At 38.7% G+C, this 288358-nt stretch overlaps 1 protein-coding gene across 1 annotated transcript; it reads left to right on the top strand.

Moving 5' to 3' along the window:
• The first annotated feature begins 113643 nt into the window (after positions 1–113643).
• On the top strand, positions 113644–247978 carry adgrb1a (adhesion G protein-coupled receptor B1a). Its single transcript, XM_062991273.1, has 30 exons — positions 113644–114376; positions 140750–140908; positions 148024–148098; positions 152421–152525; positions 157490–157654; positions 157869–158198; positions 158284–158385; positions 160345–160451; positions 162447–162641; positions 162751–162819; positions 165270–165378; positions 166763–166906; positions 175062–175137; positions 177125–177227; positions 178708–178751; positions 186169–186295; positions 198496–198605; positions 202068–202170; positions 202342–202492; positions 203965–204034; positions 205544–205610; positions 205996–206081; positions 218619–218717; positions 223881–224052; positions 224170–224265; positions 226262–226301; positions 228317–228930; positions 237834–237869; positions 241834–241992; positions 246264–247978. The coding sequence occupies exons 1-30, from the start codon at positions 113644–113646 to the stop codon at positions 246456–246458; spliced, it is 4641 nt and encodes a 1546-aa protein (XP_062847343.1). The 3' UTR covers positions 246459–247978.
• Positions 247979–288358: the final 40380 nt, after the last annotated feature.

The following is a 288358-nucleotide window of genomic DNA, read 5'->3' as shown; positions in this document are numbered from 1 at the left end:
AGTTCACCTCACTTGCATGTCTTTGGACTGCGGGAGGAAACCGAAGCTTCCAGAGAAAACCGACACAGACATGGGGAGAACATGCAAACTCCACACAGAAAAAACCGGGACCACCACACCTGGGGATCGAACCCAGGACCTTCTTGTTGTGAGGCGACAGTGCTACCCACTGAGCCACCGTGCCCCCCTTCAGCCAGCATCTTAAAAGGTTACAGTATGGAGTTGTCGTCACTGTTTTCACTTCAAAATTCTCCACATATTCTCTATTGGGGACAGGTCGGGACAGCAGGCAGACCAGTCTAGAACCTGTACCCTCTTCTTCCATAACAATGTCTTTGTAATGTGTGTAGCATGTGGTTTTGCCTTGTCGTGTTGAAAAATGCATGAATGTCCCTGGAAACAGTGTCGTCCTGAAGGTATTGCGTATATTTTTCTGCAACAGTTTATACAATTTTTAATAATTAATTTGAATATTTTTTTCTTCATGCATTTGTTGACAACCTGGAGATCCTCTGCACATCTTTGCTCCGCAAACACTCAGCATTAGGTGAATACTGCTTTTGTACCAAATCACATTTCTATTTAATTTTTTATCTGAATTGCCCCTTTTCCCATTTTTTTGGAATATGTTGCAGCCCTGAAATGTAGGAATGGATGTTTATTAACAAATGAAACGAATTCAACCAGACAAAACATGAAATCATTTTGGTTCAATAATGAAATTAAAGTCAAAGTAAAGGTATTTTATAGTTCTTTTATTTGCATTTCCTACACTTTCCTAACTTTTTATGGAATGTATGATTATTCTTAAAAAATTTATACTTGCACATTAAGTATTGCTTGCAACCATAAAATCCAAAACCATTTTAGGCAAAGATGTTGTCTCATTAAAAACACAAGTTGATTTTAATTAGGAATGAAATGGGTCCAGGGGGAAAATAGAATAAGTAATAGTGCTGAGTTGCTTCCAAGAAAACGTCTTAAATTCCAGGATTCAAATATGGGAGTCGACCTCAGAGCTTTAGAGTTAATTACATACACTGAAATGGATTTGGCTCATGTTTGTGCAAAGACTTTAAACTACTACATTAAAGCCATGCAGTGCACTTGTGAAAATGTATTAAAAAGCCAGAAATTGTACATGGCCCGTTTACATGGTGCAGTAGAGATGTTTTAGCTGACATCATGTTAAAAATAAAAGTCAGCTAGTGTCATTTTATTATTATAGATATATTTAGTATGAAAAGCTCTGCCCTGATATACAATTGTGGGTTTTCCATGGTGATTTATAAAAGCTCTACATCATTTTACTTTCTTAATTCAGTGCTAGTATTTAGTTCTTGATCTTCAGTAATCGCTTTATTCTGATCAGGTTGGTGCCACTCAAAACACTAGGTGCAATAAGGAAATACACCCTTCACTCAGAGCAATACACACTTGCCCATTTACTTACTCATTAATGGGGAAAGTTTTGAAAAGCCAATGACCCTTTTGAATGTTTTTGGTGGTGAAGGAAAACACTGCCAAAATACCCACAGACCAAACCCTTTATAAACAAAAACCAGAGGTGAACTACAAGATCTTGAGTAAAACCAAGATTATAGTTGCTTTTAGAAGGGTTTTAAGATTACACTAGAGAACCTTAGTAAAGTCCTTCTGTGTTTGTTACAGATCCTGAAATATTAGACTCGGTTAATGTATTTTACCTGATGGCATCCTTCAAACTATATTAGAATTCTGATAATCTGACATTCTGATCCAATTCTTTATCATCACAGCTTTAGTAATCTCAGTAAATCTCACTATAGCTGTAAAGGTGTTGATTTTAAATATTTTAAGCATTTAAAAAAAAGAATGGGTATTTTCAGCTTCAAATATATTCTGTGGGTGTTTGTGTGTGTGTTGTCACAATCTGTTTGTTGTTTTCAAAGCTAGAAATCTGAACAAAACATTTAGTTAACATGTAGTTTCACCAAAATAATCTGTTTTGGGGGAATAAACGATTTAATTGGTTAGTATTTTAGGTAATCCAGTATCAAAATGTAATTGGAACAGATGTCTTTCTTTTAGAGTTATACTGATGCTTGAAAAAATTCTAACAAACTGCACATTCCCAATTAAGCTGAATGGTATTGAATGGGTTTAAAAGGAAGATCTACCAACGTCTGTACAAGCAAAGATGGGATTGGCTCACCACTTTGTGCCAGTTCAAAAAGTACCTTTTTTAATGCAATACTTTAGGTCTTTTACCCTCTACCAACCATAATATTGTGAAAAAGTTTAGAAAATCTGGAGAAATCTCAGTACACGCTAAAAACCACACTAAAACGTAGGTGACTTTTAATCCATTTTGTGGCATTGCATAACAAACCGCCATACTACTTTGATAAATCTAGCCACTTTGGAAAACCATTTTCACTTAACACAGCCCACCGCTGCATCAAGATATGCAAGCTGAAACTCTAGAATGAAAAAAGAAAGCCCAACATTAATTCTATATGGACACACAGATTTCTTTTTTTATAGCTAAAAATGGATTCTGGATGTGAAACCTGTGCCAACAGTTCAAAAGAACTGAAGTAAAAGCAACAATTATTAGTTTTCACTCAAACTAGTCTGAATAAAAAACAACAAATGAATGATCTAAATTATTATATGTATATTAAAAAAACCAAGTGTGTTTGTTTGTTTATTAGGATTTTAACGTCATGTTTTTACACTTTGGTTACATTCATGACAGGAACGGTAGTTACTCATTACACAAGATTCATCAGTTCACACAAGGTTATATCGAACACAGTCATGGACAATTTAGTGTCTCCAATTCACCTCACTTGCATGTCTTTGGACTGTGGGAGGAAACCGGAGCACCCGGAGGAAACCCACGCGGAGACGGGGAGAACATGCAAACTCCACACAGAAAGGACCTGGACCGCCCCACCTGAGGATCGAACCCAGGACCTTCTTGCTGTGAGGCGACAGCGCTACCCACTAAGCCACCGTGCCGCCTAAAAACCAAGTAAAACCAAGATTAAGGTACAAGGGCCCTCAGAAGGGTTCTGAGATTAGTCTAGAGGACCATCACAATTGGTTACAGTAACCACTGTGTTTGTTACAGGTCCTGAAATATTAGACTCGGGTAATGCATTTTACCTGAGCGCATCCTTTCAGTCTATATTAGAATGCTGATAATCTGACATTCTGATCCCACTCTTTATCATCACAGCTTTAGTCATCCCAGTAAATCTCACCATAGCTGTAAAGCTGTTGATTTTGAATATTTTAAGCATTTAAAAAATAGAATGGGTATTTCCAGCTTCCAATATATTCTGTGGGTGTTTTTGTGTGTTGTCACAATCTGTTTATTTATGTTTGTTTTCATAGCTGGAAATTTGACAAAATCTAGCCAAAAAGAAGAAACATTTCATTAACATGTAGGGAGAACAAATGATTTAATTGATTTAGTATTTTAGGTAACCCAGCATTAAAATGTAATTGGACAGATGTCTTTCTTTTTGAGTTATATCAAAAAAATTCTCTAGTGGCATTGCATGACAAACTGCCATGCTACTTTGATAAATCTAGCCAATTTGGAAAACCATTTTCACCTAACACAACCCACCACAGCATCAAGAAATACATGCTAAAACTCTAGAATGCAAAGATAAAGTCCTACATTAATCCTATATGGTAACATAGAGTCCTTAAAATTGCTAAAAAAAAAAAATTCGATTCTGGATGTGAAAGACTCAACCTGCTCCCACAGTTCAAAACAACTCCAGTAAAGGGATAAACAAGTACCAGACAACCATTATTAGTTTTCATTCAATGCAGTCTTAATTAATTTTGATAACATGTAGTTTTGCTAAAATAATCTGTTTAGGGAGAATAAACTATTTAATTGGTTTAGTATTTAGGTAACCCAGCATTAAAATGTAATTGGAACAGATGTCTTTCTTTTAGAGTTATACTGATGCTTGGAAAAATTCTCTGGTGACAAACTGCCATGCAACTTTGATAAATCTAGCCACTTTGGAAAACCATTTTCACCTAACACAGCTCACCGCTGCATCAATAAATCCAAGCTGAATCTTTAGAATGTAAATAGAAAGCCCTACATTAATTCTATATGGAAACACAGAGTTCTTAAAATTGTTAAAAACTTGTCGGTATGAAACTCAACTCCACCATCCGGCTGGGCTGGGCAGCTATATGAACAACGATTGGCTTGTTGTTCATAGAGGGTGGGAAAAGCCAGTTAGGGACCTCATAACTGATGCAATTACGACCTCTGCTGGCTGGTTGATGGCGTCTGCACAGAGTTGAGGAATAATGCTCATCAGGGTGTGGTTCTCTGTGCACAAAGCTGATCCGCATATGAACTCGCCTCGTGCAGGTGAAAAGATGCAGTCGGCTACTGCACACGTGTCAGTTTGCTCTCCTCAATCAGGACGGGGGTCAGCACCAGTAGAGGGGAAGCATAATGCAACTGGGTAAAAATTGGAGAAAAGGGGAGAAAATGCATTAAAAAGAAAAAAAAATTATTCTGGATGTGAAAGACTCAAGCTGCGCCCACAGTTTAAAAGATCTCAAGTAAAGGGGATAAACAAGTACCAGGCAACCATTATTAGTTTTCATTCAATGTAGTCTGAAAAAAAATTTGTTAACATGTAGTTTCACTAAAATAATTTGTTCAGGGAGAAGAAACTATTTAATTGGTTTAGTATTTTAGGTAACCCAGCATTAAAATGTAATTGGACAGATGTCTTTCTTTTAGAGTTATACTAAAAGAAATGATCTGGTGACATTGCATGACAAACTGCCACGCTACTTTGATAAATCTAGCCACTTTGGAAAACCATTTTCACCTAACACAACCCACCACAGCATCCAGAAATCTACATTAATTCTATATGGAAACACAGAGTTCTTAAAATTGCTAAAAAGAAAATAGATTCTGGATGTGAAAGATTCAACCTGCTCCCACAGTTCAAAAGAACTCAAGTAAAGGGGATAAACAAGTACAAGGCGACCATTATTAGTTTTCACTCAAAGTAGTCATTTACTTAACATGTAGTTTTACTAAAATAATCTGTTCAAGGAGAAGAAACTACTTAATTGGTTTAGTATTTAGGTAACCCAGCATTAAAATGTAATTGGAACAGATGTCTTTCTTTTAGAGTTATACTGATGCTTGGAGAAATTCTCACAAACTGCACAATCCCAATTAAGTTGAATGTTATTCTATGACAAGACAGCTTTTCCACCTAAAGAATGTCCAATTATAATTGTGAGAGTTGTACAGCATTATCAAAGTCTAAGAGTATAAGCAGCAGTTAGCACTTCTTCTCAAAAACTGTGAGCTGTGAGTCATGATTACAAGGCTGATGTTTAAACTGAACATCACAATGCCCAAGTTTTAGGTTTTTTTTCCCACTGTAAATGTGTCAAAACCAGTATCATCATAAAAGACATGGCTTATTTTATATAGGGTTCATTTGCATATGTTTGTATAGAGTAAGCTCCATAATTATTGACACCTTTGGTAAATATTGGTAATAATAGGTTAATTAATCTATTCTCACACTTCTAAAGAATCACTCACACACTTTCTTAACCGCTTTTCCAATTAGGGTTGCGAGGGGGTGCTGGAGCCTATCCCAGCTTTTCAATGGGCGCAAGGCACACAGTAACACCCTGGACGGGGCGCCAGTCCATCGCAGGGCAGACATACATATATATATATATATATACATATATATATATATATATATATATATATATATACAGTGTATCACAAAAGTGAGTACACCCCTCACATTTCTGCAAATATTTCATTATATCTTTTCATGGGACAACACTATAGACATGAAACTTGGATATAACTTAGAGTAGTCAGTGTACAACTTGTATAGCAGTGTAGATTTACTGTCTTCTGAAAATAACTCAACACACAGCCATTAATGTCTAAATACCTGGCAACATAAGTGAGTACACCCCACAGTGAACATGTCCAAATTGTGCCCAAATGTGTCGTTGCCCCTCCCTGGTGTCATGTGTCAAGGTCCCAGGTGTAAATGGGGGGCAGGGCTGTTAAATTTGGTGTTTTGGGTACAATTCTCTCATACTGGCCACTGGATATTCAACATGGCACCTCATGGCAAAGAACACTCTGAGGATGTGAGAAATAGAATTGTTGCTCTCCACAAAGATGGCCTGGGCTATAAGAAGATTGCTAACACCCTGAAACTGAGCTACAGCATGGTGGCCAAGGTCATACAGCGGTTTTCCAGGACAGGTTCCACTCGGAACAGGCTTTGCCAGGGTCGACCAAAGAAGTTGAGTCCACGTGTTCGGCGTCATATCCAGAGGTTGGCTTTAAAAAATAGACACATGAGTGCTGCCAGCATTGCTGCAGAGGTTGAAGACGTGGGAGGTCAGCCTGTCAGTGCTCAGACCATACGCCGCACACTGCATCAACTCGGTCTGCATGGTCGTCACCCCAGAAGGAAGCTGACGCACAAGAAAGCCCGCAAACAGTTTGCTGAAGACAAGCAGTCCAAGAACATGGATTACTGGAACGCCCTGTGGTCTGACGAGACCAAGATAAACTTGTTTGGCTCAGATGGTGTCCAGCATGTGTGGCGGCGCCCTGGTGAGAAGTACCAAGACAACTGTATCTTGCCTACAGTCAAGCATGGTGGTGGTAGCATCATGGTCTTGGGCTGCATGAGTGTTGCTGGCACTGGGGAGCTGCAGTTCATTGAGGGAAACATGAATTCCAACATGTACTGTGACATTCTGAAACAGAGCATGATCCCCTCCCTTCGAAAACTGGGCCTCATGGCAGTTTTCCAACAGGATTACGACCCCAAACACAACCTTCAAGATGACAACTGCCTTGCTGAGGAAGCTGAAGGTAAAGGTGATGGACTAAACCCAATTGAGCACCTGTGGCGCATCCTCAAGTGGAAGGTGGAGGAGTTCAAGGTGTCTAACATCCACCAGCTCCGTGATGTCATCATGGAGGAGTGGAAGAGGATTCCAGTAGCAACCTGTGCAGCTCTGGTGAATTCCATGCCCAGGAGGGTTAAGGCAGTGCTGGATAATAATGGTGGTCACACAAAATATTGACACTTTGGGCACAATTTGGACATGTTCACTGTGGGGTGTACTCACTTATGTTGCCAGCCATTTAGACATTAATGGCTGTGTGTTGAGTTATTTTCAGAAGACAGTAAATCTACACTGCTATACAAGTTGTACACTGACTACTCTAAGTTATATCCAAGTTTTATTTCTATAGTGTTGTCCCATGAAAAGATATAATAAAATATTTGCAGAAATGTGAGGGGTGTACTCACTTTTGTGATACACTGTATATACACACACATTCACCTATAGGGCAATTCAGTGTCTACAAATAACCTGACTGCATGTTTTTGGACTGTGGGAGGAAACCGGAGCTCCCGGAAGGAAACCCACGCAGACACGGGGAAAACATGCAAACACCGCACCGTCTTCTGTTTTGTTATTATTAAACACCATTAAACATCTCTGCATGTGTGTCCGTTCCCTCTTGTTTTGTCTAGCCCATTTGTTAAAAAAATAACAAAAATACATTTTCAATCACATTTTGTTAAAAATTTAATTGTAATGGGTTTGATGCCACTTAGAAACACTCACTCATTTCTGTTCACAATTTAGAGCAGCCAGTCCACATTCTGCATGTTTTTGAGTGGTGAAAGAAAACCAGAGTACATTACGAAAACCTATTTTGATGTGGAGAGAATATGCCAAACGTCTTACAGTCAGAGATCAGGTGCCAGGATTAGTCCTGGGTCCACAGGTCCGAGGCCCAGCGATGGCTCTGAGTCCTGTCTTTGGTATGTTACTCCAATGCGCCCAGTGAATCTGGGAAAACAGGACCCACTGAGACCCTGACCAGGATAAAGTAGTGGTAAAATCAAATTTTGATTTAATAATATAAGTGCTCACACCTATCGGGCGTCCGACTGTCTACACAGACATGATCAGTTATGTCTGAGAAAAGGAGGTTAATGACTGAAACCCTGCAATGGATTGGCGCCCTGTCCAGAGTGTTCCTGCCTTGTACCCTGTGTTTCCTGGCAGAACCAGACCTGCAGCGACCCTGACCAGGATTAAGCAGTTGAGGAAAATGAAATGAAATAATAAAAACTTCTCATTTCTGACTCAACATCACTTTAAACATAATACAAAGATAGAAAACAAAGACACAGCATGCTGATTGGATATTCTATGTCCGGTCCGACTGTTTGAAATTCCCATGAGAAGCGTACCAAGACCAGTAGTTCAGTAATTGTCCACTAGCCGGCAAATGTCTCTCTGTTTACATGAGTGATAGGCTTTATTTTGTTGGAAGACTCGCTTTGTTCTCGCCTTTTTCTTTGTTTTATGCAGAATTTTTGCCAGTTGTAGTGCTTAGTTATGAACCAGCACTGCTTTAGTAGCCACCATTATTATTTAGGTTTTACATTATATATTTACATATCTTTTACCGTTGTTCATTTTACTGTTTACTATATGTGCATGTTGGGCAGTTGTAGCCTAGAGGTTAAGGTACTCGACTAGTAAATGAAAGGTCACTGGTTCAAGCCCCACCACTGTCAGGTTGCCACTGTTGGGCCCTTGAGCATGGCCCTTAACCTTTAATTGCTGAGACAATACACTGTCATGGTACTGTAAGTCGCTTTGGATTAAAGCGTCTGCTAAATGCCAAAAATGTAAATGTAGCACGTTTGTGGACCCCTGGAAAAAACCCTCATTTTACAGACCAGTGCTCCCCCCTTTTAGTCTGTTAAATCAAGGTTCCATTGTATTTGCAATTCTTTATGTAATCCATAATTATTAAATGTTATAAATAGATACTTTTGTTTATTTGACAAAAGCACAAATGGAAAATCATTGTGTAGTTTATTCTAAATGCTTTTATCACAAATAACAGTAGTGTTAAACTAATCCCTTGAGACAATGTCTCTTTTTGGGGAGCTTTTAATCACTGGTGGGGTCAGTTTTTCCCACTGGCAGCTATTATACATCGTGATTTTCTTTAAAGAACGCTGACACAGTTAAGAAATGAAGAAGGGAATTAGATGACATTCATTAAAGTGAATGAAATAGGCTCAGCACAGCTCTGGTGGAAAGGTGCCAGCAGTGCCAGTGTGATTTACATGATGTGAGAAATTAAGCATTCGTGAGAAAAGCCAGTTGAAAGGTTAGAGTCTTGATCCTCTCCTCAGCCGAGAGCCTGGAGTGCGGCGCTGCAGTCGCGGGATTGTTTCTGTGGGAATTAGATAATGGATTAAATCCAGACACGGGCCAGGAGGAATTTCACTCAGAGATAAATGATGTGACATGCAGGAGTTTAGAGTGGGAGGAAAATCCTTCCACCAGATTCTGTGTGCAGTGTTGAAAGTGTGTGTGTGTAGGTGTGTGTGTGTTATGGTTAGTTATATGAAAACTATAACTAGTGTTTTTTTCAACAACCATTTTATCAGGGTCATGGTGAGTCTGGAATATAAAGTGTAGGTATACACACTGGACAGGAAGCTAGTCCATGACAATACAAAGTCACACCTCATTCATCTGCCAGTCCATCACATTTACATTTTCAGCATTTAGCAGACTTACAGTACTGTGACAGTATACTGTCTAAGCAATTGAGGGATAAGGGCCTTGCTCAAGGGCCCAACAGTGGCAACCTGGCAGTGGTGGGGCTTGAACCAGTGACCTTTCGATTACTAGTCCAGTACATTATTTATTTATTTATTAGGACTTTAACATTCACCTTTCTTGCATGTCTTTGGACTGTAGGAGGAAACCGGAGCTCCCGGAGGAGACCCATGCAGACACGGGGAGAACATGCAAACTCCACACAGAAAGGACCTGGACCGCTCCACCTGGAAATCGAACCCAGGACCTTTTTGCTGTGAGGTGACAGTGCTACCCACTAAGCCACAGTGCCACCCATCCAGTACTTTACCTGCAAGGCTACAACTAATTCACAACTAAATCACATAAAATCACAGAGCAACACACACACTCGCTCACTCACTCCTTCAGATCAGCTAATCCACTACATGTGTTTGGAGAGAGGCCCTGAAAACAAACCTCTTAAACTAAAGTAAAACAAAATACTACAGTGGATTTATTCTCAGTACCTACGTACCTAAACCTGGTCATGGCCACAGTGAGTCTGGTTCACCTGGTAACACTTAATACACCCTCGACAGGTGCCCCAGCTCAACAGGTGCAGAGCGACAAGCACTAACACATTTATTTACAACCCCAAAACAGAAAAAAACTTGTACTAGTATGAAAAAATAAAGTTTACAAAACAGTTTTTCTTACATTTACTTAGATTTTTAGTTAATTTTTGTATGTCTGGTTAATGATCATTTTATGTGTTAATATACATCAGTTCCTGCATTTCAGGCCTGCAGCAGATTTCAAAAAACGGATGGTAAAACATTTACCACTTTGATGTTTTGGCATAATAAAACCTAGTTATGAAGTGTTTCAGGTGTTATTTTGTCACATTCTTCCTGCAAACATGTCTAAAGGTGTGCAACAGTCCAGAGCTGACATTGCATGGACGTCCCTGAAAAAGATGTTGTCTTAGAGGCAGAGTAAAATCTTAATGTACTTTTTGATATTTATGTTGCCATCACAAAAGACACTGAGACAGCTTAGGTTTACACTCTAGTCCTTTACGCATTAAAATTCCTACAGATTTCTGAATTAGTTAAGGATACTATGCATGTTAGAGAAGTGATGGGTCAGTCGCGAACGATCCGGCTCTGAGAGCCGGCTCTTTAAAGGGAACGACGGGATCCGGCCGATTCAGGTTTTTTTTTTTTTTTTTTTTTTTTTTTTTTTTTCTTAAAGCCGCACGTGATTGGTCAAGATGCATGGTGGCGTTTGTGTGTCTACACTGAGCAGGAGGGGAGGGGTTACAGACACACACACACACACACACAGTGAGCACAGGAACAGGAGGGAGAGAGAGAGTGAGAGAACTTGAAGTTTTACATAGCGCTTTACATAGGCAGACATTACACACTGGAAAGGTGAGGAAAATGAGTGACAGGAAACATAGTAAAGTTTGGACACGAGGAGCTTTTACAGAGAAGTGCAGACCCACTGAGCTGGTGGGAAACAAAGTGTTCAGTCTACCCTATCTTATACATGTGATGGCACATAGACTGTGTATTGTAGCAACATCTGCCCCCTCAGAGAGAATCTTTCCCTAAACAGGACAGATCATAACAGAAAAGAGAAACAGGATCAACCCCTCAAAGATGAGGTCCTTGGTTTTTCTGAATGCCAATCTTCGCTAAAGACTTACAAATACTGTCACCTGAATGCTGCTTTTTCTTTTTGTTTTGCACATTTTCATTTATATTTTGTTGAGTGATGCTTTATTGATGTTGTCTTGTTTTACTCTAGATGCAAATTTACAAATAATATACACAATCAGACCTTTATTGTTGTAGCACTCTGTTCCACGTTGAGTATATAAATAAAGCCATTTAAATAATAAACATTTGATACAAAATTTTTACATTAGTAATTCACTTTACATGTAATTTGGTAATAAATTAATTTAAGCAACAAAAGAATCTAAGGAGCCAGTTAGGAGCCGAAAGAGCCGGCTCTTTTTAGTGAGCCGAGCCAAAAGAACTGGCTCTCTTAAAAGAGCCGAAATTCCCATCACTATTGTGGAGGGTGAAATATGCAAATCCCTTTTAATCTTTCTTTAGGGAACATTACAATAATTTTCTCACACATTTGTTAACAAACTGGAGATCTTCTGCCCATCTTTGACCTCTCAGACTTCTCCTGTGATGCACACGTAAATAATATTACTAGAATTGCGTTATTTCAACGGTGCAATATCTCTAAAATAAGAAATATAATTCTGTCGATGATGCTAAAAACTGATCCATGCTTTCATAACTTCTCGGTTAGATTATTACAGTGGTCTTCTCGCTAGATCCATAAACAAACTTGAACCTGCAGTGTTTGAACTGAAAAAGTCCAGAACTCACTATTGACTTTGACTTACAGACTGGACTGAATAATGAAAAACTATTTTGTATTTTTATTTTCACTAGTTTCACTAACTCTTATTCATTTCTCCAGGCCACCCAAGAGGGATAGATGGTTTGTTTTCTGGCTCATATGCCAGCATTTTTTTTTGTTCTTTTCTGAGGTGCCCAGCCAGTGTAGGGGCTCTTAGGTCATGACAAAGTAAAAGCAAGGACACCTGGGTTTTCCTCCTTTGCAGGGGACAGCATCACCTTACACTCTTTCTATTATTTGTAAGTAAGTTTGTATAGAGGTTAGTGTGTGTTGCACTGTGATTAATGGCCACCCTGCTCAGGGTGTGTTCCTGCCTCACTCCCATGTTTCGATAACCATACCCACGATGTACTGCTTACTTCAGATGACTTAATAAATACACAGACTATGCTAGTAGAAATGAACAATACAGGTGGCACGGGGGCACAGTAGCGCCGTCGCCTAACAGCAAGAAGAGCCTAAGTTTGATTCTTCCTGTGACCCTGTGAGTTTCCTCCAGATGCTCCAGTTTTCTTTCACTAGTTAAAAGACATGCAGTCAGGCCAACTGGAGCCATATGTGTGTGTATGTTTGCCTTATTCATGACTGGTGACAAGTCCAGGGTGTTTTGTACTTTTGCCACATGAATCAGACCCACTGAGACTCTGACCAGGAAAAAATGGTGGCAAAACAGACAACGAATCAATAAATAAACAAACAATACCAAAGTAAAACTGACATATAAAGTAACCAATCGGTTGGGCACCATCTAGCAGGCACAATTGGCAGTGCCTGCTGGGTGGGAAAAGGCCAGACTAAGTGGGTGGGGTCTTCAAACGCTTTGCAAAGACCCTGCTTAGCAGACCGAGGTGCTTATTAACTGAGCCATGGGTGAAAAAGAAAGGGTTGAGAACTGTGCACGTGTCGGAAGGGGCATGGAGCAGGCAAATATACCCTCCTTGAACACAATCGGAATCCTCAGCAGTGGAAGACTAAGTGGCTATGTTAAATTAGGAGAAAAAGGGAGAAAATGCATAAATAAATAGGGAAAAAAGAGGGTAAATATAGAAATTAAATAATAATAACATTAATATATTATCAAAAAAGATTTTGTCTAAAAAACATTCATTTACTTGGAACTATAAAAGCTTTTCTTAAAATTATACTGACATTTTATTTTATACCTCAACACTAATAATAGTCTGTATGTGTATGTATGGATATATGTGCATGTGGTCATGCATGGCTTATACTGTATATCACATTGCTTTAATTTAATAAGATTGTTCCTTGGCCTGGCTTCTGTAAGACCAATAAAAATGAAAACTTTATGAATGTTGCATGCACCATAAGATTACTAATAATAAATAAGTTAAATGCTCTGCTTTTATTCCCTCTTATTCCACTTCATGCGGCTCTGAAATTGCTAAATTTCTATGCCACCGATCACATTATCATTTCTCATCAAGACAGAAGAACGCCGAAAACATCTTAGCGAGCACATTTTGCAGGGCTCACCTCAGCTAATATGCAGGCCAGACTGGGAGATGCTCAGCACATTTATGGGATATTATTAAAATTTCTTTTTTTTTTGGAGAAGACCCACATTTCTCGCTGTACCAACAATCACAGTAAGCAGTGTGGTCTCACTAATTCAACAGATGTACAGATCTAAGAATTTTGTCTCACATTGCATATACATTTAAAGTCAAAGGTTTACACACACTTGTGAGTGACATTTATGTCATTTGTATGGTGGTACTTTAGAATTGGCTCGGGAGTATTCCAACATTTGCCACATTCACTTAACACAGTTCACTGCTGCATCAAAAAATACAACATAAATCCTATTATGTAAAGAGAAAGCTATACGTTCATTCTATACAGAAATGCTGGCAAGTTCTCTAGGCCCAAGCCCATCTCAGATGGCCCAAAAGACAGTGTATACTTGTGATAGTACTTTTGTTTTTTTGAGTAGAAAAAGCCTAAAGGACTATCCAGACATTTATCATTTAAAGGTGCAAAAGCCAGTATCTGTCATGTTATAAGGGGACATTAGTGCTCACAGCATGGCTGGCTTACACATGTGCGATGGTACAATCGACAAGGAGCCATATACTGAGATTTTAGAGATACTGTACATATGCCACTGGGAAGTCTGTTGTTATTTCAGCAAGAAGATACCAGGCCTCGTTCTGTATGTGCTACTACAACGTGGCTTTAAAGACACAGAGTGCATGTGCTTGACTAACCAGCCTGCAGTCCAGATCTATCTCCTATTAAAACTGTATAGTGCATCAAGAAGAGCAGAATCAGACAATAGCAACCACAGACTAGAAGAAGAACATGTATATATTCATCATATATACATACACACGTGAACAGTACAATTAAATTCTTTTTTCCGCATATACCAGCTTGATTGGAAGCTGGGGTCAGAGCACAGGGTCAGCCATTGGGGCCCAAGAGATCGAACCATTTCAGAATGTAATTCTACACAAAATCATTTTTGGCTCAGATAGCTAATCTGACTGGTCGATGCAGGTTTTTATTCTATAACATTGGGACAACACGTCCATTCTTTTGTATTTAAGCCTTTCAGGTGCTTGTTAGTTTTTCGTCTTCAAACATCATCTTTAAACTGCTGCAATTTTCCCATGACAGGTCCTTCCCTGCACACCAGTACACACCTGCAACTGATGCAAACAACTACATAAATTTTTCTAGATGTTTTAAATAATAAGTATTTAATATTTTAGTATAAAATACCATGGTGTTATTATATACAGTGCTATGAAACATATTCACCTGATTTCTTCTATACATTTCTACAGAATTTTGCTAATTTGTCATATTTAAATGTTTCAGAAAATGCAGCTTTTAAATGATCATTTCATTTTTTAAAGATAACGATTTATTAAAAACCTACATCACCCTTGTGAAAAAAGTGACTGCCCCCCTAAACCTAGACTGGTTGCGTCGCCCTTGGCAGTAATAACTGCAATCAGTGATTACTTGCAATGAGTATTTCATTGCTGTGGAGGAATTTTGGCCCAGTCTTTTATGCAGATTTGTTTTAATTTGGCTACATTTGAGGGTTTTAGAGCATGACCTGCCCTTTTAAGGTCCTGCCACAGCATCTAAATGGGATTCAAGCCAGGACTATGACTCGTCCACTGCAAAACCTTTATTTTGTTCCTTTTGAGCCAATCAGATGTAGACTTGCTAGATGTAGAACCTAGACTTCAGGTTATTGTCTTGTTGTATAACGGAATTGCACTTCAGCCTTAGGTCAAAACCTGACAGATGGACATTCTCCAGCAGGATTTTCTGATAGAGAGCAGAATTTATGCTTCTATCAAGTATGACAAGTCATACAGATTCTGAGAAAGCAAAGCAGCCCACACCATCACACTACCACCACCAGGTTCGACTGTTGGTATGATGAACTTTTGGTGAATTGTGGTGTTAGCTGTATACCAGATACAACAGGTCTTCCAAAAAGTCCCATCTTTGACGTATCATTCCAAAGAACATTATCCCAAAGGTTTTGGGGGGCAAATGCAAGACGAGCCTTTGTGTTCTCACTGGTCAGCAGTGATTTGCATTACAAAGGTAAATTATGAACAGAAATAGCTGCTTTAAAAGAACATATATACACACGTACACAGTGAAAGTTCAGAAAGCTGAAAAAAATACATTATATGACATAGCTCTACATTGCATATCATAAATATCATTAATATATTACAACAAAACGTTTAGTTTAACCTGTCATCAACATAAATATATTTTGATATGTGTGAGAAGTCTGTATTTTGTAATTCTTTTCTCTTCCACTATGAAAAAAAATCTTAATTTACTTTACCATCTCTCAAATAACACAGGCTTGCATTCTTGCCAACTGTTGCAGAACGCAGAATGATCTGCCAGAGGGATATAAACTTATTACTGTGTGACCTTTCTATTGAAATTGGATTCTATTCATTCTGCGATGTCTTTTGCCACCTCTGGTTATTCACTTTATTTTTATTTACAATCCTGTGCAATGTGTTTTTTTTTATAGATGAAACACTGTTTAAACCCAGTCTAAGAAGATTAATGTAAAGTTGCAAGTTTTGAATGTTGAATTGCCAGGGGCTGGTACATGAAAACGTTCTAACCCCATCAAAGTGAAAATGAAAGCTGATATGCAAACCCCATTTACGGCAAAGTAAATAAAAACAAAAATTTGATTTGTTCATTCTCTTGAATCTTTATTTTCATATGTACAAAGGAATGATTTGCAATGTTTAGACAGATCAGCTTTCAGATTGTATTTTGTGTATATATAAACACATTTGAAAATTTGAAGAAGCATTTAAGAGTGAAAAGTTGGACTCGTACCAATTCGTGTCTCAAGATTGATAAAAAAATTAGGATCCACCAAAGGTCACCTGTCTTTGTAAGCAATGATGGGTTGTAGCTTACCACTTTGTGTCAGACATTGTAAGAGCATTGTCAGTCAGTTAAAAAAAAAAATTCTCAATGTATTATTACTAATCATTTTGGTCTTTCACCATCTACTGTACATAATATTGTGACAAGATTCAGGGAATCCAGTGAAATCTCAGTATGTGTAGGGCAAGACCCAAATACAACTGTAGAATGTGTTTGACCTTTGAGCCTTTGAACCCTTAAACTGCGCTGCATGAGAAAACATCATACTACTGTAATAAATATAGCCACAATATAGTGCTTGGGAGTAGTTTGCAAAACTGTTATCACTTAACACAATCCAACAATGCATCAAGAAATACAACCTGAAATTCTATTATGAAAAGAGGAAGCCAGACATCAATTCTATGAAGAAATGCTTAGAGTCCTCTTCAGGGCCTGAGGTTATCACAGATAGATCAAAATACTGTGAAAATGTTTTCCCTGCCAAAGGCAAAAAGGACAATTCATACCGTCATTACTGAAAGGTGCAAAAAGCCAAGGTTGCTAATGGTATGTGGTGCATCAGTGTCATCAACATGGGTGATTTGGGCAGCCTCCATGCTGCAATAGAGAAAGTGGACAAAACAGGGATAGGGTAGATCTGAGAACTGGTTGTCTGCAGCAAACCATCACCACAAACTGGGAACTACAACACAAGCAGTAATTCCACTACTATCTAAGTTCCTTTCAGACAAAGCCAATCATATCTGTGTAGATGCCATAGCAGTAGCATTGCTAATATTCAAATACTATATATAAACTGTGACAGTTCTACTTCAACCGAATACTTAAAAACATTAATAACACTAGTAATAATACTTTTTTTTTTTACTGTTGCTACTGTTACTGTTGTTATAGCAACAACAGTGCAAAAATATATATTAAAAGGAACTTTTCCTACCCTTTCATTTTCAGTTACCACATCATCCTGATCAGGGTCACCATAACTTCTGTGCAAACACATTATTTAGGAAAACAGGAATACAGAAAGTTCATCTTTTATAGGGCAACAAATCCATTTAAAGCATTTCATTTTTATCCATTGACTCACTCATTTCACATTTACAGCATACGCTTTTATCCAAAGCGACTTACACAATGAGCAATTGAGGGTTAAGGGCCTTGCTCAGGGACCCAACAGTGGCAACTTGGTGGTGGCGGGGCTTGAACCGGCAACCTTCTGTTTACTAGTCCAGTACCTTAACCACTGAGCTATCACTGGCACTCAATAACAATTACGGGTAACTACACACATATTTTTGAATTGAGGAAGGAAACCCACACAGACATGGTAGAGCTATATTTAAAAAGGTTTCAACCCAGGATCCTAAAGCTGCCCTATACAATATCAAACACAATAAAAAATAAATTGTTCTACATATTATTTGTGATCACAGAATACGACTACACAAAATGAGGGTGCAGTTTTAGTGCTGTCATATCTCATTCCATTCTACCTGTGACCTCAGGTTCATTTTGCTCAGCTGAGCCCACAGGGAGACCGTACACCACTTTGCACCCAAACAGCAGCTAAATGACTGTAAATAATAGGAGCCAGAGGTGGTTGGATGTAAGTGCCCAATGTGTTTATTGAGGCATTGAGGTCAGAGCACAGGCAGACAGGGTCAACACAGGTACATCCATAATTGTGTTCCTGAATGCAGGAACACCCAGACCTTAACTGACCTGAAAACAAGAAAAATACTGTAAATATGGTTAAAATACAGCAGTAAATACACATACAGGTCTGAGCAAAACAATTACAGTGCAAGGGCTGTATATATAAACCTAGAATAACATTATGATCAGTGGGTAGCACTGTCGCCTCACAGCAAGAAGGTCCTGAGTTGTTGTGAAGTTTGCATGTTTTCCCCGCGTCTATGTGGGTTTTCTCCAGGAGCGTTGGTTTCCTCCCACAGTCCAAAGACATGCAAGTTCGGTGAATTGTAGATACAAAATTGTCCAGGACTCTGTTTGATATAACCTTGTGAACTGAAGAACCTTGTGTAATGAGTAAAGACCGTTCCTGTCATGAATGTAACCAAAGTGTAAAACATGACATTAAAATCCCAATAAATAAACAAACAAACAAACATTACGATCAAGCTGAAGTGGATCTAAAATGGTTTAGGATTGCAGAAATATAAATCCACTGTAACAGCAGCTTTTTTCTCAAAAGCAATCACATTCATTTCAACCACTGTCATATAGAAGCACAGCTGCTTTATTATGTCAGTACACACGAGAATTCATATTGTTAATCATATTGATTTGCATAATAGATATGGTCAGACTGGTAATGAAAGATCTGAATCAGAAGCAACCTGTCATTGTTTAACAGATAATCACAGTTAACATTTATGCCATGACTACGCATTTAAACAGTGGATGAGTTACAAATTTAAGAATAAATTATGTTTATGAATATAGCTCAGCTTTACAAAACTAATTTAGGGCAACACAACAACATGCTAATATGGCACTCCTAAACAGTAAAAAGCTCAAGCATTAAATACATTTACACCATCTTTTACACCAGTGTTTTTCTTTAACATTTTTTTGTGACCCACATTTTGTCCATGATTTTTACCGCGACCCAGGCAACACAAACAATGCAACAAAATGAAACACAAAACAAAATATACTTCACTAATAAAAATGGTGGCTATCTGGTCCCACTGTGGTTTACAAGATGTAACCTAAAGCCTCCACAAGGGGGCCTTTGTGTACAGGTTTTTTGTGATTTTTTGAATTTGTTTATTTAATTATTATTATTTTTCTCTATTTTTCCCATGTTTTGGCTGTGTTGCCATTTGCTCCATGTTAATCTGCTCCAGGTGGACGTTTTTTCTATATATGATGGTTTCTCACTCTTATTTGCCAGCTTTAATGGTACACTTGCTTTTCTTTGAAGTTGTGATGCTGTGCCGCTCAGTCCGGTCCAGCCTTCTGCTGGTGTGCAATGTAGCATGACATCTATTTCCAAAGCAGACCCATCCATAAATCCATGTAATGTCTAGGGAGCACCAGTCAGTGGGGCAGGGGTTCCGTTTGCGCATGGTTTACATTTACATTTTCTGCATTTAGCAGACGCTTTTATCCAAAGCGACTCATAATTATGACTGAACACAATTTTGGGGTTAAGGGCCTTGCTCAGGGGCCCAACAGTGGCAACTTGGCGTTGGTGGGGCTTGAACAAGCAACCTTCTGATTACTAGTCCAGCACCTTAACCACTGAGCTACCACTGCCCTAAGGGTTCACTATCTTTACTTCTAGGGCTGACTTGTGTATGTAAAGTGTTAGATTTGAATGGTCAGGATATTCAACATTTCTGTTTGATTTACTATAATCACACATGTCTATGGTGCCATTTTTGAGGAATTGCCCATTGTGACTAGGGGAAGAGGGGGATTAAATGCTTGAAAATGGAGCTGCAATATTGTTTTAATTAATGACTTTGGTAATAAAGGAAGTGAAAATGGCCTTGGTTTAAATGTTACTACTTGATGGTTATCCTCTAGCTCTCTACACCTTATATCATCACTCATTTTACTGCGCTAAAGAGCCGAGTCATGCATTTATTTAATTAAATTATAATTACAAGAAACTGTCTAACGTTATATAAACGCTTGCAGACATCGTACCCAAGACCATGGACACTTTCTGCTCTAAGTGTTCAAGCTTTGGACAGTACTATCAATTACATGTTGAAATAAAATTCATTTAATTATTTTCATCAGCCACTTTATCCTAATCAGAGTTATGGTGGATCTGAAGCCATTATGAAACACTGGATGCAAAGCGAGAGTACACTGCAGGGCATCACACCCTGACTCATTCACTTACACCAAGGGACAATTTAATGCAGCCAATCCACAATGAGCATGTATTAGAATTATGACAGGAAACCAGAATACCTGGAGAAAACCCACACAGACATGGAAAGAGGACGTAAAACTCCTCCCATACAGTGAGTGGAATAGCTGTCAGAACCCGGGTCCCAAGGATGCATGTTGCTGTGCAACCCTCATTCACAACTGCAGACCATTGGTATTTGTTCATAGAATGATTTACAGACAACACTACTAATTAACTGGCACCCTGGCATCCACCAAACTCATATTTATATCACTCACTACAACACTCCAGAGAATGAATGTCCACTGGTGCAGTGTCCAATAGGAGTGTGCTTTAAATCACTTAGACATTTGGCAATTCATATTGCATGGCAATTCTAGGAATGTCTGAGGTTTTTTGACCCTGCAAGACCAATCCTTGTAACTCCAGACAAAACATTGGAACTTGGTAGTAATTGTGGCAACTAAGGCCAGATGATTTTTATGTAAGTGGCATTAGCTAGTTTGGCCCACTACTGTATATTACAACTGAGATGTTATCACTCCATACTCAAAGTCAGTTTGCTTTCTACACAACTGATATAGGGTGGCACAGTGAATCTGGGGTAGCACTGTTGCCTCCGAGCAAAAAGGTCCTAGGTTTGATTCCCAGGTGGAGCAGTCCAGGTCCATTCTGTGTGAAGTTTGTAAGTGAGGTGAATAGGAGATACAAAATTGTCCATGACTGTGTTTGACATTAAACGATGAATCTTGTGTAACCAGTAATTACCTGTCCTGTCATGAATGTAACCAAAGTGTGTAAAACATGACTAAAACGCTAATGCTAATGAATAAATAAACAACTGATATAACTGGCTATGTTGGTCTGTAGTGATTAGCTGGCTGGATTTATGCCTAATTGTACTCATCAACAAGGATGACCAAAATATTTGAATCCCCTAGTGCCTACAAACGTTTAGTCAAGCATTGCATGTTAGCCATTAGTGACTTTTGTAGTGGTTTTGTAGTGGTGTAGTAATAAATGGTAATGTTGATGGTGTGATACCTAAAACAAGCAGTTTGTTTTAACAAACCTAAAGATATGCTCTTTAAAAAGAGTGGTTAGTTGCAGCCACTGTTGCTAAAGCTGATTTAACTGGTTATTAAGTCAAGTAGCATTTCCTTTTCTAACATGCCCACCTGCTGTAAAGGCCAGCAGGGGGCATGGCTCATGGTAACATGCCCACCTGCGATGCACTTGTGGGCCTGCAAAAAGCATAAGGGTAGAGATGAATGATAGTGTAGGTTCCTTTAATCAGTACTTAAAGGGCAGTCTCTGTGCCTCATTGATTTCAATGAATGGTGATGTTGATGGTGTGATACTTAAAACATGCAGTTTGTGCCCAAAAAACCTAGTGATATGTCTGATTTAACAGCAGCTCTTAAAAAAGAGTGGTTAGTTGCAGCCATTGTTGCTAAAGTTGATTTAACTGGTTATTAAGTAAAGCAGCATTTCCTTTTCTAACATGTCTGCTGTGTATAACAGCAGGGGCATGGCATATGGTAACATGCCCACCTGCGATGCCATTGTGAGCCGGGAAAAATGGCATAAGGGTAGAGATGACTGACAGTGTCGGTTCCTTTAATCGGTACTTCAAGGGCAATCTCTGCGCCTCATTAACTATTATTTGCTAAGGGCTCTTTATATTCCGGTCTCATGACCCAGACCTTTGCAGGATCCTCTCATTTCTGGCTTTTGTGCCTTTGTAAGAGTGATTCAAGGACCTGTCAAGCTTCTCCCACAGGCTCTTTTGCTTGAGTTCTTTTGTGTACCAGCAATCTTATAGAGAATGAACCCATTTTCAGGTTATTTAACCAACATGGAATGATACTGTGGCTGAATCTGTTCAGAAAAACAGTAGCAGCATTGTTGTATTTCTTTTTATAACCACTGCTGGTTTTACTGAGTTTCCTGACTTTGTTCTTTTGTTTGAGAGCTTGGGCTGTCACTTGCTGGTGAATCGAGCAGCTGGTACTAGTAGCAACCATGATTTAATTCAATTAAGTTGTTTTTTCTCTTTGTTTTGGTAGACCTTCAGCCACAGTGTTGTTCTATGTTGGTTAAGTAACCTGAAAAAGTGTTCATTCTCTATAAGGTTGCAGGGCCACACATTTGGACCATTTTTGTTATAAAAATAAGTGGAATATCCAATAAAATTATGTTTTACAAATTGTGTTGTGTCTTTATTTAAGTTTCCTTTGTGAAACTGCTTTGTTTAACTATGTAAAATGTGGAACCAATTTGTAATAACAGAGACATGACAGAAAATGGATAATTATTTCACAGCAATATAAAACAATTACACTCTGCATTGATTTTAGTATTTGCTGCATTTTAGGTTAAGTCTTATTTATTATGAAACAGTTTTCTTACTGATTTACTACAATTATGTGCACACTTGCATGCTGGGTAATTATCATCTTTATGTGACAGTTGACAAAACACAGTCTTGTGGCATTAAGCAGAGGTTTACAATTATTCTCTTAAATAGAGATGCATCAGGGCAGAAAGCATGTGTTGGGACCTGAGCTCTTTCTTGTGATGAATGAGATTATAATGGACATCCAGTAAACAGGAACAGCCTCTCTGTTAGCCTCCTCTGCTTTAAATGCCACTTGCAAATGCTTCTCAGGCCAACTTAAAAATCCATTTCCCACTTCACTTTTCCATTCCAGGGCCATTTGTCTTGCTGGTATTTCTGTGTTTCGGGTATTGATTTGCTGCTTGCCGTTCATGTGCTGTGGCTGGGCTGAAGGGGACCTTCAGAGGAGAGTGGGGAGGTAATGGAGTCATCGGTGCCTCTTTATCCCCTGCACTCTAGGGGATTAGTGGCTTCTGCCATTATAGAACATGAAGTGGCATTGGCACTGTTTCATTTTTATAGGGTCCGTCAAAAAAATTATATGGAAAAAATCACATACAACATAATGATCTTGAAAATTTTGACCAAATTTTTGGAAACTCAACCTTTTTCTTTTATAGTTGGCCATCACAGCCAGACTGCCCTGGACACGAGCTGGATAATGCCTTCCTGTCAGTTTTTACAAACTTGGGTTGTAACCTTCTGGTGGATCGAGTAGCTGGCATCTGTGCCAACTCGGGTCCTGTGTTCATCTCGGTTCATTCTTTCTGTAACTGTTTTTCTGAGTGGTCTTTTATTTCGCTAGGGGCTGTTTTTATTATGTCACCATGGGACAAATGCATTTCCATTTTCTCCTCCTGGTTGTGGTGGAGTGTGATGGAGCGTGGAATTCTCTACTCTGACAAACAGGCTGTGAACTTACATCCTTTCTTCCTTCATGCCTTTCAACAGAGGGGCAAGGTAAAGCCCTACATTTGCAAAAATGATAAGAATTAACCCAGGTGCAGAAGACTTAAAGTATGGTAGAGTAATACAATAGCTAAAGCCTTCCTTCCTTGCTTCCTTCCATCTTTCCTTCCTTCCTTCCATCCTTCCTTACTTCCTTCCCTCATTCATCCCTTTCTGCCTTGATTCCTTCCTTCATTTCTTCCTTCCTCCCCCCCTTCCTTGCTTCCTTCCATCCTTCCTTCTTTCCATCCTTTCTTGCTTACTTCCCTTTCATCTTTGCTCCCTTCCTTCCTTCCTTTCTTCCTTCCTTACCTCCTTCCATCTTTTCTTCTTTCCTTTCTTCTTCAGTGCCTTGCCACAGAGGGGCCAAAATGCTAAAAATTAAACCAGGTGCAAAAGAACTTAGAGTATGGTAAAGTAATACAATGACTAAAGCCTTCCTTCCTTTTTTATTTCTTCCCTCCCCCCTTCCTCCCTTCCTTCGGGCCAAAATTACAAGAATTAACTCAGATGCAGAAAACTTAGAGTATGGAAAAGTAATACAATGACTAAAGCCTTCATTCCCTCCTTCCTTCCTTCCTTCCTTCCTTCCTTCCTTCCTTCCTTCCTTCCTTCCTTCCTTCCTTCCTTCCTTCCTTCTTTGCTTGCTTACTTCCCTTCCTTCCTTCCTTTCTTCCATCCTTTCTTCTTTCCTTTCTTCCCTAGTGCCTCACCACAGAGGGGCCATAATGCTAAGAATTAAACCAGGTGCAAAAAAATGTAGGGTATGGTAAAGTAATACAATGGCTAAAGACTTCCTTTCTTCCTTCCTTTATTCCCTCCCTCTTTCCTTCCTTTCTTCCTTCCTTAGTGCCTCGGAACAGAGGGGCCAAAATGGTAAGAATTAACCCAGGTGCAGAAAACTTAGAGTATGGCAGAGTAATACAATGCATAAAGCCTTCCTTCCTTGCTTGCTTCCTTCCAATGTTCCCTCCTTTCCGTCTTCCTTTCTTTCTTCCCTTCCCCCTTCCTTCCTGCCTCCATCCATGTGTTTCTTTAGCCATTGTATTACTTTACCATACTCTAAGTTTTCTGTAATTGGGTTCATTCTTGAAATATCACAGATGTGGGGCTTCACCTGGCCCCTCTGTGGTGACACATGCCCTGCCTTATTATAGATATCTACTAGAAATATATTGTTATATAAGTTGCCATCCCTTAATTTACAGTAGTACCATGACTGCAGTATCTAAAAATAAATGTACATAAATGAGTGAGATGAGACATATTACCTCAGGGTACATGACATGCTGACCCTGATTTCTACAGTATGCTCTCACAACATGAAGGAGCATCTATTTATATACATTGTAACTTTAATATAACATAACACAAATAATAAAGTATTCAGATGTAAAACCTCTGACACATCAGTCCAAAAAGGAAGAGATTTATGAACCAGACAGACCAGATGTCTGAGTGATGGACCAGTCTGTGTGGGATAAAAGTGATCAGAGACCAGTTAGGACATCTGACAGGTGCCATGGGCCAACGAATCGATACCTTCTATGTGTAGCTAACAAGCTGTTATATTTAGCTCCTAGATGACTGTCAGAACAGGGCTGTGTGGGCTCCCACCTGCCGAGAGAAACAATACCTGCCTTACCGTCTTCAATTCCTTCCCCAGCAGGAGAGAGGAGAGCAGGAAGAGCAGAGAAGAGAGCAGGGATAGACCCATCAGGGGTGTGGCACTCTGTCACCATGAAACAATGCAGAGCGACATTTTAATTTCAGCACCACTGTCATGTGGCATTTTACTGATTTTATTTCATTTAATTAGAGATGCTTGGTCTCATTTCAAATAAAGGTGAGTCATAAAGCCTTTATACATGCAAATATGAAATCTGTGTGAATGTAAAGTAACTCGCTGTTACAGCCCGTCCCTGAGGAGTTTCTTGTTTAATAGATCAGAATCAACTCATGAAGGGCATGAAAATGAGCTAATATGTTAAATTAAACTAATTAGAGGGAGCAAACAGTAAACAGTGACTATGTAGTTAGATGTTTGCCATGCTAACAAAAATGTCTCTTATTATGCACTAGGGCGGCATGGTGGCTCAGTGGGTAGCACTGTCACCTCACAGCAAGAAGGTTCTGGGTTCGATCCACAGGTGGGGCCATCCAGGTCCTTTCTTTGTGTAGTTTGCATGTTCTCCCCATGTCTGCGTTTCCTCCCACAGTCCAAAGACATGCAAGTGAGGAGAATTGGGAATACAAAATTATCCATGACTGCATTTGTCATTATACTTGTGAACTGATGAATCTTGTGTAATGAGTAACTACAGTTTCTGTCACGAATGTAACCAAAGTGTGTAAAACGTGACTTTAAACTCCTAATAAATAAAGAAAATAAATCTTTATGCACTATGATGCTTCATCTGCTAACAGTCCACTATGGAAACAAGACTTTTCCAGGCTATGCAAGCACAGTAACCTTACAGTTTTGAAAACAATTTACAGACTTGTTGATGAGTCTATCTGATAAGTTGATGTTTTATCCTGGTCAGGGCTGCACTCAGGTCAGGATTCCCCATAATCAATAGATGCAATGCAGTTAATTTTAATTCAGATTAATTCACCTTTTTTGTCATTATACTAACACAGAGTTGCACACTATAATGACACACTGTCAGGCTACTTTGTAAGTGCAGATATAAAAGATAATAGTGCAAAGACAATAGACAAAAACATAACACAAAGGTGCATAAAGTCAATAAAGAATATTCACAGGGTCTGACACACCCCTGACAGGACGCCAGTCTATTGCAGAACCTCGGCCATCACCCCTCCAGTTGTTTTTTAGTTCATGTGGCTGCTCAGCCCAGCCGGCAGGCAGAGCTGAGACTCGATACAATGTATTCGAGATCCCAGCTCTGGTTCCAGCGTGTGTTTTTACTGGTAAAAATACATTTTTATCATTAAATTTTGAACCTTTTATTTTTTTTCTGTGCCAGTCTGTTTAGCAGACACTTTTAACCTAAGTGACTAAAGGCGCATTTACATGGGAAGCGGCAAAACCGTGTTTGCACTGGCTGTGCTGTTGTTTTTTATGAAGTGTGGCGGTGCTGCTTATCTTGTCGCTGTGCTTCCCTTCATCTGATTGAACTTTGACCCAGTTTGTTGCTGACCTTTTCAAAGCGCGCCTCCAATGAGACAAACTGTTTGATATGATGTGGTACAAACGACTCAGACAAACGGCAGAAAGAACAACGCTTAACGTGAACAATGCTTAACGTGATTTGTTGTATTAAAACAACGATCAAGAAATTCAATAAGTGGGGAGAACATACAGCATGACCAGTATCAATTAAGAGACGTTTAGTGTTCCTATGTCGTTCTTTTAGTACATTAAACCACGTTAAGCTTTTTAAGCGTTTTAAACTTTCTCAGAAAAGCTGATTCTCACAATTTTTCAGCACCCCGAGCTATAACACAAGTTTAAAAGTGAAACAGTGAGGAAAATACAGCTCAAACATAGATAGATGTGGATGTTTTCAGAGTGGATTTGACGGTTATTTCACACAAATGCGTATGTATCGTAGTGCACTTTGATTTACCGCACTGCTCAATCCAAACGCTCAGCTAAGCAGTGATTTGCGCCGAGGCTCCCGGTTTTGCCACTTCTCATGTGAATGCGCCTTTACAGTTGTAAATGAATAAAATGTGAGCAATTAAGGGTTAAGGGCCCTGCTTAGGGGCCCAGCAGTGGAAGATAGTGGTGGTGGGGTTTGAACCAACAAATCTTTTTTCTGCTAGTCCAGTACATTAAACATTATGCTACCACTGTTCTCAGTATGCTTCTAAAAGCATATATTAAAATATGATTAATTTTATACCCACTGGCCCTCACATGGAGGTCAAATGTTTATGAGATGCACCACTTTCACAGTTTAATGACTGTGTGTACGGAGGAAAAATTGGCTTGCTCAGAAAACATTTCTTTAGGATTGGCAGTGATGAAATATAGCAGGAGCTCTTTTCACTAAATAAGCAGAGCAGTAATTGCACACGATAGAAATTGATTTCCTGTCACTTATAGGATTTATGATGAAAACCTGGGGATCTTTACCAAGTTTTTCTTTTATTGCAGTGTGTTTAAGCGTTCTTGCTTATAAAATGTACATTCCTCATCATTACTACAATTAACACATGCAGTATGATCAGCTTTATGGGCAAAAGACACTTGCATGTGTAACTAACTAACAAACTGATTTGCATAACTTCTCACAGACAATGACTGGAGCTTAAACCTCAAACCTTGGTCCTTAGGACACATATCACTGTACACAGCTGGGTTTTGGATTATGCTGTCAATTTCTATATATTTGCACCCATAATGACCTATTAGGTTACATAAAGTAACTGGACTATTACATTTACATTTTCGGCATTTAGCAGACGCCTTTATCCAAAGTGACTTCTAGTAGTGTGACAGTATACAGTCTGAGCAATTGAGGGTTAAGGGCCTTGCTTAAGGGCCCAACAGCAGCAACCTGGCAGTGGTGCGGTTTGAACCAGCGACCTTCTGATTACTAGTCCAGTACCTTAACCGCTAGGCTACAACTGCCCACACTGTGCTTGTCAGGTGGTACGTTTATGCATCTGGCCCAGAGGTTCTTGCACATCAACATGGTTTCTGAGGTCCTGGGTTTTATGCTTATTTCCCTGTATGAGATTTTCTGTGGCTGCATATTAGCAAAATAGCTCTTAGCTTATTTGTGTCTTGTGGTGCCAGAGCCACGAAGATCCCACCCAAGATTAGGCAGTTTGTAAAAATTAATTACTGGGCTATGCTCGATTTGCTGCAATACTTCTAATAGATTTTTCCAATCCAGTAAAGACAAGATCAATAATTTAAATGTTTAGTCAATTTTTACGATTTAAAACCGAGAACACTCAAGCCAGGAGCATAGTTTTACCACAGTGCCTCCTTCCTTTACACTTTTGACAGTAAGCATTTAAATGTGCCTGAAAGGTGTTGATTGTGCTTGCAGCAGCACTTATAAAAGAAACAAAAACAGCACCGGGGTGCACCTGCATCATCTACTCTATCCTCTAGCGAGCTACGACCCAAACACTCACCAGGGAACCAAACAAAGGGAGCACAGATAACCGCCAGCGGCAAAAACACAAGAAAGCTGACATGCCATGAACATCACTGAACACATCTTAAGGCCAGAATGGGTTCCTGTCACAGCTGCTCACAGGAATGATGTTACTGGATTTGCTGGCTAGAAACCTAGAAACCAGAACTGAAGACTGTCACCAAAAATGCCAGCAGGAGAAACTTGGCGAATCCTTAAGCCCAGGAATATCAGCCAAACAAACAACATACAGAAGCAACAAACAAAGAGACACGAGTCAGAAAATTAGAGGACTCAGCCCAAAGCCGAGTCTGAAACTCTATGTGCTCCCAGTGTTTATGTGCCACACCTGTCTCTCTGGGAGCACGTGTTGGAAGTGGTTTGTTTATGTTGTCAAGCCTACGCCTCCTCATTCTGATTAAACTATAGCCAATGATCCACAGCTGCTCCTCGTTTCAGGCTTAGCATTTAGCTTAGTTCATGTGTTTGTGTCTGGTCTTGTCTTGTGTACCCCTGTCTTGTCTTTTGCTGTTATTAAACCTTTTGTGAAACATCTCTGTGTGTGTCTGCATATCATCTCCCGTTCAGCCCATTCGTTACAGAAGTACACTTGTGCTGAGCTTACTCCAGGTGTAGCGAGTAATGCTAGAAAAAAATGCTTTTGAGGTGCAGTTTATAAAGAACTGCAGTTTTCATCAATCTGAACCTCCACCCTTCCTGCTGGCCAGCATGGGCATGACAGGTGGGCACTTTACAGTAATGATGCTTAAAAAGTTTTTGTAGTTAATTTATTTAATCTGACACTGAAAAAATGAGAGAGTCAAACTTTTAAATAAAACACAGTTTTAAGAACTGAAGACGTTTTACATTATGTTCTGCTGGAGCATCCAACCATATCCAGTTTGAACTTCTTGGCCGAGGCAGCCAGATACTAAATTCAAAACCTCCTCAAAGTTCATAAAGTTCATGATGCCATGTATCCTATTACAGTTTTCAGGCCCTTTATAGGAAAAATAGCCCGGCATTTTAGGTCTTTCATCATCTATACAAGTAGGTATTTGTTTTCATTTAAAAAAAGTTTCTTTTTTAACCCCACCCACCCACACTAAGTAATTGTTCTATATTTGTCTCATCTTACCCTAAAGCCTGCTTTTAGTTGCTTTTTATTGGGATTTAGCAAATGCCATCATTTATGCCTACATTTACAGTCAAATAAAACATAATGCTTTTTCTGGCTTGCTTTCCCTATAGTTTGTTGGCATAAAATTGGCATTCAGTTGTTGGACTGAAGACTTGACTCCAAATTTTTATGGCTGTCCTCTGCAAACTGCCATGAATATGAATATAAACCTGGTTTATTTACAAACCATAGTTCAGGAAAAGTTGGGACATTTCCTAAAATGCAATCAAAACAAGAATCTGTGTGTTTTTTTTTTTTAGTTGAATCTTTACTTAACAAAGATGCTTGTCCCAACCAGGATAGCGGGGGGTGCTGGAGCCTATCCCAGCTCTCAATGGGCGCAAGGCATACAGAAACACCCTAAACAGGGCGCCAGTCCATCGCAGGGCAGACACACAAGCACATTCACACCTTTCAATTAAATTTTTTTTGTTTTAATCTTAAAATAAATGTGCTTTACTACAAGTTTTAAGTATTGTATTTCAAAACATTAAGCTAAATAACCTACCCAACCTAGATAACCTTACGTTTTGTGCTTATATTACGAGGGATCTTCAAAAAAACACACTTTTATATTTTGGTTGTAAACGGTGAGGGTGGGAGGAGCAGTAATTTGTCGTGTCTGAAAGACTAAGAGAGAGCTTATAGTTTGGAATTCGTGCCATCTGATTTCCACCTTTTGGACCTCTCAAAGAAGCTTTAAGGGGAAGAAGATTTTTATGTGATGATGATGTGAAAGCAGCGGTGCATCAGTGACTACATGCTCAACCAAAAGCGTTTTTTGCTGATGGCATTAAAAAGTTGGTTCGACAATGGGAAAAATGCATCGGAAGGTGACTATGTTGACAAGTGTTCTTAATAAATAGGGTTTAAAAAAGTGCAGAAATGTTTAAAGAATCCTTGTAATTAGGTTGGTACATGCTTAGTAGACTGTGTATGTTGTTTATAATATACCAGTGCTCTAAGTGCCTAGTATTCTAAAAGGCTAACACATGTGAAAGCATCCACCGTCCTTTTTTTTTTTTACTGCATTTTAACAGCAACTAAGCTGTAGAAGTGTGTCAAATATAACAAAACCCATGGTTTCCTTGTTTATGTTCCCTCTGCACTTGTACTCAGATTAAATCTTTTAGAACACTTTTTCTTTGGATGCATTTTTTGTTTGTTTGACTTCACAATAAATTCTCTTGTCATTAATCTTTAAGTACTTTAGACGGTTATGTGATAAATAATGCACAGTAAAGTCCAGTTCTCCCTGGGCAGCTTTACCTTGGCTGAATGGATGAACTCTCAAATTGGTCCCACTTGCACTCCAAAGCGCTCTGGTGTGTGTGTGTGTGTGTGTGTGTGTGTTGAGGGTTAGAAAAAGTCCTAGAAAGAAAGAAGATTTAGCTTCACTGTTGACTTTTTATGAAGATTGGCACAAGTGTTAGCAAAAATTCGCAGATTGAATAGGCAGATATGAAGGATTCATTTACTTAGATTTGTATTTGGTAAAATGTTGATTGGCAAATTATACCCAGAATATTTAAAGTAATATTTTAAGATTCATTTACAGCTTCTGTAACCCCATACAAACAAATGTAGACGCAATTCCCACTTAGTAGGGTTGCCAGATTGCATTGTTGGATTCTTTAATCCAGTAATCACGTAAAACCTGTCAAGCAGACCAGCCTAACATCTTGAAGAAACAACAGCTCACACAAGTCATTCACCCATTCACTTATTTATAATAGATCAACCAATCCACCTTCTGCAAAAAGTAAAAAAAAAATAAATAAATAAAATATAAACGTTGTAATAAAAACCTAACTAAGTTTTAGATAACGTGCCGATTCAGATACCCTTTTGTATGGTCTTTCGATTCTTCTGATCATTCGGTCTAGGGCTGGCTCGATACCATTTTTTTATGTCCGATACCGATACTGCAAATTGAGTATCTGCTGATACCAATACCAATCCGATACAAACAACTAAGCAGTAATAATACATGTCTCAATGCACCATGGTTAAACTAGCTATCTAAATAACAATGCTCAGACTGTGAAACAAATATTCTAAAGCAATAAATACAGAGCCTACAACATCACACTTATGCAAAACTGCTGTTTTTATTTTATCTTTTACACACAGAACATTTAGCAGCATTTTTGGTTTCACTTATGTTCGAGCTGTTGTCCACTTGACAAATCTCACTTTAATGGCATGTCGTCCAAAGTGTCTACAATTGGAAGATGTGAATGTCAATCAAACGTGATAGACCAATTAGAATTGACGCAGAGTTGAGATTTTGTGTTAGTTCTGTCATGTTTTTAGATTATTAAACCCTGCTGGATTTTGAAGTGGACATCTATGGCTAAACGGGAAACGGTGTAGTTTGTTTTATTTCATAAAAATAATGGATTAATCGTTGAGGATGTGAGAGATCTCCAAGCCGGGACAAGATAGGTTTTCTTTATTTCAGGTGAGCGATTTATAATTTATAAAGCGATTATTGTGTTTAAACAGTGTTTTTGCTTGTGGCAGTAGTAGATGATTTTTTAAAATGCTAAAAGTTTAAGTAGATTAGTGTGTTTTAATTTCTGAATGGCTGTGGAAGATAAGTTGTAGATCAGTGGCACATGTTAATAATGTCATCAAGATGCACCTTGTTACGGCAGTTGCCGAGTGAGATGGCAATAAACAGCACTCTGTAGGAACGTATCTTCATGTGTTATTTGCTTTACACACAAACAATGGCCTTATTTACATTAAGTGTTATTTACATTAAGTGTTAATTACATTACATTACATCTTACTTTTAATAACTAACTCACTTTTATTTATTTATTGGAATAAAAATGGTTTCAGATAGGCATGCTTAATGTTCAGCTTGAGAGGCAAATACAGCATGTGTGGAGATTTAATTTGTACTTTTTCATTTTGGTAACAAAAAGCAAATACATACTGTACTTAATGTCCCATATTATATTAAATTAATCAACAACTACGGCAACAACAACAACAGGGTACTGACTACTGGGTACTAGGTTTAATCCTCACCTCTGGTAACTGTTTTAGAGATTTTGGCATATTTTCTTTGGGTTCATGTTAGTTTTCTCTGTATAAAGTGGATTGGCTGCACTAACTTGTTACTTGGTGCTAATGTGAGTGAGGGAGGGGGTAGAACTCCGAAATATTTTTCTGCTCTGCACCCAATGTTATTGGACCCACAATTATGGAAATGAATGAATAAATGAACAAATAAATGAATTTGATGCTGCTGGCCCATGTTTTATTTCAAGGGTATGTGCTATTTAAATAATAATCTGCATAAATAACTGCTCTGTGTTTGTAGGCAATAAGAGTTTTAAAAGAGCAATGTAGTGTTTTGCTTTTTGCTGCCCTTCAGTTTATGATTAAACATAATAACATAAATGTCAGGTTAGGTCTACTGATGTTGAAAAAAATAGCAGAACTATTTGACATTACTATTTTTATTGAAGTATATTTGCCTGATGCTGTTCAATTTACCTCCGTAGGAATAGTTTTGAGGTTTGGAGTCAATACACTGAGTGCTTTAAAAGTGCTGCATTGAATATACAATACAGTGGACAAAGACAACACAGTATTAACACAAAATACAGTCTCAATAAAATAGTATCAATGATCAGAACACTATGCTACAATTAAAAATCATCTTGGAACAATAAGGTCTGAAAAGGGACTCATGTGAACCACAGTGAAAGATAGTAATTTTAACTACAGAAAATGAGAAACACTGAAGTGTCCACTAACTAGTTTTGTATCGAGTGCTTAATGAAGACCACTCATTAAATCACAAAAGAACCAAGACAAACTGCTTAATTTTGGGTCAGAATTTACATTTAACTATTATGAAGAAAGATTGATTTGTCTTACATTTCTAAAGAAAAAAAAAGACTGTGATTGCCCCCCTTACCCAAGATATAATGTAAAGTAGTCTGATGTGGCAGTTGTGAAATTTTGAAAGAACATATTACATCCGACATAAAGTTCGTCAAAAAAAAAAAAACAAAGTACACAAGCTTCTCCAACTCCAAATGGCATTTTAAGAGAAAAAATAAGGTTCTGGAGTCCTTGAACCAATTAAAACGCCAGGAAGAGTAGACCAAAATTCCTCCACAAAGATTTGAATTTAAAAGATCTACAGTTATCATAAGTGTTTTTTTGTTGTTGTTGTTGCTGCCAAGGGGGCACCACCAACTGTTACCATTATTTAGACAACTGCTTTGTCACATGGGTGCTATGGGTGATTTTTTGTCAATCCATGAGGTGGTTTGTTTTTTGGGTAAAGCTTATGCCCCATCTATCCTGATTCGTCAATGAAGCTAATGATCGACGGGAAGCATGAGCAGACTAACAAGGGCATGAACTAGACAAGGGCATGAACTAGACAAGAGAATTCCAAACCAAACCAACATGCGCAAAATAGTCTCTGCTGAAGGATCCACAGCTGCTCCCTTAAATGCTTTGAGCGTTACCTCTGAAACAAGGAGCAGCTGTGGATCCTTCAGCGGAGACTATTTTGCCCTTGCCCTTGTCTAGTTCATGCCCTTGTTAGTCCGCTCATGCTCTTGTTAGTTTGCTCATGCTTCTTCTTTGAGTCTTGCTTAGTTCATGTTTTGTGTAAGTCAGTTCATGTTCATGCTTAGCATTAGCTTAGTGGTTAGCATAGCATTTAGTTTAGATTTAACTTTGTTCATGTGTTTAGGATTAACATTTAGCTTAGTTCATGTGTGTTTAGTTTAGCGGTTAGCATAGTTTGTGTAGTAGTGTGTCATCTTGAATTTTGTCTTGTCTTTTGTTATTATTAAACACTTTGTTGAACAGCATCTCTGCATGTGTCCACCCCTCTTGTCATGTCTAGCCCAATCTGTTACATCTTTTAATACAAAATAATTTAAAAACTGCTTTTTATGATCCTCCTTTTTAGATTTTTAAATTAGGATCTGAGTTGTTACTGCTGATAAAATAACACAGTAAAGTTACTGCCTGGTGATGGGCTGGCAACCTGTCTTGTGTTTTCTGCCTTTCGCCCAGTGAATCACTATAAGGGACCATACTGGGGTTTGTTGTATTATGCTACTGGGACTTTAATTTCCTTCGGGATCAATAAAGTATCCATCCATCCATCCATCCATCCATCCATCTATCTATGACCAGGATAAAGCACTATTAAAACAGACAATTATTGAATGAATAAAGTTATTTCCACAGATGAGTCTATATTGTTTCTATATTGATCTCCGTAGCACATCCACCTCCAAATAAGAGAAGATTTGGGTAAGATTATCCTTTCTGCTTTCTGGCTGTATGGAGGTTATTGCAACAGTTTGAATAGCTTCAACAGCTTTCCATTTTTGATTAAGCCTTTTTTAATTAAATGACTTTACATGTTTACATGGCAGCTATTAGAATAGTATTGTTTAAATGTGGATTTAATACCTATTCTATGCATTACATATCAGTTATTTAAAAGAAATGTTGTAAAAAAATGTGAACAGTCTCAAACGTTATTTTGCTGAGCAACTTCCATACAAACTGCATTGCTAACCTTTTTTTTTTAGCCATAAGCTAAGCACATCATGTACTCTAATAATCAACACATAAGGACAACATCCTGTACATTTCTTTGCTGAAGATTGATAATTTTGTTTATTTCTCTCTCTCTCTCTCTCTTTCTCTCTCTCTCTCTCTCTCTCTCGTCATATTAGTCAGTGCACTTACAGAAGCAGGTGATTGGGGTTAGCTTAGAAAGCTTTTATTCTAAAGACTTTAAACCCGCTTATTGATCTTTCCATAGAAGGCCAAATGGCAGCAGCATGCAGCAATTAAATGTTTTGCCAATATTAAGATGCGAATATATGGTGATGGTGGATATATGATTGAACATTGTAACAGGTGGGGTGTGGTTTTATCATGAGCTGTAGTGGGGAATGAAGTTTGAGCAAATAAGTAAGAAGGTTAATTAGTGAGTACTACTGTAGTGCAAGTCAAATCAAATTTATTTGTATAGTGCTTTTTACAAAATACATTGTCTCAAAGCAACTATACAGCATCCAGGACCAACAGACCGAAAACCCCTGTTGAGCAAGCCAAGGGTGACAGCGGCAAGCAAAAACTCACTTAAAATTACAGGAAAAAACCTTGAAAGGAACCAGACTCAGCAGGGACCCCCATCCACCTTGGGTGGCCTAAAGAATAGTTTGAATGAATAGGATTTACACAAATTTACATACACACAATTAATTGAAACTAAAAGTTCTTCATGCAAATTCCCCCATATACAGTGTATCACAAAAGTAAGTACACCCCTCACATTTCTGCAAATATTTTATTATATCTTTTCATGGGACAACACTATAGAAATAAAACTTGGATATAACTTAGAGTAGTCAGTGTACAGCTTGTATAGCAGTGTAGATTTACTGTCTTCTGAAAATAACTCAACACACAGCCATTAATGTCTAAATGGCTGGCAACATAAGTGAGTACACCCCACAGTGAACATGTCCAAATTGTGCCCAAAGTGTCAATATTTTGTGTGACCACCATTATTATCCAGCACTGCCTTAACCCTCCTGGGCATGGAATTCACCAGAGCTGCACAGGTTGCTACTGGAATCCTCTTCCACTCCTCCATGATGACATCACGGAGCTGGTGGATGTTAGACACCTTGAACTCCTCCACCTTCCACTTGAGGATGCGCCACAGGTGCTCAATTGGGTTTAGTCCATCACCTTTACCTTCAGCTTCCTCAACAAGGCAGTTGTCATCTTGGAGGTTGTGTTTGGGGTCGTTATCCTGTTGGAAAACTGCCATGAGGCCCAGTTTTCGAAGGGAGGGGATCATGCTCTGTTTCAGAATGTCACAGTCCATGTTGGAATTCATGTTTCCCTCAGTGAACTGCAGCTCCCCAGTGCCAGCAACACTCATGCAGCCCAAGACCATGATGCTACCACCACCATGCTTGACTGTAGGCAAGATACAGTCGTCTTGGTACTTCTCACCAGGGCGCCGCCAAACATGCTGGACACCATCTGAGCCAAACAAGTTTATCTTGGTCTCGTCAGACCACAGGGCATTCCAGTAATCCATGTTCTTGGACTGCTTGTCTTCAGCAAACTGTTTGTGGGCTTTCTTGTACGTCAGCTTCCTTCTGGGATGACGACCATGTTGACCGAGTTGATGCAGTGTGCGGCGTATGGTCTGAGCACTGACAGGCTGACCTCCCACGTCTTCAACCTCTGCAGCAATGCTGGCAGCACTCATGTGTCTATTTTTTAAAGCCAACCTCTGGATATGACGCCGAACACGTGGACTCGACTTCTTTGGTCGACCCTGGCGAAGCCTGTTCCGAGTGGAACCTGTCCTGGAAAACCACTGTATGACCTTGGCCACCATGCTGTAGCTCAGTTTCAGGGTGTTAGCAATCTTCTAATAGCCCAGGCCATCTTTGTGGAGAGCAACAATTCTATTTCTCACATCCTCAGAGAGTTCTTTGCCATGAGGTGCCATGTTGAATATCCAGTGGCCAGTATGAGAGAATTGTACCCAAAACACCAAATTTAACAGCCCTGCTCCCCATTTACACCTGGGACCTTGACACATGACACCAGGGAGGGACAACGACACATTTGGGCACAATTTGGACATGTTCACTGTGGGGTGTACTCACTTATGTTGCCAGCCATTTAGACATTAATGGCTGTGTGTTGAGTTATTTTCAGAAGACAGTAAATCTACACTGCTATACAAGCTGTACACTGACTACTCTAAGTTATATCCAAGTTTCATGTCTATAGTGTTGTCCCATGAAAAGATATAATGAAATATTTGCAGAAATGTGAGGGGTGTACTCACTTTTGTGATACACTGTAGCTATTGCATTTTCCCTTTGTTTCTCTTTATCTTGGTGGAAGAACATATGAGAGTGAAAAGCAGAGTGAAAGCACACATTTTTGTCTGTAGATTTAAGATTGATTAATCTTAGGTTAATTGGTTTTTGTGAAAATGAGCAGCCACATGGAAGACCAAATGACATGAGTTTACTGAGTTCTCCTCTCTGCCCAAAGAACATGTTATACTGGTGCTAAAACCAGGGAGCAAGAGGAACATAACACAGCCATGGGGCCTCACCAACTCATCCAAGCCATCCAGAGGCTAGCTGGCATACAGCAAAGCAAGCAACAAGCTTATTCCAGCAGATCAAGCCATAGTAATTATGGACATTTTTCACAGAGCTGTCCAGCTAGCTGAGTACTATTTGACAGCGTTTGCCATCGCTGGAGGCAATCAGGTGAATCCAATCTCCCCAGCCATGGAGGAGGGACCAGGGACACTGCCCGTACCAGCACCCTGCTGGAAGTTAGTACTGCCTGCACCACTTGTGAAGGTTCCCAGCCTGAAACTGCGGCATGGCCTGAGACCACTGTGCTAAGAAAGATGGCAGTGACAAAGGCGACTAAAAGGAGAGGTACACCCCGAAGGTGAGAAGCAAAATCCTAAAGTGGATGGGAAGACTGGCAACTTTAATAACCCAACATTGGTTTTGTGTTATATCACCCCATCCAACCCTTTTCTTTTAATCTTCCTTCTGTTTCACAGGATGCCCTCATTGATCATACAGATGAGGAGTGCCCTCAAATGGAAGAAGATCAGATGCATCATGTCTCAGCTGCCTCAGAGCAGTCCCCTGATTTAGAGTCATCAGACATTGGTTGAATCTGTTTGCACTCAAATCATAGTGCCCTATTACACATTTCTTGTAATGCCAGAACACTGCCATCTTCAGGTCTCTCCGTAGTTGTTTTAAGGGGTTTGGGGCTTTATCTAGCCACTCAAGGACATTTGGAGACTTGCCCCAAATACACTCGAGTGTTGTTTTGGCTGTTGAAAGGGGAACTATTTACTCAGTCAGGATTTGGTGTGCAGGGAGTACATGTTCCTTGAGGATGTTCCTGTATTTAACTATATCATGTTTAACTCCAAGTGGGCCGTCATCTGCCTTTTACTTAATAGTGTATAAAGGCCTGATTTATGGAGTGCTGCAGTGATGGTTGTCCGTCTGACTAGGTCTCCAGTATGACTATTGGGTTCTTTCTTATCTCCAAGGCCAAGGCTACTTTTGCTCAAGCCCAATTTAGTCAGACGGCCTACTTTAGGAAGGTTAAAAGTTGTGCCAATGGTATTCCATTCAAATACTTTAAGAGCAGTGTGGTCCTGGGAACACTCAAAGCCTTGGATGTGTACTTGCCACAATTTGATTTTAGAGATTCAAGGGCAGTTCCTTGGACTTCATGGTTTGGTATTTGTCCTGACAAAGCAGCGTAAATTGTGAGCCTGTATATGAGTTCTAGATACATTTCAAGGATAATTAAAGCATATAGTATGCACTTGAGCATAGTTTGTAGTATCACACATTTTTCTTTACAACATATCATCATTATGGGATTATTATGTGTGGTCTGATAGTAAAAAAAGGAATTTTCTATCCATTCAAAATCAAATCCACAGTAGTCACAGAAGTCAAGGGGTCTAAATACATTGTGGATCTACTGTTGGTGCACTCTGTGTATACAATTACAGACGGAAGCCTATTTGTTGCTATACACAATTTCAAGTCGATTTCGTCAATCAGTGGACAGAGACCACCACAGAACCACCAATAAGGATGTTATTTGGGTGGTGTAACACTTTCACACTGGCATGATGGCATAGCTGGTAGAGTGGGTGCATTACAGCAACATTAGTCCAGGGTTGGTTTCCAAGCCTTGTTTTTGGTCATTGTCTGTGAGAAGATTGGAATTGTTTTCCTTGGCATAGTTTTATGCTGGATGCCTTTAATGTCTGAGTTTAAGGCTGGCACTGAGAGCTGATCTAGCCATCCCTCCTCTCAGACAAATATAAATCACTAACATTATTATCTGACTATTCATTATTATTAAAAGAATATTTATATCCTGATGGGATTAGGATAGTGCTCCCATCCACAGGGTCTGGGAGGTAACTAAATTGTTTGATGGGTAAGTTTCATTATTCTGGTACAGTTCCAAAGATTATTATACAACATTATACAACACCTCATGAAATTTGTCCTGGCTGCTTGTAATGAACCAACAAGTATTTTAGTTTTTATTTCTGTTTTTAAATCTACTAACAACAGTGGTGTAAAAAACCCACTGTTCCCTTTTTCCATTGCCTTTGTTACTGCATATCACTCATACTAAACAATTTCAGATCGTTTAGTAAAATATTTAAATATCTAAATTAAGTTATTAAACACCTATGTAATCTATAACTGCCCAGTTGGGTAACTCAGTTCATTATTCTGTTCCAGCATGACTGTGTCCCTGTGCAAGGTCCATTAGGAACACCACTGGGATAAATTGAAACATCAATTTTACACTAATCCTTTTTCACTGAATGGGATCAAAGATTTTCACAGCTGCCAGTTTAACAGACCGTAAGGGAAAATAGTACGGTTCAGATTCTGTTCCATGCTGGAAGAGCTCATATGTGTGCAATCAATGCAGTGTGGCGTCGACGAGATGTAAGGAAACTTTACACTTGTTTACTGTAGGTGAAAGCTCTTTTATTTAGGAAATGCTCTTACTTTAATCACAAGGGCATGGAAAGAGGTCAGATCTGACTTATAGCAGATCCCTTCCACTTAACTGAACAAGTAAAACTGAACACACAGGTAGTAAAACACGATACAGTAGCAAAACAAAAACGGTAACTTTGCAAACCTGCTACAAAATGAACACAAAATGTGCTATGTCATTTGGAATACAACTACTTTAATCAAGTGCTACTGAACCAGTTTAACCATTAACCGGTTTTACATAGTGGGATACCGTGCTCCCACGGCCGATGACGTAAGCAGGCAGGGCGTCGTGGGGGAACCCAAAATGGCTGCCCACTTACCTCTCTAAGACATCAAGCTGACCGCTCGCCACAGTAGTATACAACCCTCACTGGCACTGTTACTTCCACAGATTAAAAAAAAATCCCAAATGTTTAATTTAGAGGTCTGTAGGGGACTGATTTTTCAAAGTTATGTGCATTTCAGCTTATGCAAGACCTTACACCACATACTACAGTAACACTTCCACCCACATAACCAAGCAAATGCATTCCATACATTAACACGTGTCTGATCTACCTTTGAACTACTGTTAATGTTCTGTAACTATTTTCTGTATTTATTTTATAACACAATTTTATAGTGCTGAAATCTATAGAGTCTGAAACACGAAGCCACAATAGATAGGATTAACAGATATTAATTAAAGTGGATTTTATAAAGCTTTGCCCCCAGTTGTCTTTCCAATCTAGTCATATCCAATTACCTCTACTGCTGCTGACCTCCACTCCTGACCCAGGAGGGTCCTCTCCGACATGTCCTGCAGTTGGCCGTTTTTTTTACCACCTGCACAAGCCGTGCTCATATGGGGATCCTTATTGCATATAGAGAGTTACACACTGATCTCCATTATCCGTCGTCCCTGTGCAGGCACTATCAACCAGCCAGCAGTGGTCGTAAGAGCAGAACTTATGAATAATCCTCTTCAGCATTCCTACCCGATAAACAAGTCAATCATTGTCTGCGTAGGTGCCCAGTTTGCCGGTAGCAAAGCTGAGATTCAAACTTGCAAATTCATTCAACGTTACCATGCTTTACCGCTGTGCCACCCAAGTGCCTGGAACTTATTCTACACCTCATCTTTTTTCTTCTCTATTATGGCAAGTAGACTGACCAAGTATAACAACCTAAACCTTCATTTGATGCAGCTGTCTGCTTTAAAGCCTAATTAAACAGCATGCCCGTGTTTGCACACTGTATGGCTGCTAGCTTAAGGAGGTTTGCAGGAAGCCAACTACTATTTAAAATAATGAGTACAGGAGGTCCTCCACTTACGTCGGAGATCCGTTCCTACGGACATGACGTAATGCGATTTTCGCCGTAAGTCGGAACCCACCTACATAAGCATCTATGTCACTCACATGGAGCACATACACAGTACAGTAATGAAGTGAAACAGTAAAAATATTCGTATTCGTCCACTCCGCTCGCCAACTAGTTCCCGTGCGAACTTTGTTTTTACGTCTCAAACGGCGTACATCAGAATGACGGAACAAGACTTTCTTAATAATTTTATAGGAGATGGCGACGTAACCACGAAACGCCGTATGTCGAGTCCGCCGTAACCCGGGGACTTACTGTAATGAGTTTAAGCAGAAACTGAGTTTTTAACAATGACTTTTATTGTAAGACTGTTTCAGGAGACTTAAAACCTGCTTGATACTGCCTATAATACTCCGAATCGTTTGTGCCGCAAACAATGAACAAAGCAATTGCTGTTCTTTAGCTAGATTACTACCTTCTAGATGAAATTCTTGTGAGCTGCTTTTTGAATCAGAAAATAAACTGCACATTTGTGTTTGCTGCCAAGAAAGGGCAGAATGAGATAAAATGCTCAGTCAGTCTGTTTCCACTATCATGATTATTTGTACATCTCAATTGTTAATCCTTCATTCATTCATTGTCTGTTTTCCCACTGCTTTATACAGTTTAGAATTGTGGTGGGTGCAATTCCAGGAAACACCCTGGACAGGTCGCCAGTCCATCACAGGACAAACACACTTACACACACTCATACCTAGGGCAATTTTTGTGTCTCCAATTAACCTGACTGCATGTCTTTGGACTGTGGCAGGAAACAGACACAGGGAGAACATGCAAACTCCACACAGAAAGGACCACCTGGGAATCGAACCCATTACCTTCTTGCTGTGAAGCGACAGTGCTACCCACCAAGCCACCGTGCCATCCTACAGCTCGGTCAGACTGAATAAACTCTTAAAAGCTAAAGTTTCCATTGAAGCCTGGTTTCATGTTCCTACCACCCATTAGCCAAGGGCAACATAAAAATAGATTGTGATGTTTATGCTGGGGAGAGAAATTATGATCTCTGAGCAAACTGTTTTAATCGCCCTGACTCACTAGTACCCACTTTTCCACAGTATTTCTTTGGAAAACAGTGCCTGCCAATATATCTTGGCTCTCTGAGGATGTGTGTTTCACTTTTAGGTGGCTTAGAAGCCATTGGGAACGTCACTGATGTGAATCCAGCCAAACAAATAAATAGAACTAGGTGGATACCCAAGGGCCATGGAGGGATACAGAGGAGCACAATCATTATCACTCTGCACTTTGATCTGCTCAATAATAAAGGCATATTTTTGATAGTCATCCAATTCTCCACAAACCTCATAATGGAGTTGCATTTTACTGTTTCAGCTTAACCCTGTCATTTTGCAGAGCAGAAAGTGAATTAGAAAGCTTAAAGCACTCAGCTAGCTCTTTTTCTCCTGCTTGATGAGTATCCCTATAACAAAGGAATGAACTGAACAAGTTCATTTCATTCAGTGATTTCTTTTTCTGGCAAATATTTGCAGCAATAGCTGAGACTAAAGGGTTTTAGGACAGAAAAGAATGACCCCTGTCATTAATGTAAATTTTCAGTAGTAACTTTAGCAACATTCTGTTACATTCTCAGTTGGGAAAAGCTTTCTTCCAAGTAGAATACAGGAGCATAAAGAACAAAACCTTTATTGCCACTTTTACAAATATACTGTAGTGTTGTAAAAATTATTTGCTCCTTCCCAGTTTTATAGATTTTTGCATATTTGTTACACTTATAAGTTTCAGCTCATCAAACTACTTTTTATAGTAGATAACAGTAAACACAAGTAAACACAAAATGCTAATTCGCATTTTTAGGAAAATGCTGCCACTGTTTACCAGCCATACTCTGAAACCAGGACAACAAACTGCTAGCAAGAGAACTGGCAGAAAAAGACAGGCAGGTGTTCAGCCTGCCAAAGTGGCAGAAAAGCATACCAACAAACAAAAGACTCAGCCCAGAGCTTGGTCCCAAATGTGCTTATCTAGTATATATATAGTATATCACAAAAGTGAGTACACCCCTCACATTTCTGCAAATATTTTATTATATCTTTTCATGGGACAACACTATAGAAATAAAACTTGGATATAACTTAGAGTAGTCAGTGTACAACTTGTATAGCAGTGTAGATTTACTGTCTTCTGAAAATAACTCAACACACAGCCATTAATGTCTAAATGGCTGGCAACATAAGTGAGTACACCCCACAGTGAACATGTCCAAATTGTGCCCAAAGTGTCAATATTTTGTGTGACCACCATTATTATCCAGCACTGCCTTAACCCTCCTGGGCATGGAATTCACCAGAGCTGCACAGGTTGCTACTGGAATCCTCTTCCACTCCTCCATGATGACATCACGGAGCTGGTGGATGTTAGACACCTTGAACTCCTCCACCTTCCACTTGAGGATGCGCCACAAGTTGGTCCACCTTGTAGACGTAATGTCAGAGACGATCATTCATCTATTGCTGCTGTTTGAGTTGGTCATCTTCTAGACCTTCATCAGTGGTCACAGAACGCTGCCCATGGGGTACTGTTGGCTGGATTTTTTGGGTTGGTGGACTATTCTCAGTCCAGCAAAGACAGTGAGGTGTTTAAAAACTCCATCAGCACTGCTGTGTCTAATCCACTCATACCAGCACAACACACACTAACACACCACCACCATGTCAGTGCCACTGCAGTGCTGAGAATGACCCAACACCCAAATAATACCTGCTCTGTAGTGGTCCTGTGGGGGTCCTGACCATTGAAGAACAGCATGAAAGGGGGCTAACAAAGTATGTAGAGAAACAGATGGACTACAGTCAGTAATTGTAGAACTACAAAGTGCTTCTATATGGTAAGTGAAGCTGATAAAATGAACAGTGAGTGTGGAAACAAGGAGGTGGTTTTAATGTTATGGCTGATCAGTGTATATATACTGTATATACAGGTATATAGATTTTCACTCATGTGGATGTAGCGTGCAAGTAATTTTCTGTCTCTGTCCCAAACTGCTTGACTTACTTACTACGAGGGTTTTGCAGAAAGTTTTTTCCATTTTTTAACTCTATTTGTGAATAATTTCAAAAACAAATCACTTTTTTACATAGTCACCTGCAATGTCATGGTCCAATGCATCCGATGCATCTTTTTCCCCTTAAAGCTTCTTTGAGCATCCAAAAAGGTGGAAATCAGATGGTGCTAAATTCAGAATATAAGCGCTCTCTCAGTTCCTCAGACACGACCAAGTACTCCTCCTCCCACCCTCACCGTTTCCTACCAAAATATAAAAGTGAGGAAACTTTTTGAAGATCCCTCGTATTTAGTACAGTAGTGTGCCATTTGGAACACAACTGCTTGTGAATACAAAGTACACAAAGTCGTGGTCTCTTTGCCAAGGTCGAAAAAGAAACCCAGACAGCACTGGCTGCAAACCTGAGCTGGTTTTCTTACTAATATAAAGTTCCAGTCCATGGTGGTTCATCAACCCTTAATGATGATATGTATAATGGATATAACTAAATTAAAACTGTGTTAATTATTTATTTTTGCCATACTTAATATGAGGATTCTATTTAATGCATTTATGTTTTAAATAGTTTTAAATAGTGATAGTTAATTTAAACTTATTAATTTCAACATTAATTAAATTATTTTTCAGTATAAAGAATCAATTAGCAAAAACATATTTTAAGTTTAATTACTTCTTCAAGTTTAATGGCAATATTTTGTAAATACAGCAAACGTCAATGCTTACTGTACAAACCTCATTTTTAAAAAAAAGTCCATTTGTGTTGGAGGGGGCAAGTGCTAGTCAATGGCCTTCCTCAGCCAGAGGCTATTTAAAAAGGTATTGGAAATGACTAAGTTGGGGGAAAATGCTAAAAAAAGCGAAAACAAATAATAATAATAATAATAAATTTAAAATACAGTAAGTAAACAAAAGACGTTTTGTTTGCTAGACTGCTCAATATACTGTGCATGTCACTTAAAAGTGAATGAAAAGTTTATATAATTAGAAAAATACATATTGGATCAATGTGATTTTAAAGTTATTAAAGTAGTAAAATGTATTAGTATTTGGTCCCATATGCCTCACGTTTAATAGCTACTCATTTCCTTGAAGCAATACAGTATAAGAGCAGAGCACTAACCCACACACTGTAACAAACACTTCATAAAGTTTAAGATGTAGTCATTAATGTCAATATGTAAATAGCTAAAAATATGTAAATACACATTGTCATGGGTCACATTGATTGTTCTACTGGAGAAGTTCAAAGACTGGTTTGTTTTTTAAGTATGGTAATATAAGGTTTGGGTTACTGCTTATCTATTCAGCTTATTTTAACAACTGTATTTTCTGATGAGAAGTGTTTGAAACCAGTTCTATCTTGGGTAAAAAGAGCTTGTGGCTATTTTGTAGTCGTTTCTTTTTTCTCGGTTCCTACAGATTTTCAGACATCTGAAGGCGGCAGTCAGTGACTTTGACAATGCGATGTTGCTTGAGCTTGGAGTGGGTGGCTGCAGAGTTAAACTGGACAGATGGAGGATGTGATGACGCTTTCAGTGTTGACGCACTAGGATCTCTGTGGAAAACATTTTGCTGCATTTGGCAGAGAAAGTTTCCTTCTGTCCTTTTGTGAGTAAGGCATGCCCTAAGCTGTCATAAACGCTGACTTATCTTACATGGTTTTATAGGTGTTACTGTTTCTTAATTTTTATTTTACTGAACTTTTGTGGAAGGCTGGTTCTAAAAATTAAAAGTTGAAGAGAGGCTTTATTGTAATTTCAGCTATATACAAGTACATATTGTAACGAAACAACATTCCTCCAGGACCAGGGTGCAACATAGAACAGAAAGTGCAAGACAATACAATATACACAGTGCAGATAAAAGACAGTACAATAAATACAAAAACATTTCTAATCTAAAAAGTTATTAAAAGAGACAAGACTAGAGACAAGTGTAGTGATGGCCAGTACATGGTCAGTACTTATATACATTTTGCTTGCTTTGTTTTAGTGAAATATATCTTCATTATATTTTGTATTTGAACTTGCTTAGAATCCAAAATTACCACAACTACTGTATGTAACTACAAAGTCCTCATTACCCTGATCATTATTTAAGTCAATTAGTGAGGAACAAAAGCTTTTAGGAAGTGAAAAATGAAATGTTAAGTGTTAAGTGATAAAACCTGGCTGACAGTCAATGTTTCCATTCATCCTAAAAGTCTTGATTGGAGTCAAGGTCAGGAGTCTGTGCAGGTTAGTACAACTATTCCACACCAGTGTGTCAAATTATTTTTATGGTTCTCTGTACACAGAGGCATTGTTGTGCCTGAATCAGGATCATTTCCAAATTGTTGTCACAATCAGTAGTATATCGTTTGCTAGAATATCAATGTACAGTTACATTTATATAAGGGCAGCAAGGTGGCTCAGTGGGTAGCACTGTCGCCTCACAGCAAGAAGGTCTTGGGTTTGATCCCCAGGTGGGGTGGTCCGGGTCCTTTCTGTGTGGAGTTTGCATGTTTTCCGCGTGTCTACGTGGGTTTCCTCCCACTGTCCAAAAACATGCAGGTGAGGTTAATTGAAGATACAAAATTGGCATGACTGTGTTTGACTTTAAACTTGTAAACTGATGAATCTTGTGTACTGAGAGACTATTGTTTCTGTCATGAATGTAACCAAAGTGTAAAACATGACGTTAAAATCCTAATAAATAAATAAATAAAATACATTTATATAAATGTAAGTGACATGAGAGACTCGAATTCTTGTGTTCCTCTCTTTTTGCACATGTGGACTGTTATGTTAAATCAAGAAAGTTGTGTTGTCACAACTCTCATAGTACATTAAAATGTGTTGGTGCCATGTATGTTAGGGCAGGCTTTCAATTTCCTTCTTTTTACTTTTGTTAAATAATTAAAACAACTGCAAATTTCTTCTTAGTGCAAACAATGAAAAACAATGGTGTCCACATACTTTTGGCTGTGTTGTATAATTTTACAATTGGAGTGGCATTTGTGTCCTCTAAATATCTGATATCTGACATTTTACAGGAACACATTAAATCTACGCTGGCTTTAATTTAGCTTGCTAGAAGTAAAAAGAACATGCTGAAATGCAGATTTTATTGTAGGAGCAATTTACTAATATGGGTTTGTTTACTTTCTAACATTTGCTCTTCACATTGGCAGTGCAGCATGGATAAATCCTCATAGTCATAAAAGTCAAAAAGGCTCTTGGTGCATTAAATATTATATATTAAATGCCGGTCCATAGCCATTACTTTAATATCTGTAATAGTATTTCTAGTGGGATTCAGATAATGACGCTGCTATTCTGTAAAGCTTTAGATGCTTGGATAATACAGTAATGTCTAGTGTACGAGTGTGCACATTCTCACCCTGTCCATGTGGATTTCCTTTTAATGCACTGGTTTCATTACACCATCTAAAAACATACAAATGGCAGACTGGCTGCTCTAAATTGCCCTAAGAGGGATGGAATGCGTGAAGCAGGAATCCCCTGCAATGGATTCAAGGTGTATACAGTGTTTTCAGGTTGCCAGAGATGCCCCACTACAACCTTGATAGATATACACAAAGTACAATATTACTGGCCTTAATATTTGGTAAATCTACCATACACAAACTTAAAAACACGCTAGCACACCAGAGCTGACATTTCGAACTTCCCATCTGGCAGGCTGGGCGCCTACATGAACAACGATTGGCTGTTGTTCAAGGGGGGTATGGAAAGGGACCTCATAACTGATGCAATTAAGACCTTGGCTGGCTGATTGATGGCGCCTGCACAGAGACGAGGGATAATGTGTGATCAGGGTGTGTCTCTCCGTACACAAAGCTGATCCACATATGAACTTGCCTTGTGCAGGTGAAAAAATTTAGACAACCACTGCAAGTGTTTCGGAGATACAGATCAGATAATTGGATATGACTAGATTGGGAGGAAATTTGGTGTTTTGGGGCCACTACAAGCAACCAAAACTGCTTTGTACTTGTCATAGATTCTAGAAATATTTAGAATTGAATTGAGAGGAAGATGAGCATTGTTCAAAAGATATGCTGTCATGATGATGGTATAGAGAAAGAACTGTCTTAACATGCCATGCAGGTATTGTCATCTTCCATCCTGATGTATCATATTTCCATACTAATGTAATATCTTTTATTTGGATGTACAGTGACTCCTTCCTCTAAGGGCGCATTTACATAAGAAGCGGCAAAACCTTTTTTGCGCCGGCTGTGTCATTGTTTCCTATGGAGTGTGGCGTGGCTGCTTAGCTTGTCGCTGCGCTTCCCTGAGCGGCATGCACAGCGCACTTTGGCCGCGTTACACTCGCGATTTTTGCACTTGCTGCGCTGCTTAAAGTTCATCTGATTGGACTTTGACCAAGTTTTCCAATGACCTTTTCAAAGTGCCTCCAATGAGACGAACTGTTTGATATGAGGTGGTAAAAGCAACTGAGGCAGTATGAACAATGCCTAATGTGAACAAAGCTTAATGTGACTAAAACACAGAGGAAGGAATTTCATTAGTGGAGAGAACTTAAGACCAGTAATAATTAAGTTAGTGTTTCTATGTCTTTCTTTTAGTACCTTAACCCACATTAAGCTTTTTCACGATGTGTTTCAGACTCTCTTGAAAAAGCTCATTCTTAGCGATTCTCAGCACCCCAAGCTTCTAACACAAGTTTAAAAGGAAAACAGTGAGGAAAATACAGCGAAATAAACAAATACATGTGGATGCTTTTAAAGTGGATGTGACGGTCATTTCACACAAATTCATATTTATGTCGTGGAACACTCTGAAAACGGCTATTCGCGCCGAGACTCATTGTGAGTGAAGTCTCTTGCCCTAAGGGGACTTGTGGAAGCAACCATAGATTAAGCATTCAGGTCTGTACTGTTCTTTTGGTATAAAACACATGCCATGGCATAAATAAACATCCTGACATCAAACTAGCATCTACACTATCCTCCTTTTAAAATGACTTGATGCTGAAATGTATGTGCTGATAAATCAAATCTATAAAATGTTTTATAGATGTTTGACAGGCAAATTCACACCACAAAATAAAAAGTTATTACTGTTAATTATAACAGAATGCAGCATAAATGACATACATGTTTCATTAGTGGGCAGTGACCACTAAAAACCAGTTCAAATCCCTGTACTGCTAAGATTGGATTAAAGTCCTGATATTTAAATCACTTCAGATAAAACATCTGCTACCTAAATATAGAGTATGATGATCATTTTTCTATTACTTTACTATGTGTGTAATGTGTGTAGCATGGCAGCTGCTAAATGAGTTTAGCAGTGAGTCATGGTAATGTTGCTTCCTTCTGCGTTTTTGTCCAGCAGCTCTTGATTAAAATTCATTAATGCCTTGCCAGTGTTAATTTGTTACAGGTGAAAGTTTTCCTACATATCATGGCTTCTCCCTCTCACACTTGCCAGCTCCTCTGTTGGCAAACCTGTTATTTTTTTGAAACCGTAATACCAGGCTGCTTGGCTCGATCCAGTTTTCTGATGGGGTGCGGTGCTACAGCATTTTGGGCCTCACAGTGGAACCTTCTTAGGAAGTGGATTGAGTAATTGTGGCGTCCCTTACATGGTCCCGGTTCCCTATCTTTTATTTTTTCCAGAGTACTGAATTGTCAGATTTTGACCACTAGTTTTCTCTTCTGCACTATTGTAATCCACTTTCTCCACTGTGGGCTGTGGATGTTTTTGTGTTTTTAATGTACTATTTTGTTTCCATTATTTCGACCACCTTTTTTATTTACAATTGTCCTTATTTTTGTCCCAGCTTTTAAGCTGCAGCATTGTTCTACCTTGGTTTAAACATCTTGCACCTAGGTTCTTTGCATTCTTGCAGGGGCGATACCAGAGTTTGCTTTAGGATTCAATAGCAAGGCATAACCCACCCCTTTACAATGTGTTAGCATTTCTAATAGCGAGACACCATAGTAAATGTTGCCTGCAACATTGGTGGTTTGGCGGTCAGTTAGTGATCTGGGGAGGCATATCCTTGGAAGCTTGCACAAACATTCACATAATGGCCAGCGGTACCCTGATTGCTGTTATGTACTGGGATAAATCCTTAGAGCCAGTGTCAGTCCTTACACTGGTGCAGTGGGACCTGGGTTCCTCCTGGTACAGAACAATGCCTGGCCTCATGTGGCCAAAGGCAGTTCTTGGATGATGAAGGCGTTGATGCTATTGACTGACCCTCATGTTCCCCGGACCTGAATCCAAGTGTGAATCCAAGTGAAAGCATGTGGGGGAAACACACACTTCAGAGTCACATTATAAGCTGCTGTTTACTCCTTCAGTATTGTCGTCAGCTGGTGTGCATTCTTCCTTGCTTAGTAAACTTGAGAGATCTTTTTATACTTGCCATTCTGTGCAATATAAATGTAGTTAACCGCTTCCCCCTTCCTGGAAGGAAAGCGGCACACACTTGAGGTTTGACAAACTACACACACAGCACACATACACATAGCACAACATACAGCGTGCACAGCCCCGTCGTTTTGTTAAATAAATACATACGAATCTGTCCACTCTTGTTGAAATGAATAAATGTCTATGTTGCCATTTAGCTGCTTAATTACACTAAGTTTGAAGTTGAAACTCACTCCTTACACCTTGATTAGCCTACTTACTATTTACTGGCATAAATTATTCCACTCTAACTTAATTGCTCACTGTAAGGTAGAATCCAACCAGTAAGGCACAGCCATGGGTTTAAAATACCTGTATTTTTTAGTCTCACTAATCAGCCTGCCAGGCAAATATGCCTCATGTGCCAGCTATAGGACGAGTTCCATAGGTTGCTGACCCTTGCTCTATGGTGTTTAAATAATAATAACTAAATTATGTTTTGACAAGGTGTAATTGGCCTTTTTGATGTGGCCAGGTCAAAAAAAATTGGCACCTCTGAAATATAGACAATTTCAGGTTTACTGGGTAAAGGTCTGTGGTTACTGAGGCTAACAGAGCAGCATGCAGGAGACCATTAAAGAAATATTATATACAACAGAATTTGACACATTAAACATATTTTTATTACAAAGTGTGAGGTCTGTGATGCTGTAATAAGGTGGTTTGCTGAGCGACAGAGGTGAGTCACGCTGGTTCGGGTGCTGTCAGTTCAGCGCTGTACCTATTTCTGGTCTCTGCAATACTGTAAATCGGTTGTGCTGTTTTAATGGTTCGGCTGTTTGATGCTTCATCCAAGATATAAAGCTAACTTCTGGCAGAGCAGATTCACAGTTTTACAGACTTTTTTGCAGATAAAATGCAGCTCTAAAATACCCCATCATTCATGTATTTACTGTCTGTTTAACCACTGCTTTATTCTATTCAGGGTTGTGGTGGGTTCAATTCACTTGGCGAAAGGCAAGAACCACCCCAGACAGGTCGGCAGTCTATCACAGCACAAACAAACAAACAAATGCACTCAGGGCATTTTTTGTATCCCCAATTAACTTGATATTATTATTTATTAGGATTTTAATGTCATGTTTTACACACTTTGGTTACATTCATGACAGAACAGGTAGTTAGTCGTTTCACAAGATTCATCAGTTCACAAGTCTAACACAGTCATGGACAATTTTGTATCTCCAATTCACCCCACTTGCATCCTTGGACTGTTGAAGGAAACCCACACAGACACGGGGAGAACATGCAAACTCTACACACCACCTGGGGATCGAACCCTGGACCTTCTTGCTGTGAGGCGACAGTGCTACCCACTGAGCCACCGTACCGCCCCCAATTAACCTGGCTGCATGCCCTTATGCTGTGGCAGGTAACTGGAGCACCCGGAGCACCACGGAGAAATGATTTCCAGGACCTTGCTGAGCCACCGTGCCACCCAAATTCCTTATCATCCATCCATAAATCTAATTAATGAAAGCCTCCATTTTTCATGTTAAGACGCCATTTCTACTTAGTGGTTTTGCGTATATCAGCCATGCTTATTGGTTACAAGACCATGCAACAGTGAAACCTTTATGTCTTCCATGTAGGAACTGTCATAATGCCACCTTTATAGCAACCCAAATCTTTGTTAGAACGATGCTAGTCATTGTAAGCACAATTACGGTAACCTGGAAACATCTAAGAAAATCAATAGCTCATCATCAATGCAAACAACGTCAATACGAGAACTTTGTCAGATGCTTTATGATTTCTTTTGGATGACAGTGCCAGTGACATTCTAAAAAGGTTTGTGCTTCGAACCCTGTAGTAACATTTTAAAAAATTCTGAAATGAGCATGACAATGTACCCATGCATAAGTAAATAAATGGTTTTCTGAGTCTGATAAAGAAGACCTTCATTGGCCTCCATTGAACCCTAATATTAACTTGTAGTTTGACTTGGAGTACAGAATGCAACATGCCAGCCTGACCATACTATTACTCTTGTAAACGTTTGTGCAGTAAGGTTAAAAATCTACAGAAATATAGCAGTTGTTGTTTTTAATTTATATTGTCTTCATGCATTTTCTTCCCTTTTTCTCCCGTTTAGCGCGTCCAATTGCCCAATTGCGTCATGCTTCCTCTCCACCAATGCTGATCCCTGCTCTGACTGAGGAGAACGAAGCTAACCCATGCCCCCTCCGACACGTGGGCAGCATGCCATATGCATTTTATCACCTGCACTTTGACGAGTGCAGTGCAGCTCAGCGTTGTGTACGGAGAGGACACACTCTGAGAGCACTCTTTTCTCATCTCTGTGCAGGCTTTGTGTTTCTTTACTAAACAAATGCAAACAAAGTGGAAAGATCTACAATGGCTAGACTGATATAGAGTGCTCAAAATGCCACAATTTTTCAAAGGTTGAGGGGCCAGTGGCTCAGTGGGTAGCACTGTTGCCTCACAGCATGAAGGTTCTGGGTTCAGTTTCCAGGTGGAGCGGTCTGGGTCTTTTCTGTGTGGAGTTTGCATGTTCTCCCTGTGTCTGTGTGGGTTTCCTCTAGTTTCCTTCCACAGTCCAAAGACATTTAGTTAGGATAATTGAAGATACTAAAGTATCTAGGTATCCCCCTATGTATAAGTATGTGTGTGTGTACGCATGTGTGTGTGTGTGTGTGTGTGTGTACTGTAATGGACTGTTGAGCTGTTTGGGGTGTTTCCTGCCTTTTGCCCAGTGAATTGGAACCAGGGCAGACCTGAATGGAATGAAGTGATAAACAGACAATAAATGAATGAATTAATTTTTTAAAGGTTGCGCACGGCATCCTGGAGGCGTCAGGATAGCCCCACCCACTCAATAAAGAGCACCAAAGGAACATTTGTGCTGTGGAATCCTCTTGGATCTGCCTAATATGAACTCAGAAGATTTCTCCTCAGTGGTAGTGCTGTGCCAAGGACAAATATGTTAATAAATAAACCATGAGCTTGAGCATAATAAGAGGGACTTGCTGCCAATAGCTTGCACATGCAATAAACAAGGGTCATAGAACATGCGTGAAGTCCAAACAAAACTGGTTTGCAAACGTATCCTACTAAAAGTGAAACAAAAACCCCACAAGGTGCCATGTTAGATTTATACACATGGTTACATGTGAAAACTGTGTGTTGTCACCAGGTTAAAATTCTAAATGGCCAGTGCAGCTACGAAAAAACTGTGAAAGCAATGCTGCTCCTTTGCTAGCTTCACTCCAGATGGCAGGGCTTGCTCATCTGACTGTTATGAGCTCATAAAAACACATTCAGGTGTGACTGCACGGGCTACCTGAGAGGCTTCATGATGGCATGTCTTTGTTTATTACAGCTCACTGGAGTCTAGTGGAGCTCAGCCATTGCCATGTAAAACAGAAATAAAAGAAGAAGCCTCCCACAACTGCCCTGGAACTGGAGAAAACCTGTCAGCACACATTGAGGAGATGACCGCCCATGGCCAGGAGCTGTGAGGGGGTGGCACTGCAGGATATACGGGGAATTACATTCAGCTACAACCCACAAAGAGAACCCTGGGCTGAAGACAAAAGAGCAAACAAACATTAGGATGAAAGAATGAGTTAAACACTAGAAGTATCTCAACATCTTCGAAAAAACATTGACACACATACTGTTCAACAGGACATTCATGGATTGGCTTTTCAGACTCAACCCAAAGAATAGTGTGTGCAATTTCAAGCACGAATTGGAGTAGCTGTTATTTCCTTCAGTTTCACCAGAGACTTGAACTGGATAAAATGGTACCAATACGAATCTACTACAGACATTCTATGATGCAACCCTCTACCCTGCAACCCTTAAACTGTGATAAAATTGTTTAAATAACAAAGAACAATAATGGACCATATTTAATAAATAATATAAAATAAATTATTATTCTGGTTTCTCTGGAATCACTGGGCGCAATGCATGACTGGACCGGATGCCAATCCATCACAGGGCTTTGGCGATACAGCCAATAATGTATGTGTTAATGGCCGACCAGCCGGTAACACCACTGGGGATTCAGACACTGGATTCCAGCTGTGGTGGGCTAGCGTAATTTACTGCTGTGCCACCCAAGGGCTCAAATAAATTAATAATAATAATAATGGTGCAAACAAATGTTGGGTATTCTACTCCACACCCACTGCAACCCTTATCATGGTTAATTAGGTAAATAGACAAATAAACAAACAACTCCAGACACACTGCAATCATAGGTTAAAGAGGTTTCTTCAACAAAAATAATGAATGAATGAATGAATGAGTCTTCAAACAAATACTCCACTCCCTCAGTAACCAAGAAAAACTTTTTTTTTTTTTAATAAAAACAAAATTACTGAAACAAACACTAAACACTCTGGTTTAAATCCACCCTTTAAAAACATACTGATAGGTGGGGTGGGTAGTAAATCATTTAGTGTTACTGGTTGTAAATAAGTAAGTGTAATGCTCTGTAATGGACTGGCACCCAGGCTTAGGGTCTTTTTGTGTCCAGTGTCTCTGGGACTCTGGGAGAGGATCCAGGCTCATCGCTACCCTAAAAAGGATTTAGTGGTGAATAAGCAAATAAATAAATGAATAAATGAATGAATGAAAGAATGAATGAATGAATAAGTCTACAAACAAATACTCCACTCCCTCAGTAACCAAGAATATGAGGTTTTTTAAAGATAAAAACAACAACCAGATTACTGAAACAAATTAAATTAAAGCCTATTCTATCTTTGTAAAAAAATATACACTTGGTTTCCTTTGAACACTCTGGTTTAGTTCCACCTTTCAAAACATACTGTTCGGTGGACTGGAAAGTAAATCATTTAGTAATAGAGAGGGCAGCAGTAGCCTAGGGGTTAAGGTACTGGACCATTAATCAGAGGGTTGCCGGTTCAAGCCCCATTACTGCCAGGTTGCCACTGTTGGGCCCTTGAACAAGGCCCTTAACCCTCAATTGCTTAGATTGTATATTGTAAGTCACTTTGGATAAAAGCATCTGCTAAATGCCGAAAATGTAAATGTAGACTGGCATCCAAGTTTACGGTCTTTTGTGTCCAGTGTCTCTGGGACTCATTGCTACTCTAAAAAAGATTTAGTAGTGAATAAGCAAATGAATTAATGAATGAAAGAATGAGTCTACAAACAAATACTCCAACCACTACCTCAGTAATCAAGAATATAAGGTTTTTAAAGATAAATAACAACAACTAAATTACTGAAACAAATGAGATTAAAGCCTGTTCTAACAATCTTTGTAAAAAATCCACTTAGTTTCCTCTGAACACTCTGGTTCCACGTTTCAAAAACATACTGATAGGTGAATTGGGTAGTAAATCCTGTGGTGTAATTGATTGTAAATAAATGAGTGTGTAATGAATCATTGCTACCCTAAAAAGGATTTAGTAGTGAATAAGTGAATGAATGAATGAATGAATGAGTATACAAACAAATACTCCACTCCACTCCTTCAGTAACCAAGAATAAGAGGTTTTTAAAGAAAAAACAACAACAATCAAATTACTGAAACAAGAAAGATTAAAGTCTATTTTTGCTATCTTTAAAAAAAATCCACTTGGTTTCATCTGAACACTCCGGTTCCATGTGTCAAAAACATACTAATAGGTGGATTGGATAGTAAATCCTTTAGTGTATTTGATTGTAAATAAGTGAATGTGTAATGCTCTGTAATGGGCTGGCACCCGGGTTTAGGGTTTTTTTGTGTCTCTGGGGCTCTGGGATCCACACTCATTGCTACCCTAAAAAGGATTTAGTGGTGAATAAGTGAATGAATGAATGAATGAATGAATGAATACCAGTATTGGTAAAACGTCAAACATGTAGTATTTCATTGGTAATTGGTAAAACAATCTCTTGTAATCCCCCCCACACATCTCTCTCTCTCTCTCTCTCTCTCTCTCTCTCTCTCTCTCTCTCTCTCTCTCTCTCTCTCTCTCCGCTAGGAGGCGCTGGTGCTGAATAAACATTTTGGAGAGGAACCCTGAGGTTTCAGAGCTGAATCAGTGTAGTGCGGACAGACGGACTGGCAGAGGGACATCGGGACACAGCCGCGAGCAGGAATCCCTCAGTCCCCCAGCACAGAGGACCTGAGAGCGATCCGAACACAGTTCCACACACAGCCTGTCCGCACCCTGCCTAACCTCTGTCTGTTCAAACAGCTAAACAACTACACTAACAACACTTCGGATTTACTACTGACACGTTGTTCGGCGTCCTTTCATAAGGACACGTTATCAGGTGTAGCGCACGGTCGGAGTTGGATGCTTTGTCTCAAGATCCGCGGTGAGACCCGGGGTACCTCCAGCCTGTTGAAAGAATGAAGACGGGACTTATTTTGGACTAGTCTGAGGAATAGAAAGAGTTTGGAGGACTTTTTTGGAAAAGGACTTTTGGTGTTTGAGTGGACGCGCGTGGAAAGTGGACATGCCAACAACTTTAAGGAGGTAAATCCAGCTTTTATGTTGACATTCCCAGAAGCAGGATTCTGTGTGCTGGTTAACAGTCTGTGGTCTGTTGTTTGTTCCAGTTTAAAAGTATTTTGTGGGGAAATAAGAAGAATATGTACACACATTTAATCTGTATTATGGGCATCAGTGACGCAAGGTCACTGAACAGCGTTCCGAGCAACCAAACGCGTCACACGTTTAACCTGTATTACATTTTATATTACATAGAGGTGAAAAGTAAGTACATCTGAATAAATAATGGTTAAACAGCAGCAGGGTTGAATATTTACATAGAAGTACGATTATTCCTCCTGTACACATTCACATTAACGCCACCAGTGTTCCATCCAGCGCGTCAGACGGGGAATCTTTTATATGTTACTTTATTAAAGTTTTACTGACTAAACCTTGCAAATCAGGATTTGAATAAAGATAAGACTTGCTCTGATCTATATTGAGACGATTAGTCTATCGATAGCTGCTGCGTGTAGCTGCAAATCAGTAAAAACAAAATTTACAGAATACGCAGACCTTATCCTTTTACGCATTAGTTGTCCATCCTCTTTCATTTGGATCTAAATGTATGTATGATGTATACGAATGTGTTAGTTTTCTTCATCTATTCTTTTGTGTATATGTCTGTAACTAATTTAATAACATATACAGGGAAATCCTTACATGTACATGGGAAATCCATCCGTTACAATTATTGTTATTTTTATCAATAATAATAATGTATAGAAATTGAACAGTACGGCGCGCCACTGTTCGGATGCGATTTGCCTCTCCTGATCTGTGCCACTCCATTAAACATTACAAACTCTTTTATATTGTTTCATTTCTCTATTACACAGAGATCTTACAGATACAGAAATATAAGCACCACTGGGCGGATTTATCTACTATTTTTAGTCCTTGAACGGTTGCCCATAAGCGCGCACTTTGCCATGGCGCATGCTATTATTGTGCATGTTGATTGTTGCGCGCACTGCTGACTGCTGCTGTATATGCCGTGTTTCCCTTCTATACTTAATAAAGTACATTTACTGGGTATGTATATTAATGCTCAGTGTGTTTTTATGTGCATAATGGTCGGTTAGCTGTTGTTTTCCAAGCTGTTTACAATCTATTTCATCTTCTTATCCTTTATACCAGTTCTGCATTGTAAACACACACACACACACACACCTAAATAAAAGATAAATCGTGTTTGGATTCCTGATTGGCTTGTGTAAATGCGCTCTGCTCTGCAAGGATTAAATGAAGCATTCAGTGAACATCGGAGTCAGTCTCTGTGGACTGCATGGACTTATCCAAGTCACCTCCTGTTCACATTAACCTCTTTTTAGCTTAATTTAAATATCACTGGTTCTGGGTGACATACATACAGGAGATGGATCTTTTTTTTTCCAGCACGGAGCACACGCGTAAATGTGTGGCACAGAGAAGTAAGAGTGCGCGCTGGCACGGTTAGTGCGCGTCGTTGAGCCGGTTGTAATGACAGGTATGATCGATAGGGGACGACTCTTAAAGCGCACTTTACCATAATAACCTAAGCTAGATACTGTGCACTAAGAGCGTGGTGCGTCTTTATTACTCAGAGCGTGATGCCTGTCAGGAAGCCTGCTGTTAAAACACAAATAAAAAGGGGAGGAAAGACATGCAGTGCAGGTGTGTGCTCATGATTCTGGTATAAATGTGTTTATATGCACATTTTGTTTTTAATATGTGCGTAATATATCAGTGCACATAACCGTTTTTACTCGGGATGCCCGTCCGTCTTTATTTTTATCCAGGCTTGGAAGCAGCACTGAGAGCACACTGACAAGTGTCAAGTCAACTTTATTTATATAGCGCTTTTTACAATAGACATTGTCTCAAAGCAACTTTACAAAATCCAGGACCAACAGATACAAAAACCCCTGTTGAGCAAGCCGAGGGCGACTGTGGCAAGGAAAAACTCCCTGAAAATTACAGGAAGAAACCTTGAGAGGAACCAGACTCAGCAGGGCCCATCCTTCTTGGGTGGCCTGGAGGATACTTTAAATAAATACACGATTTACACAAAGCATACAAACACAGAATTAAATGATCTAAAAGTTATAACTGGTAATAAATAGATAAATAAATAAATAATAATAGAGTTGTTATTTGATCTAGTCTTCAATAAAGTCTGTAGTGATTTCTTGTCATTCTTGGTGCAATTACTCCAGACCCGTCACATCCGGCAGGAGCAGCATCGTTGTCTCGACTTTTAATCCTTAACCTCGGCGGGTAAACAGGTTTCCATCAGAATGCCTTTGGAGTAAAACAACAAAGAATGTAGTTAATAATGTACAATGCTAGTTGAGTAAAACAGTTTTACAGAGAGTTTTAGACTCCGGTAGCCCTAAATATTACAGCATAACTAAAAGGGAGAGCGAGCAGGTAACAAGGTCATGAAGGCTTTCACAGGACATCAGCGCCCACCTCTCCTACCCAAACTGGAGTGATCGGACAAGAGAGACAGAACGACAGCAACCCAACATCCCTGATCACCACAAGTTTCTATGACCAAGAACCCCCAAGCTCTGCGCCTTTGTCTATACTAATCAAAAGCCTGAGAAAATAAATATGTTTTCAGTCTAGACTTAAACATTGAGACTGTGTCCGAATCCCGAACAGAGGCAGGAAGATTATTCCAAAGTTGTGGAGCTTTGTAAGAAAATGCTCTTCCACCAGCTGTGTGCACCACTCAATGGCTAGCCTGTTCGGCCACCCCCTCTCCTTAGACATGGCCAATCATGGCTGTTTAGAGGACCAACCAGCCCATAGCACTGTTGAGCTTTGAACCCTAGATCTAAGTGGTAGTGGGCTAGAGCATTTTAACCCCCCCTCCCAAACTCACCACTTCATCTTGGTTAGGGTCATTGTGGCACAAGGCAGGAACATACCCTGGACAGGGCATTAGTCACATATTTTCTTTGACCTGAGGACAAGTTGGAATATCCATTCCAAATTCTGTATGTTTTTGTAAGGTCAGAGGAACCCAACATGCCTGAAGGAAACCCACATAAACATGCCAAACCTTACAAATGTAAGTAATGGACCAAGAACCCTATGGTTCAAGACCATTATTGTTGTGCAGCATGTACTTCACAAGCTGCTTCATCACGCACTTATGATAACAATATCAATAATACTTCTTTCCATGGGGGAGAACTCTGGGCACTACTGTGGACCGGCTTTTGGTAATCGACCTATGGCATTCAAGAGTAAATAGACCTGTATAGACTTTGTGCTCAGTGTTTCTGAAGTAGGCTTTCAGATCAACTGTGACCCAAGCAGGAATAAAGCTGACAAACAAAAACAAATGGATTATATGAATGGTTTGGCACAGATGGTATCACACAGCTTCAGGGTCCTGGGTTTTATTATTGCCTTTGGTTGTGGTATCATATGTGTGACGTTAGGTGTGGTCTTTCCAGGTGTTTGTGAGTTTTCTTCAATTACTCTGGTTTTGTTCCACTTCTTAAAACATGCAGTTAGGAGAGTGACTGAGTGGGTAAGTGAGTGAATAAGTGATGCCCTGTGTTGTACCGGTATTCTGCCCACTGTGTGTTTGTGCCCTGTGCAAAATGTTTCTGGCATAGGGTGATAATAGCAAAACAGGTATTAATAATAATAATAATAATAATAATAATAATAATAATGATAATTAGGTATTACCTGATCCTCCTTTTATTCTAGATGCATTATGCTTTCAGATTTGAGCATCCACACAAGATAATGTTGTGCTTTCTAATATTAAAGCTTTATGATTAATAAATAATCTTTGTTAAACCAGATGACATTACAGCATAAATGATGTAAAATAAAATGTATCAATAATGTGTCAGATTTGATCTAACACCAACTGTCTCATATGACGTGTAGTATAGCAATTATAGTAATAATAATCATAATTAATTCCACTTTAATAAGCATGTTTTATTTCTTGATTACTGTGTTATTATCTGCTTGATTAATAAACAGAATGAAGCTCTTTGGTGCACTTGACTTTTTTAATCTAAGAATAAGAGGACAGTGGTGAACATTCGGAGTAAAAATAGGCAGTTCAATCGCAGCTTGACAGCATGGTTTTAATCACAGAAAAGGATGAGATGGGCCACACCAGCACACCAGGCTTTTGGAGGGCAGCCATGCGTACCTTTCAGCTAAGATGTCGTGATTTGTTTTTATATGTGCCGCCTCCTCTGTCCCTGTTCCGTATCACTCTCTCTACTTTACTGATCTTCTATTATCTGTTCCACTCTGGTCATGCCTGGTTTCCAGTGCTTATGGGGAATCAGTCTAACATTGTCTCTGTAACAGACCACATATCTGCAGGAAGGACTGGTAAAAGAAAATGTGCAAATGTGCTTATGTATTCCCATAAAACATGCTTCCTGTAGACACACATTCTTTATTCTTCACTTTGTTTATCAGTCATTTCGCTGCAGGCTTTTGACACTAAGCTCCTGACACAAGGATGTTTCAGATGTTTTTTTTTTTTGTTTTTTTTCTTAGATTTTTTTAGCAGTCTCTAAAAATAAGAGCAGTGTTTTTACACCAGTGAGACTGAAAGGAAATACCTCACTACAGAATTATAACTGATTTTACATTTTTAGGTTTTTAAACATTCTGCCTTTTATTATATATATATATATTTTAGGAGAAATCTACTTAAATATTTATTCTGTGGCCAGAGTGCTTGTCAAGTTATTGAACTGATTTCTGCTAATGGTCATTTTAATCCAAAGCAGCTATTAAAGATGAAAGTATTATGTAGTTAATACTACTACTACTAATACTAATAATAATAATGCCACTGATGGTGATTAATAATGACATAAGTACTAATCAAATTCGATCTAAAGTTTAACCTAAAAGCTACTAGACTTGTCAGCTCTGATAATGGATCAGGATGTCCCTTAAATAAACAAATGAATACACAATAATAATAATGGGTAGTGCAATGCTTTGTCCTATTACACTAGTCCACCATTGCTGAAATCCAGGTTTGAATGTCAGTGCTGCTATCGGCTGGCCTGGTGTCTACACAGACATGATTGACAATGTCTCAGGTGGAGTGAAGGGCTGAAGCCATTTAATGGATTGGCACCCTCTCCAGGGTATTCACTGTACCCAGTATTTCCTGGTGAAACCAGACCCGTCGTGACCCTGACCAGGATAAAGCAGTTAATAAAAATGAAAAATAAAATAAAAAAAATAATAAAGGTAAAATATAGATATTTTTCCTGTGCCACCCAAGTGCCAATATATTATTATTATTATTATTATTATTATGTATCCATTCATTTATTTAAGGGGTGTCCTGATCCATCACTGTGTTTTAGTATCAGAGCTGATATAGTCCAGAGGTGAAATTTTAAGATTAAATTTGACATGTAATTAGTTCATTATTTATACCATTATATCATATATCATTATATCATCACCATTGTCATCATCATCAGTATCATTATTATTATTATTTTTAGTCACCAAAAGGCACTGTGTGCAAGATTTTTTTTAATGAAGTTCTGGAAGATTTTGGAAAATGTGAGTAATTTACCTGAATTTATTTAATTTATTTAACACAGTACAGAGATTACTTAAAATAATTACACTTGACTGAATTGAATATGCACTGCCTGTGAGCTTATACATCCACAATTAACTGCATTAAATCTCTTAATTCTAGTGCGGTCAACATTGTCCCTTACAATCAAAAGACACTGAGATTTTTTTTTCGCATTACACTGACCAACCACAGAGTTTTTTATTCTGTTTATTAGTATTCTGGCAGTTTTGTGTAACATTCGAGTTGCATTGTAATGGCAAGAATTTTTCTGATTATTTTGCTTTTATATCAGTATTAACAATTGCAATGCATTTCTTCAGTAAATTATTAGAAATAAATAAAAAGCTGTCTCTTTTTCTTTTGTTTCTTCTATCTTTAAAACACAAAAGCTTTCATTAATTTAAGAAAAGGGACTGAGAAAATAATCTACTGCAATAAAACTCCAAGAGCAAGATTCGATATCAGACTGCAGTACGTTAGAGACTCGCCATTAACTAAAGCGAGGAGAACTGAGTTGAGGAGACTACTCTGCCCATGCAATGACACTCTTGTGATCTTGTGAAACCTCGACCATGGTCAGCAAGCTGGGTACTTAGACCACCAACCGACTGACATGCAGTTGAAGTCCCAATGCTCTCCCAAAGCTAGGTTAAAGAAAAGAACAGAGAGCGAGATGAATGATCAGGAGGAGCCAGTTCCTTCAACCACCTTGCTCTGAGGATATAAAGTGTAAGCAGTGGCTTCCAAAAATGTGGAAGGTGTTTGCATTGTTTACAATAAAATCCCGGAATGGTGAAAATGAACAAATCTATTAAAAAAGCAAGTACGAACGCACACCTGCCTTCTACCTTATTGGCTAAGCTTAGTTAATGACTCAGCTCTGAGGTTTCCTTAAATAACCTGAAATTCCAGTGTGGTGCATTAGCACTAATTAGCGCTGCAGCGCTTGGGATTTTTAGTCTGTTTTGGAGTATAATGGGCTAATCTATGCTTACTGCCGTAAGATGAAGCAGGCGAAGATAGTCGACCCGTTACAGTACTGGAGGCGTTGGTGAGTTAAGGCAGAACAGTAACTACAGCCAGTTCAACCAGCTAAATTTACCAGTATCACAGTTAATGATGTTTAGTAAATTTGATTAAGATCAGTTTAGGATTAAAGGTTCAAACCCAGGTATGTCCCAATTGTACTCAGTGTTTTCTTATCAGAAGTAAGATGTCTGTTAGTAAATATGAGAAAATAAAGGAACAAATGCATGTTAATAGATGAATCCCTAACTAAATGGATGGATAAATGAATATACACTATATTGCCAAAAGTATTCATTCACCCATCGAAATCATTGAATTCAGGTGTTCCAATTACTTCCATGGCCACAAGTGTATAAAACCAAGCACCTAGGCATGCAGACTTCTTCTACAAACATTAGTGAAAGAATGGGTCGCTCTCAGGAGCTCAGTGAATTCCAGCATGGTACCGTGATAGGATGCCACCTGTGCAACAAGTTCAGTCGTGAAATTTCCTCGCTACTAAATATTCCACAGTCAACTGTAAGTGGTATTATAACAAAGTGGAAGCGATTGGGAATGACAGCAACTCAGCCACTAAATGTTAGGCCTCATTAAATGACAGAGCGGGGTCAGCGGATGCTGAGGAGCATAGTGCGCAGAGGTCGCCAACTTTCTGCAGTCAATCGCTACAGACCTTCAAACTTCATGTGGACTTCAGATTAACTCAAGAACAGTGCGTAGAGAGCTTCATGGAGTGGGTTTCCATGGCAGGGCAGCTTCATCCAAGCCTTACATCAAGTCAAGTCAAGTCAAGTCAACTTTATTTATATAGCGCTTTTTACAATATACATTGTCTCAAAGCAACTTTACAAAATCCAGGACCAACAGATACAAAAACATCACCAAGCGCAATGCAAAGCATTGGATGCAGTGGTGTAAAGCATGCTGCCACTGGACTCTAGAGCAGTGGAGACGTGTTCTCTGGAGTGACGAATCACGCTTCTCCATCTGGCAATCCGATGGATGAGTCTGGGTTTGGCGGTACTTGTCTGACTGCATTGTGCCAAGTGTAAAGTTTGGTGAAGGGGGGATTATGGTGTGGGGTTGTTTTTCAGGAGTTGGGCTCGGCCCCTTAGTTCCAGTGAAAGGAACTCTTAATGCTTCAGCATACCAAAAGATTTTGGACAATTTCATGCTCCAAACTTTGTGGGAACAGTTTGGGGATGGCCCCTTCCTGTTCCAACATGACTGCGCACCAGTGCACAAAGCAAGGATGGATGAGCGAGTTTGGTGTGGAAGAATTGACTGGCCTGCACCTCAACCCGATAGAACACCTTTGGGATGAATTGGAGCAGAGCCAGGCCTTCTCGTCCAACTGCAAAAATTCCCATAAACACACTCCTATACCTTGTGGAAAGCCTTCCCAGAAGAGTTGAAGCTGTTATAGCTGCAAAGGGCGGGCCGACATCATATTAAACCCTATGGATTAAGAATGGGACGTCACTCAAGTTCATATGCGTGTGACGGCAGACAAGCGAATACTTTTGGGAATATAGTGTATGTATGCATGGTTAATAGCTTACAGAATGATTAAAATGCATATCTTACCTCTGTTAAGTTTATTTAAGAAAGAGCAGCTTTGTGGAACAGCATGTGGTGTCAGTCCCAGGCCTATTAGCATTCAGTTTTCACAGGATAGGATAGTTCTGGACCCATCACACCCTTTTTTCAAGAAAAGCTGTTAAATAACAATAAATAAACACTTAAATAGATTAAAAAATGAATTAATGGATTGATGCAATGGAATGACTGGATTAGTGGATGAATGTGCCACCATATGTGCAACAACAAAATCAGGGAGTCCATATTTTAATGCTCAAGAGTGATTAAATTCCACATGTAACTTTAGTTAAGCTTTCAATATCACAATCAATCGTGTTTAATTATTTAAAAAGGAGCAGCTTGGTGGAGGAACCTGTAATGTTAGTGCTTCACAGCTTGAGTGACACAGGTTCAACCCCGGGCATTTTGCAAGTACACACTAAGATCAAGCTAAAATAAATAAACCCAACAAGTGCTTCAACCTAGTTAGTGTCATCCTTATGTTCTAGAAAGGAAATATCACACTTTTGAAAAGAAACACCCAGTCTACCAGCCGATTACCAACACCGTACCACACAAGCCAAACATTGTAATCCCATTAATAACACCTCTTTAATTTTAGTGTTCAGAACACAAAGCAAGGGTTTAAAAATAAGCAACAGGATTGGATTTTTCTGGCTTAACAGCCAGAGAGAGAGAGAACTTCACCACCTCTGGCCATCAGATTTAAGCCCAGCAATCAGGTTGACCACATTACATTTGGCAGCTCTCTCCTAAAATTGGGATCCTAATAAGGGTCTGTGCTTCTGTCTAATGAGGCTTAGCCAAATGTGCTGAGGGATACAGAAGAGCCCTTGGGCTTCAAATAAAGAAGGGGGAAAAGATAGAAATCATTAGCTGGCTCATATCCCCGTCTGTGTCCTACGCCTTGTCAGAAATGTTGATGACTTTTTTTACTGTCATATAGAGATTCTGGGGTGGATTTTAGAGACCTTTATCCATTATGTGTGTCAGCATGGATATGTGTGTGTGTCGTTTTTGTTGTCAGTAGGGAGCTTTCCTCATGAAACATTTACCTGCAATAGTCCTTAAAATCTATTTAAGCTGCTACTTAGCCAGAACTGGAGTGAGGTAAACAACTCCGACTTGCATGCGATTCTTAATTTACATGGTTGTTTACTTATACGGCTGCTTCAAACCACGATGCAGAGCATGGAAAATTGATAAAGCTTTTTGTGTTGATTTGAGCAAAAAGCACTTTCAGGCATCATTTAGACTTCTAGAGCAGAAAATCCTCTGACTCGTGTGAGGGTGAAAAATATATATGTTACCTTCCGAAGTACAAAAATGTTAAGTTATGTGACTGGCTGACTATACACTGATCAGCCATAGCATTAAAACCACCTCCTTGTTTCTACACTCACTGTCAATTTTATCAGCTCCACTTATCATATAGAAGCACTTTGTAGTTCTACAATTACTGACTGTAGTCCATCTGTTTTTCTGCGTGCTTTGTTAGCCCCCTTTCATGCTGTTCTTCAATGGTCAGGACTCTCCCAGGACCACCACAGAGCAGGTGTTATTTGGGTGTTGGATCATTCTCAGCACTGCAGTGACAATGACATGGTAATGGTGTGTTAGTGTGTGTTGTGCTAGTATGAGTGGATAAGACACAGCAGTGCTGATGGAGTTTTTAAACACCTCACTGTCACTGCTGGACTAAGAACAGTCCACCAACCAAAAGCAACAGTGCCTTGTGGGCAGTGTCCTGTGACCACTGATGACAGTCTAGAAGATGACCAACTCAAACAGCAGCAATAGATGAGCGATCGTCTCTGACTTTACATCTACAAGGTGGACCAACTAGGTAGGAGTGTCTAATAGAGTGGACAGTGAGTGGACATGGTATTTTAAAATTCCAGCAGCGCTGCTGTGTCTGATCCACTCATACCAGCACAACACACACTAACACACCACCACCATGTCAGTGTCACTACAGTGCTGAGAATGATCCACCACCTAAATAATACCTGCTCTGTGGTGGTCCTGTGGGGGTCCTGACCATTGAAGAACAGGGTGAAAGCAGGCTAAAAAGGTATGTAGAGAAATAGATGGACTACAGTCAGTAATTGTAGAACTTCAAAGTGCTTCTATATGGTAAGTGGAGCTGATTGATAAAATGGACAGTGTGTGTAGAAACAAGGAGGTGGTTTTAATGTTATGGCTGATTGGTGTATATACAGTTGTGTCTCAAATCGCAATATATGCACTATGTAGTGACTATGACCACAAGCTTTCTAGAACTCACTCTGTCCATAACACAAGCAAAACTGTGCACTCAAGTAGTATCCTAACTGTTTAAAATAAATGTTTTATAAATAGGCTTACCATTTGATTTAATTCTCTTAGAGGTGTTATAAAGCACAGGTGTACTTTTTGCATTTCTTATGGTACATCATTGGTGCATCACAGCTGCCAATTCATTTGACATACATACATTTACTTTGACCAAATGGTCTCAATAATGACCACACAACACCATTATTTATTTTCACCTATATAAAGAACATCAGCTTCTGAACAAAGAGATTTTTTTTTTAAATAATGCATTTAATGTGTTCTTAACACTTACAAGAGAAGACTTCACACATAGCTGACTTGTTATCTGGGGATTTATATTCATAGGAGATTAGCTGGCTCGTTATCTTGTAATTTTTGTCCATTGGAGCTAACATCCATGGCTTGACTGGTGGGCATTGTTTACACAGCACAGATGAATGATTGAATGAATGGCTGTGTCTCAAATAGTATTGTATGAGCTACATTGTATGTAGCTAGGCCTTTGGTGGTACACTAATAAGACATACTATGCAGCCTATTTCAATTGTTGATGTTTTTTTGAGTTTTGCCTTCAAGCAGAAACTGGCTCAGGTGCAAGATCAGTACAATATTATGTCTAGTCCCTTAAGACTAAGTGGGTTATGGTGACCCAGCACCTAATTAAGTTCAAAGTTTTCGAAGTTTAAAGTTTTATTTGTCACATATAGGTCATACATGGCATAACTAGCTGTGATACCATGTATAATGTACCGCAATGTGCAAAATAGAAATAACTTTACAAAAAAATATAGAATATAGAAAATAGAAAAATTAAGTTGAGATAAAAACTTTAAGTAGAGATTTATTAGTAATTACATTTACATTTTCAGCATTTAGCTGATGCTTTTATTGTTTGTTTGTTTGTTTATTAGGATTTTAACGTCATGTTTTACACTTTGGTTACTTTCATGACAGGAAACGGTAGTTACTCATTACACAAGTTCATCAGTTCACAAGGTTATATCGAACACAGTCATGGACAATTTAGTATCTCCAATTCATCTCACTTGCATGTCTTTGTACTGTGGGAAGAAACCGGAGCACCCGGAGGAAACCTACGCAGACATGGGGAGAACATGCAAACTCCACACAGAAAGGACCAGGACCGCCCCACCTGAGAATCGAACCCAGGACCTTCTTGCTTTGAGGTGACAGCAAAGACAGCTTTGAGTTATCCAAAGCGACTTACAGTACTGTGACAGTATACAGTCTAAGCAGTTGAGGGTCAAGGGCCTTGCTCAAGGGCCCAACAGTGAGAGCCTGGCAATGTTAGGGCTTGAACCAGTGATTTTTGGATTACTAGTCTAGTACCTTAACCGCTAAGCTACAACTGCCCTACTGCCCTAATTAGGAAATGTACACGTTTTTTGTCACCCATAATTGCAGCAATAAACTATGCAGTTCCAATCTATGATTCAAAGAATATAACAATAATGTGGTAAGACCAAAGCCTTGGTTTGAACATGACTAGGATTTATTTAGCTTGAAGAACAGTGAATGATGGAATTAACAGTTTGAGGATTTCACGGAAGAGAACACACCTCCAACACTTCTAATTAAAGGAGTGTGACCCCATGAGTGGTAATGAAATGGATTTCACATGCACAGGCAGAGATTTTCCCAGAGATGTTCGACACCTATCTAAGCTAATTTCAGATGCTAGAGTCAAAGTGATGAATGTCACTGGGGATGCCGCGTACATTCCTGTTTGCATGAGTGTATTGTATGGCCGCTCACTTCCTCGGGTGCTGGGCTCTGTTAGGCTTTTGTAGGCCGGAGAATGAGAAAACTGCTGATGGTAGAGATAGCACAGCGAGGCACTGAATGCGGCTTGTCTGGACTGTTTGTTCCTCTGCGAGGCTGCCTGTTCAGCACATGCAGTCGATAAGCGCTGATAACTCACTGCTAATAATGAGATGAAAATGAGCTCGGAAGGCATTTGTTCAAATCAGCTCATGGCCATTACTGGTGAAGCCAATACATAAGGAGTCAAATGGGTAATAATTTCTCAAGGCTGTAAAATGTAGCAATTACGTTCACAGTATTAGATAAAGTAATAGATGGAGCCTCTCTGAATCCTATATCTCCCCAGCTTTATCTATTCTGTATTATAGTTTTTTTGTTTGACTTATTGTTTTTGGGCATTTTGGATTGTTATACCTTATCACACAAGGACTTTTAAGGAAGACTATTTTAAAGCAGCTGAAATTTTATTAAGTGGTCTGTAATAAGCCCTTTCTGATATGGAGATCAGTGAGGGGGAATCATGTCCTTTTGTCTTGCCAAATATGGCCAGCAGACGAGGCATAGGGGTGCAGATGATTGATGTGTCAGTTTCTTACAACTTGTTGAGCGTTAATTTGCTCCAGGTGTTTTTTATTTACCGTGGTTTCTTTTTCACAGATTTGCCAGCTAAGCTTCCTTTGCATCGTAATAGCTCAGCACTGGTTAAGCATCCTGCAAACTGGGTTCATTTTCAATTCTTGCATGTGTGGGGCTCAAACATGGTGCCCCAGTGGCAAGACCCCATTACAGTGGTCAGTGCATAACTCTATATGAGTTATTTATTATTTAATTGTTAATACTAGAGATGACATGGTGGTGCAGTAGGTAACGCTGTAACCTCTAGGGCAGCTTGCTCATCTAGAAAAGTTCCCTAGTGATGCCCAAAAAGTGCTGCAATGCCGGGTCAGTTCCCAGAAAGAAATGTGTGCTGGCCCCATACGCCAACAGTAAACTGGACCAGGGCGAGTCTGTTGCCAGTTAAGGAGTTGGCAAATCTGTAAGGGAGAAACCATGGTAAATAGAAACACTTCCAATTGGAGCAAATTGACACTCAATGAGGTGCTGGTGATTTTCAGGAGAATCTGACACGTCAGTCATCTGCACCTTCATGCTTTATCTGTTGGCTAAATTTGGAAAGGCAGAATGGATGGGCTTGTCACACTTTTACTACATTTTTTAATGATTTATTTTTGTCATATGACCCAGCAATAAACATAAATAACATAAACACTTACTGTACGCACAAATAATGATGAGTGGATACTGAAAATGTTTTCTTTTCAACTATCTGTGACCCATCAGTTTAACCTTCATTATTATTTAAGTCTGAATAAAAGCAGCGGAAATACTTTTTTTAGTATATAATTCACTACATCCGTGAGTGAAGTGCTTATGCAATTTAACACAATGAATTAAAGCTTTCTAATTATTTCGTTCTTGTTTGCATCTGTAGTCTCAGTGTTTATCTTTACTTTATGTACAGAATTCAATCAAAGCAGCTGTAATAGGATATGAATGATACATAGATGTTCTTTTTACTCTCGCTCTCTGTTCTCTTGCAAGAACAAGGATAGCTTTGATCTGAAGTGTCTGCATAATCCTCGCTATCTGACTTTACCATCTCCGTCTCCTTATAAACCCTCGACAATCTCAGGAGGCCTACACCTTACGAGCTCTATTGTTAACTCCACCATTGTGTGGGCTCCGGCTCGGAGACTTCATCACAACATAATTGGGTTATGTAAAACTGTTCGGAACATTTGGAGTGAACCAACGTTGTCTATTTTGGTCTTACAATGATTGAATTGTTGCTCGGATCTCTGAAACAGTTATCTGGAAATTTCTGAGCTCATGTGGTGTTTTGCCAATCGCCGCACGCTCTCATGCCGTGCATTGTGTCTTGTGGAGAAACAGATGCACCCAAGCTCCAGTTTCTCATGGCAGAGAAGAATCAGCCTTTAAAACACAGTAAATCTGTCAGTAATCAGGCTGAATTAATCTGTGTTTACTATAAATATAACTTTCTTAACAAAGGAAGAAAAAAGAAAGTTAGACAGTAAGAGCAGCTGCTTTGCAGAAATGCAGTCTGTCCAATCTGTTGCTGTCAGCGTTTTGAGACCCGTTTGTCTGAGACAGCACGACCTCTGTCTTTCCATCCCATTAAGTCCTAAATTCTGCACAGATCTTTTTCCTTTAGGCAAATCTGCAGCTGCATGGAACTGTTTATTGTGCACATTTGCATGTGGGTGTTCAGTTTCACAAAAAGTTTTGAAGCCTCTTAAATTACCACAGTTTCTGCATTAGTCGCTTATGAAATGTGATCTAATTTTAATTCAGATCATAATAATAGACAAACACTGGTAAGGCTGAGCTGATACACGTATAATACACAATACAGTATAGTCAGTTATGAAGACATAATTAATTAAGAAGTTCAGGCGTTTCAGCCACACCCGTTACTAACAGGTATATAAAATCAATTATACAATGATTATTGATATGCTTCTAACTTTCTGGCAAAAGTTTAAAAAGCATATTTCTTGTTACAGCATAACTGCTTCTATGCAGCAAGTAAAATCTGTAAAGAAGTGTTTTGACCTAGTTGGTGTGAAGGAACTCCTGTCCTGAAGCCATAACCTCAACCCCAATGAACACGTTTGGGATGGATGTTTAGCCAGGCCCTCTCGGCCACAGTTTTGCAATAGTCGCTTATGAAATGTGAGCTAATTTTAATTTAGATCATAATAATAGACAAACACTGGTAAGGCTGAGCTGATACACATATGATATATAATACAGTCAGTTATGAAGACAAAATTAATTACGAAGTTCGGGCGTTTCAGCCACACCCATTACTAACAGGTATATAAAATCAATTATACAAAATTAATGATATGCTTCTAACTTTGGCAAAAGTTTGAAAAAACTCTTTTTTTTACAGCATGACTTCTCCTGTAAATCATTAAAATCAGTAAAAAAAAAGTGTTTTGATAAATTTGGTATGAAAGAGCTCCTGTTCCCCCTTTGGGGGTTTAAACACCTTTGGGAAGAATGTTGAGCCAGGCCCTCTCGGCCAACATCAGCGATTGACCTCACGAATGCTCTTTTACCTGAATAGACACAAATTTCCACAGACACTCATAATTATGTAAAAAGATATGGGTGTAAAAAAGTGTAAAAAGAGTTGGGTGAAATACCATTTCCCATGGTTTTGGATTAAGATGTCCTCATACTTTTGACCATGTAGTATAGTATTAATATTAAACATATTTAATAACAGCCAGAGCTTTCTTTAAGTTACATGTACAGTGTATCACATAAGTGAGTACACCCCTCACATTTCTGCAGATATTTAAGTATATCTTTTCATGGGACAACACTGACAAAATGACACTTTGACACAATGAAAAGTAGTCTGTGTGCAGCTTATATAACAGTGTAAATTTATTCTTTCCTCAAAATAACTCAATATACAGCCATTAATGTCTAAACCACCGGCAACAAAAGTGAGTACACCCCTTAGTAAAAAGTCCTGAAGTGTCAATATTTTGTGTGGCCACCATTATTTCCCAGAACTGCCTTAACTCTCCTGGGCATGGAGTTTACCAGAGCTTCACAGGTTGCCACTGGAATGCTTTTCCACTCCTCCATGACGACATCACGGAGCTGGCGGATATTCGAGACTTTGCGCTCCTCCACCTTCCGCTTGAGGATGCCCCAAAGATGTTCTATTGGGTTTAGGTCTGGAAACATGCTTGGCCAGTCCATCACCTTTACCCTCAGCCTCTTCAATAAAGCAGTGGTCGTCTTAGAGGTGTGTTTGGGGTCATTATCATGCTGGAACACTGCCCTGCGACCCAGTTTCCGGAGGGAGGGGATCATGCTCTGCTTCAGTATTTCACAGTACATATTGGAGTTCATGTGTCCCTCAATGAAATGTAACTCCCCAACACCTGCTGCACTCATGCAGCCCCAGACCATGGCATTCCCACCACCATGCTTGACTGTAGGCATGACACACTTATCTTTGTACTCCTCACCTGATTGCCGCCACTCATGCTTGAGACCATCTGAACCAAACAAATTAATCTTGGTCTCATCAGACCATAGGACATGGTTCCAGTAATCCATGTCCTTTGTTGACATGTCTTCAGCAAACTGTTTGCGGGCTTTCTTGTGTAGAGACTTCAGAAAAGGCTTCCTTCTGGGGTGACAGCAATGCAGACCAATTTGATGTAGTGTGCGGCGTATGGTCTGAGCACTGCCAGGCTGACCCCCCACCTTTTCAATCTCTGCAGCAATGCTGACAGCACTCCTGCGCCTATCTTTCAAAGACAGCAGTTGGATGTGACGCTGAGCACGTGCACTCAGCTTCTTTGGACGACCAACGCGAGGTCTGTTCTGAGTGGACCCTGCTCTTTAAAAACGCTGGATGATCTTGGCCACTGTGCTGCAGCTCAGTTTCAGGGTGTTGGCAATCTTCTTGTAGCCTTGGCCATCTTCATGTAGCGCAACAATTCGTCTTTTAAGATCCTCAGAGAGTTCTTTGCCATGAGGTGCCATGTTGGAACTTTCAGTGACCAGTATGAGAGAGTGTGAGAGCTGTACTACTAAATTGAACACACCTGCTCCCTATGCACACCTGAGACCTAGTAACACTAACAAATCACATGACATTTTTGAGGGAAAATGACAAGCAGTGCTCAATTTGGACATTTAGGGGTGTAGTCTCTTAGGGGTGTACTCACTTTTGTTGCCGGTGGTTTAGACATTAATGGCTGTATATTGAGTTATTTTGAGGGAAGAATAAATTTACACTGTTATATAAGCTGCACACAGACTACTTTTCATTGTGTCAAAGTGTCATTTTGTCAGTGTTGTCCCATGAAAAGATATACTTAAATATCTGCAGAAATGTGAGGGGTGTACTCACTTTTGTGATACACTGTATATGTAAAAGATGGTACATGTTCCTGTAAAAATTACTATTACAATGTTAAATGCTTTGTTTTATAAAAACCCCAAACAATAATAACCATTCTTTACAGTTGTGATAAGGTTTTGGTGTTGGTGTGCAGTGCTTTTATTTTAAAATATAGTGTCTGTCTAAAAACCTAGATAGACAGCAAAATAATAACCCTAAATAGACAGCTGTTCATATCATTCTATACACACCTCCGAGAAGACGTCTGTCCTAATTCCTAGATGCCTTGAAATGCTGCCTAATGAGATGCTTATTCTGAGTGATATTTTGACTAAATAACAAGGGAGCATCCAATACTTCCTCAGCGGTTGTGTCACCTCAGCCTTTTGGTTTGAATGGCTTGAGGCTTTCTACATAGGCAGCTGCTTAGGTAGGCAGTAGGCAGCGAGGGAGCTTACTAGGTTTTCAGACAGACCCATAGCATTGTGAATTTCTGCCAAAACATTTATCCTTCTTTCGTCTAATCCATCCCAAAAGTGATGTTGAACATTAAAAATTGGAGCCATACAGTCGCTTGTGGTGTTAATATATATTTTTTTAAATAACCAAGGGTCCAAGGATCTTCTTACAGTGAACACATACACTGATCAGCCATAACATTAAAACCACCTTCTTGTTTCTACACTCACTGTCAATTTTATCAGCTTCACTTACCATATAGAAGCACTTTGTGTTTCTACAATTACTGACTGTAGTTGTACTATTTCTCTACATACCTTTTTAGCTTGCTTTCACCCTGTTCTTCAATGGTCAGGACCCCCACAAGACCACTACAGAGCAGGTATTATTTAGGTGGTGGATCATTCTCAGCACTGCAGTGACAATGACACGGTGGTGGTGTGTTAGTGTGTGTTGTACTGGTGTGAGTGGATCAGACACAGCAGCGCTATTAGACACTCCTACCTAGTTGGTCCACCTTGTAGATATAAAGTCAGAGACGATCGCTCATCTATTGCTGCTGTTTGAGTTGGTCATCTTCTAGACCTCCATCAGTGGTCACAGGACGCTGCCTACTGGGCACTGTTGGCTGGATATTTTTGGTTGGTGGACTATTCTCAGTCCAGCAGTGACAGTGAGGTGTTTAAAAACTCCATCAGCGCTGCTGTGTCTTATGCACTCATACCAGCACAACACAAACTAACACACCACCACCATGTCAGTGTCACTGCAGTGCTGAGAATTACCCACCACCCAAATAATACCTACTCTGTGGTGGTCCTGGGAGAGTCCTGACTATTGAAGAACAGCATGAAAGGGGGCAAACAAAGCATGCAGAGTAACAGATAGACTACAGTCAGTAATTGTAGAACTACAAAGTGCTTCTATATGGTAAGTGGAGCTGATAAAATGGACAGTGAGTGTAGAAACAAGGAGGTGGTTTTAATGTTATGACTGATCGGTGTATTTTTCTGCTACCCTTAGGTTGTTTTACACCTCAAAAAATACATTCCACTATTATGTTTAATGTAATTTGCAGGGCAGCTATTCCATCTAAGAATAGCAATGGTCTATAGATAACTTACCTTACTATGGATTGTACACATTATTATCAAGAACACATGACTAATGCGATTAATACATGTATACATTAATACAAAAATGTATCAATCTGTAAATAATTAATTTAATGTGTGCAGTGTGAACGTAATGAATGTGACTGACATCTAAAGGTCCGTCTTCATACCAGGCTGTTCTGATACCAGTGTCCCCCCAGAGACCAGAAGGAGTCAAAGATACATTGTTACTATCAAGTTAGAATTGTTCCGTCTCTGTCTCTCAGTGGTGGACAGTTTGATGGATAGTTCGGGTCATCTTTCAGCAGCTGACAGTGAAAGTCTGACGGTCAGTCCTCGGATAACACCACTGCTCTTATCCCTTATCAGCCGTATACCAGTGCTGAGGTGATGCCACTGTCAATGGCACTAAAAGTCTGTAGACAGGACAATATAACAACTTCATAAGTGTTTATTTTACTCTTTTTTCCCTCTATGCCATGGTGAGTCGAGGATTAGGAAACTGTCGTATATGGGTAAACAGAGTATGGATAGCATGCTCTGAGCCTGTGGAGACCATGCTGTGAAGTGGATGTGTGAAGAACTAATTGTTGACATTGGGTAATTATGCCCTGAAGGCATGTCGTGTTTGATTCAGCTCAGTGATGAGCAATCGCATCAAAACCCCCTGCCCGAGCCAGAGTGCAGTCAGAATGAATAAAGTAAGAGTAACAGAGGTTTCCTTTTCTCTTGCTATTAAACTGATGGTACACCAAACACTGTTGTCATATTGTGTATTTGTATACAATCAAAAGTCAAAAGTTTACATACACCTACAGGAGTCAGGTGCAATATGACCAAATATATGTAGTGACCTAACCATAAGCTTGGACATTAACATGAAGCTACCTCCCATTTGTAAATACAGTATAACAGCACTTTACTCTTCTGGAAAGCCTTTTCACAATGTTTTGGAACAATTTAGTCAAGACAGCATTTCTAAGGTCAGTACTGTTGTTGGATGAGAAGGCCTTGCTTACAAACAACACTCCAGTTAATCCCAGTAGAATTGGGGTCAGGGCACTGGAGTTTCTCCACACCAAACTAACCATGTTTTAATGGATTTTTGCAGGGCACAGTCATACTGAAACAGGAAAAGGCCTTTTCTCACTCTCTCACTGTCTTAACCACTTTTGCAATTAGTGTTGCCTGGGGGGGGGGGGGGGGGGGGGGTACTGAAGCTTATCCAAGCTTTTCAATGGGCGCAAGGTACACAGTAACACACTGGACGAGGCGCCAGTCCATCACAGGGCAGACACACATACACACACACACACACACACACACACTCATATACACACACCTATTCACCTATAGGCTATTCAGTGTCTCCAATTAACCTGACTGCATGCTTTTGGACTGTGGGAAGAAACCGGAGCTTCCGGAAGGAAACCCACACAGAAACTCTGCACAGAAAGGACCTAGACCTGGCTGTATAGTGTATGTTATGGTAGTCTTAGGACTTTTTGGAAATTAAATGAGAATGTATTTTTTAAACAATAATCAAGAATTAGTTTTTTATTATAGTTAAAATTTCGTTTTTTTATTTTTGTATTTTTATTAAGCTTATTGTGATTTTTTTAATAGTCTGGAAGGTTCAGCAATCTTGTTTTATAATGTCATTTAATTTTGTTCTTTTATTTAAAGTTTTTTTTTTTTCAAAATGATCTGAAACACATTTCATTAGTATTATTAGAAGTATTTCATTAGCTAGTTTACTTAGGTAATAGCATTAATTAAAATTGCATGATGCATTATTGATGTAACTTAACAAGATTATCTTAAATTGACTTTTATTTAATGATATCAATTTTATATACTGGTTAGAATTTGCTGTTGCATAATTTTATACCATGAATGCATTTGTTGTTGTCTGACACATATATATTGAACTATATTGTTATATTATTATATTGGATTATATTGAAGCTTACTGCCATAACAGTGTGATCTTTTGGCTGACTTGGAAATAAAAGCAAGCAGAGTCAGCTCCGTTACAGTGAGAACATTGGGCATTTGCCCGTGCTCAGATATTGAAGTGTTTAATTTGCCTTTTTCAAAGGTTAAGACCACAGTATGACGCACTGCACTGTATTACTGATGAGAAGATGTATTTCTACAGAACCTCTTTCTCTGGTGCAGGAATGCTTTGTTTTGATTCTGACTATGGATTTAATTAAAATGAATGTTTATCCATATATTAATACTGATGATAGACATCTAATGTAATGCAACAAAGAGGGCCTAGGAAAAGATGACACATAACCTAGTGTAAGAGAATGTAAAGCTTAGTTTAGATACGTCTATGATTTTGCTACAAAATCTACAGTATTCAAAAATTTTCAACTTCATATTGCACTTATAAACCATTTTACACCGGACACGGTTCTAAAGCAGTTTCTGAAGCACTTGGTAATGAGCTTACCAATTCACACCAGATGTCTGATGTTGTCTCTATTTTATTTCACTCGTGCTAATAACTAAAGCATAAGCATCATTAAACTCTGAGTGATTCAGTTATTATAAAGATAGCACTTAGTTTTTAATTACTTAATAGATATCTGACTTTAAATTTAAATATTAAATGAACCCACACTGCCCCAGACCATGTCCAAGTATATTGTACTTATAACTTTCTCTTCTCACATTTGCTTTCTTAAGTATTTACTTACTGTAAAGTGTTGTTCTTGGTACTTGGCAAAAACCAACAGAACCCAGGCCAAAAACCCTTTAGCATTTCAAAATAATTGGGTCAACTTCCTTTTCAATGCACACTACATACAACAGAATACAGTTTTGCTCAATTGCACTATGTTAGACATGGATAAAAAGGAAATACAGCTAAAAACACTCACTCACTTACTTTCTTAACCACTTATCCAATCAGGGTCGTGGATGGGTGCTTGTGCCTATCCCAGATTTTCAATAGGCGCAAGACACACAGTAACACCCTGGACAGGGTGCCAGTCCATTGCAGGGCAGACACACATACACACACCCATTCACCTATAGGGCAATTCAGTGTCTCCAATTAACCAGACGGCATATTTTTGGACTGTGGGAGGAAACGGGAGCTCCCGGAGGAAACCCAACGTAGACATGGGGAGAACATGCAAACTCCACACAGAAAGGACCCGGACCGCCCCGCCTGGGGATCGAACCCATGCCCTTCCTGCTGTGAGGCAACAGTGCTACCCACCGAGCCGCCCCAGCTAAAAACATCAGTACTTTATTCCATACACTTTAAACTTTATAACAATTTAGATTTTTTATTCTTAATTTACATTTACCAGGAGAAACAAACACAAATATGCTTTCACACTGTTTGAAGTCACAGTAGGGCTGTGCAGTGTAGCAGAAACACAAGACACAAGTGCAGGTTAACTACTTATTTCTACAATATTTCTACACTTGACATAACATGGCTCAACACTTGAAGCATCTGGTGTTCATTTAGGTATAGGAGTACATGTCAACAATACAAATCATTTTAGGATTCAGACTTGGAAATCAATACAATAGCATCAACTGTTAACTAGTTAGCAAAACATACAAATTTGATTTTTTGTGTTTGATCTGAAGGTGATGAATGATTACGTTTACAGTTTTTTACTACATAATACCAGTGTTATTAAATGATAGTGAACCATCAGTTTGGCTTCCAGCTTTCTTCTCTACCAAACAGATAGGAGTCCGGCCTTGCATGAGTGTGAGTTTAACAGCCTGGGGCATTTAAAAGATGGATGCCCAGTGCCCTGTCTCTTCTTTAATTATCTTATATATTATTTATTAACATGAACCCAACCTTAATGAAAATAAGCTACATTCTTATACGACCTAACAGTTAAAAACCCATTATCCTGAAAGAACGCATGTTTTCCCATCCATTTACTTTTAAAAATAGCAGCTACTTCTTTTAAAGAGACATTTAGTCACTATGTGTTTGTTCTGTTGTAATTATTTTCCTCCCAGGTTGTCTTTTTCGATTTAATTTGGCAGTTAGCATCTAAAGTGCAGTTTATTGTATTTTACTGCCTCGTGGTGCCTTCAGCAAGTCAGCATTTGTAGAATAGTGAGTCATATGGCATTGTGACTCAATTCATTTGGTCAGATTATTCTCCAAGACAGTAAAAGCCCCATTAACCAAATACCGCAGTGCCCCGGGATCCCTAATTCCCTGTGCATAATAATCTATTTAACAACCTGAAAATAAATAGGAGCTAAATGTGTCCATGTATTTTTGTTTATATATTACCTTTATTGATTTTACCTGGGCACTCCATTATATAATTTAATCACTGAATAATTCCAACGTCAATTAATGAATCTTTCATGAATTAATGAATAAATAAATAAATACATTCAATAGTGATGCTAAATAGGTAATTATTAAAAATATTCATTTTGGTATAATAATAAAAATAAATAATATATAAAATAAGTGTACATGTTTAAATAAATAATTTTGATAATTTGATATTCTTTATTTATGTATTGTATTTTATTGTATTTATTTATTTATTTATTTTATTGGTTAATAAACCTATTTTGCAGGGGCATTTGAATTATTTTGATTGCATCTGTATATGTCTTTTATTTATTACTTTGTCTTCATTATTTTGGCTACCTCTTTTATTTTTTCTTTGCCTTTTTGTTTGTGGCCTTTTGTTTTATTCTTCCGCAGTATTGTCCTAGGTAGTTTAAGCATCCTGCTAATTGGGGTTATTTTCAGTTCCTGCAGGTGCTCAGTGGTGAGTTAAAACACTGGAAATCCTAACCACTTTTTATAATATGCTATTTAGAAGTGTTAATCGATTTAAAGTTGCACTGTCCTCCTCGGAAACCCCACAGTGTTTCCTTTTTATTATTTGCTGCAGCTCTACCATAAACCTCACCTGTTTATTTATGTGTGTGTTTGTTCAAACCTGTGTACAGAGACATTAAAGGCTGTTAGCTTGATGATCCTGCATGTAAATTCCCACACTGATTTTTAGTAGATATGGATTTTCTCACTGTGCAATGTGCCAGACTAAAAGAAGCTTTGATTGGCAGGCTGGACTTGTATAAATCTGCCTGTGACATTTTGATAGTCAACTGATGTGCAGAGGAGGTCAATATCAATAGAGGAGGGCAGGATTAAAAACTGTCGCTCAGTGCCACCATTATTGGCCAATTCAGTGTGCCACGCTCAGAGTGGGTATGAGTTATAAACAGAGACCAGTGTTACTCACGGAATTTTATTATACTTGTGTGCTTAAGTGGTGGGATCTTTCTTTGGTCCTGTTTTTGTGTTTTAAAACATTGAGCCCAAGACTGAAACCTAAAACATCATCCATCCATGGCAAATAGTCACACTCACTCTCATTCACTTGCTCACTTAGACTCAGGAATATGATCTGATCAATCCACTTTCACCGTATCACCTCAATCTGTATGGATTTATGTTTGGAGGAAGCAAAACGATGCTTTCAACTGAAAAAATATGGTGATCCTTAATGGTCTTGGCAGCAAACTGATGGAAATCATCAGGTTTCATGATTTCTCTGTATGGTTGTGTAATAGCCAATAAATATAAGACAATTATAGAGGACCGAGTGCACTCTATGGTGCTTTATTACAGTTTTTCTGAGTTGCTAAAACACATTTCCTGAAACCTCCTCTCCTTTTCTCAAAACAGTAAACACAAAACCCAAAATGTAAGCTACTTTCACAAAACCTCTGACTTGTCTTGCAAAATCAAACTATCGACTCAAAACTGTTTTATCTTCGCTCAAAACCAAACACTGCCGTCAAAATACACACAAATCCAGCCAATGCATGAACACTACACAGCAGTTATTACACACTACATAAAACAATACAAAACACTGTGCTTTTATCATAGCAAAACCAAAAAATCTTTATTCAAGAATTCTGAAATGTTTTTTGTTTACATAAAAACATATTTACTGAAGTGTTTACATATTTAAATACTAGGTAACAAACAAAGAAACACAGTATATGAACTGCAATATATTTATTTATTGTATATACAGTTTGCAAAGTCAATCATTTATTCTGCCTAAAGATCATGTCTCTGGGCTCGGTCAGGCCACAGAACTTTATCTACATCACAGGCAGTATTCTCCCTATCTAGACAATGCAAAAAAAAATCCATTCAGAATCCAGGCTTGAGAAGAATCCACTCTAATGTCATCACATACTGCATCCATTGACTGGAGCAGATTTTTCTGGGTATGCTGAGTAGAATTCCTCAAATGATTTTGGGAAGAGAGAGTATGGTTGAAGGCTTAGATTTATGAAACAGAGGTTATTGATAAACCACTAACATACGTTTTGACGAAGGTGAAAGCTCACATTGGTCAAACAACAACGTACACAGGGTGGTGCTCTCTCAGTTCAGGATCCCCTGCTGAAGTCCAATCAAAGCATCTGGTAGACCATCCAGAAATGTTAGTAGTACCCCACTGCTGTTGATGGCCGCACATACATTTTACATTTTCAGCAATATGCAGACACTTTTATCCAGACAACTTACAGTATACAGTCTAAGCAACTGAGGGTTACGGGTCATGCTCAAAGGTCCAACAGTGGCAACCTTGCAGTGGTTTTACTAGTCCAGTACCTTAACTGCTAGGCTACATGGTCACATTGCCACCACGATGATCAGGCATTTCTATAACTGCATGTTGATCAGCTATGTTGGGACCTCTTCTCCACCTCTTTGTGAGAATAAATCCAGCTTTGTTCAAATGTAAACATTCTCCGGGGTTTTAGTTTAAATGTGACACATCATGACAGACCTCATGTTGCTGTATAAATGTGCTGCTTTACACAGAATACAGTATTTGATATAACTGCTCTTGTTCTTGGTCATCCTCATCTCCCTCCTCATCCACCACCTCTGACACGCCCTTCTCTTCTTCTTCTAATCATTTGAACCCTTTTTACTGATATGACACATGTGTGAACAGTTTTTACCTGTAGTGTGTTAACAATGACAGTAGTGTGTTTGTTGTGTTTAACTTTTGTGGCATGTGTGTGCCATTTTGCATCAAAGTGCACTACAATGAGAAATGTGTGTTAGTCAGTGAGAATGTGTTTAGAGTTTTGCAAAAAGGTTGAATCAGACATGAAACTGTGTCAAACTAGGAGAAAATGGTTTAAGGTTTTGTGAAATGAGTGAATCATTCAATAGACAAGTTTTGGCAGTTGACAGTTGTGTTCCAAGAATGGGTTTTAGTGTTTTAGCGATTGAGAAAAACTGTAATATATATTTCTCAGATTTTATGATTTCCATTTAACTGCTTGATCCTGGTCAGGTGGGTTCCATGTGAAATTATCAAGTGCAAGGCATGAACACACCTTGGACAGAGTGCAAGTCCATCCAATCATATCTGTCTGTGTAGATGGATTCCCTGGCTGGCCAATAACACCACCAATATTCAACCCGGGTTTCACTGATAGTGGGCTCACCAGACAGACCGCTGTGCCACCCGAGTGACATTAAAAAAAAATTTTTTTTTTATTTGCACATATGAACACAAGAAGAAAGAAAACTTAATTATACCAAAAAAAAAAAAAGAATGTGCAGGGAAAGTAAAAAAAGCCGAATGGGCTTATATAAACAAACTTTCCCTCAAGACAAAAATATATACACATACATATACAGTATATACATACATACATACCCACACACATACACACATATATACATACACATATACATACACATATATATATATATATATATACATATACATATATATATATATATATATATATATACACACATACATATACACACATACACATACAGTGTATCACAAAAGTGAGTACACCCCTCACATTTCTGCAGATATTTAAGTATATCTTTTCATTTGACAACACTAACAAAATGACACTTTGACACAATGAAAAGTAGTCTGTGTGCAGCTTATATAACAGTGTAAATTTATTCTTCCCTCAAAATAACTCAATATACAGCCATTAATGTCTAAACCACCGGCAACAAAAGTGAGTACACCCCTTAGTGAAAGTTCCTGAAGTGTCAATATTTTGTGTGGCCACCATTATTTCCCAGAACTGCCTTAACTCTCCTGGGCATGGAGTTTACCAGAGCTTCACAGGTTGCCACTGGAATGCTTTTTCACTCCTCCATGACGACATCACGGAGCTGGCGGATATTCGAGACTTTGCGCTCCTCCACCTTCCGCTTGAGGATGCCCCAAAGATGTTCTATTGGGTTTAGGTCTGGAGACATGCTTGGCCAGTCCATCACCTTTACCCTCAGCCTCTTCAATAAAGCAGTGGTCGTCTTAGAGGTGTGTTTGGAGTCATTATCATGCTGGAACACTGCCCTGCGACCCAGTTTCTGGAGGGAGGGGATCATGCTCTGCTCAGTATTTCACAGTACATATTGGAGTTCATGTGTCCCTCAATGAAATGTAACTCCCCAACACTTGCTGCACTCATGCATCCCCAGACCATGGCATTCCCACCACCATGCTTGACTGTAGGCATGACACACTTATCTTTGTACTCCTCACCTGATTGCCGCCACACATGCTTGAGACCATCTGAACCAAACAAATTAATATTGGTCTCATCAGACCATAGTACATGGTTCCAGTAATCCATGTCCTTTGTTGACATGTCTTCAGCAAACTGTTTGCGGGCTTTCTTGTGTAGAGACTTCAGAAGAGGCTTCCTTCTGGGGTGACAGCCATGCAGACCAATTTGATGTAGTGTGCGGCGTATGGTCTGAGCACTGACAGGCTGACCCCCCACCTTTTCAATCTCTGCAGCAATGCTGACAGCACTCCTGCACCTATCTTTCAAAGACAGCAGTTGGATGTGACGCTGAGCACGTGCACTCAGCTTCTTTGGACGACCAACGCGAGGTCTGTTCTGAGTGGACCCTGCTCTTTTAAAATGCTGGATGATCTTGGCCACTGTGCTGCAGCTCAGTTTCAGGGTGTTGGCAATCTTCTTGTAGCCTTGGCCATCTTCATGTAGTGCAACAATTCGTCTTTTAAGATCCTCAGAGAGTTCTTTGCCATGAGGTGCCATGTTGGAACTTTCAGTGACCAGTATGAGAGAGTGTGAGAGCTGTACTACTAAATTGAACACACCTGCTCCCTATGCACACCTGAGACCTAGTAACACTAACAAATCACATGACATTTTGGAGGGAAAATGACAAGCAGTGCTCAATTTGGACATTTAGGGGTGTAGTCTCTTAGGGGTGTACTCACTTTTGTTGCCGGTGGTTTAGACATTAATGGCTGTATATTGAGTTATTTTGAGGGAAGAATAAATTTACACTGTTATATAAGCTGCACACAGACTACTTTTCATTGTCTCAAAGTGTCATTTTGTCAGTGTTGTCCCATGAAAAGATATACTTAAATATCTGCAGAAATGTGAGGGGTGTACTCACCTTTGTGATACACTGTACATACATAAAAAAAGGAACAAAATATATACAAATATGTATACACACACGCACACATACATGTATATAAAACACTCCAATCAATAGTGACAGTGCTTAAATTACATAACTACGAAACATAAAAACAAACAACAGAATAAGAAATAAAATAACTTGTATATAATATTCATGTCACACTTTAGAATGTCAGTGATAAAAAATGGGCTTTAAGCTGTTTTTTTAGGTTACTGATATTATTACATTCATTTAGATGAGGTGGTAGGTTATTCCAAATTATAGGTCCTCGGTAAGAGATGGCAAACTGACCTAGTGAAGTCCTAAAGTATGCTGTATGAAGGTTATTAGATGACCTTGTGGAGTAATGGTGAACTTGAGAATTGTAATGAAAGCTATTTTCAAAACAATCAGGCAGAAGATCATGTAAATAAGAGTAGATAAACAGACATATCTGAATTTGGTTAATTTCATAAACATTCAATATCTGTAGATTCTGAAAAAGAGGTCGAGAATTTGAATGATAATTTGATGTAGAGATCATCCTAACAAAACTTTTCTGAAGTACATGTAAACAGGTAATATTACTTTTGAATGTACTAGCCCAGATAATATTACAGTAGGAAAGATATGGATAGATCATTGTATAATACAAATTGGAGTGTTTTTTTTGGTAGGAGAAATTAGATTTTTCTGATGACACCAATATGTTTTGCTATTTTGTTGGCAATTAAAGAAATGTGCTCTTTCCAGCACAGTTTGTCATCTATAATAATTCCAAGAAATTTGGTACAATGGACCTGTGTTATGTTATGACCTGCCATATGCACTGCTGGAAGTACATCTATGCCCTTTTTATTTTTAGGACTAAATAGCATGTATGATGTTTTTTTTGTATTAAGTGATAATTTATTAGCTTTGAACCAATGCTCAATTTTAGATAATTCCGAATTGATGGATGATATTAATTTGTGACCATCTTTATCAGAGAGAAAAATACTAGAGTCATCAGCAAACAGGATACAAAAAATATTCTTAGATGCCAAATAAAGATCATTCACATATATTAAGAACAGTAGTGGTCCAAGTATTGATCCTTGAGGAATCCCACATTTTATATATTCCAATTTAGAGCAAGTGCCCTGCCATGATACACACTGTTTTCGTTGTGATAAATAGCTTCTAAACCATTCTAATTCCATGTTATGTATTCCATAGAGTTGTAATTTCTGCAATAAAATATTGTGATTTACTGTGTCAAATGCCTTAGATAGGTCAATAAAGACCCCAATAGATATTTCATTATTATCTAGTGCTTTTAAAATTTATCAGTTAATTGTACAAGTGCCATGGCAGTAGAATGCTTTTCTCGAAAGCCATATTGATGATGATATAACAGTTTGTATTTATTAAGATGACAAATGAGTTGGCTGTAAACAGCTTTTTCATACACTTTAGAAATACATGGTAAAATAGTTATAGGCCTATAGTTGGAAAATACTGATGCATCATCTGATTTGTATAATGGTATTACTTTTGCCAATTTGAGCTCATCAGGAAATACCCCGCTGACTAAAGATTGGTTTATAAGATGAAGTAAAGGTTTTGCTATTGATGGAAAACACTGTTTTAATAACGCTGGCTGGAAAACATCCAAACCAGCTGCATTATTCTTAAGCTTATTTATTATATCTTTTAATTCCATTGACGTAACTGGTCGAAATTTGAAATCATTAAGTGTGGAGTGAGGATGTGGAAGTGATAATGGAGTATCTGGTATTTTATCGGCTAATAAGGGACCAACATACAAAAAAAAATCATTGAATTCTTTAGCAATGTCATGATGGCTAGTAATAATTGTATTATATTTTGAGGATTTAAACTCCTTGGCATAAGTAGTATGGGTACATTTATTAATAAGTCCATTAATGATTTGCCATGTGTGTTTCATGTTATTTTGGGCTTTTTGAAATTTGTTATGATAAAATTGCTGTTTGGCTTTTCTAAGTGTGTTATGAAGTTTATTACGATAAATTGTATATTTTCTATGCATTAAAGGGGTGGGATTTGTTAGGTAATCTCTGTAAAGCTTGTGCTTTTTCTTAATTGCTTTCTTATGTGCATTGGTGATCCAGATCTTGGATTTTCTGCTTAGCTGCTTCTCTGTAAATGTAAATGACTGACTAATTCCTAAGTTAATTTTCTCACTAAATGCAGAGTAGGATTCTTGAGCATTATTCAGTATTACCATATCATCCCAGGTGCATCTTGAAATGTAATCAATGAATTTATTAGTGTTTCTTTTATTAAAATTTCTTACATTTATACGTAATCTAGTTACTTGTATTACTGTGTTTACAATGGAGAAGACTGGTAAATGATCAGAGATATCCATATATAAAACACCATTGTTACTGGTAGCTGTAGTTAAATTGGTAATAATGTTATCAATTAATGTTTTTGTGTTTAATGTTATTCTTGTAGGCTGTGTTATCAGGGGGAAAAAAGATGACACACTTAAGGAATTAATAAAACTGGAGGATTGATGTTGAAGGAGGTCCATATTAAAATCACCCATTATATACCCAATTTTGTTTTCTTCAGTAATTTTACTCAATATGTCACAAATTAGTTTTTTAAATATATGAATATTGGAGTTTGGAGGTCTATATATACAGCCAATTACAACATTTTTACCAAATAAAATATTTTTAAGTTCTATAATCACTGCCTCTGCTTCATTAGCCAACAATGCCATAAAATCATGTCGCTCATGAAAATTAAATTGATTTTTAACAAACAGGGAGACTCCTCCACCAGGTCTATCAGTTCTGAAATATGGAACATGTTTATATTCAGGTAAATTAACCAATGTGATTGTATGACTTTTTAACCAAGTTTCTGATATGCCTATGATAGTAAACTGGATGGGGAATAGGGACAAATAATTAAGCAGTGAATCGTGGTGCTTTACAAGACTACGAATATTTAGGTGAAACAACGAAAAAGAGTCATCTGTTATTTTATCTGCATAACACAGATTCCTAAAAGATTTTTCTGTATGATAATTGCAGTTTCCACTTACATTATTGCTAGGTTTGTATGCCAAGTTTACATCAGGGTCAATATCAGAAAATATATTAAAATTCATATCATTCTGGGCAGGAAAGTTATCTGTAATTGTATGTGGGTCCTTATTAGGGTTACACAGAAAGACAGACATAGGAAAAAAGCTATAGATATGGACGTCAATACATTCAATTTAATTTAATGGCAGCCTTATTCAGACTGTGACTGAACATTCTGCTTGGGTGGAAGAACAATTAGCTGATCGTATCTGAGATATGCTGTATTTCCCTGTCGACGTGCCTCATATAGCTGAGGTAAGAGTTCTTTTATTTTCAGACGAACAGTTTCAGAGAAATCTTCATTAACATAAATATTTGTGCCTTTAAATGCTTTTGAACGTTTTAAGATCTCATCTTTGTCTTTGTATCGCAAAAGCTTAACAACGATAGATCTCTGACGACCGAAGTCAAACTTACCAATGCGGTGAGCTCTTTCAAATTCAATCAGCTTTGCGTCCAACTTTAGGTGGTCAGTAAGCAGCTTTTTTACTTTGGTGGCCGACTCCTGCCATGTTTCTGATTTTGCGTCAGGTACTCCGTCTAATATAATGTTATTCCTACGAGACTGATTTTCCAAGTATTCCGATTTAGCAGAGAGTTTAGTCAGTGTGTTCCGAGCACTTTCCATGTCATTTGCCAATGATTTCAATGCAATCAGACTGGAAGCGGATTCGGACTTCAGATCCTCTATTTCATTTTGTGAGTAGATGAGGCTGCCTTTAAATTCCTGGACATCTTTAAAAAGGTTATCAATTCTAAGGTTAGTTGAGACCATTATCATCTGAATGAAGGATTTGTATGACTTTTCTTGTTGTTCTAAAAGTTCTTTGTAAAAGTTATTTTGTTGTTCTAGAAGCTCGTGTAATAAAGCCACTGTTACCACATCCTCATCTGCGTTTACTGCTGCTTTCTTTGGCCCCATAGCGATGTTCTGCTAGAATCCTCTGCTGTGAGAGGCTCTGCTTCGGTAGAGCAGGATAGCCGCGATGCTAACAGCGAGGTCTGATGGAACAGGATAGCCTGTCCGATGGAACAGGATAGCCATTTCATGATCATACCCCAATAAACACACTGCTGTTGATCAAATGTGGTTAGATTTAGTCATTTACCTCTATAATTAGTAGGAATAAACATTATTGTAGTTGTATAGAAATTTCTGGAGCCATGACTATGATATAGTTCTGTATATTTTTTATCCCGTTATGAGAAATGCCTCAACATTCCAGCACAAATACTTTTTAAGAACTTAAATGACAGTTTTCCAAAACAGGTTGAAGCTGTTCTAGAGATAATGGCTTGCCATACTCCTCAAAATAAATGTACTGTTACCAAAACCAGTATTTAAAATTCTTTCTGCTCTTTGTATAAGCAATGAAGCGACAGGCTTGTCAGTCAGAGTCTCTATTGGTAAACAGCGAGTCGTAAATATTTCAGCCGTCATGGCAGAGTGTGGACAGATGTTCCCATCTGCATGTTAATGAAGGCAGAGGCGAGCAGCCCACACTCAATGGTTCCCTTCAGTTAAGCTTTCCCAGAGCTTCTCTCTCTCGATCCCACATCCACATGCTCTCATCCTCCCTCACCTTCTCACATCTCTATCTTCTTCCTCCCTCCCTCGCTCTCACACATCTCGCTCTCTTCCTTTCTCTCCCACACTCTGATTTTCAGTCCTCTTTTCTGTGTCCCCCGGACTCCCACAGCATTCGCACTGAGCTGGCATTGTGCTCCCGGCTCCCCCACATGCAAAAACACACTCGAACACTTGTTTTCTGCCCAGCCGCGGTGAGGTCAGTGGGCTGTAGTGAGGCTCTGCTTGTTTAGGATAGACAGGTGCTCAAACAAGGGTAGCAAGACTAGTGGGATCGAGACTGAGGTCAAGTGAAGGTGAGTTTATGATCTGTTAGGGGTTTTATAGTTCCTTACTTTGGGGTTCATTTTCTTTTCCATTTTACAGACAGACATATGTGGTTATAACCCCAGAAAAAAAAAAGTCATGTTTTGTCTGGTCAAAAAGTTGGGATGGTAAAGCATTTACCACTTTGTAATGTTGCTGTTCTTTTTTACTACACTTAAAATACATTTTGGCACCAAGAGGAGACCAAGAGATCAGTGTTTTAGGTGTTATTTTGTTCTATACTTCCTGCAACTTAAGGTGTGCAACAGCATTGTCAATGTTGCATTTTTCATTTCAAAATTCTCAACATTTAAACACTCACCTTGTTACTTACTGTTTTTTTATTTTAAAATTGAGCTTAATTTAGAGAAGCCAGTTCCTCCTTCTGCTTGTCTTAGAAGGGGGGGGGGGGCACAGCATCCCTACAGCTAGTGAATGGAAGCAAGAATCAAACCCATGACCTTAGGAACCCCTCCACTGCGCTTCAGCAGCTGTACCAGCTGGATGTGGTGCATATGATGTGCTGTCAAAATGTCACAGTGAAGAATCACCAACATGTTGTTAATTAGCATCCTTACTAAATTAGATCCTCACTAAAAGTACAGTAAGATGATTTAATTGTATTTCATTACGTGTTTAGTAATTAAATTTTTCCTTGCTAATGAATGCTAATTTCTACGTTTGTTTATTTGCTTATACAGATGTTCATTGTCAGTCACTCACAGTTGGCTCAGCCAGCAGATTGTCATTGTTAGTACTGTAATAAAACTAATTAAACACTGCATTGTGTGTCCTTTGTTTTACAATAATTCCATCAACCAGTGATGTAAGCTGACAGAGGTCACCAGTTACCAGACTGGTAGGGTCAGGCTCTCAGTGACTATCACACGTCTGTTCTAAGGTACACTATACGTCCAACAGTATGCGCACATATGTTTAACTGTTCATTTGAGGATTTTCAGCCACACTAATTGCTAAAATTTTAAAACATAATGTAATAATAATGCAAAATAAAATGTGTTTCCAACTCTGTGCTAACAGAGTCATTCAATCTTCTACAACGTTAGTGTCTGACTTTACAAATGACTCAGTGAGTACAAAAATATTGTGGAAAGCCTTTGTAGGCAAGTGAATAGTCATGGGGGGGGGGGGGGTCAAATTTATGTTAATGCCTGTGATTTCAGGATGGGATGTACAACATGCTCATGGTGTCCACATACTTATGTCTTCATTGCAAAGTAAACAGACAAATATAAACAGTAAACAAATATGTTGTTTGTAAACATAAATATGGGAACACCGGTCATTCATTTACATATTTGATTTGGCATAGTGTTTACACCTGATCCAATTCTCCAGTTTATCCAGGCTTGGGATCGGCACTAAGAGTGCACTGTTATGTGTCCCCCTATAGTCTAGGTTTATGTAACGCCATGCGTCTTCTGTGTTTGTGAGCCCAGTCTTAGCCTCAAACCCACAGAACCAGCAGTGTGGCTCTTACCATTACACCACACGAGTTCACAGATGTAATAAAGTTCATTTTTTAATTCTTTAAAAATGGTAAAGTGACGTGTTTTCACCATGTTTGAGTGGATTTTTTAATTAACTTCAGTTTCTTCCTACCACCCAAAACATGAAAACGGTGAACTGGCTGCTCTGTATTGTGCCTAGATGTGAGTGAGTGAGTGAATTTGTGAGTGTGTGGTGAGGTTAATAGATACTGCTCCCCAGGGGCGGCTCGTTCCTTAGGGCGATCGGGCGATGCACCACCAAAGGGCATTCAACCAGTGTTAACTAGCTGTGACTGTTCTGGAGTCTGTCTTGTTTCGGAATGTCGTAGTCCAATCAGCATCAAGTTGTGTTCCGTACAATACCGCCCCTTTTGGGGCGACTCCACTCTAACTGAAAATTGCCCCAGATTGCTCTCATAGACTCTCATGTTAAAGCTCTTTTTTTCTTTCCTTATTTGGAAACTAAAGGTGATGTTCCGTATTTTTATCAGTGGGAGAGAAATGCTGCAGATTAGACTGAGACAGGGCGATATGTATGAAACAGAAGGAAACTGCTGCTACCGTGAGAATTACAAAGCTTTTGGTTATTATTTTAAGTAGTGTTCACTTTTAGTCTTAGTAACGCTGTGCCGGGCGAAAGTAAAGTAACACAAGCAGGGCCGGCACTTTTCTCACTGCCCCCTAAGCAACGCAGTCCAGAACCGGGACTGCATGTTAGTGTGAAGATGGATTATGTAAAAATATAGTTTGCACTATTGAGAAAAAATGTTACATGATGTTCTTTATGTTGTTTTGCCTAAAATATGGTTCTGATTTATTATTATAAAGAATGAAAATAATAAATGTTAAACAGCCTAAATAAAACATTTTGATATTGTTCCCATGACAGTGTAAGACCCGTTACATTTTTTATAGGTGCAACCCTAACGGCCTACCCCCCGCTCCCGCTCAGGTAAACACCTGCCATACCACCCCCCACCCTATGCCTTCCGCCAACCCGTCAGCCCAGGGTGTTCCTTATTTTCAGTTCTGAAAGTTGGCAACCCTAATTGGAGCAGCTAGCACCTAAAATAAAATGCTGATGATGACTGAATTAAATTGTTAGTGTGAAGGCTTTCCTGGTGATTATGATTAATGGTAAAGCTGGTCTCTCTCCATGTTCAAAGTTATTTGTGAGGGCAAACTGACAGATGAATTAAGATGTTAATTATTTAAGCTTTAATTTACCCATTGAAAGGGTCACCTTGGCCATCATCGCAACAATTGCCCCCTCTGAGAGATTTGGCAGGAGCCGCCACTGCTGCTCCCTGAGCAGAATAAAGTGGTTAGTGGTATATTAATGAATGGATGAATACATCTTACAGCCTTCCTCATTAACTTTAAATGTTGCTACTGTTAGTTGCCATGGTTTAACTGAAGCCAAGCAAAAAAAACCTTTTTGCGTTGCTGCCTCAGCCCACCTTGCGATTCCTCCTTTTGCCAAAAATCATTGGCTCTAATTGCAAATAAATAACAGGTGGTCGCTTTGTTGTGTTGCATCGCTGCCAGACTGAACGTTGGTTGAACTTGAAGGTTCAATGACCATACAGTGGAGGAGGATAGCTTAATGAATACATTTTTATGCCTTTAATTACTACATCATCTTAAAAACTCTAGCTGGCCTCTAACGGCAGTGCAAGTACTGTTTGTCAAAAGCTTCATGGATTGGGTTTCTTATACAGCACAGTGACACATAAGCCTAAGGCCATTGCCAAGGTCAAGCGTTAGGTGATGTAACAATGAGCTTCTGTGTGCCACGCCCCCCTCTCCATGAGCACATGATTGGTTCATTTGAACTGATTTAAGAGGTGCACTATTGGTCTTTGGTTTGACTTTGTTAAACTGCTGAACAGGACTTGTTTTGGCTCTGTAAGTCGTGTTAATAGCTCTTGTTTATGGTCATGTTCCTAGCTCTTGTGTAGAGTCATGTTAATAGCTCTTGTTTATAGTCATGTTCTAGCTCTTGTTTAGAGTCATGTTCCTAGCTCTTGTGTAGAGTCGTGTTAATAGCTCTTGTGTAGAGTCATGTTCTAGCTCTTGTTTAGAGTCATGTTCCTAGCTCTTGTGTAGAGTCACGTTCTAGCTCTTGTTTAGAGTCATGTTAATAGCTCTTGTGTAGAGTCATGTTCCTAGCTCTTGTGTAGTCATGTTGAGTTTCTGTTCATGTTTAGTTTAGCCTTAGTTAGCTGTGTTCAGTTTAGTTTTGCTTTATGTGTTCTGTTTTGCTTTTTGTTATAATAAATATGTGTTTAAGCCCATCTCTGCGTGTGTCCGCCCCTTTTGTCTTGCCTTAGCCCCATCGTGACAGGTGAGCTGCTGTAAAGCACACTACTATTGGACTAGAGAAGTGGTAACATGTGGTTTTCCAAACATATTTGTATATGTAAATATGACAAATAAAGGTATTGTGATTAAATTGGAACTTGTGGCACACTGGGATAAGTTTGCATTGTTTTCTTCGACTAACTTGCGATTTACTACGATCTTATAGTGATTTGCCTAAATGAGTCAATCTGATGTACTCTAGAGAAAGGAGTTTACAGCAGCAGCAGAAGACAATACTGAGTCATAATCCCTGTTTCCGCTGTTAAAATGAAACGAGCTGCCTGGCTTGTTTGATGTGAATGTGATACGGCTTGATTTGATTTGATATCCTGTGCAATTTTCTCTCGTGTGTGTATGATTGTGCTTGGAAACAAAGCTCTTGTTATCTGTGCCGTTGTTTGTGATGAAGTCAGTTTGACTGACTCTCCACCATCTGCAACGTCTCCTCTGCGAACTGTTTGAATTATAAGCAATTAGCCATTTCATCTTCACTGTAACTCTCCAACTGTCACCGCAAACAAACACACACACACACACACACACACACACACAAAGCCTCACAGACTGTAACATATTTTTTCAGGTTTTACTATTCATTTATTTATATATTTATTTAACACAAAACACCACAGGGAAATGTGGTTATTTAATGGTTTTATACTGTATAATTTGTTACATACCACTGGGGCCAAAAGTCCACTAATGAACTATTAGTAAAAATTGTATTATATTTTATTTATTTATTTACATAGCCAATTAGTTTTCCTTTGTTGGAGACCCCAATCACATTCAAGAATGGTATAGTTGCCTGACACACACTTCCTTTGATGCATGCACGGTCCATCAACTCCTTTTCATTGTGCGTGGAGCCAGTCTCAAGTGTGGAGAGTCACACACTGATCTCTGTGTCCCTCAACTTCTCACTCTAGCGACTAACCGAGGTCCTTATACAGGTTGAAAACCCCACTCACTTTTTAGTCCGATCTTTTCCCACCCAACAGACTAGTGGCCAATTTAGTCTGCTGCAGGCACTGCCAATTGTGCTTGTCAGGGGGCGCCTAGCCGACCAGTAGCTGAGCTGAGATTTAAACTCAAACTGTTTAGAATCCCAGCGCTGGTGTGCTGGCAGAATATCCCGCTGCACCACCTGGGCGCCACCTATTTTGCATTTTTCTTGATTTTAATATAATTTTTTGCATAACAAATTTCAAACCTCAAGCTTCACAACAACTACTTGAACATCATCTGAGCAGAACTTGAATAGCATCCAGTAACATCACAAAATGCTCTTTGGAATGTGTTTGCTGACATTTATAAAGAAATAGCCTTAGAGCAAGAAGGTCCTGGGTTCGATTCCCAGGTGGAGCAGTCTGGGTCCTTCCTGTGTAAAGTTTGCATGTTCACCCCATGTCTGCGTGGGTTTTCTCTGGGAGCTCTGGTTTCCTCCCACAGTCCAAAGACAGTCAGGTGAATTGGAGATAAAAAATTGTCCATGACTGTGTTTGACATTAAAGACTTGAACTGATGAATCTTGTGTAACGACCTGTTCTGTCATGAATGTAACCAAAGTGTGTAAAACATGACGTTAAAATCCTAATAAATAAATAGAAATGGTCTGATCTAACCCTAGAACCACTAATAATGGGTCCACCATGCATTTCTATTAGAACCTTAGGGACACTGTCCACAGTCAAACAAGCTGTGCATTGCTGTTGGCCTAAAGTCCGTCATGCAAAAAGAAACTCACGTCCATGCTTTTTCTGACCATGTAATCAGCAGCAAATTTCAGTCAAGATTTAGGTAGCAGATATCAAAGCATTGGTCTTTTTCTGGCACAGCTTCCTTGTAGCCTTGAAGTGATGTAAGGCTGGCTTGACTGTGAACAGTGTCACTAAATCTGTTTTTAATAGTTCTTTGAGTTTAACTGACCAGCCAGATATTTGTCCCCCAACTTTGGCAACATGCCCTTATTCCAGGTACTTTGTAATAGGTACAGACTGAGGAGAAAAGTAGAGACAAGCAAATCATTATCTCACACAAGCCTGAGACACACTCACACACACTTGTACCTTTAAAACTCAACCTTTTTGGCATCAGAAAACCCCTCTCTGTTCCAGATTCTCCTGCAATGATTTTGTTATTAACAGCCTATAAAATGTTGGCAGAGGAATGACAGGAATGTAATTTGCATTGTGTGCACCCACAATAATAAGAATTACAAACAAATTTGCTGGCATGAAATTTAAATTAAAGTTGTATTAAATGTTCCAGTCGCGTTACAAAGAAGATAATTGCATTCAGGGTGGCATACAGGAACACGGCTCTTGGGATCATTTGGTTTCCTTCTTGCTTTCAATCATTTACATTTACATTTTCAGCATTTAGCAGATGCTTTTATCCAAAGCGACTTACAGTACTGTGACAGTATACTGTCTAAGAAATTGAGGGTTAAGGGCCTTGCTCAAGGGCTCAACAGTGGCAACCTGGCAGTGGTGGGGTTTAAACCAGCAACCTTTTGATTATTAGTCCAGTACATTAACCGCTAGGCTACAGCTGCCAATCACTTTCTAAAAAGTTTGGAAGGTGTATTTTAACTCGGAAAGACCCACAGTGTGTAGTGACCTGTCTGGGGCGTGTAACCAGGTTTTCTGAATGGAGCCAGATTGATCCTAAACCAGGATAAAGCAGACAGTAAAAATAATAAATGTGTAAAAATAAAAAAATTATCATTGTTTTTATTACTGGGTAGAGAAAAACTGTGCTGATAAAAATTGTAGGAATCTTTGACAAAACTTGAGCACAGATGCTGGCCAAGAATCAGAGATTTTGTTTTTGTTTTTGAAAGATGCCTAGTGGGTAGAGCTTTGGTCTATTAACCGAAAGTTTGATACTTCAAATCCCAGCTTTACTATTCGGCCACTGTTGGGCCCTTAACCCTCTGTGCTCCAGGGGCGCTGTACAATGGCTGACCCTGCGCTCTGAACCCAACTTCCAAACGAGCTGGGATATGCAGATAAAGAATTTCATTGTACTGTACACCTGTATACACCGACCAGGCATAACATTATGATCACTGACAGGTGAAGTGAATAACACTGATTTTCTAATTATCTCGGCACCTGTTAGTAGGTGGGATATATTCGGCAGCAAGTGAACATTTTATCCTTAAAGTTAATGTGTTAGAAGCAGGAAAAATGGATTTGAGCGAGTTTGACAAGGGCCAAATTGTGATGGCTAGACGACTGGGCCAGAGCATCTCCAAAACTGCAGCTCTTTTGGGGTGTTCCCGGTCTTCAGTGGTCAGTATCTATCAAAAGTGGTCCAAAGAAGGAACAGTGGTCAACCGGCAACAGGGTCATGGATGGCCAAGGCTCATTAATGCACATGGGAAGCGAAGGCTGGCCCATGTGGGTCAGCTCTGTAGCTCAAATTGCTGAAGAAGTTAATGCTGGTTCTGATAGAAAGCTGTCAGAATACACAGTGCGTTGCAGGGCTGTTTTGGCAGCAAAAGGGGGACCAACACAATATTAGGAAGGTGGTCATAATGTTATACCTGATTGGTGTATATGTATATGACAAATAAAGGCATTTTATTGTATTCGATTATTCACAGAACCAACCAGACAAACAAACCTGGCAATAAAGAATTCAGCATTTTATCAAAATGTAAAATTTCTGAAAAAAGCTGACAGCAGACGTATTTAAAAAGCTGTTGTAGTTCTAAGAGAATTCATTTGGTTTGTCGCCAGAAATGGAAAGAAGACAGTCAGTATAATGCAATGGAAAGTAATGTTTCTATAAATATCACTTTGTCTTGGCAGTAAGCAACATGGCAAGAAGACAAAATAAGCAAGTTAATTAAAACAGAAAGGCCTAAATGAAAAGGCCTTTGAAATAATCATAGATGTAAGACATTTTTAAACCTTAGAGAACTCATAAAACCCTGTTCTGTACCACGCAACCATCAGGCCACTAGTCTTGCTCATCTTAATCCTCCACCCAGAACCTGAGAAAGACACGCATCAAGGCTGTTCTTTGTACTAGCACCCAAGTGGTGGAACCAGGCAGATCTTTCGAACGTACTATTACTAAGGCCCTATCTAATTTACGGTAATGAAAATCGCATCACGGACCGTGAAATGAGATGTGAAATATGCAATTTGCCGTAAGATTCAGAATTTAAAGTTTGTGTTTAGCGATTTAACATTTTTCATTTGCGTAGTGTATGAAATATGAGGCACAATATGCAATCATACGGCATCATGATTAAGTTAGTGTAACAGACTTTTCTGTGGTGTAGTGTGCTGACAATGTTTGACGTATGTGTTTACATATTGAGTTCATTTTGTCCCTTTGGGGATTCCATAATTAATAAAAAAAAAGTGTGCATCTCTATACATGTGATCATCTGTCTGTAGTCTGTGCTGCACCTCAAAAGAACAAGCCAGTAATGTATTATGCTCCCGAAAGTCAGTCAGTCAGGAATGTACAGTTTATTCCTTTCTTTATAAACTCAGCGAACTCTAAAGACGCTCAGTTACACTAGCAGATGTTAGACAAAATGTCCAAGATGTTGAAGTCTAAAGCAGCTAAAAACACGACACGGGTAACTAAGTTTGGAAAACTCCCAACCAATTATGTGGACGCAGAAGATGATGTGTCAAAACATGGACAAGAATTTTGGTCTTTGAGAGGGAGCTATTGCTATAGCTGTGCTGTGTATTGTAGCTTCCATTGATTCTAACATTCAATTTATAAGTGTAATTTAATTACTGTCATGAATTATGGCACTTTTCTGAAAATATCCGTGAAATCTGTGATTTTTGAAAAACGAGGTCTGTGAAATTAGGCAGATTTTCCCTGGAATTTGTAGGGCACTTACTATACCCAAGTCTACTATAACTGTTGAAAAAGTGTTGGACACCAGTCTACTACAGGGCATAATACATTTATAATCTCTTAGTCACACCTAGGGGAAATCCAGATGAGCTATTCCCCTTATGTCTTTTTTTGAAAGTTTGCAGTTTGGGTCTAAAACTTTGTGTATGGCCATTGACTATTTACACATGATCCCAAAAGCAATATTTTTCTAATTACATTCTTATTATTATTGTTGTTGCACTTACGCCTGTGAAGACGTGCTCAAACGTCAACTGTTGAAATAGTTCGATCATCTGAGATTGTAGACAGAGGCCTTCATGTCCCAGTTGTACCTTCTCAGCTTGATCTATTTCTGCAGACAGTTAGACACCTAATTGAAATTAGCGTTAGGCAAACAGCCGTCTGGGCTCTTGATGAGAGCGAAAACAAACAGATCTGGGCTGGGAGAGCTGAGGGAAAGGGTGCGTGCAGACACCGCCTGTTAGATCATTTTAGAAACAGATGTGAAGCTTTCTCTCCTCTTCCTCCATCCCTCTCAGCCTGCCTGCCCAAATTTACCATGTCAATCTCCACCATCTCTCTATACCCTCTCTCGTTTTTTAGCGTTTTTCTCATCTGTCCCTGTTCTCACTGTGTGTGTCTAATCATTGCCGCAGCTGCCAAGCTGAACTAAAGGTGTTCTTTTCACGCGCTCGGTCAGTCTACATCATTATCTATACCATCACAATGCAAACAGTGTGTTTCAAAAATAGACAGCAAGTCTGGCTGTTGGTTAAAGGGTCTCTGGTTGTACGGAGAATTATATAAACGATCACTCTTTATTGTGTAGGGATCAAGGGCCTCAATTATAAAGAGGTTTTATTTGATACGTGGACATACAAATGCTATCAGAAGTTCCTGAACACACACACACACACACACACACACATACACAGACAAACACACAATCGAATCACTAGTGTCAGCTGGGTACCATACCTGGAGACTTGGATATTAAATTACCCCTTTGCAGCTATAACAGCCTCAGCTATTTTACAAATCACAAGATTTTGAACTGTAACTGAATGAATGTCTCCATCCAGTAAATGGAGCATTTGTGAGGTCAGGCACTGTTGAATGAAAAGTCATGGCTTGCAGTTGGAGTTCCAATTCATTCTAAATATGCTTAGTTGGTGTCATGGTCAAGGTCAGGGCTCTGTACAGACCACTGGACTTCCACGACACATTTGTCAAACACAGTTATGGACCTTGGTATGTGCACATGGGCACAGTCATGCTTAAATAGGAAAGGGCCTTTCCTGAATTGTTTTACAAAGCTGAATGTGTATAATTTATTTATTTACTTATTATCATTTTTAAAATAATGGTATGTATACTAGTGTACATAACCTTTTGCCATATAGTCAAACACTGGCTTCCTAAAATTCCAGATTTCACACTGAGGTGGTGAGGACATTTTCCCCTGAGAAACAATGACAAATAACTCTAACGGCATTTTTAAATCCATAAATTATTAAACTCTGTAAGATCAACAGAATATCCTGTAAGGAAAGCTGATATGCCAGTATTCCGTTACTGAAACTTTGCACACATCTCCTGGCAGATTTCTCCTGGGAAATCTTACTGAGCAGAGACATTGTTCCAGCCAGTCTACAAATGTTACCGTAGGCTGTCTCTTTTCAGCTCACTGTGTTTTAACTCTTCTCTCAAGCTGCTAAAAGGCAATCAGAAATTCTTCTGAGGCTCCCTGGAGAAAATGCCACAGTGCACACAGTGCCAGCTTAACGCTGACTTGTGAGAAGGATTACAGGCAGAATCAGCAACACTCAGTTTTTTGGGTATAAGCTGTTACCTCCATCAGTATTTTTTTGGAGGAATTAATATCACTCATCTTAATACACAAGGTCCATATCAATTCTCACCAGTTTCTGCTTACCATAGCTGTAAGAGCAGACTTTTATCCAGTAAAAGCAAAATACTGTGGTTGAACCCTGAGAAAATGAATGACAGATGTTATTACAAGTACAAGACAAATATATATTATTTAATCTTTGGAAACACTCCAACACTGGGACAACAGTCCCACACTAAAAAAGACACCAGTCCAATACTTACAGTACCTAGACCATGGGGTTTCCACCTTTTTGGGCATGCGCCCCCTTCCGTGTATTCTGCTAGCACATTTTAGAAATTTGTGGTTCATTTTTGTCAGTCGTAAGTGGTTATTGCTCAATTTTGATGTAGATGAGATCAGAAAACGTAACTTCACAGAGCCAAGTACAGGCAAAAGTACATCAATTGCTAAGTTCGCTTGTTCAGGATACTTTGCTTTGACTGATGGCTCTGTGGTAATAACCAGTTTAATTCAGCCTATACTTTTAGAAGTAAAAAAATCTCGTAATGTCGCGCCTCCCTGGACAGGTACTCGCACCAAGGTTGAAAACCCCTGACCTAGACAACCGTCTAATGCAGGGCATCATACATTTACACTCTCTTAGTCACATCTACAGGCAATGCAGATTAGCCAATTCCCTCATGCATATTTTCTGTGTAGTTTGTATTGGAAATCATATTTGTTTGGTCTGAAATAAAACTGTGTTTTATTTTAAGTTATTTCAAGTATTAAATGTATGACCATTGACTACATATAATTTCAAAAGGAAGGATTAAAATAAATTGATTTTATAATAAAGATGTTCTTTGTTGTTGTTATTATTATTATTTTGTTGTTGATGTTGTTCTTGACTGATGACTGTTATTTGAGGCAACCATCCACAATTAGAAATGACATTACTATTACCAAGTCTATTATCCAAATTTATATACATTTGCTTCACTTTTACCTGTGCTGGATGTCTAACCACTCATTATCTCTCACAACCCCTCAGATGAGTCCCATGCTGCAGGCTGTTAGCACTGCTACAGTGACTTTCTAGTTAACAATGTACTGTAACTGATTAGTGCCTAGTCTAAAGACTGCATTGTGCTTCAATCACCTCAGAACTGGACACTGTTGAGTACTACAGTACTACTGTTCAAAGTACTGAGTTTTTTTCTTTCTTTTTTTCAGTTCTGTTCTTTGAGTTGGACTTGTGATAGTCAAAAGGTTTAACCTTAATGTTCTGCTTTAAAAGCATAGAATATTGAATAGAATAAGCTGCATTAAAATATAAAACTTTCTTCTAGAATCATTAATGTATGAGCTATCAGATTGAAAGGCTGCTGTAGCTGTTGTAAATTATAAAACTTACATTGCAACATATTGATGTGTAGTGTCATTTATGTGTTATTGTGTCACAATTTAAATGTTTGTATTATTGAATGCACTACTATATTATCTGGTAAATTGTTTTCATAGTCATTGCTATATTTTTAGGATTAAAATTATTATTAAATTACTATAGGATATATAATAGAATTGCCTGCATTCTCCAATGGTGCTTCTGTTCTTGAATTTCCCTCATGGGGATCAATAAAGGAATCTTATCTTTTAGCAATTGCATTAAAATATTATCTTGTTAATTGGAAAGTGGAGAGAAATGTTGGCAATTTTCACTTATCCATGTCATTATTACTTAGCCTTCCATATGAGACTATATATCCAGATAAAGGATACATCTCAGACCTTTGGGAAAAATTCTCTAAAGCCTTCGAGAAATTCACTTTCTTTGCCATAAATCAGTTTAACTTAGTGGGTCACTCTTAGATACAGCAGTGCACTTTCCACTTTTTCATTAGAATTGCTAAAATGTCACATAATGCTTGATTGTAAAGTGTAGTGACTAGTACTTTTTATCATTTGTGGGCAGCAAAAGCACTTTAATGTTTTTTTTTTTACAATGTCATTTTTAAATATATACAAAATGTTACAGCATTTTCTTGATGTGAACACATTCTCAATGCAAAAAAAGATCCATTTATTTTACCTATTTTTTTTCTCTTTTTCTCCGATTCCCCCCCCCCAGTTTTACCGCCACCTGAGCGGCCTTTTTATTAGAATTTCTAAAATGTCACATAATGCTTGGTTGTAAAGTATAGTAACTAGTGCTTTTAATCAGTTGTAAGCAGCAAAATCACTTTTGTTTTTTATTAAGTCATTTTTAAATACATACAAAAATACAATTTACAGCATTCTCCTGATGTGAAAACATTCTCAATGCAAAAAAAATCCATTTATTTTAGCAATTTGTGTGCAATGACTATAGACTATACATACAATTAAAGATAAAGTTCCCAAGTGACCTCTGTGATGCAGTGATGAAGACAGTAATGATTTCTAGTGTTAATAAACATCTTTTGATTACCATGTTATAATTTGATTACCACGTCAGATGGCATCACTTTATTATTAAGTGGTGCAGCGATAAAACCTCATAGCCCATCAATGCAGACATTTCAATTTGCAAGTTCGAATCTCAGTTCTGCTATTGTCAGACTCTGCGTCTATACAAACGTTAATTGGCTTGTCTGGGGGAAGAAGGAGGACTGAAGAAATTCCTCATAACTGCTGCAATTACGACCTCCGCTGGCTGCACAAAGACGGTGGATAATGAAGGTTGGTATGCGACTCTCCGTGTGCTAGATATGCGAATTTCCACATGAACCTGCTCCATGGCTTAGTGAAGGTGAAGATCGGCAGTTGGCTACTTTACTCAGCCCTTCTTGGCCAGGAGTGGAGGTCAACAGCCGTAGAGGTCAAATATGATTATTTGGGGAAAAAACTGCAGTATGTGAGTTTTTATCTTGTAAAATAATTCTATTATTCAGTCAGTATATGGCTCTGCCATTTTCTCCTGGCAATTACAGTAAGGAATTATTTTTATTTCTCATTTATTTGCCCCTATTATGTTACAATACATCAGATAATATCATGACAAAACCTTGCCACTCTTGAATATTCCTTAAAAGTTTATTACATTGTCATATGTAGCCATCAGATTAATCCACTGGGTTGGAAAGTTAGACTTTAAACAAAAAGTTTCTAGCAATAATAAAATATATAACATTTTTAAAAGTAACTGGTTAGTCTATAGTATGTTATGTCATTAGAAACCATTCAGGAAAACTTGTGCATTAGTTAATGAGCACATTTTGAGTCTCAACACTCACTGTGTATTAAATAATCTGCTTTTAGATGCTTTTTTGTATACTCTTTTGTATATCATTACTAATAGATGGACAGCATAAAGCTAAATGGAATAAGAGTCACAAAAGCTACAATGGCCTATCAGAACAAGACATGCAATATGCTGGATGACCTTTGTAATTAAATTAATCATGTCATAAAGGCTTATGACAGTTTTAGTTTATTCAGTTAATTATCTTTTATTTCACATTATAAGCTGCACAATCACGTCTGTTGAATCGATGCAGACTGAAAATGTTTTAAGCTAAACTGTGTATAAAATCCATACAAGCATAGATTTCTACAGAAAAGCTGTAATGATCTTACCCAAAGCTAATGTAATAATGTGCTGCACAGTGGTGTTTATGAAATTATTGTTATAATTAATTATTTTAATATTTAATATTTACTGTAATAAAGCTCTTTGTCTTACACAATAGCACCCATATCAACTCCTGATCCATCATTACTGTTTAGATAGATTTCCAGTCCGCTAATTATTGCTGTTCATAAGTATATAGGCTAGGCTATAATCAGCACAGTATGGGTTAGAATAATTCCAGACACAAAAATCTCTGCAGCATGCTGTGATTAAACAACATTGTAAATTATTAATTATAATAAAACAAAAATAAATATAAGTAGTAAAAAATAACATCTTTATATTGGTTCAATTTATGATAAACCTCTCCCAACCTGACTCAAATTAGCCCCTAATTTAAAAACATTTGCATTATTTAGCAGATGCTATTATCTAAAGTGACTTAATATTGTGAATGAATGCAATGTAAGCAATTGAGGGCTAAGGGCCTTGCTCAGGGGCCTGTCAGGAGTAACTTGGCAGCAGCAAGGCTTGAACTGGTGACCTTTTGGCTGCTAGTTTAATACCCTAACCACTGAGCTGCCTCTCTTAAACTAAAGTTTTTAGTTAGGTGTAACAAAGATGTCCACAATGACTAGAATGCTGTTTGGATAAGACAAGGCGTAGCGTTAAAGCCAAACAACACTGTACCTACTGTCAAGTATGGTAGAAATGGAATTATGCTTTAGGGCTGTTTTGTAGCTAATGAAACAGGTGCATTGTGGGAATGATACAAAATAATAAAGAAAATATGTTATCTCTCAAATCTTGAATCTCTGGTGGAGGGGATCATGTGTTCCAGCACAACTGACATGTTAAAACTGGTCAGAGGAGTCAGGAAAATGAAACTTTTTAAAAAAAGCATTTTTAAACAGAGTTGTTCAAAAAGATAATAGTTCAAAAAGGCTAATATTCTAATATTACCTACATAAAACTGCAGTTATTATGTCATATTGGTAATGCTAAGAATATTGTTAATACTAAAAATGTGGTTAGATGCCTAGAATATACTAAAGTTAGGAGGTCTATATCAAAATCTCACCTGTGTCGCAATATTCACATGTTTAGAAGTTTTGATTTATTTCATACAATTTAGTCACTCAGGACCAGTAGATATGCTATATGCCATCAAGATAAATATATAGTGGCGAGCGTCTGCCTTTGGTTCCCCCGGGATGCCTTGCCTGCCTACATCACCGACTGTGTGTATGCTGTATTCCCATGATGCAGCACACCCATGGCTGAAACAGTAATAAGGGTTAAACTGGGATTAATGGTTGAATTTATTTGGGAGCATTTGTGTAGAGTGAGATGTGTCAGAGTGATGTAGCGAATAGCGCATTTTGTGTTTGAGCTGTAATCAGTTTGGAAAATTACCATTTTCATTAAATGTGTTGTTCATAGTGACCTATGTGTTCATTTTGATTTGTTTGTTAAGTGGGAAGGATCTGCTGTATATCAGATCTGGCCTCTTTTTTCACACCCCTGTAATTCACACAAGAGCTTATTTTTACTAAATAAAAGGGCTATTCTCTGAAATTAAAGAGGGTCATGTTTCCTTACATCTCACTGACACCACAATATGTTAACACCTTTGGATTATATTAAAAAAATCAAGACTATAGACAAGATATGTGGACTTTCCATGCAGAGTAACATCAAAATAAACCATAAACACTTTTTATTGCTATCACACTATTGAAACCATACAGCAGCTGGAATGTTGTGGGAAGTGCATTTCAATTTTATATTAAGTTTTGTTTACTATTGTTCTAACTTGCTAAAAATCCAGTTGCTCATGCCAGTAATACATCAGGGTAAATGACATCACAGTAACTGATGCTTCGATTTTAAACCAAAATAAAATAGATGTTCTCCTTTACTCTTTTCCCTACATAACAGCTTCAAAACGGGGACCAAGGGCTGAGGGCTAAAAGTGCAGGTCACTTGATAGCTCAGTGGTTAAGGTAGTGGACTAGTAAACAGAAGGTTGCCGGTTCAAGCCCCGCTACCACCAAGTTGCCACTGTTGGGTCCCTGAGCAAGGCCCTTAACCCTCAATTGCTCATTGTGTAAGTCACTTTGGATAAAAGTGTCTGCTAAATGCTAAAAATGTAAATTCAAAATAAAATATATGTTCTCCTTTACTCTTTTCCCCACATAGCAACTTTAAAACACCAATTTGTTCTCATTTAAAAGTTTAATCACAATTCAGCACTTATTTATGATACCTGTTAATGTTTCTTTGATACTATTAAGAAATCATGCATTCATAATTGTATTATTAATACAGGTAAATATGTAGAGCTGGTTCCCTAGACCATTTTAGTATTGTTGGGGATTAGAAATATTATTTTTTATTAAAAATTTTAATACTAAGCAAAGGTCTTATTGATTTGACTCATTTATTTTAGTTTATTTTAATTGTCAGATTTTTCTTCATTTAAAATGACATTCTTGTTTACTTTAAAACCATATTTACACTCCTTGGGGTTCAGTTCATCACATTCCTAAGAGGGGAAAATAACCACTCAGAGTTCATGACCTAAATGTTAAGGATCATAAATATGAACTGCGTTATTTGGCAGTGTATCATAATCCATTTTGAAATCATTTTGCTGGAAGGGAAAGGAGTTTCTAAGTTGATGAAACGGCCCAGCATTTAGCACAGTAAACACATTCATCATCAGAGACAGATAATTATCTCTTTAATTCCACAGCCGTGTAAGGCCTCCCGTACTAGTCGTCAGAGAGAGCAGAATGTGAATCGCCTTGAACGAAACGTGTGGCCTGTTGCTTTCCGTTTGCTCAAATAACCTTGTTCACTGGAGTCGACAGTGGATCTTTTTAATTTAGAGAAGGAATTAAATGTTTGTTTTAAACCACAGAAGGAAAAAATGATGAATGAAAGAGAGAGAGCATTCAGCACAAGCAACAGTCATGTCAGTTACAGTAAGCGGAAACAAGTATTCAACTGTCATTGTTTTTATTTAACATAGTTTTAAATGTCCATGTCATATTTACATATATAATGTCTTTCGACTTTGTACCTGGAATTACTAACAAATCTGCAAAAACAGATTTATTTTGGAGGAGGAAAACCTTTTCATGCCACTGTATGTGCCTGTATTTTGGAGAATTGTTGGTCAACTAATACAAATACAAAGAAAATCACTACAGACTGTGATTGGAGACAAGGAGTAATGCTCAGGTGTTTATTAATTATGCAGTATTTAAACTGGTTGCTGTGCCAAATGTACTGCACAATCCACATTTTGTGGTAAGCATGTTTGAACAATGGGATTATCCTCCCCCAAATAATTCCATTTTAAATTGAACAGATAATAGGGATAATTAATACATAAAAAATTCTACATCAGTTGCACGTGTTAAGACATGTGAGAGCATCATCTGTGTTCAGGGCTATGTCATCAGCTTAAGAGCGAGCATGAGCGCTGTGCTGACTAACATTACAGGAATGAATATGACTCAACCTACCATTTTATCTTTGTACACTGTCCTTGTATTGATGACTTTTACTCAGTCATACTGAGTCACATGCTTCAAGACAAACGATATGAACATGAAAACCAACTGTCGGCTACTATGTGTACAGTACAGTAGCCTATACTGTATATTTTAGATAAGCACAGGCATCTCCTAAGCTTATGTTTTATAAATACGTAAATATTCCACTATATATTAAGATTTATTTTTCTTTTTAAATTCTCAAAGATGGCCGGTAGTTCTGTTCATGTCACTGATACTGTCATGAGCATTAGAGGAGCTTTAATAGAAGTAATAATAATGGCATGCTAAAACTTCAATAACAGTTTCAAAATATTTCATAAGTTAGATTGACTCCTGTGACCTCATTTGCATCTTAGATGAGCTCAAGTGGGGTCCTGACTACAAGGTTACTCTAGATACTGGTGTGCATGAATCCTAGAGGATCAGCAGTTTCAGACACCATGCCACATTTGCAGTCACACTTTTTCAAGTGTGAGTCTAAACCTTCTCTTTGAGTTTATGCATTACATTGCTGTGGTTTAACTGGCTGATTGAATAATTACATGAATTAGCAGGTTTATAAGGTTTCTAATAAAGTGGATGGGTTGTGGGTTTCTTACTGTTATTAAGTGCCGTCAAGTTGATCCTGACTTTCGGGGGACATATGGATAGTGTTTCTCCAGAACATCCTGTTTTCTTTTTTGAGTCTTTAGGCTTTTTAATAGCTTGTTTCCTCTAATTGTATCCATTAATGTTGTTGCTAGCCATCCTCTTTCTTTTTTACCTTTAACTTTTTAGAGCATAATTGTCTTTTCTAATGAACTGGTTCTTCTCAAAATGTCTATCCTCAAAATAATCCCATAGAGCCTATACATCAAGTAGCATTTCCTTTTTGCAGTTAATTATATAAAACACATTTATTATTATTATTATAATTTACATTATTTTTTTTTTTTTTTTTTTTTTACAATTTTTGCTTCTATTGGATGGTGCTTCTCCATGCTGCCTTCTCACTGACCTTGAAGTGTGTCCAAATAAGAGAGCTTTATTTTGGTTATCTGGTCTTTGTGGGGCAACACGCTGGCTAGCATTGTTGCCTCACAGCAAGAAGGTCCTGGGCTCGATTCCCAGGTGAAGCAGTCCGGGTCCTTTCTGTGTGGAGTTTGCATGTTTATCCCGTACCTGTGTGGGGTTTTTTTTGTGGCTTTGTTTTCCTCCCACAGTCCAAAGACCTGCACATGAGGTGAATTGGAACCTGGCATTTACCTTGGACTGATGAATCTTGTGTAAGCAGTAGCTACCTGTCCTGTCATGAATGTAACATGATGTTCAAATCCTGAGAAATATATAATACATATTAGTGTGAGAGGTTAGGTTTGGTTTGGAAGACCACAGTCTGGTCAGTTCTGATCTTTGTTTAGATGGACAGATCTTTATATCTGTACATGTTTATAGGGCAGCTGTAGCCTAGTGATTAAGGTACTGGACTAGTAATGAATGGGTCACTGGTTCAAGCCCCACCACTGCCAGGTTGCCACTATTGGACCCCTGAGCAAGGGGCCCCTTAACCCTCAATTGCTTAGACAATTAGTCCCAGTACTGTAAGTCGCTTTGGATAAAAGCATCTGCTAAATGCTAAAAATGTACATTTGAAGAATTTCTTTACTTCCATCATTCTTGTCCAGTGTCACATTAATAGCAATCTGTTCTTTAAAACATATTTAGGTCTGGTGCTGTGAATGCACCTTCAGTCTTCAAATTGACTAGCTACAGCTTACAGTCTCTCTTGCTGATACTGCACTGTTTGTTCATTCACTCTCTCATTTACCCAGAAGCGTCCACAGTGCATACACATGACACAGCTCAGGCTGGACTAGTATGGAATCAGTATGGGAGCTTCTGTATAAGGATCAGTCCAGCGCCAGTAATGCTTACCGGGAAACTAAAAAATGAACCAAATAGCTATGTTCAGCCACCAACCCTCCTCCTCATATCTTCGCCCTGGATATCTGGCTGTGTTTCTATGAGGTGTTTCAAACAATGCATGCTATGTGCTGTATAAGTGCTTATAGATGAGGGTTTAGTGCAGGTTAACAATGCTACCCTGGTTACCCAATGTATGTATTTCTAGTGTCTCATTAGCGTCATTAACTTGCTTTATTTCTACAATAAAAAGAAAATTGTGTGGTTTCACTTCTATTCAGATTGCTCATGTTCAGATTACAAAAGATTAGGGAACTTATTTGGTTAATTGGATCATACACTGTATGTACAAGTATATGTACAAAGCAAAAGCTAAAATGTGTTTAACACAGATTCATATGTGACAAATTATTCCATAAATTAATTATTGCTAGACCATTGTTGGCATTTACATCTTTTTGATATTTATAGAAAAAATTATTAGCCATTTGCAGAGGCTAAGTTGTGGTCTAATTATAATCCTCTCAGCCCTATTTGTAATCAATTTTACAAGGATACAAGGGTCCCTATGAGGGGCGCTCAGGCGGTGCAGAGATAAATTTTGCAAGCCCACTACTGCTGATATTCGGGGATGTGTTCAAATCTCATTTCCAATTCTGCATATCCTCTTATGTGAAGAACTTTATAAAACAAATTCTTCCCTTCTGTGGACTCATTCAGACATAATGGAACCGTGAGGAGGAAAATAAGCTTTAGGAAAAGGCTGATTAATCCAGAGTACAAGTCCACATGGTGGAATGGCAGTGATTGCTCGGTGTTTGTTGTTGGCAGTATATTCACTGCTAGAATAGTCTCCATTATGTCCGTCTATTATAGTTTGTTGTTAGCTATTGAACTCTGCTGCTGGAGTTATTGAATTGTCAGTAGGAGAGTTGACACACAGGCATGAAGAGCTGGTACATTTGCTTTTAGCTTAATGATTCACTAAGATTGAGCCTATTGATCATTTTGCCGAGCAGCAAATGCACCACAGTAGTGACTGACTGCAGGTGCTCTTATTTTTTTCAAATTAATTGCCGTGTAATTGGATGAATTATCAGGCTCAGGGATGAATTATAAGAAGGTGACATTCTTTATAAATTGGCTTTCGTGTAGGAAATGAGTTGTTTTGTCAAAGGTAACAAAGGTGTTATAAACAACATGAAATATATGTCTATCCTCATAATCCAGTAGTGCTTATGATTTTTTACCTTTTTCTGTATATTGGTAGATGTTTTTTTTCCACAAAAAGAACAATTAAAAAATAATTAATTTCTCCCAACCAGCACTGTATATCTAATCTCTCATTTTGTTCATTTTAATAAAGATTTAGTCCAGAAAATTAAAAAAATAATAATAAACAAATCTTCCCACATAAGCCCTTGTGCACTTATGGTAAATATATATATATAAAACATATTTAAGACACAGTAGCGCTGCTGGAGTTTTTAAATACCGTGTCCACTCACTGTCCACTCTATTAGACACTCCTACCTAGTTGGTCCACCTTGTAGATGTAAAGTCAGAGACGGTCGCTCATCTATTGCTGCTATTTGAGTTGAGGGTCATCTTATAGCCCTTCATCAGTGGTCATAGGACACTGCCCATGGGGTGCTGTTGGCTGGATATTTTTGGTTGGTGGACTATTCTCAGTCTAACAAGGACAGTGAGGTGTTCTCCATCAGCGCTGCTGTGTATTATCCACTCATGCCAGCACAACACACACTAACACACCACCATGAAGAACAGGGTGAAAACAGGCTAAAAAAGTATGCAGAGAAACAGATGGACTACAGTCAGTAATTGTAGAACTACAAAGTGCTTCTATATGGTAAGTGGAGCTGATAAAACTCCTCTACTGGCTGATTGATGGTGCCTGCACAGAGACGGGGAATAATGCATTGATCAGGGTGTGGCTGTCCGTGCACAAGGCTGAACTCACCTCATGCAGGTACTGCACACCTGTCGGAGGGGGTGTGTGTCAGTTGCAGCGCTTCTCAGTCAGCAGTGGAGGGTAGTATCAGTAGAGGGGAAGCGTATATATATATATATATATGTATATATATATATGACTAGATTAGGAAGAAAAATTGGGGAAGAATTGCAAAAAAAATCCACCTTTATAAAGTGTGACTACATGGCCAGAAGCTTCTCTTGCAAAAAGATCTTTGCCTGCTAAGCATAATTGTGAATCACTTTTTAGCTTGAGCTATATTTTCTATGTGCTTAGTTTATTGGTAAAGTGTTTTTTTCCTGCTTCTTACAGCTTTTTTTCTATGTTCTGATTCTACAGATTTGTGTGGACCTGAGGTGTTATCAGCATCAGCCTGGATCAGTGAATCAAAGCTCCCTCTCATCTTAAACATCCAAAACCCAGCAGGCACTGGCATGTCAGAAGATCCATTCTGATTAACAGGAAGGAGCAACTGCTTTTGAACCCAAAGAGAGCCTAAAGGAAACAGAATTTGCTCTTTAACAACTGTTGTTATTTGGAATTGCCTTAATGACAATGATATCCAAAGTTTCTTCTCCATTAAGCACCTGTCCATCTTCACTCCAGCTTCTTCCTCTGCTCTTACTCCTGCGGCTAAGTGGATATTCCGCTGCACCTTCCGGCCCAGAATCAGACACATGCTCCACGCTGGTCCAGAACCGTTTCTTTGGATTCTTCTTTTCCTCCTTTGTCTTTCCAAATGCACCTTGCTCCTGGACCCTGCAGAACCCTGACCCAAGGCGCTACACAATCTTCATCAAAGTCACCAAGCCTACCGAAGACTGTGTGCCTAGGCAGCATCGCACCTTCCAATACAACTCCTTCCTGGAGACCACACGTACCTACCTCGGCATGGAGAGCTTTGATGAGGTGGTCAAACTGTGTGACAGCTCCACACATATGGCTTTTTTGGAAGCAGGAAAGCAATTCCTGCAGATCCGGAAGGGACCATCTGGAACTGGTTCAGATCCAGATGAGGGGAATGGGGAGTTCAAGGTGGAGTACTTGGTAGTGGGCAAGCGAAACCCCAGCATGGCTGCCTGCCAGCTATTGTGCCAGTGGTTGGAGGACTGCTTGACCTACAGCACTTCTAACCGACCCTGTGGCATCATGCAGATTCCCTGCCAGTGCTCAGATTCTTCTTTACCTGACAAAGAGGCAAATGGATGTTACAGAGATGGAATCTATCTAGAGAACTGTTTTCCTGCTGTGAAGGAGGCAGCATCGGACAAAGACACCAACGGTGAGATGGCAAATTTTCTAATATTTATCATTTTGTTTCTAGAAAGATGCTAGTAAGGAAAGCGTTTACATGTTTTCTTATGATTTATGTTGGTTAATGTTTGGATGCTGAATCAAATTACAAAGCAGTATCTTTTCTCTAGTATTTTTATAACCAACATGTGATATGACCCCTTTCAAGACAGACACAATAAATGAAAGTATCATGTTTGAATACTAATGGAACATTGGTTGATTAGATTGGCTTAGATTTAACGTTATTGTCATTGTGCAGAGTACAAGTACAAGTACAGAGCCAATGAAATGCAGTAGCATCTAACCAGAAGTGCAAGATAAAGATTATTTATATATACAGTGGTACCTTTAATACTTAACATAAGTTGGTTCTGGGAGTGGCGTAGGGTTTTGAAGGCATTGAGTTTCAAGGTATTTTTCCCAATAAGGATGTATGGAAAACCTGTTAATGTGTGCCATGGTCCTGTGGAACTGCATATATTTTAGGCTAATGTAAAATAATTGGGTTGTTTTTGACACTTATACACTGAAAATAACACAAATATAATATAAACTCTAAAAAACTCTGAAACACAATTAAAAACAGTTCAATACAATAAAACCTGCACTTTACTTCTTTATTGTTTCCTTATGCTTCTTAATCATGAGATGCTTGATTTCGGAATACCGTATTCCATTCAGTAAGTGCTCATTCACATAAGAAGCGGTACAATAGCTTTGGCGCTGGCTGTGCCGTTATTTCCAATGAAGTGTGGCAGTGCACAAAACTTAACATGACTTGTATTGTATTAAAACAAGCGAGGAATTTAATCAATGGAAAGAACTTATGAGCAGTAATAATTAAAAGAGGTTTAGTGTTCCTGTGTCATTCTTTTATTACATCAAGCGTTTTAGACTCTGCAACCTGAGCTATAACACAAGTTTAAAAGTGAAACAGGAGAAAAATCCAGCTAAACACAGTTACATGTGGACGATTTTAGATTGATTATTCCACACAAATGCAGATACGTCTTATATTCGCACTTTGATGACATTTTACTGCACTGCTCAAGCCAAGTGCTAAACAAAGCGGCTGTTCATTGTTAATCTGAAATTAAATAAATGAAAAGAAAAGCTGAACACGCCGAGTTTAAGTGAAAAAGTCGAGTTTAAGTGCACAAATGTCTCTGGGACCACTGTATTACGATTAAAGTGCAGGAGTGACCAGTTAAGTAAAATTGAAGAGACATATGTACAGAAGTAGTAAACAGATATTGCTGATTGTGCAGTGTATATGAATAACATAAAATAAACATAACATAAAATGCACAGAAATATGTTGGTAATGAATGATTATAAATAAAATAGAGTATATAAGTATACCAAATATATACAATATATACATTACTGTTTGTGCTGGTGTAAATGGTGCATTAGTGCACTATTTTAGTGCAGTGTTTAAATATTGATGTGCAGATTTGCAAATATGGATGGTATATATACAGATGAAATTGCACACTTGTAAAAAGTAAAGTTTAGTATTCTATTTATCTGTTTAAGTTTTAGACATATACGTCTTCCTACTCAATATCTATTTATAACCAGTAATCATATTTTCCCCAACAGATTAATCACTTTAGCTAACACTTGGCAAATTGAGAATTTTAGCCTCATATGTGGCAGTTCGGCCATTAAATAACCCAGTCCATTAGGCTTTCAAAAAAACAGCTCCTGAGCAAAGGTTGCTTCTTGGTTGGTTTTAGGTTTTAGGGGCAAATCTGACTTGACAAAGTGACTTGCTATAAAGTCATCATTATACTGGAGTAAAGTGTTGAATGTGTTACTGAGCTCTTCAGACCATTTTTTGGCCACTGTTTGACTATAATCATGAACATAAATGTATATACACTTCTAAAGGAAATGTACACTATATGACTAAAAGTATGTGGACACCTCTTTTTTGAGTTTATGTGTTTTAGCCTCACCCATTCCTAAAAGGTATATAAAATCAATTATAGAAATCAATCAGTTAATCTAGGCTTGCGACATTGTTTTAGCCACACCCATTCCTAACAGGTATATAAAATCAATAATAGAAATCAATCAGTTAATCTAGGCTTGTGACATTGTGACTTTAACTACAGAAGGCTTTTTCCTGTTGTAGCATCATTAAGGTCAATAAAGACATTGTTTGGATGCATTTGGTATAAAGAGATCTAAGATTGCTTAATCAAAAATTTGTGTTCATTATGAGGGCACGAATTCCCAAAGACATACTCCAAAATCTTGTGGAAACCTTTCAAGAGAACCAAAGGAGGAGCAACTTAACATAAATGCACATCGTTTTTAAATATGATGTACAACAAGCCGCATGTCGCCTCAAAGCAAGAAGGGTCTGTACAGCCAGGGTCCTTCGGTTTCCTCCCACAAGTCCAAGACATGCAGTCAGGCCAATTGGAGCTACTTGAAATTGCCCTTAATGTAAATGTGTGTGTGTGTGGAAGTGTGTTTGTGTGTGTCAGCCCTGTGATGGACTGCCGGCCTGTCCAGGATGTTTCCTGCATTTCGCTTAGTGAATCAGACCCACCGCGATCCTGACTAGGAAAAAGTGGTGGTAAAACAGACAATGAATGAATGAATAAATTAATTTACAACAAGCTCTTGATTTGGTGTCCACATATTTTTTATTATATAGTGTGTCTACTTATAAGCTGTACACTATAGTATCAATTTTCTCCTTTAATAAAAGCATCCAGTTGTGTTCAGAAAGAATATATTATTTGTGGGAAGTGCTTAGAAAGGTTAAGTAATTGCTGTAAGGTTGAGAGAGTGAGAAAGTGAAATGAAACAAAATAGCGGATTTAGATTTCAGCTGATGCGTCCTGCATGGGTCACCTTGGTTGTTTGGCGCCACATGCTGCCTGTGGGGGCTCAGCTGAGGATATCAGGTGAACTTGTGGGAGCGTCTCAGTGGCATACAGCCTCCTAGACTGATATGGGATAGGGATGTTTTTACACTGAGGGATTTGAGGATGGGAAGAAAAGGCTGGTCACCGAATCCTACGCTATGCTCTGATTTCTCCTAAGAGAATGGATGCAGGCTGGATGCTGGAATGCTTGGCTGGAAAAACAGTTCAAGTGTGCATTTTTCTGTTTCAGATGTTGAGCGTGAACCCCTGCAAAGGCATCTTTGGGCGCGAGGAGACTCATTACATACCTAATAGCTCAGATCAGAAACTGATTACTGCCTGTGCTGGGAAGAAAGTAGAAGCAGAAGGTTTGTTGGGTTTTAAGAACATGGGAATGATAAAATTACATTTAATATGCTGGGCAGATGTTTGTGAGTGTTATGGTAAAATAACCACATTATGTTAATGGCTTTGCAGGGGGTCTTTGCAAGTGAACTTGGCTCAGCATGAGGCATCTGCGCTCTGGTTTGTTGAAGGCAAGGATTTCTAGTAGAGATGAACCAATAAAAGTTTGTGAGTCTGACACTGATTGTTGATTGTCATATAAGTTGTTTTTACTCTTGGTTTGAATTCTTAAATCCATATTCAAGATTGATTTGAAGCTTTTCTTTAATATCATGTCTAGAATGCAAGAAATCTGTGCAAAATAGGACGTATAAAGTAACCATATTTAATATTTATACACTGATCAGGCATAACATTTAAACCACCTCCTTGTTTCTACACTCAATGTCCATTTTATCAGCTCCACTTACCATATAGAAGCACTCTGTAGTCCATCTGTTTCTCTGCATGCTTTTTTTAGCCTGCTTTTACTCTGTTCTTCAATGGTCAGGACCCCACAGGACCACCACAGAGTAGGTATTATTTAGGTGGTGGATGATTCTCAGCCCTGCAGTTACAATGATGTGGTGTGTTAGTGTGTGTTGTGCTGGATGTTTTTGGTTGGTGGACTATTCTCAGTCCAGCAGTGGCAGTGAGGTATTTAAAAACTCCAGCAGCATTGCTGTGTCTGATCCACTCATACCAGCACAACACACACTAACACAACACCACCATATCAGTGTCACTGCAGTGCTGAAAATGATCCACCACCTAAATAATACCTGCTCTGTAGTGGTCCTGTGGGGGTCCTGACCATTGAAGAACAGCATGAAAGGGGGCTAACAAAGCATGCACAGAAACAGATGGACTACAGTCAGTAATTGTAGAACTACAAAGTGCTTCTATATGGTAAGTGGAGCTGATCAAATGCACAGTGAGTGTAGAAACAAGGAGGTGATTTTAATGTTATGGCTGATTGGTGTATTATATAGCTCAATTTAACAGATTTTTTATCTTGTAACTCTTTGCTCTACTTGCCACTGTGTGTAGTTACCTCAGTGGTAACTTTTCTGCAATGGCAGACCTCACCGATAAGTATCCAGTTGGTGGATTGGCTGTTCCTCTCCTTTTATAGGACTGAGTAGCTGGCCCATTCATTCTAACTCCTTCCGTTTTGTCCAAGTTGGGCTGTGGATGTTTGATTCTGGATTTCTTTTGATATTTTTATTCGTTTTTGTTATTTTAGCCACCCGTTGTCATTTTCCTTTTTGATTTGTAGCTATTTAGCCACAGTATTCTTCTGCCTTGGTAAGCATCTTGAATATTGGATTCACCTTTCAAAACCTTGCAAGTGCGGGGCTTTATTTGACACTTTTAAAACAAGGTACGCCCCACCTTGTCACAGAAGAAGCCAGCCAGTACGTGAAATCTAGTGAAGCTTATCCAGGGTGAGCGTACCATCGGGGGTTGATAACTCCAAGTGAGCAGCTCTCTTTTCTTTGAGCCTGTTTTTATTTTTGCTAGTGTCTATGCAGCTTGAAGCACGCAAATGCCTTCTCTGTGGGCGTTTGTTTTCCTCCCTCCTCCACCTGTTTGGGATGGCATCTGTTACTACGGCAGCACTATAGATGCTTATACCTTGCCTCCCACCCCTTCTCAATTGGTGTGATTCAGCTTCCGGAAATAAATTCCAGAGGATAAGGAACTTTGGTAGCTGTTCCTTTTGGAGGGGCCATGTAGCTTGGCAGGTGGGCGCCAATTACAGTATCATGTAAACCTGCTGTGCCATTTATCTCCAGCAGGTATGGCATAGAGCTGATGACTGACTTTGTTAGTTCCTTTATTCGGCAGTCTCTGCACCTTATCGGCTGTTAATTTGCTTCAGGCAGAGGTGGGTCTCTTTAATCACAGCTTTCTTGCCAAATGGCTTTTCTGTTTACATCTGTTTCTTTCTGAGACCATGATGCCAGCCCATTTTTTCCACTGTCGCTTATGTGGGCACTCTATATTTTTTCCAAGGAAACTTAGCCAGTGTTGTGGTGACACTCTTGACCAAGCAGCCTCCAGAGGTGGCCTGACAGCACCTTTATGAGTGAACCCAACATGTATCCACTATAAATGTGGGCTGTGTAGTGGCTGCTCTGCTCCTTTCATAGCCACTTTTGAACTCTTTCCCATTGTTGGGGAAAGCAAGCCTATGATTAATTGTGTGTAGTGATTTGTTTATTTATATATTTATTTAAGGGGGGATTATGTGAAATTATTTTTCCCATTTTTCTTGTCACTCGTATTTTATTGCTCTGTAATAATTTCTGTTACAGGCAGAAATTCTGGATGAAAGTTGGCTATTTTTACTGAAGATTATCTCATTCTTGCATTCCTACTAAACTGCCAAGAGCTATGAATCCTCAAGCTGTCGCACGCTCTTTCATGTAACACTCCCTCTTAAAAATTCAGACACATGCAGTGTAGGTGACTGAAAACTGTTGCGAGGGCACCAATCAGTGTGGAGGTGTGTTATATGTCTGTTTGGCCACCTGTGGCAATTCGTGGGCTTCTTTAGCATTCTTCAGCGGTTCTGACATCACGCTGAGGCTACCCGACCTTAAAAAAGCTATGAACATGGTACTTATCTGTGCCGCTCCTCTCTCTTTGTCTTTCATGATGGAAAATGTCTTTTGCTGGCTCACTATCTCTCTGGCCTTCCTCACAACCTCAGGGCTAATTAAAAATTCATGTTTTAATTAAGCTATTTTACTGCTGCTCCATGCATCAGATAATAAAAGACCGAGCCAGCTATGTGTCGCAGCATGTGTGTAAGTACTGAGTATGCAAGTGTCAGTGTTTTGAGTGTGTTATTAGGAAAGCTATTGATTTTTTAGCTATAATTAGGCATCAGAGGCGGAAAATTGAAAATTTTCACTTGTCTCTCTGGTGATTGGAGCTCATTGCTCAACTGTGAATAGAGAATAATGTGCTGTTAAAGCATTTTGTTCTCTGCCGAGAATTCGCTCACGTTAATGACAGGCAGGTCAGCTGTGTTCATGACTTAAGCCTAGTGCACGCTACTCAATCAGCTAAATGTGAGAGGTTTTTATATAGTACTCCTCATAATTAATGCATTTAGCTGTTTTAGCTACACCCATTGCTAAATTAATCCATCTATGTGTGACACCCATTTGGGGAAGGCTGTATCCTCTACATAGGTCTATTAAGATGTCCATCAAGACATGGACTGAGAGGGTGATTGGAAGCTAGGCCTTCATGTTTAAACCACGTTTAACGTTTTTTTTTTTTTTTATGGAATGACCTAAAATTCCTTCATGCTCACTCCAAAATATAGTTAAAAGCCTTTCTAGAAGAGTAAAGGCTGTTAAAGCCAAAAGGAGGACAGTGGCCAGTTGTATATTAATAGGCTTGGTCATCTAATGGAATGCTCAGCAAGCTTAAGGTCAGGTGTTCACATACTTTTGACTACATATTTTTTTATTTTCCAGACTGCCTTTAAACCAATAAATCTACTGCCAATTATAGACACATTGATGCCATTTGTCCATTTTGTGTAAAGAATTGTATTTTTTGTTTATTATTCTTTAATTTATTATTTAAAGCTGTGGACACAAGACACCAATCTATCATGGGGCCTCGGGCACATCCCCCAAACATAGCCAATCACGTCATTATGTAGACGCTTGAGCTGGCAATAGCACCTCTGGGGGTTTAAACCCTGGATCCCAGCAGTATTGGGCTAGCACAGTTTAGTGCTGTGCCACCTGAGCGCCTATACATTGCCAGGCTGTTAAATACAGCACATGAACTAGGCTGCACTGTAAAGCTGCAAGTTAACAACAGTCTACAAAATAATAATACATTAGAACCAAAAGTATAAGGATAGGCACAAAGGCACAACTGGATTTGTTAAATGTTTTTAAGTCAACTCACTGCTGCAACACAGTCTTCTCCTATAATACTTAATATGATTGGAAAATTTAAACAGAGGAATATGAAGGTTCCATTAATCAAATATCCACAGGTTTTTAATGGGTTCAGGTCAGGGCACTAGCAGGCTATAGCAAAGTACTGATTTATTATTAATGTATATATCAGTACATTAATACTGGTCAGGGTCATGGTGGGTCTGGTTTCACCAGAAACAATGCACAATGCAGCAATACAACCTGGACTGGATGCCAAGCATGGGGTTCACTTGTATAAGAACCCTGGATCCCAGAGATGGTGAGCTATTAAAATATACCTCTGCGCCACACGAGCACCCTCAGAAGTTGCATCAGAAAGTCTGTGATGCATTATCAGGGTCTTTGGAGATAAACACCTTCAGAATATTAAGTGTTTTCTGTTTTTTAACCTTTTTTGTCTTTGCATCAACTCCAGTTGCTTATGTTTGTAGTTAAATGAAATACTAGGCTTTGTTCTGTCACACCTTTCAAATAGTTTGTTGGTATGAAGGTAAAGGGTGTGTTAATTCCACTGTCTGGAGATTTAACTGTGATTACTGGATGATTTTGTACCTCTTCTAGTCAGGTTAGTTACAGCTATTGTTATTTTCAACTTTATTATTATTGTCCCTCCATTATAGATGGGTATATTTATGTATAAATATTTGTATAGTGATTTTGTTCATGTAAATTTATGGGGCTGCCAGTCATGACACTAATTTGTTTGGTCTAAAATACGTATTTTGATATTTATTTATAATTTCTTGGGCAGCACAGTGGCTCGTTGGGTAGCACTGTGGCCTCATAGCAAAAAGGTCCTGGGTTCGATTCCCAGGTGGAGTTGTCCGAATCCTTTCTGTGTGGAATTTGTATGTTTTCCCCGTGTCTGCGTGGGCTTTCTCCAGGAGCTCCTGTTTCCTCCCACAGTCCAAAGACTTGAAAATGATGTGAATTGGAGATACAAAATTGTCCATGACATTAAAGACTGGAACTGATGAATTTTGTATAAAGAGTGATGTCTTGTCATGAATGTAAACCAAAAAATCACGTTAAAATCCTAATAAATATTTGTATTTCTTAGGATACATTTATTTAAATGTCTGATTTCAAGATATTCTCAGCTTTGCTACCAGTCAGCTGCAAAAAACGACCAATAAGAATAAGCTGCCCTAGGCACCTGTACAGAAGTGGAGGAATGTGGAGACTAGTGCATGACTCTCCGTGCGTGAGACTGGTGAAATGCACAAATCCACAGCAGTATGGGCAAATAAGAGGGCGTAGATTGACTGTGCACGTGTTGGATGCATCAGGCAAATGCAATCAGGGTCCCCAGCAGCGGAAGGCGGAATCGCTAAATTGGGAGACAAAGGAAGAAAACGCAGGTAAAATATTACAAAAAGTATTTTTATTTCCTTTTTACCCATTATTACTAAAAATACCAATAAATCTGGAGCTAAATGATCATTTTAATGACCCACAGTATGAATGGTTGGTAATGTACAGTGCATTCAAGTGTTAAACTGAAAGGCAGATCTTGACACTATAATTGGATCTGATTAAAAGCTAGACTGAAGTTTTTCTGCGCTAGCATTTCTTCAGTCCCAACAAATGTCTTAATGAAGACAGACTGTCTTTGTACTTTTCCAAGTGTAAATCTAGTGAATGTAAACATGATGTCTCCTCATGAGGGCTGACACTCAGGTGTGGGTCTACCTGTCCCCCTTTCTCTCTATACACACACTTTTGAGCCTGGCTGAGCTCTACCGAGGAGGCCCTGGAGAGCGGTACCTTAATGAACATGTCCCCTCCCATCTGCTAGACAGACCAGCAGCAGAGTCCTGTAGCGTGTGTGTGTGTATATGTGTGTGTGGAGGTGGGTAAGACAGCAGAGCTCTCAGGGCTTTCAGCCATCCTCTCAGTCTGAGTCACAGCTCTAAAGAAAAACATGTTCAACACACATGAACACACACACACACGCCACAGGACCACTGAGAAAAAATGAGAATCAGGAGAATAAGTGGTACAAATTGTTTAATGGTGTGTTTAGGACTATTTGGGTGTCCACTTATCTAAAGGGCATGCAGATGAGGTTGTAGAAATATCTCAGGAACTCCAACATGCCACAGACAGAATCCAAGTAGTTTCCATAGGAACACTAGCCTACCGTTATACTGATGAGCTACGTCTTAAAGCCTGTACGTTGGAAGCAGTCTTCACACTAAAGAAATGCTTCCCATCATTGGTTCTATCTCTGAGTCACTATGTAGTTCTGTATGGCAGTTTCTCTACAAACAGCTTTAGAATGATAGGCACCTTTATGGATATCTCTTTTAATTATTGACACCTGAAGCAGAAGAGACACTCTGTGTTCCAGACACCACCCTCAATGGTGGGCTAAATTAGATTTCGACCTAATGTAAGTCTACTGCTTTGAACACACTATTTAAGACATTGTGTGTGGATAAGGCAGAGCCCTGCAGCCTGCATCCCCACTCTGTCTGCAGCCTGATACAGAGTTTTGAAAATGTAACCAAATATTTAATGTTGAGTTATATTATGCACTAGACCTCATATTATAAGGATTCAATTCTTTTGTTGACATTTTATTACTCGTACCTTCAGACTGCAGCGCTAATCAAGTGTCAAACAGATTTAAATTTTAATATTTGTTTTATTTAAGAAAGTTTTTTTTTTCTTTTCATTCATGCATTTCGGTATCCAGTTACCCAGTCGTATCTCCTCCATTGCTTCAGACCCCTATCCTGGCCGAGGAGGGCAGTACCTAATGAACCCTTGGCCCCAAGGCAAATGATTGAGGCATGTTTGAGCACTGCTAGCAATTAATGCTTTTAGGCAATAAAAACTATACAAATAAAGATACATAATGCATGTCACTTTGTCTCTTTGTTTTGTTCAATAAGAACTCACAGTTTAGTTTTGATTCCAATGTTTAAAATTAATTCCAGTGGAGTTTTATACTGCATAAAAAAATTGGAAACCACTGCTTTAAACATTTCCACATTAATAAATAAACAATGCCAATTTTTAATTATTAAAAAAAATGAATTAAAGTATTTTATCATTAATATCTTTAAACAGTTTCCACACTTTTTAAACTCTATTTATTAAGAATTTCAAAAACAAATTCCATCATAGTCACCGCTGATGCATTTTTCCAGTGTCGTACCAACTTCTTAATGCCATCAGCAAAAAACGCGTACCCACTGATGCACCGCTGCATGAAAATCTTCCCCTCAAAGCTTCTTTGAGCGGTACAAAAAGGTGGAAATCAGATGGTGCTAAATCCAGACTATAAGCTCTCTCAATCTCTCAGACACAACCAATTACACAACTCCTGCTCTCACCGTTTCCACAGAAAATATAAAAGTGCGGAAACTTTTTGAAGATCATTCGTATTTTGCACTTTGCTGACGTATCTTAAACCGTTGTGCCCTGAGGAGAAACTCACAATAATCAGTACAACGCTATACTGACTGATCACATGATCAATATATATTTTCTAGAGGACACTAGAGAATATTGAATCCTATTTATATGTATGGGCCTTTGCAGTCAACAGATTTACCACTTTTAGAGTGGCGTTAGACAACACTCCGCATCTCCATCATTTATATACCATCTCAAGACAAACCTTTTAAAAGAATGTTGGTCAATATTCCTTTTTTTACCTGTCTGTACATGTGGACACACATGCTCACACACACACACACATGCTCACAGACACATACAAACAGACATCCGTGCAGATGCTCGGCTCACTCAGTTTAACTGCTTTTGTAGTAATTTGGATTACAGCTGTCGGACTTTCACATTGATGCCTGAATTAGGAGCAGTTTCAGTGTGGAATTAAATGGAGCAAGTCTGATTGGCTGTGCACCATGTGGAACAAATGAGAAACAAGAAGGAAGGACTCACAGCAGTGAATCTTACCTCATCATGTCTTCCCATCACACACTGCTGCTTGTCCTGTTGATACTGTCTTAATGACAGGCAATTCTGTTTTTATTATATAGCCAGATTTAAAATGACTGAATATTATGTGTATATACACCAATCGGGCCTAACGTTATGCCCATCTTCCTAATATTGTGTTGGTCCCCCTTTTGCTGCTAAAACAGCCCTGACCCATCGAGGCACTCCACCTTGACTGGTCTGCGGCAGCCCCCTACGCAACAAACACTGATGCACTGTGTATTCTGACACCTTTTTATCAGAACCAGCATTAACTTCTTCCGTAATTTGAGCTACAGTAGCTCGTCTGTTGGATGTGTGTGTGTATATGATGTATATGGATGTGCATGTATGTACATGTATGTATATATTTTTTATTTTTTCAGGTAAAGGATCTTTTAAATATGACATCCTGTTTTACTAGGGAATGCATATATGACACATTTTCTTAGTCATTCAGCCACATAATTACGATACTAGAATGCAATTAGATAATAAAATAAATCCCCAGATCCACTATATAAATTGGTTTAATTAAGATATTTTAATTGCCTGAACTTTAATGAACCCACCTAAAATAGAACGCAGGTGTAGTTTTGCCCTCGCTTGGCAGGATTAGTGTTAGAGATTTTTAAAGATGGTAGCATTGTGGGTTACATAGCTTTGTGTTAACAATCTGCTTAAAGAAATGTAATTTTGGACTAAAACTGGGTTCTTGGTTAAATAAAAGAGAAATATAGCTTCTTGTCAACGAACTGTTGTGGTAGATTTGGTTATATACAATCTCCCCCACTGTGATCAGCTCATATGAAGCAAACACAACCCTTTGTCAAACACAATGTCACTGATCCTCAAGGATCTTTGAGGTTTTGGGGCTTTAAGGATTTGAATCTTCTTAGAATCCATTGCATCATCACTATAAGATTTTAAAATAAGATTTTAAATCTGCCTGCATCTGGGAAATGGTTGGATATTTCAGTGTGGCAATAATCCAATTATCATGTCTGAAGCACTACATTATGCTTTTATTAATAGCCATGGTAAAATGCTTGATTCTGTGGTAATTTAAACATATTTGCTTCCCACCAAAAATGCTGTAGAGGAGAGTCCACAGGAAATGACTTGAAGTCTGGATGATCTGAAGAGCTTTTGTGTTGATGAGTGCATTCAAACTCTTCTTTCCCTTCTTTCTTGGATTAAATTAACTTAAATTAAACAAGTTTATCAAAAGCTTAACTATGATATTAAGCTAATTAACTTCAAAGCAAGTTTTTGTGGTCACACTTTTCCTTTTTTAACCTAAGGTGCCAGTATGCTACATCTGGCTGTATATGTTTTATGTAGAGTGAAATAGAAGTGATGATGAGCACTATTTTCCTGATAAAGATCGATGTGTGTGGAGAAAATAAGAAAAGCCTGGTATTTTGCTCCTCACCTTTGGCCCATCTGATCTGATCCTTTTAGCGAAGGTGCTTTTGATTTTCAGCCGATTTTTTTCTCTTTTCGTTTTTGCTGAGGAGAGGCATCCATCTTCGAAATTGAAACGTCGACTTGCCTGACCCACTGCTGCAACTAAAGAATGCTCGACCAAATGCATGTTTTTATTGCCATCACACTTATCTGTTTGCTTTTATTTCCATTATTATTCAACCTTACTGCTTTTGATAATGGTTTCTTTTATATGCACTATAATCGACTCTCTCTAGGAGTTACTCAGAAACGGTTTTCAGATGATGAAGTGGAGCAACTGAATCTATGTTATTACATTTTTACCTCCAACATATGATCAACTAAATGCATTTTGATACCTATTTGCCTCCAGAATTGCTTTAATGCTTGATGGAATGCTGTCAACAAGTTTTATCTGGTTTTTGGTTTTTTTGCATGTCCAGTCATCCTTCTTAAATGAAGTCTTAAAGTTCTTTTAATAATCCAATTAATTCCAATCAAATTATCATCCAGACCACCCAATGAGAATAGGTCCCTGCTGAGTCTGCTTCCTTTCAAGGTTTCTTCCTATAATTTTAAGGAAGTTTTTCAAAATCATCTTTTGTCTTACTTTTAACTGAATTTACTTACCATATAGAAGCACTTTGTAGTTCTACAATTACTGACTGTAGTCCATCTATTTATCTACATACCTTTTTAGCCTGCTTTCACCCTGTTCTTCAATGTTCAGGACCACCACAGAGCAGGTATTATTTAGGTGGTGGATGATTCTTAGCACTGCAGTGACACTGACATGGTGGTGGTGTGTTTTTAAATACCGTGTCCACTCACTGTCCACTCTATTAGACACTCCTACCTAGTTGGTCCACCTTGTAGATGTAAAGTCAGAGACGATTGCTCATCTATTGCTACTGTTTGAGTTGGTCATCTTCTAGACCTTTATCAGTGGTCACAGGACGCCGCCCATGGGGCGCTGTTGGCTGGATGTTTTTGGTTGGTGGACAATTCTCAGTCCAGCAGTGACAGTGAGGTGTTTAAAAACTCCAGCAGTGCTGCTGTGTCATATCCACTCATTCATGTACAACACACACTAACACACCACCACCATGTCAGTGTCACTGCAGTACTGAGAATGATCCACCACCCAAATAATACCTGCTCTGTGGTGGTCCTGACCACTGAAGAACAGGGTAAAAGCAGGCTAAAAAAGTATGTAAAGAAACAGATGGACTACAGTCAGTAATTGTAGAACCAGAAAGTGCTACTATATGGTGAGTGGAGCTGATAAAATGGACAGTGAATGTAGAAACAAGGAGGTGGTCATAATGTTATGTCTAATTGGTGTAAATTGTATAAATTTATACAATAAATTGTAAAATTATTTTGTCGACCCACACCGCGTATACTCTTCACTTATGTTTCAGTATTCAGTTAGTGCTGTTGGCGGCACGGTGGCTTAGTGGGTAGCACTGTCGCCTCACAACAAGAAGGTCCTGGGTTCAATCCCCAGGTGGGGCGGTCCGGGTCCTTTCTGTGCGGAGTTTGCATGTTCTCCCCGAGTCCGCGTGGGTTTCCTCCGGGTACTCCGGTTTCCTCCCACAGTCCAAAAACATGCCACCAGGTTAATTGGAAACACTGAATTGTCCTATAGATACCTAGTCCCAAGCCCGGATAAATTAGGGAGGGTTGTGTCAGGAAGGGCATCCGGTGTAAAAAAAAAATTGTGCCAAATCAATGAGCGATGAGGATGACTCGCTGTGGCGACCCCTGAAAAAGGGAAAAAGCCGAAAGAAGAAGAAGATTCAGTTAGTGCTGTTGCCTCACAGCAAGAAAGGTCTGGGTTTGATCCCCCCAGCCGGGTGACCAGGGTCCATTCTGTGTAGATTTTTCATGTTCTCCCTGTGTCTGTGTGGGTTTCCTCTAGATGCTCCAGTTTCCTCACACAAGTCTAAAGACATGCAGTCAGGCCAATTGGAGCTTCTAAAATTGCCTTAAGTGTGAGTGTAGATGTGTGTGTGTGCTTTGTAATGGACTGGCAACCTGGGTCCAGGGTGTTTCCTGCATTACGTCCATTGAATCAGACCAATCATGACCCTGACCAAGATAAATTAAAGTAAAACATTTACATTTTTGGCATTTAGCAGATGCTTTTATCCAAAGCGACTTACAGTTGTGACAGTATACAATCTAAGCAATTGAAGGTTAAGCACCTTGCTCAAGGGCCCAACAGTGTCATCCTGGCAGAAGTGTGGCTTGAACCAGCAACCTTCTGATTACTAGTCCAGTACCTTAACCACTAGGCTCCAGCTGCCCTACAGACAATGAATGAATGAGCCTGACAGTCCTCCAGCTCTTACTGAAAAAAGCATCTCCATAACAATATACTACCACCACCATAGTTTACAGTCTGGAAAATGTTACATGCCTTGTTAGACATATTGTGAAAAATTCAAAAGCACAAAAAAAATGTTTTGTAGGATCTTCTGGTAAATGTAACAAGCCCACCTGTCGTGTGTCATGACTTGAAATCATGTCCTTCTACCATGCCAAATATGGGGTCATGAAGGCTCAGATGATTGACATGTCACACCTTGGTTTTCTTGGAGTAGCTTTCTATATTGTGACAACCAGGTTTTACTTCTGCTCTATTCCTTTTCTATCCACTTTGTTCGTTGTGGGCTCATGTTCTTGTGTCTGTTATCTGTTATAGCCATTATTTTGGATATTGCTTTTAGTTTTTTAAGGCAGTATTGTTCTACCTTGGTCAATGTTCCTGCAAATTGGGTTTATTTTAAATTTCTAGAGGGCTACACCTGGCACCTCATTGGCAAGATGTGATCCATCCTATTAGAGTAAAAGCTTCTTTTCTTGCATTTAATTCGTCAAGTTTATTAGGTGCAACATCTTCAACTCAGTCAGCATGATGTCAGTGTCACAATAGCCATTCTGACAATTATCCTTCTTGGTCTTTGTCTAATTTATGAAAGTGTGCCTGACCTAAGCATTGTGGCTGTAATTTAATCTTTATGATGGATTGAGCAAAGCTTTAATGTGTTCATTACACAATACGGTCTTGTATCCTTTTCTATGTTGTTTCTCCCTAATTAGATCTGTGCCTTGTTATGAAGGCTCTCAGAATATTCTTGTACATTTCTCTGACAAAATGTTAGACCTTCTCAGCATGAGATCTTATTGCATGGATATCTTGTTTTACCACCTGGTTTGCTTGTCCTCTGCAGCATCTTTGTCTTTGAGTTTATAAGAATTGTAAAGTAATGCATGGGTCAAAGAGGAGCAATGTAGCAACAGGAACAGACCTGAGTTGTGTTTCCTGCCCCTGGAGTGAGATTAATTGACAGCAAGGGATTGTGAGTGCAACTGTTCAAATATTTATTCTGAGCAGGATAGAGACCGCAGGCTCACACCCAGAGAAAACATTGGATTAAACTTGTGAGAGAGATGAGTAGAGAGAACTAAGAGTCCCTGGAAATTCCTAGTGAACAAGCATACACTGGATGTGTACAGGCTGGACTGAGGTGTCTGTGACAATTTGCTCAGTGGTAAATTGTTGGCCTCTCAAAAACACCCCGACACAGAATTAACTGACTTTGGACTGCCTGGTAACCTGCATGGTGCCCAAACATCATGTCAGCTGCCAATACTAGGCCCTCATGGGCTTTACTATATTTGCCTCTCCGTGCACTGCCCATCGGGAAATATTTTCATAGCCAAGGATGGGCCTGGAAAAGGCTAACACATGCAGGCCCCATGGGGGTTTTGTGTTAGTGTTCCCAAGCCCACACTACCCTCAGTCAGGCCAACAGGGACATGTTTTCTTGGCTATGGATATGCACATTAGAAATGTTCAACAGTCTTCCTTTAGTAACACGAACCCCCCAAAAGTGCTTAAAACAAAAAACAGCAGTCAATATTTGTGCTGTGCCCCAAGCCACACCAACAGAATCTGTACTATATAGTATTTTTCAAATTAATTACATTTTTAAATTAATGAACTGCCAATAGTGTTGTAGCCCCAGTGAATGTATTCAAGTTAGCATTTATCTCATTTAGCATGCAGGCTAGCTAATTTGTTTACAAATGTCAAGTCAAATTTATTTGTATAGCACTTTTTATAATAGGTATTACCTTAAAGCAGCTTTGCAAAATGAGTGTTAAGAAAAAACACCATTAAAATTACAAAGAAGAAACCTTAAGCAGAACCAGACTCAAGAAAAACCAATCTTCTCTGGGTGGCCTAGAGGATAATTTGAATGAATTAGAATTAGATTAAATAAACCAGCTATATCATATAATATTTTTTCTTATAAAGGTTATAACAAGTGAAAAGCATAAAGAATTTATTTGTGTTCATCATCCTTCAGTTCAGTCTGTGGTCTTCAAACTTGCAGGCTTCAGCCTCAGGTGGGTAAAAAGGTTCACGTCAGAACCACCTAAGGGTCATAAACAGATCTAAGTGGATCTAAGTGTTAGGTTGCCTGTTTGAGCTTTCCATCGAGCTGTCTGTCATTCCGTCATTGAGCTTTGTCATAGATTGTGGCTACTCGTCCTTCACTACCACTAAGACTCAGCTTATATACATAACTGTATTCGGTGGAGCTGCTTCATTTAAACTTAAATACTCATTTAGACTAGTCAGACTAGTCATCTGTGATAATTGTATGTGAATGAATTTATGAAATGTATGAAATAAATGAATTTATGCTGACAGGGTGGCTTACTAGCATAGGCTTGCTTTATTAGCAAGTAGAAAGCTCTGAAATCTCAGGGAAGATATTGTTATCTATCTATAATAAATATGTGGCTCAAAATTTTAGGGCATTATTTTAGTTTGATTTTATTTTAAAAAAATTTAAAAAAGATTGTTATACAAGTTATCTCTTTGTCATAGATTGTGGCTACTCATTCAACTGTATCCGGCAGAGCTACTTTATTTAAACTTAAATACTCATTCAGACTACTCCAGGTTTCAGTTAGACAGTGCACTAAGACAGATATAGTCCAGGTTTCAGATAGAAAGTGCACTAAGACAGTTATAGTCCAGGTTTCAGTTAAAAAGTGCACTGAGACAGTTATAGTCCAGGTTTCAGTTAGAAAGTGCACTGAGACAGTTATAGTCCAGGTTTCAGTTAGACAGTGCACTGAGACAGTTATAGTCCAGGTTTGAGTTAGACAGTGCACTGTGACAGTTATAGTCCAGGTTTCAGTTAGAAAGTGCACTAAGACAGTTATAGTCCAGGTTTCAGTTAGAAAGTGCACTAAGACAGTTATAGTCCAGGTTTGAGTTAGACAGTGCACTGAGACAGTTATAGTCCAGGTTTCAGTTAGACAGTGCACTAAGACAGTTATAGTCCAGGTTTCAGTTAGACAGTGCACTAAGACAGTTATAGTCCAGGTTTCAGTTAAAAAGTGCACTAAGACAGTTATAGTCCAGGTTTCAGTTAAAAAGTGCACTGAGACAGTTATAATCCAGGTTTCAGTTAGAAAGTGCACTGAGACAGTTATAGTCCAGGTTTCAGTTAAAAAGTGCACTGAGACAGTTATAGTCCAGGTTTCAGTTAAAAAGTGCACTGAGACAGTTATAGTCCAGGTTTCAGTTAGAAAGTGCACTGAGACAGTTATAGTCCAGGTTTCAGTTAGAAAGTGCACTGAGACAGTTATAGTCCAGGTTTCAGTTAGACAGTGCACTAAGACAGTTATAGTCCAGGTTTCAGTTAGACAGTGCACTAAGACAGTTATAGTCCAGGTTTGAGTTAGAAAGTGCACTGAGACAGTTATAGTCCAGGTTTCAGTTAGAAAGTGCACTAAGACAGTTATAGTCCAGGTTTCAGTTAGAAAGTGCACTAAGACAGATATAGTCCAGGTTTCAGTTAGACAGTGCACTGAGACAGTTATAGTCCAGGTTTCAGTTAGAAAGTGCACTGAGACAGTTATAGTCCAGGTTTCAGTTAGAAAGTGCACTGAGACAGTTATAGTCCAGGTTTCAGTTAGACAGTGCACTGAGACAGTTATAGTCCAGGTTTCAGTTAGACAGTGCACTAAGACAGTTATAGTCCAGGTTTGAGTTAGAAAGTGCACTGAGACAGTTATAGTCCAGGTTTCAGTTAGACAATGCACTAAGACAGTTATAGTCCAGGTTTCAGTTAGAAAGTGCACTAAGACAGATATAGTCCAGGTTTCAGTTAGACAGTGCACTGAGACAGTTATAGTCCAGGTTTCAGTTAGAAAGTGCACTGAGACAGTTATAGTCCAGGTTTCAGTTAGACAGTGCACTGAGACAGTTATAGTCCAGGTTTCAGTTAGACAGTGCACTGAGACAGTTATAGTCCAGGTTTCAGTTAGACAGTGCACTAAGACAGTTATAGTCCAGGTTTCAGTTAGAAAGTGCACTGAGACAGTTATAGTCCAGGTTTCAGGTAGAAAGTGCACTAAGACAGTTATAGTCCAGGTTTCAGATAGAAAGTGCACTAAGACAGTTATAGTCCAGGTTTCAGTTAGAAAGTGCACTGAGACAATTATAGTCCAGGTTTGAGTTAGAAAGTGCACTGAGACAGTTATAGTCCAGGTTTCAGTTAGACAGTGCACTGAGACAGTTATAGTCCAGGTTTCAGTTAGACAGTGCACTGAGACAGTTATAGTCCAGGTTTCAGTTAGACAGTGCACAGTTATCTGTGGTAATTTTATGTAGAATTTCAGCTTTAGACTTCAGTGTGTATAGTAGTTCTTATTTTAATCTACATTTATTGTTATTTTATTTGAATTATTTAGATTAATATTAATTAGATTATTAAAACATTGTTTTTGAGAATGTTTACATTTACAAATGGCACAGTGAACAGACACAGTTTCAATAGGTCAGGCCTTGAAGTTTGTAGGTGATTCACAAACTGTCGGTTTAGTCTGTTTTTCTGCTGCCTGGTCTCGGCTCTGGATAGTCAATTACCACTATCTGCCGCTACACTGACACCATAAAGTCTGTCATCTAAAGTGCAAGAAATAAAAGCAGCACCCTCCCATGAGGGGTGGACATCATCTCGCTTCAAAACACCAAGACTTCCTTCTAAGGTGGATCAGTTATGTACAAAAACAATGCTGTTTTCTGAGCCCTATTTAGACATCCAGCAGTTCAGTGATAACACCTGCACTGAATTGGTAACATTTGAGACGGATCCTTTAGGGTTTCTGCTGGTAATCTCAGAAATGGATGCGTGCATTCAAGAACAGCAATGCAAAGAAATCTAAACACTTTACCAAATGAAATAGATTTTAGTATGTTATTACCATTATTAAATTCTAAGCAATTTCTTTAATAGTTATAGAATATAATAATTATAATAGAATATAATTATTTTTAGATGTTGTTAGCATAAAGCAAACATTCAGACAGTTAGATTCTGAGTAGCCTAATGTATTAATTCCAGGTATAAAATAAATAAAATTTTTAATCTCAGCAATTCATTACATTTGAATTATGTATTTATTGTGTTTTATTTATTCAATGAAATGATATTTTATTTCTGCAATGCTGAAGATGCTTTACAAAAAACATTATGCTTGATGTCCTGGGTTCAATCCTTGCTTTCGGTCACTTGTCTGTGGAATTTTGAATGTTCTCCCTTTTTCTGCGTGTCCTTTAAGTACTCTGGTTTCCTCATACCTCATGCATAAGGTAAACATGATACACTTAAATGAGTAAAAGTGTGAGTGTGTGCATTTCTTCCTTACATTTATTGTTTCCAGGTTTTGAATTGTTTGAGTCAGACCTAATGCACCTGACCAGGGTTAAGCAGTTAGTGAAAATGAATGAATAAATGAATGAATTTATGCTGACAGGATGGCTTACTAGTATAGGCTTGCTTTATAAACAAGTAGAAAGCTCTGGAGTCTCAGGGGAGATATCATCTAAAAAAAACTATTTGAATAATGATTGTGAGAAGCTTAACATTGTAGATCTTATTAATGCACCATAAAGATCAATTAATATTAAACGTAACTTTTTTAGAGGTTTTGTTGGAAGTTGGTAGGTCTGTTTTATTTATTTATTTGTTAAATGTTGTAATTACTGGTTAGTTTTTTGTGTGTTTCAAAAGAAAGATGATGTAAAATTCATCTGTTATTTTAAAACTACTAATATGATACATTTTTATTATTCTGTGATTCTTTGGGTGATAAAAATCTATGATTTTTTGTATGATTTTATTCCAGCGTGGGCATCTATGATTCATTTTCTTTCTCTCATTTCTCGTCATTGCACTTCCTGCTCCCACTTCTCCACCTTCACGTTTCTCTTAACCGCCTGTGAGCTCTGATTCTGTCTGAATGCTGTGTGGATGGTGTGTGCAGTAGTCTTAGACTGTCCTCTGGGTGTCAGCAGTAGCCGTGTGTTGTAGATCTTGCTACATTTCACAGTGCAATCTGCACACACACTAGTGAATGTACACTTTACATTACATCTTATTGTGTGGCACATCTTATTGTGTAATCATAAGCAGAGGCTTCGTAATGGATGGTTTCATAGTTAAGTGGTAATTAGTATGGATGATACCGGAGTGCTCTGTAACTGGAGCTCGGCCTCTGCCAAGCCTTTAAACGGGAAGCAGAGGTGACTTTGTGGATCATTACAGCGGAACGGGCATATAATAGATTCAGAAATCCCTTTTTGCACATCAAATTGTGTTGTGAGTTTGATTTTTAATGTATTTAATTGCTATTTTACCCATCAATGCACAATTATTTACCAATAATTATGAAGTAAAAACGTGTTTTAGCCTTTTTCAAAAATGTTTCAAAAATAAAATCTGTAATCTATTATTTACAAAATTATTTGAACCAAAGTAATAATAATGGTAACCATTAAGGTAATAATGGTAATTATTTAGACAAAATAATTTAGAATGACTTATTTCATTATTTAGATTAATTGGATAGTCTGATTGGATAGATAGTGTCAGTGAACTGCCATGTTCAGGTCTCTCCACAGATGTGATGAGATTTAAGTCAGGACTCTGGCTGGACTTACCACAAAGCCAAGCTAGTGTTGTTTTGGGTTTATGCTTCAGGTTGTTGTCATGTTGAAAGGTGAACTGGATGAGGTATAGAGATGGTTGTCTGTCTAGATAGTTATCTTTTATTTTTGCATCTCTTTATGAACTTTTGGTGCTTTCAGAACACATTTATTTATTTATACATTTACATGATCTAATTACTTAATCCTGGTCAGTTTGTACAAAGCAGAAATACACTCTGAACATGACACTTATTCATCACAGGGCTTGATGTGAATGGAAATGAAGTACCCAGAGAGAGAATGCAAAACACCTAATAGACAGTTACAGGAAACAAGGATCAAACCCAGATCCCTAAGACCCATGTTGCTTTGCAACTTCTACCAGCTGTACCACCCACTTCCTATTTATATTTGATGTAGCTGCCAAATTCTTTAGCATTAACAAACAATAGAGGCACTGTGAGCTGTGATTTCCTTTTACTGCCTGTAGAGATGTTTTTTTTCTAATGCTTCACTGCTGTCCACGTTAAATGAATAGTTTGTCCTGAAAATGCTTTAGCTTCATTTATTGTGTACACCATTCCAAAACACTTTTAACTTAACAGACATCTTTGGATTTTTAGCCATGTTTACACAGCATATATAAATAACTTTTCTGGCTACAATTTAAACTGCATTGTAATTAGACTAATTAGAATAGAATACCTTTATTTGTCATATATACATATACATGTGTACAGTACAATGAAACATTTTTCCGCATATCCCAGCTGGGGAAGCTGGGGTCGCAGCAGAGGGTCAGCCATTGTGCAGTGTCACTGGAGCAGACAGAGATAAGTACCTTGCTCAAGGGCCCAACAGTGGCTGCCTGGCAGAGGATTCAAATCCACAATTTTCTGATTGATAACCTAAAGCTCTACTCTCTAGACTACCAACCTCCAGATTGGCAGATGGTGTGATTTGTCAATCCCTCTTGATTGACAATTACCTATGCCTTATGAGAGTTGATTCGCATCAGGTGGAAGATCCCCCTGTGTGTGTGTTTCTCCCTTTCATTTTTGTCAGCTCCTTTGTTTGCAAAATGTTTTTCTCTAAAGCTGTGATAGAGAAGAATGGATGGATGGATGGATGGATGGATGGATGGATGGATAGATGGATAGATAGATGGATGGATGGATAGATAGATAGATAGATAGATAGATAGATAGATAGATAGATAGATAGATAGATAGATAGATAGATAGATAGGTAGGTAGGTAGGTAGGTAGGTAGGTAGGTAGGTAGGTAGGTAGGTAGATAGATAGATAGATAGATAGATAGATAGATAGATAGATAGATAGATAGATAGATAGATAGATACTTTATTGATCCCGTTGGAATAAAAGTGATGCCAGATTGCTTGGTCCACTCTTGTTTGCTGTGGTTGCTGAGCTATGGTCTGGTATATTTTCCTGTGAGGACCCACTCGTAAATCTACTTAATGCGAGGGTGTCAGTTGGTAGTGTTGGGCTTCAGCTCACTTCTGCACTATCCCTGTTCTTTCCACTTACTCTGTTGCAGGTTGTGGATGTTTTTTGGCTTTCATTTAGTACTTTTGCCACCTCTTTTAGATGTGATTAGTTTTTTTTTTGGTGTAAGTTCTTTAGCCACCACTTTACAGGTCCTGCCTCAAGTTTATCTTGAGATAAACTCTGATTTTGCAAATATCATATTTTGTTTACTACCTAGGGTCAAGAAACTGATGACACCATGAGTAGTGGTTTAATATGACATAGTATTTTGTACAGTTGAATGTGGTTTTAGGTAAATAAATGTGATATAAATAAGTGGTTTATCTTTTATGCACTTAGGTCAATATGCTATTATGGGAGGATGGGTCGATTTGCCAATATTACTAATTATATCCATATTTTTTAGATTTTAAAAATATACTTAGTTATTTTTATTTTACATAGATTATTTTACCAGTTCAGACACAGAAGAAGAATGGACAATAGAGAGGAACACAAATGGGCATGAGTTTAAAGATGATAAACCCACTGTATGAATTTACTGGAGGTACCACTTGGCCAGAGAAGCAGTGAATTATTAAAGGCATAATAAAATGTCCTTGGGGTGTGGAAGAGAAAACATTACATTATTCTTTCTCCCTTTTCACACCAAGCCTGTGATTGCTGAGCCGAATAAAAAGTTCATATTCACGGCCCGTTTTTTACCGGAGGAGAGAATCTTATCTCCGAATGGAGTTTTTTTTTTTTTTTCACTCGCTTCTCCTAAAAGCTTTCATTTGACAGCCTTTCTCCTCTCGTTCTACCATATTTGCCAGCTCTCTCACTAATCATAAGTCCCATTTGTTTTAAATAAGTCTGGAATCATTCAGAAGGGAAGCTGAAGGTTATTTCACTCAGATTTTACTTCGTTAGTGTTCCCTCTGGGGATGTGACAGGCCCGAAATGCTTTCTACAATCCGCAAGTGATGGCCGATCTTGCTGTTTATTCTGTTTGTGATAAGTTGATGGAACAATCTGGCTGAGAGGGTGACTTGTACGTGAAGTTAATCAGGCTGCAGCTGGAAGTTGCCAGGGTTCATTTCTTCATTTATAATCATCGCTGGCTGTATGGATTGGATGTTTTGTTGTGCGTTTAGGGTCGGTCGTTTATGAATTGGGATCAATTATGGTCCGTGGCAGGTGAATTTGCCAGCAGCGAATCCAGTTTTAAAATAATAATCGCTCATTCTGTGTAAGCAAATTGATATTGATTCTGCTTGCTAATGTATTTTACCAGCCTTAAGTCACTTTTTTATGTATGACAATTTGTGGACAACCAGCATCTTAAAAGCATATCTAAAAGCAGATGCATATTAATGTTTTTGGTGGTTTTGAACTGGGAAAACCAACAAGCTAATGGTTAGGTGTCCATTTACATTCTTTTTTATGACTGCATGATTAAAACACATGTTTCTTCATCCACGAAGTTCATGTGTGCATTGTGGTTTTTTGGACAAAATCAGCCAGGTCAAGCATGTACCTTGAATAAATCATTTTAACGTTGTATCAGGGCCTTCAAATTCCTTGTTAGTGGCTATTGGTCTGCCTGAAAACCTAAAGAGCTGCCCCACTGCCTACCTATGCAGCTGCCTACATAGAAAGGATTCTAATAAGACATAGAACTTATAAGGCAGATTATTTAAATGCACTATACAGGCAGCTATTATGTCATCAAATTCCCTTGCAGTTTTAGCTTACTAAGCTAACACTTAGCTTCAGGCCATTCAAACCAATGGGCTGAGTTGTCACAACCTTGTAATGTGCAAGCTAACATATCTCTCTGTGTAGTGAAAATGGATAAACTGTCACTAACAAGCATTGGATGCTCCCTTGTTATTCAGTCTGAATATTGCTCAGAATTAAGGCATCTCAGTAGGCAGCATTTTAAGGCATCTAAGAATGTAGACAGCCTACTTTTCAGGAGAGTTCATAGGATGATGTAAAATGCTGTTTATGTAGATAGCTCACTAGGTTTTCAGATAGACCCAATGACTGACAACAGGTGGTCACATTTCTGTGTAAGCAAACTTAAACTGGTATCATCTAGCGTGCAAGCAAATTTAGGCTGGTGCAAAACTTCACCATTTAAAGTTTAAGTGCCCCAACCAAAGCCCAGACTTAAACTCAATCAAAACTCTATCTGTAGAGAGACTTTAGTGAATAAGAAATGTCATTTTTTTCAGTTTTTAGGTTTTAAAAACTAGTACTCGGGGGCACGGTGGCTAAGTGGGTAGCACTGTCGCCTCACAGCAAGAAGGTCCTGGGTTCAATCCCCAGGTGGAACGATCCGGGGTCCTTTCTGTGCGGAGTTTGCATGTTCTCCCTGTGTCTGCGCGGGTTTTCTCCGGGAGCTCCGGTTTCCTCCCACAGTCCAAAAACATGCAGTCAGGTTAACTGGAGACACTGAATTGCCCTGTAGGCGAATGGGTGTGTGTATGAGTGTGTATATGTGTCTGCCCTGTGATGGACTGGCGCCTGGGCAAGGTGTTACTGTGTGCCTTGCGCCCATTGAAAAGCTGGGATAGACTCCAGCACCCCAAACGCAACCCTGATTGGATAAGCGGTTAAGAAAGGGAGTAAGAAAAAAACTAGTTCTCAGTATATTATGGTTAATTATGTGTAGATGGGTAAAAGAAGGACAATTATTTCCATCCAAATTTAAATCACAAAGTGTAAAAACAATAAAGTGTGAAAAACGTCAAAGGGTCTAAATACATTTTTTTAATGCACCGTATGTCTATTTTATATCTGGTCATTGAGGTTCCATCATGATATCAGACCTTGTTCTCCCACACAGTTGATTTGTGAGTAATTAAAAATGTCTGTGCCCGAGCATGGGCTGGCTTCATGTTCTATTCATGCAGATTAATACATATTTGTCGGGCCTGTGGGAGCGACAGGCATCTTCAGCTATTAAACATTCATGAGGGTGCAGGACACAGAGAGGCACATTCTACTGGTATTTATGGGCTTATTCTCACATCCTTGTGCTATAGTAATGGATTGCAAAACGGGGCACATCATTGCTGAGCAGGGACGCCTTAATGACAGTGCAATTTAATTCAGCTAAATTAGGGGTTTGCTCCAGGAAGACTCCAGCTAATTATGTGTGTGTGTGTCTGTGTGTGTGTCCAGGAGGCTGGAGTAACTGGGGAAAATGGAGCGAATGCAGCAGCGAGTGTGGTGGAGGTGTTCAGACGCGCACACGGGTGTGTCAGTCACCCCCAGAGGAAGTGCACCTATGTGCTGGGGTGCTGGAGGAGGGTCAACCCTGCAACCCACAATCCTGCACTGGTGAGTGGTACTTTTGTTTGTGTCACTATCAGTCTACAAACTTTAAACTCTTTCTATGCATCAGGTACATTTCATAATCCTCAACAAATTAATGTTTGAAATGAACACATTATCTGGTTAAAGTAATTTGTTTATATGGACATTTTGGTTCTGCAAGTCAGTCAGGAGTCAAAACATGTCTAGTAATGTTCATACTGGTGGTGTAGACATGAAAATACATGCATTTCTCATAGTGTGGTGGTTCTATCACTACGATTCAACTAATTTATGGACTTAGTAGCAGAGGTACACTTATACAATTGTAGAAACATACTCCAAATAACGTTGTTATATTTAGTATAAATACTCTTATTGGCTATTGAATTGATGTATTATTGTGCCCTGTGGGACATGTTAAAGGCAAATCACAGTCCAAATCCAGTTATCAGAGGCAAATCTATAATACCAGGAGCAGTGACAGACACTGGAGGAATCACAAAACAACATGGCAACAGGGCAGAGAACAGGGCATGGACACACTAATCAAGAAAAGGACATGGATCAGGAACAGGACACGAGAAAACAAGATACTGAAATCAGTGAATGCTGGGTAGTGCATGTTTTGATGCTACAATACTTTGCACTGGATAAAAGAAAACAAAGTATATAAAACACATTAAACAGAAGGTATTAAGCAACAGATGTTAACAATGAACTAAAGAACCAATTACAGAAGTGGGCTGGTGACAGAACATGGGAAGTAGGCATGAAAACAAAACAAGGTGTATGGAGGAGGTGCCACTTTACTGAGGAGGGAAAGGGAGACCAGGAAGGATATTACAGGTATCTTGAATGGACATTTATTTGTTATTTTATAAGCCACACCATATGTACACACGTACACTGATCAGCCATAACATTAAAACCATCTTTTTGTTTCTACACTCACTGACCATTTTATCAGCTCCACTTACCATATAGAAGCACTTTGTAGTTCTACAATAACTGGCTATAGTCCATCTGTTTCTCTACATACTTTTATTAGCCTGCTTTCACCCTGTTCTTTAATGGTCAGGACCCCCACAGGACCACCACAGAGCAGGTATTATTTAGGTGTTGGATCATTCTCAGCACTGCAGTGGCACTAACATGGTGGTGGTGTGTTAGTGTGTGTTGTGCTGGTATAAGTGGATCAGACACAGTTTTTAAATACCTTGTCCACTCACTGTCCACTCTATTAGACACTCCTACCTAGTTGGTCCACTTTGTAGATGTAAAGTCAGAGACGATCACTCATCTAATGCTACTGTTTGAGTTGGTCATCTTCTAGACCTTCATCGGTGTTCACAGGACACTGCCCATGGGGTGCTGTTGGCTGGATATTTTTGGTTGGTGGACTATTCTCAATCCAGCAGTGACAGTGATGTGTTTAAAACTCAGCATACCAGCTCAACACACACTAACACACCACCACCATGTCAGTGTCACTGCAGTGCTGAGAATGATCCACCACCCAAATAATACCAGCTCTGTGGTGGTCCTGGGAGAGTCCTGACCATTGACGAACAGCATGAAAGGGGGCTAACAAAGCATGCAGAGAAACAGATGGACTACAGTCAGTAATTGTAGAACTACAAAGTGCTTCTATATGGTAAGCGGAGCTGATAAAATGGACAGTGAGTGTAGAAACAAGGAGGTGGTTTTAATGTTGTGGCTGAGCGGTGTATATACACACTTTTTGGATATACAGTTACTGACTGTGGCCCACCTGTTGCTCTGTATACTTTGTTACCTCCTCTTATTGCTTTAATTTATTATATAAGCTCCCATAAGACCTCCAATGACCAGATGCTATTTGGGTGGTGGATTATTCTGATATTAAGTATTACAGTGACAGTAATATGATATTAACATGTTATTGTATTTTGTACTGGTATAAGTGTATCAGGTACAGCACTGTTGTTGGGGCATGTGTCAATGCCGCAAGAAAATTATAAAGTCGATCGAAAATATAAAGCCAACAGCTTCCTGAAAACACAGTGTCTTAAAAACAAGACTACACATAAAAAAATAAAATGACTTTGAACTCTAACTGTACACCTACACCATGAGTAAGTGTAAGTGTGTCTTTTACAAGGCCAGTAAGTAAACAGATAGTAAACAGTATTTAAAACCATAGCTCTGTTGCTGAGCTTTATTATAACACTAAAACACACAACCATGCCACAACCTTGCAGATGTCATTGCAGTGCTAAAATAGTGAAATATATTATAAAGTATTATAAAGTATTTGCTCACCAGTCATTTTCTAAGGAACACTATACTAATACTTAGTTAAACCCTTCTTTGCTGTCAGAGGTTTGTGGCATGGATTTCTCAAGTGTAAGAAACTTTAAATTTAGATATAGATCCATGGGTTGACATGATCACATTGCATAATAGCTGTCATTGTGTATATAACTAGTCAGATGAACATTCATGCCATGAAACCTGTTCAACCATATCCCAAAAGAATTAATTGGGTTTAAATGTGATGATTGAACAGCTGTAAAAACAAACTTGAACTATTTTAAGATGACTTTTCCTTTGTGACATGGTGCATTATAATACTGAAAGTAGCCCTTACAATGGGCAAATTATCATTGTAAAGGAATGCACTTGGTCAGCAACAGTTTCCAAATAGGCTAGATTTGAATTAGGGGGGGCAGTGTTTCAGAGGAATGGATTTCCCACACCATTATAAGACAATTATCACCAACCTGAACTGTTGACACAAGGAAGGTTGGGTTAATGAATTGTGTTGTTTACGTCTAATTTTGACCTCATGTTGCAGAAAAAACGTGACTAATCATGTGTGCTCTCTTGCCTTCTCGGCTTTAAGCCCTTTTGTTGGCTGGTATGACTGTTAGCTCATGCTCTAGAGCAGGGGTGTCAAACTCATTTTCACCGAGGGCCACATCAGCATTATGGTGGCCCTCAAAGGGCCGATTGTAATGTATCCTGCTGTGATTGAAGTCTGTTGTTTTTCTTGGAGGCCGAATTCTGCATTTGTATTGTCCTACTTTACCACAGACACAGCCTCATAACACAAGAGATGCACCGTTTTCTCTTCCTGAAGCACAAACTTGTTTTCACTTTCATTATTATATTTCATTATATTATAATATAATATAATTATGCTTAATTTTCTTACTTATCTTCTTGTACATTTTAGGATCATGTGTAAATATGTGTAACATCATCTACTGGCGGGCTGTGTCACTTTGCAGGTCACAAAATCAGCATGCATTTTGAAAGATGCAGTTTGTTTAGGATTTTACAGTGTATTTTTAAGACAATCATTCTGCCCTCACTAATAGTTTATCCCTCTTTCCCAGCTAGACAGACAGACAGACAGCTCCCTTCAGAATACAGTCGGTTTATTTTCTTCCCAGCTGTGTGATACACTGTGTGCATCAAAATGAAGTAAAAATACAAACAATAAAAACAATAAAGAACTTAATACAGTACAAGCACACAGCTGTAGTCAAGTGTTACATCTGGTACAATATGAGATTCAACCAAACGTAAAATAACGCTAATGAGTTAAAATTTTGTGTAAAGATACTAATTGCTATAGCAACGGTAACAATTGTATTTAATTATGGTAAATTTGTAATTAAAACGCTGTGATATACTCACTAAACATTTACTAACAACTGAGAATATAAACGCCACTACTTACAGACGATGCTTTGGTATTATACTGAAAGATAATTATTTGTATTTATTTATAATTGTTTACATTACTGATTACGCTACTTCGCGTTCTCTTTGCCGTAATAGTCACATGGTTCTTAGCAAAGGTTAAAGTTAGTTGCCATGACTACGATGTCACCGTTGTCTCTTAAAGGCGCAGGAGTCCCGTTAAATTATAAGTGCGTCTCTGTAACGACTCGAACCATCACAACTATCATACAGTCGTTTTAGCTCTCGCGGGCCACATAAAATGACGTGGCGGGCCGGATCTGGCCGCGGGCCGTGAGTTTGACACCACTGTTCTAGAGCATTTGTCCTTGAGACTCTACAGCATCATATCAAATGCTTTCTTAGGCGGTTGGATTTCTATTTATTTTTGGCCACACGGTTAGTCTGAGTATCTCATCCCGCTTCAGGCAATTCACAAAAGTGTGACTGCTTTTGTCTTTCTGGCCTCCCTTTTCTTTTGCTTCTATTCAGCCACTGCACTCGGTTCCAGAATCAGCTTGGGGGTGAGTCATCTTAACTGTCTCTTCTTACCACCCCATTACAGAAAGACTCTATGAACCAAACAAAGCTGTACAGAGTCAATGAATCCATTAAGCAGCAATGCGGCATAAAAGGACAACATGAACAGGTGCTAAAATTAATCCCGGGCCAGGTGCAAACCCTGGTCAAGGCCCAGACTACTTCCTCAGTGCCCTACTCCTACTACCGGAGAACTCCCACTCCCCATCACTTTGATCCCCATCTACCTTCTCCTAATAGATATGATGAGAACCAGGGTGTCTTAAAGTGCTTTTTGGCATTTAACTTCCAGTCAAAGGTAGCTCATATTATCGTGCTCCTCTCCAGATAGGCACTTAGGTGGGCCACCACATTTTGAGAGAACTCTCCAGACTTATGTTTACCTGTTGACTGGTTCACAGCAAAGCTGTGTTAAATATTTGACCTCCCAGCTGGGAGAAAGAGTCTGCCTTAGTTCCTCCACATTTAACAGGACCACATTTCTTTCGCTAACTATGCTGAGTTGATTACCTCTGCAGCCCACACTGGTGGTAACTCTCATATTATAATGGCTGCTTTCCAGGGGAAAATTTTGGAGGAGTTTAAGGACAAGTTGGCTACCCATGACCCGCCACTGCCTTTGAAGCTCCTATATGACCTGGCCATCTGATTGGACAACTGCCACTGGGAGCATGGTTGATGCCACTGGGCAAAGTCCTTTTGGTGGGCAAGATGCTAAGTGTAGCCCTCTCAGACCAGCTACTATCACCTTCATGACCTGTGGACAGTCTTTCATAAATGCAAGGCCCAAATCCTTCTGCACATCATCTCCATGACAGCACAGTCGACCTTCTCCTGGGCACTACATCATCCTGTAGAAGGCTGTTCTTCCTGTCTGCCTCCAAGCAGAGGGCTATGAAAAAATACATTTGAGAGGTCCTGGTTTTGTTCATCCATTCCACTTACATGCCAGAGCAGGTATCCTCCTTGTGGGCAAGAATGACAGGGTCTTGCATAACTGCATTGACAAACACAGACTAAACAAAATTATAACCAAGGATTCTTACCCCCTGTCATTTATGAATTCTGTATTCAAGTCACCGCAGCAGGCCCCAGTATACACAAAATCAGACTTGTGGAGTGTCTATAACCTAATCAGAGAGGGGGTTAAATTAAAGGTAACCTTTACTACTCCACTCAGGACACTATGAATACAGGGTAATGCCCTTTGGGCTAATAAATGCCCCAGCTATCATCCAACCGTTAAATAAGGAGGAAGTCGCTGGGGTCACTGGCAGGGGCGTAACTGCAGGGGGGGCATGTGCACTGGGGCCCAAGACAGGGGGGCGGGGGCTCAACCACAAGTAAAATTAAAATAACTAAAACTGTGCATTAAAAATACCAGGAATTTGGACTTGAAGTCTATTGTACATTATTTTGCTTAGCACAAGGCACACCACATGAACTTCTGAATGAATATATATATGAAATTTGTTGAGGGGCCTACATTTTTTTTTGCACTGGGGCCCATGAGCTCCTTGTTACGCCACTGGTCACTGGGGTGCTACACGTTTGTCTACTGTGACTACATTCTGATCTGTAAGACCATAGACAATCATGTGACACACTGACACATTCTGCAGTTGCTCCTTGATAGCCACTTTTTTGTGAATCTGGAGAAATCTGTAGCATTGTAACCTCTTCTTGACTTCATGGTTTCCAGGGGTGGCTTGCAATGGATCCATCCAAGAACAAGGCCATTACCATCTAGTCTTGTCCCATATTTGTCTGGCTGTTCAAATGCTTCTTGTGTTTTGTGAATTTTTCTGACCATTTAATAGGAATTTCAGTATCACTGTAGCACCTTTAACCAATCTCACAAAAAAATCAAAACTTGAGTCGATTTTGGTGGATGCTAAAAGCTCAGAAAGCTTTTGACAAATGTAGGCACCTTGTATAAGCCACAGTGAATAGACTGCCAAACCCCAAAGTCCCTTTTGTCTTTAATGTGGGTGCCTCTGACATATGGGTTCTATCCCAAAGCATAGGGCCTGACAACAGACTGCACCATGCACATATTGCTCCTGTCCTACCAGCCATCCACCAAAGAGAGAAATTATGATGTTGGGAATAACTGCTGGCAGTTAAGATCACTCTCAAGGAGTAGGGTCACTGGCTCTGTTTTGTTTTTCTCCTGTCACACTGTAAGTGTGACTGCTTTTGTCTTTTTGTCTTTTCATTGGTTCTGATTTTGTTTAGCTACTGCACATGGGTCTTGAATTAACTCTCCTCACCATTCAATTACAATTTTCATTACATAACTGCCACTTACTGGATTTTCACCTTTCTCAGTAAAACAACCACAAGCTGTGGGCATGACATTTTAAATAAATAAGCAATTTACAGAAACTTACAATCATGTCATGGTCAAAGTTCAGTAACATTTCCCAGTTTAATTTTAAGATATGAGCATTGAGTCTTGGTATGATGCCATATAGAACATAATGCTGTTCTTATTCAGGGTATAAAAACTATACTGTCTTACATTCTAAATACTAAATTAATTAATATTACTATTTAGTACATTGGTCTGTGATTCAGTACATTGCTTGATGCAATCTATTATAAATACATCTTATTTGATTATTAAATTAGATCAGAATGGGCTGTTTATATGAGCACTTAAATAATGAGGTAAGTGACCACATTTCTTTTGAAAAAAAACAGCTGCTGCTTATTCTTTTCTTGTGCAGTTCTTCAGATACACATTATCTCTTGAGTGTGTGTGTGTGTGTTTTTATACTTCACATTAAACTGAGTTATTAGTGTTTCCTGCTGGGAAATCTAAACAGATTAATAATGAGCTTTTCTCTGTTTTGTTCTTAATATAGGCTACAGCCAGTACTTGTCTAAGACCAAGGTTTTAAGCACGCTGAAGTATACAGGAATGGAAGACACCAACACAGGTAAGCTAGAATGCTAATTGTGTGGGTGAATTTGTTAGTGTAGATAACATGTAACTCACAAAACATTATGTAGAAAAGGTCATGATTTAATGGATAGTTTCATGGTCAGGGCCATTTGCTGTAAATGTCTTCATTTATATATGTGTTCCATTCATGCATGTTCTGCATTTACATTCATTAAACATCCACTGCTTTTCCATCTCACTTTCCCTGTTTTCATACACACCAGTGTGCCATACACTTCTAACACAATTCTACCTGTCATTATATTCTGTACTGTTATTCAGACTCACATACACACACACTCTCACACACACATAGACAGACAACATACTTGTAATACTGCTATGACGTCTGTAGGCACACATCCGATGCGCTTTTTTTTTTTTAGAATGAACCCAGCCCCAGTAGAGCACACGGGTGGACAAATCAAATCAATTTAATAACTAGCCCACAAAGCAAGTGTATGTCACAGTGTATCTGCTCAGGCCTAGTATTTATTGGTTTGGTTGCCAAGAAACATGCTTTTCTACGGTAAAAATGGTAGGTGGCTGGTTAATTGCTCTAATACAGACCCACGTTAATTAGGGATGTGGTCAACTAGACGATGATCGATCATTTCAACACAATAGATGTGTGGATGCACTGACATCCTATACAGTCCACAATATGCATCTATGTCATACATATCTTGCAGATGTTATACAAAAGTAGGTTTCATAGCTTTACTTCTAGTATTTTTCTTTTTGAACTAATCTGTAGGATCCTAAAGATGATTATTATGAACCAAGGGACCCCTGAGAAGAAATTAAATATGCAGCATATAGCCAAAAGTATGTGGGCATTTTTTTTCTAATAATTAAGTTTAGGTGATTCAGTCATACACATTAAGATCAATTATAAATATATTTACTTTTAAGTTTGTGGCATACAATTTAGGGAAGGCCATATTCTTTTCCAGTACATCTGTATACCTACAACCTACATATTAATATCTTTTTTAACCTCCCAAACTTTATGACTGGTTGTGCCACCATTAGCAGCAACAAATGAAACAAGCTGCTTTCAGCCGAACACTGCTGTGAAAAACCCTCCAAACAAATATATTTTAAAACCTTTTTCAATTTCTTTCAGTAATCAAACATGGGTGTTTTGTCTGATTGAATATGTTTATTAGTTACATTTAGTTAAATAATTGGTTTTGTAATGGACTTTTCTGTATTTTTATGTTATGATGCAACTGCATGAAAGCAGCCTAGTATGAGCAAGGGAACCAAATGATCAGCTACATTGTGAGGGAGGTTCTTTAGTGTGATGTTCTTGCCATCAATGGTAAAAAAATGAAATCAATCCTAGAGGAGCAAGATGCGGAGAGTGTTTAATACACATGCAAAACAATATGTTTAAAATGATATTGTTTGTGCTAATGCATAGAAAAGTCAAGGCAAAACCATAGTAAATACCTCTTCTTCGGGAGCATGGCATTTCTGTCTTTTGTCTAGGCACAAAAATGACTAAAACATCTAATTGAGTCTGTCCACATAATCACCATTTTTCCTCATACCCAGCCTAAGGATAAGTCTGCATAAATAAGGGTCCTATTTTTAATAAGCAATTTAAATTGAAACCCATGTTTGCCCTAACCCTAGAGTCAGTAAATATTCACCAGTTTATTTTTCAAAGCAACATGTAAATTTTTTTAGCTACAGCCAGTCAATTGAATAAACATTTTTTTATTCTTATGATTGGCTGATGTTAACAGACTATGACTCTGTTTCTTAAGCATATATACAGGGGTTGGACAAAATAACTGAAACACCTGGTTTTAGACCACAATAATTTATTAGTATGGTGTAGGGCCTCCTTTTGCGGCCAATACAGCGTCAATTAGTCTTGGAAATGACATATACAAGTCCTGCACAGTGGTCAGAGGGATTTTAAGCCATTCTTCTTGCAGGATAGTGGCCAGGTCACTACGTGATGCTGGTGGAGGAAAACGTTTCCTGACTCGCTTCTCCAAAACACCCCAAAGTGGCTCAATAATATTTAGATCTGGTGACTGTGCAGGCCATGGGAGATGTTCAACTTCACTTTCATGTTCATCAAACCAATCTTTCACCAGTCTTGCTGTGTGTATTGGTGCATTGTCATCCTGATACACGGCACCGCCATTGGATGCACATGGTCCTCCAGAATGGTTCGGTAGTCCTTGGCAGTGACGCGCCCATCTAGCACAAGTATTGGGCCAAGGGAATGCCATGATATGGCAGCCCAAACCATCACTGATCCACCCCCATGCTTCACTCTGGGCATGCAACAGTCTGGGTGGTACGCTTCTTTGGGGCTTCTCCACACCGTAACTCTCCCGGATGTGGGGAAAACAGTAAAGGTGGACTCATCAGAGAACAATACATGTTTCACATTGTCCACAGCCCAAGATTTGCGCTCCTTGCACCATTGAAACCGACGTTTGGCATTGGCACGAGTGACCAAAGGTTTGGCTATAGCAGCCCGGCCGTGTATATCGACCCTGTGGAGCTCCCGACGGACAGTTCTGGTGGAAACAGGAGAGTTGAGGTGCACATTTAATTCTGCCGTGATTTGGGCAGCCGTGGTTTTATGTTTTTTGGATACAATCCGGGTTAGCACCCGAACATCCCTTTCAGACAGCTTCCTCTTGCGTCCACAGTTAATCCTGTTGGATGTGGTTTGTCCTTCTTGGTGGTATGCTGACATTACCCTGGATACCGTGGCTCTTGATACATCACAAAGACTTGCTGTCTTGGTCACAGATGCGCCAGCAAGACGTGCACCAACAATTTGTCCTCTTTTGAACTCTGGTATGTCACCCATAATGTTGTGTGCATTGCAATATTTTGAGCAAAACTGTGCTCTTACCCTGCTAATTGAACCTTCACACTCTGCTCTTACTGGTGCAATGTGCAATTAATGAAGATTGGCCACCAGACTGGTCCAATTTAGCCATGAAACCTCCCACACTAAAATGACAGGTGTTTCAGTTATTTTGTCCAACCCCTGTATATATATATATATATATATATATATATATATATGATGTGTATAATGTCCTACCACCCCTAGCAGGTAAAATGCCCCTAGCTGTTAAATGCAAGTACTGCAAATACAACATGGCATAACTTCACATTTATTAACACAGCTAGTAGTACACACAATTTTAGATTTGGATTTTTTTTTATCAACTGAGGCCAAAAAAACAGTATTACAGATTGTACTAGTAATGTTTAGTAAAAAATATTCGTTTTTAGGATTTGCTTATAGTTAGTAATTGTGATTGCTTAAAGCACAAAACAATGTTTTTGGACAAAAATGTGTTACAGTTTTTCAGTCACACAATTGTATGTGCAAATTTGACAACTTGTATGGCCTTTAAAAGTGGACATATTTGAGCAAGATTGAACATCATTACCTCTGAGCTATTCAAACAGTCATTAAAACCAAAGGGCACATCCCATAGTAATAATCTAGTTTCTGTGACTGATGAAAACAGTCCATAGCAATGACCAGAATGTCATTTAAATTTACAACATTTAGCAAATCTGTTGTCCAGGATGACTTACAGATGTTTTTGGTGCTTAACCACTATCAGACTGTGATAACTTATTTACTTAGTTACTTAGTAATGAGCTGGATTTGTAGTCATTGTTTGAAGATAGCAAAAACCAGCTCAGGTTTTTGGACAACAGAATTAGGTTCATTTTACCTCCAGGGTATCACTGCAAAGAAAGGCCACAAAAATACAAAGGACATAGCCATGAATTAAACAATAAGGGGGACCAAACCTACTGGAATTGAGGAAGGGGTATTTTAAAACATTACTGCCATATTAAAAACTAATTGGAACACTGACGGATCCTTACGTTATGTAAGGTTAGTATAATTTTAACATCATTATATTGAGGGTGGACATTTTGATCTGAATTCTATATATTGTAATTATGGCCTTGCCTGATACTTTTCTAATCTAATGGCTCAAATGATATACATTGGCTCAAAGAGTGGCTCCAGTTAGAGGTTCAAATAAGGCACAGAGCCTAAATAATATGCAATACTGAGCTGATTTAAATTAGATTTGGATTAGGAAGCACTGCCATATAAATTAAGACACCAATATGAAACTGTTATCCCAAAACCGACGGTTTTCTTAAGATTTGTCCACCCATGATGCATCTCTATTGAATCCTACACAAACCCCAAGCAGAGCAGATGCTGGTGAACAGTCTCTCACAGCTCTGTCCCATAGGAAAGCCTTTTTAAAAGCTAACCCCGCCCCAATCCTGCAGGCAAAGGCCGATATGGCTCTCGAAGCCAATCTCTGCGAATGCTGGAGAGCCGCAAACGAGAGGATGTGGACAAGAGCCGAAGTGGACAGCTGACTTCAGAAACAGGTAAGAGTAAAAGCACCAGCTTACTTTACAACCTGGGCTTAAACACACACACAAGCACACACACACATATTTATGCACATCTGTGTACACATAGTAGGCAGATGTTTGGCCACTTCTGGTTTATACACTCATACAGGGATATAGATTGGATGTGCATGTGGCTATGGACTCACTCGTTTGAATGTCAGTGGGATGTGTGTGTCACATGACGTCTCTTGGCACGGTTCATAGTAAGACACCAGTATGTCTATGAATCATTGACTCCATGGCTCAAAGACTAAAAATATTGTAGGCATCTAAGAGAGGTTGTTGAGCCAACAACTTCATAACTAACAATGACAAACATGATCACGTTGTCTTCATCTTTGCATGATCACCTTTTGCATCTTGATTACAGGTTTGATGCATAGATCACATAGACAGGAAGTAATTGTAAATACAAAGTGACTGCATGTGGTTTTAAGTATTGCATGGTTTGACCATGTTCACTCTGCCCTTTGGAGTTAGAGTGGGTGTATTGCTTTTACTTTATATTAAGTCAATCGCAGAGTATAAAGAAATGTACAGATCAAGCATTGTTATTCCAATAATCTTATTGAATGTATTTATAAAGCATTCTAAAAGCATTTATCTTGTTTTATAAAGCATACATTATATGTTGTAATGCCTGACATACAGTAAGCCAACCTGTAATTGATTGTTTTTATATACAGCATATTTCTATATAATTATAGAATTTATTTCCATTATTTTCTTTTTTATCTGCCTTGTTTTCCATAGAAAAATAATGAAAATAAAGAATATATAGAAATATGCTGTATATAAACTATTACAGTATTTAATAAAGTGAAAATGTATTTGCCCCTCACCCAATGTCTTAGATTTTTGCTAAATAGTTACATTTAAATATTATAGACCAGCTACATTTAAAAAAGGCAACACAAGCAAACACAAAATGCAGCTTTTAACTAAAATATTCAATTTACTGAAAATAAAGGTTTAAACAACACCTATATCATCTATTGTGAAAACAAACTGCCCCTTAAAACCTAATAACCTGTTGTACCACTATTGGTAGTAGAAACTGCAATTAAACATTAGTGATAACTTGCAATAAGTCTTTTTAATCACTGTGAAGGAATTTTGGTCCACTCTCCAGTTCAGAATTGTTTTAATTTGGTTACACTGGAAGGTTTTCGAGCATGAACCACCCATTTAAGGTCTTGCAACAGCATCTCAATGGGATTTAATTCAGGTCTTTGACTCAACCACTCTAAAACCTTTTTGAGTTATTCAGAGGTGGACTTGCTTGTGCGCTTCGGATCATTGTCCTGCTGCATAACCTAATTGCGCTTGAACTTTAGTTCACAAACTGTTGGACAGAAATTATCCTTCAGGATTTTGTGATAGAGAGCAGAATTCATAGACATCATCAGTTATGTCAAGTTGTCAAGATCATGCGGAAACAAAGCACCCTCAGACCATCACACTACCACCATCATGTTTGACTAGATATTTTTGGCAAATGCAAGATGAGCCTTTGTATTCTTTTTGGTCTGCAGTGGTTTGCACCCTGCAACTCCCATTGATGCCATTTTTGCTCAGCGTCTTTCTTATTGTGGAATTGTGTATATTGACTTTAACTGAGCTTGCACTTGTTTAGATGTTTGTCTGGTTTTGTCTGGGTTCTTCCTGGATAGTCATCAGTTCATTCTTGGTAAACTTTTGGTTGGCCTGCCATTTATGAAAACTCTTCACTACTGTTCCAAGTTTATGGTTTGTGTAATTTGTGGATACAGGCTCTTACTATGGTTTGCTGAGAGTGCATCGCCTTAGCAATGACTTTGTGACACTTTTCAGACTGTACATTCTAGACTTTGTTTTTATCTGTTTTTGAACATGGCATCATGTGCTGCTTTTTTAGGTCATCTACCCAGTGCTTCACACTGCCAGACTAGTTCTGTTTAAGTGATTTAAATTCAACAGGTCTGGCAGTAATCATGTGTCATCAATGTGTGGCTAAGGAAATTGATAATTGTCAATTGAATTTTGCTAAATGGTTAATTTAATTGCTAAGGGGGCAGTTACCTGTCCACATAGGACCAGGTGGGGTTGAACAGCATTTTACTTCAATTAATAAAATTATCATTTAAAAAGCATTTTGTATTTACTTACTTGCTTTACTGAGCTTTGTATAATATCAAAAGTAATTTATTGATTTGATAGATAAAAAAAATTGGGAAGGGGGCAAATATTTTTTTTAACTGCACTATATATATAGGATATATATTGAGTGGCAGATAAGACATCTCTATTGTAACTGTACACGTACAATGAGATGTTGTTTGGAGCAAGCCTGTAGAGCCTTCATTAAGGTAAATTATATAAATAAGTTAAACACATAAAACTATAAAATCTAGCAAAATAATAATAAATAAGAGTAAACATAAAAATAAAGTGTCCATAATAAAAGTGTCTGGTGCTGGGAGCAATGTTGCACAGGACAGTTACTGAGCTTGAGGCTGGTAGAATGAGGGAAGGAAGGAAGGAAGGAAGGAAGGAAGGAAGGAAGGAAGGAAGAAAGGAAGGAAGGAAGGAAGGAAGAAAGGAAGGAAGGAAGGAAGGAAGGAAGGAAGAAAGGAAGGAAGGAAGGAAGAAAGGAAGGAAGGAAGGAAGGAAGAAAGGAAGGAAGGAAGGAAGGAAGGAAGGAAGGAAGAAAGGAAGGAAGGAAGGAAGGAAGGAAGGAAGAAAGGAAGGAAGGAAGGAAGGAAGGAAGGAAGGAAGGAAGGAAGAAAGGAAGGAAGGAAGGAAGGAAGGAAGGAAGGAAGGAAGGAAGGAAGGAAGAAAGGAAGGAAGGAAGGAAGGAAGGAAGGAAGGAAGAAAGGAAGGAAGGAAGGAAGGAAGGAAGGAAGGAAGGAAGGAGGGAAGAAGGCAGGGCAGGAGGGAGGGAGGCAGGGAGAGAGAAAGGAAGGAAGGGAATTTTATTTTTTTAACCTCACCTATTGCTAACACATTAATCAAATCACTTAAATCTTTCTTATCTTATTACTTATATTTACAATAGCCTGCACAGGGACCTGACCCTGAGTCTTCTCTTCTCATCCAACTTTGATCTGACCTTACGAATGCTGTTTTGGATGACACAACAGAATGTCCAACAATCTTATAGTTAGCTATAAGCTTATAGTTAGCTTACATTTGATATCATGTATGCAGGCTTTGAGGTGCAAAATGTATAATGTGTGCTTTATAACACATAAATTAATTTCTAACAATTATATAAATACTGAATTAGGATGACTTACTTTCTCAGTGCTTATATGTATTGTAAATGACATGTTTTGATCAATATACCTTTACATATTGATGTTAAATGGTTAAGACATGCTGAGTACCATTCACCATGTACGATATAGAAATGAGCATGGTCTTTTACAAAAGGCTTCCTTGCTAGTTTTGACAGCCCTTCTTTTTTTTTCTACTGGTTGGTTATGACACTTCAATACTGCCTACTGAACTCTCATAAAAGCTCTTCATATTACTGCTCTTCTGTCATCCATCTGCTTATTGGGCAATGGCAGCCTGGCACTATTTTATTGAACAGTCAAGCCTCCTTTGCATGATTACCATTATTTCCTGCTTCTTCAACTAGACACTGTCAGGCCTGTTTTATATTTGATAAACTGCTGGATAGCCACTTTAAATCATTGTTTTGTCAAAATGATTGGACATATCCTGAATAGGAGCATTCACCTTGTTGGCGGTGGATGCTCTGGATATGAAAAGAGGCTTGACATCTTTTCCTAGCAGAGGAAGCCCTTCCTGCATGCTAATCCTTTTTGGCCCTTTTTCCTGCCCCTTCTGAACCTTGCTTCTTCCTGCCCCCTACCTCCCTCCGTCCACCCCTACCCTGCCTCGGCAGACTCTCCTACGGGCGAGGAGTGGTCCCCGTGGAGCGTATGTTCGGCCACGTGTGGCGAGGGCTGGCAGAGTAGGACGCGCTTCTGCGTTTCAGCCTCATACAGCACACAGTGTAGCGGGCCACTGCGCGAGCAAAGACCCTGCAACAACACTGCAGTATGCCCAGGTAAGAAAAGCCCACCCCATCCTGTCCAATGCTCTGTCCTTATCAGCCCCCAAACCCTCTGTGATCCAATGCCAAGTGTTCACACACCATCTGCCCAGTCTCTTATTACCGTAGTTTCAGTGTCCAGCAATTCCCATTTACAAGAGCTATGGAGCAGTGAAGACATGAAAATGGGTTTGACTACAGTTTTGCAGGATATGTTCCTACAGTGCCAAACCTTTCCCTGTGCATAATGGGTGGCACAGCAGTCTTTATTTAGATCAGTGATGGAAGTTTAAATTTGAGCATGCCCACCAATTAGATACACAGAAAAGTGCATTGAAAAAGTATTCATTGCCCAACCATTTTTAGAGCCTGAACTTAAAATTGTGACTACTCAAACTTAAATCTAAACAATTTCTCATTATTTATTTTAGTTCTCTGTTATGGCATACTTGACAAATATTACATTCACTAGTGTTTAGTCAGGTCACAATTAGTTTGCAAAATGAGCATTTTTTTTGTACAAATACTGTATTATATTCAGTACATTTGCCAGGTATGTAAGAATGCACAGCTGTGGAAAAAATAGAGCTGAATACTTTTTCAAGGCACTGTAAAAATGCAACCAGAATCTCACCCACCCACCCACATTAGGAATAGAAATAGCATTTTTATGCACACACATGCCACTAAAAATCCCAAATCAGGGCCTAAACATGCACCATATGGTGGTTTGAATAACTTGAAGTTACTGGCCAAAGATCTGCAGTGACTTTTATGTGCATGCATTTAATTTGTGTTTATGTAGCTATATTTCTGCTGTGGCCATGTGTTTGTTGTGTGTGGCCCGGTGTTTTTCTCTCTATAAATCATCCCCTAGCCGCTCTGATTGCAGTGCACGGCGCGTGGGATGAGTGGTCTCCATGGAGTCTGTGTTCATCCACCTGCGGCCGTGGATACAGGGACCGGACAAGAACTTGCAAGCCGCCACAGTTTGGAGGTGACGAGTGCGCTGGCCCAGAGAAGCAGACAAAATTCTGCAACATTGCCGTCTGCCCAGGTAAAGATCTTTAAATACAAAGTGCCTCATTCAGTTTTAATGATTTCTGTTAACACAATTAATTAAAAACACATCTGAGCTGCTGAGGGGTGGGGTATTGAATGGAGGTTTTGTCAGGTTCACTCACAAAGATGGAGCTTTTAAATTACTCCACAATGGACTTAAGGCTTAGACTCTCCACATTTATTTTTTTTATTTACTTCTAACCTTCCAGTGGATGGCGTGTGGAATGAGTGGTCCAGTTGGAGCTCCTGCTCAGTTTCCTGTTCAAATGGGACAATGCAGCGCACTCGTGAGTGTAACGGTCCATCCTATGGTGGCTCAGAATGTCAAGGTGAGTGGCTCCAGGCACGAGAGTGCTTCTTGAGGGAATGTCCCGTGGATGGACGATGGCAGCAGTGGAGCTCCTGGACAAGCTGCACTAAAACGTGTGGTGGGGGAAGCCAACAGAGGCAGAGGATGTGCTATGGGCCTTTCTTTGGTGGAGAGCTTTGTCCGGGAGACCGCGAGGAAGTACGCAGTTGCAATGAGAAGAGATGCCCAGGTGTGAATGCTAGTATGTCATACAGTGTTTGGGGTTTATTTGTATTAATAATATAGTTTGGTTTAATTATATATTTTCTACACAGAGCCTCATGAAATATGTGATGAGGATAACTTCTCAAATGTAATGTGGAAGAGAACTCCTGCTGGAGACACTGCAGCCGTACGCTGCCCACCCAATGCTGCAGGTATGAAAGCCAGCACCAAGGCCTTTTCTTGTTGTAAGTGGCATCAGCAGTTGGTCAGGACCTTAAAACACCAAGAGCTCTACATGAATACCCAAGTTGCTGTGGTAATGCCAAAGTTTTTAAAAAATAATAATAAAATAAAGGAACCAGGCACAATATTAGACAAATGCAGGCTACATTGCAGTGATTTTGCTTAGGACCCCTGACAGAATAATTTTCTCTGACACATTCTTTTATATGTTTACTGTGTGTTTTTTTTTTTTTTTTTTTTTTTTGCATTTTATTCCCCCAGTTTTTCCTCCCAATCTAGTTGTATCCAATTACCCTATTGCATTATGCCTCCTCTCTACTGATGTTGACCTCCACTCCAGACTGAGGAGAGCTGTGACTAACACACGCCCCCTCCGGCAGGTGCGCAAGGCGAGTTCATATACGGATTAGCTTTGTGTACAGAGAGACACACACATTATCCCCCGTCCTTGTGCAGGGGCCATCAATCAGCCAGCAGAGTTCGTAATTGCATTAGTTATGAGGAATTCCCTCTGCCCCTTCCCTTGAACAACAAGCCAATCATTGTTCGTGTAGGCACTGAGCCTGCCAGTAGCAGAGCTGAGATTCAAACCGACGAGTTTGAGATATCAGCTCTGGTGTGCTAACGTGTTTTACTGCTGCGCCACCTGAGCACCCCGTACTGTTTTGTATTCTAAACTTATTAAAGTTACATAATACATTGTTGCACTGTCTATGTACTTTCCCATGTGGCCTATATATATGCCAAAGGAACAAAAGATGTGACCTTTGAGGGTACTGTCCCAGCATATCAGGCTCAAAGCTAACACATATTCTGCAGTGATGTCCATCCTTGCCATACACAAACTGAGATGCAAGTCTTGCATTGAGAAATGTTCTTTTTGACATGATTGACAATTTTCTCATAACACAAAGTGGTAAACCACAATGCATACTTGTTTGTGGAGACTGAGCCATTAATGGATTCTCTCTCCTGTTAGCAAGTCACCTACATATTGTGGAATGTGTCAAAACTGTGCAACTTTAACATTTTATAAACTTTATTCCTTTGTTTTGCCCCGTCCTAACTTTTTTGAGTGTGTTCCAGGCATTACATTTAAAGTTTGCTTAAATTTACAAAAGACAAAGCATTAAAAGTAATTTCTTTGTACCTTTGTCAATGAGATGAATGTTCAAGAGATTTATGTTCAGATACTTTTTTGATTGTTTGCTTATTTATGCATTTATTCATTTTTTATTTTGCATAATGTCCTAACCTTTCTGGAAATTAGGTTTGAAGTCTAAACTAGCACCCAATAAAGATATATATTTTTTCTGGTTCTCTTTTTTGGCTATGTAGAAACCAAACAGGTTCATTTTAAGCTTAGTCATCTGGTAAAAATTAATAAGACCTTTGGACCCTAGTAAATGCATGTATCTGGGTACATACTGTTAGGTGATCGACTTAAGTTAGAACATTGACCTTGAAGGTCTGCTGTGTAACATCCCTGGCTCTAAGTGTATAAGGGCCTAATTCAGAACCATTGCCAGCTCCATTGATTCTAATCTTTTTTAAAAGTTTGTGTTGTAAAGCAGTGGTCCTACACCTTTTTTGCACCATGGACCGGTTTTATATAAGATATAATTTCATGGAGTGGCAGGGGCGGGGGATTTAATATAGAATAAATATAGAATGGAAAATCAGTGTAAATCCTGAGCTTTTTTTGCTGCAACGAGACGCTGCTACCTCCTAGTGGTGATTGGGGACAATAGCACCCGAAGAGTATTGGAAATTGAATTGCTCTTGTAGCGATCTCTAATTATTTATTCTTTCTGTGCGGCCAGGTAATAAATGACCCACGGACCGGTAACGGTTGTAAAGGACCTATAAAAACGGTTTGCTTTTCCAGACTGTGTTTATGATAAATTCTCATGTGTGGTACTGTTCAGGGCTCATCCTTCGCCGCTGCTCTCTAGATGATGAGGGCATTGCATATTGGGAGAACCCCACTTACACGAAGTGCATCTCTAATGACTATCGCAGCATCCAAACGCTGGTAAACACTTTATTGCACACTAAACTCCATATAGCACACTGACCCTGCACTGGTTATGCAGCAATTGTAATAACACTTTGCATACATTACAGATAGCTAGTTGGTTATTGGTTAATGATTTTCTGAATACTGTATGCTACTTTTTAAATAAATCTGGTAAGTAATCTTGTAAATTTCCTTGTACTGTCTGTGTTTATTATTAACTTATAGTAAATGCAGCATAGACTGGATAGTAAAAACTGTTAAGCCAAAACTATAGAATGGAGTGTTTTAAATGCAGTGAAAACACAGGCTAGATATACTGACCTATCGTCAAGCACAATTCATATGCATTATGCAATGAAAGAATTGTGTGTATGTAACTGGCACATAAAGACGTAGTTTAAATGCCATTGCAAGATGCAAATTGTGCCTCTTTTGTTCATGCATTTGCAGATGATAAAACATAAAAGATCATTACAGAATATTACTGCTATTTTTTTCTGTCTGCCAAAACCAGGTGTACATAACCTCAAAAAATAAATACATTAATTTATTTATGTTTTAATCCATAAATAATCAAATAAACAATAATGTAATTTGATTTGTTAACTACTGTAGATAATTCATTATATATTTATTATATTATATGTTTTACTAGGATATGACTAAATAATAGTAATGACTGCATCATCATATGCATCATAATTTCATCCATGGGCCCATAATAATTCCCTGTGCAATGTTTATTACTGTCTTGATTTAAAATTACCATATTTGGAATCAAATTTAGTTCTTTTGTCTGAAGTCAGTGTTATTTTCTAGCTTTACAGTTGATTATATTTGGGCCTTAAGCATAGTGCAATTAGCAGACAGTACCAGGCACGGTTTGCATGAAGAACTACTGTAAACATGATTGTTGTACATCTACAGAGGCTTTTTATGGTTCTAAGCAAAAGTAAACATTCATTTACTGCAATGCCTGCTGGAAACAATAACAGAACAAATACACCATTTAATTAGTGTGAGAAAGAGATGAAATGAGAAAGAGTACAAAGATTAGTGTAATTAGGGTTGCAGAGGGTGCTGGAGCCGATCCTAGCTCTCAAGGGGCGCAAGGCACACAGTAACACCCTGGACAGGGCACCAGTCTATTGGAGGGCAGACACACAAGGACATTCACACCTTAATACACACACACATATAAAGGCAATTTTGTATCTCCAATTAACCTATCTGCATGTCATTGGACTGTGGGAGGAAACCGGAGCACCCGGAGGAAATCCATGCAGACACGGGGAGAACAAGCAAACTCCTCACAGAAAGAACCCAGAGCGCTCCACCTGGGAATTGAACCCAGGACATTCTTGCTGTTAGGTGACAGTGCTACCCACTGAGCCACCATGCATTCCACTAAAATAAACTATTAAAAATAATGTGGATGCGTGCCCAGGTGACGCAGCGGAATATTCTGCTAGCACACCAGCGCCGAGATTCTGAAATCCTCGGTTCAAAACTCGGTGTTGCGACTGGTCGGCTGGGAGTCATCTAGGGGGCATTATTGGCAGTGCCTGCAGCAGACATGTTTCTGCCAGGGCGGGATGATCGGACTATGTTGGTGTGGTCTTCAAACGCTGTGTAAGTACCCTGATTGGCAGATAGAGAGGCACCTGTGCAGAGTGCATAGGTGATAAAGGGTTCCACTAAGGGCTGCGCGCGAGTCGGAGGGGGCGTGAGCAGCAATATACCCACCTCGACTGCAATCAGGGATCCCCCAGCAGCGAAAGACAAATTGACTAGGCTAAAATGGGAGAAAATGCATAAATAAAATAGAAAAAAAAAAAATGTGGATGAACATTCTGTTTACAGTGTTTATCATTAACTTAATTACTAAAGCCTCGTGAACTTGAATACAGCTTTATACCTGTTAGTTTAGTTAAATACCAGTATGACAACCCTTACAATATTAATATGTTCTAATAGTTTGCTAAGAAATAATGATAATTACTTCTTTAGACACGTGACCACTTATCCAAGGCGCAGAGGGGGCTTGTAGGAGATGGTGTTTCAGAGGTAATGACCAAGCTGAGGGAGACATCCAGTGAGGGCACAAGCTACAGTGGAGATCTGCTGGCTATAGTGGACATCTTGAAGAACATGACAGAAATATTTAGAAGGTCCTACTACAGCCCCAGCATTGCTGATGTGAAGGTTGGTGCAGCACAACAAGATTTCACATTATAATAAAAATATAATTAAGATATAATGAAGAGGTTATGTCTTGTTATACTGTCTTATTTCTGGCTTGTTTGTTTTGCAGAACTTTGTTCAGTCAGTCAGTAACCTTCTAATGGAAGAAAATAGAGAGAGATGGGAAGAAACACAACTGGTGCGTTCCTCCTACATTTTATTACCCTATCACCACACAGGCGTAAACACAAACATGATTCATTAATTTTACCAATTCTCAGGGAATTTATTTTAACTCGGAGAGGATGACATTTATGAAACTATTATTTAGCCTGGTCTATATGACTAATGTGTTATTCAAGTTAGTTTCTGAAGGTGGTCTTATCAGTTATTAAACTTTTGTTCTGGGGACATTTGTAAATGTCAGACAAGCACACAGCAGGTGTGAGTCAGTCTGCATGGAGGCTGAGGGAAAAATTTGTGCATTATAAAAAATCCCAAGATAACATCCATGTGGACAGTGAGAGGCTGCCGTGCAGTATATTTGATGTGGGCAGCCAGAGATTTTTAATAATGTTAAAGTAAATTGTCCTTTTATAGGCTCCAACACAGCCTCAGCTGATGGGTACTGCTCTTTGTTTATTTGTTTCAGTAAGTCTCTTGGTGTAGTCTCTGTGGCTTTGGCGATTAAACAGTTTATGCTTAAAATCATTTTTTATTTATTTTTATTCCTTGTCTGTAGAATGTATGCAATCTGGGATGCAGCACCTTATCTGTTCTAAAAGTACAGTTAACCCATGTTTGCAGGCTTGAAGAACATCAAACTGCTTTGCTGAAATACTGTAAACATCCAGGCCATATAAACATTTCATTATTGCCTTAGTTTAAAACAGTGTTCAGAACATTTTCAAATGCTGTCATATTATTGTGGACAAGGTGAACACCTCATGACGCCAGGTATAACACCACATCTGCAATATTGGAGAATAAACCCCATTGCAGAAAGCTTAACCAAGGCAGAACAATAATATAGCTTAAAAATAAATACAATTAAATATGAAAGAAAGAAATAATAAATAAATTAATAAAATAATAAAGCATTAGAAATAATAAAAATGAAACCAAACCATAATCTATAGCCCGACTTGAAAACAGAACAGAGAAGCAACCGAATATCTGGAGCAGGAACACAACACTTAAGAAGTAACAAAAGAGCATGTGGGTGCAACACTTTCAGCTAATCAGTCCTCCTGCAAGTACAACCCAAACGCTCGTCATAGTAACCAGAGACGGTAATCATAAACCGATAGCAACAAAACAACCAGAAAGCTGCCACACAACCCAAAGACAAAACAGTGGCAGAACAGTGACTGTGAATGTCACTACCGTTTATCCACTAAGTTCTCAAAACCAAAAGCTTAAAAAAGCTAGCAGGGACATGAAAATGAGAGTGTGCCATGGAGTCAAGAAGTTAGAGGGCCAAAATACTCCAATACCTTGATTTTAAAGTGTTGTTTCTTGGTGTAAGAGTAATGTTACATAAGGTCTGAGTTTGGAAGGTTGGCTTCTAGAGCGGACAAATGTAAGCAAATTCAAACAAATACAAACAGACACTACTTGACCATGTAAGAATCTATAAATATATGTCGTTTATAGACAAGTGAACATGGTAAAGCATTCTAAATTAAAGATCATACATATTTGTATACACATAAAATAGTCATGATGATAATATAGATGTAAATACACTGTGATGTAAATACTACATGTAAGGCTGCTAGAAAAACTGAGTGTTACATATAATACCAAGATCCAGTGGTGCAATCCGTCAGCCTGACATCTACACAGACATGATTATTTCTGTGAGGAGGTGGATGGCCAAAGCCCTGCAATGGATCTGCACCCAGTCCAGGGTATTCCTGCCCTGCACCCAAAGTTTCCTGAATAAACTGCGCCGTCACAACACTGCCCAGGATGAAGCGATTGATAAAAAAAATTAGTGGCAAATTGTTTTTTAGTAAATTATTTTGCTTTCCAAACCCAGGTGAAAACTATCCACAACTGTCTTACTTGAAGCATCTTGATAGTTTCTGCTGCCAGATTAGTGGTTGGGCATTTTACATATAAGTATGTTATTACACAGAAGAGCATTGTTTGACTAATTGGCTGCTTTTTGTACATTTTATTTTTGTCATGCCTGACCACTCTGTTAATAATAATGGCATAGAACAAAAAAAGGAAGCTAACAGTACACATAATTACACATTCTGAAAACAGTGCCTATTTTAAATTACTGTCTTTATTAACAAATTTACCCATTTGTTTCTAAAATCTGTATTTGCAAATATGGATTTTCTGGATCTAGCTGGTTGACAGTTATTACCAGTTTATAGCAACTCTGTATCTTAAGCATCCTGGAATTAGTATGCAGGATTCAAGGCAAGTTACATGATTAGCTACAGCTTTAGTTAATTAAAATTTGACGTTTGACACAATGTGAGTGCAGACTGAAGGCACATACTCTACAGACTACAGGCTCTGTGCCTTATCTTGTTTGTACATCTATGCTTCTGATTATTGAAGACAGGCATTTGATGGATGGTGTTTTCTATACTCTCTGATCCTTTGTTTGATATGTGCATTCTACAGGTTGGACCTAATATTAAGGAGCTGTTTCAATTGGTGGAGGACTTTGTCGATGTCATCAGCCTTCGGATGAAGGACTTTCAGGACACCTATGAGGTCACCGATAACCTTGGTCTGTTTCTTCTCATTGTTATGTATTCGCTGTACATATTTCTGTCTGTGATGTAATGCATTACTGTGTGAATTCAAAGGAACAAGTACACATACATAATTTAATTTCCCTTCACTGGTGAAATGATATTTTGGTACAGATTTCCGCAATAAGAAAGGTCATAGAAATGTCAATCCCTGCAGTCCCTGTGCTGTAAATGAAAGCTTTTGCTGATATTTGGTTTCCTTTTGGGAAAAGCAGCTTTATGTACATATATCCACTTCCAATAGCTATGGGCATTGAACATGTCTTAAAATCCCTCTGTGATCCACCCACGTCTTCACAGATCCCACATGGGAGATGTGCTTTACTCACACACAAATGGCTGGAACAGGCTGGAAATGAGTTCTTACTAGGCAGCTAGGAAAATCCAAGACTTGATAGCTTAGCGGTTATGGTTCTGGAGTAGTAATCTGAAGTTTACTGGTTTAAGCACTACTTTTACCAAGTTGCCTCTGTTGAGCAAGGCCGCTAACCCTTAATCGCTTGGGTCACAAATCTAAGCGTCCATTAAACGATATGAATGCATTTAAATACTGGTGGGCTAGAGAGGAGTGAGATGGAGGTGTGGGCTGAGAGTGGTTCTGTAATTTTACCTCCACATAATGCAAATCTTCCTACATTGCCTGTGTCCAAATTGCCTCTTAATCCCACACGTTCAAAGTATATGCTGAGGTATTAATAGTAATAGCATCAAATAACTCACTGGCCATGCATCAAATGATGAAATTATGTAGTAATTAATGAATGTACAAAACATTTGAGGATGCTTACATGCTCTTAGAAATGCTGCTCTTCCTTCTGAAACTTCTCAATCTATAAAGAGCTTCATTTTATTTATTTGATTCCAAACACACCACCAATGGTGTAAAATTGATGCTCAATTGTTATTTATAAATCATTTATTTAGAAAGGTCATTCATTGTTTATAATGTATGTAATTAATATGTATAATCGCAGTGCATCTATCAGCCAGCTGGGATTCTACACAGGCATGATTGGCTATGTCTAGAGCAAGGTTGGTAAAGCCATGCAATGGATTAAACACTGCCCAGGGTATTCTTGCCTTGTGTGTTTCCCAGTAAAACCAAATACATGTTGACCCTGACCAGAATACAGCAGTTGATGAAAATGAAATAAGTTCTTTTAGACAACTTCTGTTTTTTGGAATTGTAAAAAAATATATACAAGTTAAATATAAAGCATTGTTTGACAATTTATAAGCATTAAAATAGCAATTTATAAGCATTTATAAGCAAAAAATACCAATGGTGTGGCAAGTATGCTTGTGTACAGAATCCTTTTTTTCTGTTGTCATTTTTAATGGTTCTGTTTTTCTTCACAGTGCTGAGCATTCACAAGCGGCCTGTGACGGGCACAGCTGATATCACTTTTCCAATGAAAGGCTGGAGAGGGATGGTGGATTGGGCCCGCAACTCAGAGGACAAGGTCACTGTCCCAAAGAACATTGTTGCCTCTGGTAATCCAGGTAAAAATCCTTGGAATCGCTTGTACACTCAAAACAAATTCATAGTTCCAGACTCACATTTCTGTATCGGCTCAAAACTGATACTTTTGTGGAGCAGTGGTGGCTACAGGCAGAGACCAGGAAATAAATGTTTAATTTAGACCTGGATTACCTGGATTTATGAATTAATGGTTATTAAATTTGATCTGTTAGGTCTTACAGTTAGGTCATAATAATAGATAAATAGATACTTTATTAATCCCGAAGGAAATTAAGACCTCAGTGGCAAGTTACATAAATCAAAATTCAAAAGTAATAGTACACACTACAGAGATTTACATTATACAAACAAGTATCTGTATAATAACAAAAACACTCACACAACACACTACAAGAACAGGACCTGAGTGCTTACTGCAGTGCTGAGAATCATCCACCACCTAAATAATACCTGCTCTGTGGTGGTCCTGTGGGGGTCCTGACCACTGAAAAACAGGGTGAAAGCAGGCTAATAAAGCATGCAGAGAAACAGATGGACTACAGTCAGTAATTGTAGAACTACAAAGTGCTTCTATATAGTAAGTGGAGCTGATAAAATAGACAGTGAGTGTAAAAACAACAGTGAGTGTAGGTTGTTTTAATGTTATAGCTGATCAGTGTATTTACAAACTGTACAAAAATGATACATGGATCATATCAGCTTATTCACAGTTCTAAAAAAAATGGCAATTAAGTCCGTGCACATCTGATTGGTGGGTGAGTCCACCCCCCCTCCCCCATGATCAAGATTCCACTTAGAAAAAAGTGTCAACTTGTCACTGACAAGAGAAGTTTGTCAGCTCATCATCTAAAACTCAATCCCAGCAAGACAGAGATGTTGCTCATTCCCGGAGATCAGTCTCCAACCCAGGACCTAGTCATTTCTCTTGATGACTCCCAGATCAGACCATCTGATAATGTAAGAAGCCTTGGTGTTGTCCTGGATAACCAGCTGACCTTCTCTCCTTATATAGCCAACATGACAAGATTGTGCCGGTTCCTCCTGTACAACATCAGGAAGATTCGGCCATTTCTCTCCAGGGAAGCTACCCAGATTCTGGTCCAATCACTTGTAATCTCACGGTTGGACTACTGCAACTCCCTCCTGGCAGGAGCTCCCATGTCCACTATTAAACCCTTGCAGCTCATTCAAAATGCAGCTGCCCGTCTGGTTTTTAACAAGCCCAAACACTGCTCGCCTACAAAGCCAAAAATGGACCAGCCCCAAGCTACCTTCGTGGTCTAATCAAACCCCGCTCTGTACCACGCAACCTCCGAGCCATTAGTCTCGCTCGACTTGATCCTCCACCCAGGACTAAAGGAAGACAAGCATCAAGGATCTTCTCTGTTCTAGCACCCAAGTGGTGGAATGAACTTCCTCTGTCTGTCCGAACATCTGAGTCTCTTGCTGTCTTTAAAAAACGATTAAAAACCCACCTTTTTACTAAACACTTAAGCTGACTTGTACTTATTTACTAACATTTTTTTCCATTTCCCCAAAAAAAACCAAAAAAAAAAAAACCACTTTGGTTCTAACAGGTTTCAGCAGATTTGTGTTCTTCGACTGTTGTTTACTAAAACTTGAGAAATGAAATGTTTACTATGGAAGCACTTCTGTAAGTCGCTCTGGATAAGAGCGTCTGCTAAATGCAGAAAATATAAATGTAAATGTAAAGAGAAGTGTGAGGTCACAAGAGAATTAAGAGAGAAGGATTTATTTACAGAAGATGAGTGCACAGAAGACAAGTGATATTTGGATGCATTTTCATGCAGTAAATCAATCGCATTCAAGATGTCAGTACAAGTGACTCAGGTGACCCAAGTGAACCGGATCACATTACTGAATGACTCAGATTAACCTGAATCCATAAAATGAACCGAATTTACCACCACTACACTCAACTCCCCACTGTTGCCCGCACGCTCCCTTAAAAGCATATGAGCGCGGCAAACTTGAATGGAGTGCTCCATTTCGCCCGAATATACCACCATTAACAACACAAAATAAATATTTAGTCTGATCGCTGTGATACTAAGCCTCTGTGTCGTTGCGTCGATGCACAGCGCGAATGCAGGTAAAATCCCCCCTCCTTCTCTGAGAAAGTGAGCTCGCCTGCTCTCTCATAGGATGGAATTTTACCTGTGCTCAGGTTTTCCCGCATTCCCCTTGCGGAACACCGATGACGAGCATGTATACTTTATCTTTATACCAGTTCGCTTCAGTCCGTTCATTACATCCATTATTATACCCGCTCAAACCACTCCCTTCAGATGTGCGCATCATCTGTCGGAAAACAAGTCATTTTCGCTTTAGCAGTGTGTGTGTACAGTATGTTAAGAGGAGAAGGGGATGACGGCTTGATCCGGGTCGTCATTACATTTCCAAACGCAAAAACATGAATCAATTGTACTTTTTAATCACACTGGTTCTTACTTGGCACCCCACATATTGATTTAGCTAACATGTTTGCGTCCTGCAACAGACAATACACAATATATCTACTTTACTTTCCAAATTTGGGTTAAATTACTTCTTCTTCTACTGAGGTCAAACTGGATTTGTCTGGAATTGGATGGATACCACTTCTTACAAGTGGTCAAATTAGACTTAATGTCTGCCATTATACACTTATGATTTTTTCTTGTACATTTGCAGATTTAAAAAGCTTTTTTGCATAAGTATACTCATCAGGTACTTTTCTTCATTAAGGCATAAAAAGTGGAAACTATACATGTGCATGCTGTTTCTTTAAACCACAAACATAAGAAGCATAACTTGCATGACTTCATGTGGTTTGATAGCTCCTTTTCTGTTCTGGCCAAACTTGCTCAGTGATCATCATGTTCCTTCATGAGATTTTCAGCAGTTTTCAGATGCACTTTTTTTTTCAAAAGCCTGAATGTGTCTTTCTTTCTCTAAGTGTCCAATGGTCTGACTAAGGCTTTTATTAATCATAGCTTGGTGATAGTGCTAATTGACTTGTTTTTCCAAATTCTTGTCAATTTGACCATCTCGGGTGGCACGGTGGCTCAGTGGGTAGCACTGTCGCCTCACAGCAAGAAGGTCCTGGGTTTGATCCCCAGGTGGGGCGGTCTGGGTCCTTTCTGTGTGAAGCTTGCGTGTCTGTGCTGGTTTCCTCCGGGAGCTCCGATTTCCTCCCACAGTCTAAAAACATGCAAGTGAGGTGAATTGGAGATACAAATTCGTCCATGACTCTATTTGACGTTGAAACTTGTGAACTGATGAACCTTGTCTGGCGAGTAACTACCATTTCTGTCCTAAATGTAACCAAAGAGTGTAAAACATGACATTAAAATCCTAATAAACAAACAATTTGACCATCTTCACCATGCCCACTGCGATTAATGACTTCACATTACCAGCACATTATGCAGTATTTAATACTCTGCTTGCCATATAAGTATGAGTCCACTTGATTCAATTTTCTGCCCTCCAACATAATCTCCAGGTTTTTTTTTTAGTGTTTGTCATCACTTTTGCTTTTGCTGCATTTATCAGCAACTTGTTCTCCAAGAATGTTAAACAGACATAGAGAGATGAAACATCCTTGTTGAGCTCCTTTTCTTATACTGAATCATGCTGATGTGTGATTGGCTGTCCTGACAGCAGCATGTTGTTGGCTGTACAGATTTCTCAACAGTTGGACCAGATGCAAGGGGAATTCATCTCAAGCATGGTTATCTACAATTGGTCATGCTGTACCATGTCAAATGCTTTAGTGAAATCAATGAAACATAAATGTAGTCCCTGGTTCCTTTTTTTGCTTTCTCCATTATGATCTGGAGGTTTGTGATCTGATCCCATATGTTTTTACTTGCCCTAAATACAAGTAAGCTTGTTCTTCTTTGAGCCTGGTTTGCAAAACAAAAAAATATAAATAAAGTAGATGTTACCTTAATCTATTAATGTCTTATAATATTTCTAAATAACAGAAATATTATGATATGATGTAGTTTTACATAGTTATATTGGATTCTGCAGCACCTCTGAACAAACATTGTGATACCGCCCTTTGGAACCATAGCTCTAAAGTTTACCGAGCCCAGCGTTACAGACCATTAAAGACATTTTCTTCCCTGTGACTATGCTAATAGGGCAGTTGCTGCTTAATCAAGAGTCAACAGGAGCCAATCAGGAGCAATTAGGCCTAATTTCCACTCCCATTGGGAGCTATGTTTCCATGACACTCTAAACAGATTGACACAGGGTCACGCTGAGAGCGATGCTCATAAAAATGTCACTCTGGGATATTTAAGATTTGATTGTTTCAAATCAAAAATCAAAAGAGAATCTGCTATGTGATTCTGTACTTCTGTGTCTGCCCTGCAGCAGTTTTGTTCTGACAGATCATTGGTGCAGTGAGTGGAGGCAGGCAGAAATAAAACTGCCCGTTGGGATAAGAGGGGGAAATATCAGCCTCTTTTAGTTCTCTGATCTTACAAGCACAGAGAGACTCAGCTGTGACCCCAGAGGTGCTTTCTCTTACCCATCACTACATCACCATTTGCATCTCTCTTCCTTATGCATCTTTCTCTCTTATGCCTTCTGATGTCTTGGCTGTACAATTTGCAGTGAGGCTTTACTATTGTGTGTGTGTGTATGTGTGTGTGTGTGTGCATGTATCAGCCCCAAACTTACACCAGTACCTCATTCAGTAGTGAGTAATATGATTTTCTATGCTATATTTGTCCCTTTTTAACAGAAATAGCATTTAACTAACCTAATTCAAGTTTAAATGTGCTAGTAGATGCACCCTAGGTCACACTATTAAGTGTTTGAGAGTTACTGACTTGGGTACAGGTATAGTAATAGTCAGGACTTTATAGATTTTTGCTGTTATTAGGAGTAGTCACCTAAACAGCACATTTGCATACGTTAAATGCAAGTAAAACCTAAATTAAGTCTAAAAATCAACTTATCTGATCCGTTTATTTTAATGTATAAAATATGTCATGTTTGTAAATCAGTTCATTTTCATTTTACCACTTTTTTATCCTGGTCAGGGTCAATAGCATAGACATAGCATATCATGTCTGTGTAGACACCTGGCCGGTCGATAGCACCTGCTGAGATTTTAACCCAGATCTTAGCAGTGTTGGGTTAGTATTATAGGTGGCTGTAACTCCAAGTGCTAATTTGCTAATCATAAATCTTCTATATATTGTGTACACGCAAAGTACATTTTAGAGAACACCCATACATGTTTTATATGGTGGGACAAAAACAATATCAATTAGAGATAAAATAATAAGGTTATTTTATGTTGTAATGTCCAAATCAATAGTGATTGGTAGGGTTTTAGTCCTCAGAATACACAATGACAAGGAAAAAAGCAACTCCTAATTGAAGCTATATTTTTACTATTGAAAAATGCACACTTATTTTGTATGTGTAATGATTCATTACACATATGTTTCAAAAAGAAAATGTTTCAAAAAAACAAACACCAGTGCTCCTCTAACATTTGCCAAAGAAGCACTTATGATATTGATCTAAAAACAGACAAGTAAAAACTGCAACTTTTTAGACAACAGCAGTCTAAGTATACACTATTTACAGTAAGCTTGTTGAACATTTTGAAACCATGGGCAGTACTATAAAGTTGCTTCCCACCTTTGTGATCTATAAGAAGAATTTGTTCCCATTTAGTTAAAAGAGCATCTGTGAGGTCAGACTCTGACTAATCGATGTTGTCATTTATCCCAAAGGTGTTCAGTGGGGTGAGGTCAGAGCTCTGTGCAGGCCACTGGAGTTTCTCCACATCAAATGGATCTTGATTTGTGAATAGGGACACACTTAAGTTGGAACAGGAAACAGTCTAGCCCAAACTGTAGCCAGTTTAAAGCATATATGTTATTTTAAAAAAACTGTTTTTGTACACCTACTGTGGGGCCAAAAGTCTGGGATCACTAGTCAGAATGCTTCTGTTATGCTTTTTTTTCATATTTATTACAATGTTTTTATTACAAATAATATACGTTGTAATTAACAATTTGATAATAAAAAACAATTTAAATACAAGTAAAACAGTTAAAAAGTACATACATTTGTAAAATTGACCATGTAAATGCCTTTGTAAAAATTTTGTCTTGACAAAGTGGATTTTATCTACCTATCAGATGTTAATTACACTTATTAGGGTAAATGCATTCACAACCATTGTTCATCTATTAGAAGGATACCAAATAGTGACATCATGTCAAGATTCAACTTTCCATTTATGTCTTTGCTGATAATATGATTAAGCATTTTCACTTTTGGACTTTGAGCCCCCTCTGTATTAACAATAGGTGGGAATGAAATGATCAAATCCAGTAATTAGAAAGGGGTCTTCACATACTTTAAACCAGAGGTGTATCTGATAAAAAGCAAGTATAGCATTGTACAATCATAATATTTTACCAACAGTTAAACATGGTGGTTTAAATGTTATGAGTTTAAGTGCTTTTGCATAATAGGACTTGGCAGTTATTGGGCAGTGGTAGCTTAGTGGTTAAGGTATTGGACCGGTAATTAGAAGGCTGCTGGTTCAAGTACCCACGGTCAGGTATCCACTGTTGGGCCCCTGAGCAAGGCCCTTATTGCTCAGTTACTTGGATGGTATACAATCAAATAACAGTAATGCAGTAAGGAAAGTGTCCATGAGCTAAAGGTATAAGTAGATTTGGTATCAGGCATCCAATGTTGTGCCCCTGAGCAAGACCCTTATCGCTCAGTTGCTTGGATGGTGTACAGTTAAAAAAGTGCCTGCTAAATACAGGATAGAAATTTGTAAGAGCAAGTGTCCATGAGCTAAAGCTGAGGTATAAGTAGATTTTGCTGCAGAAAAAAAATAAAAAATAAGTTCATAACTGAATGGATGTAAATACATAGAATTAAAGTTGTACAGTGACCTTGTCAAAGTCTCAACAAAGTCTCAACTCAGTGCAGATGTTGTAATTAAACCTAATTAACTGAATGAGCATCGAATAGCCAAAAACTAGCAGTTGGTCTGAGTAAAAGCACAGTTATATGATTTTCTTTGTGATGTGAAAGACTATTTAGAGACACACCAGCGCCAGGGCATCACACAATTAGCCAAACTCATTCCCAGATCAGCCAATCAATCTCTACACATTTTTGGAATAAACCAGGAAAACAACTATGCAGACCAGTGGCGTAAATAGGAGCTTATGGGCCCCAGTGCAAAAAAAATAAATAAATCTGTGCCCCCTCAACAAATTTCACACACACACACACACACACACACACACACACACACACACACACATATATATAGGTCTAGTAACGTTAAGCAGGTTACACAGATTGCTGTGGACTCACTGTATATTTTGATTACATGTATGTTGATATTTCATTGACTAAGTTATTATAATATTTTACTTTACAGAAATATTGTCGTGTTTTTACTTTTGATATCACCGCACTTTACTGCTAGCATTAGCCACTTGCTACTGTGAAGGTCGGCTCACCTAGCCACTGCGAGTGCTGCTTGTCCGGCGGGGATGCTACGGGTCTTTTGCTCCATTCGGTGGTGGAGGTGTGGGAATAAAGACACACGACAAGGCAGAGTTTAACTGTTTAGTCAGGACTTCAATGAGCGTTACAACACTTTAGACTGCCTAGCTCCAGCACCCGAACTACCTATTGGGTTCAATGCTGGGGCCATATGGCGAGTCTCATATATAAAACTAACTGCAGACTGTCCGAACACACTTGTATAAACCTGGTGCTGCATTCTGATTGGCTGAGCTGAATGTCACTCACATATCGCCGCTACAATATTGTAATATAATAATAACGACCTGGCGAGTGCAGCCAATGGGGGGCAGTGTGGTGGCGGGTTGATTTCATGTCCTGGTGCCCCACGGCCATGGGCCCCAGTGCACCTGCCCCCCCCCCCCGGTAGTTACGCCACATATGCAGACACTGAGTTGACGCCAAACTCTAAGAAGACAGTACATGGAGACAAATGATCAAACCCTGTGGGCCACAAAAAACTACCTGCTGCACCACAATGCTGCTCATCTTTTTTGTATTAAAGTGTTCATTTACTGGATATGTAATTTGTTTTCTTAAGCTGTGTACATTTGTGCATGTATATGTGTGTTACAGCTGAAGATGAGTCGTCAGCGTTTGTGACTGGCATCGTGCTCTATCGAAACCTGGGCAGCATACTGTCTCTTCACAGGTGACTATCAATCTATGTCTCTCTCCCCATTCCTCATTTTGCTTTCCTGCTGATCAATGGTCTAAGCTAATTTCTGCTGCCAAATACCAATCTATTGTTGGTGTAAGATTAGTATTACTGTTTTTTTGCTAAAGTATTTGTTAGATAAGCACTGGTTAATGCATGATAGCTATGGTCCTAAATCACTACACTAGATGGCTTTAGTACAAAAATAAATTAGCTCCATGCATAACAGGTGATCAGTACTTGTCATGTTTTAAAAATGTTTATGCTTCATCGTATCGAATCTCAGCTCTGCCATCCGACTGGGCGGCCACATGAACAACGATTGGCTGTTGTTCAGGGTGGGATGAGCCAAACCAGGGTTCCTCATAACTGGTGCAATTACGACCTCTGGTGGCTGATTGATGTCGCATGCACAGAAATGGGGAATAACGCTGATCAGGGTGTAGCTTTCCGTGCACAAAGCTGATCCGCATATGAACTCGCCTCGTGCAGGTGAAAAGAGGCAGTTGGTACAATCAGGGTAATTGGATACGACTAGATTAGGGGAGAAAATTGGGGGGAAAATCTGGGGGAAAAAAATGTTTATCCTTATCACATATCTGCATTTGCTGTTTTTTTTATATCTTTCTGCTAAATGCTGTGGTTTTAGCATAGCATGAGTTTTTAAAACATGTATGGGTCTGTTTGAAAACCTTTTGAGCTACCTTGTTGTCTACTGCCTACATAGGCAGCTGCCTCAGTAGAGAGGATTCTAGTAAGTCATCAACTTACAGGTCGTGTTATTCGGATGCGCTACTTAGACAGTGATTACAGCGATTTCATCAGTTTTTTGCTTATTAAGCTAACACAGTTTGCCTCATGCCAGTCAAACCAATGGAATGAGGTGGCACAATGCACTAGCTTGTTAGCTAACATCTCCCTCAGTTTACGGATAAAAGTTAAATTGTCACTGACAGGCTCAAATTTACAAATAAATGACACTTGTACACGTTTATACAAATTAAATAATAATGTAATTTTTTTAATTACATTTTAAAAGAACTCCATTTGTCGCTTCGCATTCGTCCGCCATATTTGTAATTTTTTTGTGAGAAAGGTTGTGTGGCACTGCTAGGATTTCCTTCACCGCTAAGGAAGCATCGGATGCCCCCTCATTAGTCAGTCAAAATACAGATTAAATTTAAGGTACCTTACTAGGCAGCATTTTAGGGCATCTAAGAATTTGAACAGCCTTCTTCTCAGGGAGTGTGTGTAGGATGACTTAAAATGCTATTTATGTTGGGAGCTTGCTAGGTTTTCAAACAGACCCATTCTGTTTGTTTTGCACAGTCCATTTTAAATCTGCAATAGACCAAAATCTGGCAAAAAGGAAAGAGCTAAGATGAGACACCAGCTAACACTGCTTTTTTTCATTAGGGTATTAGCAGTCTTGCACTGTCTATAAATGCTTCAGCAAATGAAGACTGAAATGTAATACCCAAAAAACAATGTAATTTGTGTGTGATGAAGTAATTTGCTATTATGGGCAAAGGTTCGTCTAAGGTTAATGACTGAGGAGATAGAAATAGAGCTGACATTCTTATTTTGCTTATCTATTATGATTCATTTCATTATTATTATTATTTTTCTTAGCCTTAGCTTTTCTTTCTTCTGCCCTTGAGCATTGATTTTTTTTCAGCTATAATTTTTTTCATCATCTTGAATGTGATAATGTAATGTTCTGAGAGAGAGACAGAAGCTGACAGAAACACTCATGTTGACTGATTATATATTTGGATATATCAGGGAGGGGGGTGTCTTTGCGCATATTCAGACATGTGAATATAGTAAGAGTTGAGAGTTTGTGATGCAAATGTTTTCATATATAAAGCTGCAGCTGTAATCGAATACTGTAATCTGATATAAATATGCAGAGCATTGTTTGAGATGAAGCACAAGGTCGTTTGTCTCATTCATTTACTTTTTTCTTTTGTTCCTACAGAAACAGCACAGTTATAAACTCAAAGGTGATCTCTGTGACGATCAAGCCCACTCCCAGCTCCCTCTCGGCCCCTGTCGAGATCGAGTTCTCGCACCTGTACAATGTAAGTCAAACTAAGCTCTTATCACAACCCAAAACTTTGAGAGATTTGTCAGATTGTACACTAATACATATGGGTGTAAATCTCACAGTGGGGTGTTTAAAGGTATAAAACCCAAGGACAATTTTGCTGTCCTTGATTTATTGTGGCAGTACTATGCAGGCAACCATACTTCCACTATCAGCATCACTCTGTCTGGTAAGCGCTAGTCCTGTTGTGGTCCTCTGTCACCTTTCTTTAAAAAGCTAGGGGGAAGCAGCTGTAAAAGCCCACCAGTGTTAAGATCTGGAGCTCTTGAGTTCAAAACTCAGCTCTGCTATCAGCCGACCGGGTGCTTACACACACACATGATTGGTTGTGTGTCAAAATGAGGTGGGGCAATGGCTGAACAGGGTTTCTTCGTAACTGCTGCAATCGTAGCCTCTGCTGGCAAAATATAGTATTTATTGGGTGCTAGGGTGGCACAGCAATTTGTCAAAATACAGATTAAATTTAAGGTACCTTACTAGGCAGCATTTTAGGGCATCTAGGAATTCGGACAGGCTTCTTCTCAGGGAGCGTGTGTAGGATGACGTAAAATGCTATCTATGTAGAGAGCTCACTAGGTTTTCAAACAGACCCTTTCTGTTTGTTTGCAAAGTCCATTTTATATCTGCAGACACATGATTGGCTGTGGTTCTATAAGATGCGGGACAATGGCTGAACAGGGTTTCTTCGTAAATGCTGCAATTGTGGCAAAAAATTTTATTTATTGGGTGCTAGGGTGGCACAGCAAGTTGTATTCAAGCCCTCGAGCTGTAGTCTCTGCAGTGCTATTGGCCTGGTTGGGTGCTGAACAGACACAAATGTATGTTTCTGAAGAGAGGAAGGTTAAATAGGGTTTTTGCTGCTGCAAAAGCAATTGTTGCTGTCTGGTTGAGGTGCTGGCACAAGTAGGGGGGACATGACTCTGTATGTGACAAAGCTCTCTGTTCAAATCAACTGCTGACTGGTGTAAATAAGCTATCAGTGATTTCACATGTCCTCAGAAAAACGTCAAAGAATGCCAGCTTATGAGCCGCTGGGAAACAAAAGATACTAGCCTCACAGAGTGTGCAGATGTCACTGAAGCATGAAGACCATACAATAGATAGATAGATAGAATGCAAAACCAATGAGCCAGCAAGCTAAAGCCCAATGAGAACTGGTATTTAAAAAGCTCTCCCAGGTGCAGCATGTTACTGCCACTGATGAGATGCAGAGACAGTGTGATTATGCCCCTGCCAGCTATTAGTGGCAGGGTAGATAGTCATAATTCTGTGATTTGAGCCCCCTGCCGATCTCCATGGCACGTGGAATGTTCCAACACTGAAGTAGAATCATTGTTCACTGAGAATACACTTTTGTACTGACATTTACAGAAAAAAACATCTTTAATTTATTGAAAAAATGTAATGCTTAGCAAAGTTGGAATTGTAATACTTTTCTTTCTTTGTTTACACAGGGCACAACCAACCAAACTTGCATTTCTTGGGATGAAACTGACAGGTAAGAGGCTGGCTCTTACTCTCTTTGCCATGCTTGCTGAGAAATAAAAGTAAAAAGAAAAAAAGAAAGAAAACAAACTAGAAAGACTGATTTCCGAAGCTGAACACAAAGGGCAGTGAAGTGTCAGTGGAAAGTTCACTTGGCTCTGCCAATCAGCTGCTAATGATCAGACAGAGAAGAAAGACTGTGATTAATAACACTTCTGACAGACACAGCTAGATGAAATAGGAAATGGTTAAAGAGAGAATAATGAAAAAAAAGAAAAGAGATAGAGATAAACAAAGGGGAACTTAACAAGGTTAAAGAGAGGAAAACGAAGAAATTCAGGCACGTAAAATGTGGCCAGGGGTGCTGTTAGGAATTTTGGATTCCCATGAGGTATTGTGAATGGCATTATATACAATAAAAGCTTCGAGTGGATTTGAAGAGTTGATATTTCTAAATAATGAAATGGAATTTAATAGAACGATTCAAAAACAATATTAATGTTTTCCACATGTCAGAGTGGCTTTCTCTTACAGATATAACAGATTGATAGATAAAAGAATAAATGGGATGGATGGATGGATGGATGGATGGATGGATGGCTAGATAGATGGATAGATAGATAGATAGATAGATAGATAGATAGATAGATAGATAGATAGATAGATAGATAGATAGATAGATAGATAGATAGATAGATAGATAGATAGATAGATAGATAGATAGATAGATAGATAGAGCAGTCATAGCCTAGCGGTTAAGGTCCTGGACCTGTAAACAAAAGGTCACTGGTTCAAGCCCCACCACTGCTAGGTTGACACTGTTGGGCCCTTGAGCAAGGCCCTTAACCCTCAATAGTTTAGACAGTATGCTGTCACAGTACTGTAAGTCGCTTTGGATAAAAGCATCTGCAAAATGCTGAAAATATAGATAGATAGATAGATAGATAGATAGATAGATAGATAGATAGATAGATAGATAGATAGATAGATAGATAGATAGATAGATATTTACTGGATAGATAGATATGGAAGGATAGATAGACCTTGTGTTTGGTCCTATGCTTTTTCACCTTAAGAAACCTGCTTATTAGCTTAATTATCTGGACTGGGCAGCACTGTGGCTCAGTGGTAGCACTGTCGCCTTACAGCTGGGTTCGATCCCCAGGTGGGGCTGTTCGGGTCCTTTCTGTGTGGAGTTTGCATGTTCTCCCTGTGTCTGCGTTGGTTTCCTCTGGGAGCTCCGGTTTCCTCCCACAGTCCAAAGACATGCAAGTGAGGTGAATTGGAAATACAAATATTGTCCATGACTGTGTTTGACATTAAATTTGTGAACTGATGAATCTTGTGTAATGAGTAACTACTGTTTCTGTCATAAATGTAACCAAAGTGTAAAACATGACGTTAAAATCCTAATAAATAATAAATAAAATAATTATCTGGACCGGGCTGTGGGAGAAAGTAGAAATCTAACTAAAAACATAATGTTCTGCATATCATGCTGATGTCTACTATTACAAATCTAATAAATACATTCCACAATGTGTATTAAACAACTTAATTATACCACAAAATATGTATGGTGCAGTCTTTGTAGTTCCACTGTCTGATTTGGGGTTTGTGAAACTCTTAAATTTCGTCTTGTTTCAGTGCCACTGATGTTGATATAATCTGGGGCAATTCTGCAATCCAGAATATTTCAGTCTTGTTTTCACTACATTCTTTTATGTTCGCTATGTTTTTGACTGAGAAAGTACAGACATTGTAGTGGAAGGAAGATTTGCATTTAAATAGATAAGCACACAAAACCAAGATGCTTTATGTTTGGTTCTGTGACCAAAAATATGCCGAAACAAGGGTAACACAGTAAAGAATGACAGGAAGCGAGAATGAAGAACGACCAGAGAAAGACTGAGGAAGGATGATGAAAGTCAGAGAGATAGCTACAACACTAAACTATAATCGGGGTGTACAATGAGGAGAGCAGCACTGGGGGAGGGAGTGTGTTCAGTGCAAAATTAAATTCTTCCGTGGACAGCTGCTATGATTAATGAGTTAATATTTTGGAGAGAAATTGGAACGTGAAGAGGAGCCCTTGTCACTGCGTGTTTTGTTGTTAACAACTTGAAGGCATCACACTCTTCAATCTGGACAATCAATAGCCAGACATTCATTCTGTCATAGGCACATATGGTATAGATCTCCCAGCATTGTAGAGTGGGAATATCTAGCATGCTTAGTCCAAGTCTAAGCATTTGTGTTGTGGGAAATAACAGGCGAAAGGCAGAAATGCATTCATTCACTTGCCAATCCACCTGTTACATGTTTTGGGTGATACAATAAAGTTCTTACAGTCACAGAGATGCAAGAAATGAGCACAGGTCCTTTGGACCAGTGTCGCTAAGTGGCACCATGCCATACTCATTGTGTATGAAGAGATGAAATAGTACATGAGTGAATTGCAAGCCAGGTTCATAAAGTGCTCTTCATCAAATTTGATGCTGAAACAAACCATACACAGCATTCGAACAACTGAGCAGCATTATTCAGTGGTTTTACTTACTAAGTATGCTCTCTATACGTGTGACTTTTCTTCAGTTACTCTGGTATCCTTCCTCCTTTCACAAACATGCCAGAGATGGATTGGCCGGGTATAATTGCCCCTAGGAGTGAGTGGAAATAAATTAATGATTGTTTACCCTGCTGCTTATCCAACTTTTATCCAAAGCGACTTACAATTATGACTGAATACCATTTAAGAAATTGAGGGTTAAGGTCCATGATGAGGGGCCCAACAGCAACAACTTGGTGGTGGTGGGGCTTGAACCGGCAACCCTCTGATTACTAGTTTAGTACTTTAACCGCTGTTACACCAGAGCATAATGTTAATTGTAAAAATAAATTAATGAGAACATTTGACTTTGACAGTTAATATGAACAGACGAGGTTTTAGCCTAAAATTATTAATTTCTCTCTACATTTTTTCTCTCTCACACACACACCCACACAGCGAGAAAGAGAGGAAGAGAGCACTAGTGTGTAGACTGACTGATCCAGTGGCGCTTTGCTGTGACTGTGAATGTGTGTGTAGTTGACAGAGCTAATCGCATCATCCAGCCAGACTCTGCTGGGGGTGATAATATATTGGATTTTAGAGAAAATGCTGTTAACACTGAGCCTTCCCCTGGAGCTACAGACATGACCCTCATTGCCCTTCCAATTGCCCCAGGCTATTCTCTCAGCCCTGTTGCACTATGGGAAATCTAGGTTAAGGCTTTTGCAGCAGCCCTGGTGCTACTATTCGTAGCCAGTTTGGAGCTCTGTGGCATCCCCGACTCCCTGCTGTCCATGTATGTTGTAGGATTCACAATGTTGGGTTGCCACATGATGGTGTAAAATGTAAGTTAGCCTTTTATGTGGACAGTACACTGATTCCTGCCTCTGATGTGCAATAATTTCTATGTTACATACAAGTAATCAGGTTACATCAAATCATTGATTGCAGGATCCAAATTGGGGTTTTGTTTCTTTTGTGCAATAATGTAACAGGATAAAGACAATTTGTGGATTTTAATTTCATTCTAACAGTCATAATAAAAGTATTCCTCTCTAAGATTCAGATGTGACTAGAGTTTATTAATTAATTTTAATTTTATTCTAACAGTCATAATAAAAGTCTTCCAGTCTAAAATTTGTATGTGACTAGAGTTTATTAATTAATTTTAATTTTATTCCAACAGTCATAATAAAAGTATTCCAGTCTAAAATTGTTCGTGACTAGAATTTATTTCTAATAAGAAATAAATAGATAATAAATATTAATAATACAAATTTTGGCTTTTAAACTGGGTAAATGTTTCTAGGGTGGGACCAAACAAAAGGCGGAGCGTAATGCAGTGGCTTGCTTTTAACACTGTACCCTGAAGTACTAATGTACATCTTACAAGTGCACTACCAATTATAGTTACAAACTATGTAGCGCAAAGGAAGCAGTTTGGGACGCAGCCAAGAAATCACTTCACTTACATGTCATGTTAAACATTTTTTAAACAGCATTCAAATAAAGTATCTCCCAAAGCATGCCAGTATGTGGCTTGTTACTCTACTCAGTCAGTGGGTGACTGCGTAATGCCCTGCATTTGACTGGTAACCAGACCAAGATGTCTTTCTGCCTAGCATGCATTAATTTTTAAGGGGCAGCAGACAAAGATAAGGCAGTTACAGAAAAAGATAAAAAAAATATATATATTGTTCTAAGCTTTTAAACAAGGGTGGGGTGCAGCAGTGTGACTTTTATCATTGCTTCTTACCCTGTTCCAAAAACATGCAAAAGGCTATTATAAGCTTCTTTTAAAAGGCTCAAGGTGTAAGTAATGAAACAGATAATAGCTCTGTCCAGCGTGCGTTTATGCTTTGCACCCAGTGTTTTCAGGTGGTGTCAGACTTTCCACGACCCTGAGCAGATACTATAACATTAATTAAGTCTGATTAACTCATTATTGGACTAAATATAAATGCTGTCAATGTATCTCATGTGATTAGGTAAAAAAGAACAATATTCTGACACTGATATGTATGTAATCAAGGTCAATCTCAGACTCTTAAGTAGACTACTCATTAACATAACCACATTAAGGTAAGAATCAACAGCATGCAGTAAATATGCGAATGGATTCAGGTCATAACTAAGTGCATGTGAAGCCACTTAAAATACATTACAGCTGATTGGGATTCAGTCATAAACTAGTAAAGCTGTTGCTATTAATTTATCACTAATGCCTGGTAACAAATAAGTGAACCTGACACACAAAGTTGGAGCTAATTTAGCTAACAGGGCTGCCCAGATTTATTATGTGAACCAACTCCACTAGTTCTTATTTGAACCGTAATAAAGCTTGACAACTCCCCATTCACTCGTTTATTAGCTGTTAATGAAAAAAATGTAGCAGTAACAGTAATCAGTAATTGTGACACCATAGCTTGGATTTGTGAAGTGGTAAGTCAGTTATGACAAATTGCACAGGGTCACAGTGGGTCTGAAGCCCAGCCCATAAATACTTTATCTGCAGGGAAATGTAATGTCTTTATATGTAGTCAAATTGTGGGGGTATAAGCTTTTTCAAGAAATACTATACTGTTTCAGATATAATATACATAAAATATTTAATAGTAAATAGTATATTTAAAGCTTTTTTAGTATATACTACTGTCATGTATTTTACAAGGGGGAAAAACAAACACAAAAAATAATAATAATAATTAATGCTGACTATTTTATACAGTAACAGCATTCACCTTATGTTTGGCAGATTATGAATAAATTCCATAGCCTTGCATTGCCAGGAAGTTAAAATTATTATTGGTCCTGATCTTGGTTGAAATGATTGCTTTTTATTATCCCTATTATTCATACCAAAAGAGGAAACTGTACTTATTATTCAGAAAAAAAAGTTTTTCTATTATGCTAATTAAAAAAGTATTTATTTTCCCTATTTGGTACATGACTGAGCCACCTTTGCCAGCTATTACAGGCAGTTGTTTTCTTTCTTATATAAATGTTTTATATTTTATATTTATATAATTCGTTAAGCTTTGCCAGTTAGAAAGTGGTTGTATAGAGCAAATGTGAAGCCTTTTCACAAACTTTGAATGAAGTTTAAATTAAGCAAAAGTAACCTGAGGACATTTTTTTTTTATTTAATACCACTTCAGTGCTTTGGCGGTGTCATTTGGAGCAATATCATTGCCAGTTTTTGAAAGGTTTTGGAGGAGGTTTGGGAGGAGGTTAGCCAGGATCTCTCTTTACTTTGAACCATTTATGTTCAAATCTGACCATACTGCCTGTCCCTGTTATTATGAAAAGGAAAATTCAAATAAAAGAGGTATGATAGGTAAGATTTTTAAGGACTACTTTGCTGCAACTCTTAAACACAGCGTATATACAAAACCCATTTCCATAAAAGCTGGGGGAAAAAAAACTAAAGAAATGATTTCCTAAACACTGCCACATTACGCCACTGCTGCGTTCTCTTCACTGGCTTCCTGTAGCTGCACGCATTCAGTTTAAAACACTTATGCTCCAGCCCCAAGCTACCTTTGTGGTCTAATCAAACCCCGCTCTGTACCACGCAACCTCAGAGCCACTAGTCTCGCTCGACTTGATCCTCCACCCAGGACTTGAGGAAGACAAGCATCAAGGCTCTTCTCTGTACTTGCACCCAGGTGGTGAAACGAACCTCCTGTCTGTCAGTCTCAAATCTGAGTCTCTTGCTGTCTTTAAAAAACGATTAAAAACCCACCTCTTTACTAAGCACTTGAGCTGACTTGTACTTACTTACTAATGCTCTTATCAATTTCTTGCAAAACAGTTTTCAGCAGATATGTGTTCTTGAACTGTTGTCTACTTTAACTAGAGTAATGTTTACTGTGGAAGCACTTCTGTAAGTCGCTCTGGATAAGAGCGTCTGCTAAATGTCGAAAATTTAGTTTTCACTGACCAATGTTTTATTGCTTAAAATAACTGAGGGTTTAAAAAATATTTCAGAAAAATACAACAACGTATTAAAAATAAAAGTCTTTTCAGTTTAAATTGATTGTTATAAAAACATTTATTTTTATTTTAGGCCTGTTGTACTGTACACCTGTATATGTATATATGACAAATAAAGGCATTCTATTTATCCTATTATATAAATTTTATGCACAGTACAATTAAGATGTTAAATAAAGGTTCAAGAAAATGAACAAATTCTTGTTTTAATGCATTTGACCAAGTGTCACAACTTTTCAGAAATTGGGCTTGTATATATTCAATTATTACTATTATAGTGATTAGTAGTAGCAGCGTTGTCTAGGGTAGATGTTGGGTTGTGGTTTTCAGTTGTAAATGTTGGACCAATAGTATATTTCTATAAAAATTTAAATGAATGTTGTGTATAAAGTTGCAGGCACAATTGTATGTTTTTACTACTAATCTAGCTCATGTAGTGTATTAATTTAGTAACTGTTTGGGCTGTGGATTTCAGGACTTGAGTTTAACACATAAATCTTAACTTTATATGAGTAATAATATAGTGGCGTGTTATTTATGTCTTGTTAATTGAATTATTGTAGTTATTTCGAAGCTGAAAAGCATTTGTGTGTGAGCGTGTGTGTTCAGTTTCATTATTCCTGTAGCTAGCTAATCTGGCTGTGCAGAAAGCAGAAGTGCATCATCACAGCGCAGTGCCTTTTCTTCATTCTTTCCTCCTCTCTCTCTTCCATTTTTTCGCTTAGTGAGTGTTGCAAAGCGCGGATGTATTCGGAGCTTTGAAAGCGTTTGTTTCTGTGTGTGAAAATAAGCTAATTACAATCCTCTTCTGTCCTTTTGTCTTTTTCTGTATCTCATCTTGCTGCTGCGGCTGCTGCGTGTGTGTGCGCGCGTGCGTTCTCAGCTGGTCTCCTCTGGGCTGGTGGTCGGCGCGCGCCTGCAGAGCTGTGCCCGTGCACGCCTTCAGGACCAAGTGCGTGTGTGAGCGTCTCTCCGCTTTCGCCATCTTGGCCCGCCTGAGTCCCGACGCGGTAAGTGCTGCTCCTCTTGTTGTCTGTTCGACGCCGCAGGACGCGCTTGTGTCAATATACTGTATCAGGTCGTGTTTTGCTCGTTTTAGGCGCCCTCGTTACGTATCAACAGATTCGTTTGACGGCTCCCCCTCCCCCTCCATCAGGAGGGCTCTGCGACTCTGAGGAAATTTTGGTGTATTTCTCTTCAGAAAGGAGATGGAGATGCATACTATCCTACTAAGTAGGATGTCAAAATAGTACGCATGCTATGTTGTTTCATACTGTTTAGTAGGCTAGTATGCGGATTTGGATTTGCTGTATTGTAAGAATGCCTGTAGCCAGGGAATTAGCCTGCTCAAATGGCTAATTTTAATAGATGTATTTGGCATGTTTAGACAAAATTAGACAATACTCCCCCCCCCACTAAAATAAATAACTTAATAAACAATTAATTTAAAGGCTTAATTGGGATTTTCCACTTGGAGCATCATTTGAACTGTATTATGTGTAATGTATGTAGATTTCTATGTAGACTGAGCAGAATATTACCACAGGCCTACTACACAGCATCCTATTCCCATGTATGTCCTATTGAACTCATGTACAAAACAAAATACATAAACACTTTTATAAAATGAAAGGTTCACACAACTACATTAAATGCATCACAGCCTTTGATGACATACCTTCATTGGCACCCAGTGTTTTGCTCTAAATAATAGGTCCTGATTTATAAATAATGATACATGCTTAATTTAAACAAGGAAAGGACAGTGTCTTTGGGTGGAATTTTTCCTTCAGTGTGATTAGATATTATTAGACTGGAAACTGCCTCTGAAGCAGTTTTATTCACCAGTTGCCCTGGAAACAGCATGGAAAGCCAAGACTCTTAAAGCTATAGAAGGCACTGTAATGTTGCCTTTGTGTCGCATGGCCCACATATCCGGTAGGCCAAACAGTCCCACCAATGGAGAAAACACACATTAATCTCCCTAACACTTCCCCTGTTGGCTGAGACTTAAACCCAGCAGGATTCTAATTTCTGCGACTAAAGGTTTCTGCATTAATAATGAAAGATAGCACGAAAGTAATTCACTTATTTTATTACGCACACCAGCAATAAGACCCTATTGCAGCTAGGTTTTACTGCATCAGTACTAAGAGTTTGGATCGAATTCTGCATCATTCCACTATACAGTACAGACTGCCTAGACCAGACGTGTCAGTGTTATTTAACACCACAGTAACTCTCAGGTAACAGTGTACGGTTAATGATGCACTGACTCAGTTCTGCGTATGAATTCCAGGATTAACATCCACTTGAAACATCCACTTGTATCTCTGGGTTGGCATCAGACATTCCATTATATAATGGAATATATAGAAATTCCATAATATTTACATTTATAGGATTTAGCAGACACTTTTATCCAAAGTGACTTGTTACAATCAAATACAGTTCTAACAATTCAGGTTACGGGCCTTGTTCAGGGGCCCAACAGTGGCAACTTGGTGGTGGGACTTGAAACAGCAACCTTCTGATTACAGGTCCACTGTCTTAACCAGTGAACTACTGTACTACTGCCCTTATAATGTATACTGCTTTATTTCTTGCCAAGAATATGTAAGGATACAACACACATTTAGCAAATGTACATTTAATTTTATTTTATTTTCATGTTTTTCTATCACTTTATTCTGGTCAGGTTTGCAGTGGGTCTGGTTTCCCCATAATCACTGGGCATATTGCAATAGATGGACAGGATACCAATCCATTGCATGGCCTTGGCCACCAACCTCCCATTGGTGGGGTAGGAGTAGCTTAGTGGTTAAGGTACTTGAGTACTAATCAGAAGGTTGCTAGTTCAAGCCCCATTACCCCCCAGGTTGACCTAACTGTTGATTGCTTATATTGTATTTACTCAAAATTGAATGTCGCTTTGGATACATAGTTTGCTAAATGCCACGATTGTAAATGTAATCCTCCCCCTCATGCACAGCCAATCATGTCTGTATGTAGATGCCCGGCTGGTCAACAGCACCACTGCGGTGTTGAACCCTGTATTCCAGCAGTAGTAAGCTAGCATAATTTACTGATGTGTAAAATATAGCTCCTTTATAATTTTAAGTAGTCTACTTGGACACATACATTTGCTTTTTCTTGGTAACTGTAAGAATGTCAGTATTGACCAATAGACATGTATGACATAAACATAGTTATTGCACTAGAATACACCATAGTGTTGTAGCACATGGTAGAGTGGGTGTCTGGCAACATTGGTCCTGGTGACCTGGGTTTGATTTTCATTTTCAGTCACTAAATGAAGGAGGAAATGTGTGAGTTTGTGATGCCCTGCAATGAATTGGCTCCCAGGAAATCTGATTTAAATGTTATCTCATGGCACTGGAGTGTATGAGGAGTTTCTCATGCTCTTTTCATGCTATTTCTGTGTGGGTTTCCACAGGGTAGTCCTTTTTCCACCCTTCTAAAAATATACCTAGAGTAAAATAAGCTACTATAAATGTTGCCTAGGTATAAAGGAGTGAGTAAATAAATGAGTGTGTGTTGGGCCCTGCCAATATATTCCTGCCTTGCACCCAATGTTTCTGAGTGTGCTCTGGACCCACTATGATTCTGATTAGGATAAGGTAGATACTAAAGGTAAATTATTAGAGGCGTTTAATGTTTCTCCAGTTCTCCAGTGATGTCTGTGCAAGAATAAGTAAGATTTTAGCTGACTGGCAACACATGTTGAATGCTTTATGAGTCTGCTTTGGTTTGTTGTCTCCCAAAAGGCTGTGTGTGCTTCTGTTTTGAGTCCCAGATTTGCATTATTTTTACAATGTCTTTTATGGCTGTACTAATCTTGCTCCATGTGTAATGTCTGGCTGGTTCTGGAACAAATTCATTGCCCTCTGCATGCATTTAGCCCTACCTGGGGAGATGGCAGCAGACTCGGAAAGGGTGATACTTAGCTTGTTATGTTCCTTGTGGTGAAACATATTGCGCCATTTTTATTGGTAGTGCCATGTGCCAGCTAAGAAGCTAATTTTCTTTTCCTGTCCTCACTCCTCTCTGGCTTTCAGTCCAGCCCCCCACCAGTACACTGCTAATTATTCCTCTAACCATCTTCTGAATGGACTAAATGATCTTTCTTCTATCTGCAGCTAACCTCCTACAGCTACAGAATGTTAAGCAGACAAGGAAATGGCCGTTAGTCTTTTTGACTTTCTGTCCTTTTTTAGATTTCTTTTTACTTGTTTATGCATAATGTACAGTATAGAAACTGCATGTATAGCATAATTCATATATTTGTTAGACCCACATTAGCTAGTTAAACTTAGCAGCTCCAATGTATGTTTGCATTTTGGTAAGGTCTAAAATAGGAGTGTCATCTTGCAAAACCATATGTAGCCAGACAAGGTTTAAGATCTTACACTGGCTTTTAGAAAGTCTCACATTTCAGGTTTACAGCATGGTTTAGATTTATTCAAAAATGCAAAACAAAACAATGGATTTAAATAAATAATAATACATAGAAATACTCTAAATAATTATAAATAAAATGCTATGGAAGATATCTTTACTTAGGGCAGTGGTAGCTCAGCAGTTAAGGTACAGGACTAGTAATCAGAAGGTCGCTGGTTTAAGACCCACATCTGCCAGCTTGCCACTGTTGGGCCCTTGAGCAAAGCCCTCAACCTTCAATTGCTTGCAAATGTATAATCTCAATTGTAAGTCGCTTTGGATGAAGGCGTCTGCTAAATGCTGAAAATGTAAATGTCCTTACACATATCCATGCATCAGAATAAGGTGACAGGAGCCATTTTAAATGTTCAACACAATGCATTAGCCAATCAGAGTAACACATTTATTCACTGAAGTCAGTAAAGTAAGAAAAAGGAGCTAAACAACTCTCATACTAATTGCCTATTATAGCAAGTAAGCTACATTTTTAAAACTAGAACTAAAGTGTCTGGGTAGAGTATAAACCAATATTTCTGTTGATCTAGCTGTTCATCTTTAAAACATTTTAACGGTACTGTTGCAATTGGAAATATTCAACACCACTTAGCAAATAAAAATGAAATGTTTTTGCAATCTTATAGTTGAATAATGCAGCAAATGAACAAATAAAATAAGTGATGTATTTTAGAGAAGCAGGATATTTTGTTAATACTGTCAAGGCTATTCAACCCCTACATAATTTGCTTCAGCTGTGATGTGTATAAGTTACTTAAGCAATAGAACACTCCAGGTCGTGTGTTATTGCGAAAAACATCACTGTGATTTGGTCGCAGGCACGAACCGAAGGTGAGTGCCGTAGATCATCACAGCCGTGATGTTATTCGCGATAACACACGACCTGGAGTGTTCTATTGCTTTTATACAACAGTTTTTACAAAATAAAGAAAGAAAATAAATCAAAGAAGCCCTGAATTTCATATTAAATATGCTTTAATATTGACAATACCTTCCGCCAAAAAGTAGTTCCACAACGAATATAAAGTTTAACACTACAAAGCAGACATCCCAAGTTGCAAAAACTCATTTCAGGGAGGTAAGAACAACAACAAGAAGAAAGCAAGAAACTCCGAAGGGAAAAAAAGAAATAAAAAAACCTCTCGCACACACCAAAAGCTATGGATGAAAACAGAACTACTAGGGCTTAACTAACTGTTCGTGTTACAAACACATTAATGTTCCCTACATAGTGCACTAGATTGTGTATCAGATCATGGATATATGTTCCCTACATAGTGCACTAGAGAGTGAATTAGACAATTGGTTATGTTCCCTACACAGTGCGCTAGATTGTATATCAGATAACGGATTTAAAACGCGACCGGGAAAAAAAGTCTGTGTCGCCTGCGTGCGCGTTTATGTGCATGAAGCTTGTCGTTAATGGCAACGCGTCAGCGGAGTAATACCATTGTGGTGTGAAAAGACCGTGCTGTTATCACGAATATCAGCACAGTTAGAACGCTTCTCAACCAATCAGATTGTAAGGTCGGAACTACCTGTTGTATAAATTGTATTATAAACACAATTGTTAGTATTGTTCAGAAGTTCCAAACTTATGATGCACCTGCCAACGCTCAGAACTTCTCATCTCCAGCATACAAGGAAAGTTGGTATCTTAAGTTGGTAAAAATGAAAAATGAACACAATCATTATTGTCAAAATTTTCAGTGTTTGTAATTGCATCTGTATTAGGTTTTAATTATGATTGAGAGATCTTGAAATACATTTACTAGAGTTTGACTGATCAATGCCTTGTGAGACTGATAATGACAGATGATTGTACTTTAGCATGATTAGGCTAATTTCTGATTCCATTCAGGGTCGGCTACCCCTAGGCTGTTTGGTTCATGAGCAGTGCCTGACATCACAAATGCCTATTTGAATAAATAGGCACAAACTCTTATATACACACTTCAAAATCTTGTAAAAAGCCTTTCCATAAGAGTAAAGGCTGTCACTGCTATGAAGGGCTTTAAATTGCATATTAATGTCTAGGTTTTATTTTAATGAAATGCCCAACAAGCTTCTGTGTCAGTCATGTAGACATACTTTTGTTAATAGAGTATGTCTGTACATACAGTGGGAGCCAAAATTCCCCACTACTGGAAATGCTTTTAATATATTATTATTAAAAGTTAAATATTAATATCAATATTAATTTTATAATAATGTAAGTGCAGTCTTTACATTTCAGAGTCTTTTAGTCTGTGGCGCTACTGAACAGCAAATTGTGAACTTGGCCAATTCCTTTATAGAATTTCAGATTTCCTGAGCACATGGCCAGGAGACTGTAAACATGATCTACTCATCTAAATCTTAATTAATAGATTTGCAGCCATTGTTCAGCCATTGTTCAAGGCAGGAACACCCTGGACATAGGCAATCAGTTATGTGTAGACGCCTGGCCGGCTGATGGCGGACTAGCATAGACCACCACACCAGCCGAGCACCCCATTCTAAAATCCATTCATGTCAGTTTCAGAGACATCTATTCACTCATATTGTTATGCTTATTATATGAATTTTTGTATTCTGGTGGGTCAGTTGGAAATTACACAAGGGTTAGGGTTAGGGCTGCTACTGCTGCAATCCAGGGTTCGAATCTGGCGTCTACATAAAGACATGATTGGCTGTGTCTGAATGGGTGGGGGGTTGGCAGAGACCTGTGATAGATTGGCATCCTGTCTGGGGTGTGTTGCTGCATTTCACCCACATGATCATGACCAGGATAAAGTAATGTACGTGAGTAAAACATGAAATTAATAAAATGAAATTACATGATTTTTAATGTAAAACATTGTATTAAGTGAAAAACAATGGAAAATCGAAGCATTTTTGCTGGTGGTATCAGATTTTTGGTCCTTACTCAATGTATCTATAAAATAAAAATGGTTAGTTTTAGTCTAATTTCTTTCTTGCTTTTTGTTTATACAAATCATGAGTGTGAAAGCAATTTTACATAATCAATAAACATTAAATATTCCACTGCATTTCCTTTTAGTGTTTGATGGGTTTGATTGGCTGCTGTATTTACTGCTTTAGTGCATTGAAACTTTGTGGTCACTTTGCAATTAAGCTTCAACTGAAGTAAAAGATCATACAGTGATAATGCATCCTGGTTCTATTAATGTGCAAGTTGTAGTGATTTATCAACAAAGTCTATGCATGGTTTTAAATAGCAGTCTAATAACACCAGTATTTGAAATAAAACTGATCTGTTCGGCATGATTCCACAAAGAAGCGCAGTCTAAATATAGAGAGTTTGGTTTGGGATCTTGAAATAATCTGCTGGATTAGACAATGCTTTGAGTAAACACGGTGTTGTGTATGACTTTTTAATGCAATAAAAAGAGTGTTATAAAGGCTTATTCAAACTTCACAGATGGGTTATTACATGCATTAAACAAAACAATTTGGCCCACATTTAGAAAAAATAGTAGTCAGTACTTGAGCAAATTCACTGTGATAAATTTCTGTAACATATCTGCCTATCTACACCTTTCAAAAGAAGGCTTTTTTAGATTTGGGGCCAAAGAAATGAATGGCTTTCCTTTTGCATTGTGAAATACCAGATGTTTCATACTTGCTGACAGGACAGATTAATATTTTTATAACCTAGATTTGTACCTACAAATCTGCAGTAAATTAATAACCTATTTCTCTATTTACAGAAGAGGAATAGGTTTGTTTTACAATCTGGCTCTTAGTCACACAGGTAGAGATAAGAAGATAAGATGGAATTCACATGATTTTTAATCAAGACATTACACAGAAATTTTATTTAATATTCCAAAGCAAATGTGTGCTAATCTGATACTGACATCCTTACACTTGTGCAACCATGTGGTATCCAGTGCAAAATATAGAACGCAGAGTAATGTTAGTGTTTTTATGTGGATGTTGTGTCAGTCAACATTGCCTGTATTTGATTGAACATCAGTTGAATCTGGACTACCATTTATGTGTAGTCATTATATGATCAGTACATTCCTACAACTCGGATGTAACTGTTAAATTCATATTGGTTGGTATTTTTAAGATGATGGAAGAGGCTGTTGAAAATGCCAGTACATACCAGTGTTTTAAGCCTATGCATAAACGTTTTGTAATTGGGCGGGTCACGCCTTGCCAGAGTACAGCGACGTGTACAGTAAGGTTGGAATGTATGAACCCAGTATTTAGATGCGCAACCAAGCTAGAAAAATACTGTGGTTAAATAGCCAGAAAAATTTACGTGGCCAAACTAATTCAAAAACGAAAGCAAAAGAAAGCAAACAAAAGATTCTCAGCTCAAGGTGGAAAGGCAATAAACCATGCATTAGTCAGAGCAAAGGGTATCACACTCCTTGCACTCAGCCAGGAAAAAAGGATGTTTGGCCCACAAGGACATAAGCCTATGCTGTCACCTGCAAATGTCAGAAAACTTAGGTGGCAATGTGATGTCCCCACAGAGGCATCGGTGATAAGCTCCCAATGATGCACACGACCACACAGGAAAATAGAAAAATCAACCATAAGAGAAAAGCTGAAAACTTGAGTTACCATCACGATAGCTACTCAGTCCACCAGTGTGTTACACCAGGACATCTCTTCCTTCATGCTAACTGTGTTAGAGATGCTATACACTGATCAACCATAACATTAAAACCACCTCCTTGATTCTACACTCACTGTCCATTTTATCAGCTCCACTTACCATATAGAAGCACTTTGTAGTTCTACAATTACTGACTGTAGTCCATCTGTTTTTCTGCATGCTTTGTTAGCCCCCTTTCATGCTGTTCTTCAATGGTCAGGACCCCCACAGAGCAGGTATTATTTAGGTGGTGGATCATTCTCAGCACTGTAGTGACACTGACATGGTGGTGGTGTGTTGTTGTGTGTTGTGCTGGTATGAGTGGATAAGACACCTCACTGTCACTGCTCGACTGAGAATAGTCCACCAACCAAAAATATCCAGCCAACAGCGTCCTGTGACCAATGATGAAGGTCTAGAAGATGACCAACTCAAACAGCAGCAATAGATGAGCGATCATCTCAGACTTCACATCTACAAGCTGGACCAACTAGGTAGGAGTGTCTAATAGAGTGGACAGTGAGTGGACACAGTATTTAATAACTCCAGCAGTGCTACTGTGTCTGATCCACTCATACCAGCACAACAAACACTGACACACCACCACCTGACCATTGAAGAACAGCATGAAAGGGGGCTAACAAAGCATGTAGATAAACAAATGGACTACAGTCAGTAATTGTGGAACTATAAAGTGCATCTATATGGTAAGTGGAGCTGATAAAATGGACAGTGTGTGTAGAAACAAGGAGGTGGTTTTAATGTTATGGCTGATCTGAGTATTTCCCACCAGGTTTTCAAAGATGTCTTTAAATAATCAACATACCCAACCTTCCATATTCTGCCAAAAATTATATTCAGACAGTGTTTTTTTTTTTTTATTCTAGACATAAAACACGCAATGCATCTTCTGATAATGGCTATTTTTGAAAGAGTCTTGTTTTCTTAAAAGATCCTGAACTTCTCTTACAGTTTTGAGATTTTGAGAACTGTACTTTTCTACTGAGCCCCAATTGGACCATAGTTACAAATGTAATGATATTGCATTTACTCACTAATGTTTTTCATTTTCACTAAAAAAATGCATTCTCTTGCAAAATATGTTGTCGTCAGATCGAAAGTGTCTAACAACTTGTTGTAATTGTAACTAACTGATATTGCAAGAGAACACTGCAGCTGTAAAGCACATCATTTTAGTTAATATCGAATAAGCTCCAGTAAACATAGCTGTTTAAGTGTTTTAAGATAGCAGTGTGTAATCCATGCAAACGGTGGCACAAAGATTTAGTGGTCAAGGTCTAGAGAGTGTGTAATTCTTACCAAAGATCCAGGAAGTGTGTATTTCTTGCCCATCTACAGACCATGATTTATTGTTAGGACCATAAATTAGTTTGTTAATTTGTTCTTGCCCTTTTTTGCCGCTGCTTTAAGATTTCCATCCCCAGATTTTATCACAACTTTACAGTTGGCAGTGTATATGTGGGCAGATACCATTCACCTAGCATCTGCCAAACAGACACATCTGTCAGATTGCCATATAATTATACATGAATTATTACTGCAGAGTTTGTGCAGCTCAGAAATATTAAGGTTAATCCAAATATATTAAGCTATCGATTTGCAGTCGTATCTTCAGGGGCAGTTTGAAATGCAACTAATTACAAATGAAGCATCACATGTCACTGGGGCAGAGTGATATAAAAATATGTTTAAGAAACTAACCTGTGTGAGAAAGATGGTATTCTGTTGATGCTATGCTGAAATTTTACAGGTCTGTAGTAGGACACAATATACAGTTGATTTATTTGTTGAACATTGAATATTGCATGGCTATATTGAGTGTAAAGGGCAGATCTAATACTAAGAGGGTATGTTTTCTTATATACTGTATATTATTATAAATTATAATTATTGTTTTTTTACCCATTGCCTTGAGAAATCTTCACTGCAGTGCTGATTAATCAGAGGGATTTAATTAACTTGGTTCTGCATGGCCATCAGATCTGGAGAGCAGACAGGCTATAAACTAAGCTAATTATTAGGATGTGTGTGTGTGTGTGTGTGTGTAAGAGAGGAGCCCTGAGGTGCACTGTCCTTTTCTGCCACATGTCCTGCGAGCATACAGCGTGACTACGTCAACACTCCAGAGATACACATATGGCAAACAATATACTGTTTCCTCTACAACAGCTGCCATGACCACAGTAACTTTTTGTCAGTAACTTTGTCTTTTTGGTTTTAAAAGTACATTTTTAGTAAGATTTAAATATATTATGAATAGATTTGAGTGTCAGACCAAATTTCAAAAGCTACTACAGAAATTATGACACAATTACAGTTTCCACCCCAAAATACACTACATGATTGGCTATGTAGGGGGATGGGGGGGTCTGCAATGGATTGGTGTCCTTTTCAGGGTGTGTTGCTTCACTGCACCCAGTGATTGCATGGAAACTGGACCCACCATGACCAAACGAAAGTGGTGGTTTAAAATGAAAAAGAAAAATAATAAATAAATAAAATATAGTTTATCTAACCAGTAATATTTTTGTCATTTCTCAGTAATGCAGTCATTATTTATTTATTTATTTATTTATTTTTTTAATCCTGGTCACAGTTACCAATTGGTTGCAGGGCTTTGGCCATTCTCCAACCACCTCCACTCTTTGCCCCAGTCATGTCTGTGTACATTGTCATTTACATTGTCAGCATTTAGCAGATGCTTTTATCCAAAGCGACTTACAGTACTGTGACAGTATACAGTCTAAGCAATTAAGGGTTAAGGGCCTTGCTCAAGGGCCCAACAGTGACAACCTGGCAGTGGTGGGGCTTGAACTAGCAACCTTCTGAATACTAGTCCAGCACCTTAACCGCTAGGCTACAATTTGCCCACAAATTGTGTAGATACCCTGGAAGCCCATAGCACCACTAAGATTCGAACCTGGATCCAAGTGGTGGTTGGATGGCGTCATAGACTTAAGTGATGTGTTTATTGTTAATTAAACATAAAAAAGATAATAGTAACACATAGATATCAAGCTTGCCATCTTTTGGCTATTAGCTCACATTGGTTACAGATAAATTGGAGACGAGTGGAATTTAATTATCTGACTCTCTGTTTAAATTGTAATTTTCTGTTAGTTCGTACACCCAGATTTAGAAATATATGATACTTCTTGCATTTTTTGTAAATAAAACTACATTTCTTTGGTTTTGTTAGGTACTGGGAATGCAACGCCCTGTGATGTATGATGTCCGCTGGTTTTACTGCTGAAAGGGCTTTGTCCATGTAGCCCATTAATCTGTTTACTCATCCAGAGTAGTCAGGATCACATTGAGCATATTTTAAAAACCTCTGAGTGCAAGGAGGGCCTTTGACAGGTCATCAGTGCATTGTGGGGTATCCCACGCTAACTTCCTCATTCACACTTTCTCATACCTAGGAGCAACTTAAAGTAGCCAATCCTTCTAGTGATGTTTTGGGAGGTGGGGTAAACCAGACTACTTTACAGAAACCCACACAAACACAGCACACATTCATTATATTAAACCCGATTCTGGAACTATGCAGCACCACCACTGTTCTCTGCACCACTGTGCCTTCTAATGTAACTGCGATTCATTATTGATAACTCAGTACATTGATCAAAGAAATGAAGACTATATACAGGCTATAAAAATAAGCACATACATACACATACACATTAGAGACACACAAGCAGAAGCCACCCTTAGGCGGACAATTGCTGCATCCACCACTGCAGTGGCCGCTGTTTCTCATCTCCATCTCCATGGCAACTGAAGCATCTGCTGCACCAGCGTGGAAATGGCGAGATTCATTTCAGAAGGTTGACGGTGCTTTTCTGTTTGCTAAATTTGACGTGCGTAGGGGTGACATGGGTATTTAAAACCAGGACTATATAAGGACTACTGTGATGAGCATTTTTTTCTGTTGTGGGTGCCTCTCGCAGCTCCTTACAGAGTCACCTTGAGTTGACCTTGGCATTCGTGGACTGTCTCTGCAGCTATCTAAGGTGCAGAAGGCAGACATTCTGTGCTCCTGAAGCACCCTGAGGTTCTTTTAACACTAACCCTGCTGTCTTTTCTCATTGGCAGAGCATGGATCCATCCAAGAGCCAGCTTCCGTCTGTGACACTGATTGTGGGCTGTGGCGTCTCCTCGCTCACGCTGCTGCTCCTCATCATCATCTACGTCTCAGTGTGGAGGTACGCATTAAGGATGGACACTAGTACACAAGTATCTGCCAAAAAAAACACACAAAAGGCATTTATTGATCATGACTTTTGTAGATGAGGAGTGGCATGACTTTTGTAGTAGCAGTGGAGATTTACTGTGCTGTTTAGGCTTTTCAATTCAAAAGCGTTATGTAAGAGAGAGGTGAAACATTTAGTTCAGTGTTTTTTTTCACCTAATAGTGTTGGGTTCCCACACAGAGCCGTATTGCTTATGGAGAGACATGCCAAGCTTCATGTAAAGCCCGCCCACAACTAGTTCAGGTACCCGGACCAGTCCCAGGAATCACAAATCACAGTGGCAGCAGGAAGAGACCCTGTCCGACCTTCCCTTCCTCAAACACGCCTAATTGTGTTCGTATGAAGGCCTGGCCAGGTCGGTGGCTCTGCTGAGATTTGAACTCATGAGGTTGTACACTCACTATGCAGTGGTGTGCTAGTGCATTAGACTGATGCATTACTTTAATGCTGCTGAGTCTCCTTAACGTACAAATGTCTGTACTTACCCTCAGATTTGCATAAATATGCATTTTGTTTTCAGGGTCTTAGATTCTGAATGTTTTGATAAATATGTGAGTTATATGATATTCTACAGTCTTGATTTGAAGCCTTGAGGAAACACTGGACCATTATGTTAGACGGCGTTTAACATGATCACCAAGCCACTTGTATCTACGCCCACTGACTATTTTCGTACCCGACATATTGTTCCATTTCATAGCTTTGCAAATACAAATAATTTGTAGTTTTTAATTTTTTTACACAACCACCCCCCCAGTCCACTGATGGTAAATTACCACCTTAGGTCCACTACCACAGTAACATTGTAGGGACATTTTCCTATGAGAGATATGGGTACACATAGAACTGTAGCTTTTTCAACTACCCTCATGTACAGTGTAAAGTTAATGCCACGTTCACTAGGTTATGCTGTTTTTGTTCATATAGAACTCTGGGAAACTTTAATGTTTAATGGAATGAAATAAGCTTGTTGATTATCATTTTACCATCGACTAATGACAGTTGGTTATCAGTTAAAAGACATTAAAACAACTTTGCATAGAAGAGTGGTCCAAACCTATCGCACAGTGATGTTAAAGCAAGTTATCACAAATTTTTGACTGCATTTGTTATTACCAAGGGTGGCACAGGCAGTTATTAGGTTTGGGGGCAATTATTTTTTTAAGTGAGTGATAAAGAATTTTCACCTTCATTAAATGGAATAATCAACTGAAAGCTGCATTATGTGTTTACTCATGTTGTCTATATCTTGTATTACACGGATCTGAAACATTTAAATATGACAGATTATCAAAGGACATCCAGTGAGCTGTAATCACATGACAGTCGGGGACCTATAACAGGTCTTCATACATCAGCATATTGCACATCACTACTCACATTCTTAATTTTAAGTACATTCAATTTAAGTACATTTAGCAAAAAATACTCTAGCCCGTCTGTGTCTGTATGTGTTCCAAGTGTGTTAATCTGTCCAATAATGCATGAGCTGCATTATAATCTAAAAAGGGTGTCCCAAAATTCACGCAAGAAGTAATTTTGATAGAGAACACAGGTTTTTAATTAAAAATTGTAAATTTTTAATTGATTCATAAAGTATACAGTATAGGGTTATGCATGGAATAGCATATTGGGTAAATGGCCTCCACGGCTTTGCTGGCACATACGCACTCTTTTGTCGAAATTTTCCATGACCGTTTTGCATAAATGTGGCTGAATTTCGTTGATACAGCACTCAATTTCCTCCTTCAAGGCGTGGGTGGTCGTGGGCTTGATGGCATAAACCATAGACTTCAAAAAACTCCAAAGAAAAAAGTCCAACGACGTTAAATCGCATGATCTGGGCGGCCAATTCTGATCACCAAAACGGGAAATTACACGACCAGGAAATGACTCATGCAGTAATTGAATTGTTTCTCGGGCTGTATGGCATGTGGCACCGTCTTGTTGAAAGCACATGTCGTCCACATCCATATCTTGCAATTTAGGCACAAAAAGCTGGATTATCATGTCGCAATAGCGAGCACCATTAACTGTTATTGCCTGACCAGCCGCATTTTCGAAGAAGAATGGTCCGATGATGCCTCCAGCCCAAAATCCGCACCAAACAGTGACACGTTGTGGATGCATTTGTTTCTCAACAATCACTCGTGGATTTTCTGAACCCCAAATGCGACAATTTTGATGATTAATGAAGCCATCAAGATGAAAATGAGCCTCATCGCTTAAGATGACTTTGTTCGAAAAATCGGCATCCACTTGTTGTTGTTCCAAAATCCATTCAACGAACTCTCTTCGCTGTGCGTGGTCAGTAGGCTTCAGTTCTTGACTCAGTTGAACTTTGTAAGCATGAAGATGCAAATCTTTCGTGAGAATACGCTGTAGAGAGCTTCTGGAAATGTTCAATTCTTGACCACGGTGCCGAATTGATGTTCCTGGACTCTCAGCAACACTCTCACGAACTGCTTCGATGTTTTGTGTTGAACGACTTGTTGAAGGACGGCCAGAGTGTCTAAGATCACTAATTGATCCAGTCTCCCTGAATTTTTTAATTAATCTCTTCACAGTTGATGAAGTTAAATCACTATTCTGACCATATTTTGTACGAAAATTGCGAACTGTAGCTGCCAAACCTTCATTATTTTTTAAAATATTGCTCAACAATGAAAACGCGTTGTTCTTTCGTGTAGCGCTCCATTTTTAATAACCCTGAACTGTGAGCTGTCACGCTGTCTTTTTTTTTTCGTTGGCAACACTTTACCGCACAAATGGCGCCAAATTCAAATCTTGCGTGACTTTTGGGACACCCTTATATGGCTTTTTTTAGTTACACATGTTGGAAGTTTCATTATTGGTTCTGTAAAGAAAGAAAAAACCTACAACCTGGTGTTAGTGCAGCTGTAAATTGCCTTAAGAAAAGTTTAAATAGTCAAATATTTTGATTTGGCATAAATAACACTACAGATTAACACAACAGCCTTGGGGACTTCCTAATTAATTCTTAAATGTGTATTGACTTGCCACCTGAACCCACTGGTTAGCTCGCTCTGGGAGGCTCTAGGAGAGATCGATCACAAATGACATTACAAAATGTCTTACTGCGTGTTCCTTGCAGTAACAGTTTTAGTTTGTGCAGTAATTAGTTTTGGTTTTAAATAATCACCAGCTGTATTGGCAGCTTTAAAAATAATGATTTTAATAACCAAGGCAACATCAATAAGCACATTATAGGTCCCATTGAGGCTTGAAGAGTAAAGTGAAACTTGGATATGATCAAATAAGTAAACATCTGGTGAAAGTTACTGCTTGGGTCCATCGTGTGTTTGTTTTCAGCTCTTATTAGCATTTGTTGGGATGAGTCAGTGTGTGGAGGAGGCAGATTTTACTCAGCAGAGTTTCTCCTTATTCCTACAGGTACATTCGCTCTGAACGTTCTGTCATCCTCATCAACTTCTGCCTGTCCATCATCTCGTCTAATGCGCTCATACTCATTGGACAGACTCAGACACGCAACAAGGTAAGTATTAATTAAAACCAAAACATACTAATTCACACACACTTGCTCTTTAAATGTGTTTAAAAGCCTGCTGTCTAACCACCTCTCTGTCTGTCTTTTTTTTTTACTTTCCTGTATTACCTTCCTCTGCTCTGCCATTTTTACTCTCTCTTTCTCCTTCTTTTTTTTTAGGTGGCGTGCACTCTTGTGGCTGCTTTCCTGCACTTCTTCTTTCTTTCCTCCTTCTGTTGGGTTCTGACAGAGGCCTGGCAGTCTTATATGGCTGTCACTGGTCGTTTGAAAAACCGCATCATACGCAAACGCTTCCTATGTCTGGGTTGGGGTGAGTGGTGTTTGTGTGTATAAACCTGTATATAAATGCTACTGTCAAGTTACTACTGTTAGGTTCCTGGTTAAGGGTCTTGCACCTTAATTGCTTGCATTGTTTTGGGTCAAAATTGTCAGTCCCTTTGAATAAATATGTCTGCTAAATGTCATTAAGTGTAAAGCTGCCTATCATGATCAAGTATTTACTTTATTAGATAGATTTACATTTGTTCATTTGTTTTTCCACAGTTGTTTTGTATTACTTTTACTTTTTTTATGTTGTACTACTGTTAATGTAAAACTGTAAAATAACTGGGTACCTGTTTCAAAATAATATGCTTGCTCATTATTGCAGAAATCTGGGGCTCAGATCTGGCTGTTGGGATTGGCTATGTCAGTTCAGGGTGTAGAGGACTGAGCTGTCACACATTTATTCTGGTTTATTTTAGGCACCCTTGCTGTGCTTCTTGGTCTAGGGTGCTATGCGTTGTGGAATTTTTGGTTCATAAGTGACCTTCTTATGGTTGCCACTGACACAATTGTCCCAGCCATCAGGTCATCCTGTTGGTTTTTTGCAGTTTTGAATGATATTTTGGGCTTTCTCCAATGACCAAGCTGGTTTGGTTCTGCACCATAAGTTTGGAACCTCTGTGCAATGTTCCAATTGGTGTCTCTATGAATATAAGACATTATGCCCATTGCCCTTTTGATGGAATAAAATGATCTCCTTCCAGCTTTTGTGAGAGCTCCTTAGTTTTCACCATGGTTGCAACACACCTTTAACACATCTCTATAAAGTACCCCCAAAAGTTTAATCATGTTGTAACTTAGCTTAAAGTCATATAGACTAGCAGTAGGTTTTAAGCAGTATTATGTTGGGTTTGAATAATTGTGACAGTATTAACAATCCTTCATCATTAATTTTCATTTTTCATTTGCTGCATTAAAACACTGATAAAAAACATTTCAAGCAAAATCTAGCTTTGTAGATCTAGAATATACACACATGAACTTTCTGGGCAAATAAAAGGGGCCTCTTTAGACCCCTCAAAGTTGATGAGCATATTTGGCAAAGATAGTAAAGAGAATGACATATGGCATGTTTGTTGTTAATTTTAGTGTGTGTACTACAAATAACAGGAAATTTGTGTATCTATCCATTCATGACATACTGTATCTTGCTGATTCTCATTCATGATTTTACATTTGTTCATCATCAATGCTAATTTCTGACATCAAGAAATGCAGCCCACAAAATTGAGTTAAGCCACATGAAATCTTGGTTGTATGTCGTGTATTTTTACAAATGGGACCTAAATCCATTTTATCCAGCTCATATTAGATTTAAGCTTAATTATTTCTTATTTATTTTTAAGCTTAATTATTTTATTAATATAGTGTAGTGTATATTAGGCCAAAATTAAAAGTTCAATGTACAGTAAAAGTCTTTTATCATCTCTCAACATTTTCTCCTTTTTTCTCCTAAAGGGTTACCTGCTCTTGTTGTGGCAATCTCGGTTGGATTTACCAAGGCAAAGGGATATGGAACAGTTAACTAGTAAGTATGCTTTTACTTTGTAGTAGATATTTGGACCATGTTCAACAAAAACTATTGATATAGACCCCACTACTGGCTCAGGCTTAATACTCTTGACCAGTTGCTGCTAATAAATATTATTCAACAATCATACACATTTATTTATACCAATTGGTTATTTTCCTTAAAACCCATTATAAAACATAACAAATAAAGCCAAAAAAACAACAAAAACAGTAGAGGAAAAGAAAATATTAAACTTGCAGGATTCAGACAGGGCAAGATATGCTAATAGAACTAGTTCAAGTGCAAGGTCTACCTGGTTGTTAGTGCTAGTTATTTTGGTGCTTTGAAGATAATAGGGGCTCTGAAAGCACTTGTCCTTAAGCCCACACTAAACCAAAACATAAATATGTGAGTATTTAGTGTTTAAAGCAAACCATTAGGCTACGCTTCATTCATAAAGTACAAAATGCACAAAAGTACAAAAAGCATAATGGCTCTTAGATAGGCAACAGTACACTGTGGTTAATGTAGCAAGTTGATACAATGCTTAACTTACATTAAACTGCTGCACTGTCCAGCTCCACAACCAATTTCCCACAAAATCAGGAGAATTAGGATGTTCAAACAGATGAAATCCAAAGATTAAAAGCTGTTTGTTGCAACCCAACCATTCAGTCTGCTGGTGCTAATTTCCTAAAAAGGGTAATGCACTTTTGAAAGGGCAACCACATTACGGCTATATTTATGTGACATACTAATGTTAAGCGCTGTCATAAGGTCTCACCCGTCACATCAGGAACTACTGTTAAAGGTTAAAAGGACAATGACTTAATAAGCACATCCTATGTTTTACTTCTCTGTTGGTTATCAGTTAATAGGTTAATGACTGACATCAGTATTTTAAAAAACAATTTTAAAGCATTTTTACTTTAACATTATTGGCAATAAAGTGTAGCTTGATATATAAAAATTGCAATTACATCTGTTCAAAATCAAATCCACAACACAGTAAATCATTCACAAAGTCAGGGGGTCATATTCAGTCACAAAAGTAAAAGGGCTTCATTGTCATTATATGATTTATATAATGAAATTGCAGGAGCTAAAACCTGGGTTTGTACAAACAAACAAAAGACCAACATTTAACTAAAATAAACAGATAAGATCAACATAAAAACAGACTCAACAAACAATAGTAGAAAAATTCACACGAGCCCAGATGTAGTAAGATTCCACAAGTGGTTATTGCACAAAAGCAATGTGTGGATGTTGATTGTTTAATGTCCTTATAGACCAGAAAAAGAAACTGTTCTTAAATCTGGAGATACGAGCTTTAGCGTTAAAAGAAAAGCAAAAGGTGTTCTTTTTTTATTCCAAAAGTTTCATTTATTTTTAAATGTTAGTTATTAGCCTGACCTAGTCTGATCTATTTTTCTTTTCCCAGTGACACGGTCTCTGACACTTTCCTTTTCCCTTTCTTCCCATTTTCCTTCTGTCTTCCATGATTTCTGTTTCTCCTAATAGCTGCTGGTTGTCTCTGGAAGGAGGGCTCTTGTATGCGTTTGTGGGACCAGCTGCAGCTGTAGTCCTGGTACTTTCTCTATCTCTGCTTTTTTCTGCATGAGTAGGAAGGATTTTCTCAGCTTCACACTTAGCCAGCAGCACTGCTTAACATTTCACCTTTTGTACAGAACTAATGCCAGGACCAGGGCTTTAACAGGGTACAGAGAGATAAATCTGCAGCACATTCTAAAAGCCTTGTGTGCTCATCTTCAATCGCTCTAAGCATTATCCAATTCCCAGACAACCTGTGCTGTAATATTAGGTGGAAAACGTTTATTGATTTAGGCCTCTATTTAAACAGAAAAGATTAGACTGATATTTACAATTAGATCTTGGCAGCTGATCTCTGTTTTGTTCTGAGAATGTTTTGCTTTGTGCATGTCTATTTACTTCTGTGTTCTTTTTCCTCATAGGTTAACATGGTTATCGGGATTCTGGTTTTTAACAAACTGGTGTCCAAAGACGGCATTACTGATATGAAACTCAAGGAGAGGGCTGGGTATGCCTCATGTCATACATCCATCTGAGAACTATAATGAAAGGGCTCAGTAGCCAGTCCTTATTTCTCACTTATTAAAAAGACTACACATGAAATGCAGATTAGTGTCTCTTGAAGCTAGTTTTAGATCTGGGGGATGCTGAGTTTGAGGGCAAGCCTCATGCACACTATGCTAATTTTAAAAACTTACAATCTATGTATTGCTTAGTAGTCAATGTCTGGACAGGGTGGAATTTTGCTGTGGAATAATGCAAGGTTATTTAGTTAAAAATTTTTTGAATGAATTTAATCCTTTCTCTAGCATCTGTTACATGCTCAGTGGTACTTTTGACCATCAACACAGACATGATTTTGACTGAGGGCTGGGGAAAGCATAAGCCTTACAATGGATTGGCTTCCTGTCCAGGCTATTTCTGCCTAGTGCTCAGTGTTTTCTAGTGGAATCTGACCTGCCTCAACCCTAAACAGGATACAACGTTTGATGAAAAGGACAAAATAAATTGAAGAAAAAAAGCTTGTAATTGGGCACCATTGAATAGGTATGAATCCCTGATTTGGTGAGCCTTGAACCTTCCCAAAATGTATCAGGTTTTAATCACCTAATGTGTTCTAGACATCAGAGAATAGAGGAAGTAAAGAGAAGGACTGTAAAAAGAAGAATATAAAGGTCAAAACAGACACAAAACAGCAATGAGTCCAGTTAAAAATGGATTCTGGAGAATGAAATTAGCTGACAGGAAGTGAGGGGAAGAAATCACAGAGGACTGGCTATTGATCCTGTCAAAAGCAAGCCAGCACACATAGTGTGTCTGTTAGATTGCATTCCCTTTATTTTTTTATTTTTTTAACAAAATCTATAATAGTTTTTAATGATGTATGTATGTATTCTTAGCAATGCGTCTTTAGCTCCTCTTGCTGTGTAGATGCTGCTATAATAAGTAGACAGTGGATTCACAAAGTACTCAGACTCCTTTACTCTTTGCACTCTTTGTTGTGTTGTGGTTCTGAATTTATATATATATATATATATATATATATATATATATATACAGTGTATCACAAAAGTGAGTACACCCCTCACATTTCTGCAGATATTTAAGTATATCTTTTCATGGGACAACACTGACAAAATGACACTTTGACACAATGAAAAGTAGTCTGTGTGCAGCTTATATAACAGTGTAAATTTATTCTTCCCTCAAAATAACTCAATATACAGCCATTAATGTCTAAACCACCGGCAACAAAAGTGAGTACACCCCTAAGAGACTACACCCCTAAATGTCCAAATTGAGCACTGCCTGTCATTTTCCCTCCAAAATGTCATGTGATTTGTTAGTGTTACTAGGTCTCAGGTGTGCATAGGGAGCAGGTGTGTTCAATTTAGTAGTACAGCTCTCACACTCTCTCATACTGGTCACTGAAAGTTCCAACATGGCACCTCATGGCAAAGAACTCTCTGAGGATCTTAAAAGACGAATTGTTGCGCTACATGAAGATGGCCAAGGCTACAAGAAGATTGCCAACACCCTGAAACTGAGCTGCAGCACAGTGGCCAAGATCATCCAGCGTTTTAAAAGAGCAGGGTCCACTCAGAACAGACCTCGCGTTGGTCGTCCAAAGAAGCTGAGTGCACGTGCTCAGCGTCACATCCAACTGCTGTCTTTGAAAGATAGGCGCAGGAGTGCTGTCAGCATTGCTGCAGAGATTGAAAAGGTGGGGGGTCAGCCTGTCAGTGCTCAGACCATACGCCGCACACTACATCAAATTGGTCTGCATGGCTGTCACCCCAGAAGGAAGCCTCTCCTGAAGTCTCTACACAAGAAAGCCCGCAAACAGTTTGCTGAAGACATGTCAACAAAGGACATGGATTACTGGAACCATGTCCTATGGTCTGATGAGACCAAGATTAATTTGTTTGGTTCAGATGGTCTCAAGCATGTGTGGCGGCAATCAGGTGAGGAGTACAAAGATAAGTGTGTCATGCCTACAGTCAAGCATGGTGGTGGGAATGCCATGGTCTGGGGCTGCATGAGTGCAGCAGGTGTTGGGGAGTTACATTTCATTGAGGGACACATGAACTCCAATATGTACTGTGAAATACTGAAGCAGAGCATGATCCCCTCCCTCCGGAAACTGGGTCGCAGGGCAGTGTTCCAGCATGATAATGACCCCAAACACACCTCTAAGACGACCACTGCTTTATTGAAGAGGCTGAGGGTAAAGGTGATGGACTGGCCAAGCATGTCTCCAGACCTAAACCCAATAGAACATCTTTGGGGCATCCTCAAGCGGAAGGTGGAGGAGCGCAAAGTCTCGAATATCCGCCAGCTCCGTGATGTCGTCATGGAGGAGTGGAAAAGCATTCCAGTGGCAACCTGTGAAGCTCTGGCAAACTCCATGCCCAGGAGAGTTAAGGCAGTTCTGGGAAATAATGGTGGCCACACAAAATATTGACACTTCAGGAACTTTCACTAAGGGGTGTACTCACTTTTGTTGCCGGTGGTTTAGACATTAATGGCTGTATATTGAGTTATTTTGAGGGAAGAATAAATTTACACTGTTATATAAGCTGCACACAGACTACTTTTCATTGTGTCAAAGTGTCATTTTGTCAGTGTTGTCCCATGAAAAGATATACTTAAATATCTGCAGAAATGTGAGGAGTGTACTCACTTTTGTGATACACTGTATATATATATATATATATATATACTGTATATATATATATACACTGATCAGCCATAACATTAAAACCACCTCCATGTTTCGACACTCACTGTCCATTTTATCAGCTCCACTTACCATATAGAAGCACTTTGAAGTTCTACAATGACTGACTGTAGTCCATCTATTTCTCTACACACTTTTTTAGCCTGCTTTCACCCTGTTTTTCAATGGTCAGGACCCCCACAGAGCAGGTATTATTTGGGTGGTGGATGATTCTCAGCACTGCAGTGACACTGACATGGTGGTGGTGTGTTAGTGTGTGTTGTGCTGGTATGAGTGGATCAGACACAGCAGCACTGCTGGAGTTTTTAAACAGCTTGTCCACTCACTGTCCACTCTATTAGACACTCCTACCTTGTTGGTCCACCTTGTAGATGTAAAGTCAGAGACAATCGCACATCTATTGCTGCTGTTTGAGTTGGTCATCTTCTAGACCTTCAGCAGTGGTCACAGGACGCTGCCTACGGGTCACTGTTGGCTGGATATTTTTGGTTGGTGGACTACTCTCTGTCCAGCGGTGACAGTGAGGTGACAGTGAGGTGTTTAAAAACTCCATCAGCACTGTTGCGTCAGATCCACTCATACCAGCACAACACACACTAACACACCACCACCATGACAGTGTCACTGCAGTGCTAAGAATGATCCAACACCCAAATAATACCTACTCTGTAGTGGTCCTGGGAGAGTCCTGACCATTGAAGAACAGCATGAAAAGGGGCTAACAAAGCATGCAGAGAAACAGATGGACTACAGTCAGTAATTGTAGAACTACAAAGTACTTCTATATGTTATGTTAAGTTAAGCTGATAAAATGGACAGTGAGTGTAGAAACAAGGAGGCGGTTTTAATGTTATGGCTGATCAGTGTGTATATATATGGGTAAGCTGTTGCCTCAGACTGGTTTGTGTGTCTTTTGGAGGAGGTTTTCTTTAAGAATGTTTGTGTATTTGACTGCATTCATACCACCATCAATTCCTAGCAGTCTGTGAATTCGTTTCAGAAAAAAAAAATGGAAAATGTTTTCACTTCATCTTTATGGGTGGTTAGTTGAAAGAAAATTGTAGTTATATGCACTTGAAATCAAATTTAAAACACAGTAAAGTACAAAGGGGTCTAAATACATTTTGAATTCACTGTATGTTCTTAGTTATGTTCGCATAGGTCCACATCTGTATTTTCTTTACTGTAAATGACTCTTTCAAGGAAAGCAGTGAAGCCCAGCAAAAGAAAAACTATAAAAGTAAAATTAGCATTTTCATATACGTATATGATCAATACAGTTCAGCCTCAGTAGTTTTTTCCATTTACTTTCATTGATTAAACAAGTTTTAAATCATGGAACTTAAAGGGTGCACTGGCTGAAATGTTGTCTTAACCTTAACTACTGGCCTGTATTGATTAATAATAATATCTAACATTGAACTTAAAAGTTACTGTAGTGGACATAGATCATTAATACCGCAGACAAGTAATCAGATGCTGCCATAATAATTTCAGTTACAGCATTTATTAATGACATTGGCCTGGTCGAGATTTGACCTCTGTCTGACTTTACAAGGATGGTATTTAATTTCCTGGGCACCTGCATTCCTAGGCTGCTGTGTATGCCTTCATCACCATTGTTTTTGCATCCAACAGCATCATTTTCTTCCTTCATTTCTTTCAATGTTTTCCATAAGCACCAGTGTTTCTCCCTGTGCAATGATCTTATTTGACAGATTGTGTTTTGTTCATTTTGTTCACTTTTTTTATGCTGAGGTTACCACAGCATCCCCATTGCTCCCACTCAGGGCTGATCTCTCTGCTCTGCCCACATGGGCTCTGATTGGCACAGACATAGGCCCACCCAGACAACAATACCACTTATATCGATGTCTCCAGACCTCTGTAGTACCCTGTTCATGCTATTTAGATAGATTCGCAAGCTGATTTGCGGTCCATTTGATGGAATTAGTGGCTCTCTAGTCTTTGATTTAATTATTTACAATTTTGCCATGGCAAGAAAACAATATTTAAGAAATAAGACCTGGAAGAACATTTATATTCATATGACAAAGTGTGTTTGTATGTGTGAAGTTGGTAAGGTTCAGAAAGGCATCGATTTTTTTAACGTTCCTCTTTCCCTCCCTTTCTTCTGTCTTTCTTTTGTTCTTACTCATAAGGTTTAAATCTATAGCTTGCTTCATTAAAATAATGAATGTGTGCTGTGTCTAATTAAGGCACAATTCTGCGTCTGAACACAGGTAGTCTGCTAGCACCGCTGAGATTGGGCCATGATGACAGAATATTTTATGAGTATACAGTCATAAAAGAGAAAAATGAAAAAGCAAGACTAATAAAAAGCATGGTAAAGTTATTGCTTGTAGTTTTAGGTGAATATTATTATCCGGCTTTATAAGTAAGGCAAATATGTATTTAGGCAAGGCCAGGTTTCCTTGACCTCAAAGCAATGACAGAGGGCACTAGGTACACTCATATTTATGTATCTAATATTATTTTCTATTTTTCAGTATTTTTTTATACTGATTAGAAAGAGGCCTGAATACTGACATGTTTGTGATCAGCAATCATTTCAGAAAATGTATATGATTGTATACTTAAGATATAGTTACAAATCATTTGCTTGCTGCTTTTGGTAACTGGATTAGTAGGTATTTCTAACAATGCGTTGTGCATCCATGTCCTTGGACTCTGCACATGATTGTGTTCATACAAACTCAGTTTTCAGAGAAGTTTCAAGCAAAATGCAATAAAAAACAGGAATATCTGCTTTGTTTATTATCTGAAACCTTCGCTAACTCAAAGGTACAAAAATACCTTTGGCTTACCAACTTGATGATATTTTGTAAATATAAACTAATTTTAAATTTGATGCCTGCAACAAAAAAAGTTGGGACAAAAATAAGAGGTTTATAGAATATTCGAGTTACATAAACATTCCACGAAAAGAAGTAACAAGGGAGTGTTTCAGGTGTTTCAGCCACACTCATTGCTAATAGGTGTATACAATATTGGCAGACAATGTATTTTATGTTTTCAACTTTGTGGCAACTGTTTAAGGAAGGCCCTTTCCTGCTCAAATTTAACGGGGTTAATAAAGACTATTATGGATTATTGAGTTTGGTGTGACAGACATTCAGTGGCTTGCGTAAAGTCTTGACATTAATGCTACTGAACGCTCTAGGAAGAAATTAAAACATATGTTGCAAGCTAAACCTTTTAGTCCATCATCAATGCCTAACCTCACAGATGTGCTTACCTTAAAGATACAAAAATGGAAACATCAAAGTGTTGTGGAAAGCCTTTCCAGAACAGAGTAGGCTGTGACATGCACAGAGTGGGGGCCAACACTATACTTAGTTACTCAGTTACCCGAGTAGTGTTTTTTGCTGCTTTAGACTTCTAAGACATCTTGGACATTTTGACTAAGCGATTGCTAACTGAATTGCCGTACGATTGCTAGGGCCTCATAATGACACACTTGAATGCTACGTGAATTAAAAACGTTAAAGCGCTAAACACAAACCTTAAATTCTGAATTTAACAGCAAATTGCACATTACACAGGAAAAGGCTCATTTCATGGTCAGTGACGCTTTTTTTATGGCCATGAATTAGGCAGGGCTTATTTTGGAATAGGTAGTCCAGCTAGCTGATGGTTATGTATATAGTTTATCTAATACTGGTTTGATGCTGATGACTTACATTCACCAGTATCAGTGGGATGACACTGACTGTAAGACAATTCAATTTGTATTCTGTGTTGATGTGCAAATCCACATTGGCTCAGTTATCATCACACACATTCACAACACACAACAAGGCAGTTAATCAATCTGGAAAATTTATCAAGTTCGATCTGATACTGATCCAGCGTTTCAGGCCAGTATCAGCTCTAAAGTCAATTCTTAATGTATAACATCAGTGCAAGCAGACACTCTTCATTTTTACAAAATGTGTTTTAGGGTTAAAACCAATGCATATGAACAAATGTTTATGTTAAATTCCCTTTCTGATGCAACCCTCCTCATTTTATCCGGGCTTGGGACCGGCACTGGGGGCCACAGACTAATGTGACTCCCAGTGGCTAGGCTGTTTGCCTCCCCCGCCAGACATAGTCAATCATGTGATGCCCAATGACCTGATAGCACTGCTAAGCGATAGTTGGCTAGTGTATTTTCCCAATTTGCCACCAATTGCCCCTTATGGCCACTGTTAGTCTAGATTTTATAGATTTTATACGCTGCAATAACTTACTGGCAAGTAAAGCAGTATTTACAATGTTTTTGACAGTTAAAAGCTTTATAAAACCATGATTTTCCATAAGACCTAGGCATATCTGGACTGATTATAGTTTCAATAGTTTTATTGTTATATACAGTAGTTTTTGAGTTTTAATTATACTTCAGTTTTATATATATATACTGTATATACAGTGTATCACAAAAGTGAGTACACCCCTCACATTTCTGCAGATATTTAAGTATATCTTTTCATGGGACAACACTGACAAAATGACACTTTGACACAATGAAAAGTAGTCTGTGTGCAGCTTATATAACAGTGTAAATTTATTCTTCCCTCAAAATAACTCAATATACAGCCATTAATGTCAAAACCACCGGCAACAAAAGTGAGTACACCCCTTAGTGAAAGTTCCTGAAGTGTCAATATTTTGTGTAGCCACCATTATTTCCCAGAACTGCCTTAACTCTCCTGGACATGGAGTTTACCAGAGCTTCACAGGTTGCCACTGCAATGCTTTTCCACTCCTCCATGACGACATCACGGAGCTGGCGGATATTCGAGACTTTGCGCTCCTCCACCTTCCGCTTGAGGATGCCCCAAAGATGTTCTATTGGGTTTAGGTCTGGAGACATGCTTGGCCAGTCCATCACCTTTACCCTCAGCCTCTTCAATAAAGCAGTGGTCGTCTTAGAGGCGTGTTTGGGGTCATTATCATGCTGGAACACTGCCCTGCGACCCAGTTTCCGGAGGGAGGGGATCATGCTCTGCTTCAGTATTTCACAGTACATATTGGAGTTCATGTGTCCCTCAATGAAATGTAACTCCCCAACACCTGCTGCACTCATGCAGCCCCAGACCATGGCATTCCCACCACCATGCTTGACTGTAGGCATGACACACTTATCTTTGTACACCTCACCTGATTGCCGCCACACATGCTTGAGACCGTCTGAACCAAACAAATTGATCTTGGTCTCATCAGACCATAGGACATGGTTCCAGTAATCCATGTCCTTTGTTGACATGTCTTCAGCAAACTGTTTGAGGGCTTTCTTGTGTAGAGACTTCAGAAGAGGCTTCCTTCTGGGGTGACAGCCATGCAGACCAATTTGATGTAGTGTGCGGCGTATGGTCTGAGCACTGACAGGCTGACCCCCCACCTTTTCAATCTCTGCAGCAATGCTGACAGCACTCCTGCGCCTATCTTTCAAAGACAGCAGTTGGATGTGACGCTGAGCACGTGCACTCAGCTTCTTTGGACGACCAACGCGAGGTCTGTTCTGAGTGGACCCTGCTCTTTTAAAACGCTGGATGATCTTGGCCACTGTGCTGCAGCTCAGTTTCAGGGTGTTGGCAATCTTCTTGTAGCCTTGGCCATCTTCATGTAGCGCAACAATTCGTCTTTTAAGATCCTCAGAGAGTTCTTTGCCATGAGGTGCCATGTTGGAACTTTTAGTGACCAGTATGAGAGAGTGTGAGAGCTGTACTACTAAATTGAACACACCTGCTCCCTATGCACACCTGAGACCTAGTAACACTAACAAATCACATGACATTTTGGAGGGAAAATGACAAGCAGTGCTCAATTTGGACATTTAGGGGTGTAGTCTCTTAGGGGTGTACTCACTTTTGTTGCCGGTGGTTTAGACATTAATGGCTGTATATTGAGTTATTTTGAGGGAAGAATAAATTTACACTGTTATATAAGCTGCACACAGACTACTTTTCATTGTGTCAAAGTGTCATTTTGTCAGTGTTGTCCCATGAAAAGATATACTTAAATATCTGCAGAAATGTGAGGGGTGTACTCACTTTTGTGATACACTGTATATATATATATATATATATATATATATATATATATATATATATATATATATAATATTATATAGAATGTTATTTGTTAGTTGAAAGCTTTGCATAATCGTAATTTTCCTATAAGACCTTTAGGTATATCTGGACTGATGAAGCCCTTAGAAAAATTATACATCAGTTTTAGTAGCAAAGCTTCGGCTAGATGTAGCTGCAACACGGCACTAAACCCCCACCCTAGACTGGTTTACATCACTTCGGGCTGTTTATGCATCTCTCACTGATGGCATTGCAGGATCCAGGGTAGAGGAAGTATACGTTGTCTGGTTCAGAGACGATTCAGGCCTGAATAGAACAGCATTAAACAGGAGGAGTGCTGCAGCGCCTCTGAAGCCCCTCCAGTCGTCGCCATAAAGACTAGCAAAATGACCTTGTAATTCAAAAAAACACTGATTGCTTTTTAATATCACAGCCTGAAGCCAGCTTTATTGGTTGCATTGGCCTTTAGCGTGGAATTGGATTTTTGATATTATGTGGGGTTTAATCTACATGTCTGCCAGCAGCAGGATCGATTCTTCGGCCGTGAGACCAGTCACAGCGCGCCGATGGCTTTAATTGTTATTTCTCAAGTAGCCATTTTGTGTCTTCAGATAAATGAAAGATTTAACTCTGCAAATCACAACTGAGCAGCAGTTTTGTGAAATGGGCTGGGAATCTTTAGGAAGCTCACAGTTTAATATCATTTAAATTCAGGGTTTTGATAGAAAAATCAATACATATTAATGTGTCTTGATTCTAAAACATTCTTTGTTTACTGTGGCCACCTTTTGCTTTAAGTTTAGTTGATCATTTATCTTTGTTAAAAATATCACTGTTTATTAAAGAAATGATTTAGAATATGTTTTAAAATGAGATGTACACTGCTAGTCTCCCTGAAACCATTCCATTTAAAACATGACTTTAAAAACCTGGAAATGCCTTTTCTTGCATGAACCCTTTTGAGAGGGATTAGATCAGAGTGAACACACTCTCATTTTTGGTTTAAATTTGATTTTCCACACTTTAGATCATGTGCTTTGAAGCCCAAGAGTGAGTTAATTAAAAATGAAAAAACTGAAACAGCAATTAATACCGACACACACAAACAAACACGGAGCGTTGAGGATGAGCTGGTTAATGATAGCTGTCCAAATAAGTCTTTTTGAAAAGGGAAATTTTTGATTTTTCATCCAGTGCTATGTAACTGTGATCACATTCATATGATCACACTAATATGGAGACAATATTCTGTATTCTAAAAGATAGGTCCCACAGTACTTAAATTATTGCCAGATTTTTACTGTATTCATTTATATTGTTTTAAATACACTTTAGTAAATGGCAAACAATTAAGATGCAACCTTTCTACTCTTACTGTGCCCCCTTCCTTGCAGTAATAGTTTTACCAGAGGCATCTGCAACCACAAATGGTCTGGTTAGCCATATACAAATGTGATAATAGTGAGAATCGAGATAAATCTAGATTTTTATCATCATCCCTACTATTTGTCTTGTTAGGCTTAGTGTCTACATTTAGGAATGTTGAAGAGGAGCAGAATCATAGTGTTAATGCCAGCTTGCACATGACTATATTTGAGCAAAGCATTCGAGGCTAAATAGAGGCTAAAATCACATTTATAAAACGGATAGTTCTGGTCCTAAAAACTGATTGGCTGAGCCGCGTTCGAAGCCGTTGTAAAATCTTTAAACGCATACCTATGACCACCTCACATCATTCCATATTAATACGCCACTGAAAAGAAAAAGTTCATGTTATGTTCGCCCTCATGTTGCCTAGCAACACTGTTAACGAACTACCTGGGGTTGCGGAAGAATGCTTTTTGTAAGTGTTTTTGTAAATAAAAACATTTATAAATTGAACATTGTTGTATTTAATTATATTTTACGTTGACCGCCGTTTTATAAAAGCAATAAGCCACTCGAGACTGTGCGTTACTGTTATGATTTTATCACGGGGAAAGACGTTTTAGGCACTCCGCTTCGTGTCGTGCCAAAACAACCTTCCCTGTGATAAAATCGCAGTAACGCACGGTCTCTCGTGGCTTATTGCTTTAATATACTATATACGTACTACTTTGTGTATGGCAGCATTGTTGGCACTTTTTGTTCTGGGAGGTCCAATGTCAGTGTGATTTGCACTACTTTAGCCTGGTCTTGGCATTGCACATGGTAAATTTAGGGCTGATATGTATGCATTGTGTGCTAAGTATTCAACCCTTAGTGTAGATATCCAATTAACATTTAAACACTATATGTTTTTTTGATTTTGTATTAATAAATATTAACAAGACATGTGCATTAAAGCATCAATGATTTGCTAAAATATGTACAATAAAAGAAAATAATTTAGACACAAAATTCGAAAAACAGAAGTGTTAATGTAAGGAGTAAGTAAATCATGCTCAGTGTAAAATATAGATATTTATGCTGCAAGGATGTTATTTAATTTTCATGTTTTACCACCACTTTATTCTGGTCAGGGTCGCAGTAGGTCTGATTTCCTGGGAATTACTGGGTTCAATGCACACCCCGGACAGTACACCAATCCATTGCGGGGCCTCTCCCCTCAGACATATCCACCAATCATGTCTGTATGTAGATCACAGTGGTAATGGGCTAGTGTAATTTACGGCTGAGCCACCTGAGTGCCCCAGCTTTAAAAAAAAATCTAAATAAATAAAATAATGATTATATAATGATATAAGATAATATATAATGTCAGATGGTCAAGCATGTTAACATGTGAAACAGTGGCTACAAATTGTGTAGCAACATTGTAGCTTCCTATAGTTGGGACAGAATAGATATTTGAAAGAAATTGATATGAAATCACAAATATGGAAGGTAAGAGAGAAAGCAGCAGAATAAGCTGAAAGTAGCAGGAACAGAGAGAACTGTGAAGTGTAGAAAAAGCTCAAATGAATTAGGTTTAAACCACAATACTGCAAACAGCAAATTATTCCATACCAGCTTGGATCTGCAATTGCCAACAATTGCTTTGCAACAAAGTAATGTTGTTAGTTGGGAATTCTACTTTTTGTATACGTCTAAAACATATATTTATATTTATATATTTAGGCAGTAGTAGTCATTTAATGGACAGTGGTAGTTAAGTGGTTAAAGTACTGGACTAGTAATTAAAAGGTTTTGCTGTTAAGCCCATGAGCAAGCTTATTAACCTTCAATTGTTTGTATTCACTCACAATAAGTATCTGCTAAATGCTGTAAATGTTTACATTTCTAAATGTAATAATTTATATAATAATATATTTTTGTTTCAGTATATCTGTACTGAAAGCATAAAGTGGTTGAATCTTTGTTTTTTCGCTTGCTTTTGGTTTTTTCCAGAGGATGATGAGCACAGTGAGGGACAGATAGCAGATTCAAAACAACTGCAGATAAAGTATTAACCAAAACAGTGCAGCCTTCATCACACTAAATTATTTAAATCTAGCTAATCGGACATACCTACAGCAGATCTTTATTATTATCTGTTATGTGCTACATTTAGAATGAAGCAAAATGAGAAATGAACACAGTGAGCAATTATTTTCACCCTTGCCCTTTAAACAAAACACATAGCCCTGACAGAGAGCTGGAAAGGGGATTCTGTGGCCACAAGTTCAGTGTGTGTATGTATGCTAGTGTTTGTGTGTATTTTCAGTGTGTTGATTTGACTTTGCAGTCAGATGACAGTGCCACTGTACAATATGACGCTCAAATGTGCCAAGTGCGGAGTTATCTCGTCGGCCGACCTTTCCACCACAGCTACCAGTAACGCCATGTTAGTCCTGCTAATTATTTACCCACTCTACAACTCGCATTTCCAGTTCACATTTCCTTTGCTGCTTATTTCTTCTCTCACTCCTCTGTTTCTGTTTTTCTCCTGATACATTCTCCACTTCTTTCGATTCGCCCCTTTGGGTGAACTCTTGAGGAACACTGCCATGTCTCATGTTAGGTCAAATGTAATATATGACATGAGAGGAAATGTAATGTAAATGTCAGGACTTAATGTGTGTGTGTGGATGCATATGCATGCGTATGCTTATATGTGTGTTTGCACGTGTGTGTGTGTGTGTGTGTGTGAGGCTAATTTAATAAGACAGATGGAAAGTGGTTTGTGACAGGCCATTGCTTATCATAACATGAGTTAAGATGAGTTATGATGTCTCGTACCCAAAACAAGATACTTAAAAGCCCTGATGTATGTACAGTGGGGCCAAAAAGTATTTAGTCAGCCACTGATTGTGCAAGTTCTCCTACTTAGAAAGATGAGAGAGGTCTGTAATTTTCATCATAGGTACACTTCAACTATGAGAGACAAAATGAGAAAAAGAAATCCAGGAAATCACATTGTAGGATTTTTAAAGAATTTATTTTTAAATTATGGTGGAAAATAAGTATTTGGTCACCCACAAACAAGCAAGATTTCTGGCTCTCACAGACCTGTAACTTCTTCTTTAAGAAGCTCTTCTGTCCTCCACTCGTTATCTGTATAAAAGACACCTGTCCACAGCCTCAAACAGTCAGACTCCAAACTCAACTATGGCCAAGACCAAAGAGCTGTCGAAGGACACCAGGAAGAAAATTGTAGACCTGCACCAGGCTGGGAAGAGTGAATCTACAATAGGCAAGCAGGTTGGTGTGAATAAATCAACTGTGGGAGCAATTGTAAGAAAATGGAAGACACACAAGACCATTGATAATCTCCCTCGATCTGGGGCTCATCCCGTGGGGTCAAAATGATCATGAGAACGGTGAGAAAAAATCCCAGAACTACACAGAGGGACCTAATGAATGATCTGCAGAGAGCTGGGACCAAAGTAACAAAGGCTACCATCAGTAACACACTACGCCGAGAGGGACTCAAATCCTGCAGTGCCAGGCGTGTTCCCCTGCTTAGGCCAGTACATGTCCAGGCCCGTCTGAAGTTTGCCAGTGAGCATATGGATGATCCAGAAGAGGATTGGGAGAATATCATGTGGTCAGATGAAACCAAAATGGAACTTTTTGGTAAAAACTCAACTCGTCGTGTTTGGAGGAAGAAGAATGCTGAGTTGCATCCCAAGAACACCATACCTACTGTGAAGCATGGGGGTGGAAACATCATGCTTTGGGGCTGTTTTTCTGCAAAGGAGACAAGACGACTGATCCGTGTTAAGGGAAGAATGAACAGGGCCATGTATCGTGAGATTTTAAGCCAAAACCTCCTTCCATCAGTGAGAGCATTGAAGATGGAACGTGGCTGGGTCTTCCAGCATGACAATGATCCAAACACATCGCTCGGGCAACAAAGGAGTGGCTCCGTAAAAAGCATTTCAAGGTCCTGGAGTGGCCTAGCCAGTCTCCAGACCTCAACCCCATAGAAAATTTGTGGAGGGAGTTGAAAGTCTGTGTTGCCCAGCGACAGCCCCAAAACATCACTGCTCTAGAGATCTGCATGGAGGAATGGGCCAAAATACCAGCTACAGTGTGTGCAAACCTGGTGAAGACTTACAGGAAACGTTTGACCTCTGTCATTGCCAACAAAGGTTATGTTACAAAGTATTAAGTTGAACTTTTGTTATTGACCAAATACTTATTTTCCACCATAATTTACAAATAAATTCTTTAAAAATCCTACAATGTGATTTCCTGGATTTTGTTTTCTCATTTTGTCTCTCATAGTTGAAGTGTACCTATGATGAAAATTACAGACCTCTCTCATCTTTCTAAGTAGGAGAACTTGCACAATCAGTGGCTGACTAAATACTTTTTGGCCCCACTGTATATGTGATGGAAATAGAATATGACCCGGTCAATTAGAAATTCTAAAGTGATTATGCAAACTATATGGCCAAAAGTATGTGGACACCCTTCCTAATTATAGAGTTAAGGTGTTTAGCCACACGCTTTACTAAAAGGTGCTAAAATGATATCAAATAGAGATGCAAATTTCTGAAATAATTATAGCAATCTTTCCTAAGGTCATTTCCTATCCTCACAAATCCTCTTTTGACTTAATGGGCAAAAATTCCTACAGACACTAGGGAACTGTGTGAAAAGCCTTTTCAGACGGCCGTTCAGGTGGCGCAGCGGTATTATTTTTACATTATTGTTTTTACTAGGAAATTGTGTGGAAAGCCTTCCCCCTAAGCAAAGGCTGTAGCCAAGGATTGGCAACTCCATGTCAAAGCCTATGGTTTTGAAATTGGATGTCTTACAAGCACATAGTCAGGTGTATACATACTCTTGGTCAACATTAAAGAGAAATAATAAGTGGAGTTTTAATAGTGGTTTACATTCTTGCAGAACTTGCAGTCTGTGCTCATAGAAAAAAGGGTTTGTACAATTTGGTTCATAAACTTTAGAGTATTCATAAAGTCTGTAATCTTATGTGTAAATGTATTGAAGATGTGAAAGTTGGGATAATTTCTAAAATGCAATAAAAACAAGAATCTGTATTTCTTAATTCTCCTAAACCTTTTATTTCCCTGACACAAGTACAAGGGAATGATTTCTAATAGTTTTACTGACCAAAAATGTAATGCCTGGACCACATTTAAAAAAAAGTTGGGACAGAGGCATGTTTACCTCTGTGGTATATTATCAGTCTTATTAATTACACTTTTTAATCATTTGGGAACTGAGGTTACTAATTGTTGCAATTTTGCAAGTGGAATTTTTCTCCATTCCTGCTTGATTCAAGACTTTAGCTGGTCAATAGTCCGTTGTCTCCATTGTCTGATTCTCTGTTTTATGATGCACTCTGTCAAAAGCCAAATACAGAATGCAGCCTGGCATTTATTTGGTTAAACAGCCACTTCCTGGGAAAATATGTCATCTTGATTGCAGAACATGTCTCTCTAAATTTACAATGGTACCTTCACTCCTATGCAAGTCTCTCATGCCATGGGCATTAATGCACCCCAGTACAGATCACTAATAACAGTCTGGATGGTCTTTTTTATCTCTGGCACGGAGAACCTGTCTTGTCTTGTCTGTTTTTGTCGAAATCAAGTTAAAATGACTCATCTGATTAATCTGATTACAGTAGATGTTTCCAATGCCTTTAGATCAATCAGAACTGTAAAGAATCACTGTAAGACTTTCTGTATGAGTTTTACTGGGGTTTTTGGTTGTTTTTTCCTGATGCAGCTGCAGACTGTGTTAAGTGACAATTACTTTTAGGACCATGTGGCTGTATTATTTTCAGTGGCATGACATTTCTCATTCAGTGCCTTCTGAAGGCTTAAAGGTCACACACATTAAACAATGGTTTCTGGTCTTGCCCTACACAGACTGAGATTTCTTCAGATTCCCTGAATCTTTTTTAGAATATTATGTATGGTAGATGGGGAAAGACCTACATTATTAATGATTGACAATTTTCTCAAAGGTTGCAACAAAGTTGTGAGTCAGGACCTAACTTTAATAAAAGAACGCTCTATAAAGTTTTTCCAATTTTTTGCACTGTCTTAGCTTTTTGGCGTGTGCTTCAGGCATTACATTTTTATTTATGATTATAAACAAAGATTTTAAAATAATCTTTGTTTATATTTACAAAATACTGTCAAGTTAGTCAGCCAAAACAATAATTCATTAAGTCATAATAAGTCATTTGTTCGTCCTTTTGTCACTTCATGAGAATTAACAAATCACAGATTCTTGTTTATCTATTGCATTTTGTCCCAACTTTTCCGGTAATAGGGTTTGTATTAAAGGACTGCTCACTGATTAAGATCATTGCATAAATACTGCAGGACTATTCAGAAAAGTTTTTGTTTTTACTTTTATAAACAGTTTAAAGAAAGTATTTGGCATCAGGCTTACCTTACTGAGCATGCTGTAGCATAATGTGTCATCATTTATGGCTCAAGTGAAGAAATAATTGATAATGAGTTGCATGACTGTGTGTAGCAGAAAGATCTGCTCCTGCATAGTTACAGGGTTGTTAGTTGTTTAATTCCTTTGTTTGGTCGTTTGGTCATTCATCTGTATGCCCGTCAGTCAGTCCATTTGTTTATAAGTTAGTGCCTTTATTGGGTTTCTTGATTCTTCAGTATACTTCCAACATTTTAGAAATATATTGCAGTACGTGCAGTGGCTTCTCCAAATTAAGGTGTTGCACTGGTCCTTTTTTTGTGGTGTCTTTTTCTCTTGCGTCCAGTATTCTCACTATAAGCTTTGGATAATAGTAGCATAATTATAATTATTCTTCGGTTTGATCCTCACCTCTGGTTACTGTCTGCATAAATAATTGCATGATTTCTTGTATCTGTGTTTCCTATAAGTTTCCTATAAGTACTCTGCTGTCCTTTCACCTCCTACAAACATGCAGAAGGTGAATTGGCTGCTTTAAAGTGGCCCTGGGTGGGAGTGAGTTAGTAAATGTGTGTGTGTGTGTGTGTGTTGCCAGGGTGTATACCTGAATCGCACCTTTTTTTGGCTGGCACTGAACTCACCAGCAGTTAGTGGAACTGAATAACTGACATAAATCACAGTATAATTATTATTAAAGACTGACAGTTATAGATTATCATGCTCCGGACAAAGACAGTGACCCATTGCTGTATCAGATCTTCCACCTTTTCTTTTGTCTTCATCTTTTATTCACATTCACTTCTTTATTTTACCTGCTAGTCTTCCTTTATAGTTGTATTTTACTTGTACAAGTATACATACATATTGCATATGCTTATTCTGTACATATATGTATATAAACAAATGATGTATGTATATTCACACTGTTAAATGAAGAAAATGAAGTAAAGTTATCTTTATTCTTTCTATGATTATACTCATTGCAGGCTAGATTTTAATCAAATCAAACTTTTAACCTGAACATATGTTAAAATTAATATTTTAAAACAGTAATTTTAGAATTTCACATTTTGTGCCATCTTATTAATCAGTTGTTGTTTCAAATATTAAAAAACTGACCGTATTTCCTTTCTTCCTGCAGGGCGTCACTGTGGAGCTCATGTGTGGTTCTGCCGCTGTTAGCACTTACCTGGATGTCTGCAGTGCTGGCCATTACTGACCGCCGATCAGCTTTATTTCAGATCCTTTTTGCCATCTTCGACTCACTTGAGGGTTTTGTGATTGTCATGGTGCATTGCATCCTGCGCAGAGAGGTGTGTGAACATGATTACAATGTGCAGCTGATTAGCTTTGTGATTAGCAGAAGAATTAATGACCTGTGCAGATCTAGAATGAGGGAGGGTTTAACCTGTCGTTGTACGGTACTTTAGGTTCAGGAGGCGGTGAAATGTCGAGTAGTTGATCGACAAGAAGATGGTAATGGAGACTCAGGTGGATCTTTCCAGAATGGTCATGCTCAGCTCATGGTTAGTAAATCAGTAATAATCACCAGTTAGAATGTCATTCCATACAACTTGTAATGTTTTCATAATTATTTTCCCTAGTCACCATCAGTCAGTTAGAGATTCTTATGCATTGAGTCACATGACATTTGGGTCACAAGTCTAGGAGGTGTCTATGAACCAATGTTAAAGAACCAAACAATTGTGTTCAACGTTATTGGCATTGTATAAACATACATCATTACTTAACCTTTTTGGTATTTTTGCATGTGTGCTTTGGGTCTTAATCTTACTGTATGACCCATTTTGTTCAAAACCTAGTTTTCTTACACTTGGGAGCACATTTTACTCTAAAATGCTCTGATTTTCTAATTTCAATGTTCTTGTAACATGTTTAAAGACTCCAGACCCAGCTCCAACAAAGCAGCATTGTTTAAAAAGCTGGTATGCATTGCCAAAAAGCTCTAGTTTGGCTTTATTTGTTCATAAATCATTTCCCAGAAGAATTGTGTTTTGCCTAAGTAAGTTTTGGCAAAGTTTAGTCGCTCTTCTTATGCCCTTTTTTAAGCAGTGTGTGTGTGTAAGGGGGGGGGGGGGGGGGGGGTGTAATTTAAAGTGTAATTAAACAGTGTAAGTAAGAGTTCAGGCTTTTGAAAAGCAGTGGGAATCAGTTCCTCTCTGCCATGTCTGTGTTTCTCTACTGTCTACCTCATATAGACAATATGTCTCATTGGCAGCACTTTTAAAAGGTCCGCAGAAAACTAGGTCAAAGTCCAATCAGATTGTGGTAGTAGCGGTAAAAATCTAGCATCAAAGCAGCAAATACGCTTGGCACTTAATGCCAAGTTCACACTACACGCCTTTCCAAGTCGTCAGGTCGCTGTACAGTTCACACTACACAACTGGATCTCTTGTAATCGGGTGTCTTTCAAGTCGGTGTGTATTTCACACTACGCGACTGATCGGCGATAGGGGGTTTCACACTACACGATCTATCACCAACTGCAGGCGAGCTTCTCTGGTCTCCCAAACTATGTTTTGTCATGAAAACAAACGCAAGAAGTGCCAAAAGGTTTGATGATGCCACGACCAAAAATGCACGTCAACAAGTAGCGAGTGATCTAAGTTTGTGCGCTGGATTGTTCTATAGTAAGTTGGAGGTTAATAAATATTTTTTGCAATGCAATGTTAGTGTTATGTTTTGTAGAGAACGATAAGGTCAGAAATACTGTAAAACTTGTGTGTGTGCTAATGTATTCTATATTATGCCCCTGTCCCACCTTTTTACAACTCCTCCCCTGTGTTTTCCCTCACACCGTATCTTGCGTTCTCATTGGCTGTTCGACATAGCACTCATTGCCAGTTGGCCGACTCATATCCAGATATTTGACATGCTAGATATATTTCTTCAGTTTCTGAGCCACGCGGATCGAGTTGTTGAGCAGTTCACACATAGCGATTGAGAGCCGAGTTTCGATCGCCGAGCAAACAGCGAGCGAAAATCAGGGCAAAAATCGTGTAGTGTGAACTAGCACAGCTGCAAGGTATGAAGCACTGCTGTTTATTTATTTACTTACTATTAACTTGTAAATAGAAGAAACATCATTAAAAAAACACAAACTGTCACCCAAACTTTCACCCACTGCTAAAAGGAAATGTGTCTGAATTAATAGATGCTTCTTAAAACCCACTCCAAAAACAGGCCTGCCATTGATTAGAAGCTGCTAAAACATGTGATACATAATCCCCAGTCACTGTCTCTTTTCTGATATCTGTTAAAGTGGAGAATCTAATTATCTTCCTACATATATTAAATAAACAGAGCATAGGTGAGACACTGCATATAGTGCACAAGAAGAAAGCCCCAGTTCCAAAATTGGCACCTAGCTTGACCCAGGATTGTCGCTGCTTACATGAACAAAGGGACTTCTTTCTGGTATTAAAAGCCTGTGCTATTTAAAATGTCAAAATAGCTATTTTAATGAAATCCTCTGAAACTAGTTTTTTGTATTTCCCACAGACTGACTTTGAGAAGGATGTGGACATGGCTTGCAGATCAGGTACGACATTATTTTTCATTTTTTTAAGGTTATTATGATTGACCTTATTGATCGACCTTGGTGACTTATCTGTGCTTATATAAAAATGGCTATGGCTTCTGCAAGGAAATTCATCTGAATGACCAGGTGCTACTTAAAAACCACCAAAAACAGGTCTGCCATTGATTAAAAGCTTCACATATACACCGATCAGCCATAGTCATTAAAACCACCTTCTTGTTTCTACACTCACTGTTCATTTTATCAGCTCCACTTATAGGAGTGGAGCACTTTGTAGTTCTAAAATTACTGACTGTAGTCCATCTGTTTCTCTGCATGCTTTGTTAGCCCCCTTTCATGCTGTTCTTCAATGGTCAGGACTCTCCCAGGACCACTACAGAGCAGGTATTATTTGGGTGGTGGGTCATTCTTAGCACTGCAGTGACACTGACATAGTGGTGGTGTGTTAGTGTGTGTTGTGCTGGTATGAGTGGATCAGACACAGCAATGAGGATGGAGTTTTTAAACACTTCACTATCCCTGCTGGACTAAGAATAGTCCACCAACCAAAAATATCCAGCCAACAGTGCCCTATGGGCAGCGTCCTGTGACCGCTGATGAAGATCTCAAAGATGACCAACTCAAACAGCAGCAATAGATGAGCGATCGTCTCTGACTTTACATCTACAAGGTGGACCAACTAGGTAGGAGTGTCTAATAGAGTGGACAGTGAGTGGACACAGTATTTAAAAACTCCAGCAGAGCTGCTGTGTCTGATCCACTCATACCAGCACAACACACACTAACACACCACCACCATGTCAGTGTCACTGCAGTGCTGAGAATGATCCACCACCTGAATAATACCTGCTCTGTGGTGGTCCTGTGGGGTCCTGACCATTAAAGAACAGGGTGAAAGCAGGCTAAAAAAGTATGTAGAGAAACAGATCAGTAATTGTAGAACTACAAAGTGCTTCTATATGGTAAGTGGAGCTGATAACATGGACAGTGAGTGTAGAAACAAGGAGGTGGTTTTAATGATATGACTGATCAGTGTAGGTAGCAGTACCGACTGCGATGGCCTCTTATGGGAGCAACCAGCAGTTTTGACAAGAAACGCATTACACACACAATCCAATTTCATTCACGATGTGCCTGGCGCTGAGTTGCAATGCACAGGTAAACAGGGCCGCCTGTCTCTTGCTGCGTCTCAGATCCACCTCTCCTAATTATGTCCCTTCCGACATCTTTCTGTCACAACAGCACTCTGCTTTTTGATATCTATTACGACTGAGAGTGTGATTATCTCTCAACACTGGATATCACGCCAACATAGCACAGCCGTGGCACACAGCATGCATGAAAGTGTGTATAACAAGTATTTTTTGGTGTGTTTGACAGAATAAGAAAAGTCCAGTTGGACATGGTTTGTAAACGTTAAGATTTAGGCAGGTAAATCACTGGCACAATGCAGACTACTTGCAGTAAGGTTTATTTTCTCTAATGGTGAAGTCATTAGCATCTGTGGCAACTCCTAAATATAAAAGTAATTGGAAAAAGTAAATTCCAATAAATTTGGTATTTAGCAAACCCTAATGAAAATTACAGTAAATACGGTAAATTACCTTTCCTCAGACATAGCCAATCATGTCTGTATATTGCCCAGCTGATGGTCATGGGCCAGCATAATGGACTGCTGCACCAATCGAGCACCAACAATGTGTTTGCTAAAAAAGAAACACACTTGATCCTCCAAAATATTAGGATTTTCAATCAATTTGGTATTTAGCAAACACTAATAAAAATTACAGTAAATAATGTTTTAGGTCTGGCCTGTCAGCCATTTTCCCAGTAGAATCAGTCAAGCACCAGCACACCTGACTTGTTGTTTCATTTCTCTTGATCTTCAGCCTGTTTGGTCTAAAAAGCTGTGGCCACACCAGCCCTCTGTGGATAAGTTTGGACACCACTGTACCGAACTTCAGTATTCAATTTGGTGGCTAACGAGCATGATTCTCTGTCTTTCTCTTTGCCAGGTCATGGAAAACGCTCCTCCTTGCAGGGTGAGGAGAAGTTGGCACCTCAACAGCTAACAGTCCAGAAGGGTTCGAACTTCAACACGATGCCCGCCAGCATGGCCAAAATGCATCTGCAAAACGTGGCTGAATTCGGCAGCCACACGCTCACACTGCGCCGCGACAAGGGAACCACAGCGGGCATTAGCACCGAGTTGCCAGGTGCCAAGGCTATCTATGTGTGTGATGGAGAGCTTTTCAAGCAGCTGGAGGGGGACAGCGCCGGTTCCGAGGGAGGAGGGGTGAGCCAAGGCTACAACAACAACACCATTACTGCCACCACCCTCAGGACAACCAAGCCAAACAAAGAGGACTCCAAGTACAACATCAGCATTGAGCACGTGCCCCAGACCAGGCTTATCCATCTTAGTAACACAGCTGGCACAGAGCCTGTTCCAGGCTTCGGGCTAAAGAACTTTCCTGCTGAGCGGGTAAACATGTTAGGCTCAGAGAAGGACTCTCCCTTACAAAACAGCGAGATTCACAACACTGGATGTGAGCCAGGGGACTCTGGGAATTCAGGCGTGATGTCGAAGAGTGAGACCATCTCTACGCTATCCATGAGCTCCCTAGAGGTAAGAGCTATTAGGCTGTATTTTTGTTATATCAGGAGGCTTTGAAACTGTGCATAGCAAAATCAGAATCTGTCATAAGCAGCAACTTCATCAGTGAAGTTTTAAATGCAAAATCTTATCATTTAAGTAGATTTTTGTGCGATCAACAGTTTCACATCATAGACGTTCTATTGAAAAACCTTCTATTGAAAATCTACCCCGAACCCAAAATCAGTCTAAAAGTTTCATATTAAAATTGCATCAGCATTTGCATTTTATCAAGTGTCTTGTAGAGACCAAAGTGACTGGAGCACATTAAAAAAGTGGATATTACTGTTTTAATGTGAATAGAGAGGGCATTTTATAAATTTCATTATCATTAACCACTTTATCTTGATTAGGGACACAGCTGGAAACGCTGGGCACAATGCAGGAATACCCTGGACAGTGCGCCAATTCATTGCAGGGCTTTAGCATCCTCTTTCCTCAGACATAGCCAATCATGTCTGTGTATTGCCCAGCTGATGGTGGTGGGCCAGCATAATAGACTGCTGCCCCAGCCAAGCATCAACAATGTGTTTGCTAAAAAAAGAAGCACTTATATGGTCCTCCAAAATGTGTACACAAGCATGTAGACAATCAATTGGTAAATGGTAAGATTAACAAAAATATTTGCTTGCCATGTCTGGAAAAACACAGGGTGGCTAATTATTGTCACCATTCTATGATCAAGAGTGAGTTATGGTCATATTGGATCAGCAGCTAAATAATTACTCAATTCTGATGCCATTGTTTTCAGAGTCTCAAATGACTCTTTAATACGATCGTTCCTTTGGTGTATTCCTGCTAAAAGTATGCTCCCGGCTGATTGCTAACCAACTCATCATGTATAAAAAGTTCGAAGCACATCAGTTACAGCCAGCTGCCCACAATTTTAAACGTCTTCTGTAATGACAGCGACCTATGTTGCTTTACTTAATTAAACTATAGTAAATACACACTGGAAGTTTGCAATGTAAACAATAATTGTGGCCAATGTTTGTAATTTTACTTCAAAACATTTACTAACAACACTGATATGGCTGCACCCTCAAGGATTAAAATAGGTTAAAGGGTATGTCATAATGTATTTGTGATTCTGATGCAGAAAATGCTGAGTTAACATCAGGTAAAATATCAGAACTAAAATTTAGCATGCTTCTGTTTTTGTGAGTCCGTTTCAAATTCTATATTTAGAAATACCCCCCCCCCCCCCCCCCATTATGCTGATTTGTATGGAATTCAATGAATATATATTTACCTTTATTTTATATAAAATACACACATTTATACATACAAGCAATTTTGAGAACATATGTACACATAATTTGAGTTTAAATGAAAAACATCTAGTTCTCTTGACAAATGCACTTTTATTCAACCCCAGTCTCAACCCCTAACCTCTAATATGCAGTTTCAGTTAGTGAAAGTGAGCTTCTAATGTTTTTGGGGGGGAATCTACACTTATTCTTCTTATGCAAAAGCTTCCAGCTCATTGAGATTTGATGGCTTGCATGCTGCAGCTGCTTTCTTTCAGTCCCACCAAAGATGTTCTATAGGACTGTGGGAATACTATATTTATGGTCATGGGCCTGATCCATATGGCCAAACAGTTCCAGTTTTTATTTGTCACTCTATACAAATGTGTCCCAGAACTCGACAATCCTTCAAGTTGACTCACGTGCTTCTTGGTCAAGAGTTGGGTGTGTCATGAAGTCTGGTTTAATCAGAATGCAGTCTGGAGTCTGGTTTAATCAGAATACAGTTTGGAGTCTGGTTTAATCAAAATAGAGTCTGGTTTAATCAGAATGCAATCTGGAGTCTGGTTTAATCAGAATGCAGTCTGGAGTCTGGTTTAATCAGAATACAGTCTGGAGTCTGGTTTAATTAAAATAGAGTCTGGTTTAATCAGAATACAGTCTGGAGTCTGGTTTAATCAGAATACAGTCTGGAGTCTGGTTTAATCAGAATACAGTCTGGAGTCTGGTTTAATCAGAATACAGTCTGGAGTCTGGTTTAATCAAAATAGAGTCTGGTTTAATCGGAATACAGTCTGGAGTCTGGTTTAATCAAAATAGAGTCTGGTTTAATCAGAATGCAATCTGGAGTCTGGTTTAATCAGAATGCAGTCTGGAGTCTGGTTTAATCAGAATACAGTCTGGAGTCTGGTTTAATCAGAATACAGTCTGGAGTCTGGTTTAATCAGAATGCAGTCTGGAGTCTTTTTTAATCAAAATAGTAAGTAAGTAAGTAAGTAAATTTTATTTATAAAGCACTCTTAAAACAACTTACATTGACCAAAGTGCTGTACATCAAACAAGCATACATAAGACAACATTATGTTAAAAAAGTAAAACCAAATTAAAATACAGAGTAAGAGACAAAATAAAACAGAGAAAAATAGACTAAACAATTATAATTACCACGGCTGCTCACTGTTCAAATGCCAGCTTATAAAGGTATGTTTTTAGGAGTGATTCAAAAACAGCGGCCGAAGGTGCTTGTTGAATATTAGGAGGTAGAGTGTTCCATAGCCTCTGAGCTTAAACTGCAAATGCACGATCACCTTTTAGCTTCAAACGAGCCCTAGTCAACAAATTCTGAGTGGCTGATCTTAAAGATCGCTGTGTGGTTGCGGGAGAAAGCATACCACTGAGATAAGCCGGGGCTTGACCATTAAGCGCTTTAAAAACAAATAAAAGCACTTTAAACTGAATCCTGTGCCGAACAGGCAGCCAATGTAGTGAGGCAAGGACGGGTGTAATATGGGTTATTTTCTTGGTATTAGTCAGTAACCTTGCTGCTGCATTCTGGACTACCTGTAAGCGCCGCAACAGAGAATGATTAATCCCAATATACAGAGAATTACAGTAGTCAATTCTTGCAGAAATTAATGCATGAATAACTTTTTTCCAGGTCAGAATAGCAGAGAAAAGGCTTAATCTTCACAATCTTTCTGATCTGGAAGAAGCTATTCCTTACCACAGAGTTGATTCGTTTATCAAATCTGAGGTCAGAGTCAAAGATAACACCAAGATTTCTCATAGATGTTTTGACACATGTAGACAAGTGACCAAGGTTATTGGAGACACTATTAATGTGATGAGAACCCCCAAAAATGATAACCTTTGACTTGCTTTCATTCAGCTGAAGGAAATTGTCAGCCATCCACCTCCCTATGTCCTCAAGACAACTGCTAAGAGACGTTAACGAGCCATTGTCATTCGGTCTAATGGGAAGATAAAGCTGTATGTCATTAGCATACAGGTGAAAGCTGACATTGTGCTTCCTAATTATTTGACCTAATGGCAGCATATAGAGAGAAAAAAGGAGGGGCCCTAGTATGGACCCTTGTGGAACACCACAAGAGACATCAGCAGAAGAAGAGAAATAGCTGCTAATTTTCACTGAAAAGGCTCTATTCTTAAAATAAGATATGAACCAATTCAGGGCCTCTCCCTGTAACCCCACCCACTTTTCCAGGCGACCAACAAGTATGTCATGGTAAACAGTATCAAAAGCAGAACTAAGGTCCAATAAAATGAGGTTGGCACAATTTCCCTCAATAGAGTCTGGTTTAATCAGAATACAGTCTGGAGTCTGGTTTAATCAAAATAGAGTCTGGTTTAATCAGAATACAGTCTGGAGTCTGGTTTAATCAGAATACAGTCTGGAGTCTGGTTTAATTAGAATACAGTCTGGAGTCTGGTTTAATCAGAATACAGTCTGAGGTCTGGTTTAATCAGAATACAGTCTGGAGACTGGTTTAATCAGAATACAGTCTGGAGTCTGGTTTAATCAGAATACAGTCTGGAGTCTGGTTTAATCAGAATACAGTCTGAAGTCTGATTTAATTAGAATACAGTGTGGAGTCTGGTTTAATCAGAATACAGTCTGAGGTCTGATTTAATTAGAATACAGTCTGGGGTCTGGTTTAATCAGAATACAGCCTGGAGTCTGGTTTAATTAGAATACAGTCTGGAGTCTGGTTTAATCAGAATACAGTCTGGAGTCTGGTTTAATCAAAATAGAGTCTGGTTTAATCAGAATACAGTCTGGAGTCTGGTTTAATCAGAATACAGTCTGAGGTCTGGTTTAATAAGAATACAGTCTGAGGTCTGGTTTAATCAGAATACAGTCTGAGGTCTGGTTTAATTAGAATACAGTCTGAGGTCTGGTTTAATTAGAATACAGTCTGAGGTCTGGTTTAATCAGATTACAGTCTGGAGTCTGGTTTAATTAGAATACAGTCTGGAGTCTGGTTTAATCAGAATACAGTCTGGAGTCTGGTTTAATTAGAATACAGTCTGGAGTCTGGTTTAATCAAAATGCAGTCTGGAGTCTGGTTTAATCAGAATACAGTCTGGAGTCTTGTTTAATCAGAATACAGTCTGAGGTCTGGTTTAATTAGAATACAGTCTGAGGTCTGGTTTGATCAGAATACAGTCTGAGGTCTGGTTTAATTAGAATACAGTCTGAGGTCTGGTTTAATTAGAATACAGTCTGAGGTCTGGTTTAATCAGAATACAGTCTGGAGTCTGGTTTAATTAGAAAACAGTCTGAGGTCTGGTTTAATTAGAATACAGTCTGAGGTCTGGTTTAATTAGAATACAGTCTGGGGTCTGGTTTAATCAGAATGCAGTCTGGAGTCTGGTTTAATCAGAATACAGTCTGGAGTCTGGTTTAATCAGAATACAGTCTGGAGTCTGGGTTAATTAGAATACAGTCTGGAGTCTAGTTTAATTAGAATACAGTCTGGAGTCTGGTTTAATTAGAATACAGTCTGAGGTCTGGTTTAATCAGGATACAGTCTGAGGTCTGGTTTAATCAGAATACAGTCTGGAGTCTGGTTTAATTAGAATACAGTCTGAGGTCTGGTTTAATTAGAATACAGTCTGAGGTCTGGTTTAATCAGAATACAGTCTGAGGTCTGGTTTAATTATAATACGGTCTGAGGTCTGGTTTAATCAGAATGCAGTCTGGAGTCTGGTTTAATCAGAATACAGTCTGGAGTCTGGGTTAATTAGAATACAGTCTGGAGTCTGGTTTAATTAGAATACAGTCTGGAGTCTGGTTTAATTAGAATACAGTCTGAGGTCTGGTTTAATCAGAATACAGTCTGAGGTCTGGTTTAATCAGAATACAGTCTGGAGTCTGGTTTAATTAGAATACAGTCTGAGGTCTGGTTTAATTAGAATACAGTCTGGGGTCTGGTTTAATCAGGATACAGTCTGAGGTCTGGTTTAATTAGAATACAGTCTGATGTCTGGTTTAATTAGAATACAGTCTGATGTCTGGTTTAATCAGAATACAGTCTGGAGTCTGGTTTAATCAGAATACAGTCTGAGGTCTGGTTTAATTAGAATACAGTCTGGAGTCTGGTTTAATCAGAATACAGTCTGAGGTCTGGTTTAATTAGAATACAGTCTGGAGTCTGGTTTAATTAGAATACAGTCTGAGGTCTGGTTTAATCAGAATACAGTCTGAGGTCTGGTTTAATCAGAATACAGTCTGGAGTGTGGGTTAATTAGAATACAGTCTGGAGTCTGGTTTAATCAGAATACAGTCTGAGGTCTGGGTTAATTAGAATACAGTCTGGAGTCTGGTTTAATCAGAATACAGTCTGAGGTCTGGGTTAATTAGAATACAGTCTGGAGTCTGGTGTAATCAGAATACAGTCTGAGGTCTGGGTTAATTAGAATACAGTCTGGAGTCTGGTGTAATCAGAATACAGTCTGAGGTCTGGGTTAATTAGAATACAGTCTGGAGTCTGGTTTAATCAGAATACAGTTATTGTGACAGTAGTAACAAAACATCATTCTACTCTAAAGAACAATGTTCATTCATTGATGATGGTGTTTTTCTGAGTGTAAAATTGGAGGTGGGGATTTTGTGAATACAGTTTAAAATGAGAACACCACAACTTTTATTTTGGGTTTCATGATCACTAAGAGTTAAACTGACAGGATTAGTGTTGTGTAGAAGTTTATAAAGCAGAGTATTTAAAAAAAAGCTTAACTCTGTTTGTGGGGTTACTATATAAAATGGTATAAATCATGCCAACCTCACTTACATCACTTATTAAAAGGTTATGGTGGCCTTCAGCTTATCCAGTCAGAACAGTGCAGGGCTCTAGACTAACTTTTTGCACTGGTTGCACTGGTGCGCCTAACTTTTTTTCTTAGGTGCACCAGCACAAAAGTTAGGTGCACCCTAATTTTCGACCGCATCGCATTTAACACCGCAGTTTTACAGGTTCACTTTTTTTTCGCTGTCCATATAGGCAATATTGACTTGTAAATGATTAACTAACAATATGGTCAACATGGCCTCGTCTGATGATCTGTTTGCTGCTGCCTGCCGCTGAAAGGCAGTGGGGAGAGGGGACACTTGGGCAGTGCATTTATTGGGGCACGTAATGTGTTTTATAGATGCATTGTGCTTTTCAGCCTTTCAATTCGAAATGTATTAGAACCAGTCTCAAATACACTATTGCCGGCCATGGTCTTCCCATGCTCTTTACAGTTAATTATAGTATTATAGTCTAATTATAGTACACTATTATAAAATTTATAACAATAATAATAGAGTAAATGTGTGTATGTATGTGTGTATCTATTTATATGTGTGTGTATATTTAAAATTATATGTATATATATATTTGTGTGTGTGTGTGTGTGTGTGTATGGGGCTCTAGAGTGTTAGAGTGTAATCTTAAATGCAGTGCATTATATTATCGGCTTTACTGGATCTTTTACACAGATTCCCAAAATCACTTGCGGTGCACTTACTGCGGTACACTTATTCTAATATTTCACTGTCTTTTAGTTATTTTTATATTTTACTTAACGAAAATATTGTGGTGTTTTTACTTTCGCTATCGCCGCACTTTACCGCTAGCATTAGCCTATTGCTACTAGAGGGTCGGCTCACCACTGTCCGGGATGTTACAGGTCTCTTGCTGTGTGGTGATGGAGGTGTGGGAATAAAAGCACACGACAAGGTAGACTTCACTGTCTAGCTCCAGAAACCGAACTTTAATGCTGGGACTGTCCGGCGAGTCTCATATACAAAACTAAACCAACTGAACGTCGAAACGCACACGTATAAACCTGGTGCTGCATTCTGATTGGCTGAGCTGAATGTCGCTCACATATCGCCGCTACAATATTGTCCCGCCCTTCACTGTCTCTGATTGGTTTAGACCATGATTTGGGCCTGATGTGTGTCTGTTGTACCACAGGGAGACTTTCAGAGTAGCGGAGACTTTTTTCCCCTTGAACGGCTGGTCGTACCGGTGCGACCTCAGATTTTTTTTAGTCGCACCATTGAGAAATTAGGTCGCATGTGCGACCAAATTGGTCGCACTCTAGAGCCCTGCAGTGGATGAGTGTTAATCAAATCTTGTGTATCAGTCTGAGATCACCTGCAGGCTGTATGGGAATGAAACTTAGCCACTGCGACACTGTTTCGATGTAGCTTAATTAAGAGAGTATACGCAGCTTGAATTATTCATGCCGCTTGTGACGGGTTTGTTTTCTAAATGGCTGTGCATTAACTATACATGCCAGAAGGCACCATCATAAAACGATCAGGGTGTTCGGAGGAAGGATGGTCTTCTTTTAATTGCTTAGATTTTTTTTTATAAAATGTATTTCTTAATTGATATATTTCTTGTATTATTTTTTTCCTACCACTAACTTCCTTTCTTTTCCAGTGCATAATGGTTGCTGCTGTCCACTAATGAACACCTTAGTGAATGCTTATTAGTAGAGATGCACCAATCGATCAGCTGGTGACCGGAATCGGGAACAACAAATTTGATATATATATATATATATATATTTGTTTATGCATTTTCTCCCCTTTATCTCTCTTTTAGTGTGTCCAATTGCTCGATTGCATCATGCTTCCTCTCCACCAATGCCGATCCCCGCTCTGATTGAGGAGAACGAAGCTAACCAATTCCCTCTCCGACACGTGGGCAGCATGCCGTATGCATCTTGTCACTTATACTTTGACAAGTGTAGTGCAACTCAGCACTGTGTACGGAGAGACACACCCTGACAGCACTCTTTTCTCATCTCTGTGCAGGCGTGGTGCCATCAAGAGCCCAGCACAAGCCAGCAGCCCCTGCTATCTTTATTTTGCCATAAAAATTAAAGCAATAACAAGGAAAATCATGAAATTTATAGCACTGAATAACCATTTTTAAAGAATGAAAATCGGAATCGACCACAATTGGAATCAGCCAGTTATATGTTAAAAAAAATCGGCAATCTGAATCGACCAAGAACATTGCAATCGGTGCACTTATTAGATATGGAATGCAGGATACAGGAGAAAGAATGTAAAGGAAACATTAGGCTTTAAGGAATCATTTACTTTCTTTGTGTGTACAAATGTGTACTATGTACAAATGGAATGAAACAAGACACCTAAACTTGCCTCTTTAGCATAAGAGATGGAAAGGCTACTCTCCAAAGGTCAGATCTTGTTCAAGTTTTAAATAGCCAGCCATTAATATGGATACTGAAATGGCCACAGAGCCCAGGCCGTCTCATCTGACCTCAGGCTAAACATGCTTCCAGAATGCAGTGCAAAGCTACAGCTGTAGGCAGAAGGTCACACTCTGCTCTGATGCTTTGAGACAGGCTCGCGAAAGGCCATGCGGTCACAAGCTGTTTATTGCACACTCATGCCAACATCTTTGAGAAAGCTTTTCTATGCATTTCTTTTACATCTTACTTCATCAGTCCAGTTTTCAATCACTCACTGATTTTTGTTTCCTTAAGTCTATTCATATCATCTTCAAATAAAAGGCTTTATTTACTGTTCGTTTGCTCTCATTGTAACATTGTCTTTTTCATATTTATTTGCTGCAGAGACGAAAATCACGCTACGCAGAGTTGGATTTTGAGGTACCCACAGCTTCCCTTTACATCAGAGTTTGGTTTTAATTTAAGCGAACTATTATCAAGGCCCAATTTTCATGCAGGTGCAAGCATAATTTGTGGGCATAATGCCAGTATATTTCTGATTTGTGTCTAAACCAGAAAAAATCTTTCACTGTCAGTAATGGCTGGACAACAGTATACAGGTATATACTTTGTGTCAGTAAATATTGTCTCCTGTAGATATTTGTATATTTATATTATATTTTATTATACATTAAAAGCATGCTGCTTATATTATACTGATCAAGCAAAACCGATTTAAAAACATCTTGAATTGTGACAAGCACACAAGGCAGAGGAGAGTGAAATTTTATTCCCACAGTATTTCTTATGACCAAGGATGATGAAATTCTAAGTAAAATAGGTCCAACACCTGTAATGTTAATATGTTCGATTTAAAAAAAAATCTGACACTAGGAAAAAAATATATCAATGTCACTTTTTAGTACTAGATTGAATTTACTAATACTGAATACTAAAAACTGAATTTGTAGTCTGTATGCTGTGATTATATTTATTATTATATGTCAGTTTACACTAACAGGCTATATATAGTTGAAAGGTCAAATGTTGATGTTGAAGTTGATGGTGAATCATATGTCCAAAGTCATATGTTTTTCCTTTAGTGTATTTAAGTGGTCGAGTGGTCCCATTTTTTTGGCCACAGAGAGTCAGACAGCCACACAGAGGTTTATTGGCATTCAGTACAGTATAAAGTACAGCAGAGATGTGTCAGTGTGTTTCCCTCCTAACATGGCATACATTTCTAATAAAGTTTTATGATTGGTTGTATCTAGGGGTTAGTGAAAAATGCTGGAAGGATAGCAGTAAACAAGGGAGTAGGTTAAAAGAAGATGAAGAAGGACATATTTAGGGCTAGTTAGGTCCCTAACAATCGTTGTGTATACGGCCATAACTTTTTTAGCCAAAAGATGCATAGACTCCTGTAGCTATCCAACAATGTGGTGTTCATGCAAAAATAAATAAATAAAAATGAAATAAAGACCTCCGTGATGACTTTAAGGAAAGCATTTATTTGTTATTTTAGAGGTATATGTGCTTCCCTCCAGATGACGTCTTTTCTGGGGTCGTCCATAGTTAGGAAATGCAAGGCCCGATTCTACACATGCTACAACAACATGGCATTGTAGACGCACAAGTGTGTGAACTGAACTGCCTGCAGACCACGTGAATTAGACAACAGCGACCATGAACTGTTGAGCAGCTGAAGTATTGTATCAAGCAAACTGGAAAAGGAATCCACTTGCAAACATGTAATAATTATTTTTCTTAGTTACCAAACAATTAAAAGAAGTATTATTAAGAAAGAAGAATGTCTTTATTTGTCAGAGCACAGGGTCAGCCATTGTACGGTGCCCCTGGAGCAGACAAGGTTATGGGCTTTGATCAAGGGCTTAACAGTGGCTGCATAACAGAGCCTGGATTCAAGCCTAAGGGCTAAAAAGGTGATGTGACAGTGGTCTTTTTTGAGTGTGTTACAGTCATCAGATTCTACATTTATTTATATTTACAAAGTTTTGAATTTTTTCTTCAATTCTGTCAGTTAATTTTGAAGAGAATTTAAAAAAATCCTTTTTTTATTGCATTTTATAAAATGTCTTAATCTTTTTGGAAATGAGCTTTGTAAACTGAAACACCAATAATAATGATGTAAAGTGTTGTATATTGCACTTCACAGTGCCACACATTTTCAGTTGCTGACAGGTCTGAAACAGGCAGGCTAGTCTAGCACCTGCACTTGTCTTAACAACAAAACATGCTGTTGTAACATTTGCAGAATGTGGCTTGGCATTTTCTTTCTATTAATAAGAAGGGACATCCCTAAAAAGATGATGTCTGGATGACTGCTTATGTTGCTCTAAGATGCATATGTACCCCTCAGCATTAATGATGCTTTTACATGTGCAAGTTACCCACACCACTGGCACTAACAAACCCCTATTTTTTTCAAAAAATTAATAAATAAACAAAATAAAAATCATTTGAAAATAGGACTCATAAGAGCACAGCACACATTTCTGTTTTAAGATGAGCTTGAGCAGTTGGTGGCATTTCTGGATGCTGATGTATGTGGCTCCTGCTTTGCATAGTAGAGATTTAACTTGCATTTATTGATGCAGCGATGAGCTGTGTTTGCTGACAGGGGTTTTCAGAGGTTTTCTTGACCACATGTGGTTAAAGCTTATCAATATTTAATAAAGTGCCATTTTGGCAGGGATTAAAGGTTCTGGGAATTCAATTTTGGTTTTCACCTTTGCACTTTACGATAAGAGATTTTTTGTATTCCAAATCTTTTATTAATGTTTTGCACTAGAGGTAAAATACTTATGGGTGAATTACTTACTCACAACCTTTTGTTTAATGTGTTGCTGGCATCAAGTTTTAGAGTATACTGACAGAAATAAATAAAGTTGATAAGATAAACCATTAAATACCATTATGCTGTTCAATGAAATACCAAAAATTATTCTAGCCCACTACCACTGGGATCCAGGTTTCAAGTCATACACACACACTCAAACGTTGAGCGTTTCGTTTCAGTATGTATTGCTGTAGCTAAAATGACAGTTTAGCCTCTTGAACTTGAGGTCAGGCATCTACATGCAGACATAATTGGCTATGTCTGGTGGTCCTGTCCGAGGTATGTTACTGCATTATGCCCAGTGATTCCGGGGAACCTGACCACTATAAACCGGTGGTAAAACATGAAAATGAAATGAAAAAGAAAAATTACTTCATAGTGTTTTGAAAGTTCTTACTATTTTTTTATAACATAGTTTAGTGGATCCTGAATTCTGTTGCTTACTTTAGCATAACTAGGCTACCTTATTTAAATTTACTTTAAATTCTACTTTTTGAATCTCATTTCAATTTCACGTTTTACAACCGCTTTATCCTGGTCAGGGTCACGGTGAGTCAGGCTTACCGCAAATCAGTGGTCACTATACAGTAACACACCCTGGACAGGACACCAGTCCACTGAAGGGCCTCGACCACCCCCACCTTCCTTGGACATAGCTGTCTGTATGTAGATGCCTGACCGGCCAATAGCACTGCTGGGGATTTGACCCTGAATCCCATGGGTAGTGGGTTAGCGTAATTTACTGCTGGGCCACCCAAACACCTGAATTAATTTATCAAAAACAATAAATAAATAATAATAAGTTAGCTGTGGTACATTAATGTCAATTATCTGATGCTGCATTACCTATGAATGTTACTTAATTAATAGAATAATTAAATATGAATATTAAAATAAATGCATTGCTGTCCTAGAAACATTGAATAATAATCCAGAACTGCTCACAAATGAGTGAATACCAACAGAAGTATACAAGAACACAAGTGCATCTGTTATATCAGTAAGTTATATGAGGAAGCTGTTTACTTCTACTTATGATCTTGCGGTCTGCTCTGCATATCATGCTTCCCACGTACACAGAGTCAGTGTCCAAATACACATTACCAAGCCTGTTATTTTCCATCATTCTCTCTACATTCATTATTGACATTTTACCCATTTCATGATTATGCTTTTGCTGTATTACCCTAATTTATTTATCTGCATATTTGGCAGAGAAGTCAAAACACATTTATGCAGGTTATGTCAACCAGCCAGTTTTCTACCACTAAAATGTTGAATGTACAGGTGCAAGTCACAATGAAACATTCATCTTAATCACAATAATCATCCAATTGTCAGCCACTGAGAAATAAAAAGAGGTTATTTGATTGAATATTTCTTTCTGTCTTCTAATTATGTATTCATGCAAACCCAAAATTCTTTTAGAAATGCCAGCGATATACATGTCTCATTTTTGCGCTTGCGCCATGATCATGAAAATTGAGACCCAGTGTTTTTGTAGAGAATTTGGTCACGTTAACATTCTCTTAATCATTCTCACAGAAAATCATGCACACACGGAAGCGTCACCAGGACATGTTCCAGGACCTGAACAGAAAACTGCAGCACGCTGAGAAGGAGAGAGAGTCTCCGCCTGTGGACAGCAAGCCAGGCAAGAGATGGAGTGTGTCGTCTGGAGGCAGCGATAAGACCAATCTTAGTGTACGTTTCTCAATTTATCTCTGGTTTCATCTTTTCTCTCACTTTAATATCCTACAGATATACGAGGGCTCTTCAAAAACTGTATTTATTAAGAATTTTAAAAACAAATTACATCACTTACGTCACCTTTCAATGCATTTTTCCCAGCGTCGTACCAACTTTTTGATGCCATCAGCAAAAAATGTTTTTGGTTAAGCGCGTAGCCACTGATGCACCGCTGCTTTTAGCTCATCATCACATGAAAATCTTCTTCCCATTAAAGCTTTTTTGAGCATCCAAAAAGGTGGAAATCAGATGGCGCTAAATCCGGACTATAAGCTCTCTCTTAGTCTCTCAGACACAAACAATTACTACTACTCCCGCCTTTACCGTTTCCAACCAAAATATAAAAGTGCAGAAACTTTTTGAAGATCCCTTGTGTGTGTGTAAATATATATAAGATAAGATAAGATAACACTTTATTGATCCCGAAGGAAATTGCAGTGTCACAGTACTTTACAAATTACACAATTACAAGTTACAATTTACAAATTACAGTACAAATTACACAGGGGAAGACAGACAAAAAACAACACAATTAAACATAACAGGGCATAAAAACAGCAGGCACTAGCAACAACAGACTTGTAGAATCTCCAAAGGACCTCAGTTTCCTCAGAAAGTACAAACGACTCTGTCCTTTCTTGAACACTGCACAGGTGTTAAAACTCCAGTCCATATATACAGTGTATCACAAAAGTGAGTACACCCCTCACATTTCTGTAAATATTTTATTATATCTTTTCATGGGACAACACTATAGAACTAAAACTTGGATATAACTTAGAGTAGTCAGTGTACAGCTTGTATAGCAGTGTATATTTACTGTCTTCTGAAAATAACTCAACACACAGCCATTAATGTCTAAATAGCTGGCAACATAAGTGAGTACACCCCACAGTGAACATGTCCAAATAGTGTCAATATTTTGTGTGACCACCATTATTATCCAGCACTGCCTTAACCCTCCTGGGCATGGAATTCACCAGAGCTGCACAGGTTGCTACTGGAATCCTCTTCCACTCCTCCATGATGACATCACGGAGCTGGTGGATGTTAGACACCTTGAACTCCTCCACCTTCCACTTGAGGATGCGCCACAGGTGCTCAATTGGGTTTAGTCCATCACCTTTACCTTCAGCTTCCTCAGTTTTCGAAGGGAGGGGATCATGCTCTGTTTCAGAATGTCACAGTACATGTTGGAATTCATGTTTCCCTCAATGAACCGCAGCTCCCCAGTGCCAGCAACACTCATGCAGCCCAAGACCATGATGCTACCACCACCATGCTTGACTGTAGGCAAGATACAGTTGTCTTGGTACTTCTCACCAGGGCGCCGCCACACATGCTGGACACCATCTGAGCCAAACAAGTTTATCTTGGTCTCGTCAGACCACAGGGCATTCCAGTAATCCATGTTCTTGGACTGCTTGTCTTCAGCAAACTGTTTGCGGGCTTTCTTGTGCGTCAGCTTCCTTCTGGGATGACGACCATGCAGACCGAGTTGATGCAGTGTGCGGCGTATGGTCTGAGCACTGACAGGCTGACCTCCCACGTCTTCAACCTCTGCAGCAATGCTGGCAGCACTCATGTGTCTATTTTTTAAAGCCAACCTCTGGATATGACGCCGAACACGTGGACTCAACTTCTTTGGTCGACCCTGGCGAAGCCTGTTCAGAGTGGAACCTGTCCTGGAAAACCGCTGTATGACCTTGGCCACCATGCTGTAGCTCAATTTCAGGGTGTTAGCAATCTTCTTATAGCCCAGGCCATCTTTGTGGAGAGCAACAATTCTATTTCTCACATCCTCAGAGAGTTCTTTGCCATGAGGTGCCATGTTGAATATCCAGTGGCCAGTATGAGAGAATTGTACCCAAAACACCAAATTTAACAGCCCTGCTCCCCATTTACACCTGGGACCTTGACACATGACACCAGGGAGGGACAACGACACATTTGGGCACAATTTGGACATGTTCACTGTGGGGTGTACTCACTTATGTTGCCAGCTATTTAGACATCAATGGCTGTGTGTTGAGTTATTTTGAGAAGACAGTAAATCTACACTGCTATACAAGCTGTACACTGACTACTCTAAGTTATATCCAAGTTTCATGTCTATAGTGTTGTCCCATGAAAAGATATAATAAAATATTTGCAGAAATGTGAGGGGTGTACTCACTTTTGTGATACACTGTATGTCTGTTAAAAAGGTGTGACTATTGCCTGAGAAAATTTCAAGCAATGAGTAATAATCTGGACAGTGTGGACGCTACTGTGAGGATTATGTTTTTCGACTTTTCATGTGCCTTCAATACTATTCAACCTGCACTGCTAGGTGAAAAGATGTTGAAGATGAATGTGGAACCAGCTCTAGTCTCCTGGGTTTTGGACTATCTATCTTCTAGACCACAGTTTGTGCGACTTAAAAACTGTGTCTCTGTTAAAACCTTGAGCAGTATGGGGGCCCCACAAGGAACAGTCCTGTCGCCTTTCCTGTTTACGCTGTATACATCGGACTTTCAATATAACTCAGACAACTGTTTTCTCCAGAAGTTTTCAGACGATTCAGCAGTCGTGGGTTGTATTAAGGCAGGATGTGAGCAGGAATACAGGGGCACGGTTAAAGACTTTTTGGACTGGTGTAGCAACAACCACCTACAACTAAACATCACAAAAACCAAAGAAATGGTGGTGGACTTTAGAAGGAGGAGGAGGGATCCTGAGCCAGTTACTATCCTAGGAACTGAGGTGGAACTTGTACCCAGCTACAGGTACCTTGGAGTTCAGCTGGACAACAAGCTGGACTGGTCTACACACATGGAGACGGTGTACAAAAAGGGGCAGAGCAGACTGTACTTCTTAAGAAGGCTGAAATCTTTTAACATCAGCAGGCCCCTTTTGTGCACCTTTTATCAGTCGGTGGTGGCCAGTGCTCTTTTCTTTGGAGTGGTTTGCTGGGGTGAGAGTGCTAGAACAATGGACACAAACCGAATAAACAAACAGATCAAAAAGGCCAGCTCCATAGTGGGGTCTGAACAGGACTCAGTTCAGCAGGTAGCAGACTTAAGAATGCTCACAAAGCTTAACTCAATTATCAAAAACCATTCACACCCACTTCACTCCCTGGAGGTGTTTCGACAGAGCACCTTCAGTCACAGACTGATTCCTCCTAAATGCAGGACTGAACGTTACAGAAAATCCTTTCTTATAACTGCTATCAGACTGTTTAACAGTTCACAATAATTCAAATAAATCATTTATAAGAAATACTTACTTCTGTATGCTATGCATGCACCATAAAAAGTTTACATGTATATAGTACCATACTGTACATTTTTATCTTATTGCTTGTTTTTGCACTGTAAGTTAATGTTGTATGTATACAAGAAGTTGTTGTTGACTGTTGTCTGAGCTGCTGTAACAAAGAAATTTCCTGCAAAGGATCAATAAAGAATCTATAATATAATAATCTATAATAATAATCATGTAATGTTTTACCACCACTTTGTCCTGGTAAGTCACGATGGGTCTTTTACCGGAATCGCTGGGTGCTATGTAGTAACACAGCCCAGACAGGATGCCTATCCATCGCAGGGTCTCCGCCACTCCCCCAGATACAGACCATCATGTTTGGACATAGACACCCCACCAGCTGACAGCAGCATTGGGAATTCGAACCCTGTATCCCAGGCCACCCAAGCACCTTATTATAAAACAACAAAAGCTGTAGAGCCATGACAAACACCTTTAACATTACTGTCATTACAAGTGGTTAACCGGGTCTTTTCTGTGTGGAGTTTGCATGTTCTCCCCATGTCTGCGTGGGTTCCCTCCAGGAGCTCCAGTTTCCTCCCACAGTCCATAGACATGCAAGTGAGGTGAATTGAGGATACAAAATTGTCCAGGACTGTGTTTGATATAACCTTGTGAACTGATGAACTTGTGTAATGAGTAACTACCGTTTCTGTCATGAAAGTAACCAAAGTGTTAAACATGACGTTAAAATCCCAATAAACAAACAAACAAACAATTGGTTAAAAACAACATTGCAAATGCCCAAAATCGGTCATCAAAAGAACAATAGCTAATGGTGGGAATGTAATGTTAGTGTTTCATGTTGGGAAGGTTTTCAAAATTAGGATGAGAATACCAACATTTTTCTACACTTCACAATCCTGTAAACTAAACATTGCTAATGTTTTTTTCTTCACTGTCTGTTACTGAAACAGGATAAACAGCAAACACCCAGCAAGCGGGTATGGGAGGGCATCAGGAAGACTCATTCACCTCCTTCATGGGTGAGGAAGGAGCTGGAGCCACTGCAGGCTTCTCCTCTAGAACTGCAGGCTGTCGAATGGGAAAAGACCAGTGCCACCATTCCACTGGTGGGCCAGGAGATTATGGACCTGCAGACAGAGGTCTGAACGGCCTGCAGATCTGCACAGAGGCATAAAACAAAAAAACTCCACTGTCAGGGAAAAGAGAACGATATGCAGAGAGAGTGAGTTGTGAGATGTGTGTAAGAGGAATACGGAAGGAAAGAATGCAGAATGAAACAGGGCGATGTACAATTTGTTTTATTTTGATGCTGGAATGTCAATCATAAATAACAATAAGGGAACACGGCTTGGACATGCTGCCGTATGAACAGCCTGGAATTACCCAGATTGGGAAGCAGATTGGTGCAGCAATGGCATTAGGGGTGCTTTATCATTTCACAGGAGCTTGAGAAATGGCTGCCTAAGGTGGTGAACAATATCCAGACTGGAAGTGTGAAGAGCCTGAACGTACAGCTCTTAGTTTTTGACACCTCTTGGGACACACTTGCACACATCTGCACAAATATACCTTGCAGACAGCAAACAGAAATTGGGAAGTTAGTAGACACTGGAAAACCTCATTTTAAAACCAACATACCATGTCTTTATTATTTAATTGTGTATTATTATTATTGTTATTATTATTATTCTACTCAAGTCTGTGCTGCTTCTCCTGTGATGGGCGGCATCTTCATTGTTGAACTCCACTGACGAAAGCCATCTAATAATGACTGTTAATGAGAGGTTGACCCATGCCATCCCAGCATAACGAGGATTCTACCACACAACCCTCCCAAGCCAAGGCCACCCATATCAGTGCCACCCAAAACCCAGAATGTGCCAGCCAACCATCCACCGACCATCTGCGGAGGCTTCTGTGCAAGTCAACAACAGCAAAGTCAGAGACAATCTGTCCTTCAGTGACCTTCTACATGGACTGTCAGTTCGACAGATAGAAGAAGGACATATCCTGCCGCTCTCAGGCACATCGCCCATCTGTGGTCGCGCTGTGCCCGTGGCATGAAACCGTGATGCTATTTGCGATGCCTTGACACACTTCATGACAGAACTGTTGAAGGTGTCGATGACAGGAAGAAAGAGGAAGTGAGATAAGCACAGAGCACTCAGATGTTCTGTGGGGAATAAATTATACACTATACATTATTGTATCTTATAAATAGATATGAAGAGTATATGAGTTTGCAGAGTATATGTGGTTGAACGTTGGTTGCACACAGAGAAAGCACAAGGCTCACTCCTCAGAGTCCTGATGTACAGCGTTGTAATTATTTCCAAAAGAGTTCTACACAATGAATTTTAGCCTATAAATATCTTTCTTACTGTGCTTGGGGAATATTATTCTTATTATAAAAATCATTGCAATTATAAAATCCCCAAATCTCGTCAGGTTACTGGACTTAATGAGTGTTCTGTAACTTCTTGTAACAGTGTGTGTTTTAATATCACTGACTGTCACTCCAGATGTGTAGTATCTGACCCCCCCTTCACTTCCCCCATCCCCTCTCCACAATCTTTTTTAGTTCCCTGGGTCTTTTGTTAATGTACAGTTTTCAGAGCACAAAATGAATGTGTCATATTTCTAATAAAATGTCTATATAATCATTTGTATTGTGGCATATTCTGCCCATCTGAGTCTTTTTTTAATAGCTTCTCTCCATGTACACAATGTACACTTAACTATACGACCAAAAGTATGTGGACCTCATCCTGATTATTAAATAGGTGATTCAGCTAAGAGTTATACAAATTAATTCTGTGGCCAAACGTTTATGCACACCAAAATCTGAACATTACATCAAGAGTAATGTGGATTTAATTCCCCTTTGCTGCAAAAACAGCCTCCATGGTCTTGAGAGGGATTCACCCTGCAGTCCTGCTAACAGCCATGTCAAACAGGGTTTTGATCCGGACAAGTAAGGTTCCTTCACGCCAGACAAAGCAACCAATTTCTTTACTGCTTTTGGCATATGTATAATTGCAAGCTTTAACAGTAAGATACATTTTTAAACTACTGGCACAAAGATAGAAACATAGAAACAAACACAAAAATAACAATCAAGCAGCCCCATGCAATTCCCAGTTTTGAGTTCAGATCAGTGGTTCATAACTTTATCCTGGACCACAAAACCTAAAACCAGCCTTGCCATCCACACAAATACTTTAATGTACAGTATTAACAGGCATATAGCATAGATGTAGAAGCCATGCCTCATTTGTTCTGGGCTGCAGGTCAAACCTCTGATTAAAGTATTTAACACCAACAACAGCAAAGTTATACCAGTACAACAGCAAAACCCTGAAAAGCCATTAATCACAGTTCAAATATTACCAAATGAAAAGCAACAGCATGAGACCTTATATAATAAATTAAACATCTATTTGAATAGTTAACCAAAATATATGTTTCTTGATATGGTTGTTACCATTGTCTATTTTCAGTTTATATTCATTAATATATGAGTAACACCCACTACTTGGGAGTAATAGCTCTTAATAGCATAAAATCAAAGGAGCAACAGCATTTGCTTTTCAGTGGCAGCCATTACCAAGTTTCTGTACTATGTATAATCATTTTGGTGGAATTGTAGTACTGATTTAACTGAGTGCTCAATATTTAAAACCACATGAACAAAATGATTGTCATTGTGGTTTTCATCCAAGAAAAACAATCCATAAACAATCAGTTTTGACACACTTGGGAGCACTGAGTTCTGTAGCCAAGGTCAGAATATTGCTTACTTCAGTGGTCTACAGCAGTGGTTCTTAACCTAGGGGCCTCAGTGAGCCTAGGAAAGTTGTGAGTTAAAATCAGTAGGCTACTGGCATATGGGAGAACTCTTGTGATGTCATATCAATCTGTTTTAAACTACATACAGGCTATGGTGGGTCTTTGCGAATAGACAAATATTTAATTCGCCAACCTCAAAAGTGCAAAGTTCAAGAGATGGTGACTACGAATGATTCCAATTCAGTTGTAGAACCTACTAAAGTAGATCCAGGTGAGGAAGCTCCCACCACCAGTTCACCAGAAGTAAACCCACATCAACCAAAAACTAAAAATATCAAGATAAATCCCATCATGGATTAATCAAAGTTCCCATGAGCAACTCAATACCTTTTGTCAACCTTGAAGAAAGCATAATTCTAATATCATAATCCATGTCAAGGGGGTCCCATTTTTTTTTTTTTTTATTGGGGAGGGTCTAAGAGAAAAGCAGTTGAGAACCGCTGGTCTCAAGTTTGCGTGGCTTATCACTTGCTGTTTATAGTTTTTACACGTCCACATTGACTAGATTAGATGTAACAGCTACGAAGTTTGATGATCAGCTGACTTGTTTAAACAATTTAATGTGTGTGAAAAGTGACTAAGCTAATAAGATGTCCACGTACTTTTGGCCATGTTTATGTAAACAATTAGGAGTTAGGTTTTCCTTAGTGTGTAATTAAAGGAAAGAGAGACTGACTGGAATGACCTTGAAAATGATTTACACTCTCTGAACAGAAGTCCAATCTGGACAGCACAACAGTCTGCTGATTTATGTCATAAACAAAGAGCTTAAAATCTTGTGCTTTTATTATTAGATTTCAGGAATATTTCCAGGGGCTAGAAGGGTTAGGATGGTGCCACCATGGCATAATGACTGCAATAATTTTTAACTTAGCCAGGCTGCCTGGTGTTTTCACCCTAATTATTCTACCATTATTTATTCCTCTGACTTTCACAATGCATCAACTGATTAAATAATTACTGAGGGAATGTAGTAAGTGATGATATGTTTACTTGAATTTTGCATTACTTCTACGTTGAGGTTAATTTAAGGCATTTTCAGTGTAGCTGGCAGTATAGCTGAAACAGTAGTTTTATTCATAAGATGATTAGCTTTAATTTGTACAATTTATTTTAATTTATCAGTCATTTCTTCATAAGGATAATAAATCTCATAGTATCCCAACAGATAAGTGGTAGCTCAGTGTTTAAAGTACTGAACTAGTAATCAGGTTGCTGGTCCAAGCCCCACCACCGCCAAGTGTCGGGCCCCTGAGCAGTCATAATTGTAGGCCGCTTTGGATAAACCACTAAATTCAGCTTATGTAAAGTAAACAAATTCTTGTGTGGCACAGCAGTAAAGTATGCTAACCCACTGCTGCTGCTGAGATTCGGGGATCCTGGGTTTGAATCTCAGTGGTGCTATCAGCTGGTGCGGCATCTGCATGGACATGGCTATTGTCCAGGAAAGGTAGGGGGATCTTAGCTATTGGAAGGTGCATTAGCAGTTGTAGTACCAAGCCCGCATAAAATAGGAAGGTTGCATCAGGAAGGTCATCCGGTGTACAAAACTGTGGCAAGTCTGGTATGAAGACTGGCCGTCTCGCATGTGTAAGGATTTCAATCATGTGATTTTTCTTTTATTTTTACTTAAACTTACCTGTGGCAGGTAATAGGTACTGCTATAACAAAATCACAGTTGCAGCCAGTTTAAATGGAGGAAAGCAACTTAGCATTCATGGGCAAAATTAGGTGAAATCATGGACAATCTCAAGACTACAAGTCCATCTCCAGAGAACAAGATGTTCTTGTGTCCACTGTGCACAACGTTACTGTAGCTGAGAGATGAAAACTGAGGGAAGATTGCAACAAAGGAATGTTTGAATGGTGGATAAGGAACCTAAATTAACCTCCAAAAATATAACCTCCAATAATATAATATCTATCATCATCTGAATTAAATTAGAATTCTATAGTAGAAGACCCAGGAGGACCCCACTGCTAAAAAAAAAAAAAGCCAGACTGAAGTTTGCTAGAACTTTAATGAGGAAGCCACAATTCTTCTGGAATAATGTCCTATGGACAGACAAGACCAAAATAGAGCACATTATTGTACCTTTTACATAAAATGAAATTAGGCTTTTAACAAAAAGAACAAAGGATGGGTTAGAAAACCTAGTGATCTCTTTGCATAGACAGCATTTTATGTCATCCTACTCATGCTCCAGAGAAGGAGGCTGTTTAAATTCTTAGATGCCTTAAAATGCTGTCTAGTAAGGCACCTTAAATTTGAACTGTATTTTGACTGAATAATGAGGGAGCATCTGGTGCTACTTTAGCGGTGAAGGCAATCCCAGCATTTAGTGTGGCACAACTTTTCTCACAAAAAAATGCCAAATATGGAGGATGGATGCGGAGCAACGAGCGGAGTTCTTTTCAAACGTAAATAAAATATCATTTATTTTTAATTTATATAAATGTGCACAAGTGTTATTTCTTTGCAAATGTGGGCTTGTCATTGAATTTAACTGTTTTTGGTAAACGGAGGGAGACACTAGTTGACACGCTAGCGCGTTGTGCCACCTCATCCCATTGGTTTGAATGGCATGAGGCTAACTGTGTTAGCTTAGTAAGCGAAAACTGATGGAATCGATGTAACGCTGTCTAAGTAGTGCGTTCGAATAACGCGACTTATAGGTCGATGACTTATTAGAATCCTCTCTATTAGGCAGCTGCCTATGTAGGCAGTAAGACAGCAAGGCAGCTCACTAGGTTTTTGAACAGAGCCGTGGTCTTTTTGGCTGAGGTTTGCAGATGTTTTGGGGTTGCCAGGTTGTTCTGGAATTGAATGATTTGACTGTGTGCATGACATCATGAAATCTGACTTCTACCAAAGAATTCTGGATCGCAATGCAGGGCCCAGTGTTTGAAAGCTGTGTCTCTGTCAAAGGTCATAGGTCTCCCAGAAGGACAAAAACCTGAAATATACTTCAAAAGGGCACTGAGAAATGAATTAAGGACAGAAATAGAAAAAGTGCTGGAGAGTTCTGAAGTGGCCAGCAATGAGTTCAGATCTAAATCCTATTGAACACCTGTGGAGAGATTTCAAAAGAGCAGTTGGAAGAGAGCACCCTTTGAATCTACCTGGAGCGGCCGGCCAAAAATAGTGGTTCAAATGAATTTATAATGGTAAGAAATGAATTTATGGTTGCAGGAAGTGATTGATTTCAGTGCTACTAAAAAGTTTCTGCACTTTTTAAAATCTGTTTATTAAAAACTTCTAAAACAAATGCCATTAGCAAAAAAATTTTTTTGGTTGAGCGTGTAGCCACTGATGCACCTGAAAAGTGAAAAGTCACATGAAAGTCTTCCTCTTAAAGCTTCTTTGAGCATCCAAAAAGCTGGAAATCAGATGGCGCTAAATCTGGACTATAAGCTCTCTCAGTCTCTCAAACACGACCAATTACACGACCCTGCCCTCACCTTTTCCAAACAAAATATAAAAGTGTGGAAGATCCCTTATAAATATGGAGTGCCAAAAGTTTTGTCCATTCCATTTCTGAAGTTCTGTGAGTAATTATATTCTTATATACTTCTTCTCTCAGCTTTTTTGTGTTGTTTCAATGCAATAAAAATATCAAAAACATGTGAATCCCAAATCATTTGCAATTGCAACAATTTTTTAGAGAAATTATACATTTTCTGAAAGAAGAGCATGATTGCCAATATTTTTCAAAAATACACACTGCTGTAGGGGATGAATTTACTAAATGATGTAAGAGTAATATTTAACTAAATGTTTTCCATATAGCATACACCAATCAACCAAAACATTATTACCACTTCCAAGTGCTTTTGGTTACATTCATGACAGAAACGGTAGTTACTCATTACACAAGATTCATCAGTTCACAAGTTTAATGTCAAACACAGTCATGGACAATTTTGTATCTCCAATTCACCTCACTTGGATGTTTTTGGACTGTGAGAGAAAACCGAAGCTCCTGGAGGAAGCTCCACGGGGAGAACCTGCAAACTCCACACAGAAAGGACCTGGACTGCCCCACCTGGGGATCGAACCCAGGACCTTCTTGCTGTGAGGCAACAGTGCTACCCACTGAGCCTCTGTGCTGCCCCAAGTGCCTTTAAAGTAAACTTAATAACGTATATGCTTAGAGTATTGATTAAAAAAGATACTCTATATGGCCAAATGTATGTGGACACATGATCATTAGCTGGTTGGATCCTATTCCAAAAGCAGGGTTATTAGCATTGAGTTTCAGCTCCGTTTTCAGCTTTGACAGCTCCCACTCTGGGAGATCTTTCCACCAGATTTTTGAATATGGCTATGGAAATTTGTGGCAATTTAGTTAAAATAGCATTTGTGAGATCAGACAACCATGTTAAGTGGGGGCAGTGGCATGGTGGTGCAGTGGGTCGTCTCACAGCAAGAAAAGGGTCCAGGGTCTTTTCTGTGTGGAGTTTGCATGTTTTCCCTGTGCCCAGTTTCCTCCCACAAGTTCAGATACATGCAGTCACTGTGTGTGTGTGTGAGAGAGAGAGAAAGTGTGTTTGCCCTGTCATAAACTGCCAACCTGTCCAGAGTGTCTGGACCTGTGCTACTTTTTGCCAAATTAATCATACTCACCACAACAATAAAACAACAGAGACATAATGAATAGACGCCAAAGGCCATGTCTGAGGAAGGGAGGGTCGAATAGGTTTTCTCCATTTTTAAGTCTTAAGCTAGAACTGGGGTGATAAATGCTGCTTGTGCATTACAATATGGGAATTAGAAATTACTAGACTGTGAGAAAAGGGGAACAAAGCAAAATAAATGAAAAAAATGTAATATTTATTATAATAATAATTAAATTCTAAAGATTTCTTTCTTTGATGTGTCCAGTTATTTTTTCATTATATATTTACTGTGTGTATGATTATGACTTCCAGCTCATGTTTTTCTTTTCCACCATCAGATATCGAGCCTGCTACCTGTACATTTGCATATCAGACAGGCATTGTGGATAGTAACTGACCACCCGAAGCTGCAAACTGAGCTGTGATTTATTCTGAGAAAAGCATTACACACCTTGTGCTCTGTGTCCTTCTAAAAATACAGAAAATCTCTGTGTAAAATAAATTATCAATTACTTTTCTTAGGGCATTGCAGGTTTCTACAGTAAAACATATTTTCAGTCCTTTGATCTTGAGAATTCATTACTGCAACTGGCTTCTAGCTGTTTTTTCTACACATGCTACACTACAAGTCACTACACTTCCATTCTCCCTTTAGTGTCAGAGCCCTAACCATACATGCCACCCATCAAGACAAGGTAACATTACAATTGCATCTCTGTATTTCTGCCTTGTAGGTAGAATTAAGTTTAGGCAGGTGGAGCGGATTGGGTCCTTTCTGTATAAAGTTTGCATGTTCTCACCGTGTCTTTGTGGGTTTCTTTCGGGAGCTCTGGTTTCCTCCCACAGTCCAAAGACATGCAACCAGGTTAATTGGAAATATTGAAATTGCAGTAGGTGTGAGACCAAAGGTGTGAGTCCATTTGCCCTGTGATGGACTGGCGATCTGTCCAGGGTGTTTCCTGCCTTTCGCCCAGTAAATCAATAATCAATGAATGTTCTTATAGATGATTAGATTGATGGATTAATGGCAAATATACACCGATCAGCCATAACATTAAAACCACCTCATTGTTTCTACACACATTGTCCATTTTATCAGCTCCACTTACCATATAGAAGCACTTTGTAGTTCTACAATTACTGACTGTAGTCCATCTGTTTCTCTGCATGCTTTGTTAGCTCCCTTTCATGCTGTTCTTCAATGATCAGGACTCTCCCAGGACCACCACAGAGCAGGTATTATCTGGGTGGTAGATCATTCTCAGCACTGCAGTGACACTGACATGGTGGTGGTGTGTTAGTGTGTGTTGTGCTGGTATGAGTGGATAAGACACAGCAGTGCTGATGACGTTTTAAAATATCTCACTGTCACTGCTGGACTGAGAATAGTCCACCAACCACAGATATCCAGCCAACAGCGCCCTGTGGGCAGCGTCCTGTGACCACTGATAAAGGTCTAGAAAATGACCAACTCAAACAGCAGCAATAGATGAGCGATCGTCTCTGACTTTACATCTACAAGGTGGACCAACCAGGTAGGAGTGTCTAATAGAGTGGACAGTGAGTGGATTTAAAAACTCCAGCAGCGCTGCTGTGTCTGATCCACTCATACCAGCACAACACACACTAACACACCACCACCATGTCAATGTCACTGCAGTGCTGAGAAGGATCCACCACCTAAATGATACCTGCTCTGTGGTGGTCCTGTGGGAGTCCTGACCATTGAAGAACAGGGTGAAAGCAGGCAAAAAAGAAATAGATGTATGTAGAGAAATAGATAGACTACAGTCAGTAATTGTAGACCTACAAAGTGCTTCTATACGGTAAGTGGAGCTGATAAAATGGACAGTGAGTGTAGAAACAAGGAGGTGGTTTTAATGTCATGGCTGATCTGTGTATATACATTTTAAAAAATCCAAAAAAAAATGCAAAAAGTCGCGAGATCTAATATACTTCCTGTATCCACTATATTTCCTTTTTTACTGAAGTCAGTTATAGGCTTTTGGTCTGATGCAGGCATTTTTAATCATCGCAAATGGTGTTATTTACACCATTAACATTTACTTATAATCAGGACAGGTAACGTACAGCTTATCTGCGGAAATTTACCACTTACGTAAACATTAATTGCAATGTGACGCAACTGATGTTTTTTTCTCAGCAAATAAGCCTGAAAACAGCAGCAAGCTGTGCAGAATTGTGTCATGTGCAGTAATAGCCTAGTGCTTATCACCCTGGTGCTGCTGGAGCTTTGTTGATTGAAATTCTGAGCTTTGGTTCCTTTTGAAATTCTGTTCTTTTTTAAGAATAGATAATTTTTTTAAGATAATAAAAATACCTGTTTGTGCACATCAAACAACCAAAACAGTTTTTGGTGTTTAACTATTGTAGATTACCAAAAATATAACTTTGAATTTAATTTTCAAAAATCCAGATGATAAGTACAAAGCCGATTAGAGGCTTCAGTAAAAAAAAAAATGCGCATCAAGAGGAATTATAATTATATGGTTTGTAAAGCAGAGGTTTTATAGTTTTTCTTGAGTCAAGAGCATGCCAGATAAGATGAGCAATTAAATGTAATCTGGATTCAATTATATGAAAATCACCCCTCTCGCTGCATCTGTTCAGCAATTATGCCCTGCATGTGTTTGCTCATCAGGTGAAATCAACTAAATTATTTTGAAAATCTCAACTCTGCCAGCCTGATTAGATCCCATCTGATGCAGCTCTATAAACAGAGTGAAGAAAAAATTCAGTGCAGTCGCAGAGCAAAAAAAGAACAAAACTTTTTGTACTGTGTAGAATTCAAATATTAAATAATATAATAATCTGTATTGTATGTATTAGTAAAATTACTTAAAAGTGCTAATATGCTAATTTATTATGAATATAAAAAGAAATGATGATTTAGTAATGTTCTTGGGTCATATTGTAATAAAATAAATGTTATTTTCTGCTATTGTCATCATTGTATTTATTTATCCATTTTAGTAACTGCTTCACTCTAATTAGGTCAGTGGATCTGGAGGTCACTGAGAAACATCAGTCCATTGCACACTTACCTATTTACATTTTTACCTACAACCCCAAATCAGAAAGTTGGGACAGTATGGAAAATGCAAATAAAATAAAAATGCAGTGTTTCTTACATTTACTTTGACTTTTATTTGATTGCAGATTGTCTGCTCAACTTCATTTCATTTGTTAGTATACCTCCATTCCTGCTTTTTAGGCCTGCAACACATAAAAAAAAAAAACTAAATTACAAAAAAAACTAAATAATAATTTGATTTTAAACAGATGATGTCAACAGGTGATTGTAATCATAGTCTGCTACAAAAGCAGCATCCAGGAAAGGCTGAGTCTTTGATGAGCAAAGATGAGCAGAGGATCTCCAGTTTGTCAACAAATGCGTTAGAAAATTATTGAAATGTTAAATGGCAACATTACAAAGTGGTAAATACTTTACTGTCCCAACTTTTTTGGAATGCAGGAATGGATGTTTATTAACAAATGAAATGAAGATTCAATGAAATTTGCACATTGTATCTCTATTTTCTACTTTAAATTGCTTTTGTTTTTATTTTTCTATTTATAATTTAAATCTCTATTTTAACTTTTCTAATTTTACATAAAAAAACACTATTGATTAATTGATTAATTATTGACTAATAAGTTTTCTCTGATTACTAATGTGGCCGAGCAGTCACAAAAGCATTTTACTGCCAGTCGTACTGTGTATGACTATGTATGTGATAAATAAACTTTGATTTAATTAAATTTTTTTGTTTAACTTTTTTTAATTACTTGAAGAATACTAAGAGTCTGGAAACCGTCTCTCTCTAAAGTTTCTTCTTTTTTTTCTCATGGTTGTTTGTGGTTCCTGACCTCCCTGCCTTCCGGTCTAGTCTAGTGACAAATCCCTCTCAGATCCATCCAGTTTGACAGCTAGCGACAGGCTCTGATTTACAACCTGTCATTCTCACTCTGAACTGAAGTGCTTCTACAGCAGTCTGGACTCAACCCATCTACAGTGATCTGTGTCTGCTTCAGTCAGTGATTAATGTGCCACCTATTTTTAACACCTACGTACACACACACACATACACACAACTCAGCCATGGGTGCTGATGACATTTCTCTAACTAAAGCTTTTATCTTGCTTAAGCTACTTTTTCACTTGCGCATTGCCACTGCTTAGCACTACTTATTTAATAAAGTAGTACAATTTCTGGAAGAACAAGCTTGTGTTTGATCGATTTAAACAGGTTTCACTTATGTGCTTTTTTTAGAGCATTTTTATTAGTTTAGTCACAAACACATTAATGTTGAGGGATAAGACCTGAAATCAATGACCCTACTCAAATCATTAAAACAACTCTAGATCATTATGTCTCTTCCACCAAACTTGAAAATGTCAACATTTAGACTAATGGTGTTAACCACTGAACCACCGGTGCCAGTCAGGGACCACTGCTTTAGGTTTGAACAGTGGTGTGCTTAACACCATTCTATTTCTACCTGAAATTGATCCTGGTAAAATGGTCTTGTTATGTAAGCTCATGTAGCTTTCTTTGTTAAAAAAGTGGCATCCTATGACAGCAATTAACATTAAAACTCATTAGGCTTAATATTAACTTTATGCACCTGTAACAGCTAAAATCTACTAAGCATTTGGGGTGTCTGCATACTTTTGCAAACAAATTCAATTTGTAAGCCCATATAAACATTCAATGGCAGATAAAAGTATAATTGTATAAGATCCAATCACACAGGCACTAATAATGTTTATTTTTAGTAGCTTTTAAAAAAGTAATAAAGAGGCGCTTGGGCAGTCCAGCAGTACAATACGCTAGCTCACGGCTGAAGAGATGCTATCTGACTCGCACTTAACTGGCACATAACAGACACAATACACGGTGTGGCTCTCAGTTAAAAGCCACTTCTCATTGTTGCAAAGAAGAAGCTGGCAACTTCCCATCTCTCTAAAGGGCAAGGTGTTAGTCTGCAGCACTCCTCCGTCAGCAGTAAACTGGCAACTGGAAATAGCTTTATAGCTATATATATATATATTTATAGGCAAAATAATAAAATAATGAATTAGCAGTGTTGTTCAAGTGCTTAATGGTGTTTGTCTGAACACTTTTGCATTGTTCTGAATATAGATCTCAAAATTGATTCACAGCAGCATACTTGCCAGGGATGATCAAAGTGATGACAAAGCTAACTGTAGCATGGAGCTGCTATTGCAATGGCATACGTTAACAATAACTTCTAATGAATACCGTTGCTTTCATAATTGGAAAAGCCATTAAAAATAAATCAACAATAGTGCTTAGCTTCACAGCTGTAATAGCCTAGCCATCAGGCACTCATTCATTTGAGACGCAGTTTTGTGGGAGTGTGCAGTCACTTCACAATACAATGAGTTGTTTAATCAAAGGGCATCCAGCAACAATGCCCAACTCTACCTTTACAAATAAAGACTTTTATTGTGATAATCATAATTTAGACTTTAATTCCATTAGAAGTTATCGGATGATAAACTTTCATGGTAAATTGTACTGTCACACTTTTGATTACATTATTTGCCATGATACTTGCTCTGTTAGCAGAGTTGGAGTGAAGCAGAATAAATATTTTCAAAATACAACACTGAACAGAAAAATAATCATTAAGTACTATGTGTACTGTGATTGAGCACGTTCGCAGGTACACCTCTCTGATATATGCATACATTGATGAACTTTGTGGGTATACAATTACTGACTGTAGCCTGCCTTTTAAATTATACACTTTATTACCCCGGGTAAGATGGAGCAGTCCAGGTCCTTTCTCTGTGGAGTTTGCATGTTCTCTCGTGTCTGCGTGTGTTTCCTCAGGGAGCTCCGGTTTCCTCCCACAGTCCAAAGACATGCAGTCAGTTTAATTGGAGATACTTAAAGTTATCTGAGGTATATGTGTGTATGTGTGTGTGTGTGTGTGTGTGTGTTTGCCCTATGAAGAACTGGTGACATGTCCAGAGTGTTTACTGCCCTTCGCCCACTGCAACCCTGAATAGAATAAAGTGGCAGTAAAACAGACAGTGAATGAATAAATGACTTCATTACCCCATTCCTGTCTCTATTTATTAATCAAAAGGCCAACTGAAAGGTTGAGAGTTTGAATCCCACATCTGCCATGAAGCCACTGTTGGGCCCTTGAGCAAGGTCCTTAACCCTCTCAGCTCCAGGGGCACCGTACAATGGCTCTGACCCCAGCCTCCAAACAAGCTGCGATATGCAAAAAATTAATTTAGCTGTACTGTACACAAACTCACTCTGTACTTTAATGAAATGATCAATTTTACTCACAAACGTCATCAGTTTCAAAAATCAATTAAGTAATATAATGTACTGATTTTCTGACCCCCCCCCCCCCAATACCCAGAACCAAACAATCAGGAATAGTGTGAAATGGTTCTTTCAGAATAGAATATTTATTTTAAATGTGTTATGTGGTCATAAATGATATTGTTTATTTTAACAGGATATTAAACTGAAAAATTAAGTATTCAGAATTAAATTGTACGTCAGTCTTTAATAGTTATTAGTTAGTGGTCCTGTTAATTAATGCCAATGTTTGTTTCTGTTTAAACAAATCAGTCTTCTTTCATCTTTAATCTAGTTTATTTCAGGTATTTGAAGAAACAGGAAGTAACCTTGACTACTGCACATGTAAATATTCATTTTTCAACTTTTACTCTGAAATGAAATGGACATACAAGAACATATTCATGAAAATGAAAATCAAAAATCTATTACAAATAATGGCATCTATGCAGTTCTTGGCTTTTTCCAAGTATTCTGTCAGCTGATGCAACAAATGGATGCATTCGCGAGGCGGCTCCTGCGAAAGTGCAAGGTGCCAGTAAGCCTTTCATGCTAATAAAGAAAAGTGCCGCTTGATTTGACTGTGGAAATGACTCACAGGAACAGGGGCTTCACTAAAGCAGTCAGACGCTGCTAGTAATAAGGGCAGGCAGAGCCCGTGTATTCATAATGCATTCCCTTTCTGTTAGACTCCAATTTCTACCTAGCAAATGGAAGACAACTTAAAAGGAACTTCATAAAACAGAGATATATTGTATTACTCGTCCTTCTACAGTCAACAGAGTGGCAGAAATGTGCTCATAATCAGCCTCATTCTGGTGAAAGTCTGTGCACATTGCTCTCCATTTTTAAACATAGACTTTATTGCCTTTTGAAACAATTGGAAAATGTTATGTTTGTGCGTACATTTTTATCATCATCTTTCATTTCCTTTGGGGTACAATATCCTGTCTGAAGGCCATGTATTTTACCCTGCAGATTTTGTTTCTCCTCATTTTATTAAAATTTTTTACTCATAATAAAAGAATTGACACTCCAGCAGTTTCCAGCAGCATTTGTTTGAAATCTTGACTTTTTCCCCTTAATTTTGTAGCTGTCAATATCACACCTAATATTTTGAAATTTAAACTATTACAGTAGATGGTCTCAAATGCCACCATGCAACCACGGACCCCACTTAACTTACTTTAAAATGATTGGGACAGGAATAAAAATTTGTATGTATTTTTTTTTATTATTAGTATTTTTATTCTTACATGTATTTTGACTTAAAAACCACGGGCTTGACTTAAAAAGAAGGATGCCCACTGTTATGTATGGTGGAGGGTTTTTGATGTTGCAGGGCTGCTTTTCCTCCAAAAGCCCTGCAAACATCATTAGGGTACCTGACATCATGAACTTCATGAAACACTGATAATTGCTGGATTTTCCAACAGAACAATAATCCAAACACAAGTCCAAATTAATTCAAAAATTGTTTACTGAACACAAAATCAAGCTCATATCATGGCCATGTAGGTCCCCTAATCTAAACCCTAAAGAAACCCTGGACGGTAAGCTAAAGAAGGGGGTGCAGAGGACCTAGGACACTGAATCAACTACACAGATTCTTCGATGAGGAAATCAAATCTTAATTCTTAAATTCCCTGCTCTGTATTCTTCAATCTTTTTATAGGAGAGGATTTTAGCTGTTTTGCTGTGTTACTGTCAATGGTACATGGTTTAAACACAAAATTATCTTTTAATTATTTTGAATTTGCATAAACTAGAAGATAGATGGTTTATCAACATCAACAAAAAAAGTATTGGGGATACCCAAAGCATGTCTTAGAGTCATGTTAGCACCAATCATGGAACATGTTTTCCAAACAGCCTTAGTCATGTATTTTGTATAATGATTTAAAAACTTACATTGTGACAAATATACAATAACAAAAGTGTGCAATTACTTTCTCACAGATTTAGATTTTTAATCAGAATCTCAAAATATAACAAAGCCTTGTTTATGTTTCCAGAAAAGGCGGGATTCTTGAAATCCAGCATATTTGACTCACAAAATGGTATCATGATTATCATCTTGTATTTTCTTTTGCCTGAACTGTCTTTTTAGAAACTCATGTCCAGAGAGCTCAGCTTAATAAAAATCTGGTGATGTTAGAGCATTAAACTGCATGCAGGTAGCCTCCCAGAAAATTAATGTAGACTCATGGTGCAAATCTGGCTCCCCCATGTACCTACTGACATATATTTGGCACTTAATTTGAACTTAAACTCGTCGAGATATTATCGTCTACTTCTGATGGATCAATTTTTGTATAGCACTAAACAATATCCCAAAACAACTGTATAGGATAAGGGGAAAGATAAATGGTTTTTCAATACAGCAGGGGAATATTTTAAACATTTTTATGACTACTTTTAAGATTTTTTACTGACATTACTGTTCTGTGACATTACCTGTCTTTTTGAATCATCACTTAGTCTTAATAACTGACTTAATCACTGTTTTAAATGAGCTGTTAAAATAACAATATGTTTTCCTTTGTTCTCTTGTATAAAACAATCACTCAACATAGCAGAACTGGTTCAATTCATTTGGGATTTCCTTTGTTAAAATATTTTTTCTTTGTTAATGAAGTATTTGTGAATTTGTCTGGAATAAGCAGCTGTTCATATCTTTTGTGATAATGGCCAAAATGATCAGAGAGTGACAACATGATTCCTAATCACTGGAATGCTGCTTCGGTGTGCCCTGGAGTGCAGACGTGTATTATAAGACGGGGAGATTCATTAGCGTTCATTAGCCCCTCTGACTGCTGTCAGCTTGCTGATGTTGCCAGTGGCCAGCAGATAAATCTCTTTTATTCTCCTGATTATTAAACCACCTCTGTCAAATGCTGATAAATTCAGTAAGGCATATGTGACCAGTCTGTAAGCCTTACTTAGACCAGTTTTATAGTTCTGCACCTATATTGTGACACCTTTGTTTACATTGCCAGCTGCAGTTTGCTTTAGTGGACAGTCAGGACTTCAGTTACTGAGATGGTTGTGTTTGTTAGAGCAACAGCTATCTTTGTCTTATCTTAATCTATCACACAGATAGATGTGCCATATATTTAGTTTGTAATACACTTGATCTGGAAACTAGATTTTGTAGCATGTATGTGAGAATTTGTGCCCATTTAGTAAAAAACATGTGTAAAGTGATGTAGGATACTAAGGTTTTTAATAGGGTTAGGGTCAGGATTTTGTAAAGGCCAATGGATTACACACTCACTTTCTTAACCGCTTATCCAATCAGGGTCCCAGGGGGGTGCTGGAGCCTATCCCAGCTTTTCAATGGGCGCAAGGCACACAGTAACACCCTGGACGGGGCGCCAGTCCATCGCAGGGCAGACACACACATACACACACACACACTCATTCACCTATAGGGCAATTTAGTGTCTCCAGTTAACCTGACTGCATGTTTTTGGACTGTGGGAGAAAACCCACACAGACACGGGGAGAACATGCAAACTCTGCACAGAAAGGACCCTGACCGCACCGCCTGGGGATCAAACCCAGGACCTTCTTGCCTACTTAGCCACTGTGCCTCCCCACTGGATTACCCCTATACCAAACCCATATGTTAACACTAATGTTGAATATCTGTTCTTTCGCCTTTCTGCTTTGGACTGCAGTATTTAGCGAGCTTCTTTCATTTCTTTCCTTTGTTTATGTTATATTGTCTGACTTTTACTTTATTGTTTCCTTTTTGTTTGTATCCTTTTTGAAGCAGTACTGTTCTTCCCTATCTTGCATGTACAAAGCTGCACCTGCACCTGCACCATGTGTGGGTGTTTTTTCACATGTGGTTTTTCGGCACTTCAAATGAAATGTTTTAAACATTTTTCAAAATGTCATGATGATAAATTCATGTGACTTTTTATTTATTTATAATATAATATAATTAATATTATTATATTATATTATAAAATCCTTTTCTAAAATAAATAGTGAAGAAAATGCAAAAAATGTATGTAAGAAAAAAACATTTACTTATATACTTTATTAGGGACATCTGTCTGCTTAATTATTGATTGCATATACAATTACTAACTGTAACCCAATCAAAATAGACTCCTATAGGGCCCCCACTGACCAGATAATGCTTGGATTGTAAACCATTTTCATCCCTGCAATCACACTAACATGGTAATGACATGGTGTTGTTTTGCTTGGTGTGAGTGTATCAAGTACAACAGTGTTGTTAGGATTTTTAAATTCTGTTTATACATGCTGGCCTCTTCAGTAGGAACATGTACACTGTTATAGAGACTAGAGGTATGTTCTTTTTTTATGCACAATGTATGCTAACCTTCTTCTAGTCTTTTATCATTGGGCAATTTCTGTTTACATGATGCTGTTGGCTTAAACTGTTTTGTCATACGAGCTTTAGCCAGCTTTTTGATCTATGCTAATGTCACATCCAGAACTGATAACTTATAGCATTCATTTGTTGTGAAGTTAATATATTTAATAAGTCTGCCAACATTGACCCTGCATTCTAATTCAAATGTTCTGTGGGTCATTAGGTCTGAACTCAACAGTTAAATTTCAGTAGTTTATTAATAGATATGCACAGTTTGTACATTGTACACTGTTTTTTTCCATGTTGATGGTATAATAATATCAATTTTAATACAAATTCAAAATCAATCATTATTTATTTACGTTTGAAAATAACTCTGCACCGTCCGCCATATTTTTAATTTTTGTGTGAGAAAAGTTGTGCCGCACTGAATGCTGGGATTGCCTTCACCACTAAGGCAGCATCAGATGCTCCCTCGTTATTCTGTCAAAATAGCGTTCAGATTTTAAGGTGACTTAGCAGACAGCATTTTAAGGCATCTAGGAATTCGAACAGCCTCTTTCTTGGGAGCGCGCGTAAAATGCTATCTATGCAGAGAGCTCACTAGGTTTTCGAACACATCCTAAAATACATCTCAAAGTCATCTAAAATCACTATAGTTTTTAATAATTATATTCTGTAGTGTAGCGTTGTTTTTCTTGTGTCCATATTAACAGTATTTGTTTTTCACTCCCATAGGGATTTATGTTAATTTAATAGTGTTTTAAATAATCATTTTTACCTTTAACTCTAATAATGTTTTTTAATAATAAATTTGGATACTAAGGAATCATGCAAGGTTTAAATTTTTAAATATATTTATTTTTTGTTGAACTAAAGTGCTTCTGTTGTCAGTTAAAACTTAACTAAAACTAAATGTCAAAAATGATCAGACCTATTATCAGTGTTTGACTAAAGACTAAGACTTACAATTTAAAACTCAAAATTTATGTATGAATTACTCATAATCTGTTCTGTTTTTAGCTCTGTTTAACCTCATTTAGCATTCAAAAACCCTTTTATCTTGTGTCTTTGAGTTTGTTTGCACTGCTGACAGACAGACTGACTTAATGACAGCAGCACATTTTAGATGCTCTCAAAACAAAACTGACTAATTCTGATCACGAGGGATGATAGACTTAAGATGGAATGGCTGTCTTGAGGCATAAAGCTGAGTGGCAGTGCGGTACCGTGTTTTTACAGCTCATCAAGGCATTTTAAACTCCACACTGGAACCCACTGAACAGATGGCGACTGCTCAGAAAGTTAAGCTTCAGTAAAACACAAGCAAAACATAGCACTCTGTTTGCATTTCAATAAACATCGAGGGCCACTGTGTGAGTGAGTGAGTGAGTGAGTGAGTGAGTGAGTGAGTGAGTGAGTGAGTGAATCCAGAAGCAGGTAAAAGTTAGAAGACATATTTCTAAAATTGATGAACAGATTTATTTACACTAACACCTAAATAGCTTTATTCAATAAACCACAGAAGCCCCTTTAGTATCAGTTACAGCTCCAAATATGGATACGGATATGTCTTTACAGCCATCACACACCTGGATTTTGACATTTATCCCATACTTTATTGCGGATCCTCTGAAGCTTCATTAGAGTGGATTGTGACAGATGTTCTGTGTTTAAGTCTGGACTTTAGCTGAGCCAATCAAGAAAATTAAGACTTGACCTGACTCCAATCCAGTGTTCAATTCAATTCAATTCAACTTTATTGTCATTATACAATACAGGGTTGTACAGTATAACGAAACACTGTCAGGCTACATCTCCAGTGCAGACAATGAAAGACAATAGTGCAAAAACAATGGGGGAGGGGATGGGGGAAGTTACCAAAAGAAAACCATACATAAGGTGCATAGACAAGGTGCAATGACAAGACAATATAAGGTGCAAAAACAATATAAGGTGCAAGAACAAAACAAGGTGCAAGAACAAAAGCAAGGTGCATAGACAGATTGAGGTAGTGGATTTGGATTTAGCAGCTAGGTTTAGGTAAACAAATTCGAGGTAGTGGATTAGCAGCAAGAGTCCAGTAAAAGTGCGAGTGCAACAGTCGTAGAGGTGGTTATGTCCTGGTAGTTATAGTAGGAATGACTAGTTTAACCGCTCGTGGGTAGAAACTGTTCTTGAGTCTGGTGGTTCTGGCTCGAATGGTCCGGTACCTCTTCCCAGATGGCAGTGGCTGGAACAGGAAGTGGCTGGGGTGTGTGGGGTCAGAGGAAATGTTCCTGGCTTTCCTCAGACATCTTTTATTGTAGATGTCCAGTATGGGTGGGAGTGCAGTTGCAGTGATGTGCTGAGCAGTTTTCACCACCCTTTGAAGAGCCTTGTGTTCAGCAGCTGTGGCACTGCCGTACCAGACCGTGATGCAGCTTGTCATGATACTCTCCACAGTGGATCTATAGAAGTTACAGAGAAGCTGCTGTGGCAGGTTGACTCTCCTCAGTCTTCGAAGGAAGTGGAGACGTTGTTGTGCCTTTTTGATGACGTGTGATGTGTTGAGTGACCAGGTGAGATCCTCAGCTAGGTGGACGCCAAGGAACTTGAAGCTGCTCACTCTTTCCACCGTTGTCCCCTCGATGCTCAGTGGTGTGTGCACTCTACTCCCCCGTCTGAAGTCGATGACCATCTCCTTGGTTTTGCTAACATTGAGGGAGAGGTTGTTAGCAGTGCTCCACTCTGTGAGCATCCTCACTTCCTCCCTGTACAGCCTCTCATCATCGTTGGTGATTCTGCCGATTATTGTGATGTCGTCGGCAAACTTTATGATGGTGTTGGAGCTGTGTTTTGAGATGCAGTCGTATGTGTACAGTGTGTACAGCATAGGTGAGAGGACGCAACCTTGTGGGCATCCTGTGCTGAGTGTGAGGACGGGGGAGGTGTGGTCACCCATCCTAACAGATTGTGGTCTGGAGCTAAGAAAGTCCATAATCCAACTGCATATTGTGTGACTAATCCCAAGTGTGCTCAGTTTGGAGATCAGTCTGGATGGGATGATGGTGTTAAAGGCAGAACTGAAGTCAATAAACAACATCCTGACATATGTGTTAACTCCATCCAGGTGACTGAGTGCGGTGTGCATTGCCAGAGAAACTGCGTCATCAGTAGATCTGTTGGCACGGTAGTTGTTTTGACTGTTGAGTTTGTGTGAACTTGGGTTTCCTTGTTTCAGCCGCTCAGAAGCACCCTATAGCATGATGCTGCCACCACCATGTATCACTGTTTTTAGCCAGACATAGAGCTTGTTGTTCTTCCCAAAGAGTTTAATTTTGTTTTATCACAGATGCCCTCACAGATGTGGGAGTTAGCCAGGTTATAAGCTCTAATACTCTCTCATACACTTGGGTGTCAGTTGTAGCCCAGCACCTTCAAGAATTTTAAATGAACCCAATTTGCAGGATGCTTAACCAAGGCTGAAAAATACTGTGGCCAAAAAAGCCACTAACAAAAATGGGAATTGGTAAGTATAGAGGTGTTTAAAACAAAGAAAACAAAGTAACATGAACATGAACAAAGTAAAAGCTGAAAACATGAACATCCTGCAACAGAGATTGTAGATGGAAATATGACAATGCAGAAATGACAACTGGTTGTCACAATATGGCAAACCGTGAGAACCCAGTTCTTAAAAAGAAAAGAAGGGAAATCCAGAACAAACCAGTAACCATAACACACAAGCAGCACCCCTAGAATTGGCACAGCCAGCACCCAGCGTCCAAATATGGGGTCTGCTTTGGAAAGGGCCACCTCTGGGGAAGCTCACTCCATGACACCGGTTTCTTTATGATACCAAAGAGCTGTCAAATCTGTGAGAAAGAAACTCTGATAAATGGAAACACCTCCACCTAAAGCGAATTAAAACTCAGTGAGGTGCAGGTGACTGTCAGTTATAGGAACAGTGGTGGCCAAGTGGTTAGAGCTTTGGGTTATAAATCCGGAGATTGTCAGTTCAAATCAAGGCTCTGCGATGCAGCCACTGTTGGGCCCTTGAGCAAGATCTTTAACCCTGTCTGCTGCGGGTTGGCATATGTGGAGAATAATTTCGTTGTACTGTACATGTGTACCTGTATATATGACAAATAAAGGCATTCTTTATTCATTTCTAAGAGGATCATAGTCAATGAATTATCTGCAGTTTCATGCCCCCTTTGCCAGCCATATGTGCCAAGGCAGAAGGTTATGATTCTGTAACTGATCCACATTGCTGATCTGCATGGCAGGTGTGCTCACTATACATAACATGATAAATCCTAGCTTACACATATGTAGTAAATGAGCTTGTTGGCCTTCTTATACTATTGCCCCTACCCTTCCGGCTAATCAGCCTTCTCTGTTCTTAAAGGGCTTTCAACATAATTTGTGTGTCTTTTCCGTGAAAAATGCATTTGTGGGGTCAGGCACTGTTGTTTGACAAAAAGACTTGGCTTGCAAGCTACGTTTCATTTTATCCCAGAGGTGTCAGGGCTTTGTGCAGGTATCAGAGTTGTTCCACACCAACATTGTCAAACCCTGTCTCTATAGAACTGTCTTTGTACACAAGGTCCAGTCTTGCTGGGACAAAAAGGCATTCAAACCTTCCAAACTTGCCAGAGAACTGGAAGCATCATGCCACAAAATGAAAAGCAGTATTTTAATAATGGATCATTATATCATTAAACATTTTAGGCAATGATTCTCTCTGAAACACCTGAACATAATAATTTGATGAGGTGTCCAATTACTTTTGGCTGTATAGCACATAGAATGAGTGAGATCTTTAATACGTTGTACGGCTGTGTGACCGGATTTGTTGTTTTTAGATGAGCAGTTTTCTAAAATGAATGAAATAAGTAATGTAAACGATTAGACAGAATGGTGATTAGACACTAACAGTAAAGTGTTTACTTGGTCAATACTGGGTTTGTGATGCAAAGCAGACATATTGCTGCCAGCTAATTTCTTCTTATCAGATACAAAAGCCCAGAGCTGCAAAATCCTTCCACTTTAGAGAAATCTCATAAACAACCTAAGCGATCAATAGAGATTTTTCACGTTTTTGTGTTTCCTGTTGTTTTTTTTCTCATCACTTTGTCCTTTTAAAAGAGGAAACATGATAGAACTGATAGATTTTTTTCTGCTGTCTGTTTTATGATATTAAGCAGTGTAGCTCAGAGACTGAGGTAGATATGGGTTAAAAAAGTAGATACCAAAGCTGCTTTGTCACTCTGGGAATGTTATATTATGGATAGCAAATGAGGTTTATATAATTGCATGCTTACGTGTTTCATCACAGTGAATGAACAGTACACATATGCCAAAATAGTTCCTTCAACATAAGCAGCATATAAAAGTTATAATAAATAATACTGTAAATAAGGTTTACATGTGTTTGTATGTTGGTCATTTAGGATGGTTAAATTCAGTGCAAGGAAAGAACTGAGAGTGAAAAATTACTTTGAATGGTACCTGATCACAGCTTGAAGTCAGCCACAACTGCCAACTAAAATGTGCAATAACAGTGGGCAGTGATCACCTCAATAAATAAGGTACTGGGCACTTAGCTAGCGAGCAGAAGGTTTAAGTATACTACTTTCAAGTTGCCACTGTTTTGTCCCTGAAAAAAACCCTTTACATTCAGCTGATTTTATTGTATTTGATTGCTGTTGTTGCTTTGGATAAATTTTTTTTAATGCATTTTCTCCCATTTTAGCGTAGTCAATTTGTCCGCTGCTGGGGGATACCTGATTGCAGTCGAGGTGGGTATATTGCAGCTCACGCCTCCTCCGACCCGCGTGCACCCCTTAGCGAAACCCTTTTTCACCCATGCATTCTGCACAGGTGCCTCTCTATCTGCTAATCAGGGTCCTTACACAGCGTTTGAAGACCCCACCCACATAGTCCTGTCATCCCTCCCCGCAGACACTGCCAATTATGCTTGCTAGATGGCACCCAGCCAACTGGTGGCTACACCAAGTTTCAACCCAAGGAGTTCAGAATCTCGGCACTGGTGTGCTAGCGGAATATTCTGCTGCACCACCTGGGTGCCTACGCTTTGGATAATTTTAAATGTTGAAAATGTAGTTTTAACATACAGTACTTTTACACATACTGTTAAGTCAAGAGTTTACATTGACTTGTGGAAGACATGTATGCCATGTAATGGAGAATTTGTAAGCATGGTCAGATGTACTCCAAAAAATTTTTCTTCATCATATTATGTGTTCTGAGTCTGAAGAAAATAATTAACCATAGTTAATGATAAAAAGAAATGAAATAGCTCAATTTGACCAAAACAAAACAGGATGCTTGTGTTGCCTTGCTCACTAGGAAATTGAGAAACACAATCTCTTCCACCCAGAGAGCAACATGGTTTTATTGGACTTTCCACTAAGAAGAACTATAGCACTGCAGAGACCTTCACATGCTTCTAGATGATCAATGCTTGGTCAATGCTTCTCACTCAGGAGCCAATCATACAGAATATAAAAACACAACAATTAACAAGATAATTAATATGATTCATTACACACTCAATTCTTTGTGGCATGAATTATACAACATAGTGCACTGTTTACAAGAAGTCAGCAAAGCTAAATGAAAAAATTAGCACAGTTAAACAGATATGCAAAATACGTAAAACTCTTTTTTACATTCAGAAGGTTGAACCTCAGTGTTTTTACTTTAAGCTGTAAATAATTGCATTAATTAGTACATTGATTAGTACCATGATGTTTAGAAGCAATTCTAAAAAAACTTTTTATTCATTCTTTATAAAAAAGGTGAAACAAGTTAAAATGTCATTTTGCCATGACAACAGTAAGGATGGTAGGACTATATGAAAGGTTGAGTCTTGAGAATAAACATCCTCTTTGTTGTGGTCAGCAACCAATTTGGATGGCTTGCTTTATTCCTACACAACCTGAAAAGGCTGATGATGTTTTTTTGAGTCACTGCTTCTTTTAGTTCTCTTTGCTTCTGCCTTTGACTTGCATTTACATACAGGAGCACATTTTGCTGCACAGTAGCACTTTAATTCAGAGATTATTGCTCGGTACAGTACAGCCTAACTAAATGTCATTAATATAATTGGGATTATCTGTTTTTCAGAAATAAGACATAAAGTGAATTTTAAAATTAATTAATTAATTCATTCATTCTTTGATGTTTTTACCACCGGTATTCTCCTATTCAGGGTCACGGAGGGTCCAATTAACTGGGCAAAAAGCAGGAAACACCCCAGACAGGTCACCAGTCCATCACAGGGCAAACACACACACATTCATACCTAGTTAAACTTTAGTATCCCCAATGGAGCATTATTTGTGGAAAGAAAAGAAAAATCCTGATATGTTAGAACCTGTTTTATTCACTAGTCACCAGTTACAGTTCAACAGTCTTAGACTCAAATGAATAATGTCACAGCAGTTAAACTGTAACCCAATCAGTTAGTTTCCTTTTGCTTAAAGCCCATTTTCTTACATCACAAATCTTATTTCTTTTACATGAAAGTCATTAGGGATTTAGGTACTGTGTGTACCCCAGAAACTAATGAATTAAATTAAACTCATCATCTATTTTAAACTTTACATTATGCAAGCATTTTTCTGTCAATATCAGATGCATGTAAAACATTTAATACTAAACATAATACATCTAAAAGTGAATTATACATCAATACAGCAATATCATCTAAATGTATCTTTTTTTTTATTCACAATGATATACCAATCCAGATGGTTTATACTGGAAAGGTTTTTACCTTTATGCATTTACAGAACAAAACAGGACCTAAAGCAGATAGCAGACACATAATAAAGGTATCAGGTATAATATTTTGATATTATTTGAATTAGGATTCAACTATTAAACTAACACAATAACTCAAAGATCTTTCTTCCCCTGCACTTGACTCTACATTTCATAGTGTTCTCTTATATAGCTGTAATTGTCATACTGTTGTTTAGTAGTTACTTTACATTATCATTACATGTATTATATATATATATATATATATATATATATATATATATATATATATATATATATATATATATATATATATATATATATATATATAAATGTTAATTTTTTATTCTACTCTATTTACTGTACTTACACTGTACTGGAGCTGCTCTAACACTAAATATAAAATATATATAAAATATTTAAAATATATAGAAAATACTTTGCTGAGATCTTACAGTTGGTAGTTGCTGCTGTAAGCAATGGCTGCACACCAATATGGGTCTTGGTTAATTTCTGCATCTACTCTACTCTATGTTCTCCCAGGTCTTCCAATGTCTGCATTGGTTTTCTACAAGGTAATTGGGTTGTTTGCTACCTACAAAACAAAATTGCTCAATGTCTAAGTAAATGAGTGCTGCCCTGTGATGCACTGCCACACTTTCCAGGGTTTATTTCTACCCTGCTCCAAATGTTTCCAGGTTTCCATCAAACTCATTGTCACCCTTAGTAATGATCAATTAAAGAATTCAATTATAAAATGAATCATTACTTTAATAAAGAACAGAATTATTTTGAAATAAATAGGTGATATTGGCCAGTTTTAATTCTTTTAGTGAGCATTTAAATAACATGCAAGCAACTGCACTAGATCTCAAAAGTTTTAGCTAACGTTTAGCTTTTTTTATTTTTCACCAAAGTCAGCTAAGAGCTGAATAAAAGATTTATAAAGGCTGTCACACTATCTAATAGAGCAAGCTAACTTAAGAACATCTGCTTTCTCTGTCTAAACTGAGATCAGGGACAGTTTGCAGAACTACTCTATCGTTGATATATAATGCCCATTATATCACAGCACAGCAGCAACACACTGCGGTCTTAATCAAAGGGGTCAGATCAAACCTGCTCCGACTGCACACATCCACAAAAGGTTATACCCTTTTATTGACCTTTTTCTGCCTTTCATCTCACTTTCTTATTTTCAAGTTTCAAGCTTCAAAGGGACAACTTACTGAAACAAGTGTTTTATATTGATACATTCATGTAACGGGTACAGCTGGGTCCGACTGCAGACTGCCAGTTTTAGCATCTTAAACTGATTACCACCTGTGTCTCGATGCTCGTAAATTTGTACCAGGTGGGAGAATTTCTATTTAGCCATGGTGTCCTTACTTTCCTCTTTTCAGATATCTCGGCTGACGCAGGCAGGTGGAGCTTGTCAAATTGTGACAACCAGTTTTCATTTGTACTCTATACTCTATTCTTTGTCTATCCACTTTCTTTGTTGTGGAATGTAGGTATTTTGTGTATTTAGCCACTGCTTTTATTTCCCCATTACTCTTTTTGTTAGTGGCTTTTACACCACAGTATTGTTCTAACATGTTTAAGTATTCAGCAGTTGGGTTCATTTGGAATTCTTTCAGATGCTGGGCTTCACCTCATGCTTTAGAAGTAAGACGTAACCCTCCCTGTTACACATTTATATCCTTTAATAACTGTCACTGTTTTAATCTTTGTTTGAGGTAGCGCTTGAGTATTTTCATTACACTGCATGTTTACTGTCACAGCCAACAATCAGCATCATACCCGACATCTCGTGGGGCTTCCTCATCGCTTGCATCTAATAACCTGAATCACCTGAATACTGATCAACTGGAACCAATCTCCAGCAACCTACATATTCATTGTGCTCTGCCACTAAATTGTTATTGTGTTAGAATTCAGCTATTATGTCTTAATTCATATAATTATCTATGAAGTCAGTGTTTGTTGTGTGCATAGTTACATCTATATTATTTTGTGTAGAATGCGTTGGGTCTGTTGGTTGTCTAATTTTTCATTGTCATAATTATTTTCTTTTTAGTGGCTAGCTTAGCAACATTAGCATCTCGCTCTTGTATGAGAGTTGCAACATCTCAGGATAAAAGGCCTTGAGGAGAGTGGTTAGGGCAGCAGAAAAGACCATAGGGTCCAGACACCCACCTATCGAGGATCTGGCTCAAAAACGCCTCCTCAGTGACTCCACTCACCCATGTCACAGACTGTTTACCCTTTTGTCCGTACAGTAGTCTACGCTGCAATACGGACCGTTTTAGAAGTAGTTTCTACATGACTGCCATCAGACTTCTGAACAGAACAAAATAAATAAAATCTGATGCATATTTTATCTAAGGGTAAATCATTCATGCAATATCCTAATATCTTAATGTGCAATAACAGAATGTGCAATAATAATCATTATGTGTAATCACTGTGAATTTTTCTGCATGTGCAATACTTAAATACTACTATGTGCAATTTTCGGAATGTGAATATTATTATATTTAACTTTTGATACCTATTTTAATCCTACATAATTTTACATTTTTTATTACTATTTTATATATACTCTCTATTTTAAATCTGCGGTGTTTACATTTTACATTATTTTTGGCATTTAGCAGACCAAAGCCACTTACAGTACTGTGACAGTATATCATCTAAGCAATTGAGGGTTAAGGGCCTTGCTAAAGGTCCCAACGGTGGCAACCTGGCAGTAGTGGGGCTTGAACAGTGACCTTTCGATTACTAGTCCAGTACCTTAACCACTAGGCTACAACTGCCCTATGTGTTTTTAGCATGAACCCAATGCACGTAATTTTGTTTTTTCTATACACTTTGGTGTACAGTGAAATGACAATAAAGTTAATCTTGAATCTTAGCTTTCCTCTTGTTTATAGCCTGTCATTCTAGCCGATGGTAATCACTGGTGGTGTAAGTGTTTATTATTGCAATTTTGTGCTGTGTATTGTACACTTTTCTGTTATTGAACCACACTAGCGTTCTATTCTGTGTTTCAGTGTGCCTGTATGTCACATTTACAGTGTATGTGTTAGGAGAAACATCATTATTAAACTAGTTTTATTATTAATTAGTCTGGAGCCTGACAGTGAATGTCAATATTTAATCTCACACAAGCCCAAAGACATTTGCTATTTTTATTGAGTTGAAATTGTGTCCTGAGGTTTATGCATATCTGAAAAAAATATACAGACACAATTTCTTTGGATGATTATTATATTTAGTCTAACCTATTGTAAATATACAAATGTACCAGTTGTTAATAAATTGATTCATTTTGACTTGTATATCCTCACTTTCACTTTATTGTAGTAATGGCTGCAATGGGTGCCACATAAAAACACTGTGCACAAGGCGGAAATACTATATGGACAATGCACTCTTAGTCACTTAGTACACAAAATGCCTTGTGTTTTTTTTCCAGAAATGCATAGTTTAAATGTTTTCTTACTTTTCATTCTAATTCGTAACAAACCAAAAGCCATTGTGCAAATTGCACACCAGGTTAGTACCTGTCACCTTGTAATAAATTTACATGCAATGTTTAATATTATCTGTGCAACTTAATACACTTATAAGCTTACAGCCTGTCATCACTGTGTTGTTGTCCTTGGTCTCAGTGACCGGTGGTATATTAAAATAACAAAATAAAACAGAGATCATAAAATGATATTATAAAAGTAAGACAGACCAGCAAGTTCCTGCATCCTTTAAGGGTGTGATACTCCCAAGGGTAGCACATCTTTCATCCGCCTTGTTAGTGAACCTATAAAAAAGTAACATATGGCTCTTCTATTTAGGAGATATCTCAATCTGGTGTTCAGATGCAGTGAATGTTAACAAGATTAAAAGTCTCTCCAGAGACCTTAAAAAATGTCTTTTAAATCCAATACATATGAATAAATAATTCTCGCTGCGCAATTGCAGTTTGCTAAATATTGTATTTTTGCACATTATTCTTACTATCTCTACTGCTACATATACCTTACACTGTTAATTGTATATCACTTAGCATTTACTCAGTACCATGTACTCAGTACTGGCAATCACTACACTCATCTTTGGTTCTGCTCCCCTCAATTCACTTTAGACTAGAAATGTCTCTTGTATTTATTGTAGGTCTTCGTATTTTATTTCTTTTATTTTATCTGCTCTTTGTATATTGTTGTTGTTTTGTACTTGTGTTCTGTGTTGCACCCTGGTCCTGGAGGAACGTTTTGTTTCACTATGTACTTGTATATTGCTGAAATGACAATAAAGCCTCTCTTGACTCTCCTGCACTACAGTCTGTTGTTTTATGTGAATGTTGTAAGCTGATTTTGAGACATATACAGATTCCAAAGTTTTAAAACTTTTTGCCCAACTAATTGTTAGGCAAACTGTCAAGTGAACTGTATTAAGTTCAGTAAGGTCCAAACTTTTGCACTACAGCAAATTTAAGCTGTGTGACCCTCAATGTGTGAACAGTGTAAAGCTCCTAATCATTTAAAAATGTACTTTTAAAAATGTACTACTGAATAACACACACATATGTTAAAACATTTTTATCCTGTCATAATCTTAGTAATACACGTGGTTTTACTGCACACAGCCTTATGAAGTCTGAAGCTACTTAAATTATATATACAGTGGGGGAAATAAGTATTTGATCCCCTGCTGATTTTGTAAGTTTACCCCCTTACAAAGACTTGAACAGTCTATAATTTTTATGGAAGGTTTATTTTAACAGAGAGAGACAGAATATCGACAAAAAATCCAGAAAAAAAACATTAAATAAAAGTTATAAATTAATTTGTATTTAATTAAGGGAAATAAGTATTTGATCCCCTACCAACCGGCAAGAATTCTGACCCCCACAGACCGGTTATGTGCCCATGAGGCACACAAATTAGTCCTGTCCCTATATAAAAGGCTCCTGTCACAGAATCAGTTTCTTCCGTTCAAATCTCTCAACCACCATGGGCAAGACCAAAGAGCTATCAAAGGACGTCAGGGACAAGATTGTAGACCTGCACAAGGCTGGAATGGGCTACAAGACCATCAGCAAGAAGCTTGGTGAGAAAGAGACCACTGTTGGTGCGATAATTCGAAAATGGAAGAAATACAAGATCACAGTCAATCACCCTCACTCTGGAGCTCCATGCAAGATCTCACCTGGTGGGGTAAGAATGATTCTGAGAAAGGTGAGGTCAGTCCAGAATTACACGGGAGGAGCTTGTCAATGATCTCAAGGGAGCTGGGAGCAGAGAAATGCTGGATATGACCTCAAGAACACCATCCCCACCGGGCATTTCTTTGCCTCCAAACACGGCGAGTGGAGTTGATGCCAAAGAGCTCAATTTTGGTCTCATCTGACCATATCACATTCTCCCAAGCTTTCTCTGAATCATTCAGGTGTTCATTGGCAAACTTCAGACGGGCCTGTACATGAGCCTTCTTGAGCAGAGGGACTTTGCGGGCACTGCAGGATCTCAATCCATTACGGCGAAGTGTGTTACTAATGGTTTTCTTGGTGACTGTGCTCCCAGCTCCCTTGAGATCATTGACAAGCTCCTCCCGTGTAATTCTGGACTGACCTCACCTTTCTCAGAATCATTCTTACCCCACCAGGTGAGATCTTGCATGGAGCTCCAGAGTGAGGGTGATTGACTGTGATTCTTGTATTTCTTCCATTTTCGAATTATTGCATCAACAGTGGTCTCTTTCTCACCAAGCTTTTTGCTGATGGTCTTGTAGCCCATTCCAGCCTTGTGCAGGTCTACAATCTTGTCCCTGACGTCCTTTGATAGCTCTTTGGTCTTGCCCATGGTGGTCGAGAGATTTGAACGGAAGAAACTGATTCTGTGACAGGAGTCTTTTATACAGGGACAGGACTAATTTGTGTGCCTCATGGGCACATAACCGGTCTGTGGAGGTCAGAATTCTTGCTGGTTGGTAGGGGATCAAATACTTATTTCCCTTAATTAAATACAAATTAATTTATAACTTTTATTTAATGTTTTTTTTCTGGATTTTTTGTTGATATTCTGTCTCTCTCTGTTAAAATAAACCTTCCATAAAAATTATAGACTGTTCAAGTCTTTGTAAGGGGCAGTGGGCAGCGTCCTGTGACTACTGAAGAAGGTCTAGAAGATGACCAACTCAAACAGCAGCAATAAATGAGCAATCATCTCTGACTTTAAATCTACAAGGCGGACCAACTAGGTAGGAGTGTGTAATAGAGTGGACAGTGAGTGGACACGGCATTTTAAAACTCCATTAGCATTGCTGTGTCTGATCCACTCATACCAGCACAACACACACTAACACACCACCACCATGTCAGTGTCACTGCAGTGCTGAGAATCATCCACCACCCAAATAATACCTGCTCTGTGGTGGTCCTGTGGGGGTCCTGACCATTGAAGAACAGGATAAAAGGTATTTCGAGAAATAGATGGACTACGTTTAGTAATTGTAGAACTACAAAGTGTTTATATATGTTAAGTGGAGCTGATTAAATGGAGAGTGAGTGTAGAAACAAGGGGGTGGTTTTAATGTTATGGCTGATCGGTGTATACACCATTGTGCCACAGCACCATGAGCACCGTGTTGTGTTGTGATGTAGCATTCCATGCCCTATTGGAACCATTTGATTGCCAGCTGTAAACGCATTCCAGTTCATATACACCAAGAAGCCAAAAGTATGTGGACGTGTTTCAGCCACATCTGTAATGACTGCTTATAATGACAGGTATTGACCAGTTTGTTTGTTTTTTAGTGGCCGGCACAGATCCATGACCTCAACCTTTAGGATGAACTGGAACCATGATTGTAAGACTGGCCTTCTGATCCAGCATCAGTAGTTCACCTTACAAATACTCTTTTGGGCCTTATTTGTGCTGAAGCTGGACAGATCCTGTTGCCTCTGTTACCCAGATTGGTAGGAGTATTCCCTTGCCTGCAATTACATCTAAAAAATTGAAACTATGCTGGTTTTAAAAAATGTTAAGGGCTTGTCCTGGCATCATGAGTTGCCAGAGTAAGTCCTCTGCCAATGCAGTGGTCAACTGCCAATGCTATACTTGATTAGTACTGCAGGCTGAAGGCAGTGAAATAGAGGAGACCAACTTGACATGTGAGAGATCCAATTCCCCATACCCTCTTTTGCAATCTTTTTCAGCTGATGTGGGCCAAGAACAGTTTTGTTCACATCTGGCTTGGGATGCTTTGCTAAAATACTGCTGTACATCTGGTAAAAAGTAAGTCACCCTGCAACAAACATAATTCACTGATCTACTGGCTATTGTTACAGACCCAGCTTTGCTAGAAACTTTTGTTTATTGCTTATGTCTCACCACGCCTCCCTTGTCTCCACCCCTGTCTCTTGATTTGCCTTTACCTTTATTGTGATCACCTGTTCCTTGTGTTGTAATCATTGTCTTGTGTATACGTTACCCATGCTTTCCTGCTCAGGATCAGGGTTGTTGGTGTAAAATTAGGTTGTAGTTGGCTAGGAAAGCTTAGCCTCAAACCCTTATTGTAGCTTGCTATAATATAACCTTCATGTCCATGTTTGTAGCCTGACCCTAATATCTATGTTCTTTGTTTTAGTTAGCCTTAGTCCGTGTGCCTTGTTCTAGCGTGACCTTGAGATCAATGTTTCTTGTTGTAATCAGAAGTGAACTGCAAGTGTCTGACTACATTGCAGGGGCCATAAATCCTGAAGGGGGGTGGTAAGATACTGGACTGTTCATCAGAAGGTTGCTGATGAAGGTGGCCCCAAGTTGTCAATGTTGGGCCCCTAAACATGATCATTAACTCTTATTTGCTTGCATTGTAACAGTCGCAGTTGTATGTTGCTTTGGATAAATATGTCATAAATTGAGCATAAAAGTAGTCAACAAGGGTTAGCATGAATAGATCCCCAACTGCATCCAGCTAAACCAATGTTATTTGTCATTACATCTGGAGGGCACCTGAGTGTTGTCTTTTGGAGTGTACCTAGGGCATGATAATAAATCATGAAGAGGGTGGCAAAATCAATTTCAGGATACAGTGAGAAATACCCCCATCAAATATATATATATATATATATATATATATATATATATATATATATATATATATATATATATATATACATACAATTTAGCACAAGCCACAAATATATAACATAAATATAAATACCATGCCTGTGCTAAAGTTTAATGTCTTTCTTTGCTTCTGCTATGGCAACTGGTAGTTGCCTTTGCCACCCCATTTGATCACAACGGATGCTGTAGTTTAATAAATCTGTGTCTAACTTACTGGTGGCTAACACTGTAAAAGATCTTCCAGATTGAGGAACATACAAGTCAGAACTCTCCTAAACATTCAGAAGCTCTTCTCTGGTGACCAAGGTTCTACACTGTGGGGTCATTATGAAACCATTAAAAAGCAGAGAAATGTATTAGAAAGGCATGTAGTGAGCTTAGTATTATAAAGTCCTATCTCTACAGGAAATAACCAGTCCTGTCATGAATGTAACCAAAGTGTGTAAAACATGATGTTAAAATCCTAATACATAAATAATGGTGCTAGAACTCGGATTATGATTTTACAATGTCAACTATTCTTTTTTTTCTATTTTATTTATGCATTTTCTCCCATTTTCTCCTAGTCAATTTGTCTTCCGCTGCTGGGGATTCCTGATTGCAGTAGATGTGAGTATATTGCTGCTCTGGCCTCCTCCAACCCGTGCGCAGCCCTTAGCAGAACCCTTTTTCACCCCTGCACTCTGCACAGACGCCTCTCTATCTGCCAATCTGTAAATCCTTACACAGAGTTTAAAGATGCCACCCACATAGTCCGGTCATCTCACCCTAGCAGAACCGTGTCTGCTGCAGGCACTGCCAATTATGCCCACTAGATGGTGCCCAGCTGACTGGTGGCAACGCTGAGTTTCGAACCGAGGAGTTCAGAATATCCCGCTGTGCCACCTGGGTGCCTATCAACTATTCTGAAAAGTATTACATTTCTACATGGATATTTAGTTTTATTCACCAGAAAAAGCCAAGCCACCCTGGTGCTCCCAGATTCCAGAGCTCAAAATCTATGTGGAATCTATATCCCTGTTAACAGTAAAAAGCACCAGCTGCTTCATTTCACTAGCCAAAGACAGAGCACAGCCAGGTCCAAAGCTAGAGATTACTGTTTACATTTGTGGCTTGTGCTATATCATCTTAAAGATGGGCTGGAGGATTTGACATATTTTCTAAATATCTCATTTAAAAAAATGTCCCAACTCTTTCAAAAATGGGATTTGTATATTTTTAAGAATGTATAGTAAAGCATTGCATGCAAAGCCCTGCCTTAAGCTATGGGCAAAATAAAGCAACACTACCAATCAGTTAACAATCGGCAGTTTTATAAAATAAATATAAAGGTATGACCTAGAAGATTTGACTTTATCGATATGTTATGAGAAACTGAACTTTCATTTGTGAGTGCCATTTATATTATACGGAGTGCCATTTATTGCAAAGGTCATATTAAATGTGAAAAACATATATTTGTTTACAAGGTAACTGCAGACTAATTTAAAGGTTACTGAAAATGCAATATTGTGCTTACAATTGAAGGCAACACAATCTACAGGATCACAATTTAAGAAAATGTTTATGACATGCATTAACAATCATGAAGCAACTCAAAGTTTGATTAACTCTTTCAAAATAAAAACATTTTCATCTAATGTGGTCAGTCAAATAAGTAAGCTTTAAAACATTCTCTTAGTTACAGACATACCTCATATGATTTGGCTATATGTAAGCTTTATATTTTGTCATAATTGTCATTATGGGCCGGGTCCTTTCTGTGTGGAGTTTGCATGTTCTCCCTGTGTCTGTGTGGGTTTCCTCCAGGAGCTCCGGTTTACTCCTACAGTCCAAAGACATGCAGTCAGGTGAATTGGAGATACAAAAATTGTCCATGACTGTGTTTGACATTAAAAACTTGTGAACTGGCCGCTCAGGTGGCGCAGCGATAAAAACACACGCTGGAACCAGGGCTGGGATCTCGAATACATCGTATCGAATCTCAGCTCTGCCTACCGGCTAAGGCTGAGCGGCCACATGAACAATGATTGGCCTGTTGTTCAGATATGGGCGGGACTAAGCCAGATGGGGTCTCTCTCCCATGACTGGTGCAATTACGACCTCTGCTGACTGATTGATGGCGCCTGCACAGAGAAGAGAAAAGATTGCTCTTAGGGTGTGTCCTCTCCGTACACAACGGTGAGCTGCACTGCACTCGTCAAAGTGCAGGTGATAAAATGCATTCGGCATGCTGTGTTCGTTCTCCTCAATCAGAGCAGGGATCGGCATTGGTGGAGAGGAAGCATGACACAATTGAGCAATTGGACGCGATATAAAGGGAGAAAAAGGCAAGAAAATGCATTAAAAAAAAATCTTGTGAACTGATGAATCTTGTGTAACCAGTAATTACCTGTCCTGTCATGAATGTAACTACAGTGTGTAAAACTTGACGTTAAAATCCTAATAAATAAATATACAATAATTATCAATATTTTGATAAAAGACATATATTATCCTTGTGTCCTGATGTTGGAGATTTAACATTTTATTGACAACAGCAACTTAGTTAGTTAAATGTCTTCAGTGTTTGTTTTGTCCCAGCAAGGGTGCCATCAACGATGGTACAATGTTATTCTTTCTTTCAGTAGCACAGCAAGTATTCTTCAAAAAGTCCATCATCTGTCAGTGACCTAAAGACAACCTATTGGTATTTCAGATGTGCTACCATGAACAAAGTACTCTCTGGTGAGAAGTCTAGTCACCCACTGATTAAAATTCTTTTGTCTGAAAAGGTTTTTTTAACATGAGAAACAAAAGGGCCAGACAGACTCCAACAGACTAAACAGGTGCTCAATGGTTCAGCTTGAAATGGAAAGAAATATTGATTAGTCTTATGTAACAGTGGTCTGCTAAAGAGGCTATTTAGAATGATTTGTCATATTTGCAGGTAATAAAGGTATAATTTACACCACTTCCATCTTAATTATATTACACTATAACCTTTATTTAAAGTAGTTCTTTAATAAAATGAGTATATTTTGTTTTATGATTTTCAGCTGATTGCAAGCTAAATCACAAGTATATTAATGTGCTCATTTCAATACATTATTTAATAAAAGAAATCAACATTTATTTAACATTTATTAAGAGGGGTTTTGAGTGGCTTTAGTATCAGTGCTTAATGTAATGCTGTAACAGGGCCAGTGATAGCTCAGTGGTTAAGGTACTGGACTAGTAAACGGAAGGTTGCCGGTTCAAGCCCCGCCACCACCAAGTTGCCACTGTTGGGTCACTGAGCAAGGCCCTTAACCCTCAATTGCTCATTGTGTTTCGCTCATTGTGTAAGTCGCTTTGGATAAAAGTGTCTGCTAAATGCTGAAAATGTAATGTAAATGTAACATTATATTTGGCACAGATACAATTCATTTAAATACATATTTCTTCTGTTTACATATTAGGATTTTAATGTCATGCTTTACACTTTGGTTACATTAATGACAGGGCAGGTTAAACACATGATTCATCAGTTCAAGTTCAATGTCAAACATTTGTATCTCCAATTCACCGCACTTGCATGTCTTTGGACTGTGGGAGGAAACCCATGCGGATATGGGGACAACATGCAAACTCCACACAGAAACCCGGACCGCTTCACCTGGGAATTGAACCCAGGACCTTCTTGCTGTGAGGTGACACTGCTACTTACCATGCCATTGTGCCACCCCACATTTCTTCTGAACTATGAAAAATTACCAGTAGCTTATCAAATAACTTCATTGGCTTGTTAAAAGTAAGCTTGTTTTATTAGCAAGTTTAACTGGCTAGAGGTCGTTAATCAGCCTCAAAACTGTGGGATGAGAACAGGGAGGGTATTTACCAAAACCCCTACCAAAACTGTGGGATGAGAACAGGGAGGGTATTTACCAAAACCCATACCAAAACTGTGGGATGAGAACAGGGAGGGTATTTACCAAAACCCATACCAAAACTGTGGGATGAGAACAGGGAGGGTATTTACCAAAACACATACCAAAATTGTGGGATGAGAACAGGGAGGGTATTTACCAAAACCCATACCAAAATTGTGGGATGAGAACAGGGAGGGTATTTACCAAAACCCATACCAAAACTGTGGGATGAGAACAGGGAGGGTATTTACCAAAACCCATACCAAAACTGTTGGATGAGAACAGGGAGGGTATTTACCAAAACACATACCAAAACTGTGGGATGAGAACAGGGAGGGTATTTTCCTTTATTTTAATTAGTGAGCTAACACTAGACAACAGCTTCTACCGCTCCATGCTGGGTTTTATCTGATCTGGTAGGATGAGTAAAACATTAGCAAAGTCACCGAGCATGAGCTAACTAGCTAATGCTGGCTTACTAGATGAAACAGGAGAGTAGGACTGCTCCAATCCTAGTGTGCTATTGTCCTTGGAGTGTTTTGCAAGCTCATATTTTGGCAACCTGCTTTTTATGGAAATACATTATATTCCTAAAAGTAAGCTTGTGGACACCCATCCTTATAAGTGAGCTTTGTGTTTTAACCACACCCACTGCTAAAAGGTGTAAAAATTAACTGTAAAAAATGTATATAGAAGAAAACTGCCTTTATTCGTCATATACACTGAAAAACGTCTTCAATGGTCAGGACCCCCACAGGACCACCACAGAGCAGATATTATTTAGGTGGATCATTCTCAGCACTGCAGTGACAATGACATGGTGGTGATGTGTTAGCGAGTGTTGTTCTGGTATGAGTGGATCAGACACAGCAGCGCTGATGGAGTTTTTAAATACCGTGTCCACTCACTGTCAAATCTATTAGACACTCCTACCTAGTTGGTCCACCTTGTAGATGTAAAGTCAGAGACGATCGCTCATCTATTGCTGCTGTTTGAGTTGGTCATCTTCTGGACCTTCATCAGTGGTCACAGGACTGTTGGCTGGATATTTTTGGTTGGTGGACTATTCTCAGTCCAGCAGTGACAGTGAGGTGTTTAAAATCTCCAGCAGCGCTGCTGTGTCTGATCCACTCATACCAGCACAACACACACTAACACACCACCACCATGTCAGTGTCACTGCAGTGCTGAGAATTACCCACCACCTAAATGATACCTGATCTGTAGTGGTCGTGTGAAAGTCCTGACCATTGAAGAACAGCATGAAAGGGGGCTAACAATGCATGCAGAGAAACAGATGGACTACAGTCAGTAATTGTAGAACTACAAAGTGCTTCTATATGGTAAGTGGAGCTGATTAAATGGACAGTGAGTGTAGAAACAAGATGGTTTTAATGTTATGGCTGATTGGTGTATACTTGTACAGTATAATAAAATTCTTAATTTCTTCGTATATCCCAGCTTGTTTAGAAGCTGGGGTCAGAGCGCAGGGTCAGCCATTGTGGCTGCATGGCAGAGCTGGGACTCAAACTTTCAACATTTCAATTGATAGCCCAAAGCTCGACCCATTAGGCTACCACTGTCCATAATATGCTTTCAACCTTGTGGCAGTAATTTAGAGAAGCTTCTTTTTCAGCGTGACTATGCCCCAGTAAACTGGGCAGGGTTCTTAAAGACATGCTTTCTCAAGTTTGGTGTAAAGGTGTACTGCACAGAGCTTTGAACTAAACCCTATTAAACATTAAAGTAATCAATTGAAACATTGATCGTGAGATAGGATTTCTTGTCCAACAGCAGCGCTTGACCTCACAAATGCTTTTTTGATTGAATGGGCACAAACCTTCCCAGAAGGGTAAAGGGTGTGAAAATTGCAATGAATGGGGTGTTATGTTAATGCCCTTGGTTTTAAAATAGAATGTCCAATAAGCACACAGGGAAGGTTGGACGAGGCTTCTTCAAAAAGTTTCTGCACTCGTTTTAACTTTATTTATTAAGAATTTCAAAAACAAATTACATCACTTTTCTACATAGTCACCTTCCAATGCATTTTTTCCAGTGTAATACCAACTTTTTAATGCCATCAGCAAAAAAATTTGTTTAGTTGAGCGCATATACACTGATGCACCACTGCTTTCACATCAAAATCTTCTTCCTCTTAAAGCTTCTTTGAGCGGTCCAAAAAGGTGGAAATCAGATGGCGCTAAATCCGAACTATAAGCTCTCTCAGTCTCTCAAACATGACCAATTACTACTCCTCCCACCCTCACTGTTTCCAACCAAAATATAAAAGTGTGGAAACTTTTTGAAGATCCCTTGTGCATACTTTTGACCATACAGCGTATGTTACCATGGAATAAAGCACAAATAATGCAATGCTGTTATTAATTATTATTACTGAACAGCACATCATGCATTATCTAGATAATCAACTAAGGTTAACACATTAAAAGTAAAAAACGTATTAATCAGTACTAAATATTGCACTGACCTTTTATTAAAGCTAGATCACACGAAGCAATTGGCCTGCAATTAAAAGAACACAATGCAGGCTCGTACTGCCTCAGGCATCTTTGCTACAGCCCTGTGCTGGGAAGAAGGCAAAATAATGGGCAGAATTGGTGGTGTGCTTGGATGTTGAACTCATTTAAGCTAATGCTTAACAGCTAACTAAAGGTCAGACTCAACAAATGCTTACCAATTTGACAGTTATTTTCCGAACTCTGGAAAGTCCCAAAAGCATAATATTATGCAGGGAATCATAAAGGTTATTGCATGATGTTTGGATCAAGTTCAAAAGGTTATATGTCAAGGTTTCGATCCAACAACATGTTGCACTATTATAACGCAAATAGAATAATATAATACTCTTGCAGTCTCTAAACGTTTATCTTATAAAGTCTTGAGATTTCACTTTTGCAACTGTTCTTTTTCTGTGACTGAATGATGTAAAATAAACTTTGTGAATTTTTTTGTTACATTTACATTTTCTGCATTTAGCAGACACTCTTATCCAGAAATACAGAAGTGCTTCCATATTGAACATTACCTTACTCTAGTTTAAGTAAACAACAATCCAATAACACAAATCTGCTGAAACTCTGTTAGAACCAAAGTGTTTTTTAAATGCAAGAAATAAATAAGAGCGTTAGTAAGTACATGTCAGCTTAAGTGCTTAGTAAAGAGGTGGGTTTTTAATCGTCTTTTAGGGCGGCACGGTGGCTCTGGGTAGCACTGTTGCCTCACAGCAAGAAGGTCCTGGGTTTGATCCCCAGGTGGGGCAGTCTGGGTCCTTTCTGTGTGGAGTTTGCATGTTCTCCCTGTGTCTGAATGGGTTTTCTTCTGGGAGCTCCGGTTTCCTCCCACAATCTAATTAAGTGAGGTTAATTAGAGATACTAAACTGTCCATGACTGTGTTTGACATTAAACTTGTGAACTGATGAATCCTGTGTCATTAATGTAACCAAAGTGTGTAAAACATGACGTTAAAATCCTAATAACTAAATAAATAAATCGCCTTTTGAGGACAGTGAGAGACTCGTTTGGACAGACAAGGGAAGCTTGTTCCACCACTTGGGTGCAAGTACAGAGCCTTGATGCTTGTCTTCCTTGGGTTCTGGGTAGAGGATCAAGTTGAGCGAGACTAGTGGCTCGGAGGTTGCATGATAAAGAGCATAGTTTTATTAAACCTCGAAGGTAACTTGAGGCTGGTCCATTTTTGGCTTTGTAGGTGAGCATCAGTGTTTTAAACTGAATGTGTGCAGCTATAGGAAGCCATTGAAGAGAACGCAGCAGTGGGGTGATGTGGCAGTGTTTAGGTTGGTTAAAAATCAGGCGAGCAGCTGCATTTTGAATGAGTTGCAAGGGTTTAATAGTGGTAATGTTCTTCATAAAATTTATTCAGAATCTGCTGAGCCAAAATAGTCACTATTAGGGCAGTGGGAGCTTAAGTTAAGAACTAGTGAACTTAAGGACTAGTGATCGGAAGGTGGCTGGTTAATGTAAAGTAGAAATGTCAAGCTTTAGCAAAATGCTAGGCCACTCAAAATAAAG

Source organism: Trichomycterus rosablanca, chromosome 3 (genome assembly GCF_030014385.1).
Source record: "Trichomycterus rosablanca isolate fTriRos1 chromosome 3, fTriRos1.hap1, whole genome shotgun sequence".
NCBI classification, from domain to species: Eukaryota; Metazoa; Chordata; class Actinopteri; order Siluriformes; family Trichomycteridae; genus Trichomycterus; species Trichomycterus rosablanca.
Note: the sequence above shows the minus strand (reverse complement) of the source record. Positions and strands in the feature narration are given on the sequence as shown.

What these genes read in the sequence shown, in the direction of transcription:
- adgrb1a (XM_062991273.1), top strand. Translation starts at nt 113,644, where the DNA reads ATGACAATGATATCCAAAGTTTCTTCTCCATTAAGCACCTGTCCATCT. An exon ending in AAACTCAAGGAGAGGGCTGG is followed by an intron (nt 206,082 to 218,618) that starts GTATGCCTCATG and finishes TTGACTTTGCAG; the next exon opens with TCAGATGACAGTGCCACTGT. An exon ending in GGACATGGCTTGCAGATCAG is followed by an intron (nt 226,302 to 228,316) that starts GTACGACATTAT and finishes TCTCTTTGCCAG; the next exon opens with GTCATGGAAAACGCTCCTCC.